Source organism: Carassius auratus, chromosome 12 (assembly GCF_003368295.1).
Source record: "Carassius auratus strain Wakin chromosome 12, ASM336829v1, whole genome shotgun sequence".
Classification (NCBI taxonomy): Eukaryota; Metazoa; Chordata; class Actinopteri; order Cypriniformes; family Cyprinidae; genus Carassius; species Carassius auratus.
This window is the reverse complement of record NC_039254.1, coordinates 20,196,796-20,403,146: the sequence shown is the minus strand read 5'-3', so window position 1 is coordinate 20,403,146 and position 206,351 is coordinate 20,196,796. Positions and strand designations below refer to the sequence as shown.

The 206,351-nt window shown below is 37.5% G+C and overlaps 14 protein-coding genes across 27 annotated transcripts; 8 read left to right on the top strand and 6 right to left on the bottom strand.

Moving 5' to 3' along the window:
* Nucleotides 1-6,466: 6,466 nt before the first annotated feature.
* Nucleotides 6,467-32,141, top strand: LOC113112250 (protein shisa-9-like). The gene is made up of 4 exons (XM_026277678.1): nucleotides 6,467-7,067; nucleotides 17,376-17,497; nucleotides 28,205-28,327; nucleotides 30,968-32,141. Exons 1-4 carry the CDS (start codon nucleotides 6,508-6,510, stop codon nucleotides 31,426-31,428), a joined length of 1,266 nt encoding a protein of 421 aa, XP_026133463.1. The 5' UTR covers nucleotides 6,467-6,507; the 3' UTR covers nucleotides 31,429-32,141.
* A 3,296-nt stretch (nucleotides 32,142-35,437) lies between these two features.
* LOC113112108 (MKL/myocardin-like protein 1) lies at nucleotides 35,438-66,011 on the bottom strand. 5 transcript variants are annotated; one of them, XM_026277518.1, is made up of 19 exons: nucleotides 65,881-66,011; nucleotides 65,093-65,163; nucleotides 61,842-62,037; nucleotides 47,610-47,675; nucleotides 44,700-44,755; nucleotides 44,507-44,582; nucleotides 44,023-44,169; nucleotides 43,017-43,177; nucleotides 42,533-42,649; nucleotides 42,162-42,415; nucleotides 40,633-40,807; nucleotides 40,047-40,409; nucleotides 39,066-39,941; nucleotides 38,760-38,954; nucleotides 38,379-38,477; nucleotides 37,688-37,828; nucleotides 37,464-37,556; nucleotides 37,282-37,342; nucleotides 35,438-36,801 (listed from the first exon to the last, which is right to left on the bottom strand). In XM_026277518.1, the coding sequence occupies exons 3-19, from the start codon at nucleotides 61,963-61,965 to the stop codon at nucleotides 36,251-36,253; spliced, it is 3,555 nt and encodes a 1,184-aa protein (XP_026133303.1). In that variant the 5' UTR covers nucleotides 61,966-62,037; nucleotides 65,093-65,163; nucleotides 65,881-66,011; the 3' UTR covers nucleotides 35,438-36,250. The 5 variants fall into 5 exon arrangements, with proteins under 5 accessions (XP_026133303.1, XP_026133304.1, XP_026133306.1 ...); XM_026277519.1 differs by having other exon boundaries at nucleotides 42,162-42,412; XM_026277521.1 differs by lacking the exon at nucleotides 37,464-37,556.
* A 501-nt stretch (nucleotides 66,012-66,512) lies between these two features.
* Nucleotides 66,513-78,450, bottom strand: rgs9b (regulator of G protein signaling 9b). 2 transcript variants are annotated; one of them, XM_026277516.1, is made up of 19 exons: nucleotides 78,082-78,450; nucleotides 76,712-76,808; nucleotides 74,703-74,753; nucleotides 74,450-74,556; nucleotides 74,030-74,081; nucleotides 73,778-73,836; nucleotides 73,536-73,612; nucleotides 72,318-72,399; nucleotides 72,149-72,211; nucleotides 71,508-71,537; nucleotides 71,340-71,401; nucleotides 71,055-71,168; nucleotides 70,853-70,968; nucleotides 70,570-70,657; nucleotides 70,098-70,236; nucleotides 69,923-70,005; nucleotides 69,695-69,818; nucleotides 67,321-67,739; nucleotides 66,513-67,244 (listed from the first exon to the last, which is right to left on the bottom strand). In XM_026277516.1, exons 1-19 carry the CDS (start codon nucleotides 78,145-78,147, stop codon nucleotides 67,088-67,090), a joined length of 1,986 nt encoding a protein of 661 aa, XP_026133301.1. In that variant the 5' UTR covers nucleotides 78,148-78,450; the 3' UTR covers nucleotides 66,513-67,087. The 2 variants fall into 2 exon arrangements, with proteins under 2 accessions (XP_026133301.1, XP_026133302.1); XM_026277517.1 differs by lacking the exons at nucleotides 66,513-67,244; nucleotides 67,321-67,739 and having other exon boundaries at nucleotides 69,236-69,818; nucleotides 78,082-78,444.
* Nucleotides 78,451-82,501: 4,051 nt separating this feature from the next.
* LOC113112106 (guanine nucleotide-binding protein subunit alpha-13-like) lies at nucleotides 82,502-92,462 on the top strand. 2 transcript variants are annotated; one of them, XM_026277513.1, is made up of 4 exons: nucleotides 82,502-82,831; nucleotides 87,381-87,607; nucleotides 88,687-88,737; nucleotides 90,679-92,462. In XM_026277513.1, exons 1-4 carry the CDS (start codon nucleotides 82,552-82,554, stop codon nucleotides 91,249-91,251), a joined length of 1,131 nt encoding a protein of 376 aa, XP_026133298.1. In that variant the 5' UTR covers nucleotides 82,502-82,551; the 3' UTR covers nucleotides 91,252-92,462. The 2 variants fall into 2 exon arrangements, with proteins under 2 accessions (XP_026133298.1, XP_026133300.1); XM_026277515.1 differs by lacking the exon at nucleotides 88,687-88,737.
* Nucleotides 92,463-92,797: 335 nt separating this feature from the next.
* On the top strand, nucleotides 92,798-116,734 carry amz2 (archaelysin family metallopeptidase 2). 4 transcript variants are annotated; one of them, XM_026277509.1, is made up of 8 exons: nucleotides 92,798-92,947; nucleotides 93,351-93,633; nucleotides 93,722-93,895; nucleotides 94,763-94,891; nucleotides 95,630-95,793; nucleotides 98,587-98,763; nucleotides 98,900-99,070; nucleotides 115,140-116,734. In XM_026277509.1, exons 1-7 carry the CDS (start codon nucleotides 92,828-92,830, stop codon nucleotides 99,026-99,028), a joined length of 1,176 nt encoding a protein of 391 aa, XP_026133294.1. In that variant the 5' UTR covers nucleotides 92,798-92,827; the 3' UTR covers nucleotides 99,029-99,070; nucleotides 115,140-116,734. The 4 variants fall into 4 exon arrangements, with proteins under 4 accessions (XP_026133294.1, XP_026133293.1, XP_026133295.1 ...); XM_026277508.1 differs by lacking the exon at nucleotides 115,140-116,734 and adding an exon at nucleotides 99,272-103,280; XM_026277510.1 differs by lacking the exon at nucleotides 115,140-116,734 and adding an exon at nucleotides 100,005-103,278.
* LOC113112099 (uncharacterized) lies at nucleotides 106,003-108,983 on the bottom strand. Its single transcript, XM_026277498.1, has one exon. The coding sequence runs from the start codon at nucleotides 108,026-108,028 to the stop codon at nucleotides 106,370-106,372; it is 1,659 nt and encodes a 552-aa protein (XP_026133283.1). The 5' UTR covers nucleotides 108,029-108,983; the 3' UTR covers nucleotides 106,003-106,369.
* LOC113112192 (monocarboxylate transporter 7-like) lies at nucleotides 116,188-127,803 on the bottom strand. Its single transcript, XM_026277632.1, has 5 exons — nucleotides 127,713-127,803; nucleotides 121,234-121,389; nucleotides 120,398-120,526; nucleotides 119,483-120,274; nucleotides 116,188-116,420 (listed from the first exon to the last, which is right to left on the bottom strand). The coding sequence occupies exons 1-5, from the start codon at nucleotides 127,801-127,803 to the stop codon at nucleotides 116,200-116,202; spliced, it is 1,389 nt and encodes a 462-aa protein (XP_026133417.1). The 3' UTR covers nucleotides 116,188-116,199.
* Nucleotides 127,804-128,909: 1,106 nt separating this feature from the next.
* arsg (arylsulfatase G) lies at nucleotides 128,910-137,097 on the top strand. 3 transcript variants are annotated; one of them, XM_026277504.1, is made up of 12 exons: nucleotides 128,910-129,010; nucleotides 130,609-130,839; nucleotides 130,916-131,103; nucleotides 131,303-131,350; nucleotides 131,868-131,979; nucleotides 132,086-132,220; nucleotides 133,860-134,056; nucleotides 134,147-134,227; nucleotides 134,432-134,543; nucleotides 134,620-134,740; nucleotides 134,842-134,932; nucleotides 135,804-137,097. In XM_026277504.1, exons 2-12 carry the CDS (start codon nucleotides 130,616-130,618, stop codon nucleotides 136,079-136,081), a joined length of 1,587 nt encoding a protein of 528 aa, XP_026133289.1. In that variant the 5' UTR covers nucleotides 128,910-129,010; nucleotides 130,609-130,615; the 3' UTR covers nucleotides 136,082-137,097. The 3 variants fall into 3 exon arrangements, with proteins under 3 accessions (XP_026133289.1, XP_026133287.1, XP_026133288.1); XM_026277502.1 differs by lacking the exon at nucleotides 128,910-129,010 and adding an exon at nucleotides 129,779-129,879; XM_026277503.1 differs by lacking the exon at nucleotides 128,910-129,010 and adding an exon at nucleotides 129,781-129,879 and having other exon boundaries at nucleotides 134,435-134,543.
* A 1,620-nt stretch (nucleotides 137,098-138,717) lies between these two features.
* Nucleotides 138,718-146,239, bottom strand: snx11 (sorting nexin 11). Of its 3 annotated transcripts, none has more exons than XM_026277500.1 (7): nucleotides 145,945-146,239; nucleotides 143,913-143,967; nucleotides 143,576-143,662; nucleotides 142,971-143,071; nucleotides 140,622-140,717; nucleotides 140,253-140,483; nucleotides 138,718-140,165 (listed from the first exon to the last, which is right to left on the bottom strand). In XM_026277500.1, exons 2-7 carry the CDS (start codon nucleotides 143,934-143,936, stop codon nucleotides 139,124-139,126), a joined length of 1,581 nt encoding a protein of 526 aa, XP_026133285.1. In that variant the 5' UTR covers nucleotides 143,937-143,967; nucleotides 145,945-146,239; the 3' UTR covers nucleotides 138,718-139,123. The 3 variants fall into 3 exon arrangements, with proteins under 3 accessions (XP_026133285.1, XP_026133286.1, XP_026133284.1); XM_026277501.1 differs by having other exon boundaries at nucleotides 146,058-146,239; XM_026277499.1 differs by lacking the exon at nucleotides 145,945-146,239 and adding an exon at nucleotides 144,063-144,235.
* On the top strand, nucleotides 145,596-152,663 carry si:dkey-220f10.4 (tubby protein homolog). Its single transcript, XM_026277497.1, has 14 exons — nucleotides 145,596-145,692; nucleotides 147,219-147,281; nucleotides 147,356-147,399; nucleotides 147,507-147,663; nucleotides 147,760-147,999; nucleotides 148,090-148,209; nucleotides 148,339-148,473; nucleotides 148,565-148,749; nucleotides 149,509-149,667; nucleotides 150,819-150,931; nucleotides 151,005-151,119; nucleotides 151,218-151,316; nucleotides 151,929-152,100; nucleotides 152,218-152,663. The coding sequence occupies exons 3-14, from the start codon at nucleotides 147,358-147,360 to the stop codon at nucleotides 152,349-152,351; spliced, it is 1,671 nt and encodes a 556-aa protein (XP_026133282.1). The 5' UTR covers nucleotides 145,596-145,692; nucleotides 147,219-147,281; nucleotides 147,356-147,357; the 3' UTR covers nucleotides 152,352-152,663.
* A 223-nt stretch (nucleotides 152,664-152,886) lies between these two features.
* Nucleotides 152,887-159,850, top strand: stx4 (syntaxin 4). The gene is made up of 11 exons (XM_026277511.1): nucleotides 152,887-153,222; nucleotides 153,841-153,948; nucleotides 154,153-154,252; nucleotides 154,371-154,445; nucleotides 154,538-154,608; nucleotides 154,726-154,834; nucleotides 155,062-155,135; nucleotides 157,105-157,242; nucleotides 157,402-157,512; nucleotides 157,602-157,683; nucleotides 158,865-159,850. Exons 1-10 carry the CDS (start codon nucleotides 153,193-153,195, stop codon nucleotides 157,680-157,682), a joined length of 897 nt encoding a protein of 298 aa, XP_026133296.1. The 5' UTR covers nucleotides 152,887-153,192; the 3' UTR covers nucleotide 157,683; nucleotides 158,865-159,850.
* A 565-nt stretch (nucleotides 159,851-160,415) lies between these two features.
* Nucleotides 160,416-166,331, top strand: calcoco2 (calcium binding and coiled-coil domain 2). Its single transcript, XM_026277506.1, has 14 exons — nucleotides 160,416-160,563; nucleotides 160,915-161,117; nucleotides 161,213-161,315; nucleotides 162,295-162,455; nucleotides 162,600-162,725; nucleotides 163,250-163,330; nucleotides 163,435-163,550; nucleotides 163,654-163,723; nucleotides 163,923-164,078; nucleotides 164,189-164,374; nucleotides 164,506-164,592; nucleotides 165,494-165,656; nucleotides 165,741-165,766; nucleotides 165,846-166,331. Exons 2-14 carry the CDS (start codon nucleotides 160,941-160,943, stop codon nucleotides 166,005-166,007), a joined length of 1,614 nt encoding a protein of 537 aa, XP_026133291.1. The 5' UTR covers nucleotides 160,416-160,563; nucleotides 160,915-160,940; the 3' UTR covers nucleotides 166,008-166,331.
* Nucleotides 166,332-166,335: 4 nt separating this feature from the next.
* Nucleotides 166,336-169,394, bottom strand: snf8 (SNF8 subunit of ESCRT-II). Its single transcript, XM_026277512.1, has 8 exons — nucleotides 169,032-169,394; nucleotides 168,896-168,946; nucleotides 168,667-168,805; nucleotides 167,944-168,048; nucleotides 167,031-167,103; nucleotides 166,815-166,956; nucleotides 166,664-166,738; nucleotides 166,336-166,581 (listed from the first exon to the last, which is right to left on the bottom strand). Exons 1-8 carry the CDS (start codon nucleotides 169,083-169,085, stop codon nucleotides 166,444-166,446), a joined length of 777 nt encoding a protein of 258 aa, XP_026133297.1. The 5' UTR covers nucleotides 169,086-169,394; the 3' UTR covers nucleotides 166,336-166,443.
* Nucleotides 169,395-193,336: 23,942 nt separating this feature from the next.
* On the top strand, nucleotides 193,337-198,105 carry LOC113112097 (alpha-N-acetylgalactosaminide alpha-2,6-sialyltransferase 1-like). The gene is made up of 9 exons (XM_026277495.1): nucleotides 193,337-193,474; nucleotides 193,649-193,844; nucleotides 193,938-194,100; nucleotides 196,088-196,256; nucleotides 196,418-196,556; nucleotides 196,706-196,806; nucleotides 196,914-196,997; nucleotides 197,096-197,195; nucleotides 197,366-198,105. The coding sequence occupies exons 1-9, from the start codon at nucleotides 193,380-193,382 to the stop codon at nucleotides 197,537-197,539; spliced, it is 1,221 nt and encodes a 406-aa protein (XP_026133280.1). The 5' UTR covers nucleotides 193,337-193,379; the 3' UTR covers nucleotides 197,540-198,105.
* The last annotated feature ends 8,246 nt before the right edge of the window (nucleotides 198,106-206,351 follow it).

Genomic DNA, 206,351 nt, shown 5'->3' with positions numbered 1-206,351 from the left:
TTTTTGTAACTCGTCACTTTGTCAACATTAGTTTCTCCCGCTGCCACCTCAGACGAAACATAGACTGTAAAAAATATGGACGTAGTGTCCGTGACGTCACCCATAGACTCCTCGGTTTTGAAGCCTAAAGTGTGCAGAGCGGGCCGTCGCCATCTTGGCAGCGCATCACCGCGTGACTCTCCCGGATAATCGAAAATGGGCAAAAAGGCGGGAGCTGATTGCTGAAGCCACGCCCACCTATCGCGACGGCATTGTCAGCAGCGGCAATCCACCTGTCACTCAAGTGGCCACGCCCTTAATTATGCAGAACTTTAAGGCTTAATATAATTTAAACGGATGAGTTATAAAAAAAATCACCCCTCACAGTTGTCATGAAGGGCAAAATTAGCAATGTAGACCAAAATCATTTTTTGAACCAGGCTGTAAACGTTTTTTTTCTGCTGTAAAGTTGGGCATTTTAACACGAGGACTCTATGGAATGACTCCCTTCTGCAACCAGCCTCAAGCGGCCGGTCGATGAATTGCAGTTTTAGTCACTTCTTTATTGGCTTCACGAGAGAGAGCGTGAGGTTGCCGCTCGGAAGAAACGCATATAGTGGCAGGGGTTTGATCTGTCAGACGGAGCGAAATCGCAAGGAGAGTATGTGGAATCTGGGGCCACAGCTATGCTAGGCGATAGCAGCGTCCATAGCAACCAAAACGTTGCAGTTTCACGTTATTCTGGCGAAATCAGTAAAATCTTCGCAACAACGAACAAGCGAGTGATTATGTACATCCACTGAGTGAATATTCTGAAAATAATATATATATTTCTCGCTAGAAATGTAATCAAAACTTATTTTTATGCAGAGACTAACTCAAAATATTGATTTTTTTCACTAAAAATGAGAGAAATGTCCGCCATGTTTTTTTGTTCTCACGGTCGGAATCTTGAAAGTCACGTGACTTGGACGCTAAACAATAGGAAAAGAATTGGCAAAAAAAACGTAACAGTCATACAATTCAAGGGCCATTATTGTAACCCTCTACGTTTTGCACTTTGGACCAACGTAGTCAGGGTACGTTTTTATATGAGACTGGGTTGCACATAAAGAGATATCAGACATGCACTCTAAATATGTGAAAAATTCAGCACTAAAGCACTTGTCAGAATTATAAATAAATAGTTGAAAAATACCTTTAATGGCTCTCAAACTGGCCTCAGTCTTCCTTATGTGCAGCTTAAGTATAACTATTTTCAATTCTTTTAAGTGCTACAATGACTAAACTATGTTGACTCATTCAACATTACTATCAGCACTAGAATCAATGTATATTTTCAGAGATTTAAAATTAATCAAGAGATCTGACCTTACATTTTCAGAAACTTTTACTTTGTTTGTATTTATTAGATATGTAATAAGCATGAATAATAATAACATTAACAACAACTTATTAATAATAGTTCTAAAGCAATTAATTTTTTTTAAATATATTTGACTATTTATGAGTCGTTTTGTATTATGCTTTTTCATACGCACAATGAAAAATATATGTGTAGTAAAATTAGATGATCACTACCATACTATTAATTCAGATTTCATTTCAAATTTATCTTTTTATTTATCTTTTATGTCTTTATTAGTGATGTCAAATGATTAATCACGATTAATCTCATCCAAAATAAAGGTTTTTGTTTACGTAATATATGTATGTGTACTGTTTATATTTATTACATTTATATAAATAGTCACACATGTATGTATATATTTAATAAAAATATGTTATGTTTTTATATTAAAAATATTTTAATAAAATGTATAATATTACTATCTATCTATCTATCTATATATAAATTAAATTATATGAATATTAATATATACATGTTAATATATACTAAATATAAACTGTATGTGTGTGTATTTGTATATACATAATAAATATACATAGTACACACACATAACTATATTATGTAAACAAAAACATTTATTTTGGATGAGATTAATCGTGAATAATCATTTTACAGCACTATTATTTATTTATTTATTTATTTATTTATTATTATTTTAAACAAATAAAATAAAAGTAAAAGAAGGTTTTAAAAGTAGAGAGAAAAAGTTGTAGATCTCATGTCACTGTAATGATGAGCTAGTGTAAAGCTCAATTTAGAGAGATGACGAAATAGATAATTCAATCAAAGTCCCCTGTCTAATGCGCTTAAGATGTACATATTCCAGACTGGGAGATTAAAATGACTCAATATTTTCCTTTAAAAACTTGAAAACCTTTAAACCTTAGTGCTGCTTTAATCTAGTTCTTAAACCGCAGGGAAAAAAGAAGAGTCCCCTAGCATAGAAATCCCACGTGTCTTCAATATTTTCATTCCGCTGGACATTTGAAACATGCTTTCAGGCCAAGGCTAAAATAAACTTGCTGATGCAAGTGCATTTATTGTGAAACTAATCCCGTAGTTTGCTATAATCACAATGTGAAGCGATACTAAGATTTTAGACCCATCAAAGTGTAGGTTAAAAGAAACGAAACCTAGGAAAGTTGTGAGGAGCGAGTAAAAAGAGCAAGTAAATCATATTATTGAAATTCTGAGATGAGTGGCAGGTTTTCTCAATGGATCCAGGTGCTTCTAAACCAATTTACAATAATAAAGAACTCAAGCACAGTGGAGTGACTGGCTATTTGCATCTCTTTTCACTTGGTAAAGGTCAAGTTTGACAGAGAGTCTGCAGAGACCTCAAACAGACCTGACTGTTTATGAGACATTAAAATACACACAATTCACCAGAGGTTTTATAGTCATAAAAGGGCATATGACTGGTTTAATCATCAAAAATGTTTGCACTGAAAATTCTCTTTCTTTCTTTATTTCTTTCTTTCTTATTTCTTTCTTTCCACCTATAGCTACTGTGTGTAATTTTTTACTTAGTTATGTTTCTGTTCTCTCTGTTTCTGTTTCTCTCTTCGACTCTGTTTTCCCGATTTTCTTTTGCCATGGTAGTATCAGTGTATGTGTACTGAATGGAAGAATGGCCCTACTGCTTCACATGCAGCATGTGCAATTGGATATAGATCATTCAGCAGTGTCAGCACTGACTGATAGTCAATACTACTGTACATTAGCAGATAGCCCAAGAACAGTGGGTGTTGTGCTAATTTGGGACTTTGGGGAGAAAAGGGCAAATTCTCTTTGACTAGGCTATATGACATCACATACATTGCACCTGAATATAATTACGTTGCTAAATATATTACAATGTATGTTAAATTTATTATTTATATTAATAACAGTGAATTGTGCATAATTACAAGCAACTAACATATGTGCATGAGAAGATGTGGTAAATGACTATTTATGTAATTACATTGTAACAACGACACCTTATAATTCAATGTATAATTCAATCTTGGTTACAAATCACAACAGTCTACAGTTGTTGCCCTTTCCATCAATACTAGTACACACTACTGCACTGCTTCAATTCTTCATCTATTCTTTTTTTAAATAGCCTGATCTCATATTCCTTTCATTTTATGCAGTAGAGAGACTGAATAATATATCTTCCATATAACTAAATATCTAGAGAGGAGAGTGCTGTGCATCTGTTAATATCTCTCTGTCAAACACAAAAGACACTGTTCTGAACTCTATACTGGCCACTCTTTTCCATGCAATTACAATGAATAAGGATAATAATGTGCGTAACAACATGTCCATTGAATATTTAATTTTCCCTCGTGTCAGAAAGTAGTGTGAACACTTGGAGTAAATCACAAATATAAGCATGATCACTAATAATAATGGGTTCTATTGTCTTTTGATGCATTGCATTGCATTGATGCACCTTTTTAAAACCATCCATCAGACTATAGTCTGACCAGGCTAAGATCAACAAACCAGCTCAGGCTGGTCTAAGATGTTTTTACATCAGAAAAGCACCATCAAAGTATCATAAATCGGTCCACATGACTCATGCGCTGTATTTGGACTCTCCCAAGTCTTCATACACCCCTTGTGTTCATTTATTAAACACTTTGACTAATCTGACAATTCCTTCAGCTATCAGTAAGTGTGTAGTCAGTCCCCTAAGCTTAATTTAAATCATTTTTGATACCCGTTTGCTAATTCTACTGAAGTACTTTTAAAAATCTGCTGAGAAAAAAAATCAGTGTGGACCTGGATATGACAGAGAAGCCTGAGTGATGAGGCAAAAAGACAAATAATGCTTGTAATCATCAAAAATAAATGTAACCGTGTATAAGTATTTCGACTTTAAGGTCATCAAGATGCTTTGCGTTTTCAAAAAGGAGAGACAAAAAGGGCAAAGTAGGAGATATAGATTGAAAAAAGAAAAAACTTAGTTTGAGACGACCAAAGAGATCCTTGAGACGCCTTATTCATCCTGTCCTCCTTCCTCTCTTCAGATCTCCAGGTTATGTTTGTCACATCTCAAACCCTGTGTAGAGAGCTGATCAAAGACACAAGTCCCCTCAGAGCCCTTCACAACTTCACTGTACGTGAAGAATGGAAGAGGACTGCAGAAAAACTGCAATAACCTTGTAAAAATTCAAATAGTTGGTCTAATCATTGATATTTTGACATTGGACAGTCAGGACATTTTCTGTTTTTGTGTTTCTGTTTAGTTCATACAGCGCTGCAGAAGAATGGATATAAGACATGGTGAATACTGATGTTCTGATGGACAGGGGTGGGGGACACTTCAAGAGGACTTTGGCATCAAAATATGTCAGATGTAAATTCATGTTCCTGGTCTATTTGATGTTGAACACAGTTTTCAGATTGTGGCGTGTGGAACAGTATACATTACAAGCAACCAAAACTAGCTGTTTATAATACAATTTATGTTAAATGATCAATTTGAATTAAAACCAAGTTACATTAAAAACTAAAAACTAATAATTAAATTAATACAAAAACACCAACAAAAGATAAACTGATTTTGTTTACATATTTCATGTACTGTACATTTTCGAACATCTGAGGTTGGTAAGATTGAACTTTTCAAAAAAAAAAAAAAAAAAAAAAGTCTTATGTTCACAAATGCTGCATTTATTTAAATATAAATATAATGCAATATTGTTAAATATTTTTACTGCAAAGCTGAATTTTCTCCAGTTTTTGTCTTTCATTTTAATATGCTGTTTTGGTGCTCATGAAACATTTCTTAATATTATGCATTTTGATAACAGTTAATATTTTTGTGGAAACTGTAATCCATTTTGGGGGAATTCTTTGATGTCTTAACTGTCACTTTTGATTAAAAAATTAAATACAATTCATTTTAATCTGCATTAACACTTCTTTTGCAGAAAAAAGATTGATTTCTTAAAAAAAATATTATAATAATAAAACATTAATGACCCCAAACTTTGAATGGTGCTATCTTGAAAGCTTTTAAGCTCAAAACGTCACCTGTGGTGAAAACATAAATTTTTCTTTTACTTTTGGAGCCAGCTTTGCTCTTCCTGTATCTTGTATATTCCTCTCTAAACATGTAGAATAAAAAACATAAATTACATTTTTAGAGTAATTAGAGTTAGTCATGAATAAGACCTTACAAGCTATAATCTATTTTCTGCTATTAATCAGATAATCAGATATTACAAAACCAACTCACACAGAAAATAATAATACACAACATGAACCTTAAGTCATGATAGAGATGGCTGGACAATAAAACTATTCATTTATTTTTTGCATGTTCTATTTCACTCTCAATTAAGCTCTTCAGTGTCTCCTCCCCTTTCACCCTATAACCAGCAGCTGCCCCCACCTCTCTCTCTCTCTCAATCCCCCTCTCTCTTTCGTTCTCTCTCTCTCTCTCTGTGATATGCTGAGAACAGAAAGGAGGAGTTTTAATTTGAATCCCGTACTGTTGCCCTACATAAGGCTCAGAGACAGCAGTCTGAGTGGATCGCTGTGGATTAAAACACCTGTCTGTGGCTTTACTTGCTCCTCGGGGAAGGATTTTTAATGGTAAATTACTTTGACTGGTTGTTTACAGAAGTTTCACTGGTGAGCATGGACAACAAGTGTTGAACAGTGAATGGATACAAAACGAGATGTATATCTGGAAAGCACCAGAGCGAGACGGCAAATGTCCAAATAGTTATTTTCTTTCTCAAAAGACACAAAGGTAATTGTTGTAATTGAAAAAAATATTTTTTTACTATACCATTTTTCAGTTTTAAGTACTTAAACCATATTATATTTGGTTAAAATAGAATTTTATGAACTGAAAAAAAGTTAAATGAAAGCATTCATTAAAAAAAAAAAAGAATATTTAATATTCATTATAACACATTTTTTATACATTTTTTTTTTAAATAGAATATTTTTAAATCCATGAATTAATCTTTTAAACATTTCTTTGACCATAGCTGTAATTGTGTGAAAGTAATTCAGCACTTGCTAGAACTCTTCTTTTAATATTTCTGCTAGGTATCTTCTCTTAAAGTGAGGTGAAGCAGTTGGCGCAGTGTGTCGGGTGAAGCATGGCTGGAAATAGTTTTTTACTACATCTTCTGCTCACTGCCATCGTGGGACGGGCTGCTAAAACACAGGACGAGACTTCTACTGATATGGACATCCAAACAGCCAATCAGACTATAGATCCTCTGTTGATTTCTGTGACATCAGAGGGGCCTCCAACTTCGACCACACCTGCAGAGGTGGAGGAGGACACTGTGCCGTCCACTGGCACCCGCTGTCGGGGTTACTATGATGTCATGGGCCAGTGGGACCCTCCCTTTAACTGTAATGCAGGTATCTTCCTGTACTGTTGCGGCACCTGTTTCTATCGGTTCTGCTGTCAGTTCCGTCAGCAACGACTGGATCAGACTTCCTGCTCCAACTATGATACTCCAATTTGGGCCAACACAGGAAAACCAGTGGCCACCAACACTGAGGTGCAGCCAGACCATGAGCGGGATCGGACTCACATGATTGTGTACATAATCTGCGGTGTGGTGGCCATCATGGTCCTAGTGGGAATCTTCACCAAACTGGGGCTGGAAAAGAGCCGTGGAGTCCAGAATGATCTCAGTAACTCCAGGTGAGTGGAAATGAGCTCGGTAACAAAATCTAGTGAGCTGCTACAAGAGCTTTTTTATGTTAAAAACAAACAAGCCAGCCCAGTCCAGATGAGAACTGGTAAAGAAAAAGTAATGCAACAAATTACTTTCCATTAAAAGTAACTTTAACACAATAAGTTACTTTTTTAGGGTGTAACTCAATAATGTAATATATTATTTTAAAAAGTAACTTACCCCCCACACTTAACATAGTTGATATGTCACATGGCTTGACTGCCTTTCTTGGTCATTTTCACAGTAAATTCTGGGACTCCCTTGTGAAAACGATTTACACTTTAGCATACAGGTGCTTCTCAATAAATTAGAATGTCATAGAAAAAATCAACTTAAAAACTTTATTAAATAAATTAAATGCACACAGACTGAAGAAGTTTATGTCTGGTTATTTTAATTGTGATGATTTTAACTCACATTTAACAAATTAGAATACTTCATAAGACCAATAAAAAAACAAAAAAGTATGGAAAGTATGTTCATTTACTGTACATGTGCTCAGTACTTGGTCTGGGCTCCTTTTGCTTTAATCACTGCCTCAGTTCGGCGTGGCATGGAGGTGATCAGTTTGTGGCACTGCTGAGGTGGTATGGAAGCCCAGGTTTCTTTGACAGTGGCCTTCAGCTCATGTGCATTGTTTGGTCTCTTGTTTCTCATTTTCCTCTTGACATTACCTCATAGATTCTGTATGGGGTTCAGGTCTGCCACTCAAGCACACCAACATCATTATCATTTAACCATCTTTTGGTGCTTTTAGCAGTGTGAGCAGGTGCCAAACCCTTCTGGAAAATGAAATCAGCATCTTCAAAAAGCTGGTCAGCAGAAGGAAGCATGAAGTTCTCCAAAAGTTATTGGTAAACAGGTGCAGTGACTTTGGTTTTCAGAAAACACAATGGACTGACACAAGCAGATGACATTGCACCCCAAATCATCACAGACTGTGGAAACTTAACACTGGACTTCAAGCAAATTGGGCTATGAGCTTCTTCTTAACACTTTGACACTCAACTTTCTGTTAACATGCTTGGATACAGCACTCTGTGAACAGCCAGCTTCTGTGGCAATGAATATTTGTGGCTTACCCTCCTTGTGAAGGGTGTCAATGATTGTCTTCTGGACAACTGTCAGATCATCAGTCTTCCCAATGATTGTGCCTTGTAAACCAAGCTGGGAGACATTTTGAAGACTCATGAAAACTTTGCAGGTGTTTTGAGTTGATTAGTTGATTGGCATGTCACCATATTCTAATTGGTTGAGATTGGAGAATTGGTGGGTTTTGTTAAATGTGAGCCAACATAATCACAATTAAAATAACCAAAGACTTAAACTACTTCAGTCTGTGTGCATTGAATTTATTTAATAACACAATTTCACAGTTTGAGTTGAATTACTGAAATACATTAACTTTACATGACATTCTAATTTATTGAGAAGCACTTGTACTTAAAAACAATAACTTATTGCAGAAATATTGCATGCAAAAAAAAATAGCATCATAAAAGTATGGTTGAACCTCTGATGTCACTGTTTTACTGAAGGTGGTAGTTTCTATTGCTGTCTATGGAGGGTCAAAAAGCTCTTGGATTTTATCCAAAATATCTTCATTTGTGTTCTGAAAATGAATGAAAGATTCACAGGTTTGGAACGACATGAGGGCGAGTAATTAATGCCAGAATTTCATTTTTGAATGAGCTGTCCCTTTAAATTTTGGTTTAAAGAAAGTGAATTAAAGGAACATAACATTTTGTTTTTGGAAAAGACTTCACACCAGAAGCAGACCTTTGTCTCAAAATGCTGTCTAGATAGACAGCTCACTAACTTTTGAAACAGAGCTGAAAAATTACAGAAGATTCAATGCCTTTTTTGATGTTAAAAGTGCTTGTTTTGGCTATTTTGGTCAAGCATATTTTTTAGCCAGCTTTAACAGCTGTATCATATACAGTAGTAAACCAAAGACCAGGTAACAGCATCCAGCCAAGACTAAAGCCATTCATATGAATGCTGCTCATCTGAATTTAGCAATAATCTGTAGAGACATAAAAAGAGTGGAAGAATTTTTTAGAGTGTTGTCCTAAGGTTATTTTAATATTCATGACATATTAAAAAGCTAACCCCATCCAACCTGAATATTTCTTTCTTATGTCTCAGTTCTCCTTCTGTGTTCCGTTCTCTCCAAACATCAAATCAAACCTTTGTTCTCATCGTTCTACATATTCAAAATCCCTTCATGAATATCAAATTAACTGTCATGAGCAATATAACAAAATAGAGAGAATTTATAATTCTCCCAGCATTTCGCCGTACCCCATTTTAGACAAGAAATGACCTAATAATGCAAACAGCCCTATCGAGATGAACACATTTGGAGGACAAAATTACTCATCCGAAGATTAGCACTTTTCCGAGTTTAACACCTCTCCAAAAGCATTTCCCACACGCTGAACACTGCGCACCAGATTAACTCTTCTTACACGATTAAGAGTTCTGCTATGATTAAGACTCTGCTTTAAGATTAAACCAACTTCACTACAGATTACCTCCTTTTGAGGCTACTGCTAGACTTCGCAGAACTAATTTATACACTTCTATTCACACCATTAAAAAGAACAGCAAACATTTTGCCCACATGTCAAATGGTTGTTGAATTGGGCTCCTAAATAATTTCCATTCCATTTCCAGTCATGCCTTAATATTTACGAATGTATTATATTACCCCAAACTCTCCAACCACAGTCAAACAGAGAAGAGAAAAGCAGATCTTCTCTGTCAGACTTAACGTATACACTCCATCTATACTTTGTAGTTTAGTTTAGTCATGTAGGTACAGGAATGGCCTACATTAATTTAAATAACGGACATAAGAAGGGGGCGGGAGAACATAGACAACACACAGAATGTGAGTCATGATTATGTGAGACAATTCACTGTAGATACTGTAATATATGATTCAGATCACATCTTCAACAGCACACTGAGGCCAAAGGCAAGATTCTATGCCAAACAATATCCAATCTACAGTTAAAGAAAATCATTGTCATGCTGGTCAAGGGACTCCACCATATGGGTGTCCTAAGGGGCAGAAATCCTTGAGATATCACATTTATATAATGTGAGACCTTCCGGATCTGGCACAGATTCAGTTTAGCCAACTGGATTTTGAATGCAACCTAAAATTGTTATACTGATAATTAGGTTGGACGATTATTGTAGGTAAAAGTGTGTAAAATACTGTGGAAGAAACAACACATATTCACATTCCAATCACCTGCTTAAAACAGACAACTGAATATGTTTACTTATGTTTACTTACTCTCCATACAATTCATGAGTAGTTCTCAAAAAGTCAAAGCCCAAATGTCTTTTCCCATTGATCACTAGCTGTCACGTACAGTTGCACTTTTAATTGAATCTGGGTTTCCTTGCATGCCCTTCAGAAGTTTGCAGAGCCTGTGGAAATTTGAGGAGAAACAGCTCAAAATGTATAAGAAAAACAACACTAGATTTACATAATGTCTTGTAGAGTTTTTCCTTGCCACTGTCATCTTTATTGTTTGGCATTGTTTTCTTTTAAGGAATGATATTATGAAAAGTGCTAAACAAATGAATCAAAACTACAAATTCATTTAACAAGTTTATATTGGAATATTACAGGCAGAAAGAAAATATACATGGCATGACATGCAAATATTTTTCTGATAATTAATTAATTCATTGTTTTATAGCACAATGACAGTCGAATGTTAATAATTCCCAATTTTGGAAACAGCTTTGTCACTATAACATCAATCTGTTATTTCCATAACTGTCTTTCATACACGAGTCTCTTTAGATAAAAGCATATAGTTGTCTAAATCATATCTCATGTTTGGGTGTCCTTGGCATTAAACCGTTTGAAAACCCCTGGAACGGTCTTTGAGGTCACTCTTCAGGATACTGCAGAACAGAAAAAGATGAAAAAACTTCAAGGCTATAAAAGAAAGGCAATTCACTGACAGGACTCCGTATATATATGAAATATATATCCCCCACTCCTTCATACTCCTGAGCTTGTTTGTCAGATTTTAACCTGTGTCTTTCCGGTGGCTCTAAATTGTCTGAACTCATTTGACTTGAATGAGATGTGGCTGCTCATTGCTGTGCACTGTGTTCGTGTGTTATGTACAAGTGTGTCTTTGTGTCTCTCAGATTCTGGAGACGTCTCTCCCGCATGGTTGAGTCTTAGTGGGTGCATGTGCACTGACATTTGCGTCCTGTTGGCCCCCTGCCTCTCTCTCATCTCCATCGTGACTTCAAGGCCCTCCTGTTCCTCTCAGGTTAACGTGAGGTTCCGTGCTCTCTGACAAAACTACTCATTACCTCTCTCTTTGGGCTTTTCCCTAGCCGTGTGTTTGTCCTCTGGCTGAGAGGGATTTGTGCGGGCTGCTGTACTTGACATGATGATCTAATACAAAACTTTCTGACTCTTACAATACAGTATATACAGAAATAACAGACTATATTCTTTGTAGGGTCATTATGTTCCCTTTGTTTTATAGATATCTACTGTGTGCATGCAAAAGAAGTGAAATAACAAAGGCTAAAACAAATCTGAATTCTCACATATTGTGTACTATGATACTTTTGAGTACAAAAATAAAAGTTGAACAAATATTATTTGCCTTACCAACAATACCTGCCCTTCAAATAGACTATTAAGTTCATCTGGATTAAAACACATTCTCTTGCGTCCATATCAGCTAGTCTGCTTCTTAATTAAGAAAAAGCTGAGGCAGTATGTAAGTAAAAATATGCACCATATAGCTGCAATAGGAAAAGGAGGATGACGTAGTGATGAAAAGGCAATACAAATTGTCCCTATTGTGACTGAACGATCATGTCAGATAATATCGCTTCTGACCCAGTGTGGCTGGCTGCCAGGACACTGCATATCTAAACCCCTTAGGAAGGACTATCCCAGGATGTCCTTGTTTTCAGATCTCACTGTCTCCTAGACCCTGGTCTATTTTTTGTTTTGGGCGAAATGAATGTGTGCCAACTGCACAACTCATACTCAGTGTGTGAGTGAGACATCATGGCAGCAGGAGTCAGGATTGAGAGGCAAAGGGTGAAAGCCCAGCAGGACATCTGGAGCCGATGACTTCAACTGTCTGAGCATAAGCTCGGCACATCCTCAAAGTCACCCTCAATTATGGGGACAATCATGTCGACATGACTGGAAATAACCATCTAGAGATTAGAAGTTGTTATCCCCATAGAAGACAAAAGCGCTAGCTGGTAAACACACAGCTGGACTGAAGACATAAAAGCAACTGTCACATTCACTTGATAAGGGAGACAGACGTTAAGAAAAATATAAAAGGAAGCCTTAAACACTGATTAACAGGCAAACTAACAATGCAAGTCCCTTCAAAGTGTCTTAGAGCACTCAGATACAGGGGTAATCTTAACATTTTCTTTGTAGATTTAACATGTGTAGATGGTCTAAAGCAAGGAAGTTGAAAAAATTATTTAAATCTTTTAGATGCCCTTGTATTTAAGTTTTCATAATCCATTTGAAGAAAATATATAACACATTAATGAATGTATCTGTCATGTTTGGGAATTTTATTCATGTAAGCTATAGTTTCTGACACTAAAATCAAATAAATTATTGATTTACTGAATCAGAAACACAATCTTAATGAGATTTGTGTATTTTGCTTTAATTTTATTACAAGTATGCCAATTTACACCCCGTAAGTAAATAAAATGCCTTACAGGACTATAAAAATATTATGGAAGGAAAGCAGATAATTCAATTGTTATGCGTTTCCTCGAAAGTCTTGCAGATTTTCTAAGACTGTCTTGTGAGAAAATGCAGTTTTTCAGGGAATTGTGAATGCCAACGTTTCTTGATGAAACACAAAACCTTTTTGCTGTGAAATGCTATTTTTTTAAGCAAACGGAACACCATTGAAATATACATTTTCCTCACGTAAAATAATACATATATAATTAATAAAAATCTAATGGAGTCTTACAACCATAATACATTTTAGCTCATATAACCACATGTTTTTTTAGGCTGGTTCAGCTCATTTTCATACATATAGAGTAAACAAACATGTGATTGGTTCAATTAATTAAGAGTCAGAACTTCAAAACAGCCACCATCTATTCCATTTTATTCTGTCTCTGAGTCTACTCAGTCCTGCCAAAAAAGACCAAAAATGCTCAGGCACTCGTATCGTGGACATATTGGGAGAGGAGGACAGCTGTTCAGGATCCTGCAGCCCAAAGACCAACAGTTGTGAGCTCCCCAGAGAGATCTAGAACAAACAGATGATGTTTGTCCTCTAGTTTGAGTTGAGTTTTACTTTCCTTAAAGGGGCACTAAGTAGGAATTACTCCCATCTAGTGGTGAAATTGTATTTTGCATTCAAACTAATTTTTCTCTCCAGCGCCTCGCTTTTTCAAATGCGCGTTGCATCTACGGTAGGCGATATGTACCAAAAAGCTTTGACAGGATGTCTTCTAATAGCACTTCATCGAGTTTTCCTTCAGGTGAACAGGTGTGTTATTTCAAACAAACTGCAACATGACCATAAACAAACGAATGTTACAGTATGAATTACTGACTGTGGAAACCATGAAATATTGTAATTAGTAGTTATGTCTTCTTTATTCGTTATATTTTCTGAATTATATGCATTGTTAGCAGAGGTGGGTAGAGTACCCAAAAACTTTACTCAAGTAAAAGTAAAAGTAATTCTAGAAATATTTACTCAAGTAAAAGTAAAAGTACTAGTCTCGAATAGTTACTTGAGTAAGAGTAAAAGAGTATCGGATAAAAAATCTACTCAAGTAGTTAGTTACTTTGGGTCATATATACGGAGCCTATTTTTATTTAGATATATAGATAAATGTACATAATGTATGTGTGCGTGTGTAAATGTATATATTTCATCAGCCTTTACTCCAATTTATTATAAAACCCTGTCTGTTTACTTAAGTAACATATATAGGTTTCATGCCATAGCATATTTTTAATACGACTGACTTTATATTAAATGTGAATTTAACATTGAAAGTTAATGTGATATAAATATTGCTACTAATCTTTCATTGTTCAGAAAGAGAGCAAATAACATTTACATTATTAAAGATCATTTTCACTGACAGTCTAGAGTACACTCTCAGAAACTCCCATTAAAATCACTGAAACTGTTAACACTGTGAAATCAATATCTTATTTACAGATTCGTACACACATCTGCACTTTGTTGTTTCTGACGAGAGAATTCGCCAGAAAGAGGTATCCAGTCAGTGAGCGAGTGAAGGAAGCACCGGCATTTCAGCGATGACTCATCGGAACACCTCTGATTGGCCTGATTGCTTTCAAAAGAATCGTGTGTGATTGGTTATAATGCGCAACGCTGTAAAATCGCGTCTGTCTCTGGCTCAGCGCCAGCAAGCGATCACAGATCTGAATTTAACAGCTGATGATATGACTTGCTGACTCGCACCGGTGTGATTGTATTAAAATTAATAAAATCTTAATCGGCTATTTTTTGTCTTTTGGAAGCTGCATTCAACTTGACTCCCCTCTGTTATATGCCACACATGTACAACAAACTAATGTCACAGTGGTATCGTTTACTGTAATCGAATGTAGCTCAAGTTATTACCTGTTAAACAGTAGACAGCACACACGTTCATCTAATAAGGATCTCCATCGCAAGCAAATAATGGCCTTTGCAGATTTGCTTTCAATTCAGTGCAGTTCCATAGCCACGTTTTCAACGCTGCTAATATTCTTAAACGTTACAACTCTGAGTGAACCGCTTCAGACGCTCAGCGCGTGCGGCAGGGAACTGAACGACTCCTTCAAACTGATTCATGAACCAATTCTCTCGTTTGCCAATTGATTTGATCAAGCCTTTGAACAGAGTTGACTCAAAAGAATGAATCATTCGCGAATGGGCATCGCTCATTGTCCAGAGAAAAGTAGACGGCGCGTTTGGAATAAACTGAACCATTTACAACATTTATTGCATTAAGATAAAGTAACGAGAGGAGCGTCGCCCACAGTAACGAAGTAAAAGTACAGATTTTTCCCAAAAAATTTACTCAAGTAAGAGTATAAAGTACCCATTTTTAAATATACTCCGAAAAGTATTAGTTACCCCGAAAAATTACTCAAGTAAATGTAACGAAGTAAATGTAACTCGTTACTACCCACCTCTGATTGTTAGATATAAAAAAAATACTTTAATATAGATTGTTACAGTGACTTGACCTGTCGAGAAGAAAACTGGCCACTTCAGCGTCTCTTTTGAAATCTTTATCCAGCATTAGCTCTTTTCACCTAGAAAAAGCTTCCCCGACATTAACTCTTGTTTTCTGTAATCTACGGTCACGTTTCCTTTTATGTTCTATTTTTGACTGTTTTGGCGACGATGTTTTCTTCTCCTGTGGCGCGGCATATGTATGGTCCATAATAAGAATGCAATCCAGACTTTTAAACTTGCCGGTGCAGTTTCAAGCGCCTCTCACTGCTCTGCACCTGCGTTTCTGGCTCTGACCGAAAACGCGTTGGCTTAGTACTTTTTGTCCCTTTCTGCTATTATAGTTTTGCAAGATGGCGGAACTACATGGAAGCCTCCGTCGACCTACCCGTCCCATGTATATAAAGATAATAAATTCTTCATTTACGAGGATTAGTTTAAACATTGGCATAGGTATTTGTACACCATTGAGGGCATATTTATGAATAAAAATATTGATTTTAGATAATAAAATACCTAAAAAGTTACTTATTGTCCCTTTAAGAGAACTCCAAAAGCACTAGAGTGGGATTTGGCACAAGAACGGTTGTTACCATCCAATTACATTGCTTTCCGTTTCTCTGCTCCACTGCATATGCCTTTTCTGTCCTCCATGGAAAACGCCATCACCGGGTGAATATATTCTCATGCCTTAGTGTTGTTTTTCTTAGACCGTGGTGGCCTACTGCTAATGGCATCGGCCGGCCAAGGGCCAGTGCGCTTGTGCTTGACAATCACATTAGATCTCATCAAAGTCCCTTGTTGGTTAAAGGGTGTTGGACAGAATTAGAGACCTCACCAGGGATCCAAGTGGAGGCTGTAGGAAATAGAGCAATAATGGAGTGTCAAGAATTTGAAGAACACAGCACCCAGGAGGACCCAGGGATGCAGGAACAGGATTGTGAACTCTGGGACAAGAGCAAGCAGCACAGCCCTCGAAAACAGGCAGTCCCGTTGATGCCAAGAGTTGCTAACTGCTTTTTTTTTTTTTTTTTTTTTTTTTTTTTTTATATGAACAGTGTAATTGATATCAAGTACATCCAGTGTACACACAGAGAACAGATTGAGTGTGAATTCACTGATTATCTGCTACACAAACAGCTGATGCTAAATGACTATTGATAAAATATGACAATATGCTGATTGTCAGCCTCAGGGCTCACAGCTCCACATTATAATATCCTGATATACATAGCCATACGAATCCAGTACACTGCTCTGATGAAGTGCTTTATGACAATATGTCAGCAACCTGAGATCAATTTCAGTTAGGGTCATTTTCTGATCCAACCTATTATAAGGGATTAGAAAAGCAAACACTTCAAATTCTAATATTTCTGTCAGACTGAGGGATGCAGATGGTAGCGCACTTCTTCTCCTCCCATTTCTCTCCTCTAATTTTCTGTTACACTACTACACTGTCTTCTAAGAAGAAACAATGGTTTCACTTTATTCTGAATTATGTATTTATAAATGTAAAATAGTATTTTAATTGTACTACCTCAAATTCATTTGAGAACTTCAATCCGCAGAATTTGTCAAACAAACAAACCAGAAAAGAGAGTAGATTAACGTTGGTGAACTTGAAACGTATAAAAAAAAATTATGTATTGAGGTCTTTCAATAAACAATATAACTTCTGATGTTCATTCATGTTTATTTCATATTATAACTAGCAAAGAGGAAGAAGAGCTACAGCAATCTGTCACGACACATTAAAGAGCCACAAAACAGTATTTATTGTTTTAATTTCTTTTTAAAAAAAAATCAAATTTGAAAGGTAAGACTGCGTTTCATTTACTCTTTGCTCTGTGAGTGCCATGGCTTGCCGGACATAGCATAAGTAACAAAGGGTCTTTGCAAAAGGTCGGTTTAAATAATAACTTAAGAAGCATTCTTGATTTAATCTGGAATAACATCCCTGTTGGATATAATGGTCAGTAAATGATTGCTCTTGTCTACTCGCAGGACTCTGCAGGAGTTGCTGAAGCAGCCAGGTGGGGATGTGAGGCCTATGGATGGACCTCTGAGCAGCACCACATCTATCGGAGCAAACGGTATCTCTGCCAGGATGCTTCGCAGCCGCAGTGGTGAGATCACTTACTCGGCTGTTTTCCCCACATATAAACATAAATCACTATTGGTTCTACATTTATGGATCCATCACCTGTACATATCTGCTCACACAGCTTCCCAAAAGGCTCACTTCCCAAGAGTATTGCATGACAACACACACTGTGAACCACTGCCTCACAGCTGCTCACTTCTCTCTGTTCGTTAATAGCAAAAAATACAGATAAAGTTCTGTCATTATTCATTCTCTGTCATTTCACTTCAAACCTGTTATTTCTTCTGTAGAAAATAAAAGAAGATATTAGACAACATTAAAAAGCCACATATGTCTTTTTCTACATCTATACACCATCTTTGCTTTTCTCCCCCATAATTTCCATTTCTTCTCAAGAGCCAGAGGATAATACATCTATAACCTTGTTTTCTCACTCATCTATGAACGCTAGTGAGGTTGTCTCATCTGTGTGAGATGCAGCGGGCTTCAGACCGACAGTTGATGTGTGGTTTATGCTAATAACCAGCGTCTATGCCAGGTTTAAGCGGCACACTTTTCTCCTCTCTTCATGAGGAGGATTTAAGTTTCGCTCCACAGTGCTCAGAGGCTTTAGCAGTGTGATTGTACACATCTCTCTGTGTCCCCAATAATGGTGTGAAGATTATAACGCTTGAGCAGTTTTAGGTCTTGCACTGGGAAGGTGACGTTTAATGCCAGGGTTCAAAATACATGTCTTCACGTTGGCTTTGTTCTGTGTAGGGTTAAATAGGGGATTTTAAACTGCCACGCTTTCTGAAAGAGCAAGTGTGATGAGAACTAGATGGTTAAAGGTCCTGAGGCTGTGTGATCACAAGAAGCCTGGAAAAGATGTTATATATTATGGCACAAATAGCGGAATGTTGCATTTAGCATTAAGGACAAGAACATCAACTTTCCTTTCACTCAATATGAAATCAGAATTAACTTTATAAACTAATTAATTAAAACTTCTGGCCTTGTTGAGAACAATTAATCAGTAAATGATTAAAAATGATCAGTTTGCCCCATTAATCATTAATCAAAATATAAAACATGCTCTGAAACAAAAAGAGATAATAACCCTTGCTGTTACACATTTATATAACTTTATTGTTCAGTGGAAGGTAAAATAAGATATTTTGAGAAATGTCCTCACTTCTCCATGAGCATGGCATGCTGATGTTCACTTTAATTCTTACACACAGATTAAATTTGTCACACATATTATGCTAAATTTACAATGCAAAGATGTCACAGAAGTACGTCTGAAGTGGCATTTAGGTGTCTTTACTAAGACTTTGATCCTGCTCAGAGGTGGCATAAATATATTAGCATAGCAGATACAACTGTATACTTTGAGAAAGGGGCTAAAGTGGGTATGTATGCATAATTTTAAAGCAAACTGACATTTGCTCTAATTCCATTCAGCATTGACTCTTACCAACTCCTGCCCCATATTTTTACTCATGGAATATTCTGATTCAAATAAAAAATACATTACATAACAGAGAAAAAATATTGCGTCAATTCAGCATGCAATTCAAATTTAGCATGAATGTTGCTGTCTTTCCCAGAAATTTATGTAATGTTGATTTGTTCTTGGAATAAAACTGCTAGAAGATTCTTATGCATCACTTCCAGATATTCTCACAAGCTGGAATGTTCAATTGCCCTTCAATTCTACTCAGATTTCAAATAGCCCTTAAACTCATCTGGTGAAATTCATTCACTGAACTTAGGTAGACTCTTACAATAAAGGTTATTTATTTGCATTTATGATTCTATGAAGAACCTTTAACACCCATGGAGCTTTTCCACTGCAACAGCTCCCTTAAGTTTCTTTATAGTGGAAAAAGGTTTTAGACTATTTAAATGTTCTTCATGGTAGGATAAAATGCCTGTTTTAAAAACTGAAAATATTCTTTTGGGAAACCAAAATGGTTCTTACAAGGCATCACTGCGAATCCCCCCCCCCCCTCTGGAACTGTTATTTTAAGAATGTATCATATTCTTTCATTCATTTGCATAATTTGTTGTTTTCTTTCTTTTTAAATTTTCTATACCAAAATGCCTAAAGACACAAATATTGTATGCATTTACTGTAATTTTGCAAGCATAATCAGACATAGTTAAAATACTTCCACCCTCTTTCACCTCGCACTCTTAAAAAGAAAGGTTTAAAAAATAAAATTAAAATAAAGGCATCTTAGGTTCCATGAATAACCTTTAACATCCATGGAAACTTTCTATTGGAGAACAGGTTATTTATAGTGGGAAAAAAAGTTCTTCAGATTATTGAAATGTTCTTCACATTAAGAAAAAAAAAAACGGTTATTTTAAGAACTGTTCACTGAAAGGTTCTATGAGTTACCTAAAATGGCATCCAAAATGGTATCAATGTAAAAAAAAAACATTTTTTAACCTTTATCATTCAGAGGGTGACAATAGACCTTAAATAACAGGAACCAGTCAAAAACCTTAGAGGTAAATATCAGGTTTAAGAGCTTGTAAAACAGCATGTGTGTTTATGTGAGCACATGTGCTACAGCTTGCACAAAGACGAACCATCCAATTTTAGACTTACGCTCATGCAGTCCGTTCTTTAATTTTCTGCCTCTGGCATTTCAGGCTTTGTTTATGTATGCCACTACACACACACCTCACACTATAGCATCACAGACATCTTTTTTGCTTCAGGGCTAAGAACATACACAACAGTTCCTCATAGTGGGAGATGGTGGCACTCCAATGAAGAGCGTGAACAATGACACACAAATACACAGATGCCATCCCGTCCCATATTAGTGCATCTCTGCCGCACATTCTCAATCCCCCATTCAATTCACATTGCCATTCCCAAATATGACTGGAAGGATGTTTACCTTTGAGCATATATGGACAAGAGATTTCACTTTTTTCACAATTTTTTTTTCTTTTTCTTTTGAGTTATACAACAGTCTGTCCCTGAAGCCAAACTCAGCTAAATGGTTATTCACTTTAAACCCATCAGCAGTTCACTACATAATATCACCCCAGTCATAACACAGATGCATTTGGAAAAATGTGACGTAGTTTTGGAGGGATGGAGTGGCTATAGGCCACACTGAGACTTGTGGGCTATACAGTATTCTTAGAATATTATATGTATTGTATTTATTAACCTCTTACTGTTGACTGGAATGCACATTCATTGTTTCTGTTTGCTCCAATCATGTTTGGTTTCCAATATTTAAAATGTGTTCTTATATACTTCAAATATCACATTTATTATATTTTATTGACAATACATACAGAAATACATATTGAAAATATTGAACAAGAATTCAACAGAATATCCCACATGAATTATAGATGTTCTCAATGATCATGTAGGTAATGGAGAGTTTGGGAATGATGGAGTGATTGGAGAGCACACACCTCAGAGAGACAGGGGAGATATATATATAAAGAGTTATTTTAATGATCACGGGAGAAAAAGGGCACATCCAAACACAAATCCAAATAATCTTATATCACATTAAATGAACAGACAGGGTTTTAAAACACAAGGAAAGTAATGAGAGGAATGGAAACAGGTGGGGATTAATCAATTAACAAAATGAGGAACAGAATAGGGAAACACACAGGAACAGATGTTTATGACTGTGACAGTTCGCCCCCTCCTGGAACAGCACGTCGTCGCACCAAAAGAGATAGTCCAGCGGAGGGAGGGTGGGGGAATCAGAAGGTGGGCGTGGGGCAGGCAAGGTGCAGGTTATGGAGAGGGAGCATGGAGCACAGTACCAGGGTGGAGTGGATGGAGGGAGGAGCCAGGGAGGAGCCCAGAGCAGGAGGAGCCAGATGGTCATCCAGAGGCCAGCCAGGATAGTGGACCATGGTGGAAAATGGCGGGAGGAGCCATGGTGGAGGAGGACCCCACAACACCAGGGGGCCGACTGACAGAGGCTGCACCGATGGATGAGGAGCCCAAGATGGAGCTGAGCAGATGGAGAGCCAGAGTGACACGGAGGATCCAGAGGGCCAAGGCGGCGCTGAAGGCACAGGCAACCGTGGTGGAGGCGGGGCTCTGAAAGACCGCTGCAGAGCCAGAGCGACTGAAGATGGAGGTGGAACCCAGAAAGGAGGAGGAGCCTGACAGTGCCAGAGGGATGAAATGACGAGGTGATTGCAGAGGAGTGTAGTCCCGAGGCAGTGGATGGTCGATTACTGACCAAGGTGGAGCCGGAGGGACGAGGGAGCCCGGTGGAGCTGGTGGGATGACGGGCCACGGTGGAGACAAGGGAGTTAAGTGCAAAGGCGGAGCCGATGGGTTGAAGGACCGAGGAGGAGTCCAGGGCTCTAAGGCTGGAGGTGGGTGGAGGCTCGCTCGTTCAGGCTGTAATAATAAAAAGCACAGAGCGAGCGGTCTAGGAAGTAGGTAAGGCATGCCGGATCAAAAAAGTCCCTAGTGTGGTCCTCCAGCGAACGGTCCAACTGCTCCAGGCATAGGAGCTGAACATCTGGTAAATCCATACCAGGATGAAAAAGAAAAAGAAAAAAAAAAGGTAAGAAAAACGGCGCCAAACTGACTTTTTCGGTCCGCTATTCTGTAATACGTGATAATTGTCTGCGTTAATCAATTAATATGTTAATGCGATAACATGTTAACTTGCAGAATGCAATATATCCTCTCAACCAATCACAGCACACCATTCCACGCACTCTAGACAGTAATGGCAGCACTTTTAATACACCCAGCATCCTGGTTTTCCTCATCTACTTTGTACTTTGTGATCAAAAAACAAGGGCTGAACGATAAATCACATGTGATTGTCATGCGCATCTCATCACTAAAGCTGGTTCTGTGATTAATAGTACCGTTAAATCTCCAACACATGCTTTTAAATGGAAATTATTCAGATGCATTTAATACACAGAGCCATAGATCAATGACAATCTATGCTAATCGCGCTCATTAGATGAATCGCATTCGATTATGAACACGATATTGCGTAGCTTGTCAGTGTTAGTGTTTTTATTAATGCCAATTATGTTTTTGTTAATACAGCACATAGCACTTGTCAACTAAATGAATGTAACAAGATGAATGCAGTGCTTGGACACAGAGCTCTGTGAACAGCCAGCCTCTTTTGCAATGACCTTTTGTGTCTTGCCCTCTTTGTGCAAGGTGTCAATGGTCGCCTTTTGGACAACTGTCAAGTCAGCAGTCTTCCCCATGATTGTGTAGCCTACAGAACTAGATTGAGAGACCGTTTAAAGACCTTTGCAGGTGTTTTGAGTTAATTAGCTGATTAGAGTGTGGCACCAGGTGTCCTCAATATGTATTATGTATCTGGTAATATGTATTATGTATCTGTATGCTAAAATATTATTATGTAATAGGCTTTGTACTTGAAGAAGAATGTTGGCTCTGCATCTCATCCTTACATTGCAGTACATGATGAGCCACGTGGATGGATAGTTGGACGATTTCTCTACCCTGATGTTGTCGCTTTAAATGGAAAGCTGCATCCACAACCCCTAGATTCAGTCTTTGTTAGTAGATTGTGAGGAGAGAGCATTTGATGGATTATGGTAAGCATTACAGTTTATTAAAACAGGTTAGAATTTAGAAGAATATCAGGCATGAAGAGTTAAACAGTCTCACTTTTATTGCAGCTAATAGAGAGTTTGTGAATGTTGGAGCAATTGGAGAGCGCACACCTCAAGGAAACAGGTTAGTATTCAGGTAAGTAGAGAATTCACAGGGCAAGAGATCCAATGAGGAACATGGAGCACACAGATAACAAGGAGGGAACAAAGGAGACATGGATGAAGCATAGGGTTGGAGTCGTACTGCACACAGAGAACAGGTAAGCAGTCAGAAGCTGAATGTGAGACCAGACAATAAACAAATGTGAGCTGTATGCTTTTGTATGGTACGTGATGGCAGATCAATTCGGTACATGTGTGGGTGATTAGTACTCTGGTCAAAGTAAACGTTAGGACTGAGTGGTGAGAGAGTCTTGCACTTATATACTACCAGTCAAAGGTTTTTGAACAATACAATTTTAAAGGTTTTTGAAAAGAAGTCCTTTTTCTCACCAAACCTGCATTTATTAGATTCAAAGTACAACAAAAACAGTAACATTTAGAAATATTTGTACTATTTAAAATAAATGTTTTCTATTAGAATATATTTTGAAAAGTAATTTATTCCTGTGATTTCAAAGCTGAAAATAAATAAATAAAAATATCCAGACTCCAAGCTTTTGAATGCTATAGTGTATAATGTTGCAAAATATTTTTATTCTTCAGATCTTTCTATTCGTCCAAAAATCCTGAAAAAATTTACTCAACTGTTTTAAATATTGATAATAATAATATTAATAATAAATGTTTCTTGAACATCAAATCAACATATTATAAGGATTTCTGAAAGATCATGTGACAATGAAGACTGAAGTAATGCCGCTGAAATTTAGATTTGATCACAGGAATAAAGTACATTTTAAAATATATTCAAATAGAAGAAGTTATTTTAAATAGTGAAAAAAATTCCCTATATTACTGCTTTTTCTGTATTTTGGATCAAATAAATGCAGGCCTGGTGAGCAGAAGATAATTCTTAAAAAAAACATTTAAAAAAATCTTACCTTTCAAAACATTTTGAAAGATAGTAAATATTATTATTTTAAGTATTTATTCAGATTTTAAAAAAGGTTAATATATGTTAGTGTAATGTGGGGTTTGGGTTTCATGTTCATTGCTCTCAGGTCTTTTATTTTGGAGTTTTGTCATTGTCCCTGTCTAGTCATTTGATTCCCTTGCCTTCATGTTATCCTCAGTGTTGGGCAAGTTACTTTTAAAAAGTAATTAGTTACAGTTACTGGTTACCTCTTCCAAAAAGTAACTAAATTAGTTACTCAGTTACAAATTTTAAAAGTAACTAGTTACTTAAGAAAGTAACTATTGCGTATAATTTAATTTTAAATGCTCAAATGTGACCCCACCTCTACCCCTCTTTAACGGAACTTAAAATACATGTGCATGTTCAATTATTTATGATAAATCTGAATATTATAATGAAATGGACACTTAATACAATACATTATTAACAGAAACATGAAACATTGTACACTCATCTAAAAAAATAAATGTTGCTGTGGGACAAAGTGAGACTAGCCTCCAATCAAATGCCATGTATGTAGATATTATGTTTATATAGTGGATCAATGCAAATAACACAATAGATGTTTTGGAACTTTTGATATTTATTACAGGCCACAACTGGGCAAAATTAAATTAAGCTTGTTAAGCAATATACCAAAAGAAATAACAAATATATACACTCTTTGTAGTGCAAATAAAACAACAACAATTTACTAAAAAAATACTGTTCTTCAAGTAGAACCGTGTAACAATATTAGGTGCTTTCAATGTAACTGGAAAGTGCAATGTATAGCAAAACGAAGGATATAAACAGGTAGGTAATACATAAAAAATAAAAAATACATCTCCATAAAATAAATCTCGTACTCTGGCCATTGACAATCTTACATCAAGAGGCTGCAACCAGCCAACAAATAAATCTAAATTAAATTATGCTCTTTAAGCAATGTACCAAAAATGTATAAAACAAACAAAAAAAAAACACTCTTTTTAGTGCAAAACTGCAAATGTAAAAAGATGCAACACAACTTTAGACATACTGTATCCAACTTTAGCTCTTGAACATTCATTCATTCATCTATACATCCATGCATTCATTATTCTATCCATTCATCTATCCATCCATCATTCTATTCTCCCCATCCATCATTCTATTCTCTCCATCCATCCATCCATCCATCCATGCATCTATCCATCCATCCATCCATCATTCTATTCTCCCCATTAATCCAAGCAACCCTATCTAGCTATCCATCCACCCATTCTTGTCATTGAACCAGTGGTTGTATCTCAAAACCAAAAGCTTCTCAAACTTCTGGTCAGAGAGCCTATTCCTCAGTGGAGTCAAGACTAGCTTCCCCAGGCTAAAAAGTCTCCTTGTGTGTCCTGGTCGTTCGCAATTCATGAGCGTTAGTGATGATGGATCGACTCGTTCGCGAATTAGCTTTTGATGAGTCGTTCGCGATTCGCAATTCGCTTGTCTCGTGCTCTGCCCACTAACCAAGGAAGAACAGTAAAAAAAAGTATTTGCCTCTCGCTCAGAGATCTAGTTGGTCTGATGAAAAAAAAAACAGCTTCATAAGTTATAGTAACGCGCCACATTTTTTGGCAGTAACAGTAACGGCGTTATTAAGATGAGAAGAGTAATCAATTAGATTACTCGTTACTGGAAAAAGTAATGGCGTTAGTAACGCCGTTATTCCCATCACTGGTTATCCTGATATTGATTGTTTGGTTTATGTGTCATGTTCTCTTTGGTTGGTTCTTGTCATGTGACCTGTTTTGTTTGATATAAAAAGCCTCGTGTTGCCCATGTTCTTTGTCAAGTATTGATGTTGTAACCTGCTGTTGGTGAGTTGAGTCTGTTCATGCCAAGTCAAGTCTCTGTTTGGATTATTTCAGTATTTTAGATTACTTTTGGAATAAAGCTGCACTTGGGTTCTTAAACTCACCAGTTAGCTTTGATTTAAATGTTACTTTTTTTGTTAAATGCTTGTCATTTTGTTTTGGATATTTTATTTTATTTTTAAATTCAATTTATGTTTAGGTTTACTTCTGTTTTTTAATTTTACAATTTCAATTTCAACTTATTTTTCCACTTAATTTTCATTTAGGTTTTTTATATTTGATTTTATTCCCACTTCATTTCAACTAATAAAAACTATTATTTTCAATAACATTTTATCATATGCTGTGCTCTAGGACCTTCAAAAGTCTGAAAACTGTTTGGCAACTGCTTTACAAATATGCATGATTTTATTAATATCCTAAATTTCTCAGTACGCAATACACATAGCCCTAAAAAAATTACATAATCCATCAAAAGCTATTACACCCTCTGGAATTACTGACGATGATTTTGACTTCAAAGGTCTAGTCAGAAATACCTAATGAAGACATTAACGTGCACAGAGGACATCACCCTCTTTTCTACCCTTCTCATACAATTACATCACATACACTTAATCTTCTGAACAATCTGGTTTGATTTCTCTTTGTCATGCTAAGTCTTGCACCCTGGGAGATGCTTTACCCTGACAAACCCCTTTCATTAGTTTCTTCCTTTACTCCTCATCATTATCGAACACAGCAGAGATTTTCAAGAGGGCACACAGTTAGTAAATGGTGGTTAACGGCACTTCTAATGTTGTATTAAAGCTAATGTCCTCAGGGCACCACATTGATCAAGAGAACTGATGAAAAGGTTAATACTTCCCTTAACAAAATAAAAGACTAATCTACACCTGCAGAAACTAAAAGCACTGAAATGCTGCAAATGATCTTGAGCAAGCTTTGTTCAACCACTGAAAACTGCATGCAAATAAACATCAGAATATACCCAGACATGCCTTTGATGCCACATAAGGATATCAGAAGAGTCTCAGGCTGGGTTTTCGGGTAATCTGGATCTAAGCGTACTTGTCCAAATTAACACACTGAAGGGTATGCTCTTGGCTTTCATGCAACATTCAGTTAAAGCATTAAAAACACTATTTACCGCTACAAGGAAATGCCAGGGTGATTTCAGAATATCTAACAAGTGTTCACCCTAAAAGAACGGCTGTTCACATCTCTCAACACACTGCTCATGTTAAATGAAATGTGACTAATGAGTAATGGAACAAACAGGAAAGAAGAAAAGCAACATCTAACATTCATTAATTCCATCAATGTCCTTCCTGTGCTGTCACCCACAGCTTACAAGATAAAATAGGTCATTCAGGCTGAACCACATCTCACTGGTCAATACAGGATCGCAATATAAAGCGGATTTAAATTGGTCTCTACTGCAGTTCTACAAAGTGACTTAATCACAGACACAGCATGGTTTTCTGCATTGTAACAGTGTAGTTTGTACCAGTGTTCTCACCCGAATTTAAAATGGCACTATACACACACACACACACACACACACACACACACACACACACACATATATATATATATATATATATATATTATTATTATTTGTAACGTTGCTTATGTTCACTAAGAATGCATTTATCTGCTCAGAAATAAAGAAAAAAAAATATTATGAAATATTACTGTTACATTTTCTTTTATTTGTATTCCTGTGATGCAAAGCTGAATTTTCATATATATATATATATATATATATATATATATATATATATATATATATATATATATATATATATATATATATATATATATATATATTATATTATTATTATTATTTGTAACGTTGCTTATGTTCACTAAGAATGCATTTATCTGCTCAGAAATAAAGAAAAAAAAATATTATGAAATATTACTGTTACATTTTCTTTTATTTGTATTCCTGTGATGCAAAGCTGAATTTTCAGCAGTCATTACTCCATTCTTCAGTGTCACATGGTCTTTCAGGAATCATTCTATAATATGCTAATTTGTTGGAAACTGTGATACATTGTTGAACAGCATTTTTTGGAATAGAAGCCCAGATGTTTTTACTAGGTTATTTATGAAATACATGAGTATATATTATTATACATGAAATATTGATGTGATCACATACAGAGTCTTTTTAACGTTCTTCTACTGTTCTTCTGTATTTCAGAGCAGTACCATCTAAACAATGCCGGCTTTTCTTTTGGTACATCGGCCAGACTCTCTCATCCTCAATGCAACCTCAGTATACCAGGCCCGGCGCTGAATAAGTACAACTCTCTGAAAGCAGTCGGTAAATGTTACTACACAAGCACACTTCATTAACAGATGTTGAATTATTTCATGCTCTGTTGGATGCCATAAACAACAGTCCCCAAGTTAGATTGACAGAATCAGGGAAGCCCTCTGGTGTGGTGAGGACCACAGTTTGGGAACTAAAAGGTTACTCTGCTCGACCCCCTGTACTCAATGTAACATCCCAGTGCTGTTGACTACTACACATTTAGACGAAGTTGCATATTCATGTGTTTTGTCAGATTTACACACATAATCCTCACTACACAAAATCCATTGCATGTTATTTGCTCAAATGGCTTTTAAAATGGCAAAAGAAGTGTAGAGTTTTATTTTTATCATTTTATATCTTCATTCGAACTGATGCTTTTATTCTTCAAGATGCTTAATATCTATCTTTTGTTTAGAAGGTAATAGCTGTAGTTAATAGCCGTACACAAAACCTATTAAAATGATGTATTCCGGTAAATCACCACGTCTGCTGTTTAAACAAGCAACAGCGAAGCTTTTAGAATTAGCTAAAAATGATCTTTATATAGACCCTTTAATCCGTAGATTAATTTCTTCATCTTCTCTCATGGAGAAAATCTATTTTCTTTCAAGTTCTGTCTCATCTGATTCATTTTTCCCACAATGAAGATAACCAAAATGTTCTACTGCATAACAAATTACATGGTGTGGAGTAAAGGGCTGTTCTCACCAAGTACAATAACATACATATAGATACCCATAAGTAAATTTGAATGGTTTCTCTAATTAGAATAGAGAAGTCCGGGCCACAACTATAACAATAGCAACACAGAGGAACAATAATGATGGAATAAATTCAGCCAGTTAAAAATCCATCCATCTTTGAAGAGCTCAAGCGTTTAAGACAGGCTGACAACATAACTGCAGTGCATGATTATAATAAACAGAACTGTTGTTCTAAACACTGATGCAGCTTATCATTATACAGTAGTTGTTTAATACTTTGTGGTACTTTTTTTTTTTTTACTTGTATACTTAAATCTTATTTATCTTATGGCAGTTATTCACATATATGAATACAGATTTTTTTGGAGCGGTGTTAAAAATGCTTTGTCCAGCAAATTAGTGGAGTGCTTATTTGCTGCATTTCAACAATGGGTGTTGTTCACACATGACCTCCAAACATGAAATGGTGTTAAATTCACAAAAATAGGCTGTTTGTGTGAAAGTGGCTCGTTACTGTTCTAGTTTTCCCAAGTTTAATAAACATGATAAACAGATCTCATTGCACTTTGCCAAAGAAAGACTGTGGGCTTGAGAGGTGCTTCTTGTAGTCCATTTACTTTCAGGCAGGAGAATTAGCCTGCTATACATTCTGGGAACATATTAAGCCAATAGTGTCTGGATCACAATGATTCTGTCACATTATTAGCTACTTACGCATATGAACACGTCTATATCTGATTGTTACCAAACAATGATCCAATGCCAGGATGATCTGCAATCATTAGCGCACCATAATGATGATGATGGCTAACAGTACAGCCTTTGAAGTAATCTGGAGGCCGTTCAGATGTCCTCTTTTTGAATCGCATTGTGGCAAAAAGAAATTAATGAATGAGAAAAAAGGAAAAAATAACTTGATTATGTTATTTGAAAGAACTCCATCTGACATCGGTTTATACATTTGATATTGGATTTGATGAGGCTAAGACCGAAAGAACATCCACAGGAAGTGTTTTTTATTTTTTATTTTATTCAGTCATGTAGGACGATATCTAATATGTCCCCTGATATACCCACATGTACACACCTTCCAATTCCTCATGATTAATGCAATGCAAGAACAAACAGAACAAGAACAGCTAGCAGACATTAATTAGATGAGACGGAGCGAGCAGCTCGCAGGTAAATACCGTGAGAAGAAAGAGAACTCATGTCCAAGGCATGACCTTTAAATATTTCAGGCAGCATAAAGTCAGTGTTTAATAAAAATGGACAAGCTCTCAGTGGACATCTCAACAGAAATACAGACACTGCTTCATCAAAACTCAACTGAAAGGTGATACGTCAAACTCATGGTTTCATTAAACGGATTTCCAAATGATGCTCATTATATTATTTCTATCATGACAACTCTCTGATGATTTTAGCATGGTGATAAATATGACAATGTTAATGTGTTTGGTCTTGGTCGAACAGATCTGCAATGCTGCTGCTGTTCGTTGTTGCTGTAGTTGTAGATTATTGCTGCTGCGGCAAAGGCACTTGTTACTGCCAGTATGCCGATACTGTGCTGTGAGTATTTAAGACATACTGCTGCTGCACAAATAGCATATAATACCCCATAACAGACCATACCGGTTTGAGCTGGGGAAGGTGGAGGATTTCAGAAGAAATCTAAAAAGTACACTGTGAACTGCTCTAGTGCTGCTCTTTTTTTCTAGTGCTATAACTTTTGCAAGTGCACGCAAAGATTCTTAGGGAAATTCAAAACATTTGTGAGAGAACACAAAAGTAATAAAATATAATTTTTCTCATGTTTGTTTACATGCGAAGTAGTCACATAGCTTGACTGTAAATGTGCCTGGTGCAGCTCAGTTATAATTGTGCAATGTAAATCTTTGTCCCTCTCTAACTTTTTCCATTTTTTTCTGGTCTTTTATAGCCGATACTGCGAGCAGGGGCTACTACAAAAGTTATCCACTAATGGATTTCTCTCAGCATCATTCCCCTCCGGCACCTTTCCAACCAATGCGGATACACCAGAACGACAAGTCCTACCTCCACCAGGTCCTCCCTTCCCATGACATCCATTCCCCCCTTTCAATCTCAATCCCAACCAGCCAGCTGGAGAGGACCCGCATCCCAAAAACCATCACTCACCCTCAGCTTTCCAGCTCAGCCTTCAAAGCTTGGGATTCTGGACAAAGACATGTTCACCGGCAGACTTCGCATCCTGGGCATTCCACTCGCCATCAGACCTACAGCAGCAGGAGACAGTACAGCACAGAAACACTACCGGAGTTCCTCTCCCAGCCCAAAGGCAATGCGGGACAACCACTGTATCAGCCACATCCCAAACGTAAGGCCTACCAGACCAACAGCAAGACGGAGGTCACTGTCTGAGGGAAATGGGAAAGAAAGAAACAACACTGCTGACTGTTATCAGACTGAATGCACAAAAAACTACAATCTCACGACTATGTAGTCATTTCTACTTTCAGTGCTAATCCCCTCTTTATATAGTTTCCTATACGTCCCACTTTTCTGAGGTTATCTCTTGCCTCTTTGTCTCTGAAAACAAGGTGAGTGTTCACATCAGAATACAGGAATGGCGCCCGAAGCCACATTAGCTCAACGAGGACAATGCCATCATCACGTCAGCCTAAATATAAGTCATTAAAGGAAATTATCCTGGCCATCTTTAAATAAACACAACCTCAGGATTCCTTATGTGAAAAAAGACACAAAGCAAACTCGTTCTCCTGCGCAAGGAGAGGAAAAGAGCAACACCCAGACGCCTGGATTTAAGTATAAGCTTTTCGGAGTGAGTTGAGGATTTTGTGCTCATGAAGAAAGGTTTTTCGAGCTTGAGCAAATTTCACGGTCTTCCTCTCCGACTTGGGTAGTCTCGCTTTGGGAATGTCACTCATTAAATTACTCATTTGTTTTAGGGGATTGATGTTGAAAAAAGAAAAAAAAAAACACTTAAGGCATACCAATCCGGTTCCTGTGGGTTACAATAACCTTTGTACAAAAGAATGAAGTTGATCTGTCAGCGAATATAACACTAACTTGACAAGTCTGATAAAGAACCATGAAACATTTCTTAAAGCATTTTTTTTTATTCTGCATACAGATTTATTATTATTATTATTAGCATGTTTGCCTTTTTTGGGACAGGATTTAAAGGGATACTTCACCCAAAAATAAAAATTGTGTATTTAGTTCCTCACCCTCATGTCGTTCCAAACCTGAAGACCTTTGTTCATCTTAGGAACACAAATATATTTTTGGATGAAAGCTTTCTGACCCTGCATAGACATAAACACAACTGACACATTCAAGGCCCAGAAAGGTAGTAAGGACATTGTTAAATCAGTCCATGGGACATCAGTGGTTCAACTCTAATTTTATAAAGGTACGAGAATAATTTTTGTGGTTAAAGAAATCAAAAATATATTTCCTCTGTTCTTCCTGGATGTGCTGTGGCTTGTTTGCAAGCAGAGAACTGCACATGCATTGTGTCGTGGTACTCTTGTGAACATGTGTCAAAGAATTACCGAGAAGAGAAGAAATTGTTGAATAAAGTCTTTATTTTTGTTTTCTTTGCATGCAAAAGGTATTCTTGTGGCTTCATGAAATTACCACTGATGTCACATGGACTATTTTAACAATGTCCTTACTATCTTTTTGGGCCTTGAATGTAGTAGTCCCATTTCTTTCTATGCAGGGTCAGAAAGCTCTCAGATTTCATCCAAAACACCTTAATTTATGTTCTGAATCTGAATGACGGGTTTACAGGTTTGGCACAATGTGAAGGAAAGTAATGAAGCAAAGTAAAAGCAAAATAAATTTGAGAAAGGACCCCAAAACAGGAGTCAAACTCTGGTCAGATGATGAACTACATGGCAGAATGCTGCCCACAAGGCTAACAGCTAGATTAATTTTCAGTAGAAATATTAAGAAAAGCTTGTTTCATGAGTCTTCATTATAGTTTTTACATTTAGATAACTCCAGTCATGGAGTGAAGACATTCTCAAAAATCTAACTTCAACTTTCCTGCAATCTTCACAAGACCGCCTGACTAAAAGTGTCCAGTCCTCCCTGTCTTGCTCACTTTACAGATTGTTGACCAAGGCGGATTGCCTCATGGTGTGAGGCTGAAGAAATGATGCCAGCAGTTCTGAGCAATGGTCTGGACCTTGGAACTAGGAATGACACACATCATTCTTGTAAACCAAGCTATGCAATGGCAAAAATATCAGCTCTTGTGAATTAACCATCCTTGAAATCAAGATCTCACAAGCACTAGCTCTCTTGTAGGCAAGCCTTGCACCGTCTACCTTGTACTTGTGCATCCTTCCTTTCACTTGGATCACTGGAGAGAGTTACCAGAACTTTTGCTTCAGAAACAATGTATCCAAATTCAAAAACAAGATCTACTTCAAATACCATTTAGAGAGTCTGATGGGGAAAAGTATGACACTTCTGAATCCAAGCTAACTGCGTTAGCTAATAATCTGCAGTAGTACCTGGAGATTCAGTTCAGATTCTGGTATGACTAAAATCCCCAGCTAGCGGGATTGGGAAATGGAAAAACCCATGGTGATTAGAGAACTCTTTGAACAATGAAGGGAAATCAGTGTTACTCCACACTGTTACTTGTTAAAAACTGTTGTATAAAAGTAATACATCACACTCACTGAATATTAGCACATTATCATTCTGATCAACAACACTCTTGCTATTATGATATTCCTTACAAGATTTTATTATTAAAATATATGTAGGCAACTAATAAGTGCTTCCTATAGGCTACTGTACGGAGTGTGTTTTGCTTTTCTTCGACCCTCCTGTGAACTGGGCACTTCTGCTTTTTCTGTTTAGAAATTTATATTAAGCATATTAAAAATATTTCTGTAAATATATATTTATGTACATAATTGTATTATCTAATTAGAGAATAATTAGGTACTACATCGACGCTTTGTAACATTTAAAGATATCTGAAAATTCGAGTGTTAGTATAAATACTATTTGTTACGTTGGTAACGCCTACAGTATTGTGTAAAAACTGTAATTTAATTAGTCAAATAAGGGCTTTTAACATTGATTGAATAAATAAAACAAGAAAGGCTATTTTGAAAGGAAATTTATGGTTTTATATCATTTTGGGTAGCCTATACTAGTAACCATAAATAACCCCCCCAAAAAGTAATGGGTCATTCTTCAGTTGGGATGGCAAATTACAACTTTTTTCTGAAATATAACAAAATATGTATTTTTTTAAACAATTTAAAATGTTAAATAAAATCTATATTTACATTATAACCACTTTATTTGTGTTAAAAATGTTTCATTGTTGCAATTACATTCCATGATACTGCTCTAAGGTATGGCGGGAACATGCCTATTTTGTTACAAATGCAATCTCCCAAAATCAATTAAATATGTATTTTAAAACTAAAAGTTAACTATTAATGGTGCACAAATTGTGTTAACCCTATAGAATATAAATTTTTTATAATTTATTGGTAAAGTTGAGGGACACCACTTGCCACCGCAATTGAAAAATGACCCTAATGCTTGAAATGATGAATCCGCTTTCAAATGTGTATTTTTACCTCAAACAATATCTCTTTACAGAATAAAACTTTTCAAACGTAATGCTTTTAGCAGGCTGCGTGTTTGGTTACTGTTATATTTATACTTCCACCCGTTAATTCCCAAACTCCCTTAAAAATCAACACTCACCAGGCACAACAGGCAGGAAAAAATCCTTCATGGTTGTCGAGGCAGAAAACAGCAGCATATTTGAAATATTTTAACCTCGTTTGGCTCAAACAGCAGCACCACTGAGGTTGTTATATCATCATCTGGGCTGTAGATCTCTTACGCTCTCTTCTGGTCAGCGACGATATACCGCAGTGCAGTATCACGATAAAATATTAAAATATTAAATAAATACAAAAAATATATGCTATTTATAAAAAATATATTTGATAACTTCATCACTTTCTTTTTCATGTAAATCGGTTTCTTTCTTTTTTTATGGAGCACATTTTGCAGAGACTCTTTATCTTCATTTAATTGTATGAGGCAGATGTAAAATATTTTATGATACGCATGTAAAATTGCTTTTTAAAATGTATATTTACTTTAAATATCACTACATACTCTAAACCTTGTTTGCTTTTTTTGGTACCCATTGAATATCCACTAGTGGCAAAAAATTGTCAGGCTTTTATTTTTTAGTACAATTTTGAAGACATCTAAATACTTTATTTTAATAGTATAGACTAGCCTCCACAGGCAGGAGTGTACGGTAGTAAAATCCTGTTTGCTTCAATAGTAGAATAAGAAATGACCATTGTGTGTGAGTGCAGATGCAACAACAAAACACACCCCACACTGCATTTTTATTCTTTTATTTATTTTTTACAAAACAAGAAGTTGCAAATATTCTGAAACCTGAACCCCAGCACTGACCTCCACCAGCGAATCGCTACAGTCAGAGGGAAAGGAACAAAGGTTTCATCAATACATGATCCTAAAGTACAGCAATGCATAGAGATCCGGTGAACGTCACCAAACCTGGTTCCCTGCATTGGGTCATGTAGACCAGAGCACAAGTTGGGTCGACTTAAGTGCAATGTTGGAAGAACTAGCCAAAACCAAGGATGACTTTTATATCTCATATTTTCCCTCCATTTAGTTTGTTGATGGATAAAAAGTGTGAAATCTGTAGAGCAGAAATAGCCTCATATCATGGTTCTGAGGTCATAGCTTTATTAAAATGGATAGAAATAACACTATGTGGTGCCAAAGACAGGTAGTGGAGTATAGTAACTGGTGTGCTTAAAGTGAAAAAATGATCCTAACCACCAGCATAGACAACTTGTCTAAAAGCTAGAGCAAGCTAGGGATTCTTTAGTTGAGCTGTTGATGGTGGTGAGGTCCAGATTGGTCTCTCTATTGGCAAAGGCAACAACGTCATGTGATGTAAAACATTTGGGTTTGATGAAGTAAATGAAAGCTTCAAATTCAGTGCTTAAGAGAACCTATTCTGATAGGAACTGTTTAAATACCAATTTGGCATTGGAATATGAAGAAAAATCGAAGCTTTTCAGCATAAGAAACAGCATGTGCATCTGGAGTGTACAGCCTATACACAGTAAGGTTAAAGGTGCTAAATTGTGTGTCGTCAAGCAATTAAGACCAAAAGCTACAATGAATCCCAATGGAGCTGCAGATCCGAACTGTCCAAAAAGTCTGTGGAAAATACACTGGTTGGGGCATGCGAGTTCAGAGGGGCAAGAACCATACCCCCACTGTTAGAAGTACTGCCCCCTCCTACCACGGGTATGTCCAGCCAATCCATGCCATCCAAGGTGGGGTCTTCAAAGTCCAGGCTGGCAGGGTGGGGCGAGAAGCTCAGGTCACTGGTGTCCATTGGAGATGGTGGATGGTCCAGAATACTGGAAGTGCTCAGCATTTGATTGTGGAGGTCATCGATTAACGTTAACGGGCCATCCGGCTCCACGCCGAGAAGAGGAGCACCAGTGGTGCTCTCCAGGAAGTCCTCCAGGCGACCGTTTCCAGAGCAAGGCCTGTCCTGGGTGTCTGAGAGCTGCTGGGAAGGGGCGGGGATGGGGTCAGGGTGATGTGTGGATGGTGAGAGGTGTTGCGGAGAAGGAGGTGGAGATGGAGTGGGTGGGCTTGAGTGGAGGTCTGACAGGGAGGGGTCTTGACTGGCTTTAAACCCAGATGAAATTTCTGAGAATAAAGAGAGATTTATTATTACTTAATATATATTCACACACTACCTTTCAAGATTTTTTTTGGATGGTCTCTTATGCTTACCAAGTTTGAAATTATTTGATCAAAATAAGTATAAAAACGGTAATTTGTTAAATATGGTTACACTTTAAAATAGCCGTTTTCTATTTTAATATATTTTAAAATGTAATTTATTCTAATAATTGCTTAGTACCATTTTCAGCAGTCATGTTATCCTTCAGAAAATATTTTAATTTGCTGACTTGGCCCCCGAGAAACATTTATTATTATCTATGTAGAAAACAGTTTGCATGATATTTTTTTGTAGATCTTTGATACATAGAAAGTTCAAAAGAACAGCATTTATTTGAAAACAACATTATTTTAAATATTATAAATTACTGTCATTTTGGATCAATTTAACACATCCTTGCTGAATAAAATAATCAATTTCTAAATTAAAAAAGACTCTTTTACCTCCACTCTTGATCAGGATTTCAAACAGATCATCTATTTGCTGGTTGTTTGAGACATTATCCTGTTAAACAGACAATACAATCAATGTTACAATAAGAAAAAAACCCTGTTTACAAAGGAAATGAAGGTGAAAAATGAAGATAAAGAAAATAGACGAAAGAATGAATGAGTAAAAGCCATACTTTGAAATGCTGAGGAGGGTGAGTGATCGGCTTTGGCTTTGGGGAGGAAGGGGTGAATAAAGTGTGTCTATCAAAATTTGGGCAAATGTCCTCCTAGAATTGATGAAGATGACGGGTAGAGGAGGATGGAAAAATAAATACTAGCTTTAGCTCGAAACAAAGCAAGGAGGAGAAAAGGCAAAAAAGAAAAATGGGTAATAACATTATTAACGCATGTGCAATACCTTAAACGAAGGAGGTGAGGAGGGTTTGCTCAGTGGGTTGGATTCCTCACAGAAGAAGGGCACAAAGCTGGGAGGTGCAGACACTGGCTGGCTAGACTCTTTAACACTGGGGGTTTCCAAGTGGAGCCCTACTTTCTGAACCTGGAAATGGGAGATTTTAACATGGGTCAGCTGCGGAGAGGAGAGAAAAAAACAACCATCTGCAGCCCATCCCCTTATATTCCAGTAATTATTGACTATAATGCATATACACGGTTTTGTTAGCTCTCAATACAATCCACACATGTATTTCTATACCTTTTTCTATCAATAATTTAATGCACAACTGTAATTATGCAATTACAATTATGCACACAAACATGCAATTCCTTTGTACTACTGGACCATGACATTGCTTTAGAAAGATCCTGTCTTATGAATATTACTGATACAAGTCATTCAAATCCATGTGATGCTCACTCTATATTGATTTCAAACTTGTAAAATATTCAAATAAATCTTCAAATAAAGTAGCAAATTTTGGCTAGGTTGAAAATAACATGCTCATTGTTTTTCATCATTATTTTTCTGTATGTCATCTTAGTATTTCATGTACCTCTAAAGACTTCAGAGTTCAAATCAACAGAGAGCTCTCTATTTCATGCTTTCATTTAAGTTGAAAAAAGCACATCCGCATGTTATATGCACATACTTTGTTGATGGGCTCTCTGACAGTCTGTGATTGGTTGGCAGAACTAGCCATATCAGTAGATGACTGGCTAGGGAGCTTGGTAGGGGTCGACTGCAATCTCTGAAACACAACAAACCAACGTTTATGACTCCTATTAAATGTATAAGAACCAAATGTCAGCAGTGAATGCCCCAAATCAGCATATATGACCAGGTGACACTGAAGACTGCAGTACTGGCTGCTGAAAAATCAGCTTACATTTAAAACATTAAAATGGACGCAATATTTTACATTAAAACGGTATTTCACAAACCATAAAAAAATATACAGACCCCAAACTTAAAGAGCAGAGTATACATAAATGAAATGAAGATATTAATAGATAAACTATTGTTTAGTCACCTGTAGAGTGATCCGTCCATTGGATTTGCTCTGAGGAGAATTTCCAGACAGGCTATCAACACTGTTACTGGTGAGTGCAATCAGATAACGGTTGCCATTGATGTCCGTGACCAAAGTGGGTGTGGGGTGAGCTTTCAGGAGATCCAGTGGGTAAGACGTAGTACTAGACTGCTGGCTGACAAACACCTGTGAAACCTGCAAAAAACAACAACAATGTAAAACAAGAACAACAATAAACAAAAAAAAACATACAATGCCATCCAAATCAATATCGAAGGTATTCGATAAGCTGGAAACGCTGCGGACCTGTGGTGTCTGTAACGGCTGCTGTGGCTGATTTTGCGGCTTCTGCTGCTTGCTTTGTTGCTGCTTTTGCTGCCTCTGCTGGATGATTAGCTGCTGCAACTTTTGCTGCTGCTGCTGATTCTGCTGCAGTGTCTGTGTCTTCTTTTGCTGCTGCTGTAGTAACTTTATGTTCCGCTGCTGCAGTAATTGCACTTTCTGCTGCCGTTGCAGTAACTGTGTCTTCTGCTGCTGCAACAGCAACACCTGCGTTTTTCCTTGCTCTTGCTGCAGTTTCGGCGGATCCATTTGCTGCTGTTGTTTATGCTGTTGCAGTAACTGCGTCTTTTGTTGTTGTCCGCTTGGTAGGTCCACCAGCATTTGCTGCTGCTGCTGCTGCACCTGCAGCCGGTGAATCTGCTGCAGTCTGAGCAGAGTCTGCTGCGAGCACTGCATCTGGATCTTCTTCTGGGGCTGGACTTGCTTCTGCAGGTCCTCTGTTGTGTCCATTTCATCCTTAATCTCTTCCTTTACCTTCACTTCCACTCCGTTAGACAGCAACGGTATTTCAGTGTTACCCGTGTTGTTTGTTACTTCTGCGGCTGCTCCACGCTTGCCCTGCTCCAGTTGAGAACGCAGGGTCTCCACCAGTCTCTGCTTCTGCCTAAGCATGCGTGTCAACTCCTCGATCTGCTTGTCCTTCTCTTGAAGCATTTGGTCTTTGTCCAGAGGAGACAAAGCAGATCCTGATGCTGCCACGGGACTTGGATCGTGAGGCTGTGCAGATAGCGGACCCAGATGGGAAAAGATGCAGGAAGCCTGCCCATGGGACTCCTCTTTAATTGGGGAGGGGTGGTCTGGAGAGGGGTGCAGGCTGAGCTGGGTGAGAGGTGATGTGACCTGTTAATGGAGAAACACAAGTTCTTAAAAGAAAGTAAACAGGGCCGCAACCACTAATTGTCTTTTCACGATTTCTGCTGTGCATCTTCAAACCCACAGACCTACCATTTCTCCAAACACATCCCCATTGCAGCTGGTCTCATCGGGACTCAATCCAGCCAGAGAGCGATCAGAGGGGGTAGGAGATGAAGGAGGAGAGGAGCTAGTGCTGCTGAAGCGCATGATTTGAGGTGGAGTTGTACTGTGGACCCTAGTGGTAGCCGCTACGGGAAAAGCTGACATTGACTTCGGGGCTTTATTTGGGGCGGCACCAGATGAATGAACTGACACCTGTGGTAAATGAGCAGAAGCTGTTTTCGTCGAACCACTGTTTTGCTCCTGGTAGTTCCTCAGTCGTTCAATGAGATCGTTCTTGGTGCCCGATACTGTCAACCGCCTCAGTTTGAGCTCATGTTTAAGTTCAGCAACCTGGAAGAGAGATCCACAAGAAATAGTTGGGATCTGAAAGTAACAATTCCCATCATTTCATTTCAGAGCTGGTTGGTTTGGTTCATGGCTTAGAATCCCATATTGAGGATTTTGTTTTTACAAATCTCCATAAAGTGGGAAAATTACTTGAACCAAAAACGCCAAAATTAGTTGTCAGAGTTATTGCGTTAGTATAAGTACGTGAATTACAACTGTTACCCACTTTGAATTCATCCAGGTTTGCAGGCAAGGTGCTGGGTGTAGCTCCTCCCACTATAGGCTGGCTCTGTCGATTGTGCCCATTCTGATTGGAGGAGACTGTAGAGCATGTGGAAATAGACTGGGAAGGGGAGGGGCCTGGATTGGTGGATCCACCACCTTCCTTTTCAGCAGAAAGTCTGGATTTGAACAGATTTATTTTTTATTTATAATTAAATCAGGTGTGTCTACACTTTTCTAGAACAGTGGCTCTCAACAAGTTGTGATTCAGAACCCAGTATGTTATGTAACCTGCATTTAATATTTCATATTTTGTTTTATTTTGTATAGTTTGTCTGTTTTTATTATTTAATATTAATAATATTAATAATATTTATTTAATATTACATTGGAATCTTTTGTTGTGACAGGCAAAACGGATGTGTGACCAATTTTTGGTAAGACTTTTGTAAAGAAATTCATACTTTTATTCAGTGAGTATGCATTAAACCGACTGAAAATGACATTTATAATGTTGAAAAGATTTCTACTTCTACTTCTTTTTAACTTTTTATCGAGCAAAGAATAAAAGTTTTATGGTTTCCACAAAAATAATACAAGCTCAACTGTTTTCAACATTACTGATGAATAAGTAACTTTTCTTGAACCAAATCAGCATATTAGCATGATTTCTGAATGATCATGTGACACTGAAGACTAGAGTAATGGTTGCTAAAAAATCAGCTTTGCATCACTGGAATAAAATTACAATTTAAGATAAATTAAAATCTTTAAAAGTATGCAACCTTACTGTTTTTAATGATTTTTTAAATAAAATCATAATATCATAAATACTTATTATTAAAAAAATAAAATCTTATCAACCCCAGACACAGAAATAATATGCACATATACAGTTATGACACAACTGACCTGTCGATAAGCCCCTCCCATCAAACGCAGATGAGCCAATCCCAGTCATGTATCTCTTGCTAAAACTTACCTTAAAGTTAGTGCATCCATGCTAATGTACAAACCTAAATAGCCGACTGTTCTCACGTCATGTACAGGCCAAAAACACATAAATCAAGGTCTAAATTTCAGTGCCTCTCCATATCAAACAGTTAAATGTACATTAATTTAATCGTACCCTGTGATACATGAACAGTGTTGATCCTGCATGTTGTCATTCGGGATTGTGATGACCGTAATATGAGAGTTTCACACTTGCATTGTATCTGTAAACTCGCTTCGAGTTACCCAACATATTTATTTTTTAATATTTAATTTACCCCTCCATGTAATATTTAATTAACACTTAAATATTGGCCCTTCTGTGTCCAAAATGGTTAAAAAAAATTGAACCAATCCGATGACGACTTAGACACTCCAGAAGTGTTTTCACTTTTGTGTCACATATGCATCAGACGTTTATCCAACGATCCGTGGGCTGAGACTAGAGCAACTTAGTAACTAATGGAGGCGGGGCTTACCGATAGGTCAATTATACACAACACAGTAAAGCTTGTCCATAAACTGTGTGGTTGTACTCACTTTGGAGGTGCGGGTAAGATAGTGTGGTAGTTGTAGTGCTGCTGTTGCTGGTTGATGATCTGAAGCTGAAGAAAAAGCTGCTGCTGGTGGAGGATTTTAGCGTACGAGGAGTCCAGTTGAGGAGGCGGCTCCCGATCGTTCTTCTGGTCAGGTGGGATATACTGGTGATATTTGAGTTTCTTCACTTTGGGCTTGTTATCTTTGGGCTTCTTGGATCGATGAGATGTCCGATCTGTGCTGGACTTGGACTGCTGCTTAAGTTCAAGACAAAGGAATATAAAAAGAAAAATTAGTGATGAAATAAAAAAAATTTCTTATTTAGACTGAATTTTTTTTTTTACATATGAATGGTTTGATGGCTTTCACTTTACCTTTGTATGTCCCGTCGGTGGACGGGAAGAGTTTCTCATGATAGTTTCACTGGTAAGATTCTGTGGTGGAGAGGCGTCAGACGCAATGAGAGGAGGAGGTGGGGCCTGAGTGAGAAACTACAACAAACACACTGATTAAATACAGTATGTGCTCTTAAATGTGTCTCTTACATTGTCCTCTCTGTTCTTAAACTTGCATATGTGGCTCTGTGGCTCATAATAATGAGGTCATTTTAAATAAAAAAAAATTTAACAGGACAGTTCACTCAAAAATGTAAATACGAATGGAAAAAAGCAGCATGGACATTCTGCTTTTCGTCTACTACTGAAAAAAGAAATCACACAAGTTTAAAACAACATGATGACATGTCGGGGGTGTCTGGATGAACGGTCCCTTTATGTGTAGAGCAGTGCTGCCCTCTAGCTTACTGAAAGCACAAAAGCAATATTTCATTCATCTCGTCTTGAACAACTGAAAATATACCTGAGATGGTGAGAGGTCTCCGTTCAGTTTCATCATATCAGAGGGAGAGTGTTGAGGGGCAAGACCCAACGGAGAGTCCTGACTGCACTGGGGATCCGGTGACAGGGCATCACTACTGTCCTCGTCCAATGAGGAGCTCTCACCCTTTGGAGACTCTGTACCTGAAAATACATGAACACATCTAAGGGAATCGTTCAATTGCCATTAGTCATTGATTACTCACTGCCATGTCATTCCAAATCTATAAGACTAATAATATATTTTATATAGGTTTCAGTGTCTCCACTGAAAGTCCAGGTAACCAAAACTTAAAGGAATCAAAAAAGCCATTAAGGCATTGTAAAATTATTCCATATGAATCAAGTGGTTTAATCGAAGTCTTGTGAAAATTAAGGTGATTAAATGTTGACTTTCATTATGGGTAACTATCCTCTTAAAGGGATAGTTCTTAGGTACTTCATACATCTTCAGAATACAAATGAAGATATTTTGGATGAAATCTGGTTTTCATTTCTAACCCTGCACAGACAGTGGTGCAACTGAAATGTTCCTAGACACAGCAAGGTAGTAAGGACATCATTAAAATAGTCCGAAAACTAAGGTCTTTAAGGTTTGGAATGACATTAGGGTCAGTAATTAATGACATCATTTTCATTTTTGGGTGAACTATGCCTTTAAGACATTGGTGAGAGTCAAACTACTCTTACATTTAACAGAACACGAGTCGTGAATGAATCACTGTGAGTAAATCTTTGAAGTGGGAAAGCTGACTTTGTTCACTGTAGTTTACTGAACTGCTATGCAACTAAAATGACACAGGAACTTTATTGACAGTATATGTAGGTAAAGCTTCCTCTTTTTCTGTCAGCTTTGCAAATAATAGGTTTGCACTGTTGTCATCTGTGGTGAAAATGCTTATGGTGTTTAAACAGTAACACTGACAAAGCTGATATTGTGATCCTCGTGCACGCAACATAAATGCTGTTTTTAGTGGTTCTAGACTAACCGATGAGCGTGTGCACAGGGAGGATGTTCTTGTGGACCAGCTCGATGGGACCAGGGCGGTGCGAGATCTTATCATTGAGATCATCTGCCAGTCGCGCTCTCTTCAGCTTCAGCTGCTTGGCCTGCAATGAGGGCTCGGCTGAGGTCTCTGTGGGTGAAATATGCTTATTAACAACTGAATCACATCCTTTGATGTAAATAGCATTTAAATTCCCCTATAAGAGTCTACTGACTCAATTAGTACTTTTGCATGATGATCAACTACCTGTTTTCTATTTTAACAGAAATGAAAAAAAAAATAAAAATAAATACAAAGGTTATAGAAAAATATAAAGAGCTCCGTCACTCTTGAACAGGAACAGGTCAGGATAAGGTTATAGCAATGGAACCTTTAAAGAAAGTCCATTGCAAGAGACAGAAACATACTGCGATCATTCAATATTACTCTTGTTTTCTTATTTAAAAAAGAATGACGTGTCACTCACCTTCGAGGATGTGCATCCTGACCAGTTCGGACCTCTCTGGCCGACTCCTGATCTTCCTCTTCAGGTAATCCTCAGTCTGCACCAGTAAAAAAAAGAAAACAAGTGTCAATCAAGAATGTGATTATTATTATTTATTTTATTTTTTTAAGGAAGAACCTCTTTTTCTTCAAAGGAGAGAGATAAGGTCACTCACACGTGCTCTCTCCAGACTTCTCCTCTGTTCGTGGAAGGCAGCAGAACTCTTCAGTGCTGTGTACAGAGACAGAGACAGTCTTGTTTTATGTTCAGTCATAGGGATGTGCACGCAGTGTGACTGTTAGGTTCTCAACAGATGAATTAAGCGAGCATTCAAGTTCCGAGTGCAGGAGAACACCAAATGTTTCCTGTGTGAACTAACCACTCCAAACAATGTCCCAATACATACTGTATTTCCACTCAATCACTGCCAAGACTTCCAAGTTTTCAAAGTCTTGTATCTGTGCCCACCTGTTTCCCTTAATGAACATTATTTGATATTGAGGAACTATGTAAGAAGAATGAAAAACTCATCATTAAAGGTCACACTAAAAGGTCATGTGTGAAAAAACAGAAGATGGTCTTGTATCAGATTGGCTCAAATCCCCTGCTGAGAGAACAAAGGGTGTTCAGTTTAATAACAGCAGGTGTGTGTGTTTCCTTCTGCCTGAAATCACTTGTGGGAAATCAAAAGCAATGTATTTTAACAGATATAAAATAATATAGATATTTTATTATATACTCTTTACATTTTTTTTAAATATATAGATATTTATCACCATCATTATTTATACCAAACAAGTATATTCCATATATTGGTAGAAAACTGTACTTGTATGGTGTATGTAAAGTATATATTTACTACCACAACAGCAGACATTATTTCTCTAAAAGAGGGCTGAACCAAAAAACAAGGACAGTAAATTGCACATGTGATTGAGTCGTAATATGAAAGGGATAACGGAGTAACAATGTGATGTAACAGCCAAGATTGGGCAACTAAGCAGCAGATGCTCACAAAAATAAACCAAAAGAACTATACAAAATTTGGGGTCAGTAAGGTTTCATCAGAATATTAGAATCATTTCTGAAGGATGGAGTAATGGCTGATCAAAGCTTTGCCATCACAAGAATAAATATATAAATAAATGCTAAAACATAAAGCAGTTATTTAATATTTCACAATATTACTTTTCTTGCAATATTACACAATATTTCACAATATTACCCTTTAGTTTTTGACCAAATAAATGTAGCCTTGTTACATTAGAGAGCAAAATATAAATAAATATAGACATACTGTAGTACTGATATTTAGTAACGCAAGTTATTTAGTAACTGAAGCTTATACTGTAGAGTTGTGGATAAATTACATTAAAACATAAAAAAAAGTTGATAAAACCCTGCATAGTAAGGCAAAAAGTTGAATTAAAACATGGCGAAAAATCTAAAAGTATAAACTTTCTGTTCCTTAGACATTTAATTTTTTTTTTAATCTAAAATCTTTGATGAAAAAGTCACAACTGTACTCTCATACGGTTACATTAAACCGTTAGGAAATCTTAATGTAATCCTGTAATACGTGCTTAGTTTTTGGCTGTCGCTTTTAAAGAGCAAAGCTAGAGCTGCTTGAGCACTTCCTCCTTCCCACAGAGGCCACATACACAGCACAGTGTGAAGACTGCAAATCCTCTCAACTGATGAGCAGAACATAGAATAAGGAAGTGGAAACAATAGGGGAAGTAGATCCAACTGATAACACAACAACAGGCCCTTTCACAATGACTGTGTGTAGGCAATCAAGAGTCAAGAATCAGTCTTTTATACCAGACCACATCTAGAGAACAGTCCCCTCCATTAAAGCCTGCTGGAGCCTATAAGCGAAACACATGTTCCTGCTGCAATGTGCAGCATAATGCATAAATGTAGATAGCTCACTATTATTGCTTTTGAATGGGTGTTGATTACTACATAAGCATTGTCGAAATATTCCATTTCATAGTCGATTTCATGTAAAATGATAGGCTGTGAATGTTGCAATATCCGAATAGTACCATGAAATGCTTGCAGCCATAGCTGCACCACAACAGCAACTTTTTACATACCATCCAATAGAGCCATATCAAGAGTTTGCATGCCAATGTGGCTAAACTGCATTACAAATATCTTAGAATACTGTCATTACACCTAGGCTTTGGAATATACAGTGGCCCTAAAAAGATTTTGGACACTGTACTTACATTTGATATATGAATGTCACAGCATATAAAATATAAATGCAACTGGAATCTGAGAACATGCAAGAGATTTTCCGCAGGGGACCATTTTTGCAATTGCTTTAAATCAACTGGTCCAAAAGGGATTTTACTCTCAGTAACCACAAGTAAAGTTTAACACATTAACAATTTGTTGAACCAATTTGTTGCATAAAGCCTGACATCAATAGAAAAAATAAGACCATATATATTTAAAAAACAAAAGTTGCATACAGATTCTATGTTTTGTATCATATTTGATACTATGGCTCCTATAACATAATATAGTGAGAATCTGGAGCTCATACTTGAGGATAAAAAATGCATTTTAATTTTATTCAAAGGCCCACTGAGAAAAAATATGCAATTTGGTGCAGACATTGTTCAATGACCTAAAGGTGGACATTTTTACAATTATTTTACTTGCTAAAGAAGTAGAAACTATCAAACTTTGGACAGAAGGCCTAAAGAAGATAGCGTTTTCAGCAAAGACTTTATCATGTTGATTGTTTGCTTTGATTTCATAATTTTGCATAATATTATTGTGTTCTATTACTATAATTACTATAAATGTCATTGGCTTGAAATTTTTATATAGGTTTTGCCAAGAAATTTATAAATTGACCAAATCATTTATGAAGCAACTATGCATATATTTACAAACTTTTGCCCAAATAATTTATGAAGCAACTATGCATATATTCACAAACTTTTGCCAAAACTAAACTATAAATTCTTTGCAATCTGCTTTTGTGGCAAGTCAATGCACATATGCAAAAAGTGTGATGCAAACGCGTGATGCTTGGTAACTAGAAGAGTAAAATCAGACTTACGAGGCATGATTCCTTGGCTGACCAGCTCCTCTCGCGTCCTTCTCTGTTGTAATTTGAGCTGAAGAACTGCATGGGGAGAGAGGAAAGGGGTTCAGATTCAGAGAATGACAGATTCGATATTAACATCGGGACAGCTGTAGCCAGATGACTATAACATAGTCAGGACAAGAGCTCGAAAGAACCCTTTTTCAGCTTCTTGCTAACTAAAGGGTGAATTGCTGAGGGGAGGGTCTGTTTTGGTTTTGGTTTTTCATACTTCCCCTTTACTACACTCAACTACTTTCCTGAATTCAAAAAGTGCAACTGAGAGAGAAGCAATATGCGTTCTTCAAATCAGGAACTTACGTGGTTGGCACAACACACTGAGTAAGTTGCTCATTAGAAAAAGGGTGGTGTGAAGGCAGCAGGAATTTGTTTTATTGCTTTTTTCTGTGAAAAAAAAAAGCTGTTACAGTTACTATTACGTCAAATGACATGTCAGGAGGGATGTGACCCTGTGAGGAGGGATACGGTTACTCTCGATTCGATTCAGTTTTGTTCTTGTTTTACTACAAAATAGTATAATTCGTTGTTTTTGACAAATAAAAAAATTAAATGTTTCCTTTTATTATTGCTTGGACAAAATGCTGCACGTTTCTTTGTGAAATTGAAATAACACTATAATAATATTCTAATATAGCACTTTCATATTATTGCTCTTTTGTTGGTTTTGTCCTCATTTGTAAGCTGCTTTGGATAAAAGCATCCGTCAAATATCTAAATATAAATGTAACACACACACACACAAAAAAAATCTCTTCATATAAAAAAAAGGCTTTGTCTGTGCTCTTTCCATTTAAAATGAGAGGCAACCACAGCATTTTTATCATGAGCCAAACAAAGATGTTGCATACATGCAACACGATAAGTTTTTAATCTTACTTAGATTGTATAGTTTCAAAATTTGAGCAAAAACATATTTATTTGACTGTTTTTTGTGAAACTATATCTAAAAAATATCTGCATGAAACAAAAACTAAATAACAGCTGAATCTCTACCAGTAGGTGGCGCTTAAAAGTGTTTCCTTGGTTTCCACTGTAAACAAAGCAGCGCTGCACTTATGAACTTTAATACGCATTATACATAGTTAAGAAAAACAACAACAACCATCTAAACTGTTCTAAAGACAGTACGTTCCCCTCAGGCATACATTCATATAAACTCCTAGCTCTAATTGAATCGCGATTTGTTTAGCATCTCAACTGATTTGAATGGTCACATATTTGAATCTATTTTTAACCGGCTCATGGTTAATCGTTACTTCCCTACCCGTGAATACTGAGGGCATCCCAGGAGGCTTTAGAGGCAAGCGTGCACCTGTCAGTTTTGACACAATGACATCATCAACCACATGGCATTGCTTTATATGCACTAGTCAGTCAGCTGTTCTGACCTTCACAGTCACAACGTCTGGGGATAAAGAAACCAGAACATCAGCTACGCATGCCAAGGCAAACCAAACACTCCTTTTTGTTATATAAAGTAAAACAAATAAAGGTTCATTGGCATCAGTAGTTCCATGAAGAACCTTTAAAGGGTTAGTTCACCCAAAAATGAAAATCAACATAATCAACGTTGTTTACGTTCAGTAGAAAGTGCATGCATGCTGAACGTAAACAATGCTGATTATGCTCTGGGGTACTCTCCAAAATGTGGGAAGACTGTAACTCAGGGAGAAGAATTGTTGAATAAATTATGTTATTACTGTTTTCTTTGCACACAAAATGTATTCTCGCAGCTTTGTAGACTACTTTACCGATGTCCTTGCTACGTTTCTGTGCCTTGATCATGGGAGTATCCTTACTGTCTATGGAGGGTCAGAGAGCTCTCGGATTCCATCAAAAATAACTTAATCTGTGTTCTGAAAATGAACGAATGTCTTACGGGTTTGGAACAACATGAGGGGGAGTATTTCATGACAGAATTTTCGTTTTTGGGTGAACTAACCCTTTTAACATCCATGGAAACTCTCCATTGCACAAAAGGTTCTTTACGTTGGAAAAGGCTCTACTTCACACCTAGAAAAAGTGTTCTTTTTAGAACTGTTCACTGAAAGTTTCTTTGGGGAACACAACATTGTTCTTCTATGACATTACTGCGAAAACCACTTTTGGAAGTGCGTAAGGGGACAAAACCAATGGTTACCGCTTTAGTGACCAGCTGTGAGGATGTGAATCCTGTACTTTTAAATCAGCCTTTTTTAAGAGTCCCTTTTTGTCACAAGTTCCCATAAAATCCCAGTACACCCACTCCGGTTCTCACTTGCAAACTGAATATGAAAAGTTTCGCTATTTGTTCTAAATTCTTCCTATTCCCACTTCACTTTAACAGCGGTTTTTGACCACCCACTCCTTAGAGCTTCTAGGCACTATTTTTGTAACCCCTGAAGAAGAAACACAAGCCCTCTTGCACCTCTCCGAGAACTTGGCCTGATAGTGTAAATCAATCAGACACTTTTAAATGCCAACCCTCTCTCCATCTTCTCTTCGCAAGCATGGAAAATTCCGAGGGAGACCTGGAAAGTGTGGCGTCAACATCCAGGTCTTGAAATAAAAGGAAAAAAGAAAACAAATCATGCAGACAACTGGGTTAACCCAAAAGCCTGTGTGTCTGGGGTCTTAATTAAACAGGCCTCTTGATGAATGTCCTCAAAGCCCCTGGGCCTGGCAGGGTTTACAGGTCAACCGGTGCTTGCTCTTGGCTCTGTACAGCAGCTGGGTTAATCTCAGCACTAAGACACTAGAATAATCGGGTCTGACGCGTTAAGACTCGGGATAAACGCTAATGAAGCAAAATTCAATGTATTAAATTGGGTGCACACCTGGGGGGTGCTTTATTTATACTCTATAAAAGCACAAAAACAACAATGCCCACCTTCTTTGAGGCTATGATATGCATGTCTGTCACAGTCCAGACTCACAGATGGCTTATCTTGACCATCCCCAAAAGAGGAAGTATCAATATGAAGGCAGTGGTTTGTGTCCAGCATGTTTGGATCCAGTGTTGAAAGTCTCTGCAAATCTCAAAGTCAAAACTGATATTCCATTAATGGTCCAAAGTGAGGAAAACGGCGCAAGATTTCCGTAACAGGTATGTTAGTCCACAATGACAGTATTTACAGTGTTTCAAATCACACAATTGGAGAACAGACAGCTTCCACTTGGTTTCTTTCACATCCAAAATCTGATCCTCGGTTCTGTCTCCTTTGGTTCTCAAAGGTGGATGCAGCGGCTCTGCAGCTACGTCAGGCAGAGGCAGAAAATGCAGCTAAAGCACATAGGTGAAGACGGCAGAGCACAGAGCCTGCTCTGCACTCAGCAGAAGACATTCACAGAACAGCGTGTCTCTCACCCTCAAACACAGAGGAGGCTCTGCTGAGTGCCAATGACTGCTTCAGCTCAGCTGTCGTTTACTCTCTACAATCTGGCAGACCCCCATTCACCCTCTCAGCTCTTTTAACTGGTTTATTAGGGTAGAATATATGAGAGGTAAGCTGATGCAGTTATGCTCACCAAGGCTGCATTCATGTTATAAAAAATACAGTACAGCTTCACAGCAGCAAGCGCATGATGCAGTTTTCTTCTTGCATTATGCTGTGAAGTGTGTTCACAAGATTTCTAACAGTTCAGACATTGTGTGAATCAGAGGTAAAAAAAAAAAAAACCTTGCACAGACGATCGTTTTGTGTCTTTACACATCAATGTGTCGTCACGAGCCGCAGGGTTTAATATGGATTTGTGGGTGCATGTTTTTTTTCACTCTCATAGATTCCGTTACCACTTGCCATGCATTGTACGACTGAGAGACTGCAACGACTGAATCTAAAAATCATAATTTGTGTTCTACTGAAGAAACAAAGTCACCCACATCTTAGTTGTCCTGGGGGTAAGCAGATAAACATTTATTTTTCATTTTTGGGTGAACTAACCCTTTAATATAATAGTATTAGTAGAATTAAGTATTCATTTATTTTAAATATGTAATAAAACAGCTTCTTCTAAAATATGTATTATGTAGACCAAAACTAATTCAAATGTAGAGATCAAATGAATTAAGCATATTCACAGTATTTTCCATCTTAAACATTTTATTTACTTTTAGAGTCATGAATTTTATTTATTTTTTTCAATTCAATTGTTTTTTTCAATTGTTAGTGCTACTTTTTATTTCATAATATAGATTTCATTAACGGTGACAACACTTTCACTTATACACAGACATGGGAGTGGAAGGAAGGGGGTCAGAAGAAGAATGTTGGTCTCTTTTGACCTTTCCTTTCTTACTTGCAGATAAAGTAGAGGCGTCAGAACTTGACAGGCTCACACACATCACACTTATTGGACTATGGCCGAACCCCCTCATACCCCCACCCGGGTCCTCTCTCAGTTTTAAATAGTAAGGCCAACTGGCCAAAAGGCTCTATATTCAGCTCAGTATCACCTGTGCAAGCACTGGATAGGGTTACCCACTGCTATCCCAACGGTACAGTTCTTGCAAACATGACGCACACACATTTTCATATAAACACACACAAAAACAGAATTCCAGAAAGCAAAACAGTAAAAGATGGATTCATTGAAAATAAAGGGATATAAAGCGATAAGCTCACCCAAAAATGAAAATTCTGTCATTAATTACACACATACATGTTGCTCTGCACTGTATGAATTTCTACTGAAAACAAAAGAAAATATTTGATACAGTTTATCAACTGTCTTTGAAAGTCAAGGGAGTCCAAAACAACACTGGACAAAAAATAAATAAAAATCTAAATCTAAAAATGACATTAAGGTGAATGAATTATGACAACAATTTTTGTGTGAACTACCCTTTAAGAATTCCTGCATGTCTAATCCAGTTCACATATTAAATAAAAAATCTTCTGGCCACTGCATATAACGTTCAGATTACATATGCAAATGTAAATAGTCATATCATATTTTCTATATTATGGGAAATGAAGACCACTATGCACAGACTCCCCAGAGATAAAAACATTACCGTGATTTGCTTTTAGCCCACGAGCTCATCGCTGTCATCAACACTCAGTGAGAATTCACAGCAGTTGATGCTCATGCAGTCGCTGACCACAAGGGCCCAGCACTGACCACAGAGGAAGTCTACTGCCAGCCTACGCTACACCCAGAAGTTGCACAAAATACAAAACTCTGCCTTTATCAAATAAAGCACCACAGATAATAAAGTCAAAGTTTATCAAGCTCTGATCAAAAACACCCAAATGACTAATGCCATGTAGTTTTTATTTTATTACAAGCATGCAAACAATCCATTATGACTGTCAGAATCATTGCTGGTTGATCATTACTGGCCAAAGTTAACTTAGGGTGTAGCCCCGAATTGAGTTTTTACAGCTGCTACATCCGCTTTTATATTTACAACATTATTTTAACATTTAAGATTTCCATAACAACCACTAATTATTTTCAAATATATAAAGTCATTAAAACATTTCCGCAGTCTTAAAAAGGAGAGGTTGATTTTCTATTGCATTCATGCTGCTCTGTTTTTTCAGAATCACCTTCTCCCTTCTTACCTTTTTACTGTTTTTAATACTTACTGTGTTTAAATGCCAGCATTAGCTAGAAAAATAGGCCCTAGAGGACCAGTATTCATGCAGTCTACAATGACGCAAGGAATCCCACTGCCCTAAAGTCATCAAAACAATATGTACATGAGAGGAAGACAAACAAAACAGGATTATTCCACTAATCTCCTCAATTTGATTCAAATTGGGCCCCACTAGCAAGTTTCAAAAGAGTGAAATAAGTGAAGGCATGAGAAAAAGAGCATATGGAAAATTAGGCCAGCTGCCCGACTCAAGAAACACAAGCTGCTGAAGTGCAGAAGGGACGTTAGATTGAGCTCAGCAAATGAGGTTATGTGAGGAACGAGAGAGAAAAAGAGATTTTCACATCCAAGCTCTTCTGTTTTTGTGAGCCTGTTACATAACATCCTTCTGAAATCATTTCACCCAAACCTCTCTACCTCCTGCCCTGTTTTTTCAGCATCTTGACTCTTGTTTTCATTTGACAATCTAACATAGTGTTTCATGATGAAACAAACAGCCTTTTATTCCATTCCACAGCGTTTCCTTAAACGTGCCTTAACCTTATAAAGCCTACTGTATTATATTTAATACACAGACTTAGAAGGCCTTTTCTGACTAATGGTTTATACATTTTTTAGAAAGTAAAATGCCTCTTAGTAATTCTAAAAATTCTAAAAACGTTTCCCTTCAGGTCACGTTCACGTTTTTCTATGAAATCTGATTTTTATAAAAGTAAACGAACTATTATATTTTAACTCATAAGTAATATTTAAAGATTATATTAAAATGTTAGTTTCATAAATAATGCATCAGGATTCTGAGAAACATAGTTGTTAATCTCTCAGTCCTCATTGGATCGCATTGCACTGTGTTTTTAATAAAACCACACCAGATTTGCTCATCAAACTAAACATTTAAATATCATTAGTCTGCTATATGGTTATAATAATTTTATTGATTCAACAATTACAATTTCATCTTGTGTTTTGGCCGTATAAATATCTGCAACTGCATCAAATTGCATATTTCTGCTCAGTTAGGTGTTTTTCTGATCCTTGGGTATGAGCTTGATATTTTGCATATCATTATGCAAGTTCTAAAAGCCTTAAGTATGAAATATGATCATTTTTCCTACTATTATGTCATGTTATGCTTTACAGGGTTAAAACATTTAAAAAAAAATACCAGATGTGATTTCAATAAAGCAACAAAAAAATATATGAGCACAAAAAAATTTGAATAAATAATAATAAAAACAAAGCAGAAATACATTTTTTTTTATAAATAATTAAAAAGCTTTTTTTTTTTTTTTTAGTTTCTGCATATTTGTTATTGGACAGATAAACAAAAATAAATCTTATTGGTCATTAAAAAAACCATATCTGGTAGTCTCTAATTCTGATTATTGTAACACAGTGTAGGGAAGATATCGTTTGTTGCTGTGAATTTGTCAGACTGTGACCGGTTAGAACACAGTTGTTTTGTTGATCTGTACTGATGACATTTAGTAATTGCCATGAAACAATGCACATTCTTTTAAACGTGAAAAATGACTACATGAGTATTTACACCTGGCTTGTCTCGACTTGTTAAGGGAGAGTCACTAGTGTCAGTTAAGTCTCTTCTGAATCCTTGTCACTTTCTGACTTTACCCAACACGTTTACTGTTTTTGCAGTGAATTAATAAGATTTAAAGCATTTATTCACCAAATTCTGAACTCCTTATCAGTTGGAAATTCCATGGAAAGATTTAACAAGGATACAAATTGGTCTGTGACAAAAGGTTCTTTATATAATCATGTGCAATCAATCAATTTACAGCCGCGGATATGTGAATGAGTCAGTGGATACTATCAATTCGGTCATAAAGCTGGAACGGCAAGAACAGACAAAACAAAGCAATTGATAGGAGCGGTTCCATCGTGTTCCAGTGTTTATGTCCAGAAGATCCAACATAAACAATAAAACTAAATGATACCGATTTGTAGGATCAATATCATTTAAGATTATATTTTTTTTCAACACTCTTAACCAAAAGTACAGTAAAATATGATAACAAAATATTCAAATGTGAAAAGATATCCCAATTTTAAAATATGCAATAAAATAGAAAATATTTTAAAAGATGACAAATCTCAATCAAATTCAATTTTTCCAGCCAGTTCTGAATTTTCAGCAGCATTACTCCAATCTTCTGTCTGACATGATCCTTCAGAAATTATTCTAATATGCTGATTTAGTGCTCAAGAAATTGTTGAGGACAGTATTAAGCGCTGCTTATTTTCAAGGAATTCATGATACATTTTTTGATAAACAGAAATCTCTAAAGAAGAGCATTTATTTGAAATAGAATCTTTAATATACAGAATATACAAATATACAGTAATTTCGGACCAATTTAATGCACCCTTCCTGAATATAAGAATTTATATAAAAAATATTTTTCTGACTCTCTCTCTCTCTATATATATATATATTCCTAGCTTACAACTATTTGGATCATGATATATTAAAGTTCACTTATCTATGTATTTGTTTGAAATCAATGGGGCACACTGAGTTTGGCTGTTGGGTTTGCTATGTAGATGTGGTGCAGTGAAAAAGCAAACAGCACTGTGGATGTGTCTAGCTGACAAAGCACTTTTCATAGCTGAGGGACATGAGCGCATTATTGGTTCTGGCGTACTGCACTTGGGCAAATCAAATAAATCAAAGCAGCTAAACTGATGTAATCTTATAAAGGCCACTTTATTATACGGTTCTGTCTGTGCCTGCAAGTAGTACATACTTCTTAACAACTAAGCCAGAGAATTCTAGGAAGCTTCCTTGTTCCTGGAATACCCATCCATCCTGATTCCAGCCTTGTTGTCACTTTATCATTATCACCACAATAAGCAAGATGTGTTTTCTTGTGTTATGATTCACCTGACATGTTAGTATGCGAGAGAGAAGATGCCTTGATAAACCGAGAGGCTGCTGGGGGATTAAGGCCAGCTGTGGGTCGTGTCTATTTAATGCAAAGCAATGGCTCTCTTTTCCTCCCTCCATCCTGTTATGTTCAGGGCCTGTGTAAGCACGCTGGAGTTAAACTTGGCAAGCACTCCGAAAAGGTTACATAACATAGAAAACCAGAGAGCAGCCCAGAGACAGTCAGGGCAAAACCCACGGCAGAGTAACTGTGCTCTGGAAACCAATAATGATGCAATACGAGGATTAACGGTCTAAATCTTGACCATTTATACAGAAACATCACTGTTATCCAATATTAACTGTAGCAGTGGGATTGAAAACGACTTGAGAGCTTCGATCAATCCATCAGATGCACTTAAAAACCAATGTTAGGATCTCATGGCGACTGCCACAAAAAGTCCACATAATGGTCTTTTATCTAATATCTCACGTCAAGGCACCTCCATCTGGAGGACTGGGCTTTCGCAGATAATCAGTCACTCTTTACGCATACTTCTGCCAGGACTCTGTCAAACCTCCTTGTCCTGGATCTGATTTATAATGTAGCATCAAACATGGTATAGTACGTTTCCTGGTCTTGTTGACTCAGACATTCTGTCCCAAAAGGAGTCTGGTCTTTTCCTCGAGGCTCTGAGCTCCACTGCCAGACCTCAGGGAGAAAACAGCTGGTTTAAACAACAGAGCCCTATCATTGACACATCCCTCCCCGTGCAGATGGAGCAGTTCCAGGGTGGGCTCTCCACAGATCTGTTTCTATAGCATTTCATTCTGGAGAGTTTCAAGTACGAAAGCAAAGAAAGAGAGTAGAAGTAAGTAGTAGAAGTGTGCTTTAGGGGGCGTGTCACCGGTGAATGAATGACTTTTAGGTTATATTGGGCCTATTCCATTCTTTCATTTCTTTTTGCAAGTTTTATGTGCAAAAGAGGGTCATAAAAAAGTTGTTGTGATGCTCAGGAAATTTGAGTTCGATCTGGGTCACGTCCTGTTGGCATTCCCCTTTCGATCAGCCCTATAATAATAATTACGTTTTCCATTTATTTTTTATAATTTTCAATTATTTCATTTTTAGTTATTAAGCCTTGATTAACAATTAATATAACAAAAAAAAAATACTTCTGTTAATTAAATAAAGCTGAAAACACTTTAGTAAAAAAAGAAAATAAATGCTGCCTTGGCAACTAACTGAATTATTAAAACTTATTAATAATTTTAAAATAAATTAAAGATTAAAAAATAAATTAACAAATAGTATAATAATGTGTGTGTGTGTGTGTGTGTATACATACACACACATTAGATAGATGGGTAGATTGACAGACAGACAGACTGAAAAAAAAACTGCTAAAGTTGTCATTAAAAAATAAAGTTGTCTAAATCTTTGATCAAGTTAAAATTAAATGTATAACGGATATTCTTGGAGAATAATTAATCAGCCACATTCCACAACTGTTACTGATTACTTCAATATTTATCTGCAAATGTAAGCCCAGGTATTTTCCAAACACAAAAATGTTAAGCATCTTTAATTGCTAAAAACCTCAACAGTCAACTGCTTGAGCTCAGGATTAAGTAAATGTTGTGGTTTAGTGAGACCTCAGTTCAGACGGCAATAAATCCTGAGCAGTACTTCACAAACAGCGGGCTTAGCTATTAAACAAAGTTGTTAAACCTCAACCTCACGGTTACCACGCCTCAACACGACTTCATTCACATCAGCAATCATCTAACATTAAAAATAAAAATCCAAGAGTGCAAGTACTGTACCTGAATGTATGGCCATATCCTTCCAGTGCAGAAGAATATGGATACGATCACGGCCAATCTTTATTAATCCATTTCAAGACCGAACGACACAACAAAGCTATGAATGAAGCGGAATGACTGAACTCCAGACTGTTCTGCTGAGAGATCCAAGAACGGCAGGGTGTGTCTGTGCCCCTCACCTTCCTCCACTCAGAGCCGGCGTGTGTGTGCACGTCCTACAGATGTGGGTGTGTTAGCACAAGTGTTTGTGTCTGTGGGAGCCAGTTTCTTCCTTATTACTGCTTAAGTGCTGCTTTCAGGCTCCGCTTTCAGCTGTGCTGTTGAGCAACTCCTAGTTTTCCTGCTCCTTGAAGCCATTTTTTTTTTCATTCCAGGAGAGAGGGGAGGAGAGATCAGGAACTTTGTGTCCTGATTTGAGGTCACTGGTTTACTATAGAAGTAAGCGTGTGTGAGCTACAAGCCAGAAACTGAAGTCAAAACACATTCCAGATCACCTTTAGCCCTCTGTCATTGTCCTGACCACCTGCTTTCTTAGGCAGGATTTCTGCTCTGTACACAATGTTATGCAATCAAGTTTAGGACGGCTACCCAACACACATCCTTCCTCAGGGCTCTGTTCTCTCGTGCAAACTTCTTCACTTCAAACTCGCTGCACATTGCTAATTTTGACAACCGCTGCTTGAATTTCCAAGACTAGGCTACTAAGTAGAAAAACTACCTCCAAAAAAGTTATTTGTTGATTCATTGTCCAGCTTTATGTGGCTTGCTAAAAGACTAATTCTCAGACAAAAAGTTGTTTTTTTTTATTATGTTTTTCAGAAACTGTGCTAAAACTGACAAATATAGTCATTGTAACACTAGTTTAAAATAAAATCTGTATGAAACTTTTTTTCTAGTTTTATCAATTCATTATAATTCTACTGCAATTCTACATCCTATTTTCTATCTAAAGGCATTTGAAATTCTATTTTCAATATACCATATTACAATAACATCTAAGTCCCAAATTTTAATTTTTATAAAATTTTTGTTTTTAAGAATGTTACTTGTTTGGAAATGTAAAGAAATGCAAATTTGTATTCACTTTTGAATTTTGACCACAATATTTCTCTATGAACAGAAAGTTTGTTGCGCATACACTGTAAAAAAAATTAATTAATCAAAGCAACCAACTTCAGGACATTTTTGAGTTTTCTCATTTTACTGTATTAACCTTAAACAACAGAAAGTTGAGAAAACTCAAAGATTTCCTACAAAAATAAGTTGAGAAAACTCAAAATCCAAAAGCTGGTTGCCTTAAACTTTTAAGCTTTCTCAACTGTACATTTTTTTATAGTGTAGTATGTGTGCATCAAATGTAAATAGGAGTACTTTACTGTCAATATATCAGTCAGTTACATTATATCTAATTAAACCTGCATCAAAGACTTCAGAAATACAAAAACAAAGTAGGTAAAGTCATAATAAAAAGCCGTAAAAACAGAGATGCTCACTTCGGAACACACATGCACACTGGCTGGCTCAGCCTGAGATATTAGCTTTCTTTAATGCTATCTGAGCAACATTTATAGGACAGTCAATATCGAATTTCGTTCAATTTTTAGATTTCAGGATTTCCCCATTCCATCAGACAGGACTTGGGCTTGGATTGCTGAAATAGCTTTCATTAGGCATTGCAAATACAGCTACAGAGAGAAAAGACTTTCCTTGAAAGAGTCTTTGCCTGCATCTCTTCAAATGCACACTGCTTTGTCTTTACTGTTGTTAACAGTTGTTAACTGATCTGCTCAATTGCAGTTTCTGTGGTTATTTCTGTCTGAAATTAAATCCCTATTTACTTGCTAATAACAAAATGCACCTTATAGCGATCACTTCTGGTTTGTGCAAGAGAAGAGAGAAGTCTTGCATCAACATGTCAGCTACTGTATCGAACCCTCGATGAAGTGCGGCTCGGGGGGCTGAAGACTGAAAAAAGGGAGTGGTGACCGCAGGCCGTGAGTTTCTGAGGTGCTGTCACATGGGAGTTTACCTCTTAACTGGCATTCCTTCAGTTCTGGAAAAGACAGCAACAACATCCCACCGCTCACCTGCCTACCAAAGCAAACCTTACATAATAACAACCCACAGATTTTTCAGAATGAAAGTGCAACCCGTCTGGAGTCAAATCATCCCATGCTGCAGCGTCTGTGCGTCTTCCTGCTGTCTCGGTTTAATCTTCACTTCTTTAAATCATCCTTTCCTCAAAGCTTCCTGAAGTCAGACCGAGTGTCTGCTGTAGATCAGAGAGCTGAACGGACACGCTTTAAAGAGTCCTTCTACATGTCACACAGATTTAACAAGCCATATGTACTGTACTACTCCCACAGGACCAGAATATTCATTCCTTTACGTAAAGAAAACTGTGCATTACATAACTTAATGAATCAGCCATCTGCACAATGCTTATGAATTTCCTTGTTCACATTTAGCATACACACAACTATACATCAGCACTGCAAATTCAACTTATATCAAAAAACACCCTCCATATTTTCACTGTGAATAGTTTCCCCAAAAAATAGACTCTCTTTCCTTCCATTTCACGGCACCCAATGTCTCTGAGCAAATAGCAGCAGTAATAAAGGTAACTGCGTTCTCTTTGTTATCGGCTTTAACACTTGTACGCTTCTGTGCATACAAAGTTGTAACATTGCAACTGATCTAATTGCATCCACAGAACATATCTGGCTGTACATCCTGTTGCTTTGAGAAACTCCACACCACTAAATTGTAAAATCATTCTTCATCTAGTTACCTAGTGGCTAATGAAACGCAGGCTACCTCTACAAAGAAAAGAAGCAAAGACTATTACATTGTACTATTCACCTTTTCTTGTAATGTAAACACCACAGCACTTTAATATTAGCGCTGAGGATCAATACAGATTTGCTGATTCAATTTGATTCACGAACTGTTGATTTGATTGCATTTTTATTTTTATTTTAAGATCATGAATAATTGAAGATTTTAAATGAGCCCTAATGAATATGGTAATAACTAAATACCATGTGTAAAAAAAATTCAAAATTGAGGTCAGTAAGAGTATAAGTCTACATTTACTTGTATAAAGTACAGTGAAAAAAGGAATATTGTAAAATAGTAGTGCTGTCAAACCATTTAACTGCGATTAATTGCATACAAAAAAGGTTTGTTTGCTAATATATGTGTTTATAATGTGTCAATTATTCCGCTTATACTACGGCTACCACACTAACACATTGATCAGAAGATATATTTAAAGGGATTCGTCTGGTTTTTGTACTTAAATCGCTATTGTGAGTAGGATTATTTCTTCCGCATCTCATCCAATGCCTCTGTTGCTAGTTCCAAAACGTCATTTTAAAGCTGGTAATGGAGGCTTGAGCCATGATAGCATTCTAATGCAGTTATTAATGAATTTATTATTCTAATATATATTAGAAAGAGAGCGAGAGAGACAGAGACACACAGAGACAGAAAGAGAAAGAAAAAGAAAGAGAGAGAGAGAGAGAGAGCATATATGAATTAGACTGCAGCAGCTGTTATTACCTCGCTACTGAGAAATGTCATGTGTATTTACTTTTGGAAAATCGTCTGTCATGTTGTTGTTTTTGTTAGTCCTGTAATTTCCGTTATTCCAGCTTTACTATATGTGAAGTGATATGGAACTGTAATGCGATCAGGAGAACTAACTGGAACTACGTTCGCTGTGAATTTCCCAGAAAATAATTGCACACCTCAGAACGTTCGTCAGCCAATCAGATTCAAGCATTCAACTTGAATGTATAAAACATGATATTGAATGGACAGATTGTGTGTTTGGATGACTTAACTTTCAGTAAGGGACTAGCATTAGTGTGCCATAACTCACCATTCTTGCGCTCCTTCAGGGGCGGTAAGCTTGGTACAGACCGCAGAGAGAGTTCCTGAAGCTCACTGGTCACCGCCTCGCTCTGAGGACTGGGCACAGAGCCGCTCCCCACGGCAGACACCATGCTGCCAGGGCTTAGCTCCTCCCCACGCTTGGCTTCCTGCGCTGCCAGGGTGACAGCTGGGTGAAGTCAGACCTGTGATGGGTTCATTACAGAGACGAGGCTGAATTAGAAACCGCAATACACGGATATAAAGAGCATATGGGTATATTTCTGTCATCGGGCATCTTTATATTTTGGAATAGACCAAATAAAGACTTGCTCGCATCCTAAATAAATGACCTTTCTGAGCAAATGTTTGATGCAGCACAGGCTGTACTAAAACAAAAACTGTGCCATGCATTTCCCTATATTAAACCACTCGCTACCACTCGCTAACTTAAACCAGTGAAACCACTGTGGTTGTTACATGTTCTGTAAAAGCACAAAAAAACTACAAGTTCAGACATGAAGTGTTGTGCAACTCACACTGGAACTCACACACACTCAATGTCTTCCAATGTGACTGGAGGCAGCGATTTACACAAGCATGTGAAACAACATCAGGTGGAGAACTCGGAGCCTCCAGCAGTACGTGATTTAGGGAGATTTTTGGAAAACACTTTGTCTGGTCTCGTTTTCGACAGAACAAAGACTGATTGTCTAATCTGCGAGTGAGAATAAGTCAGAGTTCTACACATCTGCTGCTCCGTGCATATTAATTTGTTAAATATTTTGGATAATCTGATAATGAAAACGGCAAATAAAAACTGCAAACCACAGTATAACGCAATGCATGGTATTAATAAAACCAAAATATTTCAGAAGCGAATGAAAATTCAGAAAAATGCAGTTGATTTTAGAACACTTAAGAGTAAAGCACATGATTCATATGCATAACTTGTCTCTTTTTTTATTTTTATTAAAAGTCATCACTCGCTGAATGAAATTGAGCAACCTGCACATTTTCTTTAGTGTTCGCAGCATTTTGTTTTTATTTTAGAGGGTACACACACACACACACACACACACACACACATTGTGGATTATTCTAAATTATCCACTCATCTGTCCACATCTCAATGTTGCTGATTGTGTAATTCAGCCTTCTTTTTATTTATTTGCTTTCATTGTGCTTTTCTTTCTTCATCCCAACAGTCGAATGCATTAAGCAGAAAAACTCTGGCATAAACCCTGGAATGAAGTCTAGGTCAATCCCTGTAGTGGTAAAATCTCCACATGGAGAATTAGACGCAGTTTCCAATGACACATTAAAACAGCTTAAAGTATCATCTGACTAGGAGCACAGTGATGGCAATGGTCATTCTGAGCATTAAAACTGTGGAGATTGCATTCACAAATGCACTTTATGCAACTCTCCACTTGTGAGGTAATGTAGCACATCTACTGACATTAAAGGGACGGTCCACTCAAAAATGAAAATTCTGTCTCCATTTACCAAAGAATATATTTTGAGGAATGTTGGTAACCAAACAGTTTTGGTTTTCTTTGACTCCTGTTGTATTTTTGTCTATATTGTATATGATGTGATTCAATGGGAACCAGAACTATTCAGTTGCCAGCATTCTTCAATATATCTTCTTTTTGTTCCACAGAAGGAATGACATCTAACAGGTTTGGAACGACATGAGGGTGAGTAAATGATAACAGAATTTTCATTTATGGGTGAACTGATTTACTGGAAATAGATCCGAATATGAGAGGAGTGTTCCTGAATGCTGTTCTTATAAAGAGCAACCAAATCAATGTCGGACTATATATCCGAGTTATTGTTTCGAGTAAGCATTGTCCATCTTGTTAGCTAATGCATTCTTCATTAGGATCTCATCAGCATCCAGAGTCTATCGATACGCCAATCCCACCCTCCCATCCCAAGAGAAGAGAGGTGGGGTGGAAAAAAGACAGCATTTCCTTTTAAACAGTTACCTAATATTTGACAAGCCTTTTGGGACTATTTAAAAGTTTTCCTATTGCTGCACGCCTGAGCATTACGGCAAGTTGTGCCCTTTTCTTTGAGAAGTTGTATTAGATTACAGTACATTGTCTCTTGCCAACTATGAAAAAAAAGAAAAGAAAATCAATAACACGTTAATATTAAAACCTGTCTGGCTTATAACATGGCTCTCTAGAACACTCGATTCTGTTCTAAGGTGAAATATTGTTTATGACGATGCGAAACGGTACTTTTCACAATTACTCATGGAAACATACTGGTTCTGCTTTTGCACCATTCCAATGCAAATCAAAACAGCTGAGTGGCAACACTGTGCAACTTAGTAGTTCAAATATAGCAGTTGAGTAGTAAGTTTGTGGTTGGCAGCAGAAATCGATAAATAGAGGCTCCCAACCAGTGGTACTCAGAAAACTTCCAGGATGACTTAAAAATATTTAAAATTAATATATTATTATTAGTATATTCAAATAATTTAACTCTAATTAATACAGAAATGCTAAAAAAAAAAAAAAATCACAAAATTAATCCAATAAAACAAGTGGTTTTTGGTCAAATTTCTGATAATAATAATAATAATAAAAAAAAGTTAAAACAAGCAGCTTTGTCACACTTATAAATCGTTGAGATCCACTGCTTTATGTAAGCATAACAAACAATTTTTTTTTTTTACAGAATCTTTCAATTATTATGCATGAAAGATAAAAGAACTTAATGTTCCATGTTATTGTATGTATTTATTAGACAAGCAGATATACAACAAGCTGAATAATGTACAGTCAGCAGGTTATCATTAAAAAATGAATCCTTCGAGGTGATACAAGACCGAGATGAGACTGATGCGTCCCAGTAAAGCTGCTGGAGTGTACTTTGTAGCAATGACAGACTGGCTGCACACTATTCCTTATATATTTCTGAGAAAGGGATTGTCTTCTTAGAACATTCCAAGTTTACAGGAAAAACAGTGTTCAAACATGCAGTGTTCAGGTCCAGTACACTGACAAGGGGAAAGACATAAAGATCTCTGACATTCCTCACCGTGCAGGTCCACGCCTGCCTTTAACCATCAGCCACAAAAATAATACTAAAAACACATAAATCTTCACCCCATATCCCATTAAACTGACAGAATAACATAATATGGATAGGCACAGCCTTCTGGAGTAGATCAGGAATTCTGAATGTGCCATGCTAGTACAGATGAGTTCATAATCAAATCAATGTTAAATTGCACAATACCTTAAATACGAGATCCACAGCAACAGAGTTCAGCCTCATTTCCACTCACAGTTTGAAGAGCATCTTGAAGGCTTTGTGAAAGAGAGGATCAGCATTTGTAATGAAACTTTGTCCAAATACATAATCATTGCACAATATCCCAAAGCCAAGCATCTAAATTACGCCATGAGTTACAGATAAGTGTTGCCATAGCAGCAGTCAATGCAGATGCTTATGTAATAATCAGAAATGCCTCTTTTATATCAGATCATGAGCATGCAGTTCAAAGAATTGACCTAAATAGGGCAGATTTTATTCATATATATAATAAGACCCTTGAGCTAGCTAGTCTGTGTCCTTCAAGTGGAAAAGGGACAGATTCGCATGTGTTGTTGGTTAGCAGGTGTGTCCCAGCACTAGCTCATCGAATGCTTCATAATTCTCTTAGAAAATAAAACCACGATTCTTTTCTTTTTTACATTTATTATTTTATCGCTTGTTGTTATGCATTCATCACTGATGCGGCATGACAGGAAATGAGAAGCTTGTGTTGCTATGATGCTCACACATTTGAAAATCCATCATGTTAAACGAGACTAAACAGTCCAGATATAGCTGGTCAGATCCTCGTCGCGACAGCTGCGTGTATGTAGTAACAGACACTAGTGGATCAAATGAAATGTGCGCTGAGCAACAATACATGAGAAACGGATGAACTGTCACATACCGCTACTTGTTCTGACTATTTTCAAACTTTCATCGTTTAAAGGGGGACTCACATGCGAACATGTTTGATTTGAACGACTTACCGAGTCGCAAAGTGAAACGCAACAACCGTTCAGCTTTACAAAGGTGTTTATGTACTCAAAAGAATTTAGTGAGGCATCCGGCTACTCTCTGCTGCTGAACCGCAGAGTGCTGTGAAGCCAGTCAGCACAGCCAAAGCACTTCCGGAAAATAAAAGTCCGTTTCAAATAAAAACCTCATGCTCTGCAGATAAAGATGTAACGTTACGAATGCAAAAAATATATATATTAATTGTCTTCCGAATATTGATAAACGTAAAAATATAATAAAATGTAAAACAAAACAAATTTACATTAAATAAATAATAAACAAACAATAACAAATATATAATGATAAATAACATGAAGTAAAATGTAATTAAACAATGTAGTCAGACAATAACTGGTGGTTTTGCGCTTGCGAGACCAATGGCGTTGACTAGTCCTGCTATGAAAATAAGAATTTTGGATGATTAAATTAAGGTAAAAAAATAAAATAATAATAATAAAAGTCCCCATCACCACAAGTTTTTTCCAGTTCCCTCTGTAGGGACGTTTTATAAGAAAAGAAACAAAATGTAAATAAAACAATGCACAAATAATAACACTGGGTGCTGAATATAGCACATGTACCAACTGCACATCAGAATAACTAACTTTGAATGATTTATTGAGGCACTTACACAATTTAAACACGAGTCATGAACAAATTCACATTCTGAAGTGAACTGTAAACATTTGAAAGGTTATACATTCAAGACAGCAAATGTGTATCCACATTCCGTTTTACTGCCGTACTAGATTTACTTCTATGAAAATAACATTTCTTAAAGCAATTCACATTTATGCATGTTTTGCAGCTATATAAAACAGTGAACAAGCTAAGTACAAAATCTTTTTTCCGCACCACTAAACAAACTGACGATAAACAAAACAAAAAAATAAAAATCTCTTAAAATAAGGCCCCTTCAGTCATAAAAGAACAGTGACATCAGAATACGAATTTATGTATATAAAACCAACATTTAAACATATTATACCCAGATCATTGGCTACAATAACATGTAGGCATTACCTAATAGCTATCAAAACTATCATACAGGTCAATTAGAGATGAGGTTACTTCATACATTACTACCACAGCCTTCTCGGGGTTGTAAGACAGAATATTTATGACACAATATTGGTTCAGTGTATTTCCTTCCTCTCTTCTTACTCGTCTATGACTCTTCTATCCAGTTCCATCTTGTTTGGTGACAGTTTCCCACGGACAAATGATTTCTTTCACACCTCCTCTTGCTGTATCAGGAGTGTCATCCTCCTCATCTTCTGAATCAATGGGGTAGATGCGGCATTCAGGTGGGATGTCAACTTTGATTTGAAAAAAGCTGTAAAAGCAGTTTGGTTATTTTTCATATAATGTAAAATCACATTGAAATAAGGCCAAAAAGTGCAAGTACTAACTTTGCAATTCTTCTGGGCTGAGGTTGTGCAATTGGCTCTACTCCCAGGGGCTGTACTTTGCCTCCTCCTGAAGCCACAGCACATTTTGGGGATAGGCTGGCAAAGACAGACGGGGCATTGCATCCTCTGCGGAGGAGTCTGCTCAGTGACAGAGCCATACGAGACTTTGGGGCAGGTGGCTGGTTCTCTTCCTCTGATACTGATGCCTCTGCAATTGATGGGAAATGGGAGGAGGAAGGCCCTCCGTTGCCATCAAACCTCCTCTCTGAGGCTGGAGTGCTGTCGATGGCGACGCTGATGGGAGAGGGACAGGCAGCACTGTTGGGCAAAGTCATGAACCCAGGGGAGGCAGTGGATTGTGCTTCACAAATGCCTGTATACACTGCCAGATGAGGCACAGGTGCTGTGAACCGGCAGAGCTGTGGGACACAGGTCATGCAAAGTATGTATTAGTACTAAATACCGTTTGTGTTGAGTAACCTGCAATTAGGAATAGCCATAGACAATGCAATACAGTACATTTCTGGCAGGAGGTCCATACAAAAAGACAATGAAATGTATATTAGGTATTTTGTGGGGAAGTTGTGGCCTGGTGGTTAGAGAGTTTGAGTCCTAACCCTAGGATTGTGGGTTTGAGTCTTGGGCCAACAATACCATGACTGAGGTGCCCTTTAGCAAGGCACCGAACATCCAACTGCTGTCGAGGTGCCATAGCATAAATGGCTGCCCACTGCTCTGGGTGTGTGTTCATAGTGTGTGTGTGTGTGTGTGTGTTCACTGCTGTGTGTGCACTTTGGATGGGTTAAATGCAGAGCACAAATTCTGAGTATGGGTCACCATACTTGGCTGTATGTCACAATTTGATGTTTAGGGAAAATTGTACTGGTTTTGTCCTCTGGGAAATTATCTGTAGCTTCTGAAAGGCACTTAAAAAATTATATATATATATATATATATATATATATATATATATATATATATATATATAAACAAAATAAGAAAAATTTACACATCTTCATTCAAAAGTTTTCACCCCCATTCCTTGATGTTTCTTGTTTCCTTTTCAAGCATCAGTGACTATTTGAACCTTTGCAACTTTTGTAAGAGTCCCTCAGTGGTCACCGTTATATAAAACTGTGGTGTTCTGTGTATATACTGATTAAATTTAACTGCTTCATAACAGTCTATTCATAACAAAGAAATTCTGTTTTACATATATTCCCAAAAAAAAAAAAAAAAAATGCCTTTGTGAGAGCAGCACAAGCATGACATCTAGTGATCATTATACAATGCACTTCAAAGATTTTCAAGGAACTGTTTTTACTATATATTTGCATCCTATATTTAAAACAGTTGGTGTTACAATCTCAGAAAAAAAAGGTACAAAATCTGTCATTAGGACAGTGACTTTTCATATTAGTACCTTAAAGGTACCAATTAGTTCCTAAAGAGTGCATATTAGTAGCTTTTAAAAAAACACCACCTCAGTGACAGCTGTTATACTTTTTTTTTTTTTCTGAGATAGATTTACATAATTATTTGATTCCATTAAAGAGTATTTAATATCTGTGCTTTGCAAATCTAAAGCTTACTGTAATTTGTATTCTTTGCTTCTAACATATGCTATTATTCATGTTTAAATTAATTAAAAATATATTTTTGACTTCACACTTTGATTAGGAATTGAGTAGAATCAAGCTATAAAATGATTTGAAAACAGCCTGGACCACTCTTGAAGCAAGTCATTGCAGGTTTTAAAATACATGAAGGGCGAGTAAATGATGACAGAATAGAATGTTCTTTCCTAAGTTAATGACATGAGGTCAAAGTTATGCACAAACTGATGAGATACATATATACATTTCACTCAACAACAATCACAAAGACAAATGATGTGACAACAGATGGCATAAATGGTTTTAGTATGCATTTTAATAAATTCATGATTTACAGCACACTTGTAAATTAAACAAACTAGAGGACGACAACATGTGATCATTTTTGGTTGTATGAAATGAAAAAGAGTTTCATGAAGTTCGACACACGAGAGATGTATGACATTTGACAAAACGTAAATATGACAAAGATTAAAAATGATTGTGAATGACTAAACTGTGAAAGAATAACACAATGGCCTCCTAAAAAGGATAAATGGATCAAGTATATTTCTAAAAAAACTAGAAATATCTGTGTAATATTACAAACACAGCAACATGCTCTCTATATAAATAAATTAGCTTGCAAATCTGTTTATTGCTTTGATCAGAAAGGTGGTTTTCCTTTTTGATTATCGTAAATATTTGCTTGTATCTATTCTTCATGCTCTAGGTCTCTAGGTTCACTTTGTCTGTTTCCTTTCCAGTTTGCTCATGACCTGTGTGATGTCCACTGGGCCACTTGCTGCAAGTTTGGCCTTCTGTTCTTCCTCCTGCTGTCTGAGGATGATGGGACTCAGGCTGGGCCGCCTTCTTTTGGCATTCTGCTCCAACTGCGTCTCACTAGGAGACATTTGAAATGAGTAAAGAATATTTTTAATGTCATTTATGCATTATAAAGCAGTTTTAAATATATATATTGGAACAAAAAGAAAGGTGCATCTCACGTAAATCTGTGTTGTTCAGGAGCAATGGCCTTCTTCTGAGTTTCCTTGAAGACTGGGGACTTGAGATATCGCCCGTATGAGTCCTTTATTAAAGACCATAGCCAAAATTAAAAAATTCAAGTTTGTAAACAGCACAAGGCATTTGAGATGCAAAATCTTTCATAAGAGCAGAGACCTTTTTCATGAGCATGTAAATGTGGGTCTGGGCAGCATCCAGCACATAACGGTGAGGATGTGCCAAACCCTTCACTGTTATGTCCATTGTTTTGCCATCAATGTTGATCCAACGTGGAGCTCCACGAGCCAGAAAGGTCCTAATCAAATGAAAATAAAAAATCCCAGCGTTAAATGCTGATATTATTAATTTATTTATTAGTCATTAGTTTCATTAATGATTAAAAGATTAAGGGGGAAAAATATGAAATACATTATATAATATATTATATAACATAATATGAAAGTATATATTTTATAACTCTAAAAACTGTTGCTATGTAATTGTATTTCGAAAAGATTATATATATATATATATATATATATATATATATATATATATATATATATATATATAATCAATTAAATTATTACATTTCAGCTGCTGAAAATGGTTGTTCACAGAAGTAAACTGCCAAAAACGTGTTCCTTACTTATATATCTGCTGTGCTTTTTCTTTCATTGTCTCAGCAGCGCCCCATTTCAGATCCTCACACGCCTCCCAGAAGGCAAGATTCTCACCTATTCAGTAATCAGATTCTAGTCACAATCTCCTCTAATAAATAATAATCATTGCAGTTTTGAATATGAACATCAACAATTAAAATGCATTTTTAAAATAGGGTCGACCTAAACCAACAAGTCACCTAATAAGTCCGTTGGCAACATTGTTCAAATGTTAGCATCTTACGGGAGCAAGTTTAGAAAAATGCATACCACTGAACTCTTTTTTAAGGAAAAGCCGGAAATCGTCCCTTCCCCGCGGGTCCATAAGCAGTTCTCCAAAGCTAAACGTCCAGCGCTCCACCCTCATTTTAGTAGGCGTCTCAACACTGTATGAACCAAACACACGATATTTCATCAAATGTTTAACAAAAACAAGCTTTTGTTTAAATAAAAATGTTTGTATCTGGCTCACTTTGGCATGTTGAGGGTCCAATAGGTAACATCATCTGTTAACCAGGGGTTGCTTGGGAGGCAGGCGTGGAGAAATGGGTCGTGCTCTTTGTATGTTGTTGTGTATTTAACAAGTCTGCAAAAAAATGACATAAATTATTAATAATAATATACATATTTTTAAATTATATTTTAATATAATATAATATAATATAATATAATATAATATAATATAATATAATTAATTGTTTATTTTTTGAATATACAGGATTCTACCCATAGCATAAGTTATATCAGAGTAACATACGCTCCAATTGAGACAGATGACTTCACCCTTGGTCTCATGATACACTGCTGAGTGAACATAATCTGCAAGAAAGCGCAATAATTCATTGGTCAATAAATAAATGAATAAATTTGATCATTGCTTTTTGCATCTAAATATCTGTGTTGGTTAAAGTTCTTTGGTACTTACAATTCTTCTGTAGTAGTCAGGTGTTTTTTTCTGTAAAACAATTTTAGAAACAGTTTAAGTGCAAAGAAAGGAAGTGGTGACTCTTTCTAAAGGACAGTGTTGAAAGCAAAGGATTGACATGTGAGCATGTTTGGGATGAGAGTCTGAAGAGAGAGTGAACAAGGTCTCTTTGTGGACTTGCAATGTCATTTTAAAAAGCATGCACTCATATTTCTATTAAACAGAGTCCATCCGACTTCATGATCCACTGAGTGTGTGCTTTCATTTTGTAGTCATCTGCTGTTTCTTGTCATGTCTCTCAACAGATAAGTTTAGGAATCTGTAGTAAAGAAAGAGAGAAGGGTGTAAAACAACGCTATTTTATCGAATACGATCAAGCTTTTGCAGTGGCAAGCAGTCAGATTACGATCATTGAAATCCTATTGGATATAAGCTGACATACTAGAAATATCCTTGATAAGCCCAAGCTCTCACCACAAATATAATCTCTCAGTGTTATATATATACAGCCACATGTCTTATTACAAGATTCTTCATCCATCAGACCTTCTATACTGTATTTGGAAGGCCTAGTTGTCATCTTGAATGTTAAAATATATGTATTTTTCTCTTTAGAAGTAATTTTTCACACATACCTTTACCTCCTCTATGTTAGGGTCGACCATCCTGTCGTGTCCATAGTCCATGGCACTAACTGTTCCTGGCTGTCGAGTAGAAATGGCACAATTGTACTTTCACATCTTTAAGTCACTTTGCAGGGAAATATGTCACTTTAATTGACCTTATATACTCAGTCTAAAGGTAACTCACCGGTGGCCGATGTACAACCCAGTAGGCCCGTTCCTGACAGTCAAAAACCACCCGGTCTGGCTTCTTCCTCTCTTTACCCGCTCTACACAGAAAAGCAATATGTATTTTACAATGCTGGCCAAAATGATTAGAAAAATATTGATAGTTTTTTTTGCCTCCAAAACATGATTTCATTTCATAATGTTCATGAAACATACAGATGGTTGCTCTGAGCACAACAAATATCAGATGAAGTGAGTCGTACTGTTTTGTTTTTGTCCACTTTTAACTTTAATATTTGGTATGACTACCTTTTGGAGCAATCAGTGAGCAGTATATTTCCTGAGTCATCCCATGCCTTCTGCAACTCAAGCTGAAGGCTTTCCTTTGAATGTATAATAGATCTGTCCAGTTTATTTTTCAACTCGCCCCAAATTTTTCTCGATGGGGTTGAGGTGCAGACTTTGAGGGGGCGAGTCCATCATTTTCAATGTTCCAGAAGATTCCTTACGCCGCATGTAATTCTGGCAGTAGTCTGATTTATGGGTATTGTAATGACCATTTCAACAAAAACAACTGAAAACTCTAAAATTTGCCAAGGCTTCTAATAATTTTGGCCACCACTGTATATGCTGAAGAAAATAGCTTTATAAACAAAATACACACTGCCTTGCCAAAAAGTTGCTATTTGGATTTAAATAAGCAAGTACTAAAGGGTCTAGGATTGGATTATTTTGCAGTGATTAATATATTTTCGGCAACAATTCTTTTTACTCGAATTGTTGCAGTGTGTAGTGTTTAATAATAATAATTAAAAAAAACAAGTCTGAAAAAGCGTCTAGGATGACAATGACCAGATTCATTGGGCTCAAATTGTGAAGAGTGATTCAGAGAGCATGAGAAATCATTTTCACACATGGGTTTGGTCGCCATAGAGTTGTGTCCGTAACCTTTCTGAAAGTCTTTGAGATGTGATGAAGTTGGCTTTTAAGAAGAGTTTGTCTATCCTATTGTCAATACAAGATCTGGGCCAAAACTTAATGCAACTCTTGATGGAAATAAATGTGGTGTTGCATAAGGTTGTTGGAGCAGTGCCACAACGAATACACACAGTAATCAAAGCTAAAAGCTGTCAAATGAAAAATTTAGAGTGTGCTAGAGAACCTGTGTAGACACGGATTGATTGAGCAATGATAAATCATAAGTATTCTGCAATATTTAAAGTAAAGTGTGACCCACCTGTACTGCTCTTTGGCTTGCATTACAATAAAATCCCACTTGTGATTCATCCATTTGTAAAGATTGTTGTACTGTTCCTGAGTAGAGAAACAGACACATTTTATGTCTAATCTTTTAATTTATCATTCAATTTTTTTATAGTGACTTCCTCTTCCTCTGCATAACAACATAGGATTTCAGAGACATTAATATATATTTAATACATGTGTATCAAGACGATGAAGGATAAGATGTTCAATTACCTGTTCATACAGCTCCAACATCCCTTTCTTCCGTATATTTCTCTTTGCCAAATAAATTGCTGGGAATACACATATAAACATCTGACCTTGCCAGTAAAAGCCAATTTAAAGATGTGATATGACTCAACATGAAAGCAATTTATCACATTCTTTATCTCCGACAGCTGTTTGAAGAATAATGAATAATCTCACTGTGAATTATTGCTATGACAACCCATCAGCATGGATGAAAAATGAAAGATGATTACACACCATAGTCTGTGTCTTCCACCGGCCACTGCTGCGCAGGCCAAAAATATGGAGTCTGGAAGAAGACATGTACAGAAGAAGAAATGGAAAAGATTAGTACACAGCATATGGAAAGAAGAATTCCTCTCCTGTATGCTCACCAAGGCTGCATGTATTTGATCAATAACAGTAAAATAAGTAATATCACAACCGCTTCGTACTGTAATATATTTTTTAAATGTTAATCATTTCTGTAATGGGCAAAGCTATATTTTTATCAACCATTGCTCCAGTCTTTAATGTCACATGATCATTCAGAAATTATTCTAATATGCGGATTTGGCGCTCAAGAAACCAAACGAACAAAGTTGTAAACAGTTGTGTGGCTTATCATTTTTGTGAAAACCATAATGGTAATTAATGTAATTTGATTGTGAAAGTTACCTGAAAGCGGTACAGGGATGTGTCTGGTTTAAGCATGAGTCTCTTATGGTCTTGTAGCGGATAGATGTACCCAAACGCCACCATCATAGTCCCCATAGCTCGGGCTTCTAAGCATTTAGAGTGAGAACGTTACTTAATGCATTTAAACAAGACCCAAGTGAACAGTACGGCATCTCACACCGTCAATTTGCATAGCAAGAATATCTATTAGCATAATAATTTAAAAAGATCTGGAGTGGGATATGTGACTTACCCGCAGCATCTATTTTGAATCGATTAGCGATCCATGCAACAATATCTTCCCCTGAAAGAATAATGTACACAATAAACATGTTAGAAGTTAAAGTAACACATTTTAGAGTAATAAAAGACTCAGTGGGTGGGAATCTTGGCCTTCAGATTGAATGTGCCCACCAGGAGTCATCAGCAAAACAAACACACCAGGGTTATTATGGTTAACCAAAACAACAAAATTTAATTAAGATAAAAAACATAAATAAAATAAACATGAAAAATCTGGTATTTGAAATACATTAAAAAAAAAAATATTTAGTGAAGCACTATACTAAAATAATGAAGAAAAAAAAAGAAAATCCATAGATACATATACTGTATATATATATATATATATATATATTAAAATGACAAAAACATACAAATAAAAAAATCATAACAATAATAAAAACTAGTATCTCAATGTTACTAAATTAAAACTATAGAAGTATCCAGACAGCAAGTCAATACTAATATGAGCATTTATGAAACATAATGAGAAACTATTAAAGCTGTTCTCATTTTCTCTGTTATGAGTGTCACTGAGCGGATATTAAAAAAATAAAGCAAGTTTTCAAACAATCTTTGCAAATGCTCCCCCGACATCACAAACACAGCTCTAATGGGTCTATGAAAGTGAAGGCATCTCTTATCCAGTAATATAGGCTACTTTCAAAAAAAGGTCCGACCTATTAGGAATACTTTTAACTAGAAGTTTAACTTATCAAGAAGAAACTACGCAAGTTTCTCATAATGAGTTAAACAAACTTTCCATCTAATTCCTCCATCTCTGTAAAAACTCTACCAATGTTTATCCTTTCTTTACATTGATAATGGTCCTGAGCCTTCCACAGAAAATAGAATATAAATATATATATATTCGCAGCTGGACACGTTAATGATTTCTCTTGGTTTATTTCTCTTGGTTCATGTCAAATTAATTTTGATAAATAAGTCGCACCTGACTATAAGTCACAGGACCAGCCAAACTATGAAAATAAGTGCGACTTATAGTCCGGAAAATACGGTATATATAGACCACTTAAATTATAGATAGATCAGGCTTTGAAGAGATCTTCAACCAGTATAATAAAAAATGGGTGCCTACAAAAAAATAATAACTTGCCTACCCTAGCTTTAAGTGGCAGAGAGGAATCTACGCAAAATAAAAAAAAAAGCTCAATTGGAAGTAAAAATGGAGGCAGAGAATAATTACAAAGTAATTAATTAGTATATAATTTATATGATTTTGTATCAAATTTATATGATTTATCATTTTAGCAGGCTTTTAAATGAGATATTCATAAAGCGTATTTCAGGTGAAAACAACAGTGAGTATAAGACACAAAACAAAGGTGCATTCTTAAAATAGGTATCACGCTATGACTCGGTGAACCGCTGTGTGTCCCGCTGAGCTCCTCGTGATAGGAGACTAATGAGAAGATCTCTGCAGGGGTGAATCTGAGTGGCTTCATTAGGGTCTGCTAGCCTGAGGAGCAAACCAGATCACTTCAATGAATTTTTAACTAAAAACCTCAGGTGTCTTTCCACTGTATAAATGATATCAAAACCGCTCTGAATCATCAGAGGCTCCAGTTTAACTCCAGTTTAAGCAATCACAAATTGAAGTTAATCATACTCTGTATGTTACATGTAGCTGGCTGACAGCATTAAGACCAACCGAGGAGATTACAAGAGCTCTCCTCCCTGAAAACATGCAGCCTATTGGAGACAGTAACTGCAACCAGCTGCTCAGAGGTTGTCATGGCAATAGATTCTTCAGTCTCAGACCCACATAATGCATGGACCGCACAGATGACTAGCGCTCCCTGAAGAGTAAACTAACTGCACAAATCAATACAAATGAGTGGGTGAGCCTACTATTTTCAATTACAAATGCTGGGTCTTACATCTCATAGATTTCATCAGCTTGAAACCTGCAAAGATTGGCTCTTGAGTAATAGCAGCAGGTATTTCTGAGGATCTCACCTGTTAAAGCATGTGGGATGGTGGTGATTACAAGCCTCTGGGTCTGAGACTTCACTCCAGTTTTGGGGTCCTGCATCTCCAACACCACGCTCTCCACCTAACATGCAAAAAATGTGATATGTATAATATAAAAACATCTATTTTTTAGCTTGTGGCAGGCTGTGTGCACATCTCACATCTCTCTCCCTGCTGGTTCATGGTCTGAAGGGGCTGCGACTGACCTCTTTGAAATATGCTCTGTGATTGATTTGTGACTCAGCTGTTTGAAGTTTTTCTTGCTTTGTCAGGCTCTCTGGCTTATGAAGACTGTTTGTGAACTCTTGCTGCACCCTGGTCTAGATCACAGAAAGCTCTTGGCCGAGTTATTGGGTTATTATTATCCATGCATTGGCAAAGAGCAAAGCAATGCACTAATAAAACATATTTTAATGGAACACACTGTCGGGGATCACTTCAAACGTGCAGTTTGAAGTATCATAGTGATAAAATAGGGACTGCATTATATGAGAGGCTCATGGCAAAGCTAGACTAATACCATTAGCACACACTGACCTTACCTGAGAGTAAGCTGCTGATAAACAATTAACACTTACACTGTGAAATTGTTTCAATTCATATGTCATAACATATTTACAATGCATATAAAATCTAACAATTTCTTTAATTTCTAAATTATGTAATGAGTTTACATTTTTATTGCGTTTTTATGAGTTTTCTTCATCATTAATTCATTTTAAAGTGATTGAAAAGTTTGATTTTTGACACCACTTTCATTTCAGTCATTGTAACAAAGCAACTGATTTTACTTTTTTAAAATTTAATTTAATTCATTAATTAGAGGGGGGGTAATATTGTTGTGAGTCAGCACTTAGTAATAATAAAAATTCATTTTGTAACTGTAAAACAAATCAACAAATTTTAGGAAGTGAAAAAAAAAATTTAAACGTAAATTTAAAAAAATCTATGTACAGAGTCAAATCAATAAAAAATCTTGACCTGAAAGCGATGTATTAAAAATTATGCATGTATGTAAATGAATAAATAAACAAATAAACAAAACAAAAAGACAAACGCAATTTCTTTTTTTTTTTTTTTTTTTTTTTTTTGGCACATATGCTACAAGACGCTTTAAATATTCTGAATGGATGGGATCACCAGTGAAAGTGAAATTGACAGCCCACAAAACTACATGGATTATTTATATTACTGGGCTCAAATACAGCAAGACAAACAGAAATATCCCTGGATCTTAAAGCATGAAGGATTCCTTGTTAGATTATAGAAATCAAGTGTAGCATTATTCTCATCTCATTCGCGAGAACGTAAATAACACAGATGGTGATGAGCTATGGATGATGCTCTCAACCCACCTTCTTCAGGCATGCCATACGCGGTCTGAATCGCTGCCCATGGTCCCGGACATTCCTTATGGTCATGTTCGCTTCTTCACGACACAGTCTGTCGACGGTCGAAGACGAGAAAATGGAAAGGGGAATACTCGGTAGCTAATCGTACTATCGTTTTGACGGTGTCTAATCTATAATCATCACTGATGCTCACAAAGACGATGGCTGTGTGCGCCAATCAGGTAACAGCTCTGCTCATGAAGGTAAACCTGTGTGTGCTGAGGGCAATGATTACAGTAACGCGTCATGTCCGGTAGGTGGCGCTGTGGTATCATCTTTTCTCACATGAAGTCTATAGCAGGGACCTGGGGCTGACAACAAACTACATGATTAAAGCCTCTGAACTGGATTTATGATTATTATAATCCATAAATAACAAGGGATTCGAGCATGAAGTGTAGAAACCCTCTTGTAATTGTTGGGATTATTATTATTATTATTCTCTAGACTCTTTAGGTAAAAAAATAACATAATAACTTGATAATGTGAACGTGATAATATGTCGTGGCCACCAGATATTAATTTGTGGGAACATCATATTAACTCGTGGGAGCGTCATATTATGTCGTGGCCACGATATCATTTTTTCGAGGTAACGACATCCTTATGTTGTGGCCTCGAGATGCTATGTTGAGGGAACGACATGTTTTTCTCGTGGCCACGAGTTTAATGCGTAAACAAACCTGTGTGACCATAGCAACCCAGGATTATCAGAGATGGAATCATTTATATTTTATTTTGAATTAAGTAATTATTTTATTATTTATACATATAAAATGTATGCATTTATGACATTTTATGTTAATCTCGAGCATTTACAGTACGCTATTATTTAAAAAAGTATTATAGAATGTTAAGTAAAGAGATCGAAATTGAAGCAAAAAAATGAATATAATCGAAATAAAAAAATATAACCAATAATAATAGGCTAATAATAATAATAATAATAATGTACACATATTACATGGGAAAGACTATCAGTTAATGGACTTACAAGACTGTAAGATGGATAAAACATGTCGTTCCCTCAACATAAGAAGTCATGGCCACGAGAAATGGATGTTGTTGTAACGATCGGGAACACGGGAGACGAGAGATCCAAAAGCAGTGTGAGTTTATTAGGGTAATCCAAAATCCAAAAACAAGCAGGGTTCAAACCAAATATCAGTCCAAAACAAACAAACAGGAAACAAGAAACTAGAACACAAGGAACGCGAGGAAACTGGGTGACGGAAAGTAAGGACTCCATGACACAAACAGAAACAGACCGGTTTAAATAGGCAGGATAATGACTATGAAGTGAAGACACCTGAGTGCAATTAACAGGAGTGCAATTACTGTGATGAAGGGACAAGGCCTTGTGGGAATTGTAATGCCTGCAGTGATGTGCCTATTGGGAAGTGAGACCACTAGTGGACACCCAGGGAAACACAGACCAGACACGTGACATTACCCCCTCCTCTACGGAGCAGCTACCAAATTCTCCACCCGAACACAAGAACAAACCAAGGAACACAGAGACCAGGAGGGAGGTGGCCTGGAGGAGGACCAGGGGGAGGGACGGAGGGCTAGGCAACAGAGACAGGAAGTGCAAACAACAACAAAAAGGCTCGAGGGTCAACGGGTACCTGACCCGACTCTGGAGCGTCAATGGGAACCTGACCCGACTCTGGAGGGTCAACGGGCACCTGAATCGACTCTGGAGGGTCAAAAGGTACCTGACCCGACTCTGGAGCATCGACGGGAACCTGACTCGACTCTGAAGGGTCAACGGGAACCTGACTCGACTCCAGGGGGTCAACTGTGGCTGTCATCTTGTGCAGAGGCACTGGACAGGCGGCCATCTTGTGCCATGCCTCTGGGCCAGAGGCCATCTTGCGCCGTGGCGCTGGGCTAGCGGCCACCTTGTGCTGTGGCACTGGGCTGGCGGCCATATTGTGCAGTGGTGCTGGGCTGGCGGTCCACCTGTCTGTAGACCCCGGTCTAGAGTCGGCCATCCCACCGGGAGAGACAGGTGTGGCTGGGGTATCCCAGGGAGACCGATGTTGTAGGTAAAAAATGAACCCCCAAAAATCAAAGGCATCCAGCTGATCCATTTCCCTTTCTGGAACTGGGTTATCCAACGGGATAACCCCTCAACATAGCATCTCGAGGCCACGACATAAGGATGTCATTACCTCGGCAAAATGATCTAGTGGCCACGACATAATATGACATTCCCACGAGTTAATATGACGTTCCCACAAATTAATATCTCGTGGCCACGACATATTATCACGTTCCCACGAGTTATTATTTCGTGTCCACGACAAAACTAAGTAAACTGAACAAGTCACTTTAAAGGCACCTTAATATAAAGGTTAAACTCATTGTTGTATGAGACGTTGCATGAAATTGCATTTGCACTAAATGGAAGTGAAAGACTACTAATGGGCTCATTCAACAACTTTAACACTAATGTTATAGGTTTGATGGAATCATGCATAAATATTATAAAATCACTGTTAGTCTAAGTTTAACATTTTGTTCTTACATACACATCAGTTTTTACAATTATGCCAGAATATGATTACAGTGATATCTGATAATGACATCAAGACTCTTAAAAAGAGAATACTTGCACTAAGTTTTGTCACATATCACTTATTTCAAATATATATATATATATATCTGAAACAAAATGTGTGTGTATGTATGTCTGTGTGTGTGAACATGCTTATAGAGTATTAATATACAAGATTAATCATTTAATTTCAGTGTGTGTACCTGGTTCAGCTCAGCTTCTAAATCTGACTTCAGAAGACTACAGAGGGTAGTCCGGACTGCTGAGGGAATCATCGGTACAACCCTCCCTTCTATTCAAGAACTGTACTTATCCAGAGTGAGCAAAGGGGCTGTCAAAATCACTCTGGACCCCTCACATCCAGCACACTCCCTCTTTGAACTGTTGCCATCTGGTCGACGCTACAGAGCACTGAGCACAAGAACGACCAGACACAGGAACAGTTTCTTCCCTCAGGCAGTCCATCTTATTAACAGCTGATAATAACTGTGGAACACACTACACTATTTATATACACATACACTTATTTATCTAACACACATACTTAGAGTACACTTAAATTTTGCACTTAATATACATGTACATACATAACTGCTTTACCTGCCATACAATTGTCAATTTGTATATTGTCATTCCTTACCTACTTATTTGTATTTTTTATTCTTTTATTATGTGTTTTTTTGTTCTGTCGCTGTCATTCTGTTGCACTGCGGAGCTTCTATCACGAAAACAAATTCATCGCATGTGTAAACATACCTGGCAATGAAGCTCATGCTGATTCTGATTCTATGTGTTGTGACTCTGTGAGCCTATTCTCCATTTTGGATGTATTTTACTGTCAGCCATACATCCAGGTTGAACAAGACCACCTCAAAGGCCTTAATGTGCTTGAACACTGCTAATCGCTGCTTGCAGCTATATTTTCTTATTGTGATTGTCGTATATAAAAAGTTTTTACTGTGCCGAAAAAGAAAATCTGCGTGTGTAAAATGTTACTCTTCTTTTTGATCATTAATAAGTTTTAAATGTCTTCTTTGTTACCGTTTTGAGCTTTAGTCAATATTAAATGATTATTAAATAAGTTGAAGAATAAATTGTGTGGATTTCTTTAAAATGTGTGAATTCTGTGTAATGCATGAATTCTTTAAAATGTGAACTTTTGATTGGAATTGATTTGCATTGAGATTATTTATCATAGAAAATAATCAGTGTTTTTTCTTCTATATCAGAATACCATCAGCCAGAAAAGAGCGTCGCATCATATGTGTCTGAAATCAAAATGGGAACAGTGACTTTGAGATGGACACTGATACAAGTGATGAAAGTTCCACAGTCAAGTTATGAAAGTTCTTCAGGTTCTGTTGCTAAAATATAATCTGAGCATATATATATTATTTTTAATAATAAATAATCTTTTAATTAAAAAATGACTTACTGTGTGGTTATTATTGTATATATTCATATAGGACACTGATTTACACAGGTTACAGAAGCGAGCCTGCAAATGAACTTTTAGATGTCCTCAACATTTGCTCAGATAGTGAGAAGAAACACTGAATTTCTGCTACCCAAGAGCCCAACGTTGCAGTATTACAACATTTCCCTGTATCTTAATAAAATGTAAAAAAAAAAAAAAAAAAAAAAAAAGTAAAACACCATTTATTTCTGCATTAGAGACCTCATACAACAACATTTTTAAATGTGGAATATATATTCTAAGAATCTAATAATAATAAAAAAGAACTGATTAAACAATAAATAGTTGTCCATTTTTAAACCACACCCGTGGTATCCGCCTATTTGTAAAGAACACGTGAACGCGCCTCGCGTGGCAGTGCGACTGATGTATCCATGAAGTCGTTACTACAAAAATGGCGGATTTCCTGTCCTCCCGGACTGCTATAGTTTGTATTCCCAATTGTCTTATCTCAAGCGGCGACATTGATCAAATTAGAAAGTCTAAGGAGATCGACAAAAGCCTGTCTAAGGATAAGAAGTATGCGAAGAAACTGGTGAAGATCTTGCTGTTAGGAGCAGGCGAAAGTGGCAAGTCAACTTTCCTCAAACAAATGCGCATAATTCATGGGCAGGACTTCGACCAGCGGGCCAAAGAAGAGTTCCGGGCTACAATCTACAGCAATGTTCTCAAAGGTACCAAGCCCGTAGTTTGAAATCGAAAGAGACAAGTGCATTATATATAAAAAAGCTACACTTCGATAAAAGCTCAGCTTTATTGTAGCTGTAGGTGGAAGTGTTTTATTGATTTCTCTCTCTCGTAACTTTCGATTGCTCACCCAGCCTTTAGACGACGCGAAGGACGGCAGGTTTAAATGTTGGGTTTGTTGAAGTCCATTTCTTCATATATCAGATAAAGTATTTGGACTTTATACGGACACGACGATTTCGAAAACATTTACATATGTTGCCTATGTTCAAATCTCACTTAAAACTTTCAGTAAATTGGCGTCTCGAGAGAAAAGTACACACTGTACAGAAAGTACAGCGCCTTCTTTGGCGTTAGTCATCTGGATATGTGATTGCTTTATAACATTATTCTGATATATGCATTTCAACTGATTCTTGAGACATTGCTGACAAAACGGATAAAAAATTCTACAGATGTTAGGAAGGAAACGTAAGCTTTTTAGTCTTGTTTAGGTTTGATCTCCTGCTTCCACTTTATGATAAAATCCTTATTTTTCCTCAAAATTAGTCAACACCTTTCAATATAAACATTTATTTAATAAGTATTATAGATATCCACATGAATTAATATAAGTATGAGTTCAGGGGTTAAAGTGTCAAAAATTCCTGAGCCTGAACTTTTTTTTTTGTGGTGGTGTTGGAGAGAAACTCCACAGACAGACTTAATTCAAATATTGACGATAATAAAAAAAATACAGTAACAACAGCTTAAAGCTGCAGTAGGTAACTTTTGTAAAAATATATTTTTTTTTACATATTTGTTAAACCTGTCATCATGTCCTGACAGTAGGCTATGAGACAGATAATCTGTGTAAAAATCAAGCTCCTCTGGCTCCTCCCAGTGGTCTTATTGACATTTGCAGTTACAGACCGCTCCCGGTAAGAAAACAACCAATCAGAGCTGCGGTCCGTAACTTTGTTTGTGTTCAAAATGTAGAAAAATGTATATAATAAGCGAGTACACCATGAATCCATTTTCCAAACAGTGTTTTTAGCTTGTCCTGAATCACTAGGGTGCACCTATAATAAGTGTTTATATTCGGACTATTTTAGATTGCTTCGGGGGTACCGCTGCGGAGTAACCCCGTACCTTTGTGATTCTTCATAGACATAAACAGAGAGAAGTAGTTCCGGCTACGATGTTCTTCCGCAAGAAGTTCTGTTTATTAACCGCTAGAGCGTCAAAAGTTAACTACCGCAGCTTTAAGTGCTTAAAAAATGATAAAAAGTCTGAGATAGACATGAATCTCTTCAATGATTATGTTTGGCACCATTTATTTAAAAGTACTATGTCAAATAAAGTGTTTTCTTCTAAACAATAACAAGTGCTTAAAGTGCTTAAATAATTAAGTGCTCAACGTGCTTTAAGAACTGAACTACTAAACTGAAGATTAGAAGTGAAATCAAGGCTATTATCACTTTTTTTCTGCGATGTAACTCGCATGTTGATTTTTTTTTTTTTTTGTCTTCTGCCAGTTTTCTACACAGGGTGGCCAGTGGCTGCGAAATTTTGAATGACAAATCATGTTCTGGTATAAATGTGCACAAACTTATTTTTTTAATCGCAGACATGGTCAGTCATAGACAACGGTGTGTCAGCTAATAGTTGCTCCCGGCTCGGGACCTGCACTGCGCCACCGAGTGCGGCTCGGGACAATATTTGATGGGTGAATGCGGACGCGGGCGGCAAGATATTATTGTGTGCTGGTTGCGGGAAAATAAAATTATTTGCGGGACTCCCGCAAAGTGGAAATATCTAACAAAATAAAATAAATAGAAACACATAGACCTTTATTTATAATATGATACCATAGACAGCGACGTGTAATTCGATTCCGAAATAGCGAGATATTTAAGGGTCAAATTGGATGAATTGGAAGCACGCAAACCGGAAGATGTCCTCCAGTGGTGGAAAAGACGCATTTCCTAGACTAAGCAAACACGCCGTCGCCATGTACTTTGCATTCCAGCTAGCGCAGGGCTTTCAGTATTTACGGTTCCATACTGGAGCAGAGACTGATTAAACTGAAGCTCTCAACAGTTAACGACATGATATTCCTGCATGGGCACAAGTAGTCGTAAATTTTTTTTTTTTTTTGTAAATTCAGTTTTTATTTATTTATTTAGCTAAATATTTAAAATTGGTCTATTTTGTTATTGAGGAATAAGGATATTTTTTTGTTACGTGTTTGAAGGAATTGCGCAGGCCCCATAAACTACTTTTCCTTTGAACATGAAATAAATCCAGGTTTATTATTATTATATAATTTATTAGGCTATATAGGCTAATTATTATAGGTATATATTTTTTATTTACATTTCTTGCTTTTTTACTGTATTTCTATGTTCTAATTTCCTTGTTCATGTTCATACTTTTAATTAAACACACATAAAACGAAACATTTATTTTCCGTTTATTTTTTTAATTTATATTCAACAGGGAGCAAGTGAAAAAATAAGAGTAGCAGGCAGAATATGAAATGTATTAAAAAAAGAAAAACTGTTATACGTTTACCCGCGGGATTTTTCAGGCGGGAGAAAATAACAAATTTTTTTGCGGGAGCGGGACAGAAAAATCCCTCCCGCGCAGGTCTCTACTCCCGGCAACGTCGTGGTAAGTTTGAGTGCACGGGCAGCGGCTCTATGACCAGAGTCTGGTGCTGCGTTCCAGACAGGTTTTTGAGCTCCTAAGTCACTATTTCAAACCACGAGTAACGACTTTGTACCGTTCCAGGCAAGTCACGCCAAACTTTCTGAGCGCAAGGAAATTTAGCTAATTATTAATTTCATTGTAACGTTACATTGTCCTAAAATCTATTTTTAACGTGTACCACGTGCATAAACACTGCATCCATAGGCAGTGTTGCCAACTTCTTTCAATGGAAAGTAGCTAAACCCTGACTGAAAAGTCGCTAAATGTCGCTAGATGACGTCACACGCTAATTAGCATATTCATGACGTAAGTGCGTCATATTATCTTGCCCTTTCTGTGCTCATGTAATGCATTTTAAGGCAGCTAAAATTTTCAATACAAGTTTTTAATTATTCCATTAAGACTACATAACCAGCTCTCAAATCCTATTTATGACAATGTCTAATGAAATCACATACACATAAGATTAAGATAATGATTGTACTGTGATTTCGGCTATACTTGTATGTAAAATAGAGTTAGAAGCAACAGAATATATTTTTTAACTGAAAGTGCTGCTCCTCTCTGCTCGCCGAACATAACAGATGCACAGAGAGAGAGGCGTGTGTGCACTCTGAGAGAGAGAGAGAGAGAGAGAGAGAGAGAGAGAGAGAGAGAGAGTGGCAGTGGCAGTGTCGGAGAGTCTCAGAGACTAAATAAGGTCTGTCAAAAAAAAAGTCGCTAGATTTGTCGCTAGTCGCTTTTTTGGAAAAAAAGTCGCTATGGGGGTCTGAAAAGTCGCTAAATCTAGCGACAAAGTCGCTAAGTTGGCAACACTGTCCATAGGCAGTGTTATCCGTAGGGGCTGTCACTGTTGTTTCACGTGCTGTGTGACGTCAGAACTCGGAGTACATCGATCTAGTACGAGTTCACGGGTGGGAAGTCACGGGTTTGACTGCCGTTCCAGTGCACTTTCACGGGTTTAAGGCTGGAAAAACACGGGTTGCCTGGAACGCAACATAAATCATAGCGAGCAAGCACTTTCCGCTGCTGGCATTCAGAAGCTTCCTCGAGCAAATCATGCAGAAACAAGCCCAGAAACAAGCTCTGTTTCTTGCACCAACTGCCAAAAAGTGCCATTTATTTTTGAGTCCTTTATCTATTGCTAGGAGTCTAGGACATCATCCCCAGGCTTCATCAATTTGCGCTCCATTTTTTTCTCCAAAAACCCTAACGTGACATTGACGTGTGGGCGTCAATCAAACGGTGTTGTCACACGCCCTTCTCTGCTTCTGATAGGCTTGTAACGTTAGTTGAAGTTGCGTTCCTCTCATATGATTGGTAGAAGAAATAAATTGGCTCTCAAATATTAAACTGCATGCGCAGGCTCTCAAATATTATTAAATATGGTCAAAATAATTTTTAAAACTATTAAATTTCTGTTTTTCTAGCTACTACATAAAATTCAGGAAAATTAGCTCTTAAACAATTTCTTTGCCATTTGGGTGCTGCAGTCGACATGCATATTATTACAATAACTACATATAATAAGTAATTTTTGTTCACTTTATAATACATTTTTGAATGCTGTATATTACTCTTAGTTATAGAACTCACAGTAGCCCATCTGACCTCATTGACCTCATAAAAAGGGGATATATATATATAAAAATAGGCTAAGGATTTTCATTTTTATAAGTTTGAAGTTGACACAAAAATTACTCATGGTCTGAGGATGCATAGTAAAACAATGCCATTTAATTTTCTTTTTAAAGTACATCATGTCAGCAGCTTTGTATATTTTTATAGGAACCTGATTAATGCAATATGCCAATATATGTCATTTCTGATATTTCTGTTTAGGTATCCGAGTGCTGGTGGATGCCCGTGAGAAGCTGCACATTCCTTGGGGAGATCCTGAGAATCAGGTTCACGGGGAGACCGTGATGGGCTTTGACACCCGCTCATCCATGATGAGCAAAGGGATGGTGGAGACCAAAGTCTTTCTCAACTACCTGCCCTCCATCTGTGCCCTGTGGCAAGACAGTGGTATTCAGAATGCTTATGACAGACGGAGAGAGTTTCAGCTGGTAAATATAAAATTATTACTCATTTTATATTTATTATTAATTAATTGCATCGTTTGACATGATAATTTCAGCGGTTCATGGTTCTAAAGTTTTGGATATAGAATCCACTAAATTTTATTTTAAAGGATTTATGTAATTGTGGGGATTGTGAACTTGAAGGAATGTTGACCTGCTGTTAAACAGCTTTGTATTATAAATCATAGCAGATAAGCACAGTGGACTTGCATAATTATTCCTATTAAGCTTTTGCACTAAAGTGTTAATCATGGTGAAATGTTTGCTTATATATTTAATATATTTGGAATGTAATTAAGCAGCCATTTTTTGATATTATTGAAATGATTATGCACAAGAAATCATGTTTGTTGTGTGCGTAGCGTGGGCAATGGCTGAAACCTGAGAGTAATGCAAAGGTATGAGTTGCACACAAATGAAGTGACTCCTGACAATGGGGGCATTCTGTCTGTGCATGAATGTAGTTTGCATTTCAGTTATGAAGATAAGAGCATGCATGTTCAGGGGGTAGAACCCTTGTGACTGAGATTAAGATTTAGCTCAAATTTTCCAACTAAAATCTGCATTGCCACACAAGTTGTGATTTTAAGACATGTTTATCAGTATTTTTTTAGCAATAAACATTCATTTTTGGTGACCAAGTCACTTTCTCTACTTACTGCTGATTTGCATACACGAAAAAAAGCAAGCCAGTGAGCAGCCATGCTGCAGAGCCTCATTTTCCTGATTTTGTGTTAGGTAAAATTGCTTCTGAATAAGGCCAGAGTAACCTTGTATATCATAGTAGGGTCTGCTTTGGACCAGAATATCTGGTGGAAAATATTGTGTGGTTATGTTGTATTGTTTGTGTGTGAGTGTAAAAAAAAGAAAAAAAAAGTGAAAAACTAGTAACTCACAAGTATTTTTATTTTATTTATTTGATTTTTGAACAGGGATGTATAGAGTAACAGGTAATGGATAAAATAGGGAAATTGGGACACAGCACAAGACAAATTGTTCAGAGTTGCACCAAAGCTCACACGCTGGAGACCTAATAATGATTTTGTGTATCTTTATCTTCTTAGGGTGAATCTGTGAAGTATTTCCTGGACAATGTGGATAAACTTGGACAATTGGTAAAAAAAAAATAGCATTTTATAAATGTTAATGTCTTCAGGTAACTAGAGCACAAAGTAGTTGATCGTGAGATGTACACAGAATTGCAGAAATGAAATTAAACCTAAAATTCAAGCTGATTTTTTTGTTATCCATTAGGAAGGCTATTGGTAAATTTTTGTGTCGATATATTGGTTACTGGTACTTATTGCATTATACCAATAATACATGTTAGGGGTGGGCGACATGACCAAAATCTTATCACAATGAGTAATCCCATTTCACAAAAACTATATATCACAATAGTTATTTTTGATTGGAAAAAGGTTATGATATCAAAATTTGAATTAAATTGATAATTGATAATTCTCAATACAAATTTGGATATCACAGCAATTACCAATAATAGCTTAAAGGGTTAGTTCACCCAAAAATGAAAATTAGCCTGTGTTTTACTCACCCTCGAGGTATCCTAGGTGTATATGACTTTCTTCTTTCAGACGAATCCAATCAGAGTTATATTAAAAATTGTCTTGGCTATTCCATGTGTTATCATTGCAGTTGGTGGGTGGTTTTGTTCAACAGTCCACAAGACATTGAATACTAACTAACTGTCATACTTGCAAGTCGTTCTGGGCGGATGATGTAGGACATATGTGTGGCGCGTGCGCCTGTGACATATGCTAGTCTTGCGAGTTTGTTTACAGGAGCAAAAGAAGTAAAGTTTCCTTACTTTAGCAAAGGAAAACCAGTCTCTTTTAACAAAATCGTCCAACATTTTTCTTTACAAATCCTCGTTTTGTGCTTCTAATTCATGACAGGCGTTTTGTTTTCTCTTCGCGTTTGTCACTAATCACACAACGCCGACATCTTTCATCATCCGCCGGAACGGCTTCCGTTTATGACAGATAACAGAAGTGAGAGAAAAGTGTTTATTATGTTTGAAATATGGATATTTGTCTTACAAAAATGCATCGATTGGCAGCAGGAGGCCTTTATTCACCCCCCAGAGCCGTGTGAACGTTTTATTACAGATGCACTCACTTTATTTGATGTCTTGTGGACTGTTGAACAAAAGCACCTGACCACTGCTATGATAATGTATTGAGAGATCCAGGACAATATTTTAATATAAGAAAGAAGAAAGTCATATACACCTAGGATGTCTCTCGGGTGAGTAAAACACAGGCAAATTCTCATTTTTATGTGAACAAACCCTTTAACATGATTAAAAATTTCTCTACTGAAGGCAAGCAAACAGTAACAAAATAAGAACAAAGAAGCTAATTATGAACAACAGGACAAATAAGTTAAACCAAAGTTTTTCAAAAAAGTCTATCAGAAATAAGAAATACTGCAGAAATTGAATAAAGGATAAATTGAAAAAAAAAAACCCTGCATAATCGTCACCATACAATTTAAATGTATATAGATCCTTGTTAAAGGTAAAGTTATTCAGTCAAGTGTAATGTTTATTTTTTCATTCTTTGATTGGTTAACCTTAATGTTACAGACTGCAGCAGGTATATTAGGCTGCTGTCACTCTAAGACTTAATGCATGGATCCAACATATTGACACATGCAATAATACCCCCCCCCCACCAACTGTTTATGTTCCCTTAAATACAGGCAAATGTTTGCATGTATACTAACCGAGACAGATGTTTTGACATCACATTCTGTGTATTTGAATATTTAATCACAATAAACTGCAAAAGAGAACTCAAGTTAGTTACTTGCATGATGTTTTCTGTTCGTGCACTTTGGTTGAAATAATAAACGTTTGTGACAGCGCAGCACTGCAATGTGACATGAGCGTTACCGTGATAGAGACTGAATTCACGTATTTCTATGGATTTATTGTGTCCGAGTAATACAAGCACTACATTTTTATAAATGTTTAGGGTCGTCTTATGGTAGTATTATGGCAGTCTGATTTTTTTTTTTCATTTAATCTGCAGGACTACTTGCCCAGCCAAAAGGATATACTGCTGGCACGAAAGCCCACCAAGGGTATCCATGAGTACGACTTTGAAATCAGGAAAGTTCCTTTCAAGATGGTGGATGTGGGGGGACAGCGGTCAGAGCGCAAACGATGGTTTGAATGCTTCGACTCTGTGACCTCCATCCTTTTCCTAGTCTCATCCAGTGAATACGATCAGGTGCTCATGGAAGACCGTCAGACCAACAGGCTCACAGAATCGCTCAACATCTTCGAGACTATCGTCAACAACCGCGTCTTCGCCAAAGTCTCCATTATTCTCTTCCTCAATAAGGCAGACTTGCTGGAAGAAAAAGTTCAGAATGTGAACATCAAGGACTACTTCCCCGAGTTCACAGGTGATCCCCACAATCTGCAGGATGTTCAGAAGTTCCTGGTCGAGTGCTTCCATAACAAGCGTCGTGAACCGCAGCAGAAGCCCCTTTACCATCACTTCACCACCGCCATTAACACAGAAAACATTCGTCTCGTCTTCCGTGATGTCAAAGACACCATCTTGCACGACAACCTTAAACAGCTTATTTTAGATTGAACGGCACCGATTGGCCTTTAAGAACATTCCATTTAAATTAGGTTTTTACTTAATTTAATACAAAGTACAAGTGGTTCAATACTTATTGTGGTTGAAGAAAAATAGATAGTATAATTATGCAACTTACATTTTTTTTTTATATTATTAGAGTCATATATGCAAAGAATTTGATATCAGAGCAACCTTTTTAAGCTGCTTGTAGCCATATCAAATATGCAAAGAAATGGTCCTCAGTTATTCACCAAAATGTAGTTCTGATCGTTTACTGTATGTTTATGAGTGCATATTTTTGTATAATAGAACTGTTAACACTCCTGTAACCCATTGTCTTAACACCTGGATTTTGTTAAGCTTTTCAAAAAGAAAGTGTGAGAACTCAGGGCTTTAAATATTTAATTCAGAGAGCTCTTCTGCTCCAGTCAGCAGTTTGTGGGCATGATGTATCTGGCCCCACTGTCTGTTTTTTGAAAGTAGAACATGGTTTCACTGCCTTTGTCTTCCCACACTCAAAGTAATTTTTAATCATGACATTAAATTAGTACAATTAAGGTACTTTTTATGAAGTACTTATTGTCATATTACATTTTTTCAAATGTAAAGGTAAAGTGTCTTTGCCGTTTAAGCCTGTACAGAACATCTGTACAATTTCTTTTGCTCTGACATTTCACCCCACCCCCAAGCTTTATATTTTACACACTAACATAACACCATACATTTATTGTATGTATTCTAGAAGGCCAGAATTTATTTTTTTTTAATTCTCATTAAAAACAGAAAGTAGCCTTATGTCTTTGTTCCTGTGTAGGTTAAAGTGGACAGCTTTAGCTCAGGGTTTTATAAAATGACTGTTAAAGCAGTCCAGGTATATTTCTGTGTATTGTTTGCTACAGACATATTTTTAAATGGGCCAAGCAAAGTCACCTTTGCCTTAAATGTCTCTAGATCAATCAAAGCTGGTTTAATGCAAGATCAATTAAAATGTGTTGATGGAGTGACTAAGTCTTAATGTAATTTTAATGAAAACAAGCACTGTAATCTGACTGTTGGTAGAAAATTGATATGAACTGATTGCCTGAATTTAGTTGTTGTGAGCTCATGCAGTGCTATCTTTGTCATGGCCACAATCACTTGCTTTTTGTATAGTGTGCTCTCATTGTTTTTTAATCACATTTGTGTAATTCTGTTTATTAAATCTGATTGTTTTATCAGAATGGTTGCGTATTCATTTTACTGTTGTCCTCTCATTTAGAAAATAACAATATATTAGGTGCAAGGCTATTTTGACCCAGCATCCCAAAAATTAAAAGTCTAGCACTTTAGAATACATACAGAATTTAATATGGACTTCTAAGTTATATCCAGTAACACATTTATGAAATATTACGAATTATAAATGGGGTTAATTATTCATCCAGGTCTAATAGTGTTACTGTTTACAGTGTGTAGATATAATATGCTTTTTTTATGTGTGTATAGTTAAAATAAATAAAACCAATTACTATGTATTGGTTAAAAAAATACATTGAGTGGGACTTTCCGTTTGAAAACCACAATGGCAGCCGAAGTGAATATTTAAATGCGACAGGCAGCCCAGGTTTGGCGTTGGTTATGGTTTCTGTTTACTATTTCCAGCGTTTTATCTGAAACGCATCAACTGAGTCCAGTCTTCGACCTTTATTCTAAAACACATTTAAAGGTAGCTTTGCTCTATTAGTATGTGTTGACATGGGCTTCCTCTTTCATTTAGCGTAACTTAATCTTTGAGCGCTAATCAATGTTATGCTAATATCAAGTCAGCTCGAACTGTGTTGTCATTCAGTTTAAGTTTAAGAAGTCGTGGTGCTAAATATAAAAACGGCGTTTGTTAATTAATAACGTGACTTTATCGCGTGTATCGGGTGACGTTATATCGATTACGTGATACAGACAGATATAATACACTCCCCCTAACAGCTGTAGCTAAAACAGTGCCACAGTGAACATGATAGTACAGTTTAACACCAGTTTACCCAGTCATTTTAGTTTCTTATTTTGTGTTTATTGGCTACTTGCTTGATTAATATTTTACTTTGCACATGTGTGTGTATTTGTATGGACAGATGCAGGTTATTGAGCATCCTGTTGAGAGACTGCACACTGCTCTGCTGTCCACACGGAAAGATCTAATAGAAACCTACCAGCAATTCAGCAGACCAGAGAAGACACTTTTAGAAGAAGGACTCCTGCCTGGCAATTCTCTCTTCAACCCCATCACCATTCACTCAAACTCAGACTGGATTCCTGCGCATCCAGAGGATCCTCAAGACTTTCAGAGTTTTTACATCAACCCTTACCGCCGTTCTCCAAGCAGTGGGCATAATACCATCTACATTCAAACTATTGGTTAGAGTACTTAGTATGTAAAACAGCTTAAATGTGTCTTTTATTATTAGTAGTATGTTTACATTTGTAATTTTATCCCTTTGCACAGGCTCTTTTGGGGAAGGAGCGGATGTGGCAGTGCAGTATGTTGAATGGCTGAAGGATTACTGCCAGGCATTTTATTATGGACTAGTGGTCAAGCTTTTACCACCGGTAACAGTTGCTTCAACAGCGTGTTCATTTCGCATCAACGACAACACGCACAACCTTCAGCTTCATGCTGGTTAGTACTGTTGCTACTGAACACAACCAGAACCACTGGCACTGGCTGAGTCTGGGACTAGGAAGCTCATTTATGAAATGTTTGTCAGCATAAAATCAAAATTCACACTGAATTAATTTACTTAATGTATTTCTTGGTCTTATTTTGAACAAACAAATATATACATATTTTTATAGACACCACCTAAAAATCAGTGTATTTTTTAAAAATGTTTTAATTAGTAGTAAATTAATCAAAAGTGACGGTAAAGACATTTGTTGCAAAACATTATAATTCAACAAATAATCAATTTTTCAAAGTTGTCTTCAGGACAAAATCAGCATATAAAAAATGATTTCTGAAGGCTCGTGTGACACTGAAGAATGGAGCAATGCCTAATGAAAATCAAGCTTTGCCATCACAGGAATAAATTACATTTTAAAATATATTAAAATAGAAAACATTAATTTTGAATCGCAACAATATTGAACTATATTACATTTATTCTATCAAATAAATGCTGCCTTGGTGAGCATAAGAGACTTCAAAAACATAAAAAAATAACCAATCCCAAACCTTTGAACAAATGTACATTTGTTATTTAAATACATTGATAATCTTACATTTTAATCAAAATAACTTGCTGTTCCTCTGAAAACTTTTCTGCTGATGTTACTTTTAGTAATTAGTAATAGTTATTTAGGCAATGTTTTAGCAAGACTAAATTAAGTCTAAGCTATATTTTGGTATGTAACACCAAATTTATCCAGTCAATAAATAAAATCTGTTTTACAAACTATAGAGTATATTATGGAAATAAGATTAATTGCAAACAGCAATTCACATTGACTTGTAAGTAAACTTAATGCTTTCTTTATATGTTTACAGGAGAGCTGTTAAACTTCTTGAAAAAGAAGAAGCCCAGAGATGCTTTTTGCATTGTGGGGATCACCATGATCGACTTGTACCCCAGAGACTCATGGAATTTTGTTTTTGGCCAGGCTTCTCTCACTGATGGTAATTCTTAAATTAAGTAGCCATTATCTTGTTAATGCTGCAAATTTTATTGTAACTTGAAAGCAAAGTTGTTATTGTAGCACAGTGTCTTTTTTTATTTAATGGGATAGTTCACCCAAAAACACTCTCATGTCATTCCAAATCTGTAATAACTTTACAGATTCATCTTCGGAGCACATATTAAGATATTTGTGATGAAATCCGAGAGCTTTCTTACCCTCCATAGCCAGAAACCACCACCTAATGCCATTTTGGAGAGTATAAAAATGTATACACCTGCTTTTCCTGCATGTAAACAATGTATGCGCATGGTGCTGCTGATGTAGAACACGCATGCACTGTACCTTGTTTACATTCAGAGGAAAGCACGCACATACATCCTGATGCTCTCCAAAATGGCACCAGGTTGATGCAGAGGAGAAGATTTGTGGATAAAGTTGCTATTTTTGTTTTCTTTGCACACAAAAAGTATTCTCATAGCTTTGTAGAATTACAGTTGAACCACTGATGTCACAGGAACAGTTTTAATGATGTCCTTGCTACATTTATGTGCATTGATTGTGGTTGGAACCTTGCTGTCAACAGAGGGTCAGAGAGCTCTCGGATTTCATCAAAAATACTTAAAGGTTTGGAACAACATGAGGGTGAGTAATCAATGACAGAATTTTCATTTTGGGGTGAACTATCCCTTTAATAAACCTTTTGTTATTTTTAGCACACATTTTTTTGTTTCTACAGGAATGGGAGTATTCAGTTTTGCCCGATATGATGATAATTTTTACCAGAGAAGCTATGCAGGACGGCTGAAGAAGAATATAAAACTAAAGCTAGGAGACTACTCAGTGTTTGAGAATTACTACACTCCTCCAATCACCAGCACTCTTCTCCTCCGCTCCTGCAAGGTAAAGTTAAACTGCCCAAACCCTCTCATAAAAAAAAATGCATTAATGTTTTTCAAGATTTGTAATATGCCCTGTGTTTCGAAAACAAAACTATGGATGCTTGGTAATTGCCACTTTTTAATCTCACAATGCTGACTTTTTTTTGCAATTCTGAGTAATATCTCACACCAGTGTTGAGTACTCGAGACTCGGACTCGGTCTTGGACTCGGTCTCGAGACCGTATTTTAATGGTCTCGGTCTTGTCATGGACTCGTGTGCATTTTGACTCGGTATTGACTCGGACTCGAACATATTAGGAATCGGACTTATGCCCGAGTCCACTCGAGTCCCAATCAAAATATTTCATGATTATTACTGTATGTTAAAACCCTCTGGAGTCGTTTAACCCAGGATACGCGTTATGAGTCATTTTCTCCTGATAACCCCGAAAAGAACTTAAATTACACTTTCAGTTTTAATCGTACAGATAAGAGCAATACATCAATCGTATCTGTAAAGGGTCTTTTTTTTGGATACAGACATAATAACAACAAAACTTTGTGCACTTCTTCATTTACAAACACGTCATTAAAATGAACTGTAACTCAGTGAATACTCAACGAAAAGACATGAGAGAGATATCTATAGAAAGCTTGACATGTCTGCTTTTAAACTGCCACCGAAAACAAGTATTCTGTGATAAAGTAATCCATATGAAAACAACGCGATGTCTGTTTTTCACGTCTCCCTTCACAACCCATTATATCTAATGTGACCACGGCCCCGCGCTGAACGCGCTAGTCAGATTCAAACTTAAGCGCGCGGCTTGAATACGCCCACACAGAAGAAAAAGCAGAGACTGTTCTTAGTGTTCTTTTATTTTACTGTTTGCTTCGCGATGAGAGGAATAAGACATAATTCACCCCGAAAAGATGTGATGTGGTTGAGGATTTGAGATTTGGATTTCCTCCGAAAAAAAAGAATGAAGCACTTTATTCAGCAGAGATCATAAACATGAGTAAGTCTCTTTTTATTTATTTATTTATTATACTTGTACTAGTTTTCAAATAACGTGTAAACATTTTACTAGTTAGACTTTTTCCAAATACTTTTTCCAAACAAAATTCCTGACTAAATGTATAATCAAGTGAAATATTATGAAGTTTCAATAACAATACACAATACTATACCATTCAAAAGCTTGATGTAAATAATATAAATGTAACAAATAAATGTAACTGTAACAAATGTAACACAATGCTGTTCTTTCAATTTATTCCCCCTAAAAAACCCGAAAAATTATTCTCAGCTCTTTTCAACATTAATAATAATAATAATGATAATAATGATAATAATAATAATGAATGTTTTTTGTAGAAAATATATGATTTTTAAAATAATTTCTTAAGGATTGTGTGACTGGAGTAATGATGCAAAAAATAGTTTGAAAGTCAGCTTTGATTTTCCCTAATAAACTGTTTAACTGCTCCCCCAAGTGGATATTAAATTATGTTGTGAGATAATTAAATATATTCTAAATAAACTACAAACATAAAATTATATAGATTTATTTTGTCCTCACATTCTTTCTTGTAACTCCTCCCTTTCAGTGACACAAGCTGACTGAACGGCTCATTATGCAGCTCATTATGCAGCTCATTATGCAGCTCATTATGCGGGCCTTTGTCTTTTCAGGTGTAAATCACAATGATATTCATGGTAGTTGATGCCTACTCGCATATGACTTTTACCAACAAAAAGTGTCTTAGAAAATGTAAATAAATATATTGTTTTCTGTGAGTGAGTAAACAAGATGATTTTCACATAATTTAGAAAGAATAATTCTAGGCTACAAGCTCCAGTTCTCAACAGTCCCGGGAACCAATGTTATGTATGTGTTTTTTTTTTTGCCTTATTCAAGTGATTTAACATTTTTTGTTTTTCACTAAGCACGCATAATATTTTTTTTCTCAAAAATACAATCATGTACATACATGCATTTCACATATTATTATAGCCCAGTTTGTGCTGATTACAGTGAGATTAGAATTTAGCCAATTAGATATTTATAAGAAACTGAAAAAAGCACAAATGTCAGGGCATGACAAAACTTCTCCAGGCCCCAAAAATAGCCTTAGACTCCAGAGGGTTAATGTTTCTTTAAATAGATGTATGATTGACACATCCAATGACTGGTGATTTTCTTGTGATGTGAGACCATAGACTGTATAAAAACATGGACGTAGTGTCCGTGACGTCACCCATAGACTCCTGAAGTGTGTTTTTGAAGCCTAAAGTGTGTAGAGCGGGCCGTGTACACACGGGCCGTGTCTTTCTGAACTCGGTCTTGACTCGGACTCGACCCTTTCTGAACTCGGTCTTGACTCGGACTCGACCCTTTCTGAACTCGGTCTTGACTCGGACTCAACCCTGTCTGGACTCGATCTGGACTCGCACTCGAATGAGCTGGTCTCGACTACAACACTGTCTCACACAGTTCTTAAGAAAAATTGCGATTAAGGCAGTACTGCAAGATGTTAACTCACAGTAGTGAGAAAAAAGTCTGAATTGCGAGATGTAAACTCACAATTACAAGTTCTTAACTTATAATTGTGAGATATAAACTACTGCGGGAGCAAACAATTCAAAATATTAAGATGAAAACTCAGAATCAAGTGTTGTGAGATAAAATTTCACCCTTATCTTTTCATTATGTGAAAGAAATAAGCTTTCATAGAAAACATTTTATAAATGTGCTAAACATTTTATTTGAACTCTTTTAATCACAACTGTTATTTACACATCTGTGGTAGACCCTGACACATGAGATTGGACATATATTCGGTGTGAAGCATTGCCAGTGGCTAAACTGTGTCATGCAAGGCTCCAATCACTTAGAGGAGTCTGACCGTCGACCTCTTGACCTCTGCCCCATCTGTTTGCGTAAACTACAGTCTGCCATTGGATTCAAAATAGCTGACAGATACAAGGTAAGACCACACCCTTCCAGAAATGACTGTAGTTTGAAGCAGTAGATATAAGTATTTGAACCACTCTCTGGTGAACCCATGTAATTGAACATTTGAACATCACTAACTTAAATAAGTATGGTATGTTACTCCACAGGCCTTGCTGCACTGGATTGAAGATGGAGCTGCCAGCAGTGAACAAAATCCAAAACCCACACAAGCCTTCCAAGAGTATAAACACTGGTTGTATAAGTGCTTACGAATATTGGAAGGTGAAAAATCATGATCCAGCCAGTATGATCTTTTGCTCCCTACAAGCAATGTTAAGGCAAGTGGAGACATGCTATATGCACATTCATGAAAAAAGCTTTGGTGAGAAAGCTTAAATAACATTAAATAACATTTTATTTCTCTCTTTTTGTTTAAAATGTGAGTTAAATCAGAAAACAATTTTCAGACAACAGTCTAAATTTATTTGTAATTTTAAAATCTGATGTAAAGATTTTGATTACAGTTGTCTGTTGTGCAGAAACAGAAGACCTCTCAAGACCACATATGCTCATCCCACTGAACAGAGCAAATATAATTCCTTTCCATTATATAAAAATCCAAGTCATGTGACAGTATTTCATAACTAATATAGTTTTACTATAGAGGTAATTGATGAAGCAGTCTTATAAGACACTTTCACATTTGAATTTGGCATTGCATTACATTGGGAATATTTGTCTTGATTTCAGTTGTACAACCTAAGCTCTGCAAAGCTTTGAATTCACAGTTATCTTTAATAATAGAGATGCAAATGTAATCCACACAGTTGATAACATTGCATCATGATCATGTGGTGGAAAAATTCATTTAACACTGCTTCTGTATGCCTATATATGCATGTATTTTCTTAGAATTGCTGTGTGGGTTCAGAGGGGCGACACCTGGGGGGGAAACAGATGTCTGAGGATGACCTGAGGGGGTCACCTAAGTCCTAAATGTGTGAGAAACCGCCCATAGAGAGTTTTCCTTGTTATGTGTGGAAATTTACAGCTGCTAAGACTCTGTAACCTTGACGCAGCAAAGGGATTTAAGGTGGAGGACTGCCCTCTTCCTGGGTCGGTTTCACTCTGCAGGAACTCAGTGTTGCTGTATGACTGTCTGACCATCTTTGCAAAGAATAAAAGCTTTCTTTTTAATTATACCTGAGAATGAGTCTGTCTCTTATGCTGATGAGAGTTGATTTAAATTTTGCCACGACAATTTGGTGTCAGAACGTGGGATTCTTTGGATGTGTCTTCTGGACCTGTGAGCGGACGGTGACTGATCATCCTGAACAATAGAAGTTCAGCCCTAACCCCGATTAGAACCTGAGTGGCAACAGAACTCTCGGGTAAGAGACAGTTCATGGTATTCTAAATTTTAGGTTTTTAGAAATAAGGTTTGGAATCTAAATTTAAAAGAGGGATGAACCATAGCGGTGGGACGTTCTCTGTGGGAAGCACAATCAAGAGGATGAGGGGATCCGATTGTGAGAATACTGCGGCACAGTTAATACATTTCTAAGGGGAATTGAAACTGCTGCAACTGGCGTGATCGTAAATTGAGTTATAAATTGAGATCAAAGCGATCCAGATATTTCGAAACGATAAGCTGAGATCATGCGCGAGTGGTTAACATATTTCTAAGAGGGGAAGTGAGACTGTGCGAGTATTGCCTGTCGAATTGGCAGAGAAAAGTCGGATCTGTTAGAGATGTCTGGCAGATTATAGTCGCGCCGAAGAGAATCTCCACAGAGAAGGAAACCAGCAGATAAGGGAAAGTCTCAGAGCAAGCTCGCTGTATATGATACACCAGTGTTTAGACAAATGAAAAAAGTGTATAGCCAAAAATGCATGCAAGATATGGGGAAATTAATCAAATACCATGGTTTTACCAAAAGAGGGAATGTTGAGTGTTAAGAAATTAAAAGCTGTGAAGGAATCAGTAGAAGAGGGAAGCGATGGACAGAAAGGTTGTTGTGTGAGGCTGTGTGAGAAATGTGAACGAATTGTGAATTGTTGGATAGCGGTAGCAGATAGGAGAGAAAGGACAACGATGCAGAAAGAATTAGTAAGTAGAAAGGAGGAAAAGAAAGTTGAAGAATGTGAAGAAAGTGTAAATGCCTCACATAGACCTACTAACCGCTCTGATGTTTGTGTTTCTAAACATGTACCTCCGATCTATACACACTTTATGTGGCCGAGCTGAAGGCCGTGAAACTGGACCCTGACCTCGACTGCTCTCTGCCGAGAAGACCAACAGCACCGTGGGCAGATCCAGAATGGAGACAAGAGAAAGAGGAAGAACCAGAAATCATTCCTGAAAAAAAAGGAATTGAGGAAGAAACCTCGCAGAGCACCCCCGACAAAGAAAAGATAAACAAGACAAACAGCGAAATAAGAAAATGTGAGTATAACAGCTCCATTGATTGAAGTTTTAGGTCCTGACGGGCCTGTTATGGTCTTTAAACCATGGACTATAACGGACATGAAGGAAGCGATGGCTCACTTGCCGAGCCCTGAAGGAGCAGGTGATAAATTTTCTACCGAATTAGTCACCTTCTGCCAAGAATTCAGCCCTACCGTGTACGAACTGAGAAGGCTGCTGCTGGCTATGCTGTTTTAGCACACGCTTTGCATGCAGAGGAGATGCAGACGGCTAAGAAGGAAAGAGTTAAAGCCAAGACCAACAGAGAGTGACAGCTGGCTTTTGAGCAAGTCGTGTTGAAGCCGGGGGGCTATTCTGTGCAGGGAGACCAGCAATCGAAAGGGGGAAGATGGAAAAGAGGAGGAGGAAGATATCCGAATGAAACTGAAAGAAACTCTGAAAGATGGGGTTGTTGGATCTGCGAGACAGTTGACCACAAGACATTCAGGTGTACAAGACGCAGACTGTGCAAAAAGGACGGTCATTGGGCCAAGGATTGCCCGGAGAACCAGCGAAATCAACAAGCAGACTGAAGCGAGGGAGACGGAGAGCAGAGAGGAGGGGTCCAGGGCGAGCAACCAACAGTCACAAGTCAGGGAAGTGAACATTTTCTAACCACAAACACACACACATACACTGATGTACTTTCTGCTCTCTGCAATGAAGAATATGCTTGCTTTCCTTTGTGTATGTCTGATTCTGTTGATAAGCATCCTGACAAATGTGCTTTTATGTTTAAGAGTGAAGCTTTTATGAAAATGCCTAAATATCTTATGCTAGTGGAGAGGATATTGATTGAGTTTTTAGTTGATTCTGGGGCCGCACGGTCAGCTATACGGCCATGTGATTTGCAGTGCCAACCACAATTAACAGCGAAATTAATGAGTCAGTTTCTGCATCAGGGCACGTAATCTGTGAAAGATTCACAGTGCCTCTGAATTGTAAACCAGAAAGGGGTGAGGGCCTGAGGCATGCTTTTCTCTACACCCCTGGATGCCCAGTGCCTTTGATGGGGAGAGATTTATTGTGCAAACTAAATCTGACACTGATTGCAGACTCTGGGGGTGTCCGAGTTGCAGAGAAAGAGCAGATTTGCTTTCTGCAAGCAGAACCAAAATGGGCATATGAATGGCACATCATAAATTCTGATTGGGCTGGAATGATGTGTGAACTGGCTAAAAATCGAACAAAACAATTAGACAGAGAAATTGCGTTGCCTGACAAATTGCATTGCACGTCATATGTTGTAGTACAACGAGATGACCAGTATGAGAAAGACTGGTTTCAGGGAGGAAAAGGAGAAACTTTACGTTTTGAGATAATGTTTTGGACAGAAAATGTGTGTGCAGTTTCAGTTTGCCCGACAGAAAAACAGCTTGAGTTTTACTCAATGGCAGAAGATTCTGTGCCTCGCTCTCCAAGGCCAGCAGACAGGGCCCAGATTAGAACTGTTTGTGAAAAGCTGTGGTTGTGTTACAGACCGAGGAAGATAGGGGAGGGGGTGAAACACACTGAGAGTCTGGGAGTGTTTATGTCAGAGTGCAAGCATGACATTGAGACAGAGGGAGTTGTGGTACCCATTGACAAAAGAAAAAGGGAAAATCATTGCATGACAATTATTTGTGCCTCAGATATACATCCAGCATCAACAAAAGTGCCATCAGAGTTATGGGCAAAACACAAATATGATGTGGGTTTGATTAAAGGATGTGAACCAGTTGTGGTCACCCCAAAATCTGATTACAGACCATGTCAACGTCAATACCCTCTAAAACAAGAGGCAATTCTTGGTATAAAACCAGTATTTGAGTCACTATTAAAAGAAGGAATAATGGTGCCATGCAATGATTCTCCAGTTTGAACTCAAATTTTTCCTGTAAAAAATAAGGGATGAGGGTCAGCCCACAGACTGGCGATTTGTACAGGATTTACAGGCTGTAAGTGCTGCTGTCGGGCAAAGGGCTCCATCAGTACCAAATCCATATACAATTTTGTCACAAATACCACAAGATTCAACATTCTTCTCAGTGGTAGATTTGTATGGAAGCAGTGTAGTCTCAAATATAATTCACGCAAAAAACACGATTCACACATGCGTAGACAATTTCACATGAATGAAACCTAATTCACGTACACACAAAAAAAATTTACGTGCGTGAAAAAAAAAAAAATCACGAAAAGCAATTCACATGCACAAAATAAAATTATATATTTATAAAATACGTTTCACAAATGCAAAAAACAATTTGTAGATATACAACTGTGCACAAAAACCTTTGAATGTTTAAAATGTACTTAAAATTTACTTGATTGTGTGTGTTTTTGAGACTTTCCTGGCAGAGCTCTCTTCCCACGTGGGTCTGTCATACTCTTTAGCCAATCAGATGTGAGCTTACCATTCAACCAATCATATCATAAGCCACTGAGTGCATTCAAGGAGCACGATTTTGTGCACCTTTTGCGCAATATGGATTAATTAGAACGGAAATTTAGCTTTTACATCATTAATCCAGCATGGCGAATTAAGAACGGGAAGCACGGGTAAGAGTTTAGTTTATTTCATAGAAGTCTGAGTTTACACATTTTATCGTTTACACATTCAATCAAAATACAGTTGTAACAGAACAGTTACAGTAATTATAAATTAAACTGCAATCAGGATAGTAAAAACAAAGACCTGTAAAGACAAAAGTAACATTTTGAGAGTTGGGAAATTATAATTCTAAATAATCTTGTTTTATAAATTCATGTCTGTTAGGTCAGTGTGTACTTTCTTACAGTAATACATTTTAAAACATGTAGCCTAGTCATTGTTAACCACTACTTGAAGCAATGTAGTTCTATCAAGATAAACAACATCAGATATTTAGAAATGTTGTTTAATTTGTAAATATATTGTCTGTACATTGAAAGGCATCTTTCTCTTCTTATAATTCAGGAATATCTAAAGCAGTATATTCTTCAGCGACTTCATGATCGTTTAGTTCAGGGATTCCCAAAGGGTGGTGCGCGAGAGGAAAAATGTAATGGGGGTCTGTTTTTTTTTTAAATGGGATTTTTCCATACAATAAAAAAACATGAACAGTAAACATTTCCTTTATAATCGCTTTTATAAAAAAAAAAAAAAAAAAAAAAAAAAAAAAAAAAATATATATATATATATATATATATATATATATATATATATATATATATATATATATATATATATATATATATATATATATATAATGTATTAGTTTTCGATGGAAACGTACAAGACAGATGCTGTCTTCAACGCACTGTTCTTCTTTTATGTACTGCAGGCTAATATGCGTGCCAACTCGTTTCATTCATTCCATAATATATATTATAAATATGCTTAACTGGCTGAAATCAGAGAAACTGTCAAGTCGGACATCTTATGATAAAGTTGTTAGTCAGGAGGAGAGGGGCCAAGAAAGAGTGAGGATTTGGAGGCAATAGTGACGAAGAGAATAGAGAAAGAAAATTGGCAAATAAAAAATCTTGAGGAAATCTCTCTCTCGCTGCATGCTGAGTGACTTTTGCGCTGCACTCGAAATGTTCCAGATGCATCCTCTTTCATTTTATTTTATGTTTGAGCCTATGCTCTTTGCAACTTAATTATGTTGTGGATCGTGTGTAGGTTATTTATTGTCGCACTTGGAAAGTTTCAGATTGATCCTCGTTTTTATTTATTTAAAATATTTCGGAGCTTATTCTCTTTAATGATGTGGATCGTTTGTAACTTCATTGCAATTTAATTCAATGTACTGTCGTTCTAATTTCCATAACCGTTATGTTATAGTGCAGCAGTTCCCAAACTTTTTTTCCTGTGCACCCCCTTCCATGTACCAACCGGGTTGGCGCACCCCCAATCCCCACTTAAAAAAACGCAACAAAGCTGTCTTTTATCGCCATGTAAAGAGTCATGAACAAAGAACATCAACAAAGTTTCAATATAATGCAACAAAGCTACGCACAAGCTTCCACTTTTAAGAGGACGAGTGACAGACACAGGCTCAGTAACAGAAAGCACGGTTATTTTCAGCCGCGTAAAAGAAACAATATGCTAGGCCTATTAAATGACCATGGAGCTAGCAGCAGCATCCAGCATCCCGTCACCAATTCAAATGCGTCCTGCCATGCTGAACACAATTACATTTTTTTTTTTCAGTTTTACGCACAAGCTTCCACTTTTAAGAGGACGAGTGACAGACACAGGCTCAGTAACAGAAAGCACAGTTATTTTCAGCCGCGTAAAAGAAACAATATGCTAGGCCTATTAAATGACCATGGAGCTAGCAGCAGCATCCAGCAGCCCGTCACCAATTCAAATGCGTCCCGCCATGCTGAACACAATTACATTTTTTTTTCAGTTTTACAATTATTATTATTTTTTGAATTAATTTAAACATTTACTTAAGAAATATAAGCTATAGCCTAATGTTTTTTTTTATGTTAAAGTATTTTGTGTTTCATATATTATTTTCAGACATGATCAGACCTACTCGCATAACAATAGGTTACTGTCGTAACCCCGGTTCTCTGAAACATCGAGTGGAGAGATCCACCTATGGGAAGGTCATCCGTACCTGACCTCTGCAGAAGCATCCAATTGCACCAAGTCTGGCTAGACAGACAGAAGCGCGCAGCCAATGCCAGGTAAGGCCCCGCCCCCTTACCTAAGGGTATAAAAATGGCTGCAGCGCTGCTATTCTCCAGTAAGTATATTCGCTTCTCGTGTGGCAAGCGGGGCAACGCTGGTGGATCTCTCCACTCGATGGTTCAGAGAACCGGGGTTACGACAGTAACCTATTGTTCTCTTTCATCATCTCGTGTTCGAGATCCACCTATGGGAGAGACATTGACAGCTCCCCGATTGCCCAATACACTCACAGTGAGGTTCTGAAAGCCAGAGAAGGACGGTCGCCCCAAAGAGGCGGTGCCTGACATGTCCCATACTCATGAACCTGCAATACTGATGCACAATCGTGACTACTGTGCATATGCAGCACATGAAAACATTTTTGCATCACACACATGATAACCATTGTGCATATAATTACACCCAGAAAAGGACTGTAAAAACATGCTTAGTGACAGGGATGTGCATGGCCAGCCAGCCCATTCACTCCGTCATCACTTCCAACAGGGTTGCAGGGAAGGGCTAAGCAGACCCCACCCCTAAAACCGAATGTGCTACCGAGATATTGGTGACATCCAGCCAGTAATAACGCACAAAGGTATGAGGAGAAGCCCAACTAGCAGCGGAGCAGATGTCCTTTAGCGACACTCCCCTAAACAAAGCCCAAGAGGTGGCAATGCCCCTCGTGGAATGAGCTCTGATGCCCCCTGGTGGCTGCATACCCTTTGATTCATAAGCCAAAGCTATAGCATTCACAAGCCAATGTGAGAGGCGTTGCTTAGAAATAGGATTCCCTCCATGAGGGGGTGCCCATGAAATAAAGAGCTGGTCGCTCTTCCGGAAAGCACTGGTCCTGTTCATATATGTCCGTAAAGCACGGACGGGACACAGAGCATTTAGCTTCTCATCCTCCAGCGAGGAAAAAGGTGGAGGGTGAAAAGCGGACAGCTCCAACACCTCCGAAGTGAACGCAGGCAAGCACTTCGGCATGAAGGCCGGATTAGGCCTAAGGGAAACCATATCTCTACTAAGAGAGAATTTAGTGCACGAGGGATGAACCGAAAATGCATGTAGCTCACTGACACGTTTGGCTGATGCCAAGGCCAAGAGCAAAGCTGTCTTGAAGGACAGCAGCTTTATTGAAATACTTCCAAGAGGTTCAAAAGGATATTGAGACAGAGCCTCCAACACCATGGAGAGATCCCACTCAGGAACTGTCCTCCTGATGACTGGCAAGCGGCGACGGGCACCCTTCATAAATCTGCGGATTAGAGGATGCTGCCCGACTGTTGAGCCCTCAAAGCCCACATGACAGGCCGAAATCGCAGCCAAGTAGACCTTAATTGTGGAAAAAGACCTGTCTTTTTCTAGGAGGTCCTGGAGGAAACACAAAATATCAGGAACTGAGCACTGATAAGATGTGAGACCACGCCCATCACACCACCCTTCGAACACTCGCCACTTACTGCCATACAAGGATCGCGTAGAAACGGCCCTGGCATTCTGTATAGTAGCAATCACACGCGGCGAAAGCCCAAGTGCGCTTAGGTTCGTCCTCTCACGGGCCAAGCCCAAAGAGCCACCCTGTCCGGGTGCGGGTGATAAATCTCCCCGTTCGCTTGGGACAATAGATCCGTGCGGGGGGGGGGGAGGCGCCACGGCTCGGCATATAACAGAGGCATTATCTCCGCCAGCCATGGTGCTTTGGGCCACCTGGGTGCTATCAGAATGAGAGACAGGCCCTGCCCTCTCACCCTGGCCAGTGTAGGAATTATCAGGCACAGGGGAGGAAAGGCATACAGCAGCACACTGGGCCACGGGTGGGCCAGTGCATCCACCCCGAGGGGCGCGTCCACGTCCTTTAGCGAGAAGAACATAGGACAATGGTAGTTTTCGCGTGAGGCGAATAGATCTACGGTTGCCTGTCCGAATCTGATCCATAACACATCCACTATCTGCGGGTGAAGACGCCAATCTCCGTAGATTGGGTTTCCCCATGATAGAAGATCCGCGCCTCTGTTTAGAAGGCCTGGAACATGAGTCGCACGTAACGACAGGAAAACCCGTCCGCTCCACACTAGAAGCTTGTAAGCTAGAGCGTGAAGTTTCGACGAGCGCACACGCCGCCCTGACGGTTGATATAAGCCACTGTCGTGGTATTGTCGCAGCGTACGAGCACATGATGTCCCTGCAGGCGAGGCAGAAAATGATTCAGAGCTTTCCATACGGCCATAAGCTCTAAATAATTTATGTGCGCTGAACTTAGTCTGCTTGGCCACAGACCGTTCACCGTTCTGCCCTCCTGGGTGGCGCCCCAGCCTGTTAAGGACGCATCTGTCGTCACAACTTTCTGCATAATAACTGTCCCCAGAGGGGTTCCCTGTGCGTAAAAGTCTGCGCTCTTCCAGTGGCGCAAGGCTGCCGAGCAGGCGCGCGTCACTATTACAGAGCGGCAAAGATCGCGCGTCGGGCTGAAATGTAGTGACAAAACCCATTTCATGAACGCTCTCATTCTCAGGAGTCCCAGCGATACAACCTGGATCGATGAAGCCATAAGACCCTGCAGCCTGAGGCATGTGCGATATTGTACTTTCGCCCCCTCTCTGAACTGCGACAGACAGTTCATTAGAGAGAGAACGCGCTCTTGAGAGAGACGCGCTCGCATGGAGACTGAGTTCAACTCCAAACCCAGGAAAATGACATTCTGACTGGGTGTAAAATTGCTCTTGCTCACATTCACTCTGAACCCGAGAGATGTGATGTGCGTGTGCACACGGCAGGTGTCCTGCAATACTTTCTCTTTCGATTCGGCTATGATGAGCCAATCGTCTATGTATGTCAGAATCCTCAGACCTGACATTCTCATGGGTGCTAAAACCACCTCCGCACACAGACAGAAACACCTGGGGCTCAGACTGAGCCCAAACGGCAGAACTGTGAATTCGCAACATGTGCCTTGGTAGGCGAAACGAAGAAACTTCCTGTGTGACGGATAAATGCTTATATGGAAGAAAGCATCTTTCAGGTCGACCGATGTGAACCAGTCGTTCGGTTTTATGGCGCGGGCGAGCGAGCCATGAGTCAGCATTCTGAAATTGTATTTCCTCAAATGTTTGTTCAACACATGAAGGTCCAAAATAGGACGGAGAGCGCGTCCTTTTTTGGGACCAGGAAATAACGAGAATAAAATCCCTGATTCATCAGACTGGGGGGCACCACCTGAATCGCTCCCTTGTTTAGGAGGGAGGATATTTCCTCTTTCAGAATGTGTGAGGCGTTCTCTTCCATGTGTGAAGAGAGAACGCCGTTGAAATGCGGGGGTTTCATTGTAAACTGCAGTCTGTATCCCTGCATTATAGTACGCATCACCCACTCGGGAGCCGAAACAGTTCGCCAAGCCCATTCGTGACTTGCGAGCGTTCCCACCCGAGCTGCAGCGGGGCTGTGTAAGTCCAGCTGGTTTATTTGTGATGCAATGGCGCCATCTAGTGGACACACCAGGGGCACCATGCAGGGGTTCAGACAGATTTCCTCTCTCCGCAGGGAGATGGACTCTCTTCATTTGTTTTAATGTGTTTTTTGTTTTTTTGTGTGTTTTGTGTTGGGGAAACACTGGGGCCGAAGCCTTTATTGGTTGGGTGAGGGGAACAGAGTGTATGCGGTGTGGTGACACTGCTTTTGCACTTTTCCTCACAACAGGCCCCCTGACCGTGAGGGGGGGAACACACACCGTTCATTAAACACATGGGCTAGGCAGCCTCGAACGGGGAGGAACCGATCCATCCACGGGAGACCCTGCGTCTTTTGAACGGGGGTCCTGGGACAGGAAGAGAGTCCGAAGGGCTCGAGGCCCGTGAACGCGGACTCGATGTCCCTATCAACCGAACATCAGCAGGCCGCTTACATTTCGAGTCGATGGGGGAAGGGTTAGATGGTTCCCCAGTGCTTAGCAGGCGGTGGGTTATTCTGCCGTTGTGGGGGTTTGTTGCGGGGCCTTTCCTTGCCCTGGTGGAAGTGTCGTCCCATGGCTGGAATGTTAGGCAAACGTGCAGGGGTTGTCTGGCGTGGGGCCGCCTTCCTAGGGAGACATAATTTGAAGGCCTCGTCCTCCTTTTTGTCGTCATACCGTTGTTGCATCAATGCGACAGCGGGACCGAAGAGAGCCCGGCCGGGCTCAACCGACGCGCCCGCGATGCGCCGCTTCTCACTGTCAGGAAGGCCTGACAGGTTAAGCCAGAGCGCGCGCTCTCCCACCACAGAAAGCGCCATAGAGCGCCCGGAGGCTTGGACGGCCTGCCGAGCGTTATGAAGGACGAGGTCGTTCACCGTCAGTATCTCCTTCCACAGACGTTGAGGGCCATGACAGCCAAGGCCGAGGACTTGTATGCGGCCTGGTGAACTGAGGCAGAAAAACAGTCCATCTTGTTTGGCAAGAGCGGCTTAGGGGGAGCGAGCAGCCCGCCCTGAGCGGGGTTAAGGTGCCTGGCGATGGACGGCTCGATAGCGGGGGGGTCACCCATACCATGAGCTGCCATATCCTTTACTTCAAGCCCCGAAAGGCCGTGTTTGAAGTTGAGCGGGTCGCTCCAATTGTGCCTCATATGCTTAGCGCACGCTGGAAGGACGGGGAAGAGTTGTTTCCTCGGACCGGGAGGAGGTCCCAACACTTTTCCGTCGTAAATATCCCTCTCCTGGTTGGTGGCGCTCTGTGGAGCCGGCCACTCAATGTTGAGGCGAGCAGCCGCTCGCTCACACACTTCCAGGAGGATGGACTGAGGCAGGGCTGCGTGGCCGCTAACCTGGGGAACGCCAGAGGGCAGGATGGCCTCCTCGTCCTCTGAGACCCCGAGAAGGGCCACATCATGCTCATCGCCGGAACCGGCCGGTCCGTCGGCGAGCATGAGGTTGCCCGCGAAGATGTCCTCTTCGGGGAATGCGGGATTGGGCTGGTCAGCCCAAACAAGTGAGGATGCGCCCCGGGAGTCCCCCGGTAGCGCGTCGTCATCACCGTGTCCCCCATCTGAGTCAGAAAAACCGAGCTCGGCGCACTGGGTCGCTGCAACTTTAAGACGGCGTCGTAAAAGCTTTCTGGGCAGCATAAGGCAATTACTGCAATTTTCCGGGTTCTCCAAGGCTTCTTGAGCGTGTTTAAGGCCCAAGCAAACCACGCAGAACGGGTGAAGATCCTTAGCAGCGATTAGCGCTCCACACGCGGCCGGGCAGGCCCGTGATAGGCTATTCCCCGGAGAAGCGGTAGGTTTTGAAAGCGACATACCGGAGAAGAAATCGGAAAAATCCATGGCGGGCAGCCGTGGGAGCAGGTGAACGACGAGAGTGTGGGCGGCTCTGAATGCAGAACACAGCAGAAAAAGGCTGAGAAGACGACAGTCACGTCTGGCGGAGGCTGATCGGTCGATATGTCCTCCTGAATACACGAAGGTGAGCTGCGTGATCCAACCGAACTGTGTCAATGCAGAGATCGCGAGAAGCGAATGTCAACTGGAGAATAGCAGAGCTGCAGCCATTATTATACCCCTAGGTAAGGGGGTGGGGCCTTACCTGGCATTGGCTGCGCGATTCTGTCTGTCTAGCCAGACTTGGTGCAATTAGATGCTTCTGCAGAGGTCAGGTACGGATGCCCTTCCCATAGGTGGATCTCGAACATGAGATGATGAAAGAGAACATTACTAATTTAACGAACACATACAAGCGCCCACTTTGGCAGAATTCAATCAACAGCCATTAGTTCGGTAAAATTGAGCATCATAATGGACAAATTTGTTTTTAAGTGAGAAATAAAAGAAATGTGAAAAATGCCAGCGAATGAACACATGGAAAAAAATAATAGTCGCAGTATCAGTAGTGAAGGAGAGTGCTGGATTTTCGGTTTGCCCCGCATTTTACTTGAAGTTCAGGCAAATGGGAACACCATATATTACATAGCAATCATCCTTAATTGAAGAAATGTGGCAAAACATCTCTGGAGAGAACATTATATTATTAAATTCGAGTGTGCTTTCCATATTTGGACCAACATAGGCTACATTTGTGAATGCACATTTTCTGCAATGTCGCGTCAAGTCTGCTCCCGTGCGCGTCTTACAGGCTGCATCTTAAGCCATATGTTAAACTTTCCTCGTCCGTGGGGAGACCATTATGGACCGCTAGGTAGGCGTGACGTAATCATCATCATGGGAGAGTGCTTGCGGAGGCTCTGAGAGGACGAACGCGTACCTCCCATTTTTTTATGACCGCGCGGACAGGTGCGTGTGGTCTGTAGGCTTCAAAAGCTCAATTGCACATGTGGAGGCAGTGTGAAGAAGCCCATTGCTACTCGAACCTGTGCAATCCGTTGGCACTTGGACTTGGATCATACTGCGGCCCAGTGGAAAAAAAGGTTGAGAACCACTATAACATATATAGTTACAAATTAAATAACGTTTCTAAATATCTTATGTTGTTTATCTTGATCGAACTACATTGCTTCAACGTAGTGGTTAACAATGACTAGGCTACATGTTTTCAAATGTATTACTGTAAGAAAAGTACACACTGACCTAACAGACATCAATTTATAAAACAAGATTATTTAGAATTATAATTTCCCAACTCTTAAAATGTTACTTTTGTCTTTACAGGTCTTTCTTTTTACTATCCTGATTGCAGTTTAATTTATAATTACTGTAACTGTCCTGTTACAACTGTATTTTGATTTAAATGTGTAAACGATAAAATTTGTAAACTCAGACTGTTATGAAATAAACTAAACTCTTACCCGTGCTTCCCGTTCTTCATTCGCCATGCTGGATTACTGATGTAAAGGCTAAATTTCCGTTCTAATTAATCCATATTGCGCAAAAGGTGCGCAGAATCATGCTCCTTGAATGCACTCAGTGGCTTATGATATGATTGGTTGAATGGTAAGCTCACATCTGATTGGCTAAAGAGTATGACAGACCCACGTGGGAAGAGAGCTCTGCCAGGAAAGTCTCAAAAACACACACAATCAAATCCGAGTGAATTCGTAGTAAATGACGATTCGTACATTCAGACACTCGTACATTTTAAACATTCAAAGGTTTTTGTGCACAGTTGTATATCTACAAATTGTTTTTTGCATTTGTGAAACGTATTTTATAAATATATTATTTTATTTTGTGCATGTGAATTGCTTTTGGTGAATATATATTTTTTTCACGCACGTTAATTTTTTGTGTGTGTACGTGAATTAGGTTTCATGCATGTGAAATTGTCTACGCATGTGTGAATCGTGTTTTTTGCGTGAATTATATTCGAGACTAAACTGCTTCTATAGATTTGGCAAATGCATTTTTTTGCGTGCCAGTTGATAAAGACAGCCAATTTTGATTTGCAAATTTGAGGGCAAAGGTTACAACAAAAGCCCTAAGAAGGAGTTTGGAACCTTTGACCCTTACAGCAGATACAGCTTTGTTACAGTATGTGGATGATCTTTACATGTGTGCTCTTAATGAGCTTAAATGTGTAGACTGACGCTGTGACCGTCCTGAAGCATCTGGCTCAGGGGGCCATAAAGTCAGCCTGACAAGAACTGCAGTTCGTAAAACAACAGATTACATTCCTGGGGCATGTAATAACACCAAATAGCAAATCACTGTCTGAAAAAAGGGTTAAAGCTATAAAACGACAAAACCACTAACAAAGAAACAAATGCTTAATTTTTTTGGGGATGTGTTCCTATTGTAGAACATTTATTCCAAATTATAAAATTTTTGAGCTGCCCCTGAGAGCCCTGAGAGGGAAGGGGTTGATTTTATATGACAGGATTGAGTGGACAGAGAAAGCGGAAGAGGCATTTCTGAACATGGAAGTTCAGCTGTCTGTTGCGCCACCTCTGGGCTTTTCTCGTCAACCCTTTACTCAGATGGTTGATGAGAAAAATGTATTTATGACTTCTGTATTGTTGCAACATCATGGAGACAAGTTGAGACCTGTGGCATATTTTTCCAGCAAATTAGACGCAGTTGCAGCAGGCCTGCCACAGCTGCTGAGAAGGCCGTGAGGGCTTCTAGAGAATTCGTAGGTTACTCTGATTTGACATTGATGGTGTCTCACGCAGTGTCCATGATTTTGCAGGAACAGAAAACATCACACTTATCAACAGCGCAATGATTAAGATCATACTATTCTGCTTTATGTGCCTAATATCACTGTTAAGCGATGCACAACCTTGAATGCTGCTACTCTTCTTCCAACAGAAGAGGATGGGGAAGAGCACCATTGTTGTTTAACAGCACTTGAACAAGTGTGTACGCCAGGTCCAGACCTGTCTGACGTGCCACTTGAAAATTACCTCTTTGTGGATAGCTCAGCTTTTAAAGATCCACAAACAGGCCTGAATAAAGTTGGTTATGCAATAACTGAATTTGACATTGTGGCCTCTGGCTCATTGCCATCAAATGATTCAGCACAAGCAGCTGAGCTTGTGGCATTAACAGAAGCATGCAAACTAATGACAGACAAATGTGTAACGATTTACACAGATTCACGCTATGCATTCGGGGTTACTCATGATTTTGGTGCGCTGTGGAAACACAGAAAGTTTTTGAAGTCAGATGGGCGACCAATATTAAATGCACCCCTCGTGGCAGATTTGCTAGATGCTATTTTGCTGCCAGAAAAGATAGCCATTTGTAAATGCGCAGCGCATACTAATAACAAAGATTCTGTATCTACAGGAAACGCCAGAGCAGACGCAGCGGCGAAGGCTGCGGCATCTCAGCAGACAAAATCACCAGAGTGTACTTTGTTATCTGAAAATAACTCTGACCTTTCTTCATCTTTACAGGGTATGCAGACATTTGCGACAGGATAGAAGAGAGAGAAATGGAAGCAGTGTGGCTGTGAGGTTGTGAATGGAGTATGGATGAGCAGAGATGGCAAGCCTTGTTTACCTAAACACTTCTTTTCTCACTATGCTAAGTCGATGCATGGCAAAGACCAAGCATCGAAAGGGGGAATGCATAATTATGCATAATTTTTTTGCAAAAAGTTGTGTCATTTGTAATACACATAATGTGGCCAGAGGCAGAAAAATGTCTCGGCACGGATGGGGCCCTTCGAATGTTTACAGATGGATTTCATTGAACTTGATCCAGAGTAAACCTGAGCCCTTTTGAAATTCTCTTTGGCAAACCATCATTTATGGGTAAAGGAAGTAGGTAAAACAACAGCTGCCATCTACAGGTGTGAGCATGACACGTTGAGTTATTGAAAGGAAATGTCTTCTCTGTTGTCTAATGTCTGTGTTCAGGTGAAAGCTGCTCAGGAGGAGGTTGCTGAAACACCGTTGCATAACGTGAAACCAGGAGAATTCGTGGTGGTACGAGATCTGAGGAGAAAGAGCTGGAAGGCGAAAAGGTGGCTTGGACCGTTCCAGGTGCTTAAGACCACTCACACGGCTGTAAAAGTAGTAGAGAGAGCAACGTGGATCCAGGCCAGCCACTGCAGAAAGGTCCCACCTACATCAGACTAAACAATACTCTAAACAGACACTATTTGCATTAATAAAGTTGTTTACCTGGTTTTAGTACCATTAAAGAGACAGATGTTGTAGTAGTTGAAAGTTGACCTGAGGTGAGCTGAATATGCTCAATCCATTGCTCTTTTGCAAGTATATAAACAAGGTTCCTTTTAAAAATAAAGTATCAAATACCTCTTTCTAACAGTTTTCTATAACATTTACATAGTTGAACCTTAGTTGCTGAATTCAGCCTTATTATTGGTCATTGCTTTACCCATCAGTGCCTAGTAATCACCCCTTGCCTATAATCACTAAAACCGCAAAAATGTGGTTTCCTGTTACACAGTGTGTGTGTCTTTTGCATCTAGGATTCTAATCGACAAAATACTTAATGTTTAGTATTACAAATGTCCATACATGTGTTTTTTCAAGTCTAACCATAGTTTTCTTGACAGCTACTGCTAATATAGTGTACTATGATCATCACATGTATGATCTCGGTGTAGAAACTGTTGTACATCTTAAAGGGTTAGTTCACCCAAAAATGAATTCTGTCAACATTTACACAACCTCATGGAATTCCAACTTCCAAACCAACAAGACTTTAATTTTATTCACATATTAACATCAACATACATACATAGAGCACCTAAAATATGTGAAACGTAAACTCAAGAGCACTTGAGGAAAAGTGAGAAAAGGACCTAATTGGTTCATGTGGGTCAGTGATGACTGAATTTTCATTTTTGGGTGAACGAACCCATTGAGTGATTATTATGAATCATAATGTTGCTATGTTTTAGTCATAGGTTTGATAGTACCTAAAGTTCTGCTAAATTCAGAAAGGAAGTCAAGACTTAATATCTTGATTATCCACTTCTAGAATTTCCTCCAGTTTGTCTTTGCACACTTGCTCCACTATGGGGTTTTTCTGTCTATTCTTCCTCCTCGAGCACAGTTGACCTGTCTTAGATGGACGTACGAACCCAAGGAAGATGGCACCTAGTCCCATTCCAGCAGCACAGGAGTAGAATGCAGCCCTGTAATTTTGCGTAACATCCACAAGGAGACCTAGAATATTTGAAAGGGAAATGCAGTAAGTTGCTAGTTTGGGGAGTTTTTGCTTCTTAAAATTAAGCTTTGCCATCACAGAAATAAATTACATTTCAAGAACACTGCTTAAAAATTTAAAAGGGAACACTTAAATCATGCATTTGATCTCAATGAACAAAACTGTGTAATTCGTTGAGAACAAAATTATGTGACAATGGTCAATGGAAACTCAAATAACAACCCACTGAGGGCTGGATTCCAAATTGCACCTAAAATCAGGGCCATGCACAGACATTTTGAGGGACAGTGGCCCAAAAAAAAAAAAAAAAAAAGGGAACAAGGAGGGTGGGTGCTTGTTAATAGAAATTATCCAGTTGTTACAAATATACAATTAAAAGAGAAATCAGCACACTCTGTAATAACTGACTTTATTGTAGATGTTTTGATAAGAGTGGGCTCTTCCTCACTCTCTGAGCCTGCTTCTGCCTCATCTTAAATGGAAGTAGGGGAGAGTGGGGTAAGTTGAGTCAGTGGGTAAATTGACCAAGCCCCTGCATGTTAGCAAATGTACACTTTTACTGTCATGTGACAATGTATTTTGCTACCACCCATCATTTCAGCCAGACTGTATAAAAGAGAAACACATTGGGGTAATGAAAGGCATCATGGCCGTAGCCAGAGTTTGAAAATTAGTGTGGTCTAGGTAGGAATTGTGCTATAATTACCCCACTTATTATATACACTAAACACTTTAAAAGAGACCGATACAGTATGTAGATGTTTGTGAAAGATGTTTAATCTGTTTTGGAGGAATGAGCACTGTTAAATTATATCACATTTCACCATTAGGTTAGGGGTATATAATTGTATCAGTTGTTTATTATTCATTAAGCAATACATAGGCCTATTACTGTTATAGTTTTCATTAATAATGATTGCTAGAGTATATAATATAAATGATAACATTGCCCTTGGCATGACTGAAAATGTAACTACAATATGAAATAGCATAGATGTAACATACTTGTTCTACAGATCTCTGTAGTGTTATATGCTACTGTTTTTGATACCGTTGATAAAATTTATGCCTGATAATATCAGGAGGTTTTTTTTTTTTTTTTTTTTTGCGTTTTCCTTACCGAATGTGGTATCCTGTCAGCAATGTCTGTGGGCTCTTTTGATTACGATCGGTTTAAGTTCTGGCCGTGTTGCCAGATATTGCTATGAAAACAAATAATAATAAATAAATAAAAATATCTTTCCACCTGTAGTCACTAATGGCCAACAGACTCTCTGTTTAGTTTAATTTATGGAAGGCTACAACTTTGGTGTTCAACATATTGTTTCAGAAACAAACAATTAAATATTGAAATGTAAACTTCATTTGGTTGGTTTTATGTTGTTAAAGTTAACTTCAAGAAAATAAATATGACTGTCTGTAAAAGGAAATTATTAAATTAGTTTTTAAATTATCTATTTCACATTGGATCAAATCAGATTTGGTCTGATTACTAGTAATAATTATAAAAAAAAACAAAATTGTCTACAAATTCTGCCAACAACAGCAAATTTGGTTTTATCTATATTAGATCTGTTCAGGTACAATCATATGATTATACATTCTAATTCTAAGAATGTGCACATTTAGAAGGCCAAGTCATTACCAACAAAAACAAACAATCTACCAACTAATTCAGCGGATCAACCACTGACTAATGTGGATCGTTATAAATCTACCTGGTAATGCAACTACCTTCGGGTGGTCTCCACTCTCCAGAGAGTGGAACACAGAATTTGAGTGATGCTGCGGAGCTGGCGGTAAACACGGAGCAGATTCGAGGAATCAGCGGATCTTTAGCGGAGCGGTAACAGACAGCTTTGAGATGGGGTGATGGGGGGCATAGGTGAGAGGGGCACCTCAGCCGATGAGGGCAAAGGGGCAGCCACCGGGCCACCCCCCTGTGCATGGCTCTGCTGCTTAAAATCAAAGTAAAAAACTGATATTACAAGTTCTTAGAACTTGCATGGATTTCCTCAAAGCATCTCATAATGCAAGTCAGTAGTGTGAATAGCCCCCACGTGCCGGTGTGCACTCCCGACATCATTTAGGCATGTTCCTGATGAGATAAAGAATTTCCTGGGACATCTCCTGCAAGAACTAGATCAGGGCATCTGTGAACTCCTGGACATTGTCCTGGTGCTCTTCTGTAGCTTGGGATGCTCTAATACAATGTCTAATACAATGTTCTCAATTGGATTCAGGTGTGGGGAACGTGAGGGCCGGTCAATTGAATCAATACCTTTGTCATCCAGAAACTGCCTACACACTCTAGTCATGTGTGGCCAGGTATTGTCATGCACTAGGAGGAACCCAGGGCCCACTGCAAAAGCGTAAGGTCTGACAGTGGCTCTGAAGATCATATCCCGGGACCTAACAGTAGTAAGGGTACTGATGGCTAGCAAATGGAGGTATGTGCGACTCTCCAAAGACATTCCTCCCCAGACCATCACTGACCCACAAGTCAGAAACGTACACCAGTAGCCTGATTGAGACCATTTTGGAGGGCTCTGGCAGTGCTTCTCCTGTTCCTCCTGCTGCTGGGCCCTCCATACTGGGAGACCCACCAAGCGTCCTTGTGATGGCATGTATGGATGTACCATCCTGGAGTATCTTTGCAACCTGATTGGGTTGCTGGTACTAACAAAACACAAAACTAAAGAAATCAGTCAGGAAGGAAGGATAATGAGAGAGCAATTGTCTGTGGCCACTAACTGCAAAACCAATCACTTTTTTGGTGCAGTCTTGTTTTTGCTTCTCCAGTGCACCTGTCGTCACTTTCATTTGCACCAAAGCAAGAGAAACTGATTCTCAAACACTTATTCTTCCTAATTATACAGATTTATATGTTTAAATGACTTGATGTTACACTGTGATGATTAAGTGTTCCATTTTTTTTTGCAGTTTACATTACAGTAGAAAATTAATTCATTTAGAATTAAAAAAAAATGTGAACATTAAAAAAGTTTTTCACCAACTCCAAAACTTTGAATGGTGGCGCAAAACATTGAATTCTTCTTACCTCCTAATGGTGGACCAGCCAGTCTTGCAAAGCTCTGAATACAGACATAGACGCCTACAGCTAAAGGCATCCTCTGGATCCCTACGACATCATCCTCGGCCAACATCGGGATGTGCATGGATGCAATGTTCCCAAGTAAGAAGCCGTAAAGCACACAGCACACTGCCAGCCCCCAGAAGCCATTAACCACAGTAAACAACACCAGCACCAGGGACATCAGTGACAAGAATCCTAGAAGTATGAAGATCTTTCTGATATGCCCCCAGTTCAGGACCCATCCAATGGAGAGACGTCCAAAGATCTCAGCAATGGCCATTGTTGACAGCATATAGGCCGCCTTGCCCCTCTCGGTACACAAATTTGCGCTGAGCTCCACCACATACAGCTGCAGAGTGAAAAAGCCCAGTGTTGCAAAAAGGCCAAAGGCTGAATAACATAAGAAACTCCCTTCTTTTAGTACAGTCAAATCCAGGAGCTTATTTTTGGTTGACATGGCTTGTTGTTTTGGAGAAATCTGAAGTGGTTCCGCTTCTTTCTGTTCCTTCCCAGATTTGAGACCCTGTTTCAGCTCATCAAGTGACTGTACACCTGAATCTTTAAAGCAAGCAGAGCCTTGCATTTGTTCTTCAGGAAAAGAGCATGTGATCTTCTTGTCAGTTTCTGCTGGAAAAATCTTTGGTTTGATGACTATGGGACGGAGCAGAGCCCCACAGATAATAATGGTGCCCTGTAACGTTCCAATCACCACCATTGTGTACCTCCATCCAATTAAGTTCGTAAGAGCTGTGAAAGCTGCAGAAACAATTGGACTGCAAAACATTGGACTCTGTGTGTCACAATTATGAAACATTTATTTTTAACATGATGCATAATATGTGATGATATTACATTGGAGATGAGCATGCATGCCCTCACCTGGAGCAAAAGCAAATATAGCAAATGACTCTCCAGTGGAGGCCATAGCTGTGACCACAGAACGACACCTGCTGAAGTACTGGGACAAGATTGTGATGGTTGGCAGAAATGTCAGACAGTAGCCCAGTCCTGCAGAAAGTAGGAGGCATCTAAAAATTATTTAGTTAGTAAATCAAACGTCTTAAACATAATGCATTACAATTTTTTATTGTAAAATGTACATACTTACAGACAATCCTGTACATTTTAGTTTTAACATTAAATATGAGCATAATACAGTCAATTGAAAATAAAAAAATGAATGAAAAGGGATCCAATGTTCAGACTTATACAGGTACGATATTTCCTCTGCATACATTTCTGTTCTTGCTCTCTTTACTGTGATCCTTCAGAAATCATTCAAATATGATCGATATGGTGCTCAAACAACTTGTCAATGTTGAACATGACTGTGCTGCATAATGTTTTTGTGGAGACCCTGATAAATATGTTTTTCAAGATTCTTGGAAGAATAGAAGGATCAAAAGAACATAATTTATTTGAAATAGAAAATATTTTGTACCATTATAAATGTATTTACTGTAACTTTTCATCAATTTAAAGGGATGGTTCAACAAAAAATGAACAATTTGACAATATGTTTAGTCTTAGTCTTGCGATCGAGAACCAAGTTGTGTTTACAGCAAAGGAAATCCAGTCTCCTCTGGCTTGCCTTGAGGGTGAACTATGCCTTTCGTGCATCCTTGCTGAATGAAATATTAATTTATTTAAAAAAAAAAACTTACTAAATAAAATGTTTGAATAGTTGTGTATGTATAGTTCAAGGCTTTACCTACCTGTCACAATCTCAATAGTGAGGTACATCTGACTGATGGAGCTGGTGAATGCTGTTGAGCAATGACTGTGGAGAGAGTGAGCAGCACCAAGTTCCTGGGTGTGCAAATCACAGAGGACCTCTCCTGGACTGAAAACACCGCAGCACTGGCCAATAAATCACAACAGCGTCTCTACTTCCTCCGCAAACTGAGGAGAGCCAGAGCCCCACCCCCCATCATGTACACCTTCTACAGAGGCACCTTCGAGAGCATCCTGACGAGCTGCATCACTGTGTGGTATGGCGCCTGCAATGCGTCCTACCGAAAGACTCTGCAACGCATAGTGAGAGCAGCTGAGAAGATCATTGGTGTTTCTCTGTCCTCCCTCCAGGACATTTATGGAACACGTCTCACACCTGCAAAGCCCTCTGCATAGCAGGTGATCCCACTCACCCATCACACAGCTTTTTTCAGCCTGCTACCATCAGGGAGGAGACTGCGGAGTCTCACCAGACTGAAGGACAGCTTCATCCACCAGGCTGTCAGGAAGCTGAACTCCCTCCCGAACCTGCCCCCCCTCCCCTCTTCTTCCCCAGGCATCTCTGAACTATGAACCCCCCCCCCCACACACACACACACACACACACTAATTATTATATGATGGCATGCACTAGTCAATTGTGCAGCATTGGTCTGCTCACTACCTCATTCGGCATGGAACTGACGTCATTCAACTACCTCATCAGTCAGTTAAATAACTGCTCTTGGTCACTTGTCACTTTAATCAGACTTAATAAAATATTTTTAATAAGTGATTTTTTTGCACTAAAAAATCTTTTAACTGCACTGTTGTTCACTTCATTGATTTGCACTATATCTGTCATTTGCCTTGCACTGCTTTATTTAACTTTATTTTTAATTTTATTATATGTCTTTTTTTTTTTTTTTTTTTTTTATTTATTGTTTGCCCATATAATCACATAGCATCAATAATATCAATTTGCGTATTCATGTTACAGTATGTACAGTCTTACAACATAGGAGATAAAACATTAAACCGAAAGTTATATATAACCAAAAACATTTCTTCGTGCACGTTAAGAGAGCTCTTTTATATAATCCCATAGAACAGACCAAATTGACCAGAATTTGTCAGACTTTTGATGTTTATCATAGGTAAGTTTTTCAAGTGGTAACCATGAAGCAATCTGAGATATCCACATTTTGAAAGATGGGGCTTGTGGTGCAGACCAGAGTAACAAAATACATTTTTAGCAAGATATACCAGGATGATAAATAACTGTATTGCATTTTTGTTAAACAAACTGTCTACATTGAGATTCAACAAGTACAAAGCTGGGGTCATTTCAAAATTTAACTTGAGAAGATCTTTCATTACCTTGTGTATTTTTTTCCAAAATGGCAAAATTTTGTCACAGTCCCAAAAACAATGAATAAAAGTACCTTTATCTTTTTTACATTTGAAACACAGGCCCGTGGCATTAATAAACATTTTCTTAATCACTCTAAAAATGGCTGGGTTAAAAATAACCCAATTGGCAACCCAGCACTGGGTAAATATTGGACAGAACACATGCTGGGTTAAAGTAACCCAGCATGCTGGTTTACACATTTTAACCCAGCATGCTGGGTTATTTAGAAAACCCAAGATAGAGTCATTTTTACCATTTGTGGGTTTGCATTTTTATGATTCTGGGTTATTCTTGCTGGGTTATTCTCATTTCACTTTTGCTTAACAAAGCAATCATGGACTAATAAATAATGAAGAATACAGGTTATTTAGACTGTTAAAAATATTTTTAATGCCATCTGACATTCAAAAATATTTACCAATGACAAACAACATGGAATTTTCCCTTTTTATGTTTCCAGCAAATGCAAAATAAATAATTAAAAATCACAGAAATACAGTTGCAATAAATAAGAAAATTATTTCTGAATGACCTGTGTCTAGCTTTTTAACTATTACATTTTGAGATTTTTAGCTATTTAAATACACAGTGAAATGACATTGACAATTAACATTCTTTAAATTTAAATGTAAAATCATTTAAAGATGTCCTTAAATTTATATCAAGTATATAAAGACTCCTACTTAGGTAGATGTGCACTGCTTAGGGTAGTTCAACATATAGTTCACCCAAAAATGAAAATTCTGTCATTTATTATTCAACTTCATGTCGTTACAAACCCGTAAGCCCTTCGTTCATCTTCAGAACACAAGTTAAGATATTTTCGTTGATATTCGAGAGCTTTCAGACCAGGGTGAATAATTAGTGACAATTTTCATTTTTGGGTGAACTATTGTCAAACACTTAAGCTCTGAAGCAAAGATCTACACCTGAGAGCAGTTTACTCCGTTATAGAGCCTGTCTACGGAAGGACAATTTTCAAAAGGAATTGCTAATTATATTTTCAATTGCGTTTTGCACATGTGACAAATTGTGACAATCCAAACACAATTGCAAATCTTGAACAAAACACTGTTTCAAAAACACTGAACAAAAATTACGGTTTCAGTTTAGTGACTGCCAAATTTCAAATGGAAAAACAAAGTCAGTTTGTAGCTGTATTTTCCATGTATTATGAGTAATAAGCCTGTCATATTGATCAAATACTGCATCATAGCAGCTTTACAGTATTAAATAGGAAAATAGTGTGTAATAATGCAAAGGGACAAAAGTAAACACTCAGTTTTCAGTTAAAGTCAATTCGTCATTGATTCAGTGATTTATCGTCCCTCTGTGCAATCAAGTGGATGATATCGCTTGATATTAATTGTCCCCAACTAAAGAAAAACAAGGAACCAAAACTCCATCGGTGACAGAATGGAGAAAAATCCTTGGGAGAAACCAGGCTCAGTTGGGGGTCAGTTCTCCTCTGACCAGACGAAACCAGTAGTTCAATTCCAGACTGCAGCAAAGTCAGATTGTGCAGAAGAATCATCTGTTTCCTGTGGTCTTGTCCTGGTGGTCCTCTGAGACAAGGTCTTTACAGGGGATCTGTATCTGGGCTCTAGTTGTCCTGGTCTCCGCTGTCTTTCAGGGATGTAGAGGTCCTTTCTAGGTGCTGAACCACCATCTGATCTGGATACAGACTGGATCTGGTGGCTACGGTGACCTTGGAATAAGAGAGAAACAGACTAATGTTAGCATAGATGCAACATAAGAACAAGTACATGAGGTTTTATGAATTACCATGTCTGTTTTTTCACTGTGTCGCACATGTTACCTGCCAAAACTCAAATGGAATCTTTAGCATCTGAATTTCCAATGCCTCACATTGAAAACTGTCAATTTTTGTCAGAGGTGGGACCATACTATGGAGAGTGTTTGTATTGGGAGGTGACGTCACTCAAAGACAACTATGCAAAATGCTTTGAACAATGGAGGTTAAGGCACTACTAAAGGCAGCTGCCGCTCCGAGAGATGTGTGATAAAAAACAGACAGTGCAATCTGGATCTCCCTATATTCTGGGCACCTCACACAATAAATAATTCTGTCATTTTTACCCCAAATGCAGCTACTATCACCCGCTAACCGTTAGAGCCACATGGTACTATTGGTCAATATTCACCATTAACCAAATGCTTTTCACCTGAGGTATAAAATATAGGGTAAGCTGCAGCTAGGTAAATAAGAGTAGAACTGCAATGTTGTTTGCTGACGTGCAACAGAGTGCAAACAGTGAGAGATTTGGGGTAAAAACTACAAAATATCTCCCAATACAAACACGCCCCATAGTATAGTCCCACCCTTGACACAAATTGACAGCTTTCTGTGTAAGGCATCTGAAATACAAATGCTTTTCAATTGAGTTTGGACTATTTCACAATGTATATGTCCACATGTGGAAAAATACAATTAAATATACAATTTGCAATTCCTTTTGAAAATAGTGCAGAATATCCTTACCTGTCCATTGATTATGATCAATGCCTGAGAGATCTGCTGTCATGGGTTTTGTGGACTCTGCTCAGTTAAGGAATTCCATGTTTGTTCCAACCTTTAAAATAAAGTTGAAAAAAAAGAAAAAATACAAATTGTTTTAATAACAGTGATTCAGTTCAATTAACTGTGTGAAGTTAATCATGAAATTGACCCATCATGATTATGAGTTAAATTCAAAAACTTACAGATGTACCAAAGTGATAAGGACAAGTAAAAAACACGATCTGGAAAATTAATATATGATGTTTACGCTCATAAATTAGGTACATTCTGGTGCAGCTTTAACTATAGCACGAAATAAAAATATATGTGCGTTTAAGTTACGTGAGGGTTAACGTTAGTTGATTATCACAGACAAACAATTATGTAAAATGTATAATAAACACGAACTTACCGTTAGACGCCTCAATAAGACTGCACTCGACCAGTTTTTCTCTCACAAATGTATCCATGCGCTTTTCTGACAGGAAAAAACACATTTTGAATTATAATTTGTATGTAAAAAGACTTTATAAACCACAAAAACATCAAATCACTTCACTAACGCGGCCAGCGTCACTCGCTGTGCGTGCGCGCACTTGCCACTTTGAAATGCCCTGAGACGTCGATTCTTTTCCGGGAATCACTTTGTTCGAGAATTACTGAACCGGTTTACTTGAACTGGGTCGTCGGTTCTTTTAGACCTGCGGTCCGACTATATTGTACGTAATTTGTATGATTTAAATGTCGATATGGACAACTGCAGGCGTTTACATTAGAGCAGAAAGTCGTATTCACTTTTTGAGCTCATTTGACTCACTTAAATATCAAATTCCCTTTTCAGTGTCAGAAGCTACTTTTTCCTCTATTTTCACAGGTATTCGCATATTTCAGCCATCAGTCACTTTCTGAAACTTAATAAAACTATTAATCTGTCGTCTCAGATACCTTAACGATTATGCGAGTCGCGTAACGAAGTTTGTCCGTTTGAGGTAAACAGTTCATCATTTAACGTAAATAATGTTGGCCTGTAGACGTTTAACAGTATTGTTGCTGCAAAAAAAAAAGTTATAATTCTGCCAATTTAAAATAATTATTATTGAAAACATTAAATAAACTTACCTTAAAACAGTTGAAAGCCGTGGCTTTGCCCCGTTGTTCTTCCAAAATGACAGTTGGGGAGCGATTTAAACATCTTCAAGGCGCGTTAAATAACCCAGCGATGGCCTGAAACAACCCAGCGACGCAACCCAGCAGGTTTAACCCAACACCTGGTAAATTGAAACTACCCAAAAGTGTTTAAAAAGAAATTAAATAACCCAACAAAATGACCCAACAGACTCAACCCAGCATTTTGGGTTAAAAAATAACCCAGCCGTTTTTAGAGTGATGCGTGTCGGTGTAAGATATATCCGGTTAAAGAATTTAAAATTAAGCTCATGGATCCCAAGAGAGGTACATTTCGGGTATATGTTGTCACGTACAATAGCCCAGTCATTCTCTTCAATGATTTGCCCAATATCTTTCTCCCAGACACCCTTAAGTCCCAACCATGTAGAGGAACAATTATTAGACAATATGTCATATATTCTTGATACTAATCCCTTTAAACAAGTTGGATTCATTAAAAGGTCTTCAATATCTGTTATTTTGAGTCTCAATTCTTCTTTATCTATCTTTGGCTTTAAAAAGTGTCGCAATTGTTAAAAGTTAAAAGAAAGTGGGGAGGACAAAGAAAGAGAAGTAGAAATTCCTAAATATATCTTTACATCTCTCCAAGTTCGAAGAGTGTTTAATATAGTGAAATGTTCTGAAATGTTTTTGAGCTTTGTATAATTCCTAATAAATGGCAAAAACTTTATTGGTAAAGGGGCGCAAGCTATTTCTTCCATTGTATACCACATAGAACTGGTTCTCCCACTACACCAACTGATTATATTTTTAATTTGGGCTGCCCAATAATAATACTGAAGATTTGGCAGATCTATTCCACCCTTATCTTTTGGCTTCATTAATTTAGAAATTTTAATACGTGGTCTTTTGTTGTTCCAGATAAACTTTGAGATGTGTTTATTAAGATCTTTAAAAAATGAATTTGTTAAGTAGCTAGGAATGGATTGGAATAAATATAGGAGCTTGGGAAGTACATTCATTTTTATTACATTTATTCTTCCTAGAAACGAGATTGGGAGTGAGCACCATGTTTTTAAGTTAAGCTTGAGTTTTTCTATAAGAGGTGTATAGTTGTTGTTTATGAGGTCATTAAGTGAAGCTGTGACAAAAATGCCTAGATATCTAAAGCCCGTTTCTGATAATTGGAAAGGAGAAATTAGTTTTAAGTTTTGTAAAGAAGGGACATTTAAAGGTAAATGTCTTTTTTATATCATTCCCTTATTGTATAGTTGTATCTACATTTTATATTTGATCTATTTATTTTTGTTTAGGCTTTAATGTTAATGTTAACTGTATGCACCGGGGTCTGAGAGTAACGCAATTTCGATTGTCTGTATGTATGTACTGTACATGTGGAAATTGACAATAAAGCAGACTTGAACTTGAACTTGAACTTGAGATCATTCCCAGAGATGTGAGAAATCCTCCAAACATCACAACTGGCTGGAAGCCAAATCGATTACTCATCACTGATGATAAAAGAGCTGAAGAGACGTGAATAGCAAGGGTACAGAAATGAAACCATATATATATATATATATATATATATATATATATATATATATATATATATATATATATATATATATATATATATATATATATATATATAAAGAGTAAACATACAGCTAAGAGGAGTCAAGCAAGCAAGTTATTTTTTTACATTTCTAAATTTAAAGTAACAGTTACAAACCTACCTGTGAAAGTCATAACAAAGACACATATTGAAATGATCCATGATACTCGATTGTCACCCTCGCCAAACTCACTCATTAAGTCCTTGAGAAAAATCCCAAAATGTTTGATAACCCCGTAAGTGAACTCCTCCACCAAGAAAAAGGCTACAGCCACAATCCAACCCCAACCACCATCTGGGACTTCAGAGTACACTGTAGAGCCGAGGCAACCTTTTATTCGGAGAATCCACTATGCCATTTTGATCTGCAACCTGTGAATGTGACAAAAAAGGAAAGATAAAGGTAAGCTATAGTGAGTAAATAAGTGAATTAATTTTTACAGCTACTCAGATGGGGCACAACCGTGATCATTCATACTTGTAAAGAGTCATTTAATTGTAAAGTAGACTTAAACTCAGATTTACATGGTTAATCATTTCATAAACAACTATTTTGTCACAAAATTGCAATATCAGCTATTAAATTATTTTAACCATTACATGTATCAGGTTTTGGGACAGGTTTCTGTTAAGTTGAATTTCTGTGCTATAGAGACCAGTGTTGTCAAGCTGAAATAAATTGATCATATTGATCATATTATCACAATATATGTTAATATTGATATAAATGACTCAACTAAGACTGCTAACTGAAATGAATGAGTACCGAAATGACTAAAACCAAAACTGTAATAAAAATAAAGTATAAATATTTTAAAATAACAATAACTAATAAAACTACACAGAACCAAATTAATAATAAATAAACTGAATATATGAAACATTATCCGGAGGGGGGGGGGGGGGTGTTGTGTTACTGCATAATTTATAGATATACCTATAAACAAGGTATAAACAATTGAACAACTATAGCGCAAGGGGCGTTACCAGAGGGATGTTACGTCATGATAGGGGAGGCGGGACAAGAGTGTCAACAAACTGATGCGCAAAACAACGACTGGAATATTTTCATTGATTCAAATCATCGCTCGGCTTTAGGTGAGGAGTAATTAATCTCATAATATTATTATAAGTCATAATATAGCGTGTATAAAATGCATATCGAATCTGAAGTAAATTCCTTTCCCAATGTTAGGGCAGCGACGGCTAACATTAATTTAGAACAGCTCCATTCCTATCATATTCTGACTAACCTTACAAAACTAAGTCAAAAACGTTACTGCTTGAACTCCTCAAAGCATCACACCTGTGGTATGACGCAATTGTCACAAATGGACATTCATTATACAAAATTTCTATATGTTTTTATACGTTTGTTTTGTACTACATCACTGCACGTTATCAAAAGTAAGGTGAGTCACCATCATGATTCCAGCGTGAACGTGTTTTCTCAGCTTCTTTTCACGTGGTCGTTTATATGGTCAGTAACTCTATACAAATATAAACGTGTGCCTTTGTGTCTTCCCGACCTGAATTTATACGTGTGACGCGCGCACTACCCGACCCATGTGAATTTTTTAACTTCTTTAGTAGTAGTAGTCATTTAACCACTGATAAATTGTAACATTGAACAGTCAGAGCTAAAAAAAAATTAATAATAATAATGATAAAAATGCATACCTTCTCCTGTCAGGGAGAGGAATGTTGTTACTCCACTGCTGTACTACTGTAGTCATGTGGTGCTGCTTCCACTGTCTCAAACACTGAGCTCCTCTGTGGTGGGAGGTTACAGCTGTTGAGCAAGTTGAGGATTGGTTTAAAGTCAGTGTTGAATGAAAGGTCACAACCCCCCACTTCCCTTGAGCTGGAATCTCAAAGGAGCATGCTGTCTCTTCTCCCCATCATAGAGTTAAGTGGGAGCTGCAGGAGAAACTGTACTGAATGTTTACAAGGGACTGGTGCATTAGGTAAAGTTTGTTATATAATACTCAGCAAGATCTGCTCAAACCCAACAGTGAATAGCTCTCCTCTGAGATGTCCAAAGAGCTTTATGCCATGAAAAACTGCAACCTTAGATAGCGTTTGGTTCCTATGAGATTATAGCGCACTGTTAGTTTGACAAATTATTACTGATCATATCATTATTACATTCTACATTATTACGTGCTGCCTAATGTAATTCATGGATCTTCAGTCTTCTTAAAGATGAGAAATCATTGGTGGATGATAAGATGAAGCAGGATCCATTACATATTCTATCAAATGTCTGAAATATCATCCATATAACACCATATTAATGTATATTAAAAAGTTAAAATTGTAAAGTTACTTAATGATCAAGTTGCTATGTTGTTAAAATAAATATTAATGATGTACAGTCATATTTCTCTACATTTCATTTTAATTTTACTTAATACTTTGAATGTTTGGAGATAAATTAACGTGTTTAGTTTTTATTGAAGTTAACATAGTATTATATTTTTGTTTAATGCATGTAATTGTGTAAAATGTTTGAATAGTTTTAACTTTAGTTAACTATAACAACCTCCATTGAAGATATCTGGTTGCCTGATTTATTAATCATGCTGTTTTTATAGTTGTTATTCCCCTTGACGGAGTATGCTAAGTAGCAATCAGTGTATTAGTAATTAAGTATGTCGAATGAATCATCATTTAAATGTTGTCTTCTTTTTTAGATTTAGCATGAAAATGGCACAGTTTGGATTGTGTTTACTGCTTCTGTACTCTGGACTGATTCATCACATCAAAAGCCATATTAAACAGGAAGACAAAACTAGTGAAAAAGAACGACCCAATTTCATCATTATCCTAGCCGATGATATTGGATGGGGTGACCTCTGGGTGAACAGGCCTGACAACTCCACACCAACACCCTGGCTGGACTCATTAATGCTGAAGGGCAAAAGGTAGAGTTATCATTACAGACACAGTTTTGTGCATTATTAGGTCTAATTGTTGGTGCTTGTGTCTGGTGATTTGCAGATTCACAGACTTCCACTCTCCTGCCTCCACATGCTCGCCGTCACGTGCTGCCCTCCTGACCGGCAGACATGGGCTACGCAATGGGGTCACTCATAATTTCGCAGTGGGGTCAGTCGGAGGGCTGCCACTCAATGAGACAACGCTTGCTGAGCTCTTGCATGAAGCAGGTTATTACACAGCCATTATCGGTAAGCACAGAAACTCAAAGAACATGCAGAGAACAACACGATTAACATCCTGAGAGCAATGAACTCGACACAGTGCTTTGATTAGCTCCTGATTAGCAAATAAGCATCGTCGCCTTGGCAACTAATAAGGCCCCTAAGCTAAACTTATAATATGTAATAATATTTCAATTCCAGTTGTCTTATATTGATTTTAAAACAGGAAAATGGCACCTTGGACACAACGGTTCCTACAATCCTGTACATAGAGGTAACTAAATTATAATTAATTTTAAAATTAAAAAAATTTAAAATTATAATTAAAAATGTAAGTTTTTTTTTTTTTATTAGTTTTAATTTGTAGATTGTTCATTTTATGTTTATGTTTTCATTTATGTTCATTTTAACTTTAGTTAATTTTTTTGTAATTCTGTTGTCGAGTTATTATTTAAAAAATGTATATATATTTTTTATTCATTTGTATTCATTTATTTTTATTCATTTTTATTTCAGTTTTAGTTTCAGCTATTTTAGTACATTAAGTTAAACCTGACGAACAAAAAAGAAAAAGTTTTTATATTTTGTTTTAGTTAACATTTATTGTTAATTAATGTTACTTAAAACAGTGAATTACAAATCTATTAATTAAAATGTATTTAATTTATTTTAAAAAAAATTTCACATTAAATTACATTTTTATATATAAATTTTAATTAGTGTCTGACAATATGTATTTGTTTGAAGCCATGTCATGAGGAAATGCTCACTTTTCTGTGTTAACACTACAGGTTTTGACTATTACTTCGGTATTCCTTATAGCAATGACATGGGCTGCACTGACAAACCAGGTCTCGACCTTCCCAGCTGTCCTCCCTGTCTCCATAGTCAGTATATTACTAGGTTTGTGTTAGTATTCAGGTTATATAGGTCAAAACACACATCAGGTGCCATATAGCCTGAGATTTTGTATACATCTCAAATATGTTGAAAAATCTTCTCTCAACAGGAAGCATGAAGAATGCTACTCTAAAGTGGCATTGCCTCTGATGGAAAACGAGATAATAATTGAACAACCCTTGGACACATGGAGCCTTAAAGACAGATATGCCACAGCGGCAGTCAATCAGATATTCACAGCCAGGTTGGTTGACCACTTTTTATACCTTTATTCTGATTTCGATACTGACATAAAACTCTAAAATAGCCTGCCTTCCGTTAAATTGTGCTTGTATGTCTAATAACTTACTTTCTGTTGCACATATTCTATTCTCCCCAAAAATTCTGTATTATTAATACTGTTATTAAAGGTTATTAAACCACTTGAACTTCCTGGTAAAATATATGTCAAATCAAATAATCTAAAACAGGTTTTAGGTATTAAGTGTGAAGCCAAATCATTCTTGATTAAAAGTGGATTATAAAAACAATTTTGCGACACACACAGGGCTTTGATCAGTCAATAAGGTCTCTAGTCTGTAAACAAGTTTACTGAGCAGGCAAAATTGCAGTGTTGACCTCTGACACAGCCTAAGGATAAATCATCATCTGTTGGGCTGCATGTGCAACCAAGTCTCATCAATTTCTTTTTCCAGCTGTGTATTTGTACAGAGACCTGTGACCGTGTCAAAGCCAGTACCACTGCAGACCTCACATAAATCAGTTTGAATCAATAGATTATATATTGACATTAAAATTCAGTAAACTATTTTCATGTTAGGGCTAGTAGCAATTAAATCATATATAATAATAATATTTATTATTTTGTATATTATATAGGTAAGGGATAATGCATGGTTAGCTGTGCATTAAACAATTTTAACGTACAACGTGGAGGCTAAGAACCACCTAATGTAAAGCGCATCAGTCCATTTAAATCATTTAAAGCACAGCTAGCTGTGCATTATCCCGCTTATACCATAGTCATTTGCCCACATTGACAACAAGCTGTTATTGATGTTTGGAGCGCAATATTTGACCGGAAGGGTAAAAATTATGGATATTTTGTCAGTTACTGCATCGTTAGTGATATTCTTTCTGCTTCAAATTGGACTCAGATAGTGTGATTAGATCACATTTATTTGAATGAATTACAGCATTTATTTGAATTAATTACTTCGAAAGAAAGAGGGATGACAGTTGTGTGTGTGTTACTTGCGTCTGCGCATCTCTCTACAAATGAAACTGTCTTTAGTTACTTAGAGGTCATCGGATGCCCATTTTCCACAAGTTGATATGATTCTTTAGGGTCTTAATGAAAAGTCGGTAACATAGTTTGGTTAAAATTTCTCAAAGGTAATGTAAAAAACACCTTTTTTACCCTCTCAAAAACAGCTCTTTTCAGAACAAGTTTTGTAGCATTTTCCTTTAAATGTTAATGAGTTCTGATGACCCCGCCCCCCTCTTCTGATTTGCTCTCTGAGAGACCGTTTACTTTTGCCGCATTTGTCATGAAACTTGCTAATTAGCACATTATTAGGAAAGGTGATTTGCAAAGATTCAATAAAAAGCCTTATACTCACTTTTTCTGTTGGTGAAGTTGGACCACGAATGATTGGCACAAAGATAGACGCATTTATGTAGATAGGGGCGCATCGCCTTCAAAAACAAAAGTAATCCCCCTCGTCTTCAGTGTGCTCAGATGTCGGGAGTAAATGATGACTGCTTTGTTCATTATTACATCCAACAACAGAACACCTCAATCGCTTAGGAGACATTCTTGTGTACATCTGCTCCGGCAGTGACAAAATGATGGACTTAATTGTGTTAATGTGTCTGTGTAGCATTTCGAAGAAGCAGCCGTTCCTACTGTACGTGGCTCTTGCTCACATGCATGTCCCACTGTTCCACAACGCCTTCCTAAACGTTACGACACAAGACCCTTACACAGCCAGCCTCAGTGACATGGACTCTTTGGTGGGGACAATCATGCAGGCGGTCAGCTCTGAGCAGCTGGAAAACACATTGATATGGTTCACTGGTGAGTTATGTTAAACATTTTTCACTCTAAAGGCTCAGTTGAGTTGAAAAAACATTCCTTGATAGTAATACAATGCATCAAATTCCTAAGGTGACAATGGCCCATGGGAGCAGAAGTGCCAGTTTGCTGGGAATGTTGGGCCTTTTGTCGGAAAATGGCAGACGAGCAGAGGTAATGAAAATAAATGTCTTTTTTCAGTTTTTATAAGATGTCATACCTTTAATCTGCCATAAATAGAAGATGTTAAATGAATGAACATCCAGGTTTTTCTGTGGATGCAGATTTCATGCTTACTTGTGGCTTCTCTTCAGTTATTTTAGATAACAAACCCACTAATTGAATTATCATGTAATAGCCTTTTTTCATTTTTCGGAGCAGGTGGCGGCTCAGCCAAGAGAACCACATGGGAAGGAGGTCACAGAGTTCCCACAGCGGTCACATGGCCTAAGAAGATCAAACCCAACAGCACCAGCAGCGCCCTGCTGAGGTGCTGGAAAATGATGAACACTGTGTAACATGATTGTTTGGTTTTCACTGTATGATAACTGGCTTTAACTCCTTAGTGGTCTGGATATCTTTCCAACTATTCTCTCCCTGGCTGGTGTAAAACCTCCATCAGATCGACGCTATGACGGCATTGATATAACTGACATTCTGCTCAACGACTCTGACACAGGCCATAAGGTACGGTGTGTTTAGATGACACACCACTTTTACAGAGCAAAACAAACATTTGTGAAGTTTGCTCTGACTGGCTTTCGGTTAATTCGTCTTCCTGTTGTCAGAGTCTCATGCATCCAAACAGCGGTGCTGCGGGACAGTTTGGCGACCTTCAAAGCGTCAGGCTGAGACATCACAAGGCATTTTACATCACAGGTTACTGTTTATGAAGGACTTCCACTTAAAAATACAAATTAAACAATCATTGTATCAAGAATATAACTGCTAATCAATATATCTTTAAGTTTTAAATTTTTTAAAAACTTATCATAAAATGAAAGAATCAGTGTATTAATAATAATAATAAAATTTATAAATAAACTTAGTTTATTGAGGACTTAATTTCCAGTTAATAATGAAAAGAACATTTCCAATAAAATGAAAAAATCAATGTATTAATTTAAGAATAAAACTGTAAATACAAAAACATACTTAATTTGAATTTATTTATTTTGTTTATTATTTTAAACTTGATTTAATTAGTTTAAATGTATGTTTGGATTCATGCAGTTAACTCTAACTGTAAAATCATAAACTATAAAGTAAACCTGTTTTTAACAGGAGTAAAATACAAAATACCACATATTATTATAAACTACATTTATCAAAAATGTCAAATTTTTAAATAAAAACAAACATTTTAAAGTAATCATTTAAATTTTTAAAAATGTAGTTAAATGTAACACTAAATAATTAGTATATATTTTTTCTTTAAATTGAGAAATAAAAATACATTTACAACTTTTACATTCATGTTTAAAAATGTATCAGTGAACAAATAAATTAAAACATAATTTTTGATAAATTGAAAAATAAATAAGACATTTTAAACAAATTATTTCTTGTTTCAAAATTTAATGTTATAGCAAAATGATGAATTAATTAATTAATTAATTTTTTACTGTTTAAATTACTTTAAATTACCATAAAATAATAACTGACTTTGAACTTTTAGTCTAAAGTTCATTGACTGCTTTCATGTATGGCATTTTTGGGTTGGTGTAATGGTTCTGATGTGTTCTCTCAGGTGGATCAGTGGCATGCGATGGAGGAAGTGGACAGCAGCAGTATCACAACACCCCTCTGATATTTGACCTCTCACTGGACGAGGCAGAGGAGACCCCTCTGAACCCTGAGAGTGAAGTGTACAGATCTGTCCTGAAGGAAGTGGAGAGAGAGAGGGAGGCTCTGCTATGGGACATCGCCACAGATAAGGTATCATCGGCCGACTACACTGTGAATCCAGCTGCAGTCCCCTGCTGCCAGCCACACAACCCCGCCTGCAGATGTCACAGTTTAAAATGAGGTCAATGGGCTAGATCACATCAGCATATAGGAAGCAGTTTTTTCCTACACTGGGAAGAGCGTAGTTCAAATATTCAGCACAATGTCCCAGAAAACCACACTAGACTACAAAGAAGATATGTGTAAAGCTAAGACTGTGTAACAGGAAGCTATAGATTCGAAGATGTTGCCATAAATTTCTATTCTGTTTTTTCATTTTGAGCTTACAAACTGGGGTCAAACTGATTTTTATATTTCTAATGAAATCATGAGATTAATAATTTGATCATATGTGCATATAAACAACAAAATTATTGGAAAAGTGTTACATTAAAAAAGTATTATAACTGACTTTCACTTTCCCTAGTTTTAAACCATGTCTCCATCTTGTGGTGATATTGTTGTCATAACTGTGTCTGAAAAAAAACATTCATTATATTACCAGCATTTCTGACAACTGGACATGAATCTAAAATATATGTCCAATTCATGTTTTAACACACATTTGAACATATTACATTAATAACTCATTTTAAAATGCAGATTTAGAACAAGTCCAACTTTCATTGGCTGTGTGAACTGTCCAGTGGCATTTTGAAAGGTATTTGTCAAGTTAATATACTGGTATTGGTCGGTATAGTGACTGCACTCGTGGTTTCCAACATGTTCTCTTAGGTGAATCAGTGGACACTGAGTTTGATTTCAACCTCTTGTTCTTTATTGGTTTGCTGTTAGTAAGCACATTGGTGAATCCAAACATGCATACAGTAATAAACACGTGCTCTGGCACTCATGTACCTACAATGAAGTCTACCGACAGATGTGGCGCATATAAATGAAAATGAAAACGTCACATTACGACTGGAGCCGAATGAGACATTCGTATACCCTTCACAACTTACTGGTAAAAATGTAACGTTAACTTAAATCCTTTTAAAACAAATTAAAAAATAATGTAGGATGCTTTGAATTTGCAATGCTACTATGCATTCATATTTGTATCTGTGCGTAATAAAAGATCAACTTATCTAAGAAAATAAAGTAGTACCCTTTTCTGTCAATCAAAAAGAAATTCCCTTTTGAGTATGTTTGTTTCCATATTAGTATTACAAGGATGGGGAAAATAAAATATATTATCATTCCAAACAATGTGCGCTGTCATTTCCTGTGCATTTATGTTATTTTCCATAGCTTAGAAAATTTCTGTATGGAATTTAGTGTTCTGACCATAAATGAAGCAACAAAGAAATTAGATACCAAAGACCCTGAAATATTAAAAAAGGTATTCGTTACAGCCACACTAACACTAAACATTATATATTATTATATTGAAAGGATTGTTCACCCCCTAAATGAAAATTCTGTCATCACTTACTCATCCTTGTAATTTTTTTTATAAATTTATTAAAACACAAAAGGAAGATACTTAGAAGAATGTTTCAATTGTACAGTGAAAACAACACTGGATAGAAAAACACTACGACATTTTTCCATATATCATCCTGTGGTCCACAGAAGAAAGTCATTCAGGTTTGGAAGATCACAATGGTGAGTATAAGATGACAGAATTTTCAATTTAGGATGAACCATCCCTTAAAGGGTTAGTTACCCTTAAAAAATGAAAATTAGGCTGCGTTTTACTCACCCCCGAGGCATCCTAGGTGTATATGACTTTCTTTTTTCAGACGAGTTATATTAAAAACTTTGATCTATCAAGCTCTATCATTGCAGTCAGCAGGTGTTGCATTGCTTCAGTCAAATAGACGTTAAATAATAAGCACCCTTCCATTTAAAAAGTGTCTCGACAGCTCCGGGGGGTTAACAAAGGCCTCCTGTTGCGAATCGATGCGTTTTTGTAAGCAAAATATCCATATCCAATCTAGCTTGCGCTCACTGATGTAAATGGAAGTTATTCAGCACAGATGACGTATGAGGTCACCTTTGCGCATGCGCCGCTCAGAAGTGATGCATGCGGAAACAGCGGAAAGATCAAAACAAAACAACAGTTACTAATTAGAAGTACTAAACAAGGATTACTAAAGAAGAATGTGGGAGGATTTCGATATAAGCCAAGAGGAGACTGGGTTTCCTTTACTATAGTAAGAAAACTTTGCTTCTTTTGATCCAGTAAACAAACGTTGGTTTTCACAAGACTCACCGGTGTATGCGCAACACTGACCTCATACATCATGCCATTGGAACTGCCTCTGTGTACAACTGTTGACGCAGGCTACATTAAAGTGATGTTTATGTTTTGAATATGGATATTTTTCTCACAAAACACATCGATTCACTACAGGGGGCCCTTGTTCACCCCCGGAGCGGTGTGAGACACTTATTTTAATGGAAGGGCACTTTTTATTTCACTTCTTTTGGAATGATGCATGCAACACTAGCTGACTGCAACAAAAGAGCTTGAAAGATCAAAGACAATTTTTTATATAACTCCCAACTGGCTTTGACAGAAAAAAAAATCCATATACACCTAGGATGCCTCGGGGATGAGTAAAATGCAGCCTAATTTTCGTTTCTGGGTGAACTAACCCTTTAAATTACCCAAAGTTGCAGTAGAGCAAACATGTGAGAGCAACATGGTTCTACAGTTGGGAGAAAAAGGAAGTGCCAGATAAAATCTGGTTTTGCTAAAACAGATCGGCAACATGTCATGGGGTAATTCCTGTTGCTAAAATCATACAAATACAGAAATATTTTGATTAAGGATGGTGAATATTAGAATCAAGGTGCCACAGTGATGTACACTGCTTTTTCTCGCCTGCTACAGTGGATTTATAACGGTTCGATGCATGTGCAATTTGCTCACAATCCTGAATGGCACATTAGTCAGTGCATTATCTGTGTTTGTCCACATTGTTTGTAGGGGAAAAACTACAGCTCGGTCTAATCATTCAGTGTATCTAGTCTGTAACTGAAAAAGTTAACAGTGGATCAATGCTGAGAACAGTTACATGCACTCATTCACACAGTAGAAAGACTTCTTGGATGTTGACTGGGAATGAGCTGAAGGGAGTCCATCTATGTAACCCTGTCCAATCTATGACTGTACTAATTCCCATGGGAATTGGTATCTGTTTGGTGTGTAGTGATGATAGGAGGAATGTCCATCTCGTGACATTGCTTTGAATCCATCTCTATGGCTTGTAAAACAAGTGTGTTGACATCAGCAGTATTGGCATTGAGGTTACTGACAGTCACGGGGGGCGTTTGCATGCTCACCGCTTCCTTAGATCCCTCAAGTATCAAAAGGGCACTGCCAGGTTGAAGACATTTTGCATTGAGCTTGTTCACTTCGCCAACATGCACCTCATTCTCATTTATGGCCACTTCCTGAGCAACAGCATTGTCGTCACTAACTCCATTCTCTTGGACCTCATGCTCCTCTGTTATCTCAGCTTTATCTTGATCATCAGTATTTGATGTGCTCTCCTCGCAAGCATAATGGAGCGCAACATCTTCTGCGGTTTCAAGTACCTTCTCAGCATCAGCACTGAGATCAATAGTAACTTCATTTTTATGGATCCTTTCTCCTGAATCTTCTTCATGAAGGACCTTGTCAGGGGTTTGTCTCACAGTGCTATCCAGTTCAAGTCCAACATCTTGACTTCCCTTCTTCGCTTCATTGATATCATCAATCTTTTTCTCGATGACTTCGTCTACTGAGGTAACTTCAACTGCGTCTTCGGCAACAGACGTTTCTTGATCAAGATCTTCTTCATTGTGGGCATCTCCTTGCTGAAGCTCATCTTCAATGAGTCCGGCAATTTGTGGAGCTAGATATTCACAATCATAACTTTGTAGATCCTTGGCATCTTCATCAAGCCTTTGCGTTTCTTTTGAGTAAATGTTTCCGTCCTCTTCCTCAGTTTCTACAGAAACAACAAGGTTTGGGTGGACTTCAACTACTAGTTTAATGTAACTCTCTCCCTCTTGAGGCAGCTGCTCATGGCTGATTCCGTGCTTCAGGTCAAGTGAAGACTGTTCTGCATCACTCAGTCTCCACTCAAAGTCTGAAACATCTGTAAGTTCATTTAGAGGCCCACTGGAAGTGGCTCCTGGACTTTGTAATGAAGGAAGGTGAGGAGCAGGGCTGTAAAGAGATCTTTAATCTTAATATTATATCAGAAAGAGCTTTATGTATTTGCAACTGTTTTTTATTTTAGTTTTTTATATATACCTCTCTACAGATTCATATGGAAGAGTGGCGGGCCATAATTTTTGGGTCTCGTCCACATCCCCTTCCTCCTGCACCCAGCCACGGTTAGAGGAAGCATAAGTCAGAATGGCTTCAGTAACAGTGTAAGGGGTGTGACCCTGCACACAATCCTCAATGTGCTTGACAGGAAGCTGAGTCTGCAGGAAAAGATGGAGCTGGCTATCTGACAGGCATACCGTCATGTGCAGCACTCTGTATAGAAAGACAAAATACTGCGAGTTAAAATTAACGTTTCTGTACTATTTTACGTGCTATTTTTAACTATGCCATTTTTTTAATGTTTGTAAGAAGCAAGTACTATAAGATTTTAAAGAAAGAGCTGGAACTGACTTATCCAAGAAGCTCTGAAGACCTTTTCTCCTCCTTTCAATTAATTCATCATTAATAAACGAGAAGAAAGTCTTTTTCGGCAGATCAGGAACAGGTCTGTGGGAAATACAGTGATGCATTATGGCTTTAAAAAAAGGAAAACACAATGCAGATAAACTTACTACTACATAGCAAATTGTTAATATTGCTTGTAGTAAATTTAAATAAAATCATAGGCGGAGGGTGAACCAACCATAGGGTAAGGTTAAAACAGCCAAATGTATTAACAGGGTGGCCACCACTAACAAAAGCGTGGCCACTCTTTTGGCCCCCCCACTCAAAACTGCAGTTTTTGTCCATTTTTTTTCTTGACAAGAAATGCATTTACCGTATTTTTCAGACTATAAGTCGCATCAGTCCAAAAATATGTCATGAGGAAAAAAAACATTAGTCACACTGGACTATAAGTCGCATTTATCTAGAACCAAGAACCGAGAGGAAACATTACCGTCTACAGCCGCGAGAGGGCACTAGGTTCATTTCTCTTTGATTTTGATAAGTCGCACCTGACTATAAGTCGCAGGACCAGCCAAACTATGAAAAAAAGTCAGACTTATAGTCCAGAAAATACAGTATTTAGACGCAGAACCGCCGTATCTCTTTAGGCTATGACCACATCAAACGAGATACTTTTCAGATGCGCACTTCCCCTCAGCATCATGCGCGAGTCAAACGAGCGTGGAAAAGCTAAGGCAGCCAAATGAGCTTCAGTAGAACAACTGTGAACTGCGGTCTGATGAGATATTGTTAAAATAAAATAACCCCTTTTTATATTCTGGCATTCATGACGGTTTATTTTGGCCTTTTTCAAATTTTTATCACTATGCATGCCTCATCCAGGAGTATGCAATGTTGGAGAGCAAGCATTTTGGAGTTTCTAGAAGCTGAATAAACAATAATGCTATAGTGAGCCCCTTTATTAAAATACCTGGAGGTGAGGAATAATACAAAAATTGTCATTCACAAAGTATTACTTGATCTAATTTACAAATATCTCAATTACAGTTAAGTAGAAATTCATTGTATTTAGTTGTGTTTTAGGCACTAAAACAGTCTAGTAGCCTACATTATAATCAAACATTTTTATATTGAAATAATGAAGATTTCTGTGTCACTACAGACTGATTGCTGGTCCCTCCCTGGCAGAGTATGTGAGTGGAGTGGCAACAATTTCCCCTTCGCGCTCAGAGCATTTAATAATCACTCCGCTCCGGGTTCACAATTTCCTGCTCCCGCTCCACTCCGCGCTCAGTGATACCAGAAACACCGCTCCGCCTTCGCTCCGTGGCTAAAGTATTTTAGTATGTTTGAAATGTTATGTTCATAACGTAGCCTATATAAAAATAAAAATATAAAATAATAACAGGAGAGTTTCAAAGTGGCTTAGGATATAGTGTGCAAACTTTTTTTTCCTACCACATGAAAAAAAAGCTTGAGCTTAATTAAATTCTTCTGGAGCACTAGTTCTCAGTATTAAACATCATAAACACATCTTTTTTGGCAAGAACCAGACATGGGTGTCATGTAGGGTAAATACTTTTTTTAATGGGACATAATTCGTATTTAACGAGATTGCAATTTAATAATAACGCCAGAAATTTAATTATATAATTTTTCCTTTCCACGATTATTCAAACAGCGAATAAATTATATTTAGAGAATAACATTATCACTAACATTGATCTATTGTGAGTTTAAGCCCTCTCAAGATTGAAGATTTAAGTTATTCTTATAGTTATTGTTTCAGCAGATTTTCTCAAATAAACTAAACTATCGTTATAATCACTAAAGCTGTATAAAGGGTGAAATTAATCTCTTAATTTGTACATACATCTGCTCTTTGTTGTTTATGATGAGGGAAATCGCAATAGTCCGGAATTCAGTCAGTGAACGCACACGTGCGCAACAAAACTGATGAGTTTCAGCGGGGACTCATCTGAACGTTTCTGCTTTGCCATTGCATTCCCAAACTCAACAGAATTGTGTGTGATTGGTTAAAATGTGCAACACTGTAAAACGCCTAAAATAAAATATGGCGCAACATGAAAATATCTTAATTTAATGCCGCATTCGACACTGTCTAATGTCTATTCACATTCCCTTTGCTAGCAACAGACGTAATAGATTATATTTGTTTGTGCAGGGGCATTTTTTTAAGCCTTCCCCAGCCTTACACATGCTCCGCCTATGAATAAAAAGTAAACAGAATATATATATATATATATATACATGCACACACACAAACACAATTTTGACTGGCTGAGACATGTATGCAGCTATACAGTCATGTGTTTGTGCAAAGGAACTTACACTAGACCAGCATACTTTTGCAGTTTTTTCTTCAACCACACAAACTCGCTGAATCGCCGCCTCACACAGGATGTTTTGGCAGTGAATGCTTTGCTGTTTGTCTGGTGAAAAAACCAAGTAGCCAGATAAGATAACACAAGGGCATTTAAAAACAAGTGTTGATCAACAGAAGTATAAACATGCATATAGTGAAAGACTGATATATCGGCCAGTATTTGGCTATCAAGATGGTGTGTGCTTATCTACAGAAGGTTCATTTATCTTCAAAATACCAGTTTCAGTAGAAGCAGTTTTGTGTGCATTTTATTTGCTGTGCACTAAAATGCTTAATGTACAATATATCAGACACAGCCAGTTCTGCCCTCTAAATATCATTATAAATATCATAAATTATGGTCACTGAAATGCAATGAACTAAAAAAACCTCATGTAGCATTAATCAACGCCAAAACTGTAGAATTATATAAATTATAACTTATTCATTATAAATTAATCTTAACATTTTAATGAGTTTTCATGTCTAAACAAGTATTTAAAAAACTTTGGTAGTTGGAAAGGGTCACATTATTAGATTATAATCTGATAATACTAACAAAAATACTCACATGAAGGAAAATTTTGAAGTCCACATATGAGTTCCACGACCCTTCGTTTTGCACGCGAGGATCCTGAACTCTCACAGCAATGAACTCCTTTTAAAAAAGTTAAAGAAACATTTTCAAGACCAAAACGTTTATGATATTTTATACCTTCCAAAGGACAATCATGCGGTCCCTTGTTGTCAACAGCAAAACCTTTAGTGTCAAATCAGCTGTTTTGTAATCTGCTGTCTCAATATCTGAATGACTTAAACCCATAATAACTCATTGCTTACGTGCAATATTTAGATCTGCCATTGCATATCACACAGACAAACTGGAAAGAATAAGAAAGAGAACTTACATCTTGCTCTTGACTTCTGATCATCCTACCAGAGGTAACACGACACAATGGGCATCTGTGGAAAAACAGTCACTGCAGCATGAGTCATCAACCACGATCTAAACATCCCTTATCATGCATGTTCTGATACATGTTTTTTTTTTTACTTACATGATTTTGTCTTTTCTGTCTTTGCTTTGTTTTGCCATAACTTAAGGAAAGCAAATGTTTTCACAAATCCATAAAGGGAGAAATCAACAGATTCCTCAGACCTCGTATGGTCTCCTCTCCAAAACATCACTAATTATTGATTTAAGTGTCTAGGGGACAAATATCTCCAGACTTGCTCTTTAAACCCCTGTGAGGAATAACCTGCCCCTCCTCCTCCTCCTCCCCTAAACGTCCATTAATCAGAGGAGGGGGAGACTGCAGACCTGGAGCAGGCAGTTTTACCCCCTTGCTGTTACTGATGCGTCCAGCAGGGGGAGGCTGTATATGAGCCATCAGAACAGAAGCCACACGAATGATCATGCCTCGTCATTGTTTACATAATCACCTCAGTAAAACTCCCACATGGCAATACTCACATTTCTATTCTTGATATCCTATGTTCATACAGTTTAAATGAAATTAAAACATTTTAATTATTAACCTGCCTATTTATTGTCAGTGACAAGAGTTGTCGTGTTGGGGGGTCAGCAAATTCAAATGTTTTCTTTCTGTTGAAATGCAAGGCAGTGGCCAAAGGAATATAAGATTCACATTGTTTTTAATGTCAAATAGTTTATCCATAAGGTGAAACCATTGCTCTAAAAATAATGTTTTTTTCCCCTTCTGGTTATTGTAGAAGAGACACTTTTCATTTTGTTGTATAAAGCTAAATATGTGAAATGGTACTTGGCTACTTGGGGTGTGTGATCAATCTCAATTCTTTCTCTGGTTGTCCATTATCTGTGCCCTGGCTTTTGTGTAGAATCGGTGCATCCTAAAGGCTGAGGAGAAATTTCTCTGAGGACCTGTCATTTACATAAGTTACTGTAAGGATACTATAAAGGAAAACATGTCAAACTATCCAACCTTTTTTTTTTTTTAACCAGTGAGTGGGAGCATTTTGACCGGCGGACTGAACAACAAATAAAAGACATTCATCCTAGTTCATGTTTTTAATACATTTTTGTACACAAAAAAGTTTGTCTTTTTCTTCTCAGATGGTTAAATGGCCCTTTGAATTTTAGAAAAGGGTGAATTGTATGTCTTTATCAAATGCTTTGTAGGACACTATTCTGTAGCTGTATGACAACCAGTAGTGAATATTAAAGCATAAATAAATATTCAATATTTAACTGATGGTCCAAATGATTACACTGTTTGTCTGATGGGCTAAATATCTGAATGTGACTTTATATATAAATTCACAACAACATATATATCATTCCATCACCTGTACATATGAAAACCTACAGTGAATCTAATAAGGCTACAGTAGATTACGTATCATTACATTGTCCATTTGATCCAAATTTGTGTATTATTATTTTTTCAAAAACACAAATTCAGTTGTCTCCTGTAGGCTATTTATGTAGACCAAAAGTGAATACATACAGATATTTGAATTCGTTAGTGCAGATCATCTGATATCTTAATGTAATGTTTATATTTAAATTCACATGCAAAAACAACAAAACCCTCAATTAGTCAATGTCTATGGACGGGACGGTTATTAATGAAGTTTCGAGCGTCGGTTTAATCATTTCGCTGTATATCCTCCTCAGGGGCCGTAGATCTGTCTGCTACAAACCAGGTCCTGTCTGCAGCCTCCCCGTATAGATTAATCATGATTATTTGTTAGTTCTGTGGTTAATAATGTCATTTACCCGTGATTACAGAGGAAATGAATTGAAACCTGACATACTTAGCAATCCTGTTAAGAGGAATACTCTGGCATTAGTGTATACTTAGTGGCCTTTAATTCGTTAACTTGTCTGCTCTCTGTCACACACTTTTTAGCTCAAGAAAAATAACTAAAAGATACATACATTGGTATGATACTTACTGTAAGATATGGTATGATACTTTATTTCCAGGTTGAACTTCAGGTAACGTTAACGTTAGCGCAAGTTAATGTGCTCATAGCTACAAATGTCAAAAATAAAGTAGAATTCGTACCTTCATCTCATCCGTCCGTAATAAATTGTGATTTTTCTTAAATGTCACTTAAACTGTATTACACAAACAGATAAAACAGATTAGAAGTATAAAAAAAACACGTCAAAACATCGTTGAGATTATGCGAGTTGAGTAACGTGATCAGTTTCGTTTTTCTTCAGCTGTGAATATATAAATAAGCTGAGGGGAGATACTGCCATCTAGGGCACGGGTGGTTAGTCTGCTTATGAGTTATGCTTATGATGCTAAAACTAGCAATGGGGGCACTAGGTTTTGAGACACAGAACTAATAGATAACATAATTTCCCGTTTCAACGAACGTTGGTTGTTTTGTATTAACATTTATTAAAATATATTTCCTGAAATCTGGAGGAAGTTGCATAAATTTAACCTCTGTGATGACCCTAGACTGGTCAACTAGCAGTTAGCCAAGGGCTAATCGATCATATTCTTTGGACTTTCTATGTAACTGACTTTAAGCTATAACCAGTCAAAACGAAAAAAAAAAAGAAAAAAGATCACTAACTTATAAGACTATTTTGCAACTGGCCTGAAAAGCTCATAAAGGTTCAAAATGCTTGTTTTATTACTGCGTTAGAGTTAAAAGTTTCTTAAAGGGGGAACTTTGGATAAGTCTTTATATTACTCCATTAATTTAAACAATTAAATAAATAAAACACATTTTTAAGTGTGAAACGTTACATAAGTAAGGCAAGTGATACATTAACAAATTTTAAGAATATAAATAAGAATAAAACTGTAAAGTGCTGCACAAGTCAGTGCATGAAAAAAAAAAACTAATTTAAAGGAAACATCTTTTAAACATCTTTTAAAAATAGCCTATGTATTGTAATTGACATTTACAGACACAATAGTGTATTTAGGATGTTTTCTTCCCACAAGTCAAAAAAAAAATAGACAAGTTAAGGAAGCAAAATCTCAAAATCGACAAGTGCCTTAATAAACAGTGGTTAGTCTTGCATTAAATGCTTAATTTGACAGGAATTTGCAGAAATATATATATTCGTTTTTGGTATTACACTTAATATTGTGACACTGGTGCGGTTTTCAGTAAGGATGAAGGATCTGTTCTACATGACGTCTCAGTGGAGTGTAAGAACTTTATCCGCTGTAATCTTCTTTAGCTTCTGTCGCATACAGGTGGGGATGTCATATGGAGCTGCAGAGACAGACGGAGACAATGAGACATCGCTTCGATAGCTGGTGAGTTTATGAAAATAAAAACATGGAATCTTTGTCAAAATGTTGATAGCCTATTTGTTCTTTTCCAACACAAGAAATGGAGGATGCAGGTGTCCGACAACAGAAGCTGGACAATCAGGTAAGTATCTCAGAAATGAATGTCTTTGGATTAGACTATATATATATATATATATATATATATATATATATCTGATGCAGCAGTTCATATCATGTCAATTCTTACAGCGTTCGCTATTAATCAAGAAACAACAAAGAAGAAGGACAGATGCCCGGATGATCACTGCGAATCGTGACATTCGTCCCAAGACACGCAAACAGAAAGCTGAGTCTGATGATACAGCTTTATTGATAAGCCAATCTCAGAGCAACGTTTCCCTCAGTGGTTTGTAATCACTTACTGTGTTGTATTGTTAACATGTAATGTTTTTTATTAGTCATCCGTTTTACAGAAAATAACACCCTGCCTTTTTATTGTCAGACACACAGCCCGAGCAGATTTACGAAAACACGGTGGAAGAGATTTGTTTAGGAGAGATGACCATTTCATCCAGGACAGAAGAGGCTTCTGAAGAGGTTGCTCAGTCTGTTCCGGTCATCCCTAAGAAAATCGATCTAGAGATCAGCCCACGGCACAGCACTAAATGCACTTTAGTCACAGACGGACAGGCAGATGGAAAGAAAACTAAGAAGAAGGGTGTTAAAAAAGGGCAAACAAAATGTGAGTTTTTTATTTCTATGTTCAATTATAACCTTTGTATCTGCCTTTCGCGTGACATGCCTTTACATTTACTTGAATTGCACATTCTAGTACTTGAGGACAAACCTGCATTAGAAGTGGAGGAAAATGAGGGGAAAGAGAAAAAAACAGTGAAGAAGAAGGATAAGAAAAATGAATCCAAGGAGAAAGTGAAGACAGAGGAACAGGCTTGTAAGTGTACCGGAGATGTGTCTCCATTGTTAGAGGCCGTTTCCTGTCACACGGCCCAGTGCCTCATCCATAAATAGGAAATAAGCTGACATTGGCATTGTTAACATTCCAACTCTGGGTATTTTACAGCGATTCAGACCATTCAGACTGATTCAGTTGTGGAAATCAACATTAATGAAGAGAAAGAACCTGAATCAGAGAGCGAGGACGAAACAAAAGACTGCGTTCCTCCAACACCAAAGAAAAAACAACATCCCAAACCGAGTATAAAATCATACATGTCTTAACCTTTTTGTTTCATGATGGTTTCGTTTGATCTGGCCTGATTGGTAATATTAGTTTTCTGTCGTTGTAGTGAGATGTCATCTCAGTGATAGTGAAGAAGAAAAAGAGGACGAAGAGGAGGAGGACAAAAAGAGGGAAGCTAAAAAACCACCAAAGAAGTCTAAAAAAGGAGCAAAAACTGATGACAGTATTGCTTCTTTAAACTCCAACTATAAGGAGCCCGTCTCTGATAGTGATTCTTTGGACATGGGAAGAGTAAGATGTAGTCTATATTAATTTGTTTAGTGTTATATACACTGTGTGTGTGCATATTATTTATAAATATTAATTTTCCATTTAAATTTGAAAGCTAAAAAGTCATTTTGTTTTGCCCTTTTTATGAGATAAAGGTGCTGTATGTAAGTTTTTGACTCTACTAAAGCATAAAAATAGAATAACATGTTTTAAGATATTTAAGAAACAAGAAAAACAACGCTACAGTCAGTTATTCTCCTTTGAAAATGTGCGTTCCTGGCCGCAATGTCAATCTTTGTTTTGGTTTGTGAAACCCGCTCACTGTCGGTTTACCCAATTGTATTTCGGCACCCTGGGTTGCCAGTTGGCGGAAACCTCAGTGTATTTAATTTCATTCATCATCAAGTGCGCTCGTTCCTGTTTGTGTCGTCGATCTGGCAACCTCCGTGTGACAAGTCTGAGGAGGAGGGACCGGGTGAAAAAAACCCTCTCCAATATTTTACATCTGGACCACAAAACCTAATTTAGCCACTCGGTGTGAATCCTACATACAGCACCTTTAAACATGTATTTATAGTTATTTTTTTTTTAAGTTCTAAGTTGTTTTAGTACTTCAACTTAAACTAAAAGTTTATTATTATTATTTTGTATTTCACTTTATTATTTCAAGCAAGGAAAATTATATATATATATATATATATATATATATATATATATTTATGGTTTAAGGTTTAGTTGAAGTTAATACAATAACCCTGATCTTTTTTCTTTCTTGTGCAGTCCTCTCCGATGTCTTTGGAGGATCTGGAACAGTTTGCCATGCGTCCTGCTCCGAGAGATGTGACCATTCAGTGCAGGATCACCAGAGACAGGAGGGGAGTGGAGAAAGGCATCTTTCCCACATATTACCTCCATATGGAAAAGGAGGATGGGAAAAGGGTTAGCAGAAATGTGAATAAAGAAAAATACTAGCCGCGTTTCCACTGTCGAGCCAAAAGCGGGTGTGCTAGCGCGTGCCAGGGCCAGTCTCGTTTGCACTGTTACCTCTGGGGCTTGATCGTGCCTCGTTGGTGCTTCCTCGGGGCCAATGGCCCGGGTTTTTTGGCCCAACGAAAACCTTGGGCCAAAGCGGGCCGACTGGGGCTGGAGGAGTGGTTATGAACAAAGGCAGAGTTTCTTGTCTGGAGAGCTCAGCGCTGCAAATCGTTTCAGAAAGCTGAAAACTTCAACACCAGCATTAAAGACTTTTGAAAATAAGTTGAGCTCAAATCTCACTTTCAGTCAGCAGCGAGTTTTTGAAATAACTTGATCCGATGGATTATAATCAGCATACAAGGCAGAAATATTTATAAGCGATGCAAAAGACTATTCACACTAGGCATTAACATTACCATAGTAAACATGGTAAATATGACCACTTGAAGAAATCAGATGTCAGCCTCTTATTCTCTATCACAATCGTGTATTTATTTAGTAACATATTTTATCTGTCATATCTCGTCTTGTTTAGTTTTTGTTTGGCAGCTTTTATGAAAATATGGAAATTATCATTATTTCTAAATGTGATGTATATAGGCTATTGTGACTTCAAATGAACAGAAACAGACTCGACTGAATGACAGATACATAATGTTCATAACGCTTTATTTCTGTGGGACTAATTTTCAATCCTGATAAATTAATTCATTATGATGCATCACCTTATTATAGTAAAACATCGATGCTTTTGGATTTAAATATTTAACAAAGCCTGTAAACAAACGGCAGCTTTTATAATGTTTGTTTTGTGATAGCGCTAGTTCTCGTGACTTATTTCTTATTCTGATAACTTCTCTTTGTTGGTGAAATGATGGGGTTGTGTGACGTTGTTCCTGACAGTGCGGGTTTTAGATAAAGCACAGCGGACCTTCTGGCCCATCGGTGGAAACGCTGTGCTATTTCTGCCTCAGTGCTACTGGCCCGAGGCTATTAGCCCTGCCTGGCCCATTTTAAGCCCTGGCTCGCACTGGACCGACAGTGGAAAAGCTGCTAATGTCATTTTCATTGCTTAACATATCATTGTTCTCTTGTCCAATGTTTCGAATGGGCAGGTCTTTCTGATGGCTGGCAGAAAAAGAAAGAAGTGCAAAACCTCGAATTATTTGATATCAATCGATCCTACCGATTTATCCAGAGATACTGAGAGCTACATTGGCAAACTAAGGTCAGAACCATTACAGTGCCCTATTACAAATATTGTTTGCAATTCTGCCCATGCTAAAAATGTGTCTCCTCAGATCAAATGTCTTGGGGACTAAATTCACTGTGTATGATAATGGCGTGAATCCAGAAAGGAAACCATTCATTAAAGAAACAGATACGCTGAGACAAGAGCTAGCAGCAATATGTTATGTAAGATGCCAACTTTGTGCTGTTTTTTCTTTAGATGTCTATGGTTTATGTGTGTGTGTGTATATATAAACGTTAATTTGTTCTTTACTGTCACACAGGAGAAAAATGTTTTGGGTTTCAAAGGACCTAGAAAAATGACAGTAATTATTCCTGGTATGCATGAGAATGATGAGAGAGTTGTTATTCGACCCAAAAATGTGAGTATTATGTTGGTGATCACATTTTATTTATTTATTTTTGATAATCAGTCGCAATATTATGTTTCTTCCTTTGGATATGCATTACCATTCAGAAGTTTAGGGTCCAAATTCTTTTTAATGTTTTTGAAAGAAGTCTCTTTTGCTCACCAAGGCTACATTTATTTGATCAGAAATAGAGTGTAATTGTAATAAAATGTGATGTCAAAGCTGGCAAATTCTCTGGTCTTCAATGTTACATGATCCTTCAAAAAATTGTTCTGATATGCTGATTTGGTGCTCAAGAACCTTTTTTTTTTTTATCTGTGTTTTTTTGGGGGAAACGGAAATACATTTCTTTTAAAGATTTTTTGGATAAATATAAAGATCAAAAGAACAGCACTGATTTGAAGTGTGAATTATTTTGTATTCTTTTAATGTAACATTTGACCAATGTAATGCGCTCTTTCTGTATAAATGTAGACTCCAAACCTTTGAATGGTAGTGTTTTTAATGTCTTGGAAATTTTTGTCACGCTTCCCTGAGATAAAATCTAATTATGTGTTTGGTTCACTTATTACACCATGTTTTATATATATTTCTAATGAAAATAATATCTCTTGCATGTCCCAGGAGCTGGAGTCTCTGCTCACCCGATATGAGAACGGAAACAAAGAGAATCTTGTCACCCTTTTAAATAAATCACCCAGCTGGAACGAGCAAACTCAGTCATATGTGCTAAATTTTCATGGCCGGGTTACTCAGGCATCTGTGAAAAACTTTCAGATTGTCCACCCAGATAATGGTGAGTGGTTCTTTTTACTCATTTTGTATTTTTAATTGCTATATTATATAATATATAACAATATTACAATTCCTACTTCTAATTCTAAATCTAATATCAGTGAATATCTCTCTCCAGAGGACTACATTGTGATGCAGTTTGGGCGAGTAGCTGAAGATGTGTTCTCCATGGACTACAGCTTTCCCATGTGTGCTCTGCAGGCTTTTGCCATCACTCTGTCTTCCTTTGATGGCAAACTGGCTTGTGAATGAGCCTCATTCATCTGTATTTTCTGTTCATTCAAAAAGGGAAACTTAGCTTTAATTTGATATTTGAATGTTCTTGCAGTCCTTTTAATGAATTTTAGAATTTAACTATTATCCACAATATTATCCACAGGTTGCAATGTACAGTAGATAATTTATCTGTTTTCCTAATTATGAATCTACAATTAGACATTTATTTTGTATTTATTCACGCTTTAATTGTTAATTTAAATTGCCTGCTCTCCAAGATATTTTCATTTCCTTCGTTTACATGAACAAAGAGAGATTGACATTGTTAAATAAAAACCTGTTGAATTCATATAAGGCTATATTATACAGTTATTCTTCCTAAAGTTACATTGACCAACTTACAGACCTTCTTTACGCGTTTGCTTTCTTAATGAGATTCTTGAGATCTGAAGTGGAATATGTGGAATATGTTTTTTTGCCAAAGTGAAATAATAAACATAGTAGGCCTCTATATATCTTTCCAGCGGGGGGCAGTAAAAGCCTTGGTCGTTTTTCATACCTCCGCGAACTATAACAGAAGAAGAAAGCGACAAATTCATATACATCTACATCGCTCCATTTTGAACTCGATGCATAATTGAAGTGCATCCATATTAGTTTATTATCGTCATTTTGACGCCTCACAGCGCCCGTCAACAGTCTGCTCTCAAAGTTATTTGTGGAAGTTGGCTGGCGTGAAATGTGACTTTGAATGGAAACTCCCTCTTTTTGCTTTTGAGTTTTGCTAAATTGAGTTTGCAGATAACTTAGATGAGCTAACGTTACGCCTCTTAAGACAGGAACTTTTCATCGGAGTTGAATACAAGATACATCGAGAATGCGGGACCGAACGAAAGAGTTGGGCAATGTGAGTACAAAGTAGGGCAGTGCACTCAGGAAACCGGCTAGCGTGCTAACAGGCTAACCAGCGGATACTGTACCTTACACACAGCTGCAGCTGCGATTTATTAACACTCTCACATATAATCTCGCAGTCTGTTGCTATGTGTCTATTTATGTTTCTTTATAGCGATTCTAAAAAAAATAAAAATCAGTCAAATACAACAAATCGGAAGCTAACACTGCACCACCATCGATATAGTTTTACAGCGTAGGTGGGTGTAACTCTATTTAGTCTACAAACAAACTAGCTGCCAATGATGTTTGCAGGTGATTCAGTGATTTATATATATATATATATATATATATATATATATATTATTGTTGTAGTGGAATTCATTTCACTTATATTTAGCACTGTAACTGTTGTAACAGCTGGAACTGTGTAACTAACTGTTGGAGGAGAAAAGTTTAATATCACATATGTTTATAGCACTGTTTCTTCCCATAAAACTCTTAATTTTGTCTGACACGTTTTCTCTAATTTGTAACGCAAGTAAGTGAATTAAACTGCTTATAAATAAATATTTCTAACGTATAACTAAATCTTAATGTACTTTATACCTTTTTCTTCTCTTCTCACTAGACTGCTGATGCATCAGATGAAGATGAAGAAACCACCGCTCTCATGATAAAGCCCGGATCTGGGAGCTCAGCAAACGAGGAGAAAGAAAACGAGTCTTTCTTTAAAAAGGTTTACATAAATTATTAGGGAACTGTGGGATTGTTGTGTAAACGGCTCCAGAAATGAGTTACTACTTCCAAACTTACAAGTACTTGTGGCATCAGTTGTTCACCATGATTACATTTTTGTTACGTATTTGTGTGGGTTAGGATTGCAGTGTTTTCTGAATCAAACATAATTAACTTAATAATACCATACTTGTTTTCTACATAGGTTCAGGAAATTCACGAGGGACTTGAATCGATTAAAAAGAAGGTGTCTGAATTGGAGAACAAACAGAAAACGGTGTTAGGAGTCGCACTTCCAGAGGAAAGTGAGTGGCTCAGTTTAGGTTTGGGTGTTTGAGATATTTTTTTTTCATGCAAGTTTTATGATCCAACAAAATGTTGAAATCTATAAATATATTTTAAAAATTCTCCCTGCCAATAAAGGTATGAAAAAGGAACTGCAGTCCCTCAGAGAAGACATCAAAGTCATGGCCAGCCAGATCCAAAAGAAGTTAAAAAGTGAGACTGATAAATAAACACAGGTGGATGTTATTGAACGTTTTCTGCTGTCCTTACTGGATGTGAAAAATGAAACGATTCATTTGTCACAGGCATTGAACCTAAGAAAGCTGAAGGTGAAGACAAATATATTCCAATAAACGTTAGAATGCGGCGAACCCAGGTCAGTTGCTTTTTAATACGTATATTATAAATATTTGTAAATATAATACATGGACACTCTTGTTTTGGCTCAGAATAATCTGCTCCTCTCTTTTTTCCCCTCAATACACTTTAAAAGCATGGTGTCTTGTCCCGTGAATTTCTGGAAGTGATGGGTCACTGTAATACAATTCAAGCCCAGTACAGAGACAGAAATGTGGAGAGGATACAAAGACAACTCAAAATCAGTATGTGCTTTTTCTGTCTTGTTTTAGTCTATTGACAATACTTGCATTATCACACAGGTCTCTCATTATTATTTCCCTCATTTTAGAGTTTCCATTTGTATGATACACAATGCTCGGCATCAGTACACATGCTTGACTACTGCATTATTAGACAGTGCAACATAGCTTTCTTTTGCATTATTTGAACAAGATAAATAAAACTAATGTGAATGTGGTTTCCTTTACAGCTGGTAACAATGTGACAGATGAAGAGCTAGAATCCATGCTTGAGAGTGGGCAAACTGATGTTTTCACACAAAACGTGAGTGTGTTTTATTGTGTAGTGTGCATGCATTGATTTGAATGCACAAGTGCAAGTCTTGCATTGTGCCAATTCATATTTAGTGCTTTTTTCTTCTACAATTACCTGAAGAAAATGGTCCACAATGGGGGTCTGTGATACATCAAATGTTATCTCAGTAGTAGAGATACACTTACGGGGCACTGCAATTATTTGCACTCCGAAAAGAACATTATTTGTCTGTGCTTTACAGCTTTGCTGGTTAAACATTTCAATCACATGCTGTTCCTGCATGCCAGGTAGGGCTGGGATAAACTATTATTTTTTAAACGATTAATCTAGCGATTATTTTTTCGATGCATCGATTAATCTAATGATTAATTTTTTCAGACCGATTCGATTTCGATTATCTCCCCATTAATAGACTACTAACAATTTATACATGTTGATTTACATATCTGAATGAAAAAAACATGAATTCCTTAACATTGCAATATATGTTTATTGCTCTTAAAATTACAAAATAAAAGACTGACTAAGAATGCATTACTTTGCACTTGTATAGAGATAGCATTCAATAAAACCTTGAAGCCTTGAAAACACATAGCTTACTGAAACAGGCTTACTGAACACATGGGGCCTAGCTTACTGAAAAAAAGTTCTTTCAGATGAAAATAACAACAACTTGATGTCTAGCATTCAATAAAAAAGGTCACCCAAAATACTTGTTTAGAGAAATTGAAAGAATACAGTAACCAGTAACGAAACCGGAGTAACAGTAACGAAAGAATACAGTAACTTGAGGGCTTTAAGCTAATACAGCTTTTCCATTGAATTGCAGTGCAGTTGGTATGCTAGCATGGATCAGAAGACAAAAAATGTCCAGTCGATCAACACATCTGTACTCTATTGTATAAACGAAATATAGATAAATCCTTGTTAAATCTACAAAGTTACTTGGCAAGATGGGTGTTTAGACACAGGCTACTTTTATATGTATTTACCAATCACGTTGCTCTGTGCGTGCGCTGTATACATAGAACACAGCTTGCAAGTACTGAATGGAGTTGTCTTTCACGCCCGAATGCTTTTTATTGACTTGAATTTTTTAATTATCAAGGCTTAAAAAAAACACATGCAAATGGTAAACTCTTGTTATGATGCTGCAGTGGCCTGATTGGGCAATTGACAAATCTGTCTACTGTCCCGAGTGTCCTGAGAGAAAAGTTAATACGTGTCTGTATACAGACACATGTGCAGGTCTTAAAGTGACAGTAGACTAATAGTCCTAAACATGTTGATGCATGTCATTAAAGGGATAGATGACCCAAAAAACCTCTAGAGTAGACTACAACAGAGTGATGATATCCTGTCTTCTGTTAGACTTCTGATTACTTAAATGTAACATTTCTAGTTTTCTCTTGCTTTCTTTGGTAAGATCCTTTTGAGAACTGTTCCAGCTAAAATGTAATTTCTTGTTTTTGATGAAATTGTTTAGCCTATCCGGCTATTTAGTGATATAATAAATAGGGAATTTAGAGTTTCAGAGTTTCTTGTGAAGCTGTAAAAACTAGAAATATTAGGCAAAGACCTACAGTTTGAACTAAGATTGCCGGGGGCACCTTTGGACAAAGTATTTTTTTTTTATTGTTATTGCCTTTTTTATTCCAGATAAAGGAAATCTGGGTTGTCAACATCATTAAAGGAAAACACCACCGTTTTTCCGTGGCGTTTTCCTTTTAAAGCAATGCTAGAAGTAAATGCCCCTCATTTTCAGTACCTCCTTTATGGATTTCCACTTCTCTTTTAGGCTTTTGATTACGGTCATTCTTGCCCTTCAGCTCATCTATTCAGAACCCTTACATCCCCTTTGCCTGAAATGAAGCACCATGAAATTTTTCACCATAGTGTCCTATATATGTCACATGATGTGATCCCATTAAAAATCCTGTTCAGTGTTTTGAACCCATTTAAAAATTTCGTCTTGCAGATTTTGAATGATGCTAAAGCTACGAGACAGGCTCTGAACGAGATTGAGTCACGACATGATGAGATCATCAAGCTAGAGAAAAGTATTAAAGAGCTGCATGATATGTTTCAGTACCTTGCGATGGAGGTGGAAGCACAGGTGAGATGAACACACTGGTTAGTTCATTCCTCAGATATACTGTCAATTAAAAACCATGATTTATCATTTTGAATTTTTTTTTTTGTTTATTTTAATGTTATGTTTGTCCATATTTAAATTTAAATATGTATTTTACATTAAATAAAATAAAAAATTCAGGGTGAAATGGTTGACCGGATTGAGGAGAACATTAAGAGTTCCCATAACTACGTGGAGAAAGCTGTTGCCGACACAGCTGCTGCTGTAGAAACTTCAAAAAAAGTTCGCAAGGTGAGTAACTTATTAATGATTATTTATTTTTTGACATAATATCATTACGTTATTGGCCAGTGTTGAATTATCACATTTCTTCTTCACAGAAAAAATTATGGATTGCCATATGCCTTGCTATTTTAATTATAATACTAGCCATTATCCTGGCTGTCACTTTTGGCACTTGAGGTAAGTTCCATCAGTTGAACTGAATTTGAATGTTACCTTTATGCAAGCTATTTAAAGTGATTTACTCACCCTCAGGCCATCTAAAATGTAGGTGATTTTATTTTTTTTCAGTAAAACAGTTTTTTTGCTGAAACCATGGTCCATGGTGATTCATAACATGCAACTCCGTAGACGCCCATCTTTAAGAATAAAAAAAATCATATCAAGGCACACCAAATTAACACCTGACGATATATTCCGGTCTTATGAAGCGATACAATCAGTCTGTACAAGAAACATTATCATTAGACTCCGGCAACAGGGAAATCAATTATTTTCCAAAATAGTTTTTGTTTTAACAGGTTGTTTCAATTAACTGGTTCAGTTCACTAGTGATTTTACGTAATCACACAAGGATATGACATACACAATTGTATTTTTAAAGCACCCAATAATAATGTGAAATGTGGAAGTTTTACATGTTTAATGCATAAGCAACTTGTCTTCATCAGCTAAATGATTTAATTTCTCCCCTTCATACAAGTGCTTGGTTCATGCCCACATCACCAGTTCATCGAGTCAGAACTGTGTTCACATTTCAGGGACTGTTAGAGGACTGGGTCGCTGAGTGAGTTTGCAAAAAACATCATATAATCATATAAACCGATATATTGGCTGATTTCAATTCGGAATGACCGTCAGTCCAAAAGTAAATTTTGATTGTGTAACTTGTAGATCCCACAAACTGTTTCAGACAATTCAGTTCAAGCAGTTCAAAAGAATGATTTGTTTGCAAACCGGACATCACTCAGGACCGATTAACTGAGGCTTTGGATTACAGGTAATGTTGTAAAAAAAAAAAAAAAAAGTTTAGTTTCATGCAGAGACTGATCATTTTGCTTCAAAATATAGTCAGGAGCCATGGGTATTAATTTTGTGTTCCTTGATATGCCTTTTTAAATTTGCAATGTCAGGCAGCAACTGCATTTTATGAATCATCAAGGATCACAGTTTCAGCCAAAAATCGTATTAATTGTTCTTCCGAAGAAAAAAGAAAAAAAATCACCTACACCTGAGGGTGAGCAAACAGCAAATTTTCATTTTTGTGTGAACTATCAATTTATGCCCAAATATTGTTACAGTTCTGTAATTTTTATTAATATTTATTTGATATTTAAATCATGCATCCATTTTCTTTACAGTGTTTTCCTTTAATAGACTTCTTTTTGCCCAAGCACTGGGTTTTGTCTTCCTGAAGTCCCTCTAACAAACAACATGGCCATGTGTAAACATGACCATTATTGGTTTCCCAACTGTTTTGGTAGCTACATTTGTTTAAACCTTTAATTGTGGATCTGTTGGTTTAGCTGCTTTGTCCTACACTTTCCTGAAAGTGTGTCTGCTGCACCACTTGGACATTTAAAAAGTTACATGGTAAAAACGTTTTAAAATAATTGATTGCTTTACTGACTGTATTTCCAAGATGGTGGACTTAATTTGCAACACCAACACTAAAGCATGGCGATATAGGGTAGATAAAGAAAAAATGCTAATGAGATTCCTAATATATACCGCTTCCATTCGGAGACAAGCTCAAGAACTCTGGGTGATGGGCTATTTGCCTTTGCCGTAATATGTTTATAAGATGTATTTTGTGTTATGTTGTGATTTATCTTTTTGTAATGCCATTTCAAACTTAAAATTAGCTTAAATAGCATTAAAGGTCATCTGTGTATGTGTGTGTGTGTGTGTGTGTGTGTGTGTATATGTGTGTGTATATATATATATACATACTTACATGCATACACACACACACACACACACACACACACATATAACAACTAATTGTATACTCTGCTTTGCATTATAATGCAATACTACTTCTCTTGGTCTTACGTCATGTCGCATATGTATGTTTATTTTAACTCATTTGTGCTCTGTCCCAGTGAAGACATGCACTTTTAAGAACTGATTATGTACATTACTAGTTTTTTAGTGCCTCAACCTTGGTGCCTTTTCTTGAACCGTAACATATGGAGTGCCCACTGTGTGGCATGATAAATGCCGAGATCACCAAGAATGCAGTTGCAGTATTTGGTTTCAGTTCACAGCCTGTAGACATACTGCCACACATTTCATTCATTCTGATGTAAAACTGTAATTTTTAAATAAAGTACGTATTATATGATTGTTTTGTAACGTTTTTTCTAATCCTATTTTTTTTTTTATAATTTTGATATCTGAATTCCCATTTTATTGTTCGAATCCAACTGATTGGACATAGTTGAAGTCAGAATTCAGAATCTGCAAAATGTTAATTATTTTACCAGAATAAGAGGGATCATACAAAATGCATGTTATTGTTTATTAAGTTCTGTCCTGAATAAGGTATTTCACTTAAAATGTTTCCATACAGTCCACAAGAGAAAATAATTTGAATTTATAAAAATGACACCATTCATTTATTATCCATTATTGTAATACCTTGTTCTTACCTTGTTTGTTGTTGTTTTAAGTGAAATTTGTTCATTAGTCCCTTGTTTGTCCCTAACTTTTAACCTTCAGGTCACACAAATGCTTTGGTTTTCTAGCATTTTCGTCTATTTGAACGATTTCCAACAATGATTTTATTATTTTGACATCCATCTTTTCACACTGTGGACAAATGAGGGACTCCTATGCGACTATTACAGAAGGTTCGATGAGGCTGTAACTCATAGCTCTAGATGACATAATACACGGGAATCCCCTGTAGTTATATTTGGACCGTCGTAGGTGGCACCGACCTGCGCATAGAACTACATCTCCCAGATAGTGTTTACTAGTTTGCTCCCATTTATAGCAACTGCTGTGTATCTCGACGCCTGTTCAACACGGTCTGGACTGCGACAGGAGGTTCAGGTAACATTTTATTCATTGAAGTTGTTTGTTGTGAAAATATCACCAAATTAACACGCCAAAGCGTTGGTTTGTCCAATGTTTTATACTGATTTTAAACTAAAAAGTTTTCATTTCAAGATTACAAGCTGTATCTCGTTTACTTAAACACTTTTTTCTCTGTTTAAACAATATTTAGATTTAACTACAGACCTATGTTGCTAAATCAAATAAATCTAGCATGATGTCAGTCGAGTCGCTTTTGTTTGTCCTCCTTACGCCCTTAGAAAAATGAAAGTGAAAGAATAACTCAACAACGGCAAAACAAAGCTTAAAGAAGCTTTTGACTAAAATAATATTTTGGGGCATTGAAAGGTGACTGTGTCCACATAAACACCGGGATGAATGACGGAACGGAGGAAGAGACGGCCCTCGTTATAGTGGAGACCTCATCGTACTCGCAGGTAGTTTTCAACGATGTTCCTCCATCATATCCGCCGAACACCGCGGTTACTTGCCGGTACACTATCACCGGTGCTCTGGAGCCAAGCCAGAGGGACTGGATCGGTATCTATAAGGTGTGTAAGAAGTAACAGCATGCACTATATTTCCTGTGTTGTATTAATCTCAAAAAAAAAAAAAAAAAAAAAATGTAATCTGTCAAATGGCCCAGGTTGGTTGGAATTCAACACAGAAGTATTATACCTACGTATGGGTGGTACCTTCCCTGGACCACGTCGGACCTGAACCACTTGTGCTAGAAGTGGTTTTCTCAGGTAGGAATCACAATCACTGCACATTTTAGGTTTCTGTTTTACCCATCAAATCTTTCCAGTATTTTTCCCCCATTAACTGAGTTGCGTTTTAGTGCCAGAACCTAAGAAGCGAGACCGAGGTTTACAACAATGTCTGAAATATTATTGTGATGCAAATATTCAATACTGCTTGAAACTGAATGTAAAAAGGGGACTTGATGTGTCCCCCTCAGGTTATCTTGTTATCATGTCTTTGGTAACTTTAGTTGTGACCCTAGTGTAATTAATGTGCACCAATGCTGTGGATGTGACGTTGTGCTGCTATTTTAAAAGGCTGAATCACGAACTTCAGAGGTCCACGTCTAGGCTAGGGTACTGCTCATGTTACTCAGGGCAAGGGTCCTAAATCAAGTGATCTTGTGATGTTTCAAGTGTCTGAAGGATTTGATTTCCTTGTGCCACTTTCTTGGCAATTAATTATGTGTGGGATGCACATGGTGAGGATTACTTGAAAATGGCAGGGCAAGGGCAGTTTATATATATATATATATATATATATATATATATATATATATATATATATATATATAAACATTCAAATATCTCTCTTGGACTTGAGTGAGAGTAGACTTTTAACTTTAAAAAACTTTAAGACCTAAATATTTAAATATAAATTATAATAAGATATCCAAAATTAACAATCAAATACCCAATATCAAACAGTAGTACAGATAGATAAAAAAAACTACTGGATGATAATAACCAATATGGTGTATCCTTATATCAGTCTCAGCTATGTGGCTTAGGCCCACTAGTATTTTTAATTATTATTAATATAATATAATAATTATAAAATTAATTAAACTGCTTTTGTGGTTAATTACTTATTTTAACACTGCCAGTTTCTGTTAATAATTTATTATATAGAGAGTCATTGAATATTGTGGTGTGAACCACTGTCCTATATATTAAACTCTAATGATAGTGATTTTTCACTCAGAGAGCTACCTGCCCAAGGATGATGGGGAGTTTTACCAGTTCTGCTATGTGGACAGCTTTGGTCATGTCAAAGGAGCCAGCACCCCATTCTGCTTCCAAAACCCAGCAGAAGCAAGCCTTGACTGCAGCTTGGAGAAGGACCTGTTAGTCATAACTACACAGGTACATCTCCTTTGGAAGTTGATATTTGATATTTGATATTTTTGATAATTTTGATATTTTGATATTTGTACTTTCTGCTAGAAGCTTAAAATTAATATTACTAATTGGCCAAAAAAATCATTCATCGAATGTCCCTGTGAGTAGGAGCAGGCAGAAAAGCTGGAGAAGGAGAAAGAAGACTTTGTGAAAGAAATTGAGTCTTTAAAAGAAACAAATGTGATCCTGAAAAAAGAGTTGGGTGAAAGACTGCATGAGATCTGCCGTCTCAGGGTTAGTCTGACTCTCTTTCTTGTATTAAACACATATGTAAACATGTAAACACTTATTATTTGCAATAGTTTTGATAGTATTTGTGATTTCTGCAATGAAAGCCAATGCCTATTGTTTTTTGAGTACACACACACACACACACTCACACACACACATATATATAATTATTTGTATATATTATTTATATTTTATTATAGTATTTATAATAGCATTCAATTAGCTTTTTATACTTTCAGTTGTTAATTTAATTTAGATTTTAGTTGTATATAGTAATTTTATACATTTTTGTCTTTTGTAATTTCTGTTAGTTTTTTTTTTATATTTCTGTAGCTTTAATTGATTTTATTTTAATGTATTTATTTCTCAGTTTTGGTTTTAGAACTTAACATTTATAATTTCAGTTATTTGTCAAGGCAACATTTCAAATTTAATTTAAGTTGTGTATGTAATATTTATATTTTATTTAATATTTATTTCTTAAATTTTATTTCTGGTTATAAATGTGCCTTTATACTAAACTGCAGAGCACCATAGAGGATTCAAAGTCAAAGGATAAACCAGAACCACCACTGCCAGATGTTCCCAGTTTAAACTGCACTGAAGAGGTAAAGAAAGAACAACCAGTGGAGACACTGACACAGCTGGATATTTTAGCTACAGTGTCTCTGTAATTTAATCTGTATGATTTTATAATGAAAACTCTTCACAGTCACTGACATCTCTGCAAGAAAAGTACGATAGAGCTGTTCAAAAGATCTGCTTGCTTAAGAAAGGAAGGACAGAGTTACAGCAACAGCTTGAACTCAAGAATGGGGAAGTCCTTAGGTGAGTGTCCTTAATATGGAAATCTCCATGTTTTATGTGCATCTTTATGTGCATATTTGTATCTATATTCTTTATGTGCATATTTGTATCTATATTTCTCCAGGCTAAACACCTTGTTGAAAGAAGCAGAGCAAAATTACAACAAAGTACAGGACCAAGTCAAGCTGCTACAGGTTTGCAAATGTGTTCTTAATATGTGTTATTAATGTTAATGATAATTAAGAAAAAAATAGTGCCTCTAAACAAAGACGCTTCGTAATTCATGACATTACAAAAACCATGACAAAGGCAGAGTAAGAATTGAAAAGAAAACAACCAAATGAATGCAAAAAAGGTTGTGGTCTAGGATGCTTCACATTTATTCTGTTTTAGGTGGATGTGCAAAGCAGCAGGAAAGACTATGAGAAATTGCACGCTGAAATCCAGGAGCTCAGGATAAAAAAGACTCTGGAGGACCGGAGGGCTGAAAACAAAGCATTACAAACATCCTTAGAGCATGAAGCCCAACAGAAAGAAGAACACTGTAAAGTGAGGCTTGTCACTGAGGCTGATCTATTTGGAAGTTTGAAGACTTCAAACCATTAATACAAAAAAAAAAAACTCTATTTTCATGAAGTATTGTCCTCTTTGTGACTCAGATACAGGTTCAAGCGCTGCTCAGTCAGCTGACAGAGGCCAGAGGGCTGCTTCGCTGTGAGGTGCAGAGTTGCAAAGACGCCTGCAAACGTGCGGAAACCGCCGAGCAGGAATTGAAGGAAGTGAAAAGGAAGCTTGAGGAGATAACCTTGAAACAGACAGAGGATGAGAAATCCAATCAAATCCAGGTATTTTTCAATTTAGTGTCATGTTTTTCAATCTTTTACCTCCTATTTTCAACTTTAGTTTGATTTTGTTAGTACGTTTAGGAATAATAATCAAGATTTCGATCCTGATTCCACACAATTTGTCATTACAGGTCCAGCTCCAGCAGGCACAAGACAAAATTTATGAAATGGCAGAGACATCAAGATCAGACAGAGAGAAGCTTGTGGAAAGGAACGAGGTGATCTGTTTTGATATGACACATTAAACATCACTGTTAGCTACACTACACGTTCAAAAGTTTGGGGTTGTTATGAAGTCTAAAACTATAATGTGAAATATTATTACAAATCATTTTTTTTTCGATTTTAATATAATTTAAAATGTATAGAAGCCTGTTTTTGCCAATGAATAAAAAATAAAACAAGGTAATTTCAACTTTTTTTTTTGCGAGTTTATAGCTTTGCAAATTTGATTTTATAACTTGCAGTTGTGAGTTCATATCTTGCAATTCTGACTTTATAACACACAATTGCAAGTTATAAAGTCAGAATTGTGAGATTAAAACTCAGAATTCTGAGAAAAAGGTTTATATCTCGCAATTCTGACTTTCTTTTTTTTCTCACAATGGCGAGTTCATTTTCTGACTTTTTTCTCACAGTTGCGAGTTCATATCTCACAATTCTGTGAGAAAAAAAGTCACAATTACCTTGTTTTATTTTTTTATTTAGTGGCAGAAACGGGCTTCCTTAAAAAAATGCCATTTATTCCTGTGATAGAAAAGCTTAGTTTTCAGCAGCCATTACTCCAGTCTTCAGTGTCACATGATCCTTCAGAAATCATTCAGTTATGTTGATTTGCTGGTCAAGAAATCTTATTATCTATTTTGAAAATGTTTTGCTTCTTAATATATTTTTTTTCAGGATATAAAATTTTGTAACATTATAAATGTATTTACTGTCTTATAAAATTACTGTTTGCTGAAATGTTTTTTAAATTATAAAATAAATCTGACCCCAAACTTTTGAACAGTAGCATATTTTAAGACATTTCTACAAAATATTAACACCAAAGATGTTGTGGGGCACTGAACGACATGCCAGTCAATTATTTCATGAAGACTTTTTTCTTTTTATCTTTAGGAACTGCAAGCAGAAATAAATAAGCTTAAAAGAACAATATTTGACTACCAGGTCGCATCTGTTGCTGCAATGTCTGATCAGATATCCAACCCTCAAAGCCAACTGGACTCCCTGGAGCAAACACCTGACTCTCATTTCTATGAGAACATTGATGACATGACAGGTTGGTATAAGAACAGTCAACGAAAAAGGAAATTGAAGCATTTCTCCAAGTTTATTAAATTCAGATTTCATTTCTACATTATAGCAAATCCTTCTGATCAAGATAAACAGGTAATTACTTTTTTAATGAATGCAGTATTTCAAGAATGAGGTCAAAATGATTCAACTGTATGCATTTCCTTATGTGTAGATTAGGGTCTGCCAGCATTGTCGGGTGGTCTTTCCTGGCATCAACGAGGTTGAACTGGTAGAACACGAGCAGTCTCACAAAATCTGTCCACTCTGCACTCTGATCTGTGATGATATGGAGCAGCAGGAGTTTGAAGATCACGTCTATAGTCATGAGGATTAGTCCATTTTTTTATTCATCTGCTATACTGTCTTTGGGAAAGTAAGGTTGCACTGAATAGTCCAGGATTTTCTAGATATGCCGCGCTTATCTTTTATTATTAGCTGTTACTTATCTAAAATAGGGACGATTTTTCTTATTATTAGGTCATGGTTCTAGTATCACTGAATAAACTGGAATCTCATTTTCAATATACATCTATATATTTTTTTATAGGAGATATAATACAGATTGCACTTATACAATTACAACAACTGGCATGGTCTTATTTCCCTAAACTTTTTCCAGTGGTTAATAAGGCATTGGAATAATAAACATATTGTGAGAAATGTGACTGAATAGATGTTTTTATTCTTCATTTTCACTGCAACATTGCGACATTCTTTGACCTCCGCCTCTATCCACCAAGACAACCTATTTACAAAATAACGTCTTATTCTCAAGGTGTCATTTGGTTGGCCTCCTCAGGCGTAACGTCCCGTGATAACAGCTCCGAGAACAGAGCAGGAAGCCAGTACTGTGGCTCTCCCACAGCTTGGGAGTCCAGCCATGCTAAGCCTTCCTTCAGCAGGTGATCCTGAAAAACAGCGCAAAAGGTATCATTACTATATGATATAGAAAGCATTCCGAGCGGCGTTTGGTTTTTCCTGTACACTTACAAGAACGTGACTGGCCCGCTCTCTCTCCCACTTGAGGCTGTCTCTGATCTCGCTCACTGTCACGTAGCCCTTTTTCTGTAAAACATGGCCAATAATCAGATCTGACGTCATGGAAGTGTAAAGGTCTCAGGCTTTGTTTGGTATTGATTACCTCTGCTAGTTGAAGGACAACAGTGTGATCCATGTTGAGCTCTGCTGGGACCGACTGGACTAGATAAGAGCCTCCAACAGGAATCATCCCGAAGCCATTTCCCATAGCCTTGAGCTTCTTGATGGCCCGCACCAAGTCATCCCTGAGTGACGATGATAATGGTTGGTAAGAGAGTTCATGTGTTCAGAACAGCTAGAGAACACTATATACACTCACTGGCTCACATCCTGTGCAAACTTCCCTCTTCCTTTCAAGACACGGTGGTGAAGTTCATCCAGTGTGATGAGACCTGCAAAAATAAAGTAATTCATTGGTTAATATTTACATTTATATGTTATTTTCATAGAGAACGTTTTAGAAAGTCATATTAGACATTTGTGACCCTGGTCCACAAAACCAGTCATACATTTTTTTTTATTGAGATTTAAACATAATCTGAAATCTGAATGAATAACTTTCCATACATTTTTGTTTTATTAGGACAATATTTGGCTGAGATACAACTATTTGAAAATCTGGAATCTTACGGTGCAAAAAAAATCTAAATATTGTGGAAAATCACCTTTGAAGTTCTCCAAATTAAGTTTCTTAGCAATGCCTAGTATAAATAAAAAATGAAGCTTCGATATTTATGGTAAGAAATGTAAAAAATATCTTCATGGAACATGATTTTTACTTGATATCCTAATGATTTTTGTCATAGAAGAAAAATTTCATTTCAAATTTCATATTAAAATCATTTTGCCCCATACAATGTATTGTTGGCTATTGCTACAAATATACCCGTGCTACTTATGACTGGTTTTGTGCTCCAGGGTCACATTTAGATTCATTACTGTCAAACACTGACAAGCTGATCGGGTCTTTTAATGTGTTTTTATATACGAAGAAGGAAATCATGGTCATCATATTTTAGAAATATATCTGATTGCTGAAAGCATGATTGAATAATGAGAATCAAGAATACCAGAAAGCCGTTTATTAAGTATTTAAAATATATGGAAGATGAGAATATGCAGTTTGTTTTGTGACACACATACTATCTTCAAGATAAAAACACAGGCCTGTAATATTGATAATATGTAAAACTGAATTATCACTTTAACACTTTTAAACTGGCAAAACTTACCGCCATTTCTGTGTTTTAGAGCCAAACAGACTTCAATGATCTGTACACCAAGCTCATAGTAGAAATCTCCAACTCCAAGCATCTCTGACCAAAATCCTTTTCCAGCTGCACACATACAGCAAAAAAAAGTTCATAAGGACATATAACTTTTTCTTTGAAATTATGATTAATCATTATATGAATTATTTATCATTTTAATCGATAAATTAAATTATACATAATAATCAGTTAATTATAAATCATCCACACAGGTTTCATTAAAACTGAAAAGAATGAAATATAAGCAATTATAAATACATCTTTAATCATGTACACTAGTTTATTAGTAATTATAATGTATCCGCATTTTAATCCCTAATAAATCATACAAATTCTGTATAATTATAATTACTTACAAATGGAATATTTATTATTATAATTGACATTAATGTTATAATTAATTATAAATATAATTTATATAATAATTAGAATACATCCACACAGTTTTCATATAGGGTCAAATATGAAAAATGGTTTGCAAGTATCAACCCAGAAGTTCCCCCCCATTCATTAGAATGTGTCCTGCTTAATTGTGTGTGTATATTTTCCACCAATTATGTATTTATTTATTTATATATATTTATTTCTGAGCAAAAATGAGTCGTGCCGTCTTTGACCCATGAACATTTAAAAAAGACATATCAATTTCAGGTTCATGGGGAACATTTCTGATAGGACACGTACATGCCAGTGGGTCGACTCCTATGGTGGCACACATCTCTTGGAACTGCACCCTGAACTGAGAGTTCTTACGGATTTCTTGTTTGTGTTTGCTGGCAAACTCTTCCAAATGGGTCTTAAAGGTTTCCAGTTGTTTTGACATCTACAAGGGTAACACACAGGGTCTGATTATAATGTGGTCAGTGCTGTTTTAAGTTACATCCGTGTGGTTTGCTCAGTAGACTACACGCACCTGTGCAATTTGATCCTCAGCAAGGACAGTTCCTCTCTCTTTATACTTTGCCTGTGACAGTAAACAAATAAGCTTGTATGAATATGCCAAAAGATTTGCCTAGTTCCCAAATCTCGCAGAAGTGATGTCATCATACCTCTGCAAGTTTCTTTTTGGCGATCGCTCCAGCTCCTACTCCTCTTCTGTGCATGATGCCTCAATAAAAGCCCCTACAATACTATAATAATACAAAAATGAAACTGTTTTATTGCTTTGTTCTGATAACTGTAGTAATTTACCTCCTAGTCAGCTGAACAGCTCACGAGCTACATAGTTACACATCGAGACAAAATACGACAAAACAGATATAAATTAAATATATTACAATAAAACAAACTAAGGGACGCTCCCTTTCAATTAACGTTATGCTCTTCTTCTCTACAACGTTCCAAACAAACCAGGAAGAAAACATTCACGTTCTGTGCTCTCTCTTCTAAACACCACTATGATCTCGACAGTAATATTTTGGTGAATGTGTCCGATAACGCCACCCGTCGGTCTGGAGAACAACGTCTGGGTTTGCAGGGTATGGCCCTGTCCCAAATGGAACACTTCCATGTTCACTTTTGGTCACGCGGACTTACAGTGGCCACTGCGTGTCGATAGTCCACGGTAGGGTGTCCTATGGGCCCAGGCTGATTAGGGGTCCGCAGAGGGTGACTTTTAAATTAAAAAGAGTTAATGTATTCTTCTTAATTTTATATATACTGCAGGCTTTTTAAAGTAAAACGAGGCAACGTATTGTTCTTAATTTTAAACAACAAGGACATTGTGTATGAATTTGCTCAAAGAAAGGTAATTCAATAAAACTAATTACAACTAAAATGTGAGTAGTGAGTAATTTTTATTTAATTTCTTTCAGTCTTTCTACATTTTGGGCCTCTGTGCCAAGAGTAGGCTATGTTTGTGTTAGTAAATATGGCAGTGTTTTTGTCATAATATTTTCAGAATAAAGTCAAAATTACGAGATTAAAGTTATTTTGCACAAAAAAGTTGATCAATGTGAAAATTCCATGTACTCAAAAAATAAATAGCCTAAATAAACAAAATATGATTAAATAAATAAAACGATGTTCGCAAAGTTATTTTGTTTGCATTTCGGTAAATATTATGTTAATACAACTGTTATGATGCTGTTTTATTGACAATTTTCAAAACACTGATTGATCGATTACATGAGACATTTGTTTTGTTTAAAATGTTCAGATTTTTTTTCAATAAGTCTTCTGATATTGGTTTATTTCATGCTGTAAACAGTAGAAAAGAGGAAAAGAGGACACACTTACCTACTAACGTATAGTAGGCCTTTGAGAAAAACAGTAGGCAATGCGAGTAGTATGGTGTTATGGGGGATCATATTTAGCAATAAAAATAAGCATGATGGGTTTTCAGCTGTTTATTTTTTATTCAAATTAATTAATTTCCTTTTTTTATTAAATTCACATTCAAGTTTTTTTTTAATGTTTTACAAAAAACAATTTTACCACATAATTTGTTTTGTTACTTTCCGAATGGCATTTATTCATATTGTTTTTAATATTTTATTATTTGTTATTCAAACTATTAATTAACTACACAACGTTTAAAATTATGTTCTAAACAAAGAATAAAATAAACAATTTCTGTATTTATTTGAATATGATTCGTATCAAATTTTTGAAAATATCCTTAATATGCAGGGTTACTGCACCATAGCTATTTTCTCTCTCTCTCTCTCTCTCTCTCTCTCTCTCTCTCTCTCTCTCTCAAAAAAAAAAAAAAAAAAAAACCCTGTGAGTTTGGTAGCTGACTATTTGAAAAAAAACAACAACACAGCTGTATCACAGCTTCAGTGACACCTGCACCATTTTAATTCTCTTCCTTTTATTTTAATTTTCTTTTATTGAAAGACTATCGAAAGAAGCCATTCTTTCAACTGAGAATATACACAAAGCCTTAAATAAAACACCAAGGACATAGCAGATCAATTTGCTGGGAAAAAAAGGCCCAGAGAAATTAAACACATTAATTTGTTGTATTCTGTGATAAAAAAGGTTGAAGATGTAATTCCTGAAAAGCGTAAGAGAGTGAGTGAAATGATCGTAGAGCTGGATCTGAGACAAGAAAAGAAGGAGAGAAAAAACTGAATATGCAACTCCACCACCACCTGTAAAAGATGAACAGTGGAGCCAAACAATGCAAAAGCCACAGATTAGAAAAAAAAAGGATAAAAAAGACAATCCCAAAAAAGCAAGCAAAATTGAAGGTACACATGTAGAGACATAGTCTACGGGAGCCTGAATGCAATAGCAAAATCAACCAGCAAAAGGGTTTTCTCCTCATTGGTAAACTGGCAGAGAAAGAGAAGATGAAAATCAGAAGCGAGGAGAAAATAGAAACTGTACAATATGTCAGTGATCCATCTATGAAACACCTGCTCATCAGCGAACACAACAGGTTCATTAAGTCATACAGTACAGAACCTACAGGATGAGCTCCCTCTCAAAATTTGAGCATCAAGAACATATACAGGTGGTGGAAGACAAGATGGATCACTTCCTCCAGTAAAAAAAAAATTATAAATCTGAAGGCAATCAAGTTTTTTTTACCTCATTGTTCAAGTGTTAGAATGTGCTGCTGCTGTCTTACACTGAAAAACAACAACATTTAGGTCACTGAAACTGTCTGGGTTCAAAGTGAAACGTATTTTTAATATGTGGCCTTTTCACCTGTAGCTTCACATGGTCACCACTAGATGTCCTACCAGTCTAGTAATGATTTCTGGATACTGATGCGATGTGCTGAAATGAGTTTAAATGTTTACTTCATCAGTTCTACCACATCAGTGAAAGAATGTGTATGCAAGGCCAAGAGAATGTGAATGAGCACAAATTTACAGCGTTTATTTATTCATTTCAAATGCATGTGCATGGCAAGGTTTACACATCAAGCCCACCCACATTGTTCTGGATGGTTCAAATGTATTCCATGTTGGATATATTTCACAAAGTGGTTAGGAGAGGATCAGTAGTATATGTTCAAATCACAAATGACTCCGTTTTGGGTGACTAATATTAATGATAATAAAGTACAAACCATAATTTATGATACTGAAAAATTTAATTAGAATTAAAGGGGGGTGAAATGCTCATTTTCACTCAATCTCCTGTTAATCTTGAGTACCTATAGAGTAGTAGCTGCATCCTTCATATCTCCAAAAAGTATTTAGTTTTATTATATTTATAAGAGAAAAATAGTCTGTGCCGATTTTTTACGGAAAAACACGAGCCACTGGAGGCGTGACGTGTGGGCGGAGCTAAAGAATCACGAGCGCGAGTAGGCTTTTTTTGCGTTGAGAGCGTTTGGAAGCTGTGACATTACCCTGAGGAAAAAAAAACATCACCCAAAACAAACCATGGCTAACAGTCAGATTCAGCCGTTTATTTATGATCCAGAATTAGATCCCGAGGCTGAAACTGAATGAGAGCAGCAGCAGCAACGACTTCAACAGTGTCTCTATGTGGTATGTATTGAAACTGTATATATTTGCTTATGTAACCCCTCTCTCCAAGTAACCCCAGAGTGCAGTCTGGACGATGGTGCGGGGCGACACTTCACCATATTTGTTTTCCCCGCCTTTGACATTTTGCTCCGAGCCAGCAGGGGGCAGTTTGCGTTGAAACAAACAGAACGGTGGCAACTGCAGCAGCAGAGTAATAACACTAGAGCATCACAGTATGATCCAGGGGGCAAGGAACTTGACCGGAAGTTGAAGTCGGGTGGGGGCTGCCATCTTTTAGCAGAACTTCACTTGCGTTAGCATTCCCATTGACTCCCATTCATTTTGGTGTCACTTTGACAGCGAATAACTTTACATCTGAGGCGTTTAAAGACTCCGTTTGTCCATTATTTATTTCTAAAGATACACGACAATGTATAAAGGGCTCCATTACCTTCTATGTTACATTATGGCCCCGTATAAACAGTTTTTGTAAAAAAATAGGCTAACGATTGCGTCATAACCACTCTTCTCTCTGTCACATTACCGTACAGACAGGAGGAGAAGCTCGCAGGCAATTAACTTAATATGGCGTATTGGTGTTACATTTTAAAATACTATACACAATAATTAATCAGAATACTTACTCCTGCTCACTCACGATAAAGAACTCCCCGCTCAAGCTCGCCGTCTCTGCAAGATTAACGATGGCAGTTTGCACGCACAGCTACTAGAAGATTTACATCTGGCAGACAGGTTGCTGACGTCAAGCTTCGTTTGAGTCTGCGCGTCAGAAACAGGAGTGCTAAAAAACGCTAAAAATGGGCTTCACTTGTCTCAATTGAGTTCCAATGGGGTCGCTGTGTCCATTTCTTTTACTGTCTATGGTATGATCACAGTCCCGCCCACAGCCTGAGAGAGCTCTGGTGCCGGAAGTAAATTTCCCATTCATTTCTCCCATTGACTTTCGGAAAAAATCCGTATCTACAGAGTTTTAGAGCATGTGTGAGGGTAACCAGCTATGGCTGAAACTCATAAGCATATAACATATAATTTCGAATCAAAAAATTAAGAGAAAATCCAAAAAGAGTCAAAGGTACAAGACTGTGTACATATTTTCATTTCGAGCACAGGAACTACTCATCCCATAAACCACCGCGCCTCATTGAATTCGACTGAAGCCACAACCGCGAACGAGGCAACGAGCCTTTTGACCGACATCCAAATCTGATGATGGCTGCCCGCGCAAACTTTTTCTCTAGTGAATTTAATTTTATATAGTGAATTTACAATCGTGTAAATAAATAGTGTTTCATATAGGTATTGTGTATTGATTTTTATATTTATCATCGTGTCTTTTATATAATAATTGTTATAAATGGCTCATTTTATTGTTCTTTGCGGATTGTAACAAAAAACTCTGTACATGGCTTTAGTTCCTAGGTTTGATTTTACAGAGGTATGCCATTACATTTGTCAAGTTATTTGAACAGACATGGATGATTTTTGTGTGTATATTTTATTTTAAAGGATGACATGATCAGAAGGTGGTGGTGTTCTGTTCTCCTGGACAGCTTCACTCTGCAAATGTATGTAGCTTTTTGAATGTTGCTACATGAAACTCTAATGTTGCTACTAGTACTCTGTACTATATCTAGCAATATACCTACCTCTTGACATTTGTTCTTTTAGAGCTCAACCACTGAGGGGAGGAACTTCACCATTCAAAAGACAATGTCTTCAGGCAGAGTCCAGCAAAGCAGGTTATTTGTGCACATACATTCATTAAGAACTAATAATTAAATGTGGGTACATGCAGAGGTATTTTAGTTATTACAGCTACATAGTTGTTCAGATATGAAATAGGTATTATGTACAAGTACTATATTGGTCAGCACTGTGGATTATTTAATATATAGCTATCAGTTAACATCAGCATCAAAGACATTTAAAAACATTTCAGCTTAATTCATTACATAAACAAAAATACTCCTTCAAACGTACAACTTAATTTTTGAAACTTTGTCCATGTTTAGCATGGGAATCCAACTCTTTAACAGTGTAAAAAACTCAGTATGCATGAAATAGCATTTCACCCCCACTTTAAGAGATTTTCCTTTAGAGTTTCAGTACATTGATTAACTAAACATTTCCAGTGCACTCTTCAAATCAAACTTGGATTCGGTCTGTTCTCCAAGCCACTTTAGAGGCATGTTCTGTTAAGCATTATTGATTCCTGTTGGCCGAGGAAGAAAAATATGGTAAATGCATTTTACATGGTAAATCACACTTGCAGAAGTCAACTTACTTGAATGCATCGCCTTTTCTCTGAATCCACATCACAAACTCTTTTTTTAGCAGGTCATTGAAGATCCGGGTGTCTGGATCTTCTGTAGTTGTTCTGTAGAAACGAGATCTTGCCTGTTACTTTATAAAACCTGAATATTGTAACATACATGCTGCCCATTTTCCCGGACTTACTCGCTTTTCTTCTCCCTCTGACTGAGCAGAAGGTTTACAAAGTTTTTCTGAACCATAGAGTCCACAATTTTGCTGATGTCACTCGCAATGGTTGATTCAGCATAACGGCGGCTAAACTTCTGGATCTCATTTCGTGAGCTATTAGTGAAATTTTAAAAACAAATAGAGCATAAATTCAAAACAAAAGCTTCTCTTTAATTGTTGTGTGACTTCTGTTGTCTGTACATACACATTTTGGTAACACCAATGTTAGTTAATGCATTAAACAAACTTAAAAATATTGTTCACCCAAAAGTGTAAATTTGTAGAAAATGTGCTCACCCTCAGGCCGTCCAAGATGTAGATGAGTTTGTTTCTTCATCAGAACAGATTTGGAGTTAAACTTTACATCACTTGCTCATCAATGGAGGAAGTGGCATGGACCATTTTGGTCTGAAGGGGTGGTTTAACATAAAACGTATTAAAGATAAATTTGTTTATTAAAAACACATAGCTTTTGGATAACTTGCATTACTTGTGGAGTTTTGTATTGCATTTATCAGCTTTTTGGACTCTCATTTCGACGGCACCCATTCACTGCAAATGGATGCATTGATGAGCAAGTGATGTAATGCTACATTTCTCCAAATTTATTCCCATGAACTAACAATTTCCTCTACTTCTTGGATGGCTCGAAGGTGAGTAAATGTTTAGCCAATTTTCATTTTTAGTTAACTATGCCTTTAACTACTTCTGTTAACAAATGGAACCTTATTGTAAAATGTTATTACAGTTTTATATGCATACAGTATGTAAATGTATAATTTAAAAAAGATCTGATACAGCAGAATTATTTTCTTACCTGCTATCAAGAGCCTGGGACCCCGTGCATGACCATGCACTGCCCAGGCATATCAAAACCAGCGCAAATACTGCAACTTTTATTTCTCCTTTAAAACTTCAAACCAAATGATAATAGATATCAAAATAGATATCAAACATTCAGTACCTCTGACAACAAAACAGCTGATTGCAAATAGATTCAGACCTACCTTTTCTGGTTCTGGTCTGGTTGTGATGGTTCTGCTTCTGGCCCCAGTATTGGCTAAAACTGATCCACAAATCTACAGCAAATTGCACTGGTCTTTTATTCAGTGCGACTGATATTAACACCAGAACAACAGCTTATTTCCACATCATTAAAACAATTAATAATGACAGTAATGCATAGACATAAAAGCTGATAAGGCATTTTTTTCGTACAATCTAGGTCTATTTACATTTTTTTTGTTTGTTTTAGACAAATTACATGTTCGTGGAACTGAAAATAGATAAATGACCCAATTAAAACCATTAGTTTTTAAAGGCAAACATATTTTCATTATGAAAATCAGACAAGTATTGGCTGATGTAAGGAAATGTTCCAAGGTAATGACTCGAGGTGTACATTTTCAGGCATTTAAGAAAAGTCAACAGATTATATTTTCCATAATTTCCTATGTCCTTGTGGCAATAATAACAGTGGTGATGGATATGCAGTTATTAAGGCGATGGCTGGTGAAAATGTATTTTTAGACTTCTGGAAAAAAATTGAAAATATACTATTCATATTTCTACTTCATATTTTAAACAGGATTGCCTCACAAAAAGTAAGGTCACTCATTCATATAGTCTACATACTCTGTATTAATGCAAGCATGTTTGTGACATTGTAATGGTTCAGTGCTTTTTTGGACTGCTTGTTTCCTAAGCTTTTATTTTGAAATCAGAACTTCCTCTGTGAGTAGCTCCAAAAAAATCTTTCCCAGCATTCCATTTGGAAGAGCTGCTCCCTATGCCTTAATCCCTTAATCCCTTCAAAGGGTTTACCCTCCGGAGGGAGAGCTTCGAAGGGTGTAGGGGACCCAACAACTGTTTCTTAAAGGGCCTGTCTGCATCATCATCCCGTGTCCAGACGGAGGCGCAGTCATTTTGCAAAGAATCTGCGCAAAGGATCTTGGGAGCCCTTAGTGTCATTCAGTTTTACCCTTCGAATTGCTTCATTTCGAAGTGGCCAGTTTTGAGCACTCCAGTTTGGAACAACCCTTCAATATGGCAGCCATGATTGTTTTCACTCCAAAGTGCCCTTCGGAGGGCGATATATTCTGATAATAATTCTGAATGTACATTGTCTATAGAGTCAAATGTAGTGTTTTTGAAAACAGATACATTTGTTACAGTTGCTTGTTGTTAAAATATACATTTATTAAAATACCCAAGTCAGCGTAAGTTAATAATTAATGCACAGATATCGCAGACTAAGAAAGTTATTTAATTCGTAGATAAGATGGATGGAACCTCAGATTTGTTGTGGTTGGCAATGCAGTTGTGCTTCTTGCAATTGTGGACTTCCAATGGGCGCCGTGTGCGCATGTCCATTAAGTCCACAGGGTGTCATTCGTCATTAGAATTCAAAAGGGTGCTCGCGAGTGCCACCTTTGGGGCCGTTATGTGCCATCGATTCGCACTTCTGCCGAGCCCGCAAAGCAGCCGCAGCAGACTTCTACCCGGCAGTCAAAGCGGCATTATATCACGAAAGTGCGTAGCCAGAGGAAGACCACAAGGGTTTAAGGTACCATTTGGAACAGGGCCTTCATTGGTACTTTCGGTTTTATGGACTTACAATGGCTGCCGTACCTGTGCACCCATGGGGCGATCTCTGCAGTAGACTTCTACCCAACAGTCAGAGCAGCATTATGTCATGAACACATCTTTGTTATGGATGTTGGTTTGCAGGATGTTGAGTTAACAGTTGGTTAGGACAAAAACTACATGGAAAAGATACTTTTATTGTCACGTCTGGTTGGGACACACAGTGTTAGAGTTTGATCCCTCAAAATAAATACAAGTATAAAAATATTAATGCTGACAAATCTAACAATTGAATCTGCAACTAGGGAAAGTGGAGAGAAGAAATCCAGTCTGGAGATGAGCAGGAACAGTTGATCTGCATGGCAGACATGAGATCCAGATTTTTGTTTGTTCATATGTTTTTAATATTCAACAGGCAAAGTTCTTGTGTATCTATATGAAAAAAAAATGTCATAATTGTTTGAATAAATCTGACTTCTGGGGGAATCTGAATATTTATCTTGTCACTTGTAGCCCCCGGTTGTTCCTCACTCTTGCCCTTGGTTGTTCCTCACTCTAGTCCCTGCTGTTCCTCACTCTTGTCGCTCCTAACTCTAGCCGTTTCTCACTCTAGCCCTCGGTTGTTCCTCACTCTAGCCGTTCTTCACTCTAGCCCCCGGCTGTCCTTGAAAAGAGTGAGGAACAACCGGGGGCTATAGTGAGGAACGGCAGTGTATCTGCTTGTTTGTTTTTTCTCCGATCACAAATACAGACATGGTTTTATGTTTACATAAAAAGACAGTAGAAGTCCTTATAATCTGTCTAATTAGAATTATATTTGTAATGGGTTTTATTGTTTTTGTCCTGTGCACCAGTCTTCTGACTGGGACACGCCATTACAGTTTGTTAAGGGGGGTAACATTTCCGTCAAATGCTTGAAGCATTCGGCCAATCACAATGCACTGGATACACAACCTCACTTTTCAGATCAATGAGATTTGTACAAAATTATGCGTTTCATGAAAGTCAGGGAATAGAGAAGGAAATATAATGTACAGTATGTGGAAAATAATATGATTTTTGAAACTTAATCCACATAAACACATTTTATTACACCAAATACACCAAATAATGTTCTTTCTAGCAACATCATATGACCCCTTTAACCAGTATAAGGAGGATACCTGGCTTTTGTCTACAATGTACACCATCATTTTTTTTAACCGAGTCTCTTATGATGTAAGTATTATTACAATTTAAAATAACTGTTTTCTATCTGAATATATTTTAAGATGTAATTTATACTTTATATTATATGATATTCTAATATGCTGATTTGGTTCAAGAAACATTTCTTATTATTATTATCAGTGTTGAAAATGATCGTGCTGCTTACATTTTTTTTCAAGTTCAGAAGAAAAAGAATGGTGAAATAGAATTGTTTTATAGCATTCAAAATGTCTTTACATTGTAAATGCTATGTTTGTTCAGTATAATGCATCGTGTCTAGAATGCAAGGTTCAAGTCTTACACTTGTTTGCTTTGTATCTTGCTTTTCTAGTTTGTTTTCAGAGAAACGCAGGATGTGTTGTAATATCTTGATGATATATGACCCATACAAACAATTGCAATGTTTTCACTCCACCCATAACCAACATTTAAAAATAAAGTTTATTTAATAGTGTGCAAACAGTTCTGTTAGGCAGGTTCACTTCAATATTGTAGTTTCACATAGTTTCAAATGTGCACCTGTTTGCATTATCGCATGACATTTGTTGATTATTCAGATGGATAAAAGACATTTTCTGTTTGATTAGCATACACTGTAACAACTCAGTGGTCATGGTAGATAAACTCAACATTACATTACATGGTGAAGGTTTCAGGCTAATCTCTTTTGCTGTTTGCCAATTGTTCCTTTAGACCCGGATAAGCACATCATGCCTGTACGAATGTGAGTTTATATATATATATATATATATATATATATATTTGTAGTCAAACTGTGGGTTAAAAAATGACAATCAATCTATGTTTACTGTACTTTTACTATAGTAAAACCATTTTAATGTAAGAGAAAATTCTAGGTCTACATTTGACTTTTTTTCCCCAAGTATAATTATATGCTACACAAATATCCTTAAATGTAAAAGTTTACTTAAAATATGCCTTGATGAACGAAACCATAAAATATTTTAATTCTAAGAGCATAATGGAAATTTCTGCTGTGAACATGACTATTAAATATATACGTGCTACAAAGTTGCTAACACTACTGTTTACGTTTAGTAATATGAAAGATAATAAGGAAAAAAAATGTAATAACTTAATACTGTTCTTCATTATATTATGTAAAAACACAAACTTCTGCAGAGAGTAATATTCGCTCTCTGTTTAATATAGGAAAACATGAACCAGGTCAATGTATTATTTGTAATCAGGCAGAAAAAATAGAGCATTTTTTTAAAAATAAAATGTAAAAAAATATGAAAAATAAATATTAAATCTCTTACTTAATAAAGTAAGAAACATGGGTGTTAAATCATTTAATTTGTCAAGCCTTTTGAAAGAGCATGCAGAACAAGGTAAAATATATGGTATTGTTAAATACATTAGAGAAATAGAATTAATCAGGAGTATTTTATATATATATATATATATATATATATATATATATATATATATATATATATATATATATATATATATATAAATGTATATATTCGTTGCTTATTAGTGCTTTACACTCCAGTCCAGTTGGTGGCGGCAAATGCACCAAAAGTTGGTTTAGCATCCGCCATAAAAATTTATTAGAAGAAGAGTAATATTCGCGCCGCAGTTTTGTAACTGATCAGTAAATTAACACAATATCGATAATTGTTGCTTTGAATATCACGGTTATCGTCAATACCGGTATATCGCGACACCCCTAAAAAGCATGATACAAAAAATCACATTCCACAAGACAAAATAACAACTGAATTTATAAAAACAACCCCATTCAAAAATGTACACGCACCTACTTCCCAGTATTGTGTTGTTATGATCAACGACAGTTTTTTTGTGTCCCTAATTAAACTGCTCACTTTTATTCAGAAAAATCTTCCAGGTCCTCCACATTGTTTGGTTCCCTCTCGAGGCGGTAACTCAACATTACGTCAGCTAAGACGTATATGGGAACTCTTCCCTTCTCCACTTTCACTGAAATCTTATTGGCTAACGCCAGCTGGGGACAGCTGGCCAATTGACGCGAAGCATGCAAATACTGGCGGGTCAGCGGTCAGTATAAAATGCATGGGCGCGAAAATTAAGTCAGAATCTCTTTCTTCACGCTAGAAGTCTTATCTAAGTCATTGTGGAAGTTGCAATAGAGGACTACTCACCCTGTTTTCCTCTCCGCATCCGATGGCTGCTAATGCTAGATTCGGACCTTCACCAAGTCTGTGGGACCTGCCTGGGTTTCTCACACGGACCACATGTGCGCCCACTGTGCCGAGCTGCCAGTGCGCGCCCTCAGAGCCAGTGGCTCGGAAAATAGCGGGAATGAGGCCCACTGCTGCCAGCGAGCCGCTGGTGGGCCCTCCCCCGCCCGAAGACGTGGTGGACTATAGCTTCCGCCCCGCGAACTTCGTCCTCTTCGGAGCTGGCGAGCAAAACGACTCCATGTCGCTTTCGATGTCGGAAAAGGTTTGGACAAAAGACCGCCCCGACCAAGAGGGCCCTGCAGACCTCCAGGAGGAGCTCATCAGGGTCTTCGGAAAGGCGCCATCATAGAGCTGGGTTTCACTTACAAAACGCACCTGACGAGCCTGTGGAAGGTAACTGGACTCGTGGCTCCTCCAGTCGAGCTGCTACCAGACGGCATTGAGGCGTGCGAGAGCTCGTGGTGAAGTCGTGGGCTGCACCCCAATCGGCTCGCACCCACTCTGCTACGCAGGCTATGTTCACGCACGAGGATGGGGCGGAAACCCTCCCCCCGTCGAGGAGACCGTTACCGCACCTGTGCCCGTCTCCCTCTGCATTTGGTTCAGACCACAGCCTGCCTTCCAAGCCGTGCAGCTCACGGCCCTTAAACGAACAAAGCCTATACTTCTGAGGGAAGACCGCTTCTGTTCTTTATGCCAGGGCAATACTCAAGGTGTTTCAGGCAGACGGCGGCACAGTAGCGCTGACGTCATCAAGGATCTGCGCGCGGCAACTGATCTCGCGCTGATGGCTACTAGCGCTCTGCTCAGCCATTTCATGGGACTCATGGTCGTCCTTACAGGCACCTAGGGCTTACCCTAGCTGTCCTGAAAGACGCGGACAGTAAGATGCCCCTAAACGTTCCAGTTGCTCCCTCCGGCCTCATTGATGACGTCATGGAGCTTTTCTCAGAGACGCAGAAAGCGCGCCAAGGCAATGAGCCACGTGATGCCCCGTCGTTCACTCCAGTCTTCTTCTGCGAGGTTCTTATGCACCTCGCCAGGCTCTAAAACCAGCTAAAATAGCCCGCAGTGGCACCCCGCTCTGAACCGGACACTCGTTTCAGCCGAAACCAGCAGTGGTAAGAGCCTGGGAGGAAACGTCAGGGTCAGTTGAGGACGAGGACCCGGCGCCGCGAGAGAGCCACCGCGCCATCGAGCCGTCTCCCTGACGGTGAAAGAGTGAGTGAGCGGGAGGCCCCGCCCCCAAGCGCCATGTTCAAATGCATCATGTCCCCCATTTCCTTCGGGCGACGATTGCTATGTGTGTTTAATTGCCGTTTGTGTGAGTTCCACAATAGAAGCATGTACACAATCAACAAAAGAGCTTTTCTTCTCTTACACTCAACACTGTGTCGCTCACCCTGTCTCATAGCAGCACTGAGCCACAAACCCATGATTATAATGGCCTCGCGAGAGTGCCAACACCACATAAACACGGTGTCACCCTCCATGTTCAGATGCATCATGTCCCCCATTTTTCTTCGGGTGACAATTGCTATGTCTGTTTAAATGCTGTTTGTGTGAGTTCCACAATAAAAGCATTATACAATCAACGAAAGAGCTTTACTTCCTCTTACACTCATCACTGTGTCACTCGCCCTGTCTCAGAACAGTGCAGAGCCACAACCTATTATTATAATGGCCTCGCGAAGGAGCGAGAGTGCCAACACCACTAAGACACATGCATCATGTCCCCCACATCACTATGGGTGACGATTTCTATATGTGTTTAAATGATGTTTTTATGAATAAAAATTATACTATAGAAGCATGTATACTAATTATTGCACCCAGTATTGTGTCACTCGCCCTGTCTCAAACAGCGCAGAGCCACAGTCAATGATTATAATGGCCTCTCGATGGCGTAAGAGTGTCACACCATTACTAGACGCGCCCGCCCTCCCGCAAGTGCTTCCAGCCTCGCGGGGGCGGGGCCCTGGTCAAAATATGCCATCAGTGGCTGTAGACTTAACGCGTCCGCGGTGTCATCTCATGGACGGAATCCCGGGCGTTTCACCGTGGATACTGGGAATAATTCACGACGGATATTCTCTCCAATTCAAACGCAGACCTCCCCGCTTCAATGGCGTGGTCCCGTCACTAACTTTGCCCCAAAACCGTCCTGTTCTGCGACAGGAAGTTCTCAGTCTGCTCGAGAGAGAGCGATAGAGCGAATTTTCCCCTCAGATCGAGCGGAATGCGCATGTTGAATTATCTGGACGATTGGCTGATTTTAGCCCACTCAAGAGATGTGCTATCAGTCACGTGGAAACAAAGCTTCGCCGTTTGGATACGCTGGGACTGCGTGTGAATATGCAGAAGAGCGTGTTTTTACGAGTCGGACTGTAACATATCTGGAATATGTTTGGACTCGATGGCGATGCGAACCCATCTTTCTCTAGAGCATTTCATTGACTCTGCGCTGTTTAAGACCGGGCTGGTCATTTGCACTGAGGGAATTCCAAAGGCTTCTGGGGCTGATGGCGGCGGCTTCTTCGGTGTGCCATCTGGGTCTGCTACATTGCGGCCGCTACAGTTTTGGCTGTAACTCGAGTTCCGCCGAAGGCGTGGTCTTCGGTTCACAAGCACATACGGTCATTCACAGTTGTGTCAGCACTCTGAGACCGTGGTACAGCCCGGATAAAAAGTGAAGTGACATTCAGCCAAGTATGGTGACCCATACTCAGAATTTGTGCTCTGCATTTAACCCATCCGAAATGCACACACACAGAGCAGTGAACACATACACACACACTGTGAGCACACACCCGGAGCAGTGGGCAGCCATTTATGCTGCGGCGCCCGGGGAGCAGTTGAGGGTTCGATGCCTTGCTCAAGGGCACCTAAGTCGTGGTATTGAAGGTGGAGAGAGAGCTGTTCATGCACTACCCCCACCCACAATTCCTGCTGGCCCGGGACTAGAACCCACAACCCTTCGATTGGGAGTCCAACCCTCTAACCATTAGGCCACGACTTCCCCTTAAATATGTTCTTTTCTCTGCGAATGCAAATCTAGGCTGGAGAGCAGTGCTCCTGGGCCTGTGGTCGGAGTCACAGAGATGGTGGCACATAAACTGTTTGGAATAATGGAAGCGGTGTCCTAATGTCCCTGCAAGCCTTTCGGTCGAAATTGGAGCGGAAACATGTACTGATTCAAACCGACAACACGTCTGTGGTCTCGTACATAAATCGCCAGGACGGCGTGCGCTCCAGAGCTCTCTTCAAACAGGCAGCGGGTCTCCTGTTGTGGGCGGACCGACACTTAATCTCCATAAGAGCGTCGCACATTCCCGGTACTTTAAACCGGGGAGTGAGCATGCTTTCGAGGAACGGGATTCCTCAAGGAGATGGAGGCTTCACCCAAGATCAGATCTAATGATTTTGGAGGGAGGAAGTGGATTTGTTGCCACGAGCGAGAACACGTTTGCTATCTCACTGCCCCCCTGCCGGGAGATGCTCTGACATCGCGTTGGCCGTTAGCCAGGATTACACATCCCTCCTGTGAAGATTCTGCCTGTGTTGTGCAAAATCAGGGAGGAGAAAGCGTCAGTTATACTCGTGGCCCCGAACTGGCCGATTCAGCCCTGGTTCGCGGACCTGAGAGAGTTAGTGATGGCTCCCCCATGGCGAATCCCCCTCAGGCAGGACCTGCTGTCTCAGGCGAATGACACAATATAGCACCCCAGCCCCGAGCTGTCGAACCTTCATGTGTGGCCACTGCAGGGACCCTAATGAGCGGGACGCTCTACACTCACGAGTGCTAAACACACTTACAGAGACGCGAGCATCATCAAACATTCGCTGCTACGCACAGATGTGGTGAGTTTTACAAAATGGTGCGAGAACATTTATATTGACCCGGGACCTGTTCCGTGTCGGATGTTTTGCGCTTTCCACAGCACAGTATGGATAGCGGGAGTTTGAAACCATCCACACTAAGGTGTATGTGACCTCTATTGCCGCTTTCGTTCCCCAGCTACGGGCAAACGATCGGTAAGCACGCTCTGGTAATCAGTTTTCTCAGAGGAGCGAGGAGATTGTGCACTTCATGGCCGCCCTCCGTGCCGCCGTGGGATTTCGCTCTAGTTTTGAGGGCTCTGTCTCTTACTACCGTTCGAGCCATTAACCTCGATTGCGGTTAAGGAGCTTCCCTGAAGACTGCCTTGCTTCTTGCTCTCGCCTCGACGAAGTGCCTTGGAGAATTTCATGTTTTTTTTTTCGGTGAACGATATTGCATTGGTTTCGGGCCTGGCGACTGTTATGTCTCTCTCCAGCCGAGACCGGGTTTCGTTCCGAAATCACTCAATACACCGTTTTGTTTCCCTGCCCGCCTTATCTGTTGAGCCGTCAGCCTCGCGTGACGCTGATGCTCAGAGCGCCAGGACCCTGTTAGGGTTTTACGGATGTATATGAATTGCTCGGCCGTCTTTCGTCAGTCGGACCAGCTGTTCGTGTGCTTGGTGGATGTAATAATGGATGTGCTGTTTCTAAACAGAGACTTTCTCACTGGATCGTGGACGCTATCGAATGCCAGGGGAAGGATTATCCCCTCAATATCAGAGCTCATTCTGCGAGGTCAATATAAATGCTTCCTGATGGGCCTGGTCTAGAGGTATGTCTGTCAAGTATTTATGTTTTGCTGCTGGCTGGTCTTCCCAGAACACAATCGCCAGGTTTTACAAGCTGGATGTACCCTCTGTAGCGTCACATCTACTTTCGGTGAGTTAAGTTTTATTCATTCTGTTATAACCAGCTATACAGTAGTTACCATGGCTGCTAACTCTGTGTTATGGATTATATGGTTTATGCAGTAGTCACCGCAAACGCCGTCGACTCTGTTTAACTCTCATGCTTATTGCTTTGTGTCTGCCCTGGCTAGTGCAGATTTCAATATATTGCTTGAAATTATGCTAATTTAGTTAGGCTCGGAGCAGATGTCTCATTGGTCTAGTTCCGCCTATCAGATGCAAGCACTCTTAGCGACATGGCCATTGGCTAGAACTGTACTGCTTATGCGAGGGGGTGATTGACTCCGTTCAGGGCTTATCTTCACTGCTCTCACGGCGGGATTTTATACAGTTCCCATATACGTCTTAGCTGACGTAATGTTGAGTTACCGCCTCGAGAGGGAACGTCTCCGGTTACTATCGTAACCTCGGTTCCCAGAGAGGCGGGAACGAGACATTACGTTAGCCGCCATGGTCGCTGTTTGATCAGCTGTGCTAGCGTTCAGTCGTGATTCTGACGTAATTTTCGCGCCCATGCATTTTATACTGCCCGCTGACCCGCCAGTATTTGCATGCTTCGCGTCAATTGGCCAGCTGTCCCCAGCTGGCGTTAGCCAATAAGATTTCAGTGAAAATGGAGAAGGGAAGAGTTCCCATATACGTCTTAGCTGACGTAATGTCTCGTTCCCGCCTCTCAGGGAACCGAGGTTACGATAGTAACCGGAGACGTTTTCCAGAATCTTTAGCATATTTAAAGGGGTCCTATGATGCTTTTTTAAAGATTATTATTTTGTGTATTTGGTGTTACAGAATATGTTGACATGCTTTAATGTTCAAAGAACATTATTTTTCAAATACTCTACTTTTTTAGTTCCTCTATGCCCCGCCGCTTTTAAACATGTAATTTTCTACAAAGTCCCTCCTTCTGACAAGCGCAGTCTGCTCTGATTGGCCAAGTGACCCAGTGCATTGTGATTGGCCAAACACTGCAAGTACTCATCAGAAATGTAACGCCCCTTTCCATAATCGCGAGCTTGATCTATCAAAATTAATGTAAAGACAGTTAATATTGTCCTTAGTTTTACCATCAGTTCAAGTCCGAAAGGGGAACGGAGTCGTGTGACAGACACAGTGATGAAGCTCGTATGTGTTTGCAGTACACAAGCCACGATTAAAACAGCTGACTCCACTGGGATGTGACCATCTCTCTCTCTCACACACCCACACACCCACCCACACACACACACACACACACACACAAACATACACGCTTGTGCATGCTCGCACAATAGCAAATACTTAAACTAATAACAAAACATATTTTCTAATAGTAGCTGGTTCAGAAGCGCCAGATTGTCGCAAGAAAGTCAGAATTACCTCTTCTCCTAGGTTCACAAAATGGTCGTTGCTTTTCGGTTGTAAGTAATCTTAAAGATTCCTAAATGCATCTACTTTCATAAGGCCAAATAAAGGATTTTGCTTTTGCCTAGATACACACAGCATGCATCTCCCTGACATGGCTGTTTCAACACTAACTGTGGTTACTGAAACCACGCCTTCTTTCTTTGTGTGACCATTTGAGGGGCATTATGCAAATATTTCCACATAGTGATGTAGTCATGCACTGTACTGGCTCCCTATCAAACATTGTATAGATTTTAAAATATTGCTTATTACTTATAAAGCCCTGAATGGTTTAGCACCTCAGTATTTGAATGAGCTCCTGTTACATTATAATCCTCCACGTCAGCTGCTTTCTCAAAACTGAGGCAATTTGATAATACCTAGAATATCAGAATCAACGGCGGGTGGCAGATCCTTTTTGGACATTGTTCGGGAGGCAGACACACTCTTGCAGTTTAAATCTAGATTAAAGACCCATCTCTATAACATACTAATATGCTTTTAATATCCAAATATGTTAAAGGATTTTTAGGCTGCATTAATTAGGTAAACTGGAACCGGGAAAACTTCCCATAACACCCAATGTACTTGCTACATCATTAGAAGAATGGCATCAACGCTAATATTAGTCTGTTTCTCTCTTATTTCAAGGTCACCGTAGCCACCAGATCCAGTCTGTATCCAGATCAGAGGGTCACTGCAGTCACCCGGATCCAGTACGTATCCAGACCAGATGGTGGATCTGCACCTAGAATCAGAATCAGAATCAGAATCAAGAAAGGACCTCTACAGCCCTGAAAAAAAGTGGAGACCAGGACATCTACGTAGAGCCCCAGATACAAATCCCCTGTAAAGACCTTGTCTCAGATGACCACCAGGACAAGACCACAAGAAACAGATGATTCTTCTGCACAATCTGACTTTGCTGCAGCCTGGAATTGAACTGCTGGTTTCGTCTGGTACGAGGAGAACTGGCCCCCCAACTGGGTGATTCTCGCGAAATTAGACTTATTAGGTGTCATGAAATATTTTGATGATAGAAGTAAATGCTATCAGAATAAGAAGGATACAGTTATAAACATATCTTTTCTGATCTCCTTTCACTTAAAAAAAAGGGGGGGGGAGTCGTGGCCTAATGGTTAGAGAGTCTGACTCCCAATCAAAAGGTTGTGAGTTCGAGTCCCAGACCGGCAGGAATTGTGGGTGGGGAAGTGCATGTGGGTGGGGGGAGTGCATGTGCAGTTCTCTCTCCAACTTCAATTCCACGACTTAGGTGCCCTTGAGCAAGGCATCGAACCCCCAACTGCTCCCCGGGCGCCACAGCATAAATGGCTGCCCACTGCTCCGGGTGTGTGTGTTCACTCCTCTGTGTGTGTGCACTTCGGATGGGTTAAATGCAGAGCACAAATTCTGAGTATGGGTTACCATACTTGGCTGAATGTCACGTCACTTTCACTCTTCATCTACTATTTTGCATAAATACCAACTTTTTTTTTGTTCACATTTAAGGAAAATTTCTCATTACCGCAACGTATCCATGACTGGATTTGGCTTCTTTGAGGTGGAATTTTTTATAATTCAAAAATAAAAAGTGAATGTTATACTAGTTTACATTTACAGTAAATAAACATGGTATTTGGTGATCATTGGTAAATGTAGTAAAAATAATAAGGAATATAAATGTGTCCAAGACCAATTTTCTCATCCTCCACAACAATTTTCAGTCATTGTTAAAGTCCTCATGGAACTTACATTTTCGAGGAGGGACATCATTTACTGTGACACTCAAGATGGCTACCAGGTAAGCAGTTCTTATTTTTTTTCTCCAGATAAAAGTAAAAAATTTGTTTTTCATAGTACCTACACAACTTTTTAGTTCTCATTACCGAATGAGTTTGTGAAGTTTTAAAAAATGTTGCCGTTTTAATTTTTTGATAACTATATACCCCATTATGGTCTAAATATAAAAAGAGAGGGAAAGTTTAGCTAACCCTCAGTAAGCAAAAATGTTTAAGGTCACTCATCCTCCGCAACACCATTATCATTCACCGCAACTATTGAAGGCCTGTTGCGGTGGAGATACTCTCGGTAATGAGAAACAGACTTATGAAGGAGGAACGTGCACTATAACTCTTGCTAATTTCAATATAACTTGATATTTGCCTTAAACACTTCTTGAGGAGATTGCGTAAACAAAATAGCTATTACAACCCCCCAGGGGTCACAAATTTTTCATTTTTATGAAGTGCTTCCACAAAAAGCAGTATGAATGCAGTATAGGACACCTACTATAAATGTAATATTATTTAATATTTTTACAGTGACAATGTATTTCTATGTCTTTTTTTTTTACGAAATGTTACATTCAATCAAGATGGATATTATACTGTATATTTTGTTACAGGCAAGCATCAGTTGAAGGCAACAGTGAAAGACAGGCTGGCAAAGCATAGCGAACAAAATATACAGTAATTCAGTGTTACTTGAGGAGTACAGAAGAAAGGAGAGAGAAAAGTCAGGGGACAGGGTGATAATAGGGAGAAAATATAACTTGGATTAATTGTTTTGAGCAACACTTGCACTCATTCCCACACAGACGCACACACACACAACCACAGATGCTGACATGAAAATGTGAAGGCTGACATAATTGTACAGTATAGACTATATTGTGGATACACACACTCTCTTTCACACACATCACACACAGACGTGTGTGTGCATGCTTACACTCACACACACACACACACACACACACACAGTTTGTATTTATGTCAGTGCTTACTGCATTTCACCTTTCATAATTTTTTTTATTTTTCAGGTATTAGAAACGTAAAGAAAATGGTAAAATGAAGACCTCACAAGTAGGCAGCATTAGAGAAGAAAAAAAAATTTGGAAGAAAAATTTGGCAAAATATTACAGGAAAAAAAAGCAAGACTTCTAGATCTAACCCCAACATTTTCATTACATGAGACAGAAAATTCCTTTGGAAATTAAGAAAATAACAGACAGGAACTAGACACAAATAATGAAAGTCTGAACAGAACACCAGCAGAAGAAAGTTCAGACCTGACAGGGCCAATTGAGGCATCCACCCCCCAGAGAACACGGCCAGTCATTAAAAAAAAGAGCGGACATCAAGGACTGGGGCCACATTAAGAGCAAAACTATAGTATGTTGAAGAGAAACTTGGGGCAAAGACAACACAACTGCTGACACTAAAGAGAAAAATTAGAAGGCTGGCGGCTAATAGATCAAAAAGTGCAATGCTACCAGCAAATATTTCACAGAGGGTCAGTATCAGAGAGGCTGAAAAGGGACTGTGACAATCAATAGCAGGCGGAAATAACTTGGCAAGGTTGTGAGCATGTTCCTACATCAGGATGATGTCTCAACTATCATAAATGGCAAGTCTGGAGAGATTTGTAGCAAGGGACAAATTTATACAAAAGAGCACTCACAGACATTTTGGCAAAACTCCATCAACGCTTCCTTGTTGAACGTCCTGAGCAAACAGTGTCCAAAGCTCATTTCTTTAGATTGAGGCCATTTTGGATTATTAGGCCTAAAAGTTAAAGACAGAGAGACGTGTGCATGTAAAATGCACAAGAACATTGGCTTTAATTAGAAAGAATGCAACAACTGGGTATCATTTAAACATCAAGCCCAGAGGATCTTTTGCAGTCCAGTGTGTGTGACACTGGCAACATGTCCTGCATGTACGGCAGACGTCAAAAATGCATTGAAAAGACCTTTCCCACATCCTTAGATCCTCTCACTCAGGGGAACACCGTCATCTGGCAAGAGTGGATCACAAGGTCTGTCACTGTAACAAAGACCCTCAAGGATGGATCAGACAAAGAAAACAGTCCTCGAAAAGCGTGCCTCATCCATTGAGCAGGTGCTGGCCCTAGCAACAGAACACCTTCCTGGTTTTGCCATTCACATGTTTAATGTTGCTGCTATTTAAGTTCTTCATATTAAATTATTCTCAGAAAAAGGTTGTGTGTTCAATGTCAGGACCAAAGAGTTTTAGATAAACTAAAATCTTTTTACAAGAGCACATGATGCTGTTACATTTAAATGTTTCTCAGGACCACATGATGATATGTAACATTGAAAAAGTTCTCATCACATAGTTGTATGTTTACTAAGAATGATGAAATGTATACTGATTGTTGTATAATTGTTAGTACTACAGTGTAGGTTACATGACATGATTCTTAAGAAGATGATAAGATTGTAACTTGTTAACACAAGGTATGGTACTGTGATGATTACGATAAATGAGAAAATGAAATGCTGTTTATCAAATAAATGTTAATTTAAAAATTGTATGCGTTTTAAAGGCATCAAATCTCTTTGTCAACAGTGAATTTGTGAGCTGAATCTAATTTCCGAAACGTTGATCCTCATTACCGAAAAGGCATTTTCATTACCGCAACATGTATATTTTTTTTTACAAATTAAGCAATAATTAGATAACAATATTTTGTTTTAAAATCTATATACATATTATACAACACTACTTATTTAAGGTATGCTACATGACAAATGTGTATGGTATCTTTTAGTAAAACTATTAAATAAAAGAAATTGTATATCATCACGTATGTTTTGGTAATGAGAGAAAATAAGGAAATTACAAAAAATAATAAATATGAAAAAGTAATCTCTCCAGAGTTTTACATAGCTTTCAGCATGAGTAATATAATTTAATTAAAATTTTAATTTAATTTACTTCAACATCAGCCAAAAAAAAAACAAAAAACGAACCATATATTTAATGTAATGCCATGTTGCGGTAATGATATTTTTTATGGACTTCATCTAAAAAATGTAAAAATTATATAGGAATTTATTTTTTTAATTTTCTAGAAATAATGGTTATAGTAAGTTCAGACCTCAATCTTATATGTGCAAAAAGAAAATTGGCTTCAAGGGCATTTTAAAAATTCTGATGCTAGACACCTTCTATATCTAGATTTCATGAGAATCATCCAACTGAGCCTGGTTTCTGCCAAGATTTTTTTCTCCATTCTGTCACAAATGGAGTTTTGTTTCCTTGCCGCTATTGCCTCTTGCTTGACTTCATCTACAGTGATATCGTTGACTTGATTGCAAATAAATGCACAGACACTATTTAAACTGAACAGAGATGACATCACTGAATTCAAAGATGAACTGCCTTTAACTGTCATTTTGCATTATTGACACACTGTTTTCCTAATGAATGTTGTTCAGTTGCTTTGACAATGTATTTTGTTTAAAGCGCTATATAAATAAAGGTGACTTGTCTTGACGTGGGGGCCTGTTTGAATGAGACTTTTTAGGGGGGCGTAGCAGAGTCTTGACTTTTATAAAGAATATCTCTTTGGATTTGAGACTTTAGTCTTTGCAACATTACAGATCTTTTTTAAGGCACCAAGAGCTTGTAACACCCCAAAGAGGAAGGAAAAACTAAAATCGCATCATATGACAACTTTAAACCTTTTCACACTAAACTTACAACCACAACTGTATAGGTGATAATTTCACAGACTGAGCATCTGTGATATATATTTAATAAAGTGTATGTGTTTTTTTTAAGACACGTTTGGTGAGGTGACAGAGTGTGATTTACAAGAACAGCTTAAACTCTATTCTATTTGAAAGTGTGGTTATGTGGATTAGAGATTCAAATACCATTTTAAGGAGAGTTCAAGTTGAATTCAGTGACTTCAGTGAACCTAAAAATGTGTATTTTTATTACTTGTATGTGTATATATGTATTTATTGCTCATTATTATACATAATATAAGTAGTGAATCAGAAGTCTGGAAATGTTTAGTAGAAAATTCAGTAGTAGTGCTTTAGCTTTACTTACTGTAATGATTATAGTGGATGTCAGTTCAAATCCTTGTTATAAATATAGCATGAACTAAACTGAACTAAAATTCAAAATCAGCTAGTATCACCCCCTCTAGCTGACAGATGTCTATCTTACATGTCGACACTGTGCTTCAAGTTACTAGTATGAAAAATAGGCAAATGATTCATGTTATTTTATTATTTTTATAAATAAAAAAAACTTTTGCTTTATATTTTTCATTTATAAACTGTGTTATGTTTAAACCCTGCCCAGATCAGTGCAGGCCATAGGACAATAATGTCATTCATAGCAATAGGCGGACTGTAATCCCGAAATAAACAACTGGTTTGATGATGTAATACATTTGAATAGGTAAATTATAAAACCGTGAATCTTTCACATGAATGGGGCCAGAGTGATGACATGAGTGGAAACTGGTCATGAAATATGCAGAACGCCTGGGCTGTTATTAGCATCATACTGACTTGTTGCATGCTGCTTTATCTAGTGCTTTGGATGAATCTTTCTGAACAGTTTTACAGGTAAGAAAATTAGTAAATCTTTTGCTAATTTTGTAAATTTGTCTTATAAGGTGTACGTTTGATATTCGAATGACCGGTATATGGGATTTATTACTGTTTAATTAGATATTTGTCTGTCTGGATTACCACAAAAAGTTTATTCCTGTTTTTGCTACACACTTTCCTCCTAATTAGCAAAACTGTCATCATTTCTGCATCAATTTTATCACAACTTGGAATTCCTAGTTTGTACAGTGAAAAACCCATTTACTCCACTGAGCAAGAAATCAACATAACACCTATTCCAGTTCTCTATAAGAAAAATTTTACAAAACTTCCAGTGTGGGATTTTGAAGACTTTTATTTGCGAGACAATGAAGCAAGAGATCCTGTAAGTCCTTCTTCTCTAACACAATTCTCACTGTGAAGTTGTGAAATCATTTTAATCCTTTGAAAAATAATAATAAATCACATTTTACTGTAGACCTGTCCAAAGTCCCTTTACAACACAGAGGATCTCAAGTTCAAGGAAAAAGTTCTTCCTGACATTCAGCTGTGGCTGTACAAAGGTCTACTCAACATAACAGAATGGAATCGATTAGCACACTTCAACAATCCCTTCGGCTTCATGGAATACAAGTACAATGGTGATAACCTGGCAAATGAAAGATTTGGCATAATATGTGTGTGTAGAGTCTTGCATGTGTTTGAGAAAGGGGTGCAGCAGGTCGTTATCTTGATGTCTTCATTAGCTTAGTGTCATTGGAGTATAGCACTGTAAATAATGGAAACAGGTGAGTTTTTTTCTTTGTTCAAAGAAACATTATGGCTTCAGTGCAAGCTTAAATCATTTGTGGTATAATGTTGATTTTATCCCACATTATCTTTTCAAGTCACCAATTAATTTTTTTTTAAATGAATATTGCAGTGTTTATTATAAAGGATTTATTCATGCACATCATATTTTTTTTTTAAACTTCATCTGTGCTTGTAATTTTTAAATAATATAACTTCCCCTCCCCCTTGCAATGACATTTTATTTATGAGATCCCAGCAATAGCAAACGACATTTAGGGACAATAGGAAAGAAAACATTCTTTTAACTTCCATGCTAAAAATCGAGTTTTGTGTTATAATGGTAGTAAATGTAGTCAGTCAGTCAATAATATTATTCACTCTTTCAGTACTGCAGCTGAAAAACATGTGTTAGCATTATTTTACCTTACCTTTGTGTGAACATCTGGTTGGCATTATTCAAATCTTTCCACATAGTGATGTAGACGTGTGGGGGCGTGTTAGAACAAGCAGTTTTAGGGGGCTGTTGACAAGTCTTAACTTTTATAAAGAATATCTCTTTGGATTTGAGACTTTACAGATCTTCTTTATGCACCCAGAGCTTGTAACACTCCAAAGAGAAATTAAAAATTATAAATCGCATCATTTGACCCCTTTAAATGTTTCACTATAATCTTGATTTAAAAAAGGAACTTTTTTCCCCCTTTTCTTTAAATAACCATTAGTCCACAAACACTGTAGATTTAGCTAAACTTGCACACTTGAAGTAAAGGAATAGTTCACACAAAAAATGAAAATGTGTAAAAATAAAATAAAATAAAAAGTACTCATCCTCAGGCTATGATGTAGATGAGTTTGTTTCTTCGTTGAAACAGATTTGGAGACTTTATCACTTGCTCACCAGTCCTCTGGAGTGAATGGGTACCATCAGAATGAAACTGCTGCTAAAAAACATCACAATAATCTACACAACTCCAGACCCTCACTTAACATGTTGTAAAGTGAAAAACTGCATGTTTGTAATAAACAAGTCCATCAAGATGGACAGATTAAACACTTAACAAGTGAAGACTAAAACGGTACAAATGTCACAAATACAAAGGAGGATTCAGTAGCGAATGTGAAATAATTTGTTTTGAAGAGAGTCAAATAAAGCATGTGAAGGAAATGAGTTACTCTTGGTAGCGCAGGAACACAGCAGGCAGCCGTTGATATCCCAGGGAACATGCAATCCATAGGAGAACCAAAATCCAGTTAGATGAAGAACAGGAACACAGCGGTAACACTAACAATCTGACAACACATGACAGTTAGCGCAGGTCTCAAATAGCTGAGCTGATGAGCTACAGCTGGCACTGACCAACCAGTCAGCAGAAATCACTGATACACCCACTCACACACACACACACACACACACACACACACACACACACACACACACGTACACACAGAACAAAAATGAGTCAGTGAACCCATGAACCGTGACAGTATGTGGATTTTGCGGACATTAGGGATGGACTCAAGGAAGAGTTATTATGGATTATGAGGTTTAATTATTGAATGGACTGGAGACATTTGGATTACTTGTAGATTACTTGTGATGTTTTTATCAGTTATTCGATCTCTCAATGGGATGGCACCCATTCACTACAGAGGATCCACTGGTGGATGTAATGCTAAATCGATGAAGAAACAAACTCATCTACATCTCGTATGGCCTTAAGGGTTTGTACAACTTCAGTAAGTTTAATTTTTGGGTCAACTTTTCCTTTAGATGACCTACTGTCCCTATATGCACTTTACATTTCATAAACTGTGTTTTTCTGTCTTTTACTGAAGAGATAAAAAGAGCAGTGGATTTGATACCAAAGCCCAAGTCTTCAATATTACTGCCTGTGCATGAAAATTCAAAGGATGGCTGTATCCGCTGTGCTGTTGTGGGCTCTAGTGGCATTCTCAATAACTCAAAGATGGGCAAAGAGATAGACTCCCATGATTATGTTTTTCGGTAAGAGTTAAAACATGTTAACGTTTATTAATAAAATCATTTAGCTTAGTCAAATATGGCTAGGGAGAGTTGATAACTGAATTAAATAGTTATGTTAATACTAATGCATGACAATAACAGCCTGCTTTACTGAGGTCTTGACTGTGTGTGTTCTGAAACAGAGTAAATGGGGCTGTTACTCAAGGTTACGAGGAGGATGTTGGAAATAGAACATCAGTTTATATACACACGGCTTTTTCCTTGTATTCCAACATTCTGAGTTTAAAAAAGTACGGCTTTAACAGTGTTCCACAAGATGAGGTCAGTATATTCTACACTGGACTCTATCTTAAAAAACTAATATTCCATACAATTTGCTTGTGCTGCTGTGTTCTTCATTGAGAATTAATTATATAAATACACAAGCTAACAAGGTTTTTTTGATCCCCCAAAATTTCATTTTTTAATAGGGTATCAAATATGTTATGATCCCTGAAGGCCGGAGGGACTTTGAGTGGCTCCAAGGCCTTTTGCAGAGAAAAGAAGCCAACGGGTCATTCAAGGGTGTGAGGTACAGTATCCAGCTCTAGTTTTTCAAACCGTGCCAGAATAGCATTGCACCAGAGGCTCTACCTCAGCATGAAACAAAAAAACCCATTTGCATTTATTCTCGCATAGGCCACTGAAATATTTCGAAGGGAAATTTAACGAGAGTAGATTCTATGTTCTTCACCCTGACTTTCTTCGATACATTCGCAACAGGTAACATTTATGTAACTAGTGAGCAGTTTGTCTAATCATACAACAATCTAAGTGTGATCTATCTCTTTTCAATGACTCATGTTTTTTTTAAAAAACAGATTAATGCCTTCCAAACAAATGCAGGGCATTCACTGGTCATTGTACCGACCGACCAATGGAGCGTTTGCTTTGTTCTTGGCTATTCACACATGTGATATTGTAAGTAAACGCAGTAGTTATTTTCTATTCGTTCAGCTTATTCATCAAGTTGTTTAACACTGGAAGTACTCTTAAATACTATTTTCTGTTCTCATTTTATAATCGTATTGGACATAAATTACTAATACCTTATAAGTATTACTTGAAAATGCTTTATTGTTCAATATCAGGTGGACGCCTATGGATTTATCACAGAAGACCACCATAAGTACTCCAACTATTATTATGAAAAGTTAAAAAAAACAAATGTAATTTTCTATATCAACCATGACTATGGACTGGAGATAAAGACTTGGAAGAAACTGCATGACTCTGGAATCATTAGACTTTTCCAAAGACACTAACACATCGAAAACAGAAGAAGACTCTCTGTTCTGTCAACAGGCGTTATTTTACAATTCTTAAACGAGCTGTGGACAAAAATGAAATGAAACATCTGTAATATGCTCCAAGTGAAAGATTGTACTATCAGTTTTACCTTTTTTGTTTTTTGCTTTTTTAAAAGGTGAGGAAGGTGATATTTAAATTTTAAAATTGTCTTGGTTTGTTTGTTGGATCTTTGTTCTTCATTACATTAAAAATTCACAGCGTATAAATTGGATTTTTATTATGCATATTTTTATTCTAATGTCTATTTTCTTAAAGAATATGTTTTTCTCATTTATTTTTATCTATATCTACAGTATACTTTTTATAGCTCATCCTATCTAACAAATGTTCTTCCAGAACTGTGTATTGATAAGCATCATCAAACTTCAGAAACAACATGAATGAACATGACAGACTAATACAAAGTTGTTTTCTCATTGATTTATCTAAAGTGGCATACTTCTTTGGAAGACTTTGTTGTTTTAACTGCAGTTTGTTTAAATTGTAATCTGACAGTACAAATTCAATGCATCATTAAACCATGTGTTTATTTTAGGATTGGGAGAGAACAGAAGGGAATATTTGTCAGGGTGTCATGAAGACATCCCAGAAATATTGATAAACTGATAGAGCTTTGTGGGGTGAGATGGTTCAAAATTGGTCAAAAGTCTTATAAGCAGTTACAGAAAATGTTTAGGTGACTTTCTTCACCTTGCATGTGAACGATTACTGAATGTATTCAATAAAAACTCAGAAAATACACGGATCTGTATTTTTCAGATTGTCTATAATTGTTTGAAAAAGACGAATTAAGATTTTATGAATAATAATCAGTGTAGAAATGTTGATATTTTTAAAGGGTTTACAAACTTATTCTTGCCACATGCCTGAAAAGCTAAAGACTTTGAAGAAATTGTGTGACTCTAGAATCAATAGACTTTACCAAAGACACAAACGCATCAAAGACAGAAAGAAAGAGACTCTGTATTCTGATAGTCTTTGTGAAGAACAAACTGTATCTGAACATTAATCTTTTATGTGTACTCTTTTACAAGATTTTTTTCCCCAAAGCCAACTCTATTAGACAGCCATCTCAGTATTCAGTGTTTAACCCTTGTATATTGCGGGTCAATTTGACCCCTTTAGATTTCTAGTTGTTGGAAATACTGGTAAACCTATGTTTTTTTCTTGATATTTTGTGACTTTTTCTCATTTATCATCATAAACATGCATGCAAAGTTTCAACATGCTGGTGTTTTTTTGACATATACAAACATAATTACTATTATGTTCGTGACGTCCGCGCATCAATTTGACCCTCATATTTTAATGCTCTACTGACCCAAAATAATAAAGTTTATTGGATATATTTTGTTATTTTATTTTTCTACTACCTTATGAAGCAAAAAAAAAAAAGGTTTTCCACACTTATTTCAATAGAGAAAAATATTTTGTCAGCCACAGATGGTAAAAATGACCTATCACTTATTTTTTCAAGCTACCTGAAATAATATGAAACCTTTTTTTGTGTGTGTGTGACTTTTTCTCATTCATCATCATGAACATGCATGCAAAGTTTCAAAATGCTGGTGTTTTTTGACATATACAAACAAAATTACTATTATGTACGTGATGTTCGCGGGTCAATTTGACCCTCATAGGTAGCTTTTCAAAAGCAACTGTACAGACACAAAATAAAAACATTTATTTTATGTATCTCAGGGCATCAACTCCAGTTCTAAACAGTAAGTGTATCTAAAAGTGCTCTAACCCTAACTAAACACACTTCAAAAAGCTAAATCATGGTGTTCAAAATGAATGGCAAATTACAAATGACAAACCTGAGCTACGAAGAGCGATTTTGAACATGGAGGGCAGAAACATGCATTCATCAGAATTAGTTTTCTCTGAAAATGCAACAGTGGTTTCCTACTGCCCCAAAAGAAACAAGAACATCCTTGTGATGAGTACGATGCACAGAGATGCATCACTGAGTGCAAGAGAGGACCTGAAGCCAGAAATCATACTGGACTATAATTCCACGAAAGGAGGGGTTGACAATTTGTGAAACCGTCTGACTTTTTAAAAACACAAACACATCAAAAGCAGAAGGAGGCTTTCTATTCTTTTACAGTCTTTGTGAAGAACAGATTGTTCAGATCTGGTAGGTTTTATCTTTTGCAAGTAAAAGGCCTTTTAAGTGTAATTCTAAAATGTCAATTTTTAAATCATGGTGTTCAGTGATTTTTGCAAAGAAAATGTAAAAACTTTTCCATTGTTGATAATATCTTAAAATGAACATTTACTAGACCGAGGCAACTTACTGTAGGTGTGCATGATTTCTCCATGTGTCATTTTCTCCCCCTAGAAAACGATACAGCCAGCCCCATTTTCAAAAATGGTGGGACATTTTACTAACTGTTAGCACAAAAATCTTTGATTTGGTTATTCTATTTCAGTCTCTTTCTCATTGGTTGATTTTTATTTAAATGACTTTTTATTTAAACTACAAAGAAAAGATTTACAATATTTAACTGATCAACTTAATTATATTAAATTGTAAATTAAAAGAGATATTGATGGCTGCAACACATTCTGAATAAGTAAAGACAGGTGAAATAAGTTGAATGTTTATAGGGTATCCAAGTAAAAAAAAAAAAAAAATTAACATTCTAAAATAAGCAGTTGAATTGGTGACAGGTGAGGGTATCTTGCTGAAAAGTAACAACTGTAGGCTACCAAACAGCAGATTTTTGCTTAGTTTGGGCTCTGAAGAAAATTGAGTTTTTTTCCACTCAAGCATGAGCTCTATATTCTCCCTTTATCATAAATCACATTAGCACATACAACTTTTCAAACTGTTTTTCATTTGTCAGGCTTTATAGGGTTAAAGACGTATTTGATATTTTTTTTCAGAAATGCGTGGCCTCCTTGTGAAATTCCTCTAATCCTGTGTTTAAGGAGAAGTTTTAATCCAAACATTCAGCTGTTTTTACAAAGTGATCATCTCAACTCGAGTGAGTGGAACCGACTTTATCATTTCAACAACCCCTTTGGCTATATGGGACTCAATTGCACAGTTTTGTTTAATCTGAAAGCATAAATGTGATGTGGTGTATGGTTTATAAAGACATAGTTTTAGAATAATGCACAATTGTTCTTTTTTATAGCCACAAAAGCAGCTGTTGGCACCATCCCTAAACTAGCATCTACTCAGTTACTACAAGTACCCATAAGAGTGAAGGATGGCTGTATTCATTGTGCTGTTGATGGGAATGATGGCATTCTCAATGGCTCCGGGCTAGAAAAGGAGATTGACTCTACTGATTATGTGTTCAGGTAAACTGAAAAGTTTGCTTGGCAGATGAAATCATTCAAAGTTATTATGTGTTACATCAGGATATCTTGTCAAAGCTTTAACCTCAGCTAATTCACCCAAATATTTTAATTACCCCATCATTTCAAGTACATCCTATGTGTATATGACTTTCTACTTTCAGACAAATACATATATTAGTTATATGAAAAAATGTCCCGGCTCTTCCAAACTTTATAATGGCTGTGAATAGGTGTCAAGGTTTTGAAGCCGAAAAATAGTGCATCCATCCATCCATCATAACAATTACTCCACATGGAGCATAATTTCAATATAAGCCTTTGCTGTAAACAAAACTTAGCTTATGCTATGCCTGCATTACGTCATCTTCTGGACCGCCACTCTCTCGTGAATGTGGAAGCTAGAGATTATGATTTATAAGGTTTTAAATATGAATGAACTCATCAATTCACTTCAGAATGTTTTTATTAACCCCCCAGAGCCATGTGGAGTAATTTTATGATTTGGTACTTGGTTAGTACTTGGACTTTAAAATCTCAAGGGAAAATCTTCTAGGGAAACTACTGCTGTAACAAACACAAACTTTTGTGCACCTGAGATTGCCAGATAAACAGAGCAGTCTTATTTTGGTGTTCTAATTTATTTGGTGATGACTTCAGAAGTTTGCTTCGGACATTCAATTTAACATAGTTAAGTTAAAGACGGCAAAGTTTATCATTCAGTTTGAGACACTTAATGCATATTCTTGGTGCATCTGTGTAAAAACTGCACAACCTTCAATGATTAATCCAATTAATGGAGCATTTACTCTTCTGCTGGGTATGCACACATGTGACATTCTAAGTGTTATTGTAATAATAATATCCATAATAATAATAATAGTTCAGATTGATTTTATCAGATGAACTGACCCTTGGGCTTATTGTTTTATAGCAACGGCATGTTTTTTTTCTGCTTTCTTGCAGGTGAGAGTCTATGGTTAAAATAAGAAATATCCCATAACTACTACTATGACAACAAACACACTAAACTATGCTAATCATGATTATCGTTTGGAGATGAGAACCTGGAAGAAATTTCATGACGACCAATTTATCTGGATCTATTTGCGAAAATCTGATACAGTAGCCTATCTAAACGAATCTGGGTTTCTTACAAGAAAATCTTTGAAATGACCCAAATACTTACTAGATAAAAAATGTAGTTGAGACAGTGTTTTTGAGTCAGATCTCTTTGCAAATAATTTTTGCATATTGTGTGACATTAAGGGGCATAATCAGTAGGTGCCAAATTAACAACTTTTTCAGGGATGTCAAACTCAATATCTGAAGGGCCAGAGCCCTTGAAAAGTTTTGTTCCAAATACTTAAATTTCAAATTAGCCTGGGCCCTGCACCTTCAGGAATTGAGTTTGATAACCCTCAACTAGTTTGTGGTTCCCGCCAAGAGCTGTCAGGACATTACATCGTCCAGACACCAGATGTCGCGATAACTTTAGAAACGACAACGAATTAACATGGGAGGCCCAGATGTTTTAAATGACTAAATTTCCATCAACGAATACGAAGTCCATTGTGAAATAACTGTTAAATTAGCAACAAATTAACAATTATGGTATAAAGTCAAGCTGTAAATATAACATGAAATGATATGTATATCTTTTGGAACATTACATCCAGTAATTTGAACGCACAGAGTATTTTGTAGAAGATATTCGTCATTTATGGAATCCTTTTTCCTTTTTTATAAGAGTCTTCAAAGCGCACCTTTCAGGAAGAGCGAGCACTAGAGAGGCGCGTGACTGATCCGCGCGCGCGCGCTCACGCACTGGTCACTTGTGTTGTGTCAAACACGTTCAAGTATGGCATTGCGCTTTTGCGATTTCCCGAACAGAAACGGAAAACACAAACGGGATTATACTTCATAAACTTCGTCGGTTTCGAGGAATAAGTGGCTCTAAGCGCTTTTATCGCCCTGACTACGCATTGGTGAGTAGGCTACGTGATCCTACAGCTCTAGACGACAAGTGCATTACTTATTTACAATTTGATTAAATAACACCTAGAGAGGTAACCATTCAGGAAAGTTGTCATTCATGCTTAGGGTTATTTTCAACGTCTCACTATTCGTCCTACTGTACTTTTAATAATATCCAAACGATCACAAGCTCTTATGTTGTTTTAGAAGTGATTGGTTGCTTGTTTATTATGAATAAAAATACAGATTCAAGACGCCATGAGACGTTTTCTTAAAACAACAGCTGCAGCAAAGTTGCGTTTTATGTACGAATATTATGTTAAAGAGTATATGAATCTATACAGAGCCTTGATAATACAGCATGTCTGTTTTCCCTTTAGGTGTCCTTGTGATGTTTCTGGCTGTAAGGATGGCTTACAATCAGTATATTCTCGCTGCTCAAAAGCAATCATCTACTTTATGTAGCACAGGACCTTAAATTAAAGCTCAGTGTGCTAAATGTTTAGACCATATGTATTAAAGCAAACCAAAAAGTGATTAGGTAAACACAAGCCAAGTCCAAAGTTTAATGAACCGAGAGATCATGACATTCTGAATCCGGATTATAACACTTTTCTGAAAGCTGGACGAAAGCCATGGGCAAGGAGCAGGACCTTCTTCTGGCTGTGAAGAATGGAGACCTTCCTTTAGCTCATAAACTTCTGGCCAAGATCAAGACCAACCGAAATAGTAAGTAGGCTGCTTTTTTGCATACTTATTTCTTCTTTTGGCAGCGGCAATTTGAAAACATTATCAGCCACAGGCCAGATTATACGTAAATTAACTGTCTTCTGAAAGTTTCTGTTTCACATTTAAAATATTTAAAATAAAATAATCTGCAGCCTGATACACACTATGCTCTTTCTTAAAAATGCTGTTTTTATGTCCCAGATTACATTCCAGGTGAAGAATTCATTTTCAAGCCCATAAATTGTTGATTCGATTTGGCTAAGATGTTGTTGTGTCTAATATTAAGATTAACCACCAGGGAGTCATTAATTAAACATCTGAGCTGCAACAGCAGTGGCAATAACACAAATCAGCCCTATATGACACCAAACAACAGCTGCATCCAAACTGAACATGAAAAGACCATTAGCATCTCTTGACCATTCCAGTAATGTATTCACTTCACATAAACACTACATGTAAATAGGTACCTTCAGACATCAACTGCAGTTAGAATGGCACATTAAAGCCTACTCACTAGACGGTCAAGGGTCAGTTGTTGGCCAAGTTGGTGTAGTGCACCTGCAGAGGATGTTTTCAGGACAGTCTGTAAGTTTTCCCCAAGCAGATGGAGACTGCTTCAACTGGAGGCCAAACAGGGTCAGTTCATGGCAGGGCAGACAGTCTGTGAACTCCCCTGCATAGCTGAACACTTATAGTCAACACTATTGTGGTTATATTCTGCTACAGGATATTAATGGCAGTGTGAAGTTTTTTTTTAGTTTTGAATGTGTTTCTTGTTACACAATGCCATATCAATTTTCCAAAAAAGTCCCTCATTTACTTACTTTTCCCTAGTAAAAGAGTAATACATTTAAAATAAATGCATTTCTTACTGATATACAAATTATAATTAAACGTTATTCTTAAAATAAAGCCTAAAATGTGTGTTAATGTCACTCTTGATGATGATTGTATGATCTTTTTAATATTGTCGGTCTTTAAATGCAAGATATTTCAAGTGTGAAGTATACTTGCAATAGCTCCACTTTAGCACAATCAGCTATACCTCAGTATATCTTTAGTTGGATGTTGTCAGCACTACTTTTATCACTAAATTAGTTATTTCAATTTAAGTATACCAGTTTGGTATATAGCAAAAGTAAAATTGTAGGGTATTTTTATTAAGCACGTAAACATGTAAATGTATTTGTAGTATACTAAGCATGAAATAAATGTATTTCAAATACATTTCAGTATATTTATTTTTCACTAAGGTGTAACTGCTGGTGTTGCCAAGTCCATGGTTTTAACACTGATGCCACAGGTTGTCATGTCCACAGGTTTAAGCGACCCCAATAACGTAATATTTACCACCTAAAATATGAATTTTACCAGGGGAACCCCACCAAAAAAAATTGTATTTTACCAACCAAACGTGATTTTAACTGGGGGATCCCCCTCAAAACTCATTTGGACTAGTTTTGAGCAGAAATTGGGCAGGTTTTGATGTGCCTTACTTTTTGTTTAAAGTTGCATTGAAACGAAAGAAGAGACAGATCATCTCTTTTGTATTATGACTTACATCTGAGTAATATAGATTATCAGAAATAATTTAGAGAGGGGACTTGGTTTAAACATTTAAAATAAGTGAATTTTAATTTCATGCCGACTTTAAAGAAAAGGCTTTGGTTCTTTTAATTGTGATGTTTTTGCTCACATTTAATAACCCCCCCCCCCCAATTCAATCTCAACAAATTAGAATATGGTGACATGCCAATCAGCTAATTAACTCAAACACCTGCAAAGGTTTCTTGAGGCTTCAAAATGGTCTATCAGTTTGGTTCAATAGGCTCAATCATGGTGAAGACTGCTGGCCTGACAGTTGTCCAGAAGACAATCATTGACACCCTTCACAAGGAGGGTAAGCCACAAACATTCATTGCCAAAGAAACTGGCTGTTCACAGAGTGCTGTATCCAAGCATGTTAACAGGAAAGTTGAGTGGAAGGAAAAAGTGTGGAAGAAAAAGATGCACAACCAATTGAGAGAACTGCAGCCTTAGTATTGTCAAGCAAAATTGATTCAGGAAAATGAGTGAACTTCACAAGGAATGGACTGAGGCTGGGGTCAAGGTATACAGACTGGTCAAGGAATTTGGCTACATATGTCGTATTCCTCTTGTTAAGCCACTCCTGAACCACGGACAACATCAGAGGCGTCTTACCTGGGCTAAAGAGAAGAACTGGACTGTTGCCCAGTGGTCCAAAGTCCTCTTTTCAGATTTCATTTGGAAACCAAGGACCTAGAGTCTGCAGGAAGGGTGGAGAAGCTCATGTTGCTTGGAGTCAATTTGTGGTGTCATCTGCTTGTGTCAGTCCATTGTGTTTTATGAAAACCAAAGTCATTACACCCGTTTACCAAGAAGTTTTTGGAGCACTTCATGCTTCCTTCTGCTGACCAGCTTTTTGAGGATGCTGATTTCATTTTCCAGCAGGATTTGGCACCTGCCCACACTGACAAAAGCACCAAAAGTTGGTTAAATGACCATGATGTTGGTGTGCTTGACTGGCCTGCAAACTCACCAGACCTGAACCCCATAAAGAATCTATGGGGTATTGTCAAGAGGAAAATGAGAAACAAGACCAAAAAAAAAAACAGATGAGCTGAAGGCCACTGTCAAAAAAACTTGGGCAAACCAGTTTGTGGCCACCTCAGCAGTGCCACAAAATGATCACCTCCATGCCATGCCGAACTGAGGCAGTGA

Excerpts from the sequence above, each read along its gene's own strand:
- LOC113112250 (XM_026277678.1), top strand. The coding sequence starts at position 6,508 with ATGGCTGGAAATAGTTTTTTACTACATCTTCTGCTCACTGCCATCGTG. Across the intron at positions 7,068-17,375 it reads AATGATCTCAGTAACTCCAG|GACTCTGCAGGAGTTGCTGA; the intron begins GTGAGTGGAAAT and ends GTCTACTCGCAG. Across the intron at positions 17,498-28,204 it reads GATGCTTCGCAGCCGCAGTG|AGCAGTACCATCTAAACAAT; the intron begins GTGAGATCACTT and ends TCTGTATTTCAG.
- LOC113112108 (XM_026277518.1), bottom strand. The coding sequence starts at position 61,965 with ATGGTGTCTGCCGTGGGGAGCGGCTCTGTGCCCAGTCCTCAGAGCGAG. Across the intron at positions 42,650-43,016 it reads GAGACCTCTCACCATCTCAG|TTTCTCACTCAGGCCCCACC; the intron begins GTATATTTTCAG and ends TGTTTGTTGTAG. Across the intron at positions 37,557-37,687 it reads CCTCACCTCCTTCGTTTAAG|GAGGACATTTGCCCAAATTT; the intron begins GTATTGCACATG and ends CATCAATTCTAG.
- rgs9b (XM_026277516.1), bottom strand. The coding sequence starts at position 78,147 with ATGACCATAAGGAATGTCCGGGACCATGGGCAGCGATTCAGACCGCGT. Across the intron at positions 72,212-72,317 it reads GGGTTGTACATCGGCCACCG|CCAGGAACAGTTAGTGCCAT; the intron begins GTGAGTTACCTT and ends TCTACTCGACAG. Across the intron at positions 71,402-71,507 it reads CTGACTACTACAGAAGAATT|ATTATGTTCACTCAGCAGTG; the intron begins GTAAGTACCAAA and ends GCTTTCTTGCAG.
- LOC113112106 (XM_026277513.1), top strand. The coding sequence starts at position 82,552 with ATGGCGGATTTCCTGTCCTCCCGGACTGCTATAGTTTGTATTCCCAAT. Across the intron at positions 82,832-87,380 it reads CTACAGCAATGTTCTCAAAG|GTATCCGAGTGCTGGTGGAT; the intron begins GTACCAAGCCCG and ends ATTTCTGTTTAG. Across the intron at positions 87,608-88,686 it reads GACGGAGAGAGTTTCAGCTG|GGTGAATCTGTGAAGTATTT; the intron begins GTAAATATAAAA and ends TTATCTTCTTAG.
- amz2 (XM_026277509.1), top strand. The coding sequence starts at position 92,828 with ATGCGACAGGCAGCCCAGGTTTGGCGTTGGTTATGGTTTCTGTTTACT. Across the intron at positions 92,948-93,350 it reads ATTCTAAAACACATTTAAAG|ATGCAGGTTATTGAGCATCC; the intron begins GTAGCTTTGCTC and ends TTGTATGGACAG. Across the intron at positions 95,794-98,586 it reads TTCTCCTCCGCTCCTGCAAG|ACCCTGACACATGAGATTGG; the intron begins GTAAAGTTAAAC and ends CATCTGTGGTAG.
- LOC113112099 (XM_026277498.1), bottom strand. The coding sequence starts at position 108,028 with ATGTGCTCGTACGCTGCGACAATACCACGACAGTGGCTTATATCAACC.
- LOC113112192 (XM_026277632.1), bottom strand. The coding sequence starts at position 127,803 with ATGAGTAATCGATTTGGCTTCCAGCCAGTTGTGATGTTTGGAGGATTT. Across the intron at positions 120,275-120,397 it reads TATATTTGCTTTTGCTCCAG|CTTTCACAGCTCTTACGAAC; the intron begins GTGAGGGCATGC and ends TTGTTTCTGCAG. Across the intron at positions 116,421-119,482 it reads GGCTGGTCCACCATTAGGAG|GTCTCCTTGTGGATGTTACG; the intron begins GTAAGAAGAATT and ends CAAATATTCTAG.
- arsg (XM_026277502.1), top strand. The coding sequence starts at position 129,854 with ATGTTTACAAGGGACTGGTGCATTAG. Across the intron at positions 131,351-131,867 it reads CTACAATCCTGTACATAGAG|GTTTTGACTATTACTTCGGT; the intron begins GTAACTAAATTA and ends TTAACACTACAG. Across the intron at positions 134,228-134,431 it reads AAAATGGCAGACGAGCAGAG|CAGGTGGCGGCTCAGCCAAG; the intron begins GTAATGAAAATA and ends CATTTTTCGGAG.
- snx11 (XM_026277499.1), bottom strand. The coding sequence starts at position 144,100 with ATGGCAAAACAAAGCAAAGACAGAAAAGACAAAATCAT. Across the intron at positions 143,663-143,912 it reads TCAGAAGTCAAGAGCAAGAT|GAGTTCATTGCTGTGAGAGT; the intron begins GTAAGTTCTCTT and ends CTTTTTTAAAAG. Across the intron at positions 140,166-140,252 it reads CCATATGAATCTGTAGAGAG|CCCTGCTCCTCACCTTCCTT; the intron begins GTATATATAAAA and ends ATCTCTTTACAG.
- si:dkey-220f10.4 (XM_026277497.1), top strand. The coding sequence starts at position 147,358 with ATGGAGGATGCAGGTGTCCGACAACAGAAGCTGGACAATCAG. Across the intron at positions 148,750-149,508 it reads ATTCTTTGGACATGGGAAGA|TCCTCTCCGATGTCTTTGGA; the intron begins GTAAGATGTAGT and ends TTTCTTGTGCAG. Across the intron at positions 151,317-151,928 it reads TTGTTATTCGACCCAAAAAT|GAGCTGGAGTCTCTGCTCAC; the intron begins GTGAGTATTATG and ends TGCATGTCCCAG.
- stx4 (XM_026277511.1), top strand. The coding sequence starts at position 153,193 with ATGCGGGACCGAACGAAAGAGTTGGGCAAT. Across the intron at positions 154,253-154,370 it reads AGTCGCACTTCCAGAGGAAA|GTATGAAAAAGGAACTGCAG; the intron begins GTGAGTGGCTCA and ends CTGCCAATAAAG. Across the intron at positions 155,136-157,104 it reads CTGATGTTTTCACACAAAAC|ATTTTGAATGATGCTAAAGC; the intron begins GTGAGTGTGTTT and ends TTCGTCTTGCAG.
- calcoco2 (XM_026277506.1), top strand. The coding sequence starts at position 160,941 with ATGAATGACGGAACGGAGGAAGAGACGGCCCTCGTTATAGTGGAGACC. Across the intron at positions 165,657-165,740 it reads GAACATTGATGACATGACAG|CAAATCCTTCTGATCAAGAT; the intron begins GTTGGTATAAGA and ends TCTACATTATAG. Across the intron at positions 165,767-165,845 it reads CTTCTGATCAAGATAAACAG|ATTAGGGTCTGCCAGCATTG; the intron begins GTAATTACTTTT and ends CCTTATGTGTAG.
- snf8 (XM_026277512.1), bottom strand. The coding sequence starts at position 169,085 with ATGCACAGAAGAGGAGTAGGAGCTGGAGCGATCGCCAAAAAGAAACTT. Across the intron at positions 168,806-168,895 it reads CTGAGGATCAAATTGCACAG|ATGTCAAAACAACTGGAAAC; the intron begins GTGCGTGTAGTC and ends TTACCCTTGTAG. Across the intron at positions 167,104-167,943 it reads TCTAAAACACAGAAATGGCG|GTCTCATCACACTGGATGAA; the intron begins GTAAGTTTTGCC and ends TTATTTTTGCAG.
- LOC113112097 (XM_026277495.1), top strand. The coding sequence starts at position 193,380 with ATGCAGAACGCCTGGGCTGTTATTAGCATCATACTGACTTGTTGCATG. Across the intron at positions 194,101-196,087 it reads CATGGAATACAAGTACAATG|AGATAAAAAGAGCAGTGGAT; the intron begins GTGATAACCTGG and ends CTTTTACTGAAG. Across the intron at positions 196,998-197,095 it reads CTTCGATACATTCGCAACAG|ATTAATGCCTTCCAAACAAA; the intron begins GTAACATTTATG and ends TTTAAAAAACAG.